Source organism: Microtus pennsylvanicus, chromosome 11 (genome assembly GCF_037038515.1).
Source record: "Microtus pennsylvanicus isolate mMicPen1 chromosome 11, mMicPen1.hap1, whole genome shotgun sequence".
NCBI classification, from domain to species: Eukaryota; Metazoa; Chordata; class Mammalia; order Rodentia; family Cricetidae; genus Microtus; species Microtus pennsylvanicus.
Genome location: NC_134589.1, coordinates 14,939,968 through 15,187,143, shown reverse-complemented (window position 1 = coordinate 15,187,143; position 247,176 = coordinate 14,939,968). Strand labels below are relative to the sequence as shown.

Here is a 247,176-nt window from a genome sequence, read left to right as displayed (position 1 = left end):
GTATGTAGTCCATACTAGATCACAGGGAGGTTTCTCTTCCCCTACCCCCAACCTTTTTGTCTGTTATTTGTTTGTTTGGTTAGTTTTTTAAAAATAACGTTTATTTGTGCACGTGGGAGTGGAGTGGAGCACACGTGGGCCACTCTGTCTTTGGGGTGGGATGGGGTCAGAGGTCAGCCTGTAGGAATTCTTTCCTTCCACCATGAGGGTCTCAGGCTCAAACTCCGATCAGCTGTAGAGCATCAGGCTTGACACAGAGCCATCCTGCCCCCCTCTACTTATGTATCTTCATGAGAGTATGAATATGTGAGTTGGGGGAGGGGCGTCTGTGTGCCCCTGTGTGTCTGGATGCCAGGGCGAGGGTCAGGTCCTCCAGAGCTGATACTGCTTAGCAATTGGGATCTGAACTCCAATCCTCATGATTGCCCAGCTAATACCCTTAACTGCTGAGCCATCTCTCCAGCTCCAGCTCACCGCTTCTCCCTCCTCCCTACACCCTCTCCTTCCCAAAGCTCCAGGGATGCCAAGGTGCTCTAACATTCCCTATTCCCTTCCCTCATTCCTTCCTTTATTCTGATGCAGGGGCTGGCTAAATGGCCCAAGGCTACCTTTGAACACAATCCACCCATCGCAGACAAATAGTGCAGCCTTGTCTCCTAGGGAATGTTCTAGATTATAAATTGGTTTCTTTCATTTTGATGTTTGAAATGTAGTTACACTCTCTGGGGAAAAGCAGACCCTAAGCCTCCATTACCCATCATTACCCAACCCTTGGTGAAATCCCCCCACTTCCTCCCCTGCCTTAGGCTTTGGTTGCTGAAATGTAAACTCCCAGAATGTATCACGTGCCTTTCCCATTGCTCTTTGCCCTCTGAAGCATCCCTTCCCCTCTTTGCAAACTCCCTCCATGCCCCTTCCCCTCCCTCATCTTCTCAACAGCCTGTTCTCCTCAAGTAGACTGACAACTCCATGCTCGCAGGGAAAGTGACTCCTACTTAGTAGACCAAGGAGCTTTAGTCAGGGCCAGAGAGATGGCTCAGTGGTTAAAAGCATTTCTGCTCCTCTGGAGAACCAGAGCTTCGTTCCCACCACCCACATCAGATAGCGCATACTGCCTGTAACTCTAGCCATGGGGGAGCCAGTCAAAAGCTGCCTGGGATTCACACCTTTAATCCCAGTACTCCAGAGACAGAGGCAGGCAGATCTTTGGGTTCTACGGAGCAAGTTCCAGGACAGAACACAGAGAGATCCTGTTTAGAAAAAAAAATGGTAATAATAATAAAAACATTAGAGACTAAAGCTGTAACTCAGCTGGTAGAGTGCTGGCCTGGCATTCAGGAAGTCTGGGGTTCAGTGTTCAGAATCACACAAATCAGGTGTGGTGGGGCATGTCTGAAATTCCACTTGGGAGATGGCAGCGAGAGGATCAGAGGTTAGAGGTCATTCTTGGCTACATAGTGAGTTTAAGGACAGACTGGACGTCAGAGGACCCTGTCTCAAACAAATGAAAACTCAAGAATCAAGTATAGTGGCGCACATTTAATTCCAGGATTCCGGGAGCAGAGGCACACAGACAAATCTCTGTGAGCTCAAGGCCATGTTGGAGGTCCAGACAGAACCACATTGTGAGATTCTGCCTGAAAACAATACAAAAACAACAACAAAATCCCAGGGAGCATTAGTCTGACGTTTGTCTCAGCTAGTGATGGGAATTACCTTATTGTCAGAATTGGATGATCTGTGCCCTGACGGTGCCCTTTCCTTCCTTCCTTCCTTCTCTGCTTTAGGAACAGGATCTCCTCTTGCTTTGACTGGCCTTGAACTCACTATGTGGAAAACTCCTTGCTCCCCAACTCCGCTGCTTCCATCCAGCAAGAGCCAAAAAGTGATGGCTTCCATCTAGAAAACCATTCCCTGCTCTGACCTATTTGATAAGAGCAGTCGAAGAGCGTTGGGCATGTAACCCCTTCCCTCCCTCCCCCTCCCTTTTTGCTTTTCTCCTTTCTCTCTCTCTGTTTGTCTGTTGTTGAGTTGCTGCAGCCAGCACAGCCTGGATTGAGACACGGAGGCTTCTTTTCAGGTGGAAGAACAGCAACCTTTATTTTGCCCAGCAACCTTTCATACCTCTACTCCTTCTGTACATCCTTGTCAATTACAGACCACAAGGAAGTTCTGCTGTTAGTCAGGGGGAGTGAGGGCAGCTGGATCACAACAACTCCCCCCATTTTATTTTATAATACCTTGCCTGTCATGGGGAATAGCCCTCTAATATTTCCTGTCTTAGGTGGCATCCTGCCCCAAAGTATTGCTCATCCGTGGCTACCCAGACACATAGCCCTAAACCAAGTATCCCCAGAACTGACAGTGCCAAGGAGCCAGACCAGTGCTGCAACCATCTAGCATGCACTAACTGGGTGGTAAAATTAACAAAAGCAGCATTCCAACCCCTCTCATATGACAGCTGAGTTCCATAACAGTAGCAAAAGCATGCAATACAGTGCCATGAGTAACACACATAACATGATTAACTGTTGAAAAGTCCACTTGCTCCTGAACCAGAGCTACTTGTTGGTTCAAGGTCAATATGCCCAATTGATTATGTCCATTAAGATCATTTTGAATGTCCAAAGCATTGCTGACTCTTTCAGCCTGCTGGCTGACAGTCTCAGCCGTCTGCACAGTCTGTGAGAGAGCAAGTCCGGCAGCAGTAGCTGTGGTGGCAAAGCTCTGCTCCGGCTGCCTTGTGGCCCCAGCCGCACTCACTCTGGATCCAAACTGCTGCAGGGAGTGGAGCAGAACTCAGGGAAGCAGGCTCGCTGCTCCTGCTCCGGAACCATTGAAGGGGCCCCACTTTAACAATCCTTTAGGGAGTTTGGGCGTTGTCAACCTGTCTGGCTACTTCCTGCTGAGTGTGTGTGTGTGTGTGTGTGTGTGTGTGCGCGCGCGCTGCATTCTTGGGGGTATTTTACATAAACATTTCAGGGGTCTGGGTAATTCAAACCACATAAATTTGCAATGAATCCACAGGTTCTCATCCTCTGTGGAGACAAAAGGCAGAAACTCTTTTCCAAAGCATCAAATCCTTAGGCCTGTATTTTAAAGTCAAAATACCTTTCTTAGCAGTTCCCAGATTAAGTGTCTTTCTCCAGTCCAGAACACAAAAGACAGTACAATCAACACAATAACATATATCTCTACACATTCTATCTTTTGAGGCCCTCAATTCACCTTCCTGCCTCCTTTTTATTTCTTCCCTACTTCCAGAGGGCATCCCTCAGAGCATCTCTGGGGATGAAGACACACATACTCCTTTTAATCTGACTTGGCTTGTTCCCAGTCTGGAATATTTAAACCCCCTCCTGTACAAAATCTTTGCCTGTCTTCCTTGTTACTTCCGTACCTTGTTGCTTTAAGAGTTTCAGTTACTTTTTCTTTTTTTTGGTTTTTCGAGACAGGGTTTCTCTGTGGTTTTGGAGCCTGTCCTGGAACTAGCTGCGTAGACCAGGCTGGTCTCGAACTCACAGAGATCCGCCTGCCTCTGCCTCCCGAGTGCTGGGATTAAAGGTGTGCGCCACCACCTCCCGGTCTCAGTTACTTTTTGAGGCCTTTCAATTCACCCTCCCGTCTCTTTATACTTGTTTATCTTTTGGAGGATGTCCCTCAGAGTTATCTCTGGGGATGAAAAACAAAAACACTTTACCTTCCCCAATACGCTCCTGGATTTAGCCGGCGACTGGAGCAACCCTGTTCACGTATCCCCACTTTCCAGATCTCAGTGAGCCAAGACTGGCGGGGGGGGGGGGGGGGGGGGGGGGGGTGCAGGGATTGAGACACGGAGGCTTCTTTTCAGGTGGAAGAACAGCAACCTTTATTTTGCCCAGCAACATTTTATACCTCTACTCCTTCTGTGGAGACCCCCCGGCCAGAAAAAACACAAACATCTTTGTCAATTACAGACCACAAGGAAGTTCTGCTGTTAGGGGGAGTGAGGGCAGCTGGATCACAACAGAGTTTTTGTTATTATTTTGAGACAAGTCCTCAGTCTCGCTCAGGGTCCTCTCTATTATGTAGCTCTGGCTGTCCTGGAACTCCCTATGTAGACTAGGCTGGCTTCAAACTCACAGAGATCCGCCTGCCTCTGCCTCCTGAGTGCTGGGATTAAAGGCATGCGCCTCCATGAGTGCCACCGTGACTAGCTGAGGCCTCATTTTAAAAATAACAAGTTGAGCTGGAGAGATGGCTCAGTGGTTAAGAGCATTGCCTACTCTTCCAAAGGTCCTGAGTTCAATTCCCAGCAACCACATGGTGGCTCACAACCATCTGTAATGGGGTCTGCTGGCCTCTTCTGGCCTGCAGGCATACACACAGACAGAATATTGTATACATAATAAATAAATAAATATTTGCCGGGCGGTGGTGGTGCACGCCTTTAATCCCAGCACTCGGGAGGCAGAGGCAGGTGGATCTCTGTGAGTTCGAGACCAGCCTTGTCTACAAGAGCTAGTTCCAGGACAGGCTCCAAAGCCACAGAGAAACCCTGTCTCGAAAAACCAAAAAAAAAAAAAAAAAAAAAAAAATAACAAGTTGAAGCTGCAGAGAGGGCTCAGAACTAAGCCCTAAGAATTCAGAGGCTAAGAACTCTTGCAGAGGACCCGAGTTTGATTCCGAGCACCTATCTGGTGGTTTACAACCGGGAGTTGACATCCTCTCTGACCTCTGAGGTCACCAGACGCACATACATACAGACAGGCAAGATGATACACATTAAAAATAAAAAAATTAAAAGCAATAAATTAAGGGCCAGAGAGGTAGCGAGCAGAAATCCTTGCCACCAAGTCAAGATAGCCTGAGTTTTAGTACCGGGATCCACACAACAGAAGGGGAGAATCGACCCTAACAAGCTGTCCCCTGGTATCCACACTGAAAAGTTTCTGCATCCCATAAGCCTCTCCACCGACGCAGCAATCCAAATCAGACCAAATCAAACCAAATTAGAAAAGGCCAAGTTTAATAGGTAAAATGCTTCTGGATGATCTTCCGGAACCCCAGAGAGGAGCCAGGGAAGAGAGACGGAAAAACCACAACTGTTTTCTGGGGGGCAGTTTAAATTCCCTGGGGAGTGGTCTTGAGCATGTCTGGGGGAGAGGTCAGTATTTGGTGGACTTTCTGGGATGTGGCTGGGTTTGGAGAAAGATGGAGGAGGGGCTTAGGGCGGAGCTTCCACCAGAACGCAGACAAGCACTGTGCTGTGCGTGTCCTCTCCCACAATAAACAAATAAAATTTGAAATCTATTGGTTGATCGGGTTGCTCTTTATTTGTGTGTGGTCTTTTTCCATTTTCTTCTTTGCCTTCCCTGTTCTCAGTGAAATTCTTGATGGGAAGGTGGGCAGGGAAGGTTGCCTACAACTGTTGACTCCTACGATGATGAACGAGAGTCCTCGATGTGCCAACCATACAGGACCAGATTCCTTCAGGACCCTGTTCCTCCATGGGCTCTTCCTCCTCCTTCTCCTCCCTCTCCTCCCCAAATTCACCTGTGTGCTGTGCTCCTGCCTGCAAGTGGTGCAGGTCAAAGTCACACCTAGAAAGCTGCCCACTGGCCTATACGTCTGGAAATAGTGTTTCCGAGCAGCTGCAGCAGGCTGGGGGAGAGGGGGACAAGGCAGGCGGCAGACCCCTTCTGCAGGCAGCAGGCCAGGCAGGCTTCCACTCCTTTCTAGGCTGTGGTGACAATAAGCATGACTCATAGCCATGTGCCCCCAACCTGTTTCCAAGGCTCAGACGAACCTTGGAAAGTGAACGGAAGACAAATCTGCTGGCATCGGGCACGCCCTAGCCAGGGTATAAACCGGCAAGAGTGTGCAGGCCAGAGAGTTCTAGCCTCTTCTCTGGGGTTTGAGGACTTCAATGTTTTGAGCTCACACCTCACCTGTAATGGGACTAATATGACCATCTACCCATTGCTTGGCTTTGTCAGGAAGTTCCCATGAGAGCTAGCATTCGGAAGCCACTTAACGTAGAGAGCACACTGTCAGCTGGAAACTGGAAGCTGTAGGAGGGTTTCGGGAGTCGAAATCAGGTAGACGTGAGCCCATCTGGCTCTCACTCAACACCCCCAAAGAAGGCAGAGAAAGTGGGCAAGCGGCGCTGAGCGATAAAAATCAATACAGGTTTAAAAAGCGGTAAAATGCCTCTGTTGGAAACTGCAGACATTGAGACAGAACAGGTGCCGGTGACTCTAAGTGGGAGAGGTTATCTGTGCTTGGTTAAAGTGTCCAGGGGGCAGCCATCTGATAACCTCTGCAAAGGCCTCTGGAGGGCTCAGGCATAGCGGAATTACTACTGCAGATTCCTGCACTGCAGGAGAGCAAAGGTTACTCCAGAGTGGACGCTCTGCCTCCTATCCGTTGATAGGGCAGAACTCAGGTAGGCAGGGAGGACTGGACTGAATGCTGGGAGAAAAAAGGGCAAAGTCAGGGAGACGCCATGCATCCACCGCAAGAGACAGCCATGCTGAAACTTTGCTGGTAGGCCATGACCTCGTGGTGATATACAGATGAATAGAAATGGGTTAAATTAAGATGTAAGAGTTAGCCAATAAGAAGCTAACGGGCCAAGTACTGATTTAATTAATACAGTTTCTGTGTGGTTATTTTGGTTCTGGGTGGCCGAAATGAATAAGTGGCCCTTCCTGCAACAAGCCTGGTCTACAGAGTAAGTTCCATCATGGTCAGGACAACACAGGGAAACCCTGTCTTGAAAGACCAAAAAAAAAAAAAGTTTTTTGAGACAGAGTCTCACTATGTAAGTAGCCCAGACTGGTATCAAACTCACAGAGATCCACCTGCCCCACTGAGTGCTGGCTTTTTGTTTTTTGTTTTTTTTTTAAGACCCGGTCTCATGCATCCCAGGCTGGCCTTCAACTTGCCATATAACTCAGGATGACTTTGACTTTGAGCTCCTGGTTTTTCTACTTTTACCTCTGAGTGCTGAGAATACAGGTGTGCACCACCGCACCCAATGCTTCTTTCTAACTTTTTAAAATATTTCTATATTTTTATGTTATGTGTATGTGTTTTGCCTTTGTGTTTGTATGAGCACCACATGCATGCCTTGTGTCTGAAGAAGCCAGATGAGGATAGTAGATCCCCTAGATTAGAATTACGGACAGCTGTGAGCTGCCATGTAGGAGCTGGGAATCAAATCTGGATCCTCTGCAAGAGCAGCAAATATTCTTAGCCCCATAGCCATCAATCACTCACATCCAGCATCTCTGTTTTCAATAACTCGATGGTATTACATATGGCAGCCTGTCTATAGGACCCTGCCTCTACTGCTCTTTTGCCTGTTCGGTTAGTTTTTATTGTTATTGTTTATTTCAGACAAGGTTTCCTAGAGTCCACTGTATAAAAATCCCTCCTCTCCCCCCAACTCTGTCTCCCTGCCTTTACCTCCAGGGCTGTCTGCACCTCCTGTGTACTTGGATTAAAGGCAGGCATCACCATGCCTGGCTCCTAGAGAGGTTGTTGGTTTTTTACCTTTTTTTTTTTTTTTTAATTTTTGAGACAAGGTTCCTTTGTATAGCCCTGGCTGTCCTGGAATTCAATCTGTAGACCAGGCCAGGCTGGTCTCGAACTCCCAGAGATTCATCTGCTTCTGCCTCCCAACTGCTAGGATTAAAGGCATGCACCCCCACTGACCAGCTCCCCCCAGGGTTTTAAAGACTTTAAAGACGGTGTCTCGTGTAGACCAAGCTGGTCTCAAACTCACTATGCAGAGGAAGATGACCTTGAAGGCCTGATCCTTCGGCCTCCACTTCACAAGGCTGAGACTCTACGGACGAGACACCAAGCACAGTTTACAGGATGGTTTGAATGGAACTATTAGGCACGCTAGAGTCTGTGCACACTAGGCAAGTACTCCATCAACTGAACTACATCACCAACCCCTTACTTAGCCAAGATCCTTTGGAAACAAAGTTCAGGTGGCTACACATCCTCTCAGTGTGCCTGGCATCATTTCCCACACTCTTCTCCAGGAGGATAATGTCACATATATCAGGAGGGAGGCTGTGTTACATATCGTGTGCATGTGTGCATGCGCGTGTAACTGTGTCTGTGTCTGTGGTGTATGCATGCAGGTGTGCTTATCTGTGCAGGCACAGGAGAACACAGAGCTTGGCTTTGGGATGTCTTCCTCCACTTCCTGGTTTGACACAGGTCTCTCACTGAACCTGAAGCTTGCCATTTTGGCTACGTTGGCTACACTGGTCTAGTGACCTGCCCCCCCCCCCCCGAATTTGCCTGTCTCGACTCCCAAGACCTGGGGTTACAGATAGGTTGTTTGCTTGTGTTTTTTCTTTTTGTTTTGTTTTTCAAAACAAGGTTTCTCTGTATCGCTCTGGCTGTCCTGGAACTCACTTTTGTAGACCAGTTTTTATATAAACACTGAGGATCTGAGCTCAGAGGCTGGTGCTTGCACACACAGCAAGCACTTTACCCACTGAGCCATCTCCCTCCTGAGCCTTGACACTTGAATGCAGTAGATGAGGGCTGCTCTTGCTACCATGGCAACCGTGATGCTATTTGATGAACAGTCAAACCAACCCTGGGGTACTTTTTGTCCTCTGCCTTCCTTCTTTCTCCTTTCTATCTCAGACATGAGGAAATTTGGTAAAATAAGAGGAAGCCTCTAATTGGTTTATTGCAAATTTAGGGAGCAATTTACCCTGCCAGGAATAGCCTGGGAAAAATGACTGTGGTTATCTAGAGGTCAGCTGGAAAACCTTGGGTACAAACAGTAACTCTGGTTGAAAGAACAAGCCGTCACTAGCTTATCACCGGGTTTTGATCCAGACGTTTGAATTGGCTGCTGAGCAAACTGACAAATACCCAGTATGTTCTCTAGCCGCACCTTCCCCCCAGCCTGCTATGCACAAGGAAGCTGAAATTGAACTGGTAGGGTGTTAGGAGCTGCGGAGGTAGCTCACCGACTAGACACTTGCATGGAGATACTAGGAACTGGGTTCCCTCCCAGGAAAGGAAACTGCGGGGGAGGGGGGGTGGAAGGAAGGAAGCAAGCAAGCAAGGAAGGAAAGAGATTGAATCATTAGCCTAAACCCAGAATCGCTTCAGACTTCTGACCTCAGGCTTTGAACTCCTTTGACCTTAGGGGGTGGGGGTGGGGGGCCTTGAGGAGCCTAAACGGTTTTTCTTCCCAGCAGAAAGGACCCATAAGCAACTTTTACTTAGGAGGTAGGGTCAGGAAGGTCAGGACTTCAAGGCCATCCTCTGCTTTGAGGCACTTTTGAGGCCAGTCTGACATATGGGAGACCCTATGTCTATATACATCGGCCGTACTCATGCCTTACTAATGACTCAGGAAAGGAGGACCGCCATTTCTAAAACCTGGGATTGCTGGGCTGTGATAAGGACACAATAATATAGAATAATAAATAAACAAAGATGTAAAATTAATAAAAATAAAAGTAATTAATAAATATACATAATAATAAATAGGGGCAATGGTGGCGCATGCCTTTAATCCCAGCACTCGGGAGGCAGAGGCAGGCGGATCTCTGTGAGTTCGAGACCAGCCTGGTCTACAGAGCTAGTTCCAGGACAGTCTCCAAAGCCACAGAGAAACCCCGTCTCGAAACCCCCCCCCAAAAAATAATAATAAATAATCGAGAATAAAGCTGTATCCAAGAGGTGGAGGCACAGAGTAATGGGTGGCTTTGTGCTGTCCCCTCTACAGTTTGACCCATTTCTGCAAACCAGCTCTGGGAATTCAAGAAATGAAAAAAAAAAAAAGAAACATTTCATTAAAATACCAAGAACCAGGGCTGGGGAGATGGCTCAGCAGTTGAGATCACTGGCTGCTCTTCCACAGGACCCAGGTTCAATTCCCAGCAACCACATGGTAACTCACAACAGTTCCAGGGGTATTCAATGCCCTCACACAGACATACACGCAGGCAAAATGCTCATGCACATAAAATTAAAAATAAATAATTAAAAATAATACCAAGAAACATATTAGGCCAGTCTGGGATACATAACCACAGCCTGTCTCAAAAAATAAAATCAGAAAGCCGGGCGGTGGTGGCGCACGCCTTTAATCCCAGCACTCGGGAGGCAGAGGCAGGCGGATCTCTGTGAGTTCGAGACCAGCCTGGTCTACGCAGCTAGTTCCAGGACAGGCTCCAAAGCCACAGAGAAACCCTGTCTCGAAAAACCAAAAAAAATAAAAAAATAAAAAAATAAAAAAATAAAATCAGGTTGGGCAGTGGTGGCTCATGCCTTTAATGTCAGCACTCAGGAGGCAGAGGCACAGGGATCTCTGTAAGTTCAAGGTCAGCCTGGTCTACAGAGTGAGTTCCAGGACAGACTCCAAAGTTATACGGAGAAACCCTATCTTTAAAAATTAAATTAAAAATAAAATCAGGGCCAGGGGTATGGCTCGGTTGTCAGAGCCTTGCATAAACCAGTGACACTGGCACCCAGCCTGTCATGCAAAGGGCCTGAGTTTGATTCCTAGCACACACATTAAAAAATAAACAGAACCAAGCTGGGGAGGCAGAGACATATTGTGACAAGAGTCATGACACACATCCACTCACTCCAGCTAGGACGCCCACAACAGACCTACATCCATCTTGGTGAACCATGACTTTTACTGGCGTTCCTTACAGGAATATGGGTGAGGGTTATTTACGAGAGCAGAAATGTCTCAAAGACAGCTACATGATCAAAGTCCATCCCAGCATGGGTGACAGTTCACAGAAGTTTGGAACCTGGAGCACATTTCACAGCCTGTGGGCAGCTCAACAGGCTGGGACATGTCCTTTCCAAGTGACTCAGCTGGTCTTAACTTCTTCCAGGCAGCCAAACTGGTTTCTGGTTCCTCTGAGCAGCTGCTCTGGCGTCAGAGTCTTCTTCAAAGCTTGTCTTGTCTGAGACGAACTCTTAGCAGTCTTTTTTTGCTTACTCTGACAGGGAGAGGCCTAGCGAATCTGCTCAGCTTCAGGGACTTCCTGAAGCTAGTCTGTGTTTGTTTACCTTCCTGCTTAAGGAGCATCCCTGCAGGATAGAATATTTCACATGGAGGAAACTGTCACACATCAGGAAAAAAGACCCTTGGAGCTCCCTCGCAGCCTGCCTACCTGTTGTCTCTGTCCCATTCAACATACTTTTTGATGGCTCACATGAAAGCTTTTTGCTGTTTTGTTTTGCTTGCAATAGAGTCTCATGTAGTCCGTGCTGACTTCAAACTCACAGCAATCCTCCTGCCTCAGCCTTCCAAGTGCTAGGATTAACTTCCAAGTGGCTAGGAAGTAAACGTATACTTCCATGCCAATTTATGGAAGACTTTCACTGCTGGATCTGTAGCTCAGGTGTAGAGCATCCACCCAAGGTACACAAGACCATAGGGCATCCACCCAGTGCACACAAGGTCCCAGGGTTTGATTTCCAGCACCAAAACGGAGCAGGGGGGTAAAAAAAAAGAAAAAAGAAAAACTACAGATCTGATGGCTTTCTACAAGATTTCCTGGCCTAAGTGACCCATCCCTTCTCAATCCCTGCCCCCTTGCATTGCTATTGCTTTTTCGTATTCACTATGGCATAGTGTTCAGATGAGGTCAGACGTCTACCCTCCCTGCCCCTGCTGCTTCCTAAAGTGCCCAGCACAGGTCGCATGTTTGCAGTTCGTTCTCACAGGATCAGGAAGGAAACCATGGACAGGGTGGAAACTGCACACAGTGGACCCTTCCCCCAGCCCCCGGACCCCTCATCCTCTGCGCATGGCCACTGTGCTGGGTCATTTTAGTTCTCAGTCTGAAGCCATGCTGATGGTGTCAGATGCTCCAAGAAGGGAGTGCGGAGGTGCACAGAGGCGAAGGAATTTCCTGGTCTTTTGTGTCAGGCATGACATGCGACTACAAACAGGCTGGGGAGATGGCTTCACTCTTTAAGAGGCTCTATAAATAGCCTGCGCTACACATCCCCTTGACAAAGCCCGAAGATTAATCTTCCTCCATCTCACAAGCATGGAAAGGTGCCAAGTCCCTGTACCCAAGTCCTCCTCACGTCCCAGCTCATCCAAAAAAAGGGTGTTCTTTACAAGGCCAGCATGGGTCTTAGCATAAGAAACATCACCAAGGAGGACCAGGGATGTAACTCAGCTGATGAAGGGCTTGTCTGGTGTTCTTGAAGCCCTGGGTTTGATCCCCAGCACCAAATAAATGGGGTGCAGGGCCTCATGCCAGTAATTCCAGAAGTCAGAGGTAGGAAGTTTAAGGTCACCCTCCATTACCTACAAAAACTCAAGGCTAGGCTAGACTACATGAGGAGGGGAGGTCTTCAGAGACCTGGGTAATTTCAAATGTTATCCTTTTGGCTTAACTTTATGTCAAGCTAACAAATACCAGAAAAAGTTGGGGAAGATTTTGTAATTGATGTGTCTTAGTCAGGGTTTCTACTGCTGCGACAAAACACCATGACCAAAAAGCAAATTGGGAAAGAAAGGGTTTATTTGGCTTATACTTCAGCATTGCTGTTAATCACTGAAGAGAGTCAGGACAGGAACTCAAACAGGGCAGGATCACGGAGGCAGGAGCTAATGCAGAGGCCATGGAGGGGAACTGCTTACTGGCTTGCTTCCTATGGCTTGCTCAGTCTGCTTTCTTATAGAACCCAGGACCAGCAGCCCAGGGATGGTACCACCCACCTGGGCTGGGCCCTCCCATTAATCACTAATTGAAAAAATTCCCTACGGTTAGAGCTCATCTAGGCATTTCCTCAGCTGAGGCTCCTTCCTCTCTGACGACACTGGCTTGTGTCAAGCTGACACACAAAACCAGCCAGTACAAGATCAAAAACATTCTTGGTTATCTCCAATAAAAGCTAGGCATTGCCAAGCGCGATTTTGCAAGGAAATAAAAATTACATTTACTTATTTAGTACAGGGGGGCATGCACTTGCCACAGCATACTGGAGGTCAAAGCTCAACTTGAAAGAGTTGGTTTTCTCCTACCACGGAGGTCCTGGGGTTTGAACTCAGATTGTTGATTTTGGTGGCAAAGCACCCTTTACCCCTGAGCCATCTCACCAGCCCTGGAGTGCTCTCTGGTAGGTTGTCTGATTCCGTAGATCGTCTGTGCCTCGCACTGTCTTAGGATACTTTACATCTCCCTGGGTTAATTCTGCCAGTGACACAGACGGTTGACACCCAGAGAAACACAGCTCTGTGTGAGAAGGGGACATGCAGTTTATTGCTGTCCTGTCCACGTGGAATGATGTGGCATCCGTTAAGCAAATTCCTTTCAACATCTTTCATGGCAAATAGATATCTATAGATGAATTAATCTGTTAGCCCATCATCTAGATAATTATGTAGGCTTATATATTATTTTGTTGTTTGTTTGGTTAGTTTTTTGAGACAAGGTTTCACTCTGTAGCCCAGGCTGGTCTCAAACTCTCTGTATACTCAGGATAGCCTCAAATTAATGGCAATCCTCCTACCTCGGCCAGTGCTAGGATTTTATATATATATATATAAAATTTTATATATATATTCTTCTGATTTTTCTTTCAGGTGGATGGAGAATCTTGCACTAGTTGGTCAATAAAACATTTGATAAATGTTCATTTTATACATGTTTGCGACTGTGCCTTTGCTTTTAGGAATTATGCTTTAAAACGACACTGTTTACGTTGTGAAGATGTGTTACTGTGATTGGTTTGAAAAAGAGCTGAATGGCCAATTGCTAGGCTGGAGAGAGAGGTGGGATTTCTGGGGAGAGAGAGAGAGGAAGAGGAGGAGGAATCTGGGTTCACAGATTACACCAGGGAGATGCCAGGAGCTTCTGAAGAAGTCAGACATACAGTATAGAGTAGAGGTAATTGAGCTGCGTGGCAGAATTAGTAGATTAGTAGAGACAGGTTGTTATAAGAGCTAGTGGGACAATCTAAGCTAAAGGCCAAGCTTTCGTAATTAATAAGATGTCCCTGTGTAGAAATTTGAAGGTGGCAACCCAAAAATAGTCCGATAAGAAAGCTTGCTACACAAAACTTCTAGCTGGGCAATGGTGACACACACCTTTAAACCCTGAACTCTGGAGGCAGAAGCAGGTGAATCTCTGTGAGTTCAAGGGCAGACTGGTCTACAGAGAGAGTTCCTGGACAGCCAAAGCTACACAGAGAAACCCTGTCTTGAAAAATTAAACAAACAAAAATAAACCAAAACCCAAGACTTCTGTAGATTTTTTGTTTCATACATAATAACTGATATGTAGCCCAAGCTGACCTCAGACATGAATCTTTCTGCTTCTTCTTCCAGAGCATTGGCCATGCCCACCTCGGGTACTGTGATTATCACTATCTCCTCCTCCCTTCCCATTTATTTATTTATTTATTGGTCTTTCTTTCTTTCTTTCTTTCTTTTTTTTTTTTTTTTGGTTTTTCGAGACAGGGTTTCTCTGTGGCTTTGGAGTCTGTCCTGGAACCAGCTCTGTAGACCAGGCTGGTCTCGAACTCACAGAGATCCGCCTGCCTCTGCCTCCTGAGTGCTGGGATTAAAGGCATGCGCCACCATCACCCGGCTATTTATTGGTTTTTCAAGACAGGGTTTCTCTGTAGCTTTGGAGCTTGCCCTGGAACTCCCTCTGTAGACCAGACTGACCTAGAACTCACAGAGATCCACCTGCCTCTGCCTCCCAAGTGCTGGGATTAAAGCCATGTGCCACCAATGCCTAGCTTCCTTCCCTCTTTCTTCCTGCTCTATCTACAACAGTTTCCTCTCACAGACAGCAGCATGCACTCTGAGACACAGTCTGCGCATCCCAGGGCCAGAATCTCTCACCCAGGAAGTCAGTTACTATCAGAGAGGGCATTGTTGCCACATCCTGCTCCCACTCCCCTCCTTTCCTGCCTGGGAATCAGAGAGCCTGGCTGCAGGTTTATGCCATGAAGCTTCCCCCATCCTCAGAAAGATAAGACTGAAGAGGCCTACCTTAACATTAGTGCAGCCATGACAGGCAGCAGATGAACAATGCTGGGACTGGGCCTCACCATTACAATAACCAGGAGAAACAACAGACTCTACCCTGTGGGGACCAACCAGAATTGAGCCAAACGAGTTCTAGAGGCCCCAGAACTTCAAGGATAGCTTATACAATTTGTATATAGACTCCAATTTCCTTGCAGAAATGCCAGTACCAATCCTTGTTTGACAAGACTTCTGTCACCTCACTCCTGCCCAATCAGGAGTTCGACCCCCATCTAAATCCAGAATTCCCTTATCCCCATCCTTTACTCCTTAAAAAACCTATGATAGCCGAGCTCAGTGCTCTCCCTGAGCCAACCACTGTGGAGCAAATGGAGAGACCAAGCTTGAACACTTTGCTTTTGCATATGAACTCAGACTCCTTCCTGGTGGTCTCTGGGGCAGGGAGATTCATGATATGGGCGTAACAGAGACCCTTCTTCTGCAATGGGGACTCTGAGAGCCTTCACAAGGCTGTTGCCTTTCTGTCCGTGATATTAATAACCCTTCCAATGAACCCCTCAGTCCCAGTAATCCATCTCAGGGTCCTCTTGAACCACCCAAACCACCCTCCCCTCTCCAAACCTAACAGCTTGGAACTCTCAGTTGCCTTGCCTTGGCTTTCTGACTGCTGCAATTGCAGAGGTGCCTCCACACCTGGTCACCCTCATTCTCACAAGAGAAAGACGCCTCTTATTGACAAGTCCAGTGCACCCACAAATGACGGTCATGCATGGGAGAGTTGGTAGGAACTCCTGCTCCTGGGACCTCTCTGAGCCTGGAGAAGAAAAGCATTTCAGACATCTTGAAACACCACACCTTTGAAAAACAAGGTCAGCCTAGAACAGAGCTGAAGGGGTCAAAGCCTGAAAATGTCCAAACACACCGAATATGAAATACTTAGTCACCACGGCTGCTCTAGGATGCAATCCTTCACTCCGCTCTATACAACTGTCTCTCTGCTTCCTGTTTCCTCACAGCTTCGTTACCTGATTAAACACAATCAAAATAAATAGATACATAAAAAACTTTTTTTTTAAGGGCAGCCAAGTTGGAGCTTGAGAATATGCACAGGAAACAGCACTTCTGGACAGCAGTGCAAGTCATGTGACTCGGGACGAAGCCAGGAGCCACATAAACTGCTAAAACTGGAGTGGAAAAGTGTCCTGGGTCTCAGGGAGGACCCTCCCACATGTGCCTGCTAGATTAGAGCTCTCTGAAACCAGAGCAGGTGATGAGGCTGGCAGGATGGCTCAGTGAGCGGGTAAAGGCACCTGCTACCAGGACCAAGGACATAAATTCAATCCCTGAGAACCACAATTCAAGCAAGGTGTCCTCTAATACAGACACAATTAATTTTTTCAAAAAATGGACCAGTTGAGATAACTGAGAGGGTTGGGCATGGTGGTATTTGCCTTTAACCCCAGCACTACTGAGGCAGAGGTAGGAGGATCTCTGTGAGTTTGAGGTCAGTCTGGTCTCCATAGCAAATTCCAGGACAGCCAGGGCTACATAGAGACCCTGTCTGGAAAAAAAAAAAAGGAAAGAGAGAGAGAGAGAGATGTCCAGGAGGGTACAGGCACTTGTAGCCCTAGAAAGCTGAACTCAGTTCTTGAAACCCCACCTAAAGGTGGAAAGGAGAAAGCAGATTCCATAAAGTTGTCCACTCACTCTGACACATGCTTCCAGTCACATGCATGCCTGAGTGCACACACACACACATGCACACACACGCGCATGCACACACACACACTGTACATAAATGCTTACAGCAAATGGATATTCAGTTTCAGATTTCTTGAGCAACTAGATGCTTTTCAGTGGGAAATGACTAAACACACAGCGCTATATCCAGATTACAATATTCTATGACAATAAAGACCAAGTCTACACACAACTTTTGGGTGAATTACCCAGGGATTGTGCCAAGAAAAAAAATAAATAAATGAACCAACCAAAGAAAAAAGCTAATCTCCCCAGATGCGATCCAATCTATGAAACATTTTTGAAATATCAAAAATAAAGCTACATGGAGAGAGAACAGATTACAGGTTGAGCACCCTTTATCCAGAATACAGAAACCCAAAATGTTCCCGAGTTGGAAACTCTGTGAGTGCCAACATAATGCCATGGTGTGGAACCCACAATGTGTTGTGGGATATTTGTACAGTGTGAAGATGCATTGCTGTGATTGGTGTAATAAAGAGCTGAATGGCCAATAGCTAGGCAAGAGAGCTAGGAGGGATTTCTGGGGAGAGAGAGGAAGAGGAGGAGGAATTAGGGTGCGCAGATTGTGCCGGAGTGACCAGGGGCCATGGAACAAGTCAGACGGATAGAAATGGAGAAGCGGCAAAGCCACATGGCAGAATGTAGATTGATAGAAGCAGATTAATTTAAATTATAAGAACTACCTGGGAGCAAACCTAAGCCCAGGGCCAAGCTTTCATAATTAATATGCAGTCTCCATGTAGTTATTTGGGAATGGCTGGTGGGACAGAGAAAGACTCATTACAACAGTGCAGGCCTGTTTTCTGCAGAAAACTATGTAAGATATGATATCAAATTATCTTTGGGCCGGGCGGTGGTGGCGCACGCCTTTAATCCCAGCACTCGGGAGGCAGAGGCAGGCGGATCTCTGTGAGTTTGAGACCAGCCTGGACTACAAGAGCTAGTTCCAGGACAGGAACCAAAAAAAAAAAAAAAGCTACAGAGAAACCCTGTCTCGAAAATCCAAAAAATAAAATAAAATAAAATTATCTTTGGGCTGTGTCCATAAAATACAGAGTGAACAAATAACATTTGTATATAGACTTGAGTCCCATTGTGATAATATTTCATCTGTGCATATCACGTAATCTAAAGTACTTTGGGTCCCAAGCATCTTGGATATGGAATAAACACAGTTCATAGCAGCAGACGTTAGGACTGGGAGCAGGAATAAGTGGGGTGACTACCCTGGGACAAATGAGGGACTCACACTATTGGAATGGTTCAATGTTTTTTTCCCCTCACTATTGTAAAAAAAAAAAAAGTATTATCAACCAGGCATGATGGTGCACACCTTTAATCCCAGCACCCAGGAGACTGAACCAGGTGGATCTCTGTGAGTTCAGGGCCAGCCTGGTCTCCATAGCAAGTTTCAGGTCAGTCAAGGATACATGGTGGGATATTTTATTGCTTCAATTTAAAATATTTAGTTTTTAAAGGGGAGGGAGGCAGTCTCCTGCCTTTGGAAAATGGTAATCTTGAGGCCAATATGGCTGGAGTGTCACCGCATCTGGGGACACTCCCAGGGCCTTCAGCTCTGCATGTGTGGAAGTCCCCTGCTTCCTCAGGTCCCTAAGCACTCAGAGGAGCATCCTCTGGGCCAGAAGAAGTTAGATGAACTGGCTGAAGGCCTTGCTGGGCTGCTCTCTGCTTCCCCAAGGACTAGCATTGTCCCGGGATTCCTTAGGTGTCAGATAAAGAAGCTAAGGCCTTGAGGTTGGCCATGACCTGTGATGTGAACGGTCAGTGACTGCCAGACCTGGCACTGGGCTGAAATATCCTAGCCAGGGAGCTTCCTTCATTGTCTCCAGGGTCCTCTTAGTATTTACTTGATGTCTTCATGTCCCCAAGTCTGGTATAAGTACCTGAAGAACTCATCTGCGGCTTTAACTGGAGAACAGGTTTCTACTGAGACACCCCCCACCCAAGATGGCAGTACCCACAGCAGCTTTTGCCCATACAAAGGGACTTGATATTCCAGTTTTCAGCTACCTGCCCTGCCAGCCTTTAGATCCGTTTTTTAACCCCCTGACTCCAGAGGCCCCTTAAGGAAGAAGGCTGGGCCACTGAGCCCGCATTGTTCTCCTCCGGCATTGTTCTGTTCCTCGCTGACCCAGAAGGTCCCTAGAGCCCAGGGGAATCCAGCCGGATTGTTTTTCCCAAGCCCGGGTCCTTCAGGTGTGAGTGGCGGTGCTCGGGCCACGTAGGTTACTGAGGCATTTCTGCAGCAGGAAAGAGGAAGGAACTGTGACCTGCACCGCTGTGGCATCAACAATGCGCCCCCAGCAGCAGCAGTGGGGACAGCGGAAGAGAGCGCAGTTTCCATAGTGATAAATCACCAGGCAGGGAGCTAGCTGCAGGATTTTTCCCTCCTCTGGGTTCCCTGCAAACCCACGCCAGGCGCCAGGGTGGTTGGGGTCCTGGGCCTCTCAGGACTGTGACTGTGTCTTCAGAAGCTCAGAAGTCCCACCAGGGTCTGGAATAGAGGCGCCTGTAATCCCAGCAAGCTGTCCTGACCTCCACACGTGTGCACACACACACACACACACCCCAACACGTATTTGGTGGTTGTTGGCGATTTTTGGTTTTTGTTTTGTTTTATTTCTGGACAGGATCTCACTATGTAGCTTTGGTTGTTCTGGAACTCACTCTGTAGAGCAGGCTGGCCTGGAACTTACAGAGATCCACCTGCCTCTACCTCCCAAGTGCTGGGATTAAAGGTGTGCACCACCACACCCAGCTTGTTTTTGTTTGCTTGTTTGTTTTTAAAGCAGAAGTCAGGTGCCTGAGAGAGGCTTCATTTGGTAGTGGTGTAAGCCTGGCAATCTGCATTCTACCCCCTGAATCCAACTAAGGGTGGAACTCGAGAACCAGCTCCACAAAGTTGCCCTCTGACCTCCTCATGCTCCCGTGGCAAGTGAGCCCACATGCGTACACTGTACATTCATTCACACACCGCGGGACCATAATTAAAAAATCGTAATTAAAAAGTAAGAGTCCTCTGCGTGTAGTGGTACAAGCCCATAATCCTACCGCTAGGGAGACTGAGGCAGGAGGATTGTAGCAAATCCAAAACCATCCTACTCTACTTTGTTCTAGGCCAGCTTGAGCTACAGAGTGAGATTCTGTCTCAAATGAAACAAAACAAACGACAAGAATGTAGAAGTCGGAAGTCAGGACTGGAGAGAAGCTGAGCAGTTAGAAACACACTTGCTGCTCTCCCAGAGGGCCCGGGTTTGTGACTCTCTACAGTGCATCTGGCGTGCACACGGAGCACAGACACACCCCCACACACTGAGTAAGTACATACATACTAAATGAACAGGCGCCGTCTTCATGAGTCCCCCAGGTCAGGCAGGATGCTTTGACTCTTTGTTTTTGTTGTTTTGAGATGGAGTTTCCCTGTGTAACAGTATTGACTGTCCTGGAACTCACTCTGTAAACCAGGCTGGCCTCTGCCTGCTGGGACTAAAAGCACACGCCACCACTCCCCAGCAGGATGCTTTGGCTCCTATGGGTGTTTTGCAAAGATGGCTGGTTGTGCTCTGACCCTCACACATGGTCCTAGGCACGTTATCACTAATACTTCTTTTAGCTATGTCACCCCAAGACCAGCCAGGCAACAAAGGACCAACATTTTGACCGTGTGGCATGCGGTGGGCTCAAATGTCCCTTCTGACCGTCCAACATTCCCTCTGCCCTGGCTGGAACTGGAAGAGAGCCCACCTTCAGTGCTAGGCCAACAGGCTCTCAGCCCCTCCACAGCTATGAAACACCAAGAGACTGAAATAATTCACTTACCTGCAAGCCAGAGACCAAGAGACAAACTCCCCAATGGGCAGCTTCCTCGTCTCTCACTCGAAGAAGGAAACCAAAATCCACATGCAAATGATTCAACATTAACTAAATTGTACAACTAACGGCCAGTTCTCTCCACTTAAAAATAGAGTCAGCTTAGCAGTTAAGAGCATTGGCTGCTCTTCCAGAGGACCTGGGTTCGATTCCCAGCATAGATGTAGCAGTTCACAACTGTCTGTAACTCCAGTTCCAGGGGATCCAACACACAGACAAATGTACACATAAAAGAAAAGAAAAAGAAAAAAATTATTTAAAAAAAGGTAACAGTCATCTCAGCTGTGCATGGTAGTGCTCCTGAGACAGAGGTAGGTGCTCTCTGAGTTCCAGAACAGCCTGGTCTACAGAGTGAGCTCCAGGACAGCCAGAGTGACATAGAGAGACTCTGTCTCAAAACAAGCAAACCACAAACAAACAGCAGTCATCTCGAATTTATAGGAGGAATAGAAACCACTGGTTGTTTGGGCCTAGGGATTGGCCAATGGGCAAGAGGGGCCTTCTGGAGTAATGGAAAGGTTCCTGTTGTGATCCAGCTGCCCTCACTCCCCCTGACTGACAACTGAACTTCCTTGTGGTCTGTAATTGACAAGGATGTTTGTGTTCTTTCTGGCCTGTGGGTCTCCACGGAAGAAGTCGAGGTATAAAAGGTTGCTCGGCAAAATAAAGGTTGCTGGGCAAAATACAGGTTGCTGTTCTTGGGCTGGAGAGATGGCTCAGTGCTTAAAAGCGCTGCCTGCTCTTCCAAAGGTCCTGAGTTCAATTCCCAAAAACCACATGATGGTTCACAACCATCTGTACTGAGATCTGGTGCCCTCTACTGGCCTGCAGGCATGCATACAGGCAGAACACTGTATACTTAATAAATAAATCTTTAAAAAAAAAAAAAAGGTTGCTGTTCTTCCACCAGAAAAGAAGCCTCCGTGTCTCAATCCCGGCACCCCCGCCAGTCTTGGCTATCCAGGCTGCGCTGACTGCAGCAGTTCTGAAACTGAACTGGGGTGCTGGCTGCAAGTTGGGTATAGAAGCCTCAGGCATAGTAAAAAAAAGAATAGAGGATACTCAGTTAAACTTGAATTTCAGATGACAAGATGTATTTTCAAGCTTCAACTGTTGGCTCAGGCCTGTAATCCAAGCTACTTGAGTGGCTGACACAGCAGAATCACACATTCAAGGCTTGTCTGGGCTACAGAGTTCCGAGCAATCCTAGGCAACCTGCTAAGACTCTGTTTCAGAACGAAAAGTGAAATGGGGACTGGGGTGTAGCTCAGGTACAAGAGGGGCAGGGGCAGGAAAGATTTTTGTAAGTGTATCCCAGAATATGAAACTCCGGTCTGGAGAGCCTGCAGGCTGATTCAGAGCACTTGCTGCTTGGTCAGATCCCAGCACCTTCAGTTGGTGCCTGTGACTCCAATTCCACAGGATCTGCTGCCCTCTTCTGGCCGCCACAGGCACTTGCATGTATGTGTGCACTTAGACTCCTTATTAAACAAACGAACAAGAGCTTAAAAAAAATAGAAAAATACAGCTGGGCAGTGGTGGCACACACCTTTAATCTCAGCACTCAGGAGGCAGGAATAGGTGGACCTTTGTGAATTCAAGGCCAGCCTGGTCTACACAGCAAGCTCTAGGCCTCCGTGCCTACCAATTTCTCTCTATGTAGCCCAAGCTGGTCTTGAATTCTGGATCCTCTCATATCTGACCCCCAATTACTGGGATTCTGGTCATATATCACTATGCCAATGTCATTTTGGGTAAAATCTTCTAATAATGAAATTTGTGAAATACACATTGTAGAGGAGTTGCTAATGACGAGGCAAACAACAAAAGACTCAGCTCTCTCCACATTCTAGATGAGTCAAGAGTAGCTGACATTTCCACCTGAGACAGTCAGGCCACGAGGGGCGGGGTGGGGAGGTGGGGGGACACTTGGAGAGTGAGAGAAAGGAATTTGCTGGGTGACAGTCTTCATGTGCTTTCCTGGGTGCTCGTCAGCCGAGGACTAAATGGCTTTAGTATGTTCCCTGCCCCCACCAAGGCGGGAGGGGGGAGGGGAGGCGGGGCAGAAAGGGAATCAAAACCAGACAGTGGAAGCCAAAGGCTGGAGGTGTGGTCCCTTCCCCAGAACTTTTGAAATTACAGAAATTTAACAATGGCTCCATCTAATGGACAATTAGAAAAATTAGACTCATTGCCCTTCCCAGACCTTAAACACTTTTTTTTTTTAGCTATAAACTGGTTTAGCAGACTGTGGTGGCAGTTTAGTAATATGATGTCTTAAAAAATGAATAAAGGATTGGGGTGTTTTCTAGTATGTTGTGAGGCCCTAGGTTTAAGTCCTGTCTCTGTGTGTCTCTCTCTCTCACTCACATACACACACACCATGGCTCATTCTAGATACTTCCTTCTCAGTGTTTTGACATACTCTTCAGGGTTTTTGTTTTCTTGGGGGGTTGTTTGTTGTAATTATTTTATTTTATTTTAGACAGGATCTCATATAACCCAGGATGGTCTTAACCTTGATAGGTGACTGAAGCTGAACCCCTTATTTCCTGAATGCTAACACACAGACAGAGTGTACCGCTCTGCTGATTTTTTTCTTTAATTCCTTGAGACAAGGTCTTGGGTAGCCCAGGCTAACTCACAATGTAACTGAAGAGGATCCACCCGCCTCTGCTTCCTGAGTGCTGAGATTAAAGGCGTGCACTACACTGCCAGGCAGCTTTTTAAAAAAAAATATTTATTTATTTATTATGTATACAATATTCTGTCTGTGTGTATGTCTGCAGACCAGAAGAGGGCAGCAGACCTCATTACAGATGGTTGTGAGCCACCATGTGGTTGCCAGGAATTGAACTCAGGACCTTTGGAAGAGCAGGCAATGCTCTTAACCACTGAGCCATCTCTCCAGCCCTAGCTTTTATCGTTTTTTAAAAAAGATTGCTTTACTTTTATTTTATGTGCATTGGTGTATAGCCTGCATGTGTGTCTGTGCAGCACACAGTGCCTGTGGAGACCAGAAGAGGGAGTCAAAGCTCCTGATGCTGGAGGCACAGGCACCTGGGTGCTGGGTCCTCTGGAAGAGCAGCAAGCGCTCTTAACTGCTGAACCATCTCTCTAGCCCCCTATTTTAAAATTTGGATAAATATTGAACTATAAATTTACATTACTTTACTATCTGTTAAATATTTCCCATAACATTTCCCCAGCGTAGAGACTTCTTGAAGACTGAATGAGGTTATTAGTACAGACTTGTCACTCCGCAGAAGGGGCACCTTGGCTACATCCGGCTATGTTTATGACTGTCCGTTGTATCAGTAGGGTCCAGCATCCTGGCAGGAGTTCTGGCTCCAAGGGATGTGGCAGGTCCGAGGATGAACTCCTCCTTTTTTATTCTGTTCTGTTCTATTCTATTCTATTCTATCCTATTCTATTTTTTTAAATATTTATTTATTTATTATGTATACAATATTCTGTCTGTGTGTATGCCTGCAGACCAGAAGATGGCACCAGACCCCATTATAGATGGTTGTGAGCCACCATATGGTTGCTGGGAATTGAACTCAGGACCTTTGGAAGAGCAGACAATGCTCTTAACCTCTGAGCCATCTCTCCAGCCCCCTCTATTCTATTTTTTGAGACAGGGTTTCTCTGTGGCTTTGGAGCCTGTCCTGGAACTAGCTCTTGTAGACCAGGCTGGTCTCGAACTCACAGAGATCCTCCCACCTCTGCCTCCCGAGTGCTGGGATTAAAGGTGTGCGCCACCACCGTCCGGCTTGAACTCCTCCTTCTAAAGTGAAACTTCACCCCAGATTTATTATGTCATCCTTGAACAAACATCTGCCCTTTTCTGGGGCTGGCCAAAGCACCCTGGCAATGTTTGTCAACAGCAATAAACAGTATTTTCCCTGGTGTCGTCTGTGGTCTCTGCGTGCCATCAGCGGTCAGCAAACTTCCTGCTGGCTTTCAAAGTGACAAATGCCCCAAATGGCATCTTTCCCCACAAGGTCTCCGACACAGCACTTCCACTCTGCCCAGGCAGAAGCCACTCTGTGGGGGAAGAGTTGAAGTTGAAATTCTACCACATGTGGTGGCAACTCATATAGTACTCAGGAAGTAAGGCAGGTAGATCTCTGTGAGTTCGAGACCAGCCTTGTCTACATAGCAGGTTCCAAGTCAGCCTTAGCTGCATAGCAAGACCCTGTCTCAAAACAAAACAAAGAGCAACAACCAAACAGGGCTGGACAGCCAGCGCAGGGGTTAAGAGCGCTGGATGCTCTTTCAGAAGTTTGATTTCCAGCACCCAAATAACGGCTAACAACTGTCTGTAACTGCAGTCCCAGGGGATCCAGTGTCTTTCGGCACCAGGCACACACATGGCCGAACACCCCCTGACACACACAAAAAATTAATAAAAGATTAAAATTAAAAAATTAAAAAGCAATGCTTTCAAACTCCCAGCTCCCCTTTGAGTCTAGACCTGAGTACCAGCCCATGAAGAGCAAGCTCAGCCTCTTTACCCAGCCTCTTTTTTATTCTTTTCTTTCTTTTTTAATTTAAAGAACTGTCAATTGTCCTATCTGTTAGTGGAAGCTGTTAGTTCATTCCCGGATGCTCAGTCCCAAAATAACCACACAGAAATCTGTATTAATTGAATTACTGTTTGGCCAATCACTTAAGCATATTTTTGGCTAACTCTCATATCCAACCCATCTCCATTAATCTCTGTGTTGCCAGGTGGCTGTGGCTTACCAGGTAAAGTTCCCTCCATTGTCTGGCATGACTTTTTCGGTGGGGCTAATGGCTTCTTAGTGACTCCACCTGCTCTCCAGACTGGCTATATTCTGTTAAGTCATTGGCCAAAAGTAGTTTTGTTTATTACCTAATAAAAACAACACATATTCAGAAGGACTTCCCACACCATTTCCCCTTTTCTGTTTAAATAAAAAGGAAGGTTTTAACTTTAATGTAGTAAAATTACATATAACAAGACAGGTATCAAGCAAGAATTATAGTTTTAACATTTATATCTACTTTATATTTTATCATAAGTAAGGAAAACTAATTATAACTATCTATTTTTTAATTCTATCAAAGACTCCAGAAGGATATAATATTACTGAAGTTAAAAGAAAGTGCATTGTAAACAACTTTTAAAACTCTAAAATTAACAGAGACATCTTGCTGCCTGGACAGTCCCAAAGTTTGTTCATTCGTTCATTCTTTTTCTTTTCTTCTTCTTTTTTTTTTTTTGTTCATTTGGTTGGTTGGTTTTGGTTTTTCGAGACAGGGTTTCTCTGTAGCTTTGGAGCCTGTCCTGGAACTAGCTCTTGTAGACCAGGTTGGCCTCAAACCCACAGAGATCTGCCTGCCTCTGCCTCCCGAGTGCTGGGATTAAAGGCATCTGCCATTACCTCCCCACTACCCAAAGTTCTTTTGTATCATTGGGGCATCCATCTTTAGCCTACAGGCCCATAGTGTCCAGCAAACTTTTTTATGAAGCAGAAAATTTTAAAGACAGTTTTGCCTATATTGGCAGTTTGTCAGTCACTTTCTTCTGTGTCCTGCAGAATGTCTGGCAGACTCTTTTATTAAGCAGAAACCCCGAAGGACCATCTCACCTTTAGGCAAGTTTATCAGTCATCTCTTTGTGGGCCTGCATGTACAGTTTATACAGCATAACATCAGGCAGTCCAGGCAAGAGCAGTCTCCCACCCAAATGGCCAGCAAACTCCACAAGGAGTCTCTTTGATACCCATCTTCCCCTTGAAGTAATTGGTGCTGCCAGGAGCAGATGTGTCTCATATCATGAAAAGTCCTAAGGTATTAAAACATCTTAAATGTCATATTCTGAAGGTCTCTGAAAGATTTAAAGAATACTTAATAACTGAAATATATCTAGAAAGCCTAACTACAAGCTTGACTATTATAGATGACTATCTATTAACTCGTATTTTTAATTATACATTACATTTTTAAATGAGCTGCACAAACACAATACCTTAGGGGCAGATATATATATGGTTCTTAAATTTGTATCATAAACCAAGATCCATACCAATGCAAATCTCTATAGCATATTTCCCTTTAAATGTAACAAACATTGATAAACAATCATTTAGGGAATTTGAGCATAGTTCTCTCCAAACTCCTTTTTGCTTTTTGTTGAGCAAAGTGTTTTTGGAGGATCTTGGTTCATCAAACCACATTAGTCTGGAAGCAATTTACAGGTTCTTATCATCTGTGGAAACAAAAGCAGAACCTCTTTTTTTAAAGCAACTTATCCTTAGACCCAAATTTTGAAGTCAGGATGCTTTTAAAGTATATATGCTGGTTTCACTTAGCAGCCCATACAATGAAATCTCTCTCTGTACTTAGCTCCTTTACAGTCAAATAATTTAAAGAAAACACAATAGTATATATAATTTAAACTCTCTGTGTATTTTATCTTTACGTGGCTTATTTTTTTACTCTATTACTTTTTATAAGTTTACTCTGTCTCTTTAAAGACTTTATTTTCTAAAATTATTTACTTTTTTATAACTCTCTACTTTTTCCTTAAACCTATGTACATTTTTTAACACTGTGACACATTTCTATTTAGAGGTCTTTTTTATTTGAATTTGTCTTTTTAAAAAAAATTTATTTAGGGGCTGGAGAGATGGCTCAGTGGTTAAGAGCATTGCCTGCTCTTCCAAAGGTCCTGAGTTCAATTCCCAGCAACCACATGGTGGCTCACAACCATCTGTAAAGAGGTCTGGTGCCCTCTTCTGGCCTTCAGGTATACACACAGACAGAATATTGTATAATAATAAATAAATATTAAAAAAATTATTTATTTATTATGTATACAATGGTCTGCCTGCATGTGTCCCTGCAGACAGAAGTTGGCACCAGATCTTATTACCGGTGGTTGTGAGCCACCATATGGTTGCCAGGAATTGAACTCAGGACCTCTGGAAGAGCAGGCAATGCTCTTAACCACTGAGCCATCTCTCCAGCCCCATATAAACCCTTTCTATCTGAGTAAAAGCTAAATCTGCCGTGTAGCGCAGTATGCGGTATGGTGTATGGTGGCAGGAATGTGACATGCTCTCCTGCTCATGTCCTGATGCCACCACCTGCCCAGGCGGGGAAAGCTGAGCTGAGGGCATGGTCTCAGCTACTTTTTCCCGATCCTGAGTGGGCACAAAAGCATCTGGACCTGAAGTGGGTGGCAGGCATCAGGCCCAATGTTTTAGACCTCGTTGGCATGCCAATCTGTTGGCATTTATTTACTCCCAGCTGCCCTGATCCGAAATAATCACACAGAAACTATATTAATTGAATTACTGTTTGGCCAATAGCTTAGGCGTACTTTTGGCTATTTTTTTTTTTGAGACAGGGTTTATCTGTAGCTTTTGGAGTCTGTCCTGGAACTAGCTCTTATAGACCAGGCTGGCCTTGAACTCACAGAGATCCACCTGCCTCTGCCTCCTGACTGCTGGGATTAAAGGTGTGCCCCACCACTTCCTGGCATCGACTTACTCTTTTTTTTTAAACTATAAACTGATTGGCCCATTAGCTCAGGCTTCTTATTAACTCTTATAACTTATATTAGCCCATTATTCTTGTCTACTAGCCACATGGCTCAGTACCTTTTTCAGCAAGGTAATCACATCTTGCTTCTTCTGTGGCAGGCTCACAACTCGACTAACTCTTATATTTTGATTTAACCCATTTAATATTCTCATAAAAAGTCTTAGTCTTTAAGTTATACAGGTATTAAGTATTATAGGTCAATAGTTATTCATATTTGGTATACATATAGTCAGATTAATCAGGTTCTTTAGATACATAGATAGGTACTCTTCAACCACTTGAAAGATCTGTAGAATATGGCATTTAAATAACTTAAGATTCTGTTGATGTGAGACACGATTGCTCCTGACAGCACTAATCTATTTCTGAGAGAATGTTGAGCATTGAAGACACTCCACTCGGAGTTTGTTTTCTTCTTGACACAACTGGTCCTTGGGCAAAGAACTGCCCATGCTTTGACCACTGATAAAGTGCATGGTATCTGGACTGAATAAGAAGGACACAAGGAAAAAGATTTCCAAACCTTGCCAAGACAGGGTAAGACAGTTCTGAAATTTTTCCTGCCTCTGAAAATGGTCTGGCAGTTACTCTAGTCCTTAGCCAAAGTTGGTTGCTTCAACACTGCAAGTGAGACTTTGGGCACTTGCTTAGGTAGCCAGTTGTCTCTGTCATATACTGCACATTTTGGAAGCTGCTTGCTTGCACTTCCTGCCTGCTGAAGTAATATTATCTCCCTTCTCAGGCCTTCGATAGGGTTGAAGATTAGATAGTTGTAGTTACCTTCCTCTTATGATTTAGCCAAGCCATTTCCAATACAAGACTTAGACTCTTTAGAATAGAATGTTTATTAAAACATTTAGCATGTGTTCCTTGCTTAATATTATATATGTTGGTTGTAATCCTAATTTTATATTTGATATTTTTTTGTTTGTTTTTCAAGACAGGCTTTCTCTGTCCAGCCTCTTCTGGAGTTCTTGTAGCCCAGATTGGCCTTGAACTCACAGAGATCCGCCTGCCTCTGGCTCTTGAGCGCTGGGATTAAAGGCATGCACCAATACCGCCCTGCTTGATATCTGTTCTTATTGTATATAGTTTTGCATTGGGTTTGAAACTCTTTTATTTAGACAAAAGGGGGAGGTGATGGGGAACCTCCTTCAGTCAGTAACCTTTAAAAGGCTGGACCAGGTTAGGGTGTAACTTTTTGGGTACCCAGAGAAAAAACACCAGCCTGCCCAGGGCTCTCTCTCTCGTTCTCGTTCTCTCTCTCTCTCTCTCTCTCTCTCTCTCTCTCTCTCTCTCTCTCTCTCTCTCTCTCTCGTTCCTGTGTTACATACCTGAGGTTGGACTTCTCGTTCCTGTCCCATAAGTTTTCCCCTTATAATAAAGAACTATAATTGGAATCTTTTGGAGTTAGCTTGGGATTCTTTGACTCGCATCCTCACGCACCCACTTCCAGTAATATCTGTCTGTTTGGTTTTGAGACAGGATCATAACATGCAACCCATGCTGGCCAGGAGCTAGACCAGCCTTGAACTTCTGTCTTCCTGCCCCACTTTCTTAGCGCCGGAGTTATGGACCTTTGCCGTCTGACCTAGCTGCACCCCCAGCTCCCTATTCTTTCTGTCAGACAGTCTCAGTCTCCAAGCCCAATCTACAGCTGAGGCTGGTCTTGATCTCTTGGCCCTCTTGCCTCTGCATCTCTGTGATTACAGGTGTGTGTGCCACCGTGGCCAGCTCATGTCCTCTCGCTTTAGTGACAGAAAACAGTCCTTCCAGCACAAGGTGAGCATCCCTATCCGAAATATTCAATGTCCAAGGTGCTCACAAATCCAAAACTTTCTCAGCAAATTTCTTCAAATGTAAAACGAGGGTGACGGTCCTCCAGGGGATTCAAGAACAGCATGCAGGAAAAGCATGTTGACTAGCCATGCCCAGGAATAATAGCTGCCACCGTGAGCCACTGTCCCTAAGGATTTGTGAAGTTGTGGGGTAGGAGCCAAAATGCATTCCTGAAGGCAGAGACAATAAGTGGAAAGGGATCGCTCTCATGCCTACCAGATCCTTTCATGATTGTGTTATTTGCTGTGGAAAACTCTTTCTATACAAATGAATATGTATTACTCACATTGGTGAGTAAAGAGCTGACTTGCAGCCGGGCGATGGTGGCGCACGCCTTTAATCCCAGCACTCGGGAGGCAGAGGCAGGTGGATCTCTGTGAGTTCAAGACCAGCCTGGTCTACAGAGCTAGTTCCAGGACAGGCTCCAAAGCCACAGAGAAACCCTGTCTCGAAAAACCAAAAAAAAAAAAAAAAGAGCTGACTTGCTGATAGCCAGGCAGGATGTTTGGGGCAGAGGAATGCTGGGGAGAAGAAAGGCAGAGCCAGAGGAGACGCCATGAAGCACAGAGCATGCAGGATGGGAAGTGCATACAGGAGGTAAGCGAGCCTCGGGGCAGCACATAGATGAATAGAAATAGATCAGTTTAAGTTATAAGATCTAGCTAAAAATAAGCTTAAGCTATTGGCCAAGGATTTATAATTGACATTAAGTCTCTGTGTGGTTATTTGGGAGCGGCTGCTGGGACACAGAGAAGTCTGTCTACAGCTATCTCAGCTTCTGCAATCTCCCATGCTCAAAACATGCTTTTCTAATCTTAAGGAAGGAGGTACTGCTGTCTATGAGGCTCTGTGTTTTCCACAGACGGGTAAAGGACACAGGTGGATTATTTGTAATTATATTAATAAATTAATTAAAATATCAAGAAGCATCATTTTGTTTTCAACACAGGGTTTCTCTGTGTAGCTCTGGCTGTCCTGAAACTTGCTCTGTAGACCAGGCTGGTCTCAAACTCACAGAGATCCGCCTGCCTCTGCCTCCCAAATGCTGGGATTAAAAGTGTGTGCCACCACCACACAGCTCAGTCCCTCCTGCTTTGTTTTTTGCAAGAAGAACCTTTTAATGATGTAACTAACTTAAGTATCAAAACAGCCATGCTGGGGCTGGAGCCATGGCTCACAGGAGAACCTGCTGGTTTACAGAGGACCCGAGTTCAGCTCCCAGTGTCCACATCAGGAGACTCACAACCACCTGTACCTTCAGTTCTTACAGACCAGATGCTCTCTCTGGTTCCAGATGGCACCCACATGAATGTACAGTGTTGGAGCCTGTGGCTCACCTTATAGGGAGCTAGGAACAGGGTGGGGGTGTTGTTAATCCCACTGGCCAAGGATAAGCCCACTACCCCAACTTTTGAGCCAAATGTGAAGCAAATTTATTGCATACTGGCCAGGACAAAGGACACTGATCAGGTCCATTCTCGGGATTCCCAGAGTCTGGCACCAGATTATATTAGTCAAAGGCTTATAAAGGCAAAATCCACCATGCCATACACTTCCCACATTCACCCAATCAGGGGCAAGCATACATCCAGGCGTACTTCCTGCCTAGTACTGCCAGCCTCCATGTGATCAAACACATCCCGGTAGTTGGGGCAACCAAACTTCTTTCCAGAAGTGAAAACAAGGGCCTTTTTTATCTTACATGAACAACAGCCCCCAGCGTTCCAGAAAGTTGTCTGTCCTTAGGCAAGTGGGGCTTACACATTAGAGGCATTTTGGTTTATAGATCTCTGAAGCACAATGATTTAAACTTAAAATATTAACTTTAGCCATCCCAGTGTGTATGGGGGGTGAGGGAGAGAGAACAAAAGAACCGCTGTCACAAAACAGGTCGGAGAGAGGAAGGAAGGCTTTCTGTGAGGGCAGCTGCCGAGTGTGCGTGTCCCAGCAGCAGGAAGGCCAGTTAGACCAAGTAGTCACGGGTCAAGTTGCGCAAACTTGTCTAAGTGCTCTCACTTCCTGTGTGGGGTTGAGAAGAGGATTCTCAGAAGCTACACCCCACTCTGCAGTAGCACCACTAAGGATGGGTGCAGGTGGCTCTCCCATGTGCCTCTCTCTCGCCTCATTCAAGGGAATGAGGAGCCGGCTGGACAGACCGTTACTCTGGGCTATTTTTCTTTCTACTGCACGTAAGCCTGATTCAATATTTTAAGAATTAATGCTCAGGCCAGGAGTAATGGTTCATACCTTTAATCCCAGCATTTGGGAGGCAGAGGCAGGAGAATCTCTGTGAGTTTGAAGTCTACATAGAAAGTTCCAGGCCAGCCAGGGCTACACAGTGAGATCCTGTCTCAAAAAACAGACAAAAAAAAAAAAAAAAAAACAAAAAACAAAAATCGGCTCTCCAAAACATCACATGGAAAATGAGCTCCTCTTAATCTTCATTTTTTTTTTCTCTTTCAGTTCAGAACACTGCAGTGGATTGTAAGAGGCTGAGAGCAAAGGGTAAGTCTCATCTCCTAAAAGGATGCTCTTCAGAATGGTAGAATGACTGGCTTTTGGACGTGCGCATTCCTGTACGAGGATTTCTGTGTTTTCAGATCAGCAACTGAGAGCAAAGGCCCTAGTTATCCGCTAGGAAGGAAAGGAGCTGACTCCAGAGGGGTCATTGTAGATTTTTTTTCTCCCACCTGAAACTCAGTGGCAAAGTCTTGAGACAGTTTTTACCATGAAAAACTTCCAATTCCCCTTGCTATCTATCATTTTCTTTTTAGATAGAAAACCCTTGCATAATCATTGTAAATGTTCTAAGTTACTTACTTTTTTTTTTTTTTTTTTTTTTTTTTTTGATTTTTCGAGACAGGGTTTCTCTGTAGCTTTTGGTTCCTGTCCTGGAACTAGCTCTTGTAGACCAGGCTGGCCTCGAACTCACAGAGATCCGCCTGCCTCTGCCTCCCGAGTGCTGGGATTAAAGGCGTGCGCCACCACCGCCCGGCTAAGTTACTTACTTTTGAGGCTGAGTCTCACGTAGCTCAGGCTGGCCTCAAACTCCATTATGTGGCTAAGGCTGGACTAGAACTCCCTAGCAAGCCTTCTTAGGGAAAGGACAGCCCCCCAGGAGACAGCAAGACCAAGTTCTCAGCACAAAGAAGATTTATTTGCCCCAGAAGGACGAAGGACAGGGATTAATAGACAAAGACAGGACACGGAGGACAAAGGAGAAGAGGAAAGGAATAGGAAGGGGGAAGGATGCTTACCCTGGAGGAACAAAGGACCTGCCTCTGGCTAGAGAGGAGACAGCTGTGGCCCATAGGCAAATGGTGGTTTATAAAGGGAGAAGGGGAGGGGGCTGGAGAGATGGCTCAGAGGTTAAGAGCATTGCCTGCTCTTCCAAAGGTCCTGAGTTCAATTCCCGGCAACCACATGGTGGCTCACAACCATCTGTAATGAGGTCTGGTGCCCTCTTCTGGCCTGCAGACACATACACAGACAGAATATTGTATACATAATAAATAAATAAATATTTTTAAAAAATAAATAAATAAAGGGAGAAGGGGAAAGCCTGTGTTAGGATGAATTGGTTTGTTTTGATTGGGCATGCTAATTGGGATAGAGCAAGGCAGAGGGAATGGGGGAGAGGGGCAAAAAGCAACCCTGTTGGTGCCATGTTCGCCATGCTCGGGTCTGCTAGAGCCCTTGGCCTCCTGTGTCTTCCTCCCACGTGCTGGGATTGCAGGTGTGTGCCACCAGCATTTGAGCTGATCATTTTTGAGTTTGATTCTTTCATCTGTGAGGTGGGAATGCCCCCCGGCTTATTCCTCTGCACAGCATCTGCCACACAGCACTTCCCAGCTATGCTAACCACATAAGATTGTCAGAGCAGCTGCGTACCCCAGCCTGTCTCCCCTCTACTTCCAGAAGCAGCCAGTAAGTGGGTTGTTTGATTTTGTTTTTTTTTTATATTTATTTATTTTGCATACAATATTCTGTCTGCGTGCATGCCTGAAGAGGGCACCAGACCTCATTACAGATGGTTGTGAGCCACCATGTGGTTGCTGGGAATTGAACTCAGGACCTTTGGAAGACGAGGCAATGCTCTTAACCACTGAGCCATCTCTCCAGCCCATTGTTTTTGTTTTTTTTTTTCATTTTTGTTTTTATGGATTGTTTGTGATAGGATCTTTTTTTGTTTTTGTTTTTTTGTTTTTCAAGACAGGGTTTCTCTGTAGCTTTGGCGCCTGTCCTGGAACTAGCTCTTGTAGACCATGCGGGCCTCAAACTCAGAGATCCGCCTGCCTCTGCCTCCTGAGTGCTGGAATTAAAGGGCGTGCGCCACCACCGCCCAGCTGTGATAGGATCTTGCTACATAGACTAGCACTCACTATGTAGCCCAGGCTGTGTTGAATAAGAAGGAATCCTCCTCCTTTGGCCTCTTAAGTGCTGAGTGTGGCTGAGCATGTTTGTGTCTGTCTGATCCATCTGTGATGTCAGGATTTATTGAATAGCAATCAATTCACAAGCTATGTCAGTTCTGTTGGCTGTAATTTTCCAAGTAGTCTTGATTTCCCTTGATGGCTGGCAGTTAGCAAACACAGTTCTTTCATTCCCATTTTAAATTTAATATTAGCACTTGGATCACATATTACACATCTTACAGTAAATATATACATGTAGAGCTGGCAGTGGTGGTGCGCAAGCCTTTAATCCCAGCACTTGGGAGGCAGAGGCAGGCACATCTCTGAGTCTGAGGCCAGCCTGGTCTACAAAGTGAGTTCCAGGACAGCCAGAGCTACACAGAGAAAGCCTGTCTCAAAAAAATTATGTATGTGTGTATGTATGTGTGTGTGTGTGTGTGTGTGTGTGTATGTGTGTGTGTATGTGTGTGTGTATGTATACAGGTTACAGACTGGCTACCAAAGCCACAGAAGACAGAGTTCAAGGAATTCTAAGAGGCCTTACCTGAAGGCAGTCTAGTGTAGCCCAGGCTGGCCTAGAACTCAGTATGTAGTAGAGACTGACTGACCTTGAGTTCTCGATCCTTCTGCCTCCATCCCCCAAATGCTGAATTTACAGCTGTGATTAAACAGGGGAAGACAGACCCTGGGGACTCTGGGAGCATCCTGGGAATAGAGCGGGTAAGGCCTTCTCATGGGAACTGGGTTTGTGGTGGGTGATGTCATGAGAGAGTCAAAGCTGCAGGTCTCTGTCCCTGGTTTATGGGAAACATAATCCATGATAAGAAAATGTGGAAGCGCTTACCTGAAAAGCAACACAAACGGGAAGTGAAAGCCCTGGTCAACGCCAAACCAAAACATAGCATAGCCGTAAGGAGTCTTTTTGTCTGGGAACAAGCAAACAAGCCCGCAGTATGGAACATGGGTGTGCACACCGGGTGGCCTCGGCGCAGTATGGAACATGGGTGTGCACACCGGGTGGCCTCGGCATGTGGTCTCGTGGCTGTGCACACTGGGTGGCCTCATGGGTGTGTGGCCTCGTGGCTGTGCACACCGGGTGGCCTCGTGGCTGTGCACACTGGGTGGCATCTGGCATACCTGAAGAACAAAGGAAAGGATTGGGGAAACAAAATTGTCCTGAGGTGTTTGTTTCGCCTTGAAAAAAAAAAGGGGGGGGGTGTTTCTTACTCTTCTCACTATTGTGACCAATATCAAGACAAGAGTCAACTGAAGGGAAGAAGGGTCAACTGGGCTCACAGCTCCCGTGACAGCTGAGAAGTCATGATGGCCGGGGCCTGAGGCAGCTGGTCACAGAGCCTCCACAGTCAGGACGCAGAGAGAGATGGATGCTCAGCTCACTGGCTCCTTGACTCCTTTTTATTCAGACTGGGAACACAGACCTTTGGTGGATCACCCACACTCACGTTCCCCACCCTGGTTAACTCAGTCTAGAAGCTTCCTCACAGATGTCCCAGAGGCGGTCTCCTATGTGGTCCTAGAGCCTGTCAGCTTGACACTGTTAACCATTACACTGGGTCTCCTGGAGCCCAGCCTGCCTCTGAACTCCTGTTTGGCTAAGGATGGCCTTAGACTCCTGAGCCTTCCCGACTCTATCTCCCACGAGCTGGAATTTCAGGCATGAGCTACCATTCCTGATTTATCCCGGGGCATTGTTCACGCTAGGCAAGCACTCCATTACAGTTCTAGCCCCGTCGAGCGGTCTTAACGAAGACCTCCATGTCATTTTTGTCTTTCCAGATTTACCTTCTCCAAAGCTGAACTCAAGTATGAATGTGGTCAGCATGGGTCAAAATGTATCTCTGTCTTGTTCCAGCAAGAACACATCAGTGAATGTCACCTATTCGCTATTTTTGGGTAGGAAACACCTACAAACCAAGAAAAGTGGGCAAACTGTGACTTTTTACCTGAAGATCTCCAATGCTGACGAAACAGGCCCCTACAAATGCAAAACCAATGATTCCAGTGGGGCGAAATATAGTCAGGATTTCAACTTCACCATCGCCAGTAAGTGCCTCTCACCATACAATGGAGGCCTGGGTGAGGGTGGGGGTAGGGGAGGAGGGGGCAGAAGGGACTCTCTCTGGTGCTATGAGGGGCTCTTGGCAATTCGAAACAGTCAAAAACATGCAAAGGGGCCGGGCGGTGGTGGCGCACGCCTTTAATCCCAGCACTCGGGAGGCAGAGGCAGGCGGATCTCTGTGAGTTCGAGACCAGCCTGGTCTACAGAGCTAGTTCCAGGACAGGCTCCAAAGCCACAGAGAAACCCTGTCTCGAAAAACCAAAAAAAAAAAAAAAAAAAAAAAAAAACCATGCAAAGGGGCTGGAGACATGACGCAGCAGTGTAGAGTCCTTGCTGCAGGCTTTCTTCTCCCCTTTCTTATTCTGTCTGGCCCTCAGTCTCAAGGCTGGAGACTGTCTTCCCTGCCTTGTTAATCCTCTAAGGAAGTGCTTCCTGAGCTCCTAGTCCCTCCCTCATCTAACCAAGATCAGCCAGCTCTCCACTCTTTTTCCCTTGAAGCTTGAAGCCCCGCGAGCCAGCACCCTTCCGGCCCAGCCACACTGCATGTGTCTGCTTTTCTCTGTTGCCTTCCCATGCTTCTCTTAGCCCAGAACCAGTTGTCTGTGGTGACCTTGATAGTGAGCCCCTTGGAGAGTGAGGGCAGGGATCTAAAGACAGTCTCGTCAAACCTCATAAACAACCACTGGTTCTCCAGGTCTACCAGTGTGGGGACCCCAAGCCACAATCATCCATGCCAAATTAAATTCAAATGAATCAAAACGGTAGTAAAAAATTCCAGGGCTGGCAAGATGGCTCGGTGGGGTAAAGGCACTTGCTGTGCAAGTCAGAGTTTGGTCCCTGGAACTCACATAAAGGCGGAAGGAAAGAGCTGACTCCACAGCACGGTTCTCTCCGCCACATGCACGCTGCGGCATGTGCACCGGTGTACATTCATTTGAGTGTGCATGCAGGTGTGTGCACGCTTGTGCACAAACACAATTAATACATTTTAAAAACTCAATACCATAGTACTGGGTATATCTTTAACCCCAGTACTCAGGAGACAGAGGCAGGTGAATCTCTGTGAGTTCAAGGCCAGCCTGGTCTATATAGCTAGTCCTAGGCTAACCAGGGCTACGTGGTAAGACACTGTCATAAAAGAAGTAAATAAAATTAAAAAAAAAAACCCTCGATGCCACAACCTTGTCACATTTCTGGTATTCAAGAGTCATAGGTAACCGGTGACTCTGCCATGCTGGACAACATAGCAGATGTCTATCACTACAGGAGGTTTTGTCAGATGGAAATGCAGGTCAAAGGCTCTGAATCTTAGGGTACAAATGTCCTAATCTAACCTAGCACAGCAGGGCGTTCTTCCCACAGGGGATGCTCAGAAGACCAGGGTGTCCGTCACTTGTTTTGTTGCTGTCACAGAACACCTGGCCAAACCCTTTCAAGAGAAAGGGTCACAGTCATCCAGAAAGGGACAGTCACAGCAGCAGGAGCAGGAGGTGGTGGGTCATATTTCATCCACATACAGGAAGTAGAGAGACAGACAGAGAGAGGGAGGGGGGGAGTGAGGAGAATCCTTGTGCTCAGTTTTTATTATTATATTATTATTGTTGTTGTTGTTATTATTATTATTATTATTTGGACACAGTCTTATTATGTAGCCTTGCCTAGCCTGGAACTCACTATGTAGACAAGGCTGGCCTCAGACTCACAGAGATCCATCCACCAGCCTCTACCCCAAGGCAGGTGTCAGCAGGCCACTTTCTCTCTTATGCAACCTGGGACTTTCCCCATGGGATGGTACCACCCATGCCTAGGGTGGATCTGTGCACCTCAGTTAACCTAATCTATATAATCCCTCATGACTTGCCCAGAAATTCAAGTCCTAGGGGATTCTAGATCTGATCAAGGTGACACCGCTCTTTGCCAGCACGGCCAGAGGTACAGGTTTTTACAAGAGTCTCATGCTATGGGCTCCAGGTGGGCGGCAGCAGATATAATGAAAGTGGCAATTGTGGCTGTCATAGGATGGAGTGGGAGGAGGAAACTGACCCAGACCTGGAGGTGTGGCACACAGTGATTTAGCAGAGTCCTCTACCTGCATGGTAAGGCCGACAAACGCGCATTCTCTGCACATAGCCCTCCTTTTTTGTTTTGTTTTGGCTTTTTTGAGACAAAGTTTCTCTGTAGCTTTGGAGCCTGTCCTGGAACTAGCTCTTGTTAGACCAGGCTGGCCTCAAACTCATAGAGATCCGCTTGCCTCTGCCTCCCGAGTGCTGGGATTAAAGGAGTGTGCCACCACCGCCCAGGTCCTGCGGTTTTTTCGAGTGACATTCTGTCCCATCAAACTGTTGCTGGATTATAAAACATGACCATCTTCAGTGAAGTCTCACAGGTACGTCTCTATCGACGGCTCACTTGGTGCAGGCTGCTGTTTGTTGAAGCTAAATTGCTTCCAGGACATCAGTGGTACCTAAGCCATGGTAATTCCCTGAGCCCCATCAGGACTGATGGCTGGAGCCATAAGCACAGGCTTCTCCCTCCGGGATTCACTTGTCAGCTAAGGCTCGAGAACCTGGATGAACCACACCCTGACTCTGGTTGGGTGGTTCCTGCCCTCATGGAGCCTCTGGTCTAGGGGGAAGGACACAAAACCCAGACAAATGACTCGGAAACTGTGCCAGCTGTTGTTAAGGACACTGGCACAGCGTGGAGAAAGGCAAGGTCTGGTGGAGGGCCCACCTAGGCGAGGTAGAGAATGAGAAGGAGCTAGCTATGAGGGGAGACTGGGAAAAGAGGGCACTGGTTGATGTTCTCGGCACGTTCAGGGCTCCAGCTTGGGGTAGGGACCGAGCTAGTTCGAGGTGGTTGAAGGTCAGAGAAGCAGGCCAGCCCAGGGGAAACTTCATAGGGCGTCAAGTTTGCAGGGGTCTGGAGTAGTGGGGGTCAGGGCTCTGCATCCAGTCTGTGTTTGTCAGGACCGTGACCTTGGGCCTTTCCTTCTTCCTTTGGAAGCAGGCTCTTGCGTAGCCAAGGCTAGCTTTATACTCACGTAGCCAAGGCTAGCCTTATACTCACTTACATAGCCAAGGCTAGCTTTATACTCACTTACGTAGCCAAGGCTAGCTTTATACTCACTTATGTAGCCAAGGCTAGCTTTATACTCACGTAGCCAAGGCTAGCCTTATACTCACTTACGTAGCCAAGGATGACTCATATGGAGTTTCAGGACAGCCAGGACTACAGAGAGAGACCCTATCTCAAAAAGCAAAGATAGATAGATAGATAGATAGACAGATAGATCTAAAGAAATCTATTAAAAAAAAACACCAAACTGTAGAAAAAGAAGAGTAGGGGTTGATAGCATACCAGAGCCCTGTATTTCCTGTTTTGAGTTTCCCTTGAATAAATTTAGCAGGGTAACTTCTGCTTTTTGGAGGAAGTAAAAATATTTCTATAACTGAATCCTATAAATGGAAACTAAAAGTGTGATACTTTTGGTTTAGAACAAAGTGGACCTTCCACCGTATACTTGGGACTGGACTGTTGGCACAGTCATGCCCATGGCTCCGTGAGTGGAGGTGCTTGGCACCAAGTCTGCCCGTTTCAGTGTGACCCCTGGGACCCACATAGTGGAAAGAACCGACTCCCATAGGTTGTCTTTTGGCGTCTATATGCACACATAAGTGTATGTATGTACACACCCTAAATAAATTTTGATTGCAGTCATTCTCAAGAATGAACAAACTGGCTAGGCGGTGGTGGCACACTCCTTTAATCCCAGCACTCAGGAGGCAGAGGTAGGTGAATCTGAGTTCGAGGGCAGCCTTTTCTGTAAGAGCGAGTCCCAGGACAGTCAGGGCTACATAGAGAAGCCATGTCTTGAAAAACCAAAACAAGAACAAACAAATAGCCAGGTGTGTTATACACCTGTAATTTCAGCATTTGGGAATTGGAAGCAGGAGAATCAGGAGTTTAAGCTAGTCTCGGCTGCATAGCAAGTTCAAGACAAGACATAATGAAGTCTGAGCTAAGAGGCGACCTCGCTCCACCCTCTAATTCCTCAGCACTTGGCTTGGGCCACACTGCCCGTGCTTGGTTAGTCAGGCTAGCTACTTGTCTGGTCCCCAAGTGTGTGTGGCTCCTCAGCAGGTCGTTAGCCTTGAAGCCAGTGAGCTGGAGTAAGGGGTTGATCTGTGTGCATGGACGGAGTACTCGGTATGGCTGGATATTGTTTGAGTGCCCACTTTTATCCTTACAGACCTGGCAGCTGTCCTGGGCAGTCAGATGGGAACAGGTCTAAACTGATTTTATTTGTTATGTGTGCATGCACACCTGTGCATGCGGCACTAAGTGGATGTCAGCGGACAGTTTCAACGGGGATGCTCTCTGCTTCCTCAGTGTGGGTTCCAGGGCTTGAATTCAGGTCCTCGGGCTTGCCTGACAGCGCTTTACCCTCCTGAGTCATTCCGCCAGCCCCAGACCAATCTAACTCCATGCTGCATGTAACACCTAACATGTGGGACTTGTTTGGGTGACCTGCATCCTGCAAGCCTAACTAAGAGCTGCCCCGAGCACCCTGTGTCTGTCCTTACTGCGCTGTGAGGAACCCAAGCACGAAGAGCTGGGCCGCTCTGTGATGCCCGTGGGGGAGGGAGAATGAGGATGTGACTTTAGGAACTTCGTGGCCCAGCATGGGAACTCTCACGAGGTACAGAGTGTACTGGTTAACTCAGGAGACAGCCATGGCGGCCTTTCCTAGCGCACTTGGCAGGTCGGTGTTCTAGCCAGTGGTGACGTGCGAACGCTGTTTTCTTACAGAAGAGAGCTGCCCTTCATGTCTGCTGTCACAGCTGCTGCCAGCAGTGTTACTGGGGCTGCTGGTCATAACCCTAGTTCTGGTTTTCTTCATTCGAACAAAGTACAAAAGAGGTGAGTTCTCCCTGGTATGGTCCTGTGAGGTTCAGACTCAGCGGGGCAGAGGGGAAGGGGCAGAGTCAGAAATGGAGCAGGGAGGGGCTGGAGAGATGGCTCCGCAGCTGGGAGCACCCACAGTGTAGCACGAGCCCTTGTAACTCCGGTTTCAGGGGATCAGGTGCCCTCTCCTGACCCGTAGTGGGCACTGGGCACACACAGGGTGTCCATACACGCAGGCAAAATACTTATGCACATAAAAGAAGTAAAAATTTAAAACGAATACTTAAATTAAAAAAAGTGGAGCAGTGAAACTATGGTCTTCTGATCTCAGGTGGCTGGAAAGTGGGCCTGGTTAGGACCTGGATGGGAGACATGGAGTAGGGAGGAAATAAAGAGGAGGGTTCGATCCCTGGAGCCCACAGGATGGAAGGGGAAAACTGACTCTGGTGAGTTGTCCTCTGACTTCCACAGTGCTGTGTGGTGTGCCTAGAACCACACACTAGCAAGTAACTAAATGTAATTTTTTTAAAAAAAATTTAGAAAGAGATGAGACGAAGCCAGGTGGTGGTGCACACCTTTAATCCCAACACTGAGAAGGCAGAGTCAGGCAGATCTCCAGATTTGAGGCCAGCCTGGTCTACAGAGTGAGTTCTATGACAGCCAGGGCTACAGAGAAACCCTGTCTTGAAAAACCAAGCAAAATTAAGAGATGAGAATTGAAGAGGTGAAGAGACAGATTTCATAAGGCTCACAGGGCTTGACCTTCAAGTCCTCAGTGAGGCCCTTCTTCTGATGGGGGTTGTCTGGAGAGCCAACCTCGCCTGGACACAGCTTACACACAGCCCTATGCCCCAAATCCCCATGACTGAATTAGAATTCTGCAGCTGCAGCTACTGTCTCTAAATTATTAATAATATTTGTACTTTTATTTTGTGATTGGATCTTTCTATGTATGCCTGGTTGGCTTTAAACTCACAATGATGCTCCTATCTCAGCTTAGGAATGCTGAGCTTATAGGCATGTACCACTACTCTCAATTTATACTTTTTTTCCTTTGAGACTGGGTCTTGTAGCCCAGGCTGGCCTTGAACTCACTGTGACTTCTGATCCCCACTGTAATCCAGTGCTGGGATTAAAAGCACAGGCCCCTCCATTCAATTTATTTGACAGTAGGGATGAAACCCAGGGCATCGTGCACGCCAAGCAAGTACTCTACCAACTGAGCAGCATCACCAGCCTGTCTCTTCATAAAATTATGCTAAAAATAAGTACACAATGAAATTTGCAATTTTACTCCCCTATCTTTCTTTTTAACGGAACGCCATGTGCTAAACCAGAGCTCTACATGGAATCACGCCTCAGCTCCTCAGATGTGCTTGTTAGTGGCTGTGAGACCATCAGTGACCCCACACCCTTGTCAGCTTCCCTTGCTGGAACCCAGTGCCCCAAGACAGTCCGTCACTTTGTCTCCCCTGCCCGGTAGCCACCTTTCTGTGTTCTGTCGCTACAGCTCTAACTATTTGTTCCAGCGGCATTCTGCAGCAGTTGCCTGTCTTATTTTGTGACAGGGTCTCCTCTATTCCCCAGGCTGCCCTCAAACTTACCGTGTAGTTGAGAATAGCCTTGAACTTCTGGTCCTCCTGAGTGGGTGGGTTGCAGGTGTGCAGAATGAACCTGCTTGCTAGGCAAAGATTCTACCAACTGTGCCCCATCCCCAGGGACTGCCCTTTGGTGTGTGGCTCCCTGTGCACAGCAGAATTCTTCCCTCTTTAGGCTGGGGAACACTGATCTGTGTGCATACCTAATGTCATCTTCCTGCCCCTGCATCCCATGCTTGGGTGGGAGTGATAAACAGTGCTTCTGTGCACCTGGGCATGCGTGTATGGCTGTCATTGTTCACAGAGAGAGACTCCTGAAGCTCACTGTATATCATAGAGGTGGTCCCGAGAAGAAGCCCTTCAAAGGGTGGAGCCTCTACTCTCTCAGCCACCTTTAGGAAGCTTGGGGTGTGGCATTGGATGGGGATCTCTCTCTCTCTTCCTACTTGATGCATGACAGCAACAAGAAACCTTTCACCAGCTGGGCAGTGGTGGCACACGCCTTTAATCTCAGTACTCAGGAGGCAGAGGCAGGCGGATCTCAGTGAGTTCGAGGCCAGCCTGGTCTACAGAGGGAGTTCCAGGACAGGGTCCAAAGCTACATAGAAACCCTGTCTCAGAAAAGAAAAGAAAAAGAAAAGAAGGAAAGAAACCCTTCCTTCACAATTCAGTTAGGAACCTTTCCCGTTCCCTATTTACCTCTAAGCCCTTCTCTGGTAAAGATTTCAGAGTGGCCCCTTCCGTGGTCACACACACGTGGAGAAAGAGCTAGATTTGCACAAGACAGCACTGTGTCTCAGCATAGAAGGCTCCGAACAGAGGGCTGCTGGGTGCCTGGTGCCTTTGCCTCTCTGGGTCTCAGCCTTCTGGTCTGTGGAACAGGGCTATGGAGAAACTCTGAATTAGTAAGACTCATTCACAGATGTCAGGCCCTTGTGCCTCCCTCCATCTCTACAGGGACAAAGGTCACAGAGGGCAGGCACTCCATTGATACAATAGTTGAAAAGCCCCTGGGACAGGTCAGTAGTACGGTCCTTGCTGAGCTCGCATGCCCTAAAAACCCTTGAAAGTGGGTGTCCTACTTAACACAGCTCCTCAAACATCTCCAGAACATCTCCCTTTTCTGCAGACAAAACCATTGCCAAAGTGGCATTAAGATTTGTGCACGCTGTTATTCCCAGCTCTCGGGAGGCAGAGACAGGAGGTCTCAGAGTTCAAGGCCCGCCTGCTCTACAAATCAAGTTCCAGGGCTACACAGAGGAACCCTGTCTTAAAAAAATTTCTGCTGACAGAACTTAGCAGCATCACTCATCTCTGGAAGGTGACTCAAGGCTCCCTACCAACTGCTCTTCTCAGGAAGGAGAGAAAACATCTGTAGGCTAAGCCAGGCCTGGTCAGGAGGCCTGGGGCAGAGGAGTGGCTGTCCCACACAGATCTGTGGTCGTGTCCGTCATTACTTCAGGCCAGCACTGAAGCATGCCTCTTAGAATCATGGGAAATTCTGCACCTTGGCAGAGAAGACAGGAAAAATGTCTAAACTGGCTAAATGTGACAACTCTGCCTTTTTTTTTTTTTTTTTTTTTTTTTTTGGTCAGGAAAAGCTCAGAGAGCGAGCCAGTCCAAGAGTTCTGGAGATGCAGTCACGCAAGGCGAGCTGTATGCTAACGTCTGTGAGACTCAGACAGGTTAGGAGCCTGGCCGGCTATTTTGATGAGTTTGGTTGGCTGGTTTGGGGTGACTGTGTACTGGTATAGTATAATATGTATATATGGTATGCTGTTTTGATGAGTTTGGGGTGACTGTGTACTGGTATAGTATAATATGTATATATGGTATGCTGCTTTGATGAGTTTGGTTGGTTTGGGGTGACTGTGGACATGTATAGTATAATATGTATATATGGTATGCTGCTTTGATGAGTTTGGTTGGTTTGGGGTGACTGTGGACATGTATAGTATAATATGTATATATGGTATGCTGTTTTGATGAGTTTGGGGTGACTGTGTACTGGTATAGTATAATATGTATATATGGTATGCTGCTTTGATGAGTTTGGTTGGTTTGGGGTGACTGTGGACATGTATAGTATAATATGTATATATGGTATGCTGTTTTGATGAGTTTGGGGTGACTGTGTACTGGTATAGTATAATATGTATATATGGTATGCTGCTTTGATGAGTTTGGGGTGACTGTGGACATGTATAGTATAATATGTATATATGGTATGCTGTTTTGATGAGTTTGGGGTGACTGTGTACTGGTATAGTATAATATGTATATATGGTATGCTGCTTTGATGAGTTTGGGGTGATTGTGTACTGGTATAGTATAATATGTATATATGGTATGCTGTTTTGATGAGTTTGGGGTGACTGTGGACATGTATAGTATAATATGTATATATGGTATGCTGCTTTGATGAGTTTGGGGTGACTGTGTACATATATAGTATAATATGTATATATGGTATGCTGCTTTGATGAGTTTGAGGTGACTGTGTACATATATAGTATAATATGTATATATGGTATGCTGCTTTGATGAGTTTGGTTGGTTTGGGGTGACTGTGGACATGTATAGTATAATATGTATATATGGTATGCTGCTTTGATGAGTTTGGTTGGTTTGGGGTGACTGTGGACATGTATAGTATAATATGTATATATGGTATGCTGCTTTGATGAGTTTGGGGTGACTGTGGACATGTATAGTATAATATGTATATATGGTATGCTGCTTTGATGAGTTTGGTTGGTTTGGGGTGACTGTGGACATGTATAGTATACTATGTATATATGGTATGCTGCTTTGATGAGTTTGGTTGGTTTGGGGTGACTGTGGACATGTATAGTATACTATGTATATATGGTATGCTGCTTTGATGAGTTTGGTTGGTTTGGGGTGACTGTGGACATGTATAGTATAATATGTATATATGGTATGCTGCTTTGATGAGTTTGGTTGGTTTGGGGTGACTGTGGACATGTATAGTATAATATGTATATATGGTATGGTGCTGGAACTCGAACCCAAGGGGTCACATATACTAGACAAGTACTCTACACAGCTCTGGTTATGAAAAAAAAATAATTTTTAAAAAAGATTCTCCAGAAAGATGGGTTAAAAAAAAAAGGGAAGGAAAGTAACAGAGTATCCCATCTCCCTCCCACCTCCGCCTCCCATCTCCCACCCTACTCTCCAGATGGCCAGATGTGGCACGTCACCAGTTGGCCATTCTAGTCTCGATTCTTTTTTCTTTTTTTACTGAATACTTAGATATGACTCTATATTAGCTTGGGATGACCCATGCTGTATCCCAAAGTCTTTCATAATCATATTTTTGTTTGTTTTTTCAAGATAAGATTTCTCTGTGTAGCCTTTGCTGTCTTAGAACTTGCTCTGTAGACCAGGCTGGCCTCAAACTCAGAGATCAGCCTGTCTCTGCCTCTGCCTCCCAATGCTGGAATTAAAAACGTGCACCACCACTGCCTATGATCATCTTTTTAAAAAAGTTTTTGTTGTTAATATGTTTTGTTTTGTGACTGCCTTGTTATGTAGCCAGGCCTGGCTTCAAGCTTGCAATCCTCCTGCCTCAGCCTCTTGAGCGCTGGAATCACAAATATGTGATACTATGTCCAAGTTGATCTTTAAAAACATCTATTTTAATAACAAATAAAAACTATATATGTTTATTATGTGCAACTTGGTTATTTGGGAGCAGATTTTTTTTTCTGTTTGCTTGTTCACTTTTTTATTAGCATCTAGTCTAGGCTGACTTTGAACTCGCTATGCAGCCCAGGATGACCTCAAACTCACGACAATTCTCCTACTTCATCCTAGTCCTAGGATTACAAATGTGACTTAATTTGCATATCATCCTTCCCCAGAGGCCGTGATAACCTTTTCTGTATCTATTTTAGTCCGCATGCTGCAGAAGCGAGCACATCTCATTTTTGTTTGCTTGCTTATTTGCTTCTTGTGATGCTTAGAATCAAACCCAGGGCTCTACACATGCCAGCCGAGTGCTGGAGTGAGAGAACATAAAACTGGTCCTCCGCAGTCTTCAAGAGGGTAGTACTTAATGACTAGAGTCACCACACCATACAATATTTAGCCGCTTATCAGATCAGACACTGCCTGTTGGATGCTTTGTGGTGGAAGGGCCTACCTAGCTAAGGGCTCCGTCCCAGGCAGCTAAACTGGTCCCGGTCCCACTCTGAGCTCCCGGTCACGCTCTGAGCACTGTGCAAGCCCTGACTAAGGAAAGTGTTCCTTCTTGGCGCCCCCCCACCTCCGCCCCACGGTTGGAGGATTCAAGAATTATCTTAGCGACGCTATGCATTGTTTCCCTTTTTTGGTTCTTTGTTTTTGCTCAGAGGCAGGACAACCCCAGGAGCTACACTATGCCACTCCAGTCTTCAAGGAGGTGGTACCCAGGGAACAAGGTGAGCCATGATGGGGACAAGAGATGCTTTTGGAATGAGACAAGAGTCCCTGTGACATCACTGTGAGCAGGGACTTTGTATCTGGGATATGGGGACCCCAGGTGCCCAGAAAGTCAACAGTAATCAATAACAGCTCCCACAAATATGTCAGGTGCTGAGGCTGAAGGAGAAAAAGACAAGGTAGAGAGACTGTCTTCTAAATACTTCCAAGACAGGCTGGAGAGATGACTTGTCCCTTCCAGAGGACCTGCGTCCACTTCCCACGCTCAAGTCAGGCAGCTCACGACCGCCTGTAACTTCAGCACCTGGCCTTCAACGGCACCTGTGCCCACGTGTGCATACACCCCTCACACGCACGAAATTAAAATAAGAATAAAAAACATCAAAAAACTCCCAAGAGGAGGATTCAGTCACTACTGAAACATTTTCAAGGAGAAGTTGAGGGCTGGGGAGATGGCTCTGCGTTCGGAGCTCTTGCCTGCCTCACTCACATGGGACATCAGTGTAGACCCCCAACCCCCATGCAAAAAGCTTGTGACCCCAGTGCTGAGATGAGGAGCCTGCTGGGACCCACTGACAGTCTGAGGACAACTTGGTGTCAGCGCTCTCCTTCCTCCCTGTGGGACCCTGGGATAGAACTTGGTGACAAGCGCTGTTACCCCGGAGCCCACACTCCTGAAATGGGGATCCCATTTAGGCTCTGCCTGAGTTTATCGCTGGAAGTGACTGAGTTCTTTTCTCTTTTCTGTTTCAGAGGGCTATGCTGGTAATAAAACGGATTACGTCTATTCTAACCTCACCTACTGAAGTGTGAAGAAACCGACTGCATCCCATGTAAAAGAGACTTTCTAGTAAGCCGGTGTGTATGGGCGAACAGCCAATTCGCCTGGCGCTTCACAGTTTCACACCAAGCTGGGGAAGGAAGACCCTGAATTCACGGCCAACTGGGACTACAAAGCAAGACCCCGTCTTAAAACACAAAACTAGGCAGGTGGTGGAGACACACACCTTTAATCCCAGCACTCAGGAGGCAGAGGCAGGCAGTCTCTGTGAGTTGGAGGCCAGCCTGGTCTACAGAGTGAGTTCCAGGACAGACTCCATAGCCCTATCTCGAAAAACAAAAAACCAACCAAACAAACAAAAAACAAAACCCACAAAACCAAAGCTATTTAAGCTAGTCACCAAAGTGAATTCCTATTTTTCACATCTGAACACTATTCCTTTGGCTAATTTTGGGCATCTAATCTCGTCATCTAAGTAGCCAGGCTTGATAATAGTTATTAAGTATTTGATTTTGTTGTGGGCGTCCATCGTCCTCCCTCTCCAACACCATTTATTACCTCGGGGCCCAAGAGGGGACTGTGCAGTTAAAAGCACATACTGCTCTTTCAAGGGACAGGAGTTTGATTCCCACAGCTCATAGTTGCCAATAACTTTGTTTCCAGAGGATCCATCACTGTCTTCTGGCATCTGCAGGCACTGTACTCATGCACAAACACACACCTAAACAATTAAAAATTAACAAGCCTACAGCCATATCACCCAGAACATGCCCAATTTCATTTAAAAATAAGTAATAAAAATTTAAAAAGTTAAATCTAGGCCAGGCAGTGGTGGTGTATGCCTTTTCCCAGCACTTTTCCCAGGCAAAGACAGGTGGATCTCTGTGAGTTTGAGGCCAGCGTGGTCTACAAGAGCTAACTCTAAACAGGCTCCAAAGCTACAGAGAAACCCCATCTCTAAAACAACAAACAAACAAGAGTTAAATCTTAGACAACAGTGCTGTTTGTAAGTGAACCAAGAGGAATTACAATAATCATCTTTCATGATCCCTTGCCCCCCTGCCTACCAAAGGTTCGAACACAAAACCACAAAGTGTGGCCAGGTGTGGTGGTGCACATCTTTAATTCCAGCACTCAGGATACAGAGGCAGGTGGATTTCTGTGAGTTCCAGGACAGCCATGGCTACATAGTGAGACCATGTCTCAAAAATAGGAAGGAAAAAAAAAAGCAAGCAAGAAGAAACACACAACCAAATAAAGACCATCACAAAGCATAATCCCTGTCTAAATATAGGTGACCTTGAAAATGGGTCTGAGGGTCTGGGGTGCTGGCTCCTCAGGAAAGAGCGCTTACTCCACAAGTATGAGAACCTGTGTCAGGTCCCCGGCACCCACGTAAAAAGTCAGGTGTAGTTACACACACCTGTAACCCCTGTAGTATAGGGGAGCAGACCTCGTGTGTGTGTGTGTGTGTGTTTGTGTGTGTGTGAGACTATGTGTCTGCAAACACATAAAGTTAGTATTGGTGTTGAAGAGATGGTTCAGCAGTTAAAAGCCCGGGCTGCTTTGACAGAAGACACTGGGTGGCTCCTAACCACCACATTAGGCAGCTCACAACTGCCTGAACCTCAATTCCAGGGGATCCGATACCCTCTCTGGACTCTAGGCACTCACGTGAACAGATCCCCACATAGACACATATACCTAATTAAAAAGAAAACAAGTCTTGTTAGTATTGATTTGCTTTGCTTCTTTTTTTTTTTTCTCTCCCCTCAAGACAGGGTTTCTCTGTGTAGTTTTGGAACCTGTCCTGGAACCGGGCTGGCCTTAAGGAGATCCGCCTGTCTCTGCCTCCCAAGTGCTGGTATTAAAGGTGTGCGCCACCACTGCCTGGCTTGAAATTGATTTCTTCATTGTAGCACCAACACACTAAAGTATCTTCCTCGTGCACCAAGCTTGCATTGTGTTATTTTACAAAGGGAGGAGGATGCTGTCCCCAGCCTGTTCAGAGGGATCAGTGGATTTAAGAATGCTCAGATCTCAAATGTGCACATCCCAAGGTGCGTTCTGGAGGGATATTTTGTTTGTGTTTTAATAAATGAAGCTTGGCTGAAGATCAGAGAATAAAGCAGGCCCCACTGGTGAGTCTGACACACCAGGCAGTGGTGACACACACCTTCAATCCCAGGAGCCACACTAGTTAGTTAGCCATAGAAACGAGGTGGTAGTGGTGCACACCTTTAATCCTAGAGATAATTTACTTGGGGTTGTTATCAGCTTTGGGCTGGTACAAACAATGCAGCTGTGGGAGTTTTTACACTACAAACATGGCTCTTGATGCCCATGTACGCACAAGTCTGTTGTGTGTGCACAAGAATGGAACGCCTGGGTCTTTCAGTGAGGCACTTCTTTACAGAAAGCCTGGGCCATCGGGACGACTCAGTGGTTAGAAGCACTTGCTGTGTAGTTTGAGTTCAATTTCCAGGACCCACAAGTTGCCCTCTGACCTTGACACTGGTACCAGGGAGTGTGTATATGTATATCCACACACACACACACACACACACACACACACACACACACACACACACACACACACACACACGTAAATGTAATTTTAGAAGAAATCCAAACACAGGAGACAGTACTCAGGCTTTCCGGGGGATTCAGTCTTCTTTAAAGGGGAAAAGGCTGTAATTAGGCTCAAGTTCGCGCAGCTGGTGACTAGCAAGCTCCAGGGCTGACTTTACAGCAAGCTGTCCAAACAGACAGTGTCAGCTGGCGCAGGGACAATGAAAATGCTGGCCCAAGGTATAAATAAACTCAAATATAATTTACATCTCCCCGAGTTCTGATTTCCCCCTGAACAGGAGTTCCCCTCCTCCCCCCATAGCGTTCCCCATAAACAGCACCTCGGGTGGGGGCTACAGAGGGGCAACCTCACGTCAGACTCGAACCAACAGGATGTGTTTTAATGGAGGGGAATCTACCACTCTCGAGCATGTGGGATCCTCCCCGAGACGGGGGATTCAAACTGGAGCCAGGATTGTTTAAAGTGACCGGCAAGTTGGAAGCTGGCCGTGATGGTGCACACCTGTAATCCCTCAGAACCCTCACAAGTCAGGGGGCTCAGCATCAGCTCCCAAGCCCCCACAGAACCGCTCGCCAAGCTCTAAGCTCTGGGTGGTTTTTCCAGCCCAAAGTTCCACAACCTTCCCAGAAATGACCTGGTCAGGTCTTTCACAGCAGTACGTGGATCCAAAGGACTTGGGGTATGTTTAAGGACTTACAGGTTACATCCATCATCGTGGGGGGAGGCCAGGGCTGGAGCTCAAGGCAGGAACTGAAGCCAAGGACCCGGAAGAATGGTGCTAATGGCAAGTTTGCTCAGACTGCTTTTCCACGCAACCCAGGACCACCTGCCCAGGGGTGGCACCTCCCACAGCGTGATGGGCCCTCCCACATTAATCGTTAATCAAGAAAATACCCTTTAAGTTGGGCGGTGGCCTGTGTGGCACTCAGGAGGCAGACACAGGCAGATTTCTACGAGTTTAAGGCCAATCTGGCCTACAGAGAGAGTCCAGGACAGCCAAGGCTATACAGAGAAACCCTGTCTTGAAAAAACAACAGACAGAAAAAAAAATACCCTTCAGACTTATCCACATGCTGTAGGATAATGGTCTGTACCCCGTAAATTGTATTTTAATAAGACGCTGATAGGTCAGTAGCCAGGCAGGAAGTATAGGCGGGGCAACCAGGCAGGAAGTATAGGCAGGGTGATGAGAACAGAATTCTGGGAAGAAGATTCAGTTTTCTGTGATAAACAGTGAGTTCCAGGACAGGCTCCATAGCTACTGAAAAACCCTGTCTCAAAAAACCGAAACCAACTAAACAAAAAACAAAGTTTACTCCAATTTCAGAAACAAAACAGTAATTTACTTAAAAAAATGATGGGCATCGAAGAACCTCCATATGGGGCTTGCTTTCAATATGGCAAAGCTAGCCACTGGGCAAGAAACTGCCCTCGACTGCTGACTGTACGCTGTCCAAGGTGGACAAGCAGGACACAAAGGAGATGACTGCTGAACTTTGCCAAGACAAGTCAGGCATGTCCTTCAAAATTCCTGCTTCACAGGAAAGTCTGTCAGACATTCGAGTTGTCAGACAAAGATGAAAGCCCTAACAGTACAGAGGAACCTTGGGTGACTGTCCAGGCAGCCAGCGGTCCCTGTCATTTCTGTAGTTTTGGAGGTTGCTTGCTTTGTACTTCCTGTTTACTCAGTTAAAATTATATTCTTTTCAGGTCTCTGATGGGAATTGAAGACTAGATAAAGTTTTTCTTGTTACCTAATTCAGAAAAGAAACTTACAAAAAATGTAAAGTGTATAAGGTTAAGAGACATAAAAACTTAAGTTGTTTATCTAAGAAAATGTTTTAAGACCTAAAAAGATATTTTTAGGTTTGTAATACAAGTTATGATAGAAAGTGGTTTAGGTATAAAACGTTGGATTCACCAAGATAGGATGGATGATAGAGTATTTTCTCCAAATTTTCCAAATAAAAATGGACTGTACATTGTGAATGTACTTCTTGCCTGGTAACTGTTCTTGCTGTATGGTTTTACTGTGTTAGAGTTGAAACCTTTTTATTTGGACAATACCTGACAATTGTTCTTTTTGTATATACTTTTACTATGTTAAGAGTTAAAAACTTTTTTATTTAAACAAAAGCGGGAAATGTTGCAGGATATTTGATCAGACTGTAAAATAGTCTCAGACTGTGAAACTCTGAGACTATTAAAAAAATTAACCTTGGACCAGGGGGCAGAGGCAGCAACTAGTTGACAAGAATTAGCCACAGAGAGTACGGAGGGCCTGTTAAGATGGATAGACACAAACGGAGAAAGGAGTAGGGAGGGACTGAAGAGATTTGTGGTCCTTTTTGGTTTGGGACAGTGTGGAGAGACATTTTCTTGCTGGGTCTTCAGCCAAAAAGGAAGGTCACCTGGTTGCTTCTCGGTTTCTTTGATCTAGCAGGTTTTCACCCCAATATCAAACTCCTGAGTATTTATTGGTAAAGAGAACGTAGATAAAAACAACAGCACCCACTAAAAGCCAGGCTCTCTGTCATACAGCTGTAATCTTAGCACCAGGAAAGTAGATACAGGAGGATCCTTCGGATTTCCTGGGACACGCATATGCACGTGTACCTGCATTTGTGTACACACACACACACACACACACACACAGCTGGGTATGGTGGCTCACACCAATCATTTTGGGAGGCTCAAACAGGAGGATGTCAGGTCCTAGATTCAATTCTCAGTATTTCTTTTTTAAAAGATTTATTTATTAATTATGTATACAGCATCTGCCTGCATGTATCCCTGAAGGCCAGAAGAGGGTACCGGATCTCATTAGAGATGGTTGTGAGCCGCCATGTGGTTGCTGGGAATTGAACTCAGGACCTCTGGGAGAACACAGTGCTCTGAACCTCTGAGCCATCTCTCAGCCTCTCAATTCTCAGTATTAGGAACAAGAAGGATATTGCAAAAACAGTGGTGCATTTCCATCTAACAGATACCTATAGTTGGGAGTTGGGGACGTAGCTAGGCTGGTAGAGTATCTGTTTAGCATGTACAAAGCCTTGGGTTCAATCCCCAGCACTACCTAAACTGGGTGTGGTAGTGTACACCTGTAATCCCCAGCACTACGGAGGTGAGATTACAGGAGGATCAGGAGTTTAAGGTCTTCATGGACTACATTCAAGATGCAGACCAGCCTGGAGTACTTGAGATCCTATTCCCCCAAGCCAGAATGAACCCTGCAAGTAAAATAGAAAAGGAAGACAGGACACACCCAAGTCCCCAACTACTTACTGTTACACTAGCTTTGGACTTTCCAACCTCTTGATTTCCTTTTATTTTGTTTCTTAATAAATTGATTTTGGGCCAGGCGGTGGTGGCACATGCCTTTAATACCAGTACTTGGGAGGCAGAGGCAGAGGCAGACGGAGCTCTGTGTTTGAGGACAACCTGGTCTACGGAGTGAGTTCTAGGACAGGCTCCAAAGCTACAAAGAAACTGTGTCAAATAAAAAACAAAACAACAACAACAAAAAAAACCCCAAAAAACCCCAAACCCCCAAAACAGGGTTCACTTGCCATGGTTCACATTTGGAGGATTTGGTTCTCGCCTTCCACCATATACACAGGGTATCAAATTCTTCCGGCGTGATAGCAAGTGCCTCTCCCTCCTGAGCCACCTCAACAACCTTCTCATTCGTTTGTTTGTTTGTTTTGGAGATGAAGTCTCACTCTGAGCCTAGACTGGCCTAGGACGCTCAACAAGCCTGTCCAGACCCCCAAGTGTTGGGATTACAGGAATCAGCATGTCCAGCCTCAGGATTTTTTCTTTTCTTTTTAATTATTGAGACAAGGTCTCACCATGTGGCCCAACCTGATCTTGCTTATTTGGCAGATCAGGATTTATGTTTTCGTAATAGGCCATATCAAAAGGATAATAAAAACCAAATTAAAGAAAAGAGACAAAAATGTCCACTTTATAAATGCAAAACGGTCAAAACCATATCAATATAAGCTAACAAAAAGAGTATTTATTACAGAACTATGCAGACCTACACTTTGGTGGCCGACGCTAGGTACTTGATGAGAAAGTCCTTCAGTTTGGATATGTGCATCATTTCCTTCATCGTGGTGTCTCGACTTCTCAGCTGGACTAACCCACGTTCCAAAGTAGTCTCGGTGACCAGAACCATGAAGAGGATGCTCATTTCATCGTACCTGAAAGCGGTCAACAAAACACATGAGCACCATGCGGACATCAGGTCCTCACCATCTGAAACCCCAGAGTCCAAGCCACTTTCACTCCAGTCAGGCCTTGACAGCGGGACCAAAGTACACCCCCTTTTCTGAAGTCCACTCAAAGTGAAGTTTTGAATTTACCGTATTGGCTCACAGTCAGAAAAACTAAACCTAAGAAATGAACTCTGGCACCTGGGGAGCGCTACGAATGAACTCCACAGTGAGCTCAGCCTTCTGAATTTGGCTTTAATGACAAAAATATATGCAGGCTAACGTCTCTTAAATAAACTATATAAAAACAAAGACTTGGTATAAACAGATTATTTGGTATTACAACAAACCCACACTTCATTTATGACTTAACATGCTAACCTATTGTTTTTAATTCATCAATCATTCAATAAATCCACACTGGCCTTCCTGATTTCCAAATCAGAATAAACATTCATTTTTTTTACCTTTTTTAAACTTATTTATTTTTATTTTGTATGTATTTGTATGCATGTATTTTTATTTTGTATATTTATTATTGTATGAGTGTTTTGCTTGTATGTATATTTGTGTATTACATAAGTTCCTGATGCCTGCGGAGGACAGAAGAGGGCACTGGGTCCCCTGAAACTGAAGTTTATGGAAAGCTGTGAGCTGCCATGTGGGTGCCTGTAATCAAATCTGTGTCCTCTGGAAGATCAATCAGTGTTCTTAATCACTGAGTGTCTCTCCAGCCCCAATATCCCCCCCCAAGACAAGGTTTCTCTGTAGCTTTGGAGCCTGTCCTGGAAATCACTCTGTAGACCAGGCTGGCCTCGAACTCACAGAGATCCACCTGCCTCTGCCTCCCAAGTGCTGGGATTAAAGGTGTGTGCCACCACTGCCCGGCCAAACATTCATTTTTTTCAAAACTAGGCACAGTGTGTATGTCTGTGATCCCAGCACTCAGGAAGAGGAGGCGGGATGATCAAAGATCAAGGCAATCTTCAGTTATATTGAGTTCAAAGTCAGCCTGGACATGGACGAGGTGTGTGTAGGGGGTAGGAGGTCATGTTTATCTCTTCAAAGGATGTTTACCTGTCTTCTTCCCGGAATGCTGGGAGAGGCTATAGCTTACAACCTTGCTGTCTGCAGGGCCAAGCTTCACCTGAATCCCCCAGAATATTGTTCATTACAGACTTATTACAGACTGCTTCTCTGTCCATCAAACCATCCTTTGGAGAGATGTCACTTGTGCAGACAACAGCCTATATAACTTCTATGTTATCTTAGGGCAAGGCCAATCCGGACTCCTACAGGCGCCACGTTCACCTCAGCCATTTTTCCCTATACCCTTATCTGAGCACTGTTTCTAAGCCAACAGAACCCTTTATGGGAGAAGTCAGAAGTACTTTGTAAAGAGCTTCAACGTTACTATGTCTTCAGCTTTGTTGTACACTGGGGACCGAGTTAACTGTCATCAGGAAACTTTTTCCCCCCAAATTGAGCAGTGCTTAAACATGGCTTCATTAAACCACCTGGTGTCAGAGTCTAGAGGGATGATCTGGCAATGGCTAACTGAGCTGGGCTGAACTGAGTTCATTCTTGTTTCTCTGAGGATCAAGGACTATTCTGATGCAGGCTGTAGAACCTGCAGGGACCTGACCCTTCTGTAGATGTAGTCTCAAAAAAAAAACAAAACCAAAAACAACAACAAAAAAACCCTGTAACTCCAGTTTCAGAGGATCTGAGGCTCTCTTCTGTCCTCTGTGAGCATTGCACACACACGGTACACAGACATGCACATAGGCAAAACACCCATACGTTAAAAAAAAGGGGGGCAGTGGTGGTGCACACCTTTAATCCCAGCACTCGGGAGGCAAAGGCAGGTGAATTTCTGTGAGTTTGAAGCCAACCTGGTCTACAGGAGCTAGTTCCAGGACAGCTAGGACTGTTACACAGAGAAACCCTGTCTGGGGGTGGGGGAAGAAGCTTCAGAACTCCATATATGGGCACACCCATACTAGTAGACACCCCACACCCACACGATAAATAAATATAGGGAAATTTTTTAAGTGATACCCCCACATGAACAAGACTTCAGAGCATATGGAAACTAGGGAGGTCAAGTTCCTCTCCTTCATTTTCTGTCTGAATAAACACCACTTATTTCATTTCCACTTTGTCCCTGCTGGAGTCTAAAAAACCCAGGTCTTGTGCTTGGCCCCGGAGCTACACACATGACCTTCTGCCACCACACCTGGGCGGGTGCTGCTACGCGCTGAGAACCGTTTTCCTGCAGACAGTACCTGAAAAGTATACTTTATTTATGTACTGCTTTTTGGAAACAGGATCTCATTATGGAGCCCAAGTTGGCCTCAACCTTGTGATCCTCCTGCCTCAGCCTACAGATCACTGAGATTGCAGGTATGAGCTACCATGCCTACAAAGTAAAAGAACAAAACACAAAATCTCCTAATTATATTTATATATAAATTCAACACAAAAAGCTAGAAACAAATAAAAGTAAGCATAAAAGAATAAATTATTTTACAAAAGCAGAAATTAATAAAATAGCAAATTAATAATACTAGAGAGATTACAATTGTAAGATTGTTTTAATAACTCAACAAAAATATTAGTGATCTTTTTTTTTTTTTTTTTTTTTTTTTTTGCTTTTTCGAGACAGGGTTTCTCTGTGGCTTTGGAGCCTGTCCTGGAACTAGCTCTATAGACCAGGCTGGTCTCGAACTCACAGAGATCCACCTGCCTCTGCCTCCCGAGTGCTGGGATTAAAGGCGTGCGCCACCATCGCCCGGCTAATATTAGTGATCTTAATCTGGGTAATGGCTAGTAAGTCAGAGCAGTGTGAAGTTGAGACTTACATAGGAGTCAGGCACAGTGGCTCACACCTATAATCTAGCGCTCAAGATGCTGAGGCGAGAGGATTTCTGTGAGTTAGTGTAAGGCTTTGTACTAAGAGATCTTGGGGGAACAGGGGAGGCCACATGAGCTGATAGAGACCGCAACTGAGGAGTCAGGCACACACCCGATTGGGGGAGCAATAAAGATGCCTCATACTGAGCATGTGTATTTTGACTGTAGCCAGTCACAGGTCACATGGAAATTTCCACTGGCTGCAGAAATACTAGCATTTGAAGTCAGACGTTGGCTTCTCAGTGAGAGATGATGAACTAGAAGCTGCTCTGGGTAAGCAAAGATGCCAATCACCGAAGAGACTGGGTCTCTGTCCTCCACCTAAGTCTCAGACATAACCCAAAGCCAGCCAGGAAAGGCGGTCCAGTTATGTTCCTTCAGTTCTGATTTTATACACCCAATTTCCTCCCTGAAAACTGATAACCTGAGGTCTATCTTCAAATACTTGCCAAATACTGCTCCTTGCTATGGCAATTACTAGATCAAGGCACAAAGGTCTGTGAAAAGAAAGGTCAGGAATCTCTTTGTTTGTTTGTTTGTTTGTTTGCTTTTTCAAGACAAGGTTTCACTGTGTTAACAGTCCTGGCTGTCCTGGAACTCACTCTGTAGACCAGGCTGGCCTTGAACTCATAGAGATTCCTCTGCCTCTGCCTCCTAAGTGCTGGGATTAAAGAAGAAAGGCTCCAGGTGGAGTGTCTTTGGTGCTGAACATTCTTTCGGTAATAGATCGGAGTTGCCAGGAGCAATTGTGTCTCACTATCACGAAACTGAGTTAGATTAAAGGCCATTTTCTACAGCTCTTTGAAGATTATCTATCTATACTGAATATAATCTCTATGTATCTAAAGAATCTGATTAGTCTAATTATAAATGAAAAACATAGATGACTATTGATCTATATAATTCTCAATACCTATCTAACTTAAAGACTAAGTCAATAACTGTGCAATAAATGAGGACAATATGACCTCCAGATAAAAACAATGTACAGCCGGGTGGTGGTGGCACATGCCTTTAATCCCAGCACTCGGGAGGTAGAGGCAGGCGGGTCTCTGGGAGTTCGAGGCCAGCCTGGTCTACAAGAGCTAGTTCCAGGACAGGCACCAAAGCTACAGAAAAACCCTGACTCGAAAAAAAAACAAAAAACAAAAAACCAAAACAATGTACAAATATACAATGCAATATGCTAAATATATATCAATACATAAACAATATACAAGTATCTTAATCAGAAGTAGAAATGTACACTGCAATACGGTAAATACATACAATATATATCAACACATAAAAATGTTTTAAACAGAGGTAGAAGCATGCATGCATACAATAGTCAATATAATTTAACTTTGTATCAATATACAAGAATCAATACCAATATATTTGTCTAAAAACAGTAATTCACAATTACAAATCTATTATCCCATCATCCAATTATCCCTCTTTTTTTTTTTTTTCCAAAAAGATCCCTGAGCTTAGGGATCTGGCTGCAACCTCATTTTAAAGGTTGTATCTAGAAGAGAATTGATTCTATTAGCATAATGAAATATAAATTAAATAATGACAAGGAAGATCATCCTTACTTTGCATAGAGTTGCTCTAATGAAGACTGCACAGTCTCCAAATAACCAGGCCACACAGAAATCCCATTTTCTAGTAATTCATTAAGTAGCCCTTGACAAACCTGGAAGAAAAACATAGATTTCAAATATGAAAGGAAAGTCTGTGAAACTATAAACCACTTTCTTCAGTCTCTAAAACCATGTAAACTGTTCAGCTTTCCAATGTTAGAGTTTATGCCTGAATGCCTGACTGAACTGCATACTTCCTAAAAATGAAGAAATGAAGCAATGCCAACTGAATACTGACTGCAAATCTTCCAAGAAACAGTTTCATACCAATCAAGAATTATCACCATCATCATTCAAAACACAAAAGAAGAAACAAACAAACAAAAACCCACGGTTGCAGAAAAGCATGACAACTGTAAAGGCTTGTGACAGGGTACAGCTCTTACTTCCACACAGGATGAGAAGGAAGGGACAGTCTGAGAAACCCCAGCACTGCATTCATGAAGCCAATCCAAACAACTGGCAGCAGGACGGCTCAGTGGGGAAAGGCAGTTACTGCCTGGACCCACAAAGTGGAAGGACAGAACCACCTCCTAAGTAGTCCTGACTTCCATACCACAGGCGAACACACAATAAGTCGTAGCAATTAAATTTATTTAACCCACCTGTCTTAGTTCTGCCGTCGGGCCTTTCCCCGCATCCAAAGCCACCTTAATAGGGGCTAAACAAGGGTGAAGTTTAAGCACCTGAGGCAATTAAGGGAATAAGGAAAAGCACAGTTAATATATAGAAGGGGGGGGAACCAACAACAAAGATCCCCACATAATTTTAGTTTTCCGAATCCATGAAATAGCAAAAGCACCTTTCTCTGAAGGCTCTTCTTCCTTGCAAAGGAGTTCTCTGTGAGCTGGAAGGAATCGTAGATGTAGGCCAGCGTGCCTAGGTCTAGGTCCCCATTTACAGAAAGAACACAAGGAACTACGTTTTTCCGCCCATCTCGACCCTTCATAGAAGAGAATAAAAAAAAAGGACCATTTAGCAGAACTTTTTTCTTGAGTGTGTGTGTTTCAAAACAGGACCTCACTGTATAGCTCTGGCTATCCTGGAACTCACTACATATAGACCAGGATAGAGCCTAAAACTCAGAGATCTGCTCGCCTCCGCCTCCCGAGTGCCAGGATTAAAGGTGTGTGTACCACTATGCCCAGCTAGCAGAACTTCCATTAAAGTTATATATTTTAGACTTACACAATCAGGAAAGAAAAAATCACAAATTCATCTTATAAAGGCCCTAGCCCATGCAGGACCGCGCTGAGCACTGGGTTGAGGATGATGACACCGTCTTCTGCTTCAAGTTCATCACCTGTCAACGTCAGACCTAGCAGCTCCGCTCCTTGAGAGGATGAGCTGACTCACCTGAGGGGGGCGAGGCCTCAGAACTTTTTCAGTGCTCCCTGGGAGAGGCCTGCTATTTAATAGTCCCTTTACCATTCTTGTGTTTGATAATGGGGTGGTGGGGGCTCAGGTGCCAAAACATGCATTTGAGGTAAGAAGACCACCTGTGGTTACTTTCACAAGTGGGTCCCGAACTCAGTTGTCAAGCTCAGCAGCAAGTGTTTTACCAGCTCAACCATCTCTAAAACCCTGGTTTGTTTTTTGAGCCAGGAACTCACTATGTAGCTTTGGCTGCCCTCAACCTCATATATTCTGGGATTAAAGGCAGGCATTATACACCCAGTTCCTGGACTTACATTCACCAAGTCTTGGGTTCATCCCAAGATATAAATGAACGTACACTGGACAGGGCTGGAGAGGTGGCTCAGGGGTTAAGAGAACTTGTTCTTGTAGAGGATCAGGGTTTGATTCCCAGTACCGATATGATGGGCTACAACTGTAACTCCAGGTCTCAGGGATCTGGTGGCCTCCTCTGGTCTGTGGCACTGCATACACACAGGCAAAACACCCACACAGAAAGTAAAATAAAAGCCAGGTGATGGTGGCGCACACCTTTAATCCCAGCACTCAGGAGGCAGAGGTAGGTGGATGGATCTCTGTGAGTTCAAGGCCAGCCTGGTCTACAAGAGCTAGTTCCAGGAAAGGTTCCAAAGCTAATACCTAGAGAGGCCCCCCCCCCCCAACCCACCGCAGGAACACAAGAACAGGAAAGACAGAAGGAACTGTTCATCTGGAGAACAGAGACAGGACAACCCATGGAACCCATGCTCTGGGTTGGATCCTGACCCTGTAAAGCACATTGCTGAGATATTCAATTAAATCTCACGGGCTTTGTGGAATGGCTAATAGTGGTGGGTTACTGTTAGTTTCCTGACTTTGACAGCTACAGTTATGGTTATGTAGTAGGACGCAGTCAAAAAAATGTACACAACAGTCGAGTGGGAGCCGGGGGTGGTGGTGGCGCACACCTTTAATCCCAGCACTCGGGAGGCAGAGGCAAGTGGATCTCTGTGAGTTCGAGGCCGGCCTGGTCTGCAGAGTGAGTTCTAGGGCAGGCTCCAAAGCTACACACACAAAAAAAACCTGTCAAAAAACAAACAAAAAACACAAAACCCAAAAACAAAACAAAACAAAAAGGTACACAGAGTTATTGGGGGTTGGTCACAGGACACCATACAATTATCCTTCAGGAGTTCAGACAACAGAGAATCTGGTCCAGAGGACACACACCTGTAACCGAGATGTACTCCCGGGATACATGTGTAGCAGTTCTTGATTTCCTAGGTTCCACAGAGTCTCTACTGGCTCCTTTCCCCAGGGAAAGCTGTAGTAAAGTTTGCTGCCCTTCCGTCCGGCTTCGTCCTCACAGTCGGTGCTGCTGAAGTCAGACGGACTCATAGCGAACTACAAAACAAAGCATCTCACTGATTTACTGAGATGTCGATTTACTTGTGTTTTCTGAGAAGGGATCTCTATAGACACGACTGGCCAAAGATCCTCCTGCTTCTGAGTGGCGGGATCAGTTTCCTTCAGTTTCATACTTATCTCTGAGAATTAAGGTTGCCTGGGACTTCTACCCGGCAACAGGTTGAAAGTAAAGCCCCAAACGTAAAGGCTTAGCCGCGGCCCGAGCTCAGCGTATCTGTGCCAAGGGCACCCTGATATCCACTGGAACAATAAGCACCATGACAGAGAGCCTCCCGTCAACTCCAGGACCTCATCAAACTGAAAAAAACCAAACAGGTGAGCTGGAGGCTCACACCTGTAATCCCAGCTAAACTAAGGTGGCCACTAGCTGTAGGTCAGACTGAGCTAAAAGTGAATTCCAGGCCAGCTCGGGTCTGAGGGAAGGCAAAAATCAGAGTCACTGAGATGTGTGGTGATATTCTGTGTTTTAACACAGCTTGCCTGAAGATCAGAGTGCAGAGATAGAGGCCAAGGAGTAGTGGCATACACCTTTAATCCCAGGACTGGGAGACAGAAGCAAGTGGGTCTCTGTGAGTTTAAAGCCACCCTGGGCTGTGCAAGATTGAATCTATCTCTAAGAGAAATAGCTCACACAAAGGTAATTCGAGCACTTGGGATCTCATGCCTTTAATCTCAGCACCAGGGAGGTGGAGCCAGGAGCTCAGTACAGTCTGTGGCAGCAGGCAGTCTGAGGACAGGATCACCCCTTTGGTCTGAGCACTGGTAGAGGTGAGAATTTAGTGGCTGCCGCTCGGCTTCTTGGGTCCTTCAGCTTTCACCCCATAGCTGACTCCGAGTTTTTATTAAGACCAATTAGAATTCGTGATACAGGGATGGTTCAGCGGGTAAGGTGTTTGCTGCTAAGCCTGAATATCTGAGTTGGATTCCCAGAATCCACATGGTGGAAAGAGAGAATGAACTCCCCCCAAAGTTGCCCTCTGATGCCACACATTTGTGATGGGCCTGCCCCCCCCCATGCAGCAATTTTTTTTTAAAAGATTTACTTTATTTATGTGGACCTTTTGTGTGCCACGTTTATAGATGCCTTCATAGGCCAGAAGAGGGAGTCAGAACCTCAGGTGTAGTTACAGGCAGTTGTAAACTGCCTAACTGGAGTGTTGAGAACCGAACTCTGGTCCTCTAGAAGTCAACTGAGCCATCCCTCCAGCTACACAGTAACTTTATTTTTGGTTTTTCAAGACAGGGTTTCTCTGTACCTTTGGAAGCCATCCTGGAACTCACTCTGTAGACCAGGCTGGCCTGGAACTCACAGAAATCTGTCTGTCTCTGCCTCCTGAGCGCTGGGATTAAAGGTGTGCCTCACCACTGCCTGGCTACTAAAACAAAGGCAAAGGCAAACACCGTACAAAAACCCCACAGCTACCTCAAGTTCTATTTATAAACCAGGTGTGGTGGTGCAGGCCCGTAAGCCTAGTACTCAGAGATTAGGTAAGCAAATCAAAGGGTGTTAGCTCTCTTTATAATCCCAGAAAGGTAAATTCAAGGTCATTCCAGGCTACAGGCGGAGCTTGCGAAACCAGCCTGGGTGACATGAGACCCTGCTTTAAAACCAAGAACAGAATGGCAAATAAATAAAAGACTTCATTATTAATTACTGAAATTGTTATTGCAGTACCTTTCTCCACCACAGAAGCCTATGGCGCAACCAGAAATCAAACCACTGGCCGGAGGTCCTTGCAGGAGTAAACCACACCAAGGAAGCTTCAGTCTTTTCACCAATTCTTTGTGTAAAAAAAAAAATCAGGAAGTTAGCTTTTATAAAAATCACATAATGTATCCCAAAGTGGGAATGACCGATTCTTGAATATTTAGGTACCAAAGCAGGTTATCTGTCACAGTTTGTACCTTTTAACACTGCCAGGTATCTGCTTAGTGTCGGACACCGGATGGAAACACACTCCAATCTGAGCAAGACCATAAGGTAGCTTTCTGTTTACCAGATCCAGGCCATCAAAATAGTGCTCCAAGGCACCTGTCAGAAAACAAACCAATCACTGTATAACTCTATCCCGCATGTGTGAACTGCCAATGAACTCTGAGCCGCAATTACCGCTTAACTTACGGGAGTGACTCTTGAACTCTTTAGTGAGAGAGGCGCCAATCTACAACACACTGAAAGACTAGGACAGTGTGCTAGGTGTGTCGATACGCGTGTGTTATCCTGGCACGCTCACACTTTGAGGCCAGCCTGGAACATAGTGATTTCAAGGCCAACTTGGGGTACAGTGACAGAATGTCCTGCTGGTCTAGTGCCAGAGGGATAGAAAACACCCCCTCACCACCCCCCACTGGGTCACACCTGGAGTTAGCACCAGCTCTAATCCATCCTTTGTGTTACAGATGCCTTTTGTTGCCCTGTGTGAATCTTGTCTGAGAGTTTCCCATGGATTCAAAGCCTATGCAAACTTGGTTAGGGGAAATCCAGAAAACCGTGGTAGCTCACGAGTCAGGCATTTGCACTTGGAAGTGTATTTTGGTAAGCTTCATTCAGGTTGTTTTGAGCATATGGAAATCTACTAGCTAAAGTGTAAACACAGAGAAAAATAAAAATGCCACGGGTGAAGGGAAAGTGCTTCAGTCTACAGAGAGGCTGGGGACCCTCAGAGTCTTCACGGCCCTGCGCACCCGTGCCGTGTTACCCGCGACAGGGTACATGATGAAATCCTGTCTCAGGAGGAGAGACAGAAGAATGAAATAAAGTTTGTCATCTTGGAAGCAAAAAGCCAGGTGCCTGCTATATACCTGTAATCCCAGCACTTGGGAGGTAGAAAGGTAGAGACAGGAGGATCAGGAGTTCAAAGTCATCCTCCGCTACCAGGGGGTTTGAGGACAGCTTCTGCTGCAGGAGAGCCTGTCTCAAATTAAAAACAAAAAACCAAAGAAACAAAACAAGAAAATCTCACCGCCAAACAACCAAAAGACACTGACTGATAGACTCTTTTACCTAGAGTTGTCAATTAACATTTTGCCATGTTTTTTCTCGTTCACTGCAAACTAAAAACATTCTCTATTATTAAAGTATAGACTTAACTAAGAAAGAATATCATCTACCCTACGGCTGGTATATTTTTTAATTTTCACCCCAAACCTCAGGTTTTACTTTTACTGGCTCATTAGACAAGGTTCACGAGCTGTGTTCTGATTCCTCAAGGCTGGAGAGATGGCTCAGTGGGTGGAAGTAGTTGCTGCCAACCTGAAGGCTTGAGTTCTGTCTCTGGGGCTTCTAAAAGCTGTCCTGACTTCCATGTCTGTGCTGTGGCATACCATATACACATACACAGGAGTTTAAAAACGTAATAAATAAGAACTCCTGTCAATTTTGCTTTTTTTTTCTGTTTTATTGAAACAATGTCTCACTTAGGTTATCATTACTAAACTGAAAAATCTCAAGAGCCTGTGTAACCTGAAGGTAGAGGCTTAAGAGACTGGAGGGAGTAAATAAGACCAATGTTTGAAGGCATGGTAAAGAAGTTTATTTAATGCAATCAACGTTAAGAATATGAAATAAAATACAAATTAATCACTTTTCTGTGTTGCTTTTCGAGATGGGAGTTCCTCTGTGTAGCCTTGGCTGTCCTGGAACTCATTCCATAGACCAGGCATGTCTTGAACTTACAGAGATCTACCTGCCTCAGCCTCCGAAGTGCTGGGATTAAAGGCGTGTGCCACAATCACATCGCTCACTTTTATTTTTTAGAATTTCTGCATCATGTTGTATTTGACTTTTAAAGAGAAAGATGCAGGGACTGGAGAGATGGTTCAGCGGTTAAGCACACTCACTGCTCTTCTAGTTTCTCCCAGCAACTACATAGTGGCTCACAACCACCTATAATAGGATCTGAAGCCTTGTCTGGCATGCATGCAGACAGAGCACCCATACCTAAAAAATACAAATCTATAGTTTCATCTCCTAGCTGGAAAGCTAAAAAGTTAACTAAAAGGAAAAAAAAAAAAACCCTGACACAAGTCTACAATTTCATGTACATAAAACGGAAGAGTAGATGTTCTTTGAAAATGTCTTGGTATCAATGAAATTTCAAATATGCAACTGAATTAAGGCCCTAATTTTGCGTGATTGAGCTCTAAGGGGATTCCTCTTCAAACGGACTGTTTTACCCATTTCCTCGGGCATGATGCCACGGACATTTGCCTGAAGGTGGGTCACAATGAATAAGTTACTGATTTTTTTTTTTTAAGAAAAATTGGTTATTTCTTCCCCTGGAAACCCAGGGCCAGTTGTCGTCTTCAGATTCATGCAAGACTGCAATTCCACCCCAAACCTTTTCAGAAGCACGAAACGCGAAGGGCCATACCGTGAAGAAGAGTCTCCCGTAGTTTCCCGGAAGTTTTTAATAAGTTCTCAAGAAATGTCACTAGCTGTTCCTTACTCAGCTCTTTGTCTTGCAAGATTTCGCGTATACATTCTGGAGAAACTAACCTGAAGGCACTGTCCCCGGGCTGCGAAGGGCCTGGTTCGTGGTGGAGGGCGTCCACCGCGAAGACCTGCTCCCTGAACACCACCATGGAGGACCACCATTGGGAGGCTAGATTCTTTCGCAACTCGACACCCAAAGGTCCAAAGCCCGGGTGGCAGTCGCTCAGGAGAGCAGCCGGGCTGAGCTGCTGCGGCGTCCCGCTGAGGAAGTGCCTTCTGCGGCAGAGGTCTACCAGCGCCTCGCGGTCCTCCGCATGCTCCGGCCCGTCTGCGGGACCCGTGCACCCGGAGAGCCAGCGCCTGCAAACGCGGCGGCAAACCCGCACCGCGCCGCCCGAGCGCATGTCTTCCCGAGCCGGAACACCAGCGCCTCAACCACAGAGGATCAGTAGACCCTAGGACGCAGGCGCGGCGGAAACGAACGAGCCGCAAGCCGCGCCCCCCGGAAGAGCGTCACAGCTCTGGTCGCAGCCTCCTTGGGCGTATCCCGGCCTCCGCCTGTTTACTAATTTGGGGACTTTCCGCGTTTGGCAGCTCCACATCTTCAGCTTTTACCACCACTCTGTAACTACTGCAGAGTTCCATCAACTCATGTTTTCCCGAGTTTCCAAGACTACCAAAATGTCCCAGCGCTGGCGTTAAAGCCTAGCGTTCAGTCCCCAAGGGAAATGCACCCACTTCCGTGTGCACATAGCCTGGCTGTTCTTTAGTCCTTTAAACCCGACCTAATGCTCGCAGCGCTGTTACCGGTGGCCTACTTCAGCTTCCTCCTGGGTGTGGCTGGAGGAACAGTAGGTCTTAAAATACTTCCCAGACCTTTAACCTCTGTAACTTCTCCCTCCCCTGGATTGCTCTGTAACAACCCCAGCTGTCCTGGAACTTGATTTGGCTTTAAATTCACAGAAATCCACCTGCCTCTACCTCTCCAAGTGTTGGGATTAAAAGCCTGTCCGTGTTTTCTTTAAAGTGACTATGGATGCCTGGGAGATCAGCAGACCTAGCAGAAAACGTGCAATACCTGACCAGGAGACAGAGAGCAGCTTATCTGTAAGCTTAACAGTTCGTGTGACCGGTTTTAAGCGCAAACAAGTTAACAGGGTTTAGTGTTACGAGGGGCAATCTGATTTGAAGGCCAGCATAGTCTGTGTCAAGTTCCAAGACAGCCAGGTTGGGGAAGTGGGGGGCTGCAAAACCCCAGGTAAGATGGCTCTACGCAAATAAATAAAAGGAGAGAATGGGGAGAAAAACCACATTTATTAGTTAAGACAACCACAGGCTGGACACAACACACATGCTAAAAAGTGGACTGTCTTTTAAAACTTCAAAGGTAATTTTTTCCAAGCCCCACAATCATTTCCATAATATTTACAAAATAAAAGGCCCACATTAAGACATTGAACATTAAAGTATGTAATAAATGCTCCAATCTACCCCTATACTTAAAAATCATGAATGTGACTAACCATGCCATTGAAAACCACTCAGGGTACTCGAGGATGAATCAATTTTCAACATATCAGCCCTGGAAAACATTCACCATTAACCCCAGCTCCCACCCCCAGCACATTCTAATTTGTTTTACATTTTATAAATAAGGAATTAACATCAAAGCCTGTTTAAAAAAAACAAAAATGAAATTCCTTTAAGACTTTTGTCCTGGGTAAAACCACTCCATTTTCTGGGAAGACAATTAGACCTTACAGCCATTGTGAAATAAAGCTGTTGGTAAACCCACTTAAATCTATGGCTATCCCCTTTATCTTTCTAGCAGTAAGTACATGTTGAATCTAACCTCACTCAACTTTTCTGTGCTTTTAGTTCTGCTGCCTATTGGTTAATTCTTAAGTTTTCTTTCTTGTGTTGGAGTACTGACTAGCCTACAAAATCTTAAGATCTCTATAATGGCCTGAAATAATGTGGAATCATTTCCTGACCGCCAGTGTGGCTTTAAGAACCCTGGCAAGTAGGTAAGGACCGGAACCACAAAATAAGCTGCACTAAGGACACAGTGCACAGCTCTTGGGCTAACAGTCTTTGAGCTTTGTGCATTTTGGCACAGAGCCAGAATAAAGTATGTCATTGCTTAAACTGTTTTGCAAAAGAACAGTCAACATGTTATCCCTGATACTGAAAGCTGACAAAGTATTCTTCCCATATAAACAGATCTTAAGGGCCTCTGATTCCCCCTCCTCCTAAGTCCTAAATCAAATAATGGCAAGTAGTCAACTTTAGTTTTTGTGTAAAAATAAACACCAAAGCAAAAGAAAATCCCCCCAAAACATACTAAGCCAAGTTTTACATGACATTATATATGTAAAATAAAGTACAATTTCCACTTAATTCAGTCTTCAAATATCTTTTATTGGAAGGCCATGCATTGCCTTCATTTATTGTATCTGAAATCACTGTACAGTTACTTTTGTGAAAACACTGCCTGCATTTTCTAGTACAAAAAAAACCTAAAAATTGTTTCAGGAATGTAGAGAAATATCCAACTTAAATAGCGAAAAAAGTGCACCATAATCACTGCTGCACTGCAGTCATTTCTGCATTTCCCATGTTTCTTAAATAACTATCTTGTTTGATAACACACAATATAAAGAGCAATTATGAAAAACAGACATTTACATATACTTCTAAAGTCTTATTGAGAATACCCTGTTGGCATCGGATAGCCAATCATAGGCGCAGCAGCTGCGGTAGCAGGATATGCGTATGCCTGTTGGTTCATACCATTGTGCATATTTGCAACATTACTTCCATATTGCTGAGTGCTATCATAACCGTTCTGGTAAGTCCCTGTTGGATTACCAGTCCTAAAACTGGTCTGTATACCAGCAGATACAAAATTACTTCCAAAGCTCCCATTGGTGTAATTTGCGGCACTGTAAACACCATTCTGAGTTTTAGCCCCAAAATCTCTCTTAAGCAGACTAGAGTAACCTCTGTCATAATTTTCCCTGTCTCTAAAGGTATTAAATCCACCCCTTTTGCCCGCAGAGTATCTGTCTCGACGATCATCCTTCATGCCTCCTCTACCCCTGGAACGACCTGTCAAGAAAGTAAGTGAAAATGGGTCAATTTTATCTATAAACAGAAGCTAGGTAGCTTTTTGAGTTCTTGGGTTTCAAAATAAGCTACTTACCCCTCCAATCCCATCTAATACAGATTTTGTAGACAATGAGGTTAATCCAACTAACTTTAACATCTTACCTGAACCTCTGTCTTCGACCAATTGAAGCAACTTGGGATTAATTGCTTGATTAGCTTCCCGAAGCACAGAGATAAGGTCGCTCACTTGCTTTATGTTATTAGGTGTAAAGAAAGTGTATGCTGTGCCTGTTTTGGTACTGCGAGCAGTTCTTCCAATTCGATGAATATAATCCTCTGAGGAGTTAGGGTAGTCATAATTGATGACAAATTTCACATCTTCCACATCTGTAAGGTGTTGCAGTGTGGCAAAATAGCAATGTACGGAGTTTTGCACACCACAACAGCCAGACCAAAAATAAAAAGTTAGACAATTGTATTCCCAAGAAGGTACGGGCTGCAAAAAATACAGTTAAAATGGTTATCCATTTCCTGTAGGAATACCATTGAGGTAGGAAAAAAAGGGTGGGGCAGGAGAAAAAAAAACAAAAAAACAAAAAAGCACATGTCAGCTGTATTAGGTTATCACCCGCCCACTGACAGCCTATGGAGGGAATGTGTGTTCTCCTTAGCACATTCCCAAATTGGTAATGTCCCCTTACAGATCATCAAGTGACATCTGAATGCTTCTGCGCAGTAGGGCCACTTAAAAGTTTCACAGCAACCTCTTCATGTGCTCATTTTTGAGGACCTTTAAACAAAAAATGTACAAGGTCCTTTGCATTAACACTCATCAGAAGTTCAAAATTCTGGCCACACTGCTTGTCTTGCCAAGACCTTACAACTGCAGCTGCAAGAAAAACATACCTGTCCCCCAAAAGTTGTTTTAATGCACTGTGTCTCGTCTAGGCAAGCGCTTCCAAGAAGCCAGGATTCACTTGAGAATGTGTCTCTCTCTGGCAGGTCTCGACATGACGACTACTGTGTAGGTGAGGGAGGAACTTTCAAGGCACTTTCTTTTCCCACTGACTATGTGTGAGAAGTTGATCCTGCTCTAGGTCTCATGTGCCAGTACTCACCAATTTGTAAAAGGCTTAGTACCTTTTAAAGCTGCTCTCTCCATTTCAAACGTGAACAAAAATTTCATTGAACATTGAAGTTTGGAAATATTTCTTCGACATTTCAGCAAACTCACTGAAACTCAAAGACCCACAGATCACAGTGAACAGTTTGAAACAATGCTGTACCATGGCAATCATGCAAAGCATGGGACAGATGAAATACCACGGCAGTGAACTGTGAGGTAACTTCCATTTTTTTCCCCCGGAGAGAACAGTTTATGGGGCAGAGGTGGTATGTTCTGCCCTTTGAAGATTACTGGCACACTTTCAGCTTTTCACCTCTCTAATCGACTGGAAGCAGCCAGCCGATCACTAGTCCTCCATCCCCCTCGAGTCCTCCGATTGTCATGCCTAGGCCTTGCCACAAAGACTGCACCTTTATGTGAAAAAAACTTAGAAAAAAATGCAGGTTAAAGAAAGCAATAAACTTTCTTTAAAAAAAACTACATGGAGATCTTCTGGGAAACCAAGCCACGAATTCGAGTTTGTACTAACCTAGCCCTCTGGAGGCCACATCGGTAGCAATCAGAATAGGAGCTTTTCCATGTTTGAATTCTACAAAGACAAACACATAAAAATGACTATTAATCCAAGCAAATGTTATCAAATTACAAATCTCATCTTATTTGAAATACATACCATTTAGAACCCAGTCACGTTCCTGTTGACTCTTGTCACCGTGGATGCCCATGGCAGGCCACCTGTATTAGCAAGTTATATTAGTGCAATCATTTAAAACCTGAAGCCAATATTTAACCCTATAGCTCTTCATCAAAGTGCTCTCTCACGGAGCACTGTATCACTGAGCTGTTACCATTATAGTGTCACCGAAATTAATTCATATAATACTTATGCTGTGGCATATGATCCCCACAAAACTCCCTGCTTCTGAACAAAGTACTTCTGCCCTTTCCTGAAGTCTGCCTTGATGCAGGAAACCACATACCCATCTCTCCTCATTTTTCTGGTAAGCTCATCACATCTTCTTTTGGTTTCAACAAAAACAATGGTTTTATTCTCCTTCTCACTCATGATCTCTTCCATTAGACGAATAAGTCTAAAGATAAAAAAAAATGTGTCAGTTTTTTAAAAGGAACAATTGACTAAAAAAATGATACGTGAAACAGTTGAATGTGTATCATGGAAGTCAAAACACCACACCCACTAAGTCAATTCTGTTCTTTGTTCTTTAGGGAAAGCTAATGACACGTGGCTTTCCTTTCCTTATAGGAAGTGCTGTTAGCAAACATCAATACCCAAAGAATAAAGAATTTCAAAAAGACTGGCATACCACTTTGTGTGCTTGTGTAGTGGCTAAGTTCAAACTCAAGCTTTTTTGCTCATGCCTGCCAGGCAGGGAAGTAGTTTATCCAATATGTATATTCCCATAAACATTTTAAAAAGAACATATACCACACTAAATTTCATTCATAAAACTTTCAAAACCAGTCTGTTGTATAAACAAGATTTCCTCAAGTTGCTAAGACTTAAACTTACTTCTCATCCTTTTCTACATCGTGACATACATCCACAATCTGAAGAATGTTATGGTTTGCACTTAGCTCTAGTGCACCAATGTTGATATGAATATAGTCTTTCAGGAAGTCTTCAGCAAGCTGTCTTACTTCTTTTGGCCAAGTTGCACTCCACATTAGGGTTTGCCTATCAGGCTAAAAAATTGGGGGAAATAAATTAGACCCCAACACTTAGTAAACTTAGAACTGATTTTTAAAAGAATGTAAAGATACATACTCTGATTTGATCCACAATTTTCCGTATTTGGGGTTCAAATCCCATATCAAGCATTCGATCAGCTTCATCAAGGACAAGGTAAGTTGTTCTTCTCAGATTGGTTTTCCCACACTCTAAAAAGTCAATCAGTCTTCCAGGTGTTGCAATACAGATTTCCACACCTTTAATTAAATAAAGGAACAAGTTTAACTATAATATGCAAAACTTTCACCCTACCAGTGACAAAGAGCCCCTTTATGGGCATATACCTCTTTCCAAATCGCGAATCTGTGGTCCCTTGGGAGCACCACCATAGATGCAAGTAGACTTCAAGCGACAAGCTCTACAGTATTCAGCAGCAACTTGCTGCACTTGCTGGGCCAGTTCTCGAGTTGGTGCCAGCACCAAGCACTAAGGAAGAAAATTAAAAAAACAAACAAAAAGTTTTAGTACAAACTAGCATACTAGGGTGTCATGTCTTTTTGAGGTAGGGTGGGATGTTGTGTCGGGAACTGAGTTTAGATGGACATAAGATTTTTTATTTTTAAATTTACAAGGGCCTTCTGTTATTGAAGTGCACTTCCAATTCGTTGATCCTCAGTTTCTGCCTGGGATTACAGTACTGAGATTATAAACAGGGATCACTATGCTCAGAATAAAGAAACACTGGTTCCAGGAAACTTCTGGGAGTTGTTTTTTTCCTACTTGTAGGTTATAGATATTGAACTCAGGCATCAGAGTTGATTGATGGCAAGCCTCGAGCTTACTGTCCTTAGGCAAAATCAAATTCCATTTTCCAGAAAGAACAAGTCAAACTAGTTCTTGCAAAATGGGGGATTATGTAGTCTACAAATCTCTAGTCTAAGAACCAGAAAAAATTATAAGCCATACTTACAATAGGCCCATCACCCCTCTCCAGGAATGGCTGGTGATTTATGTGGACAATGGCAGGCAGCAAATACTATTGGAGAGCAAGAATAGAAACAGGAGAAATTGCATTAAAATGCTTTAAAAAAGATTTACCAGATCCTCTCTCTCCCAGAATGTATCAAGTTGTCTTAAACTTACAGATAATGTTTTCCCAGATCCAGTCTGAGCTACTCCAACCATATCCAATCCACTTAGAGCAACTGGCCAGCCCTGAGCTTGAATAGCAGTGGGTTCAGTGAAATTCTGCCTCGCAATCACATCCATGACATTTGCTGTAACCAATATTATTTTAGTAAAAAAACTTTTAGGTAAAAAGAGAAAATAAATGAAAGACGAAGATGAAAATTAATTCTTACCAGGGAAGTTTGCTTCATAAAAGTTCAGAACAGGCTTTGGACAATTGTGACCCCGAACTGTAATTTCCTTGCTTCTCCTGTATGTATCTACCTCTTGCTGAAAAGCAAATGATCTCAGTGTCAAACCTTAGCCAACTGCACTGACAAGCTCCCCACAGCTAACGATTTTTTATGTACTTAAAATCTGGACACATAAAATCCATTTAGCAATAAAATTACTTTATTATACATATTTAAAAAAAAACAAGGCTCACTGTGTAACCCAAATAAGCTGACTGACTTGCCTGTCTCCCCAGTGATTGCATTAAAGGCCCATACCATTAAACCTGGCCAACACACATTTTTTACACAGAATAACTCAATAGGACATGTTTGGGAGTCATACCATAAATAACTCTCCAAACCTAGACATTTGCAAGACACCTGCCTGTTTCCATCAACTGAGTAAAATCCACATTACTCACTGCGGTACGCCTTGCCAAATCAGGGTGTTCCTGATAAAAATTCTTCTCAAATTTGGGCAGCTCATCAAGATTCCACTTCTTTTTAACTAGTTTCTCCCCAGGATTTCCAAATTTCTTTCCAGAGAGGGGTCCTGTTCTACTCCCTCCAAATCTCGGTGCACCAAATCTACGGGAGAAAAAAAGTCAAGTTGTGAAGAGTCCTATATACAGGTTTGCACCCACGTCTTATTTAATGCCTTTTGATTTCGAGCCAAAGTGCATTTCTGGAATCCCTCCCAAATGTCATTCTCTAGACAGCCACAACTGGCACAGTATTTCTTTTTACTGTAGTCCCCAAGCGCACTCTATTGAGGCCAAGCAAACAGTCTGGATTTATCAGGTCGGAAACTGCCCAAACCTTTGGAAGTTCGGATTACAAGGACAGGTAACAGCTTGAGGCTCCATATTCTCCCCCCCCCCTCCGAGTTTAGGAATTAGAGTCTAGGAGCTGGGCAAGAAGGGAGGAGCTTAACAAGATTATTTTTGCCACTGTTTTCGACCAAAGGAACGGATCTCAAATAACGGGACCGCGCTGGCGATGTGAGGTTAGTGAGGGTGTCGCGGGAAGGGTAGGAAGGGGTGCCCACGTCGGCGAGCCGCGATTTGGGGAACGCCGCGAACCACGGAAGCGCTGCACATCAAGGTAGCAAAATTATATAACGCGAGCAGGAAAAAAAAAAAGAGGAGGAGCCGGCGACAACCGGGGGAGGAGTCCCGGACCGGGCGGCGTTCCCGCTGGGGCGGCGCTTCCTTCTTTGTCTCGCATTTCTCTCTGCGCCACATTTTCTCGACGCTGCCATTTTGAGCGCCTCCGCCGGGCGGGGTAACAAAGGCGCCGCCGCCATGTCCGAGGCCGGCATTTTGTGGCCGCGGCTCAGCCGCATGGCTGAATCCGCCGACGTTGGCCACCCTCCCCGGCACGGATGGCCTCGAAAGCGATCCCTCTTACTCCCCGGTAACACCGGGAGCCCCTAAAACACCGGCCGGAAGGTTGCGCGGAACAACGCCTCGGGCCGTCTCAAAGGCGCGGCGCTGCCTTCCCTGCCCCGCTCCTCCGGACTCGCCTCAACAGCCGCGAGGTCGCCCGGGGCGCCGCGGGTCCCGGTCCTCTCAGTCCACAAAAGCGGGCTTGAGCCCGAGGACCAGAAAGCGTCGCCTCTAACGGCTTTTAAATCGGCTATCAGAAAACGCCAGGCCTCCTTACAGAAAACCCCGGGGGCGGTCGGTTGGAAACCCGAGCTCCGGCCGCGCCGCCCTCCCATCCCCCACCCGCCCGGCCTGACAGGTCCCTCGCCACACTCACCCTCGATCCCGGCCGCGGTCCCGGTCACTAGAATAACTCGACATGGCGTCAATGGTTGCGGTGTGCGGGAAAGACCCAGTGAGAGGGAATCCAGTTGCGACGAGTCGCGGAGAGGAGGCCTCGGCGACGGCGAAGCCTTTGCGGGGGCGTCACCAGCGGAGGGAACGGCGGTGACGAAGCCGGAGCTCTACACACAGAGACCGATGGAAATGAATGAGGTGCCGGCTGCGTCCCGGCGGCCGGTTTTATAGCCTGGACCGCCTCCTCGCCGCAAAGGCTGCCGGGAGCCGCTCTGTGACCTAATCGCCCCGCCCCCTAGCTGGAGGCTCCAACGCCCGCTGGCGTTCCGGAATCCGCCATGTCCTCGCCCCTCCCCCCCCGCGGCCGCTTCCTCACAGGCGCCCGTTTATTACCCCCTTCCCGACGGCGGTGACCCCACTAGGATGCCTCGCCCCGCACCTCAAGCGAGCCGCTTCCCCGGGGCCAGCCGGTCACTAAAAAAATGGCCAACGCCGGCCAGCTCGCAGGCTCCGCTTGAAGATGTTTACGTCGCCACAGACTCCCCCACGCCCATGACCAGGGAGGACGGCGAGGTGGAGCCTGCTGCTGTCACGTGGTGGCACCCCAGGGCTAGGCGGACCGCACTACTTCTCCGCTTGGCGGCGGCGGAGGGATACCTCGCCGCAGACTCACCGGAAGCGCGGCCCCGACGCCCTGGGGAGATCGACCGGGCTGCTGGGTGACCTGGCTGCCTGGCCCGCCGATCTGAGAACCCTCAAGCGGGATCTTGCCCGCGGGGAAAGGTAGCTAGAGCTCGCAAACTGCCGCCGAAGCGCGAGCTGCGAGAGGAAGTGCCTCTCTGATGACCAATCAGCGGCGAGAAGCCGTTTTAACGTCCCGCCCTCTCCCAGCCCTCCGTCCCCGCTCTCTGGTTCCGACCCCCTCCTACCCTCTTCGGTGCTCTCCGTTTCGGCCCTTCCAGGACACCGTCGCCCGCCCGCGCTCTCGTCTCCGGCCGCGACCTTTCTTGGCAGTATGGCCAGCTCAGAGGCTGGTGAGTCTCGGCCTGGAGCCCTAGTGTTTGTATGCTGCAGCATCCAGCTGGCCGCGGGCCGACCCGAACCGTGTCCGGAGAGGCTCGTGACTGCCGGACAGTAGTCGCAGTCGCGGGGGGGGGGGCTCTCTGAATTTGGGGGTCTCAGCCACTTGGGATGTGACAGATGGGTTCTGTGGCGAGGCTGGAACACCCGCATCCTGTCTTTACAGAGCAGAGGATCCTGCTCTGACCCGATTTTTGTGGGACGCGTATTTTTTTTTTATCTTTTTGAGGCACAGCACTCCTTAGATCTTTTGATGTTCTCTAGAGTAACCGGCTTTGTCTAGTACTGCCTTTGAAAAGCCAGTTGATTCGGTTGTCTAGGACGCTTACCTCCTCTCCCGGACAGCACACAAAATGGTTGCCATGGCTTGGCCTGCTGTGAGAAATGGGCATCGGACGGAGACATGGATGGCACATCCAGACTATTGTCTCCAGAATACCTGTCCATCTCATATTGGAGACTTGCCCAGTTCTATGGTGTCTTCTCTAATACCCAATCGTTTCAGAATACAGGAGTTTCAAGCTTTTAGAATTATTGCTGAAACCCTTAAGCTTGGTCCTGAACTGAATAGAGGAAAGCAAGGGATGTTTAAAACAAACAATAACCCAACGGGGAACTCGAGCAGTATTAATGTGCTAGTTCAGAGCTTAGCGTTGTGTTCGTTTTTCTCATGTTTACCTTCGTATACATCAACTGTAATAAAAAAGAAAGCTAACAAATGCATTAGTGTCGGTGTTGTCATTATTCCAGTTTCTAACAGTCCAAATCAATCACCTGTTTGGGCACCAGAGAGATCTTAATTTACACAAGCTAATTGGATAAAACTTTTGGGAATTTGGAGCCACCTCCGTTGGATTCTAGCAACTTTAGATTACCATTTACAACTGCCTTATGACATTCATTCTTACCTATAAGTATATTGTAATTAAAAACACCTATGTCAGTATTATAAAAATACCGGTAGGTGGAATCTTAGGTTACAAGAGTAAAAGTTGGACCGGCACAGTCGTTTTGGGTGTGTAAGAGCTAGCACTGGAAGCCATCCCAAGGAATTAAGTACATCTTTTGAAAACTTTTGCCCAGTTGAGTATTTGAAATTTCATGACAAAGTCCTTATCTTCTACAGTTTTCAATGTATATGTTCTGTGGCAGTGATTTTTGTTTAAATGTACATATGACTTTTTCTATTGCTATTGAAGACTGATCCCTCCCTTCTTCCCCAACAGAATGGGTAACACTTGCCAATAATCTTCTTTTTAAATGTCACATACACCTGAGGATACATGAACTTGAAGACTGTGATGCTAATGTCTTTATTGCACTTTATCAGTCCATTTTGGGAGAAAAGGTACCAGGTAAGGGTACTGAAAAGTGAGAATAATTTTGTCTTGGGTCACAAATTTCCTTTCATAATGAATTTTGTGTCCTATTCAACTATGACACTAGTTGCTTTAATGAGTACATTATGGACCTCACCCACAATAACAGCCATGATTAAATAGTCTGGCATTTATTTGAGTTAATCCCCATTTAATCCCATGCAATTCATGCCTTTTAGAGTCATTATTTCTGTAACTACCTTCAATTCAAGGTTATAAATTTGAGTGGGTCTTGGGAATTTGTTGGGTCTTATTTGACTACTAATTATAGATAAGAATTAACATTTACTTGATGTTAGTTCAGTTTTATTTTTTGTTTTTGTTTTTTTTCAAGACAGGGTTTCTCTATGTGGCCCTGGCTGTCCAGGAACTTGCTCTGTAGACCAGGCTGGCCTCAAATTCAGAGACCCACCTGTCTTTGCCTCCAAGTGCTGGGATTCAAAGGTGCTCTATTCCACCCAGATGAGACGCTTGTCTTGCCATTAAAATCTTTCTATATTCTCATCTCTGCTTTAGCCAGTCATCCCCAGAAGATGCTTGTAACAGGGCATATGAAAGCCGACCACTTGAACACCTGCAGTGGTTTGGTCTTCTGGTTTTGTTTTTTTAGACATAGCATCACCATATAGCCTCAGCTGACCTAGGACTTGCTATGTAGATCAGACTCTGCTCTGCCTCCTGAAAGCTGGAATTAAAGGCATGTGCTCTCATGCCTGGCTGATCTGGCCTTTAGTTTTTGCTTTACTTTGTCAAGGAAAGCAGCCCATAGTTAGGGGTTTAAGCATCTGTTTGTTTTGAGACAGGTCTTGTTATATAGAGCAGTGTAGGTACAAACTCCTGATATAGCTACAATCTCGCCGGTGCTGAGATTGTAGAGATGTGTCATCATACCTAGCCTTGCTGTTGTTATTAGACTATCTTAATGCCTTTAATTTTTTTGTTTGTTTTGTTTTTTGTTTTTCGAGACATGTTTTCTCTGTAGTTTTGGAGCCTGTCCTGGGTCTAGCTCTTGTAGGCCAGGCTGGCCTCACATTCGCAGAGCTCTACCAGCCTTTGCCTCCCGAGTGCTGGGATTAAAGGCGTGTGCCACCACTGCCTGGCATTAATGCCTTTAAGGAGCTCTGTTTATTCCTTTACATGGTATGTGTATAGAATATACTCATACATTGGGTGAAAAATACTCAACTGTTATATATAGAGTATTGAAAAGTAAGTTCAAATCAATAAGTAGTCAACCAATACAGACTCTAGTACGTCGAGTTTAGGCTCTATAATTCTTTTGAGTTGTTTTTGTAGCAGTGGAGTTTATTCACAAGCCTAGTCACAGACATATATATGATGAATACAAATATATAAATATATATTTCTATTTCACAGCTTGGCCCCTCAAAGCTCTAAAATGACATGACTTTCCCTCCCCCACAGACCTCGTAGTTATTTCCAGGAGTCAAGAAGATGATGCCCACAATGTACAAGCAGTGATTGATTCACTAGCTTTGGATTACCTTCAGGTCAGCTTGTCTCACATAACAGGTTAGTATATGCTTACCCATCAGATAATTATATATTTTAATTAAGTGTTAGAATCTAAGCTGTTGTTTAACAGGTTTGAACACAAAAACTGTAAGGTTGAGCTACAACATTCAGTGTGCCATGAGAGCCCCGGAACACTGGCCACTGAGTCTGCGCTAGTGCTGGCCTGCAAATGTGTTTTAAGTATGTGTTTTTTGTATTTGGTGGTTTTGAGTCTTTTGTAGTAGTTGTTTGTTTTTTGTTTTTCTTTTGAGACAGGGATTTTCTGTGTAGCCCTGGCTGTCATGATGGATTTCCTCTGTAGACCTGGCTGGCCTCTGCCTTCCGAGTGTTGGGATTAAAGGTGTGTGCCACATGCTGGTGCAGTCTTGAATCCCAGCACTCGGGAAGCAGAGGCAGAGGCAGGTGGCTTTCTCAGAGGCCCGCCAGCACTACACCGAGAAACCCTGTCTCAAAAAAAAAAAGGGAAAACGAAGAAAAAAGGTGTGTACCACCATGCTTGTTTTAAAGCATACCATGCTGTATATCTGTTGCAGTTAAAAGAAACACTGGAACCCAAATGTCCACGTTAGTGGCTGATTAAATTACAAAAACTCCTTACAGTGCGGCACTCCACGGCAATGAGCAACTGTGGAGATTCGAATTATATGGTTGCACATTACAGAAAACAGTCTTCAGGGTACACTGCGTTAGAAAAACGTCTTTCTGACGATAATAGCACATGCTACAGTTTGTTAGGACAGGTGTGATGAGAATTTGTATGTACTTGATTGTATTCAGAAAGACTTTCTAGAAGAGTATGTCACAATCATGTTACTCTGGCATCCGACAAGACTCATGGATACGGAAAAGTGCATACAAATAAGAATTTTCCTTAAGCAATTTTAAAACTTAAATTTTTTTTTGAGATTTATTTTATTTTATATGTATCAGTGTTTTGCTAGCATGTAAGGGGTATTGGGTCCACTTGGAACTGGAGTTAGAGACAATTGTTAACTCCCATGTGGTTGCTGGGGATCGAACCCGGTTCCTGTGGAAGAGTAGTCAATGCTCTTAACTACTGAGCCATCTCTCCAGCCCGTGAGATTTTATTTTATTTTTTAAATTTTGAACTATGTTATCTACCTAAAACACTTGGTGGTATAATTTAATTGGCAAGGTGCCTTCTAGAGTGTAGGAAGCCTTGGGTTCGATCTCTAGTACCGCACACAGACACAGATACAATTTAAAAGTTTTTTTCTGAATAATATAGGGTACACTGTGTTGCATTCAAAACCATACATACAAAACCAAACATACCACATGCATTCATAATTGCAGACTTATGGGTAAGAGTCCTAGTAAAGGAGCTGAAGCTCATGAACAGCGAGAATCCTAGAAACTTTCACGTATATTTTATCACAAAAATGGCTTTGACATTTCAAGGAGGTAAATGTTTTTCTGTTCTTTTTGTTTTGTTTTGTTTAGAGACAGGTTCTCTCTACATAATTCTGCCTGTCCTGGAACTCACAGTGTAGACCAGGCTGGCCTCAAACTCAAAGAGATCCGCTTGTCTCTGACTCCCAAGTGTCAGGATCAAAGGTGTGAGCCACAAGGAGTTAGATGTTAAGATAGGTCGTTTATGTCTCTTAATAGACTGACAGGAGCCATACACGGTTCTGTTTAATTCAGTTCTAGGTGAGTAAATGGTTTTGCTCACTTTGGAGGTGATTAATCTGGAGGGATGATTTTGGAGTTGCCTTGCTCTTGCAACTCAGTGGAACTGCTTTATCACCTGAGTGAGGACAGTTGCCAGTTTGTCCGTTTGATGCCGGGCTTCACTATGTAGCCTTGTTGGCCGAGAATTCAGAGATCCAGTTGCATCCCCTATGCTGAGATTAAAGCTTTGTGTCAGCACACTGAGCTAGCTCCCTTTTTGTTTTTTAAAGACAGACTCTCAAACTCTAGCCTGTGGTAAGACCACTGGTTTCACTAGTTAGCTCAGGCTGGCCTCCAACTCTTGGCAATCCTCCCATCGCCATCTCCTCAGTGCTGGGATTATAGACCCAGGTTTCCGTGAACAGCTCCGTGTTTGTGCTTTATGAATACACCGGAGCAAGGTTCTGAGAACACCTGTTTGTAAGGTTTTCAGTGTAGTACTGCCCGGACAGCACAGCACGAGCAGTGTCAGATCTGTTTACCTCTTCAGGTCCACTGAGGAGCGGCTTCTTACTGCTTAGGTCTCTTCTAAAGCACTTTCCCCTACCTCGAAGCTGTGGGCCTTGCTGGCAGTCTAGTTGCTGGGTTGACGTCATGCACTCCCCATCCTGGAAACGAAGACGGCTAAGGATGCCCTTGGGACACACATTGTTTTCCCAGAAAAAAACAGAACTTGAAAACATGATTTCTGGTCTGTAATTTTAAAAATTAAAAAAAAGCCTGTCAAATTTTGTCTGTTTTTACCAGCAGCAGAGGAAAACATCAGAATTCTGGTGTATTTGTTTTATGTCATGGTTAAAGTAGATGACTAGATTCTCAGTTAACAGACTTTGAGCCTTCCTTTCTGTATTTTTCAAATGCCAGGCATAATTTCCCAAAGGACAGAGAGTACAGGGAGATAAATTCCATCCAGACTTGAGGTTGATTAGAATCCATTTTAGATGACATTAAACAAGGCAGGCTTACATGTTTTACCAGCTCGCTTCTGCACATCCCACCTGAACATTTATCTGTGGTCTCTTATGGGCCAGGCGTTGTGCTAGAGACTTCCCAGAGATTAACTTCTGGGAATTAGAGGCAGAAAGTGCTTGGCTAGCTTGCAGAAAGCAGGGCCTTTGCTCTTCGGTACCATCTACACCAGATATACTGATACAGGACTATAATCCTAACATTTGGGAGGTGGAGGCAGGAGGATGAGAGTTGAAGGCCACCCTCTACTGTATAGAAAGTTCGAGGCTACCCTGTCTCAAGGTGTAAAAAAAAAGGAAAACTTATACACGAAGTAAGTAGATATAAGAACAGAGATTCCTGATGGAAGGAAGAAGCGTCCCAACAAGTTGTCCATCTTGTTTTGTAACTTTTCACAGCGCAGCCCCGATGAGCAGGCGCCACAGGCTTACGCTGTTCTTTCACTAGCTACTGGAAAGGTCTCTGCTGTTTTCTGTTTTGGTGGCCATTTCCCTAGAGCAGTGGGTCTTAACCTTCCTATTGCTGTGACCCTTTAGTACACCTCCTCATGGTGACCGCCAAGCATAAAATCACTTTTGTTGCTACTTCATAACTAATTTTGCTACTGTTATGAATTGTAATGTAAATATCTGAGATCCCCAAAGGGGTCTTGATCCATAGGTTGAGAACTGCTGTCCCAGAGGCTGTTCCTTAGGGCCAGATACTTAGCTGCTAGAGAATAGAACATGCCAGCGAATGATGAACTGCCACACTCAGCTCCCCCATCCCTTGTTTCTTCAGCGATAATCAACAGGAAACGGATGTTTTTGATATTTATAATTGCTTTTCCTTGGTTTATACCTGTATTCTCAAACTGCATTCATATATTCATTTCAAAGTTTATAGGCTTTCTTTGGGGCCACCAACCAGCTCCCAAATAAAGACACAGAGACTTATTATTAGTTATGAATGTTCAGTCTTATGCTTGGCCCACTAGCTCTTATAATTAAATTAACCTGTTTCTCTTCATCTATGTTTGCTTCAGGGCTTTTTACTTTCTTCCCTTCTGTATGCCCTACTTTGTGTCTGGCTGACTAGTGGCTGCCTAATTGGCTGAGTGGCCTCAGGCATCTCCCTCTCTTTTCCCTTGTTCATTCTCTGAGCTCAGATTCCTCCTAATTCTCTCTGCCCTCCAGCCCCACCTATCCTTCTACTGCCTAGCTATTGGCCGGTCAGCTTTTTATTAGATCCATCAAGGTGTCTTGTTAAACAAGTGCAGCATAAACAAATGTAACACGCCTTTACATAGTTAAAGTAATATTCTGCAACATAAAGAGATTAACATATCTTTACATAGTTAAAGTAATAACAACAATGAGGCTTTCTGATTTCCTTTTAATGTCTTAAAATCTCTGTCTTCTGTGTTTAGGAGAAAACATAGTGAAAGGGGATAAGGAATCTATCAAGAATCTCCTAGAAATATTTGATGGATTATTGGAGTATCTGACAGAACACATCAGTGAAACGTCTTACAATAAAAGTAAGTTTAAGGGTGGAGGCCAGCTTGCCCATTGCTCTTAGGAAACAGAATCTTTAATACAAATGCTGGTAAATGTCATGATAAATTTCCGATTCTTTCCATTCTGAATAGTTAGAACCTATCCTAGACTCCCATTATATTCTTTGCTAACTTGGATGTGGCCTTTAAATTACAACCGATCAATAATAGAAAGTTGAATTTCTAGTTGAATTATTTATTGTCCTATTATTACATGAAATCTCTTGTTCCTTAATTTCCTGTCAGAACAGCCATCATGCATCTAGTGAGGCTGTTACTGAGGCATCCGCAGGGTTCCTGGTACATCATCAGTCAGTCTTGAGCCTAAACTGGCATTTTGTGACAGCTTGAATATTTTTAATCTTACTCTTGGAGCAACCCACTTCAGACTTACCATGAGAAATTTCTTTCATGAAGATCAGTATGCCATACTTTAAAATCAGTTTCTCATTTTTGATAAATTCTGTATCTAGTAACTTATCTTAAGGAAGTGATACTAAAGACAGTTAAGCGCTTGAAATTTGCCTCTAGAGTACTGAGATCACAGGCATGTACCACCATATCCAGCAAGAAGCTACAGCTTAACAACTTAAGAGTAAATGATTCTATTGATAATGGATGGAATAATACATTACCTGTTCTTGTTTTGTAGAGTTAAAACAGAAAGTTTTAGCAGAAATAGTAATAAACATGAATTCTAATATCAGTGAAAACAAAAGGCCTGGGTACACTCATCATTGCAAATTCTGCTGTTGTTAGTGAGACCTATGCAGAGACTTTGGTACCTGAGGTCAGTCTCAAGACGCTAGTCCCAGTGCCCTACTTTTAATCAGTAGCTAAAAAGACTTAAAAGCTGTAGAGAAGATTGGAAAGGTGTGGCTCACCTGAATCCCAACCCCAGAACCCCAGGGAAGAAGAGAAGTAACTCTGGTCTCCACACTTGTATTGTGGCACACAAGCTCCCGCACTCCCCCTCCACACACAAGTGCACACAGCAGTAATAAAGCCCTGCTGTAACTGCCGACCTGCCACCTTGCAGGGAAAGCCCTGCACTTGTCTGTTTTCTGGAGACTCACTGCAGGCGGTGGTTTATTTGGCTTCTTTATTGTTTTGCTCTGACTCACGACAGACTGGGGTATCAGTTATTATTTGTTTTTAATCTTGTTTAAACAGGTGAAACTGAGCAGTATTTTCAAGACTCGCATGGAGAGGAACCCGTGGATGAGCTGGAGAGTATCAAGGAGTCCAAGTCATCATGGAAAAAAGTTTCTTTTGGGAGGTAGTGTGCAATGCCTGTGAATGTCATCAAGCAGATCACACTTAACTATCTAAGATGAAGCCAGCATACTTATAGTCCCTCTAAAGCTGATGTGAACATTTTACTAGCTTCTTTTCTACCTTTCTGAGGGAGTTTTAGGAACCTTGAACTCTATTTAATAATTTAATAATTTTCAATTTAACTACCTATTAATTTTTAATTTTTTTCTTTGATCATCAATTTTTCTTTTTGAGACAAGGTCATATATAACCTGGGCTGGCCTTGAACTCCCTATGTAACTGAGCATGACTGAATTGATCTTCTTGCCTCCACCTTCAAAATGTTACAGATTTGTTTATTTTTCCAGACAGGGTTTTCCTGTGTAGCTCTGACTGTCCTGAAACTCACTCTGTAGACCAGGCTGGCCTCAAACTCAAGAGATCTGCCTGCCTCTGCCTCCTGAGTACTGGGATTAAAGGTGCGTGCACACACCCAGCCCCTACCTCATTTTTTTTTGTTGCTTTGTTTTGTTTTTCGAGACAGGGTTTCTTTGTTTAGCTTTGGTGCCTGTCCTGGAACTCGCTATGTAGACCAGGCTGGCCTCGAACTCAGAGATCTGCCTACCTCTTCTTCCCGAGTGCTGGGATTAAAGGTGTGTGCCACCACCGCCTGGCTTTCCTACCTCATTTTTTTAAGAGACGGTTTTACTAATATACTGGGTTGTCCTTGAATTTACAGTGTAGCCCCAGTGGCTGGCCTCTGACTCACAGCCTTCTCTTGCCCTTTGTCTTGTGCTGGTTTTTGTTACCATGCTCAGTTCATGAAAATTTTAACTTTTTCATTATTAAATTTAAAAACAAAACAAAAAGAGCAAAAGTGAAACTATTTGAGATTTAAAAAATAATCCTTTTTTGAGATTCTTGTAGCTCAGGCTGGTGCGGAAGTTAGTATGTAGTCAAGGATGGGCCACATTGAATTTATGATGCTCCTGCCTCTCCCTCCCAAGTACTAGGATTACAGGCCTGCAACAGTATGTCCAGTTCTGTTCTGTGCTGGGAATTGAACCCAGGGCTTTCTGCATGCTAGGCTGGCACTCCACCAACTGAACTTTATCCCCAACCCTTAAAAATATTTGCAGTGGGGCTGGAGAGATGGCTCAGCGGTTAGGAGCATTGCCTGCTCTTCCAAAGGTCCTGAGTTCAATTCCCAGCTACCACATGGTGGCTCACAACCATCTGTAATGAGGTCTGGTACCCTCTTCTGGCCTGCAGGCATACACACAGACAGAATATTGTATACATAATAAACAAATATTTTAAAAAAAAAAATATTTGCAGTGCTGGTAGTGGCACACACCTTTAATCTCAGCACTCGGGAGGCAGAGACAGCTGGATCTCTGTGAGTTCAAAATTAGCCTGGTCTACAGAGTGAGTTCCAGGATAGCCGGACAGCCAAGGCTATACAGAAAAACCCTGTGTCACAAAACAAAACAACAACAAAAAAAATTGCTGCAAAAGTGAAACCTTACCCAGACTCCCGAATGTTGCAGCATTTAGATTCAATAGTGTTTGCTTTCCTTTTAATCCTTGATACATGAGACTGTTTCTACCTTGCATATAACACTCAACCAAACAGGAAAGAGGTGAAAGTAATTTTCTTCCTTTCTTCCCTCCTTTCTGGGAATAAGCCAAGGGCCATTGTAGGCAAGTGCTAAATTGTTGGGCTACATCCAAAGCCCCAGTCTGTGCACCCAGGAATGAGCAGTCTGAATTCCTGTAAGCCCACAGTCAGTGTTTGAAGCACTCTCTGTAGGCAAATAGGCCACAGTGAGAGCGAGACCTTCCTTTTTCAGGTGTTCCTTCTCATCTGATGCGTTGGGGCCCACCTGGGACAGAGATGACGCTGAACCCACAGGGGAAATAATTAGGCTTGGAGACACGGCACACACCTTCTCCCTGAGAAGTAACGGTGAGTAGACAAGCATTCACTATCAGCTGTCATTCAACACAGGCACAAAAATGTAGAACCATAAAAAAACAAAAGCCACACAATGGTGGCTCACGCCTTTAATCCCAGCATTCAGGAGGCAGATGTAGGTAGATCTCTGTGAGTTCAAGACCAGCCTGGTCTACAGAGTGAATTCCAGGACAGCTAGGGTTACACAGAGAAACCCTGTCTCGAAAAGCCAAAAAAAAAAAAAAAAGTAGAATCATATAACTTAAAGTTGAGCTGAATAGAGCCCCAGTTAGACATCTGCATTAAAGTCACAGAGTAGGGCTGGAGAGATGGCTCAGAGGTTAAGAGCATTGCCTGCTCTTCCAAAGGTCCTGAGTTCAATTCCCAGCAACCACATGGTGGCTCACAACCATCTGTAATGAGGTCTGGTGCCCTCTTCTGGCCTGCAGGCATACACACAGACAGAATATTGTATACAAAATAAATAAATAAATATTTAAAAAAAAAATAAAGTCACAGAGTATCACCATTGCCCACTAAATATGACAGCAGACAGTGTTCACCATCGTAGCTGTGGGAGGTCACAGGCTCATGCACAGTTTGTGCACGCAGAGCTGTCGTACAGTTAGTTTGTCGGGCAAATTATATGGAAAATTGTGGATTCAGCTTTGAACTTAGTCACACATTTGGAGTACTCAGTTATAATTTTCTGAAATGGTCCACTTACTTTCCAGGGTTTGAACTGACAAGGTCATAGTCCTGGTAGTAATCATTCAGCCACGAGTCCAACAGTCTATTGCTTGCACATAGAGTGTCTCTCAGGCCTCCTTCAACTCTTCTACCTCCTGGTCTATCTTAGCTGGCATTCTTCTCTGCCGTCGCATTGCTCCATCTGTCCTTCTTGTTCCTGGCAGGCTCTGGCTCCAGCACCAGCCTCTTCCACCTGTGTCAGGCTCTAAGGCTGTGTTCCTATGGTGTGGCCTTCTCTGTTTATCCGGAACACCGCTTATACACTGCGTGGAAAATTATAGTCTGTTTGGTAAACATCAAGTTCCTGGAAAAGTAGCCAGGTTACACTTACTCATCGAGTGCTGATTCTGTGTCTTCCCTGGTGATAGCGTGTGACCAGAACAGCCACAGAGCCTGTCTTTATGGCACTGGCGGTTTGTGTGTCAAGATAAATTGGTGAAATGTATAATAAAATTATTGTTTATCTTAACCTGTCAGAACTTGGCAAAATACAGCCATAGTAAGTATGTTTCTGAATGGAGTGACAAAGAGGCTATTGTAGAACTAAGTAGAATAAATTGAGAATCAAGAGGCCTTCGTTCTCACAGCTGTTGGCTTTGTGACTTTGGACGAGGCCTTTTCTGAGTTTGATGAGAGAATTGGACTCAACCACCTCTGTGGGCCCTGTCAGCATTAATACTCTGACCCCAGAGAGTCCTATTCGAAGGGACAGCAGCAGACAAAAAGACAGGAGGGAACGGATGGGGAGTCTAGAGTGGGTTACATGATCTCAGATGCCATGAAAAATGGATGGCTGCAAAATCTGAAACTGTAGTGGGACTGACGTGCTCCAAGTGGGGAGTTTCAGCCTGGGCCAGCCAGATGGCTCATCCAGAGGGCATCTTGCTACCAAGCCTGACCGCCCGGGTTCTGTCCCAAGGAACCACAGAGGAGGGCAGAGCTCACAGGTTATCCTCTGCTCTTCACATGCACTCCTTGGTAGCCTATGCACAAAATGAATAAAATATAAAAAGTTAGGGAGTTGCAGGGGTACTCGGTTCATATTTTATTGTATCCTGTGCTGGCTAGTTTGTGTCAACTTGACACAAGCTGCAGTTATCAGAGAGGAGGAAGCTTCAGTTGAGAAGATGCTTCCATAAGATGTGGCTGTTGGCTAGCCTGTATGGCATTTTCTTAATTAGTGATTGTTGGAGGAGGACCCAGCCCATTTTGAGTGGAGCTACTTCTGGACTGGTGGTCCTGGGGTCTATAAGAAAGTAGGCTGAGGGGGCTGGAGAGATGGCTCAGTGGTTAAGAGCATTGCCTGCTCTTCCAAAGGTCCTGAGTTCAATTCCCAGCAACCACATGGTGGCTCACAACCATCTGTAATGAGATCTGGTGCCCTCTTCTGGCTTGCAGGCATACACGCAGACAGAATATTGTATACATAATAAATAAATAAATATTAAAAAAAAAAAAGAAAGTAGGCTGAACAAGCCATGAGAACCCCAAGCCTAACCTTGAGTAAGCAGTAAGTAACCCTCCATGGCCTCTGTGTTAGCTCCTGCCTCGAGGTTCCTGCCTTCACTGCTCTCGTTGATGAACTGCTATATGGAACTGTGAATGAAATAAACCCTTTCCTCCCAGGTTGCTTTTGGTTATGATGTTTCATCACAGCAATAGTAATTCTAACTAAGAGATACACATACATAAAATTCTCAAGAATAAAGAAAGAAAAACTGGCCAGGTGGAGTAGTCCATGCCTTTAATCCTAGTACTCAGGAGTCAGACAGAAGGGTCTCAGTGAGTTAGAGATCAGCCTGGCCTACACTTTGAGTTCCAGGACAGCAAGAGCTGTGTAGACACTCTTGTCTAAAAACAACAGAAAGAATACAGAAAAACTTAAAAAAATCCCAGATCTGACTACAAAGACAAGTCACTATGTATAGGAGCATTAGAAATGTTTTAGGTTGTGTGCTACGGCACCTATGAAACGTAGGCTGACTCAGTTGGGTCCTCCCTCTAATAAAGATCACTTTGTATATGTACATATTTCCAAAATCCTAAACACTTGTGGGTCCAGACATTTTAGAAATGGGGTATGCAACCTATTATTTGATTCAGATTATGTAGAGCTCAGAGTAATCAATACAATTATGGGAAAAATTTTTAACTAAAATTTTAATTAAAACTTAAAGAACAAGAATAAAAAGAAAGATTGGCTATGGTACTTGGGTTTCCTGTGATTAAAGGGCAGCTTCCTTTTATATTTAGATTAAGATGTCAGCTAATTGTCATTCACTTTCACATGCATCTAGTTCAGGCATCAATTTCGGAACCCGCAGTTTTAGGTAGTGGTACTAGCCACAACTCTGGCTTTGTATGGTGGCATTTCTGCATCTGGCACCTATTTCTCTAAAGCAAAGTAATGCAGCATTGATAGAAGTGTGCTCAGGCTGTGGGGAACTGCCTTACTATATGGCAGTTGTCAAAGGTACTTCTATCATGAACATGGTGCTCCTACCGGCTTTAGTTATTTCGCAAACTACTTTGATAGTTTAAAACTTTAGCTTTAAGACTCTTCCTAGGTGCTCAGAATTCCATGGACTTGCAGTCTAGAAAAATTTCAGCATCATCAGGCTCTGAACCGTGTGAGGAAGTGTTGAACCCTATCTCATCGAGTTTCCTATCCAAGAACGGGACAATTTTCAAAGGTGAGTTGTTATGGCTTTTAGTTCTTTACACTACTGCAGCCGTGTGTGTGGAGATGCCGTGGTGCCAGTATGTAGGTCTGGGGCAACTGGTAGGAGTTCAGTGTCTCCACTGTAGGTCCTGGGGACTGAACTCAGGCCATCTGGATTCGCAGACAGCAAACATCTTTGCCTGCTGAACCATCTTGCCGGTCCATGTGCCCTGTTTTGATTAGATTAAAAATATATTCCTAAACTGAGTCTGGTGGCCGATGCATGTAATTCCAGCAATTGAGAAGCTGAGGCAGGTGGATTGCTGTGCAAAGTTTGAGGACAGCCTGGAATATAGAGTGAATTCTAGGACAGTAAGGCTGTTGCAGAGTGAGATCCTCTTTGAAAAACAAAACCAATCATATAGTCATTCCTGGCCTGGGGCTATAGTTCAGTGGACTAGAGTTTGCCTATACTTGAGGCCCTGGGTTCCCCCCAGCATCTCACACACAAATTCCCTTAGTATGTGTGACTATGTTTGTATGTGTGTATGTAAAATCATTTATTTTAGAGAATTCCTTTATGAGATCCACTTTAATTTTTCTTAACAGCAGAAACTCCTTCTGTGAGTATGGTAACAAGTGCCAGAAAATTAGGTGAGCCTATCCGAGCTGCCATCCCCTTACACCCTCCCTACCATCCTTCCGAGCCTCGAGCACCTTGTCCCATAGGGAAGGAATACCTCCGTTCAAGTCTCTACTCGTCTGCCCTGACTTCTGGAGAGCATTTGGGACGTTCTGTGGTGAGTGGAGAGGTCTTATCATTGGCGAGAAAATTACTTACTTTTGCTGCTGGCTATTGAACCCAGAGCCTTGTATATGCTGAGCACACACAGTCCCACTCTTCTCTACCCTGAGTCCCAAAGTCCATCTACTTAAAGAAATCTCCTTAGAATGGTTGTCAAGTATATTACATTAATCAAAAACATACACCTGCCATCATAACACTGGGGAAACCACGAGGAGGATCATTGGGGATTTGAGATCAGGCTGGGCTAGTGAGACCCTGTGGCCTTGAACTCACAGAGATCTGTCTGCCTCTGCCTCCCGAGTGCTGGGAATAAAGGTGCATCATACTTAAAATTTCTCTCAGTAGGCTGGGGATGAGTCCTAACTGGCAGAGTGCCTGCCTAGAAAGCACAGCTCTCGCCACTGTAGACCCTGTGTGGTGGTGCATGCCTGTGATCCCCAGGGGATAGAGGCAAGAAGATAGAAAGGCACACTCATCCCCAGCTACAAGAAACCCTGTCTTCAAAACAAAAAATTTGGGGCTAGAGAGATACCTCAGTAGTTAAGAGCACTTGGCTGATTTTTCCAGAGGACCCAGGTTTGATTGCCAGCACTCACATGGGAGCTCACAACTGTCTGTAACTCCAGTTCCAGAGGATCTGACACCTTCTGTCCTCTGAGGGTACCTACACATGTGTTGCACAGACATACATGCTGGCAAAACATCAACATCCACAAAATAATAAAATAATTCTTAAAAGGAAAAAGGTGGCCTCTGTGTCTCCCTGTATGCTCTTCTCCTAGGCAGATAGGGACAGGAAGAGCATAAGGAAAAGAGAGCCAACACATAGAGAATGCTTTTGTTTTTGCTAAGCACAGTTCTGGATACTTTATAGGTATTAGATGATTTATTCTTCAAAGCAGCTGTGAGTAGATGTTGCAGGTGTGTGGGAAGCAGATGCTGCAGGTGTGTGGGAAGCAGATGCTGCAGGTGTGTGGGAAGCAGATGCTGCAGGTGTGTGGGAAGCAGATGCTGCACGTGTGTGGGAAGCAGAGGTTGCAGGTGTGTGGGAAGCAGATGCTGCAGGTGTGTGGGAAGCAGATGCTGCAGGTGTGTGGGAAGCAGATGCTGCACGTGTGTGGGAAAGCCAGCCTGGAGACGTGAGCTTCCTGCCTAAGTGACATCGCAACTGCAGAGCCCCAAGTTGTATATTCCTAATTAAATCCTTACAAATTAGAAAGGAAAGAACAATCCACCCATAGTCTCACTGATTAGTATAAAACACTTAATATCTTAGTCTATTTTTGCTTCTCTCCTTGAGAAAAAGTTCTTTTTTCATATTGTCATCTTGTTCCTAACTTCCTGAGGAAACCAGGCATATATGTGCCAGGGTAGACAAACCTGTAAGGAATGATCTCATTATTTTAAAATGCAGATAATGGTACCAGGCATGGTGCCACCTTTAATCACAGTGCTCAGGCAGAAGCAGGCAGATCTCTGAGTTCTGGTCTAGAAAGTGAGTTCCTGGACAGCCAGGGCTACACAGAGAAACTCAGTCTCAAAACCCCAAATATATATATGTATACATATACACACACATATGTATATACACTCACATACATACATATGTGTGCATATACTAGAAAATAACCCATTTAAGAGAGAGATAATGAGCCAGACAATGGTGGCACACACCTTTAATCCCAGCACTTGGGAGGCAGAGAGAGAGATCTCTGTGAGTTCAAAGCCAGCTTGGTCTACAGAGTAAGTTCTAGGACAGGCTCTAAAGCTACACAGAGAAACTCTGTCTCAAAAAAAAAACCAAACAAACAAATAAACAAACAAAACCCCAAACAGAGAGCACTAATAAAGCAGAATTACTGCAGCTGTCAAATATCAAATGAGTGGTGCTTTTCCTCAGCTGTGGTGACACAAGCTTGCAGTCCCGGGCCTTGACAGACTGCGAGAACAGTGAGGGTCCAGCCAGCCTAGGCTACCTAGTGAGTTCGAGACTAGCTATGAAACCCTCTCTCCAAAGGAGAAGAAAACCAAAATAAATATTTTTTAGACTGTTCCCTCCAAGGTTAAGAAATAAGCTATTAGAAATGCCAAGCATTTATATTTTGGAGGGTTTCATCTTTGTTTTGAGTGTTTCTGGAGAGTTTCTGTTGGTGTCTTGGTGCTGGAGACTGAACTCAGGTCCTCATGCTTGTGTGGCAAGCTCTTTACTAAGTGAGCCATCTCCTCAGTGTCTCAAGCCAGCTTTCTTCTGTTTGAATAGGAATCAGAAGATAAAGTTGTCTTAACGTCCACATTATCCAAAGATGATGAACAGGAATCATGTCTAGCTCTGACTCCAAGCCCTAAAGGGCAAAGGTAACATTGTTGTGGGCTTACAGTCTAGTGTAAAGGGACTGGAAAGCAAAGGGACTGATGAGACAGCTTTCAGGAAGGGCCTGGTGACCCGAGATGGATCCTTGGAACCCATGTAAGACAGGTGGAGACATACTCTGTGACAAGTCACTCCCCAATGATAAATAGTATTTTTTTTAAAGAGTATTCTTTACAAATTTAGCATTTGAGAACCAGAATAAAGTATTTGTTAAAGTGTGTATTAGTCATTTTGAAATAAGTAGTATGTTCTTAACCGTTAATTGTCATTGGCCACTTTTTTACAGAAATGAGAACAGAGCTGTGGTCTCCTCAAAGTACTCGCCGTTCCCTCAGAAGGCCGTGACGCGGCTAACAGAACAAGAGCTGCATGCGGTGTCAGAGAAACTGTCTCAGCGGCTCTCTGAACTAGACTGGGCAAGTCTCCACTTTTAATCTTGGTGAGATTTCTGTGGTTAGTCTTTCAGTGGAGGACACTGACCTCCCAGCAGGAAGGAAACCTAGGTGTAGGTAAGGCTGGGCTGTGGGCTGTGTTCTGCTAGAAAGCTCCACAAGTCGAGCAGGAGGGACACAGACTGGCTCCTCGCCTTCCTTATATAGCCAAATAGGGCATAAAGATTTATCTAAATTTTATTGAATTTTGATGAAAATGGAGTCACTTAATGTGATTGTTAAACCATTCATTTTTAGATCCGTCTGTACACACCTTTGTCACAGGGACAGATGTGGCATAAAATTGGATGAAAAGTTCTCAAGTAGTGGGGTAACAACATTGAATGATTGCATGAAACTTGTGTGGCTTTCTGTAAAATTCACTGAAATTGAGTGGTTTATAGCACCGATAGCCACTCTTTCCTTTTGTCGCTTTTTGTTTTTTGTTTTGAGACAGAGTCTCACTATGTAGTCCTAGATGGTCTAGAACTTTCTACACAGGCCAGCCTGGACTTAAACTTGCTATAATTTTCCTTCCTAAGGTCAAAAGTATGTCTACCCATGCTTTAAATGTTAATATAAAGCCTTCACTGTACCTCTCAGAAGACCCTGAGTTCCAGGCCAGCCTGGTTTGCACAATGAAATCTGATCTCAAACACATAAAGTAGATGCAATAAAAGCTGCAGGTGTATAAGATGCTGTGCATACGTTTCTAAAGCTTGGTCTTAGCGGCTGGCAGAGACAACTTTTAGAAGGCCTGTTCGCTTCTACTTCATTTCCTGCTGAAGTCAAGGACAGATACTGAAAAGATTTTCTCGACAGATGTTAAAAGCTGCCCTGGGTGATCGAGCGACAGACAAGACTGATGGTAAAGATGGTGACACTGGAGAGGAAGAGGTGCACAGTGGAAATGAGGAGATACTGTCGCAGCACAGTGACAGCATCATGGAGTATGGACCGAAGAAGCCTAGGCCAAGTACGTAACCCAGACAGGCCTGGAATGAGGTGTCCAGGATAACTTCTCAGGTGGTTCTGTGTGTTAATGGCAGTTTCATTTTATATAAGAATCAAAACTAATAGCAAACTCAAGTTGGTGTTGTTTCTTACTGATATTTCTATACTGTCAAAGCTTATAATTACTTGTCTAAATATGCACATTTTCTTGCTGAAATCTACACTGACACTATACGTCCTGCAAACTTCTTCATTCTATTACCATCACCTAGGAGATGTTCGTTGATATTTAAAGATCGAGTCCATCCATTTGAGCTGCTGTTTAGCTGAGTCCAGTGCCCATTAGCAGAACGAGTGGTACTGCTCATTAGAGGTCACAGTGTTTAGCCAGGTTACCTTTGCCTCAGTTAGCATGCTGTAAGCTCTCTGTACGTGTTTACTTTCCATCCTCAGGACCCAGACAGGTAAAAGACTCACGGACACATAGTCCACATGTTACTCGCCGTACAACCAAGAGCACTTCCTTTCCATGGAACCTTGTGCATAGCATACATTTCACAAGCTCCGGGGCTGGAGAGATGGCTCAGAGCTTAAGAGCACTGACTGCTCTTCCAGAGGTCCTGAGTTCAATTCCCAGCAACCACATGGTGGCTCACAACCATCTGTAATGAGATCTGGTGCCCTTTTCTGGTGTGTGGGCATACATGGAGGCTGAACACTGTGTACATAATAAATAAATAAATCTTCACAAGCTCTGTCAGCCTGAAGTTGAATAAGCAATGCTTATGTACTTAGTACATATTTGTGTGTGTGGTGTATGTGTTCGTGTGCACATGTGCAAATGTATGTACATGCATGTGGAGGCCAGAGATGAACATCAGGTTTCTTCCTTCTTTACTCTCTCTGTTGTATTTTGGGACAGGTTCGCATAACTGAACCAGGAACCCATAGATTAAGCACGGTTGGCTGGCGACAGATACACTGTCACACCTAGTTTCTTACATGCGTGCTGGGGATCTAATACATGCTTAGACAGCAAGCACTTCCCTCCCTATCCCTAACAGTCTGTTTGCTTGGTCTGACTAAACACACAGCTGCATATTAGAAGAGAATACATTAGCACATTAGCTTGTCATTTTCATTTTCTTTAGGTTCAGTAAGAACCAATTGCTCAGTTTCCAGCTCAACATTTCTGCCTGCCAAGAACTAATGGTGAATGGCTTTTCTGTTGCAGGATTTTCCATGTACAGAAAGTCAGCTTACAGGTCCCATTCACTGTCCCCATCTTCAGTAAACAAACACCGACAATTAGAGAAAGAGAGAAAGAAGCCGCACAAGTCTAAAGGAGCAGAGACCCGCCGGTTCCAAGCAAAGGTATGCCCTCATTCCTTGAATACATGTAGGCAGCAGCAAATACTATTTCTCCTCAGTTGGACCCTACAGTGAGCATACACACCATTGACCAAAGATCTAAGTGCATCCACTGTGCCTGAGTTGAATAGACGGCAGAGAATTATGTGATACAGCGTTAGAGATGCAGTCATGAAATCATCAAAAAATAACCTGGCTGTTCAGAGGATGAAGAAAGAGGAGGTTGATGTGGCCTGGTATTTTCAGAAAGAAGTCATAGGTAAAGGGAGTTAGGAAAGATTCAGTGGGAAGAGAAAGCTACCCTGTAAAGGAGGTGACTGGGAGCTCAGCTTTTAAGAGGACCCAGGTTTGATTCCCAGCACTCACATGGCGGCTCACAACTGTTGTAACTCAAGTTTCAGCGGCTCCGGTCCACTCTTCTGACCTCCACAAGCACCAGGCAGGCAGACACACAGTGCAGACATACATGCAGGCAAGACACCTATACACATAAAAACGTAAAAACATTTTTTTTTTAATTAAAGGGCTCCATCATTTCTGATATCATCAGGGAGGATGCCACAGTGGAACAGAGACTTTGAAATCCATAAATTTAGAACACTTAGTTGTCTGCTGTAGTGGTTTTTGTTTATTTTGTGGTTTGTTTTGTTTTTTTGTTTTTTTTTAAATATTTATTTATTTTTTATGTATACAATATTCTGTCTGTGTATATGCCTGAAGGCCAGAAGAGGGCACCAGACCTCATTACAGATGGTTATGAGCCATCATGTGGTTGCTGGGAATTGAACTTAAGACCTTTGGAAGAGCAGACAATACTCTTAACCACTGAGCCATCTCTCCAGCCCTTTTGTTTGTTTTTTGAGACAAGGTTTCTCTATATAGCCCTGGCTGTCCTGGAACTTGTTATATAGACCAGGCTGGTCTCAAACTCAGAGATCCACCTGCCTCTACCTCCCTGGTGCTGGGATTAAAGGTGTGCACCACCAACACTTGGCATAGTGGATTTTTATAATGTAGTTGCATTTAAAATGATGAAAACTGGAGTTAATTCAGATGTCTGAAAATAGTTATCCTCAGGGGCTTGCAAGTCTGTTCCCCAGGTTCAGTAAGATTCAATAAGAGATGCTGTATTAAAAAATAGGGTGAGGAGTGATTGAGGCACACACACACACACACACACACACACACAAATATATATATATTCATTTAGCATGCAACTTCCACTCAGGAGTATCATAATAATTATAAAACCTGTGAAAATAGTAAAAAGAAAAACCATTGTATTCAATGGCATTTTATGTACTGATTATGTCTGTTAGCACAGTGTGTTTTTATGAAGCAGCCTAAAAGGAACTTAGGAAAAGGGAACGAACCTGGTATTTTTAGAATAGGAATTTAGATTCTTTCCCCCCTTCATTTAGATTTGCACATGTTTCTGACCACTGCCATATGACCTTACTCTTTCTAGGTATTAACTGAAGCATTTGAAAGGGACCTAAGAAAAAATAAAGTTCAAGAGAACATTGGACTTCGAGGGATAAGTGACGATGAAGAGGAGGAGGAAACAGTGGGTAAAAATCTCCAGCTCTAATAAATGCAAAGATAGTGAAAAGTACAGAGGTGGCCTTCTTAAAGGGACAGGGAACCAGCAGACCTGAGTCATTAGCTCAGAGAAGGCAGGATTTCCTCAGACTTGTGGAGTAGTTAGGTTGCTCGGGTACAAGAGGAAATGCTATCAAAGAGGACTCGTGTTTTTCCTTCTGCCTAGATTTTGTTTGGCCTCAAAGATTCTTTCATACCCAGTTTGTAAAGGGTTAAAATAGGATCTAGGTGACAGAGGAGAAAGGGGAGACAGGATTCCAAGCACTCTGTTCCAGAGTAAGAAACCCAAGTCCTTGCTTTCTACCCCTCAGAAGTTCCCAGCTGGGTGTGGAGGTGTACACTGTTAATCCCAGCACTTAGGAGGCAGAAGCAGGAGGGTATCTGTGGTTTGAGCAGCATGGTCTACATAATGAGTTCCAGGACAACCTGGACTAAATAGACCTTGTCTCGAAACAACAAACAAAGAAAAATTCCCCCCAAAAATACAACCAAAAAAAGAAAAAACAAAAAACAAAAAAAAAAACCAAGAACCAGTGGTTCCCGAATGAGAGCATGGAGTGCGGATGCTGGCGTGTTAATGAAGGCAGGACTGCAGCGCAGCAGACTTAGAACACACTGTGCAGCTGCTTGAGGGTTTTTCTTAGATATTTATTTTTTATGTGCATTATTGTTTTTCCTGTATGTGTAAGCCTGTATAAAGCTGTCGGAAACTGGAGTTCAGTCATGAGCCACCACATGGGTGCTGGGAATTGAACCCAGGACCTCTGGAAGAGCAGTCAGTACTCTCAACTTCTGAGCAATCTTTCCAGCCCCTTGAGTTTTTGAATATTCAGAGAAAAGGTTGTCAAAGAAACTAGCACATGAAAATTTTAATAGTAGTTCTATTTAGGGTTTGGGACTATGGTTACTAAAGCTGGGAGGAAAGCCAGTGGTGGGGAGAGAAAACAAGATTAAGAGTGTGGTTGGCTAAGGCTAATTAGCCAATGTCAGTGTGTTGAGGTGATTGCATAAAAGGGTTTTTAGACCCCTTTCTTACTCTGCCCTTTTATCTGCCTCTAAGGAAAAAACACACAGAGAAGCCATTCCTAAAGGAACTCCAAAACAGAGTCAGGTCCAGAAGATTTACTCCAGAAAAACTGCAGCTCCAAGTCCAAAAGGCGGTTTCTTGAAGTCAAGCAAGGCAGCTCCGAGTAAGAGCCTCCAATGTCCTTCATGGCAGCCACAGCCTCTGGCTGTGAATGCTGCATTCCAGAGGTTGCTGAAAACAAGACATCCTCCAGTTAGCTGCAGAAAGGCCCTTGTATTACTGCCATATGGCTCGGTTTTTCTGTAACCAGAACCAAACTCCTAAGAGGTGCCTTAGGGAGACATCTATGGACAGTGGGAGCCTCTCTGCTCATTCATTCTGGTCCCATTTTCATTGGTTGCTCTCTTTGTTTCTGGGAAGTTGGTAGAAGGCAGGTGATCTCCAAGGCAAGCAGATGGCCTGCTCAGCCTCTATAAGATGACAGTTGGTGCTGCTGAGTCAGAGCTGTGGTGCAAGGAAACAAGGTCAGGTGAAATGCCAGGCTTCCAACTATATCCCATTAGGGGCCTTTCCTTCTAACCATATGCCTACCAGGAAGTTGGAGTGTCTTCCGTTTTCACACACAGGAGGCATCTACCCACAGGTCTCAAGACCCCTAAGGAGATGGATGGATTCCTCGGAATTAGGGTCAGAACTACTGAGCTTTCCATCCTCAGTAGGGATGCAGAGTATCCAGTATACTTTAGATGGCCCTAGGGCCAGCACCCGAGATTAGCTTGGTTTAGTAGGCAGAGAGTTGGGGTTGAGAGTTCAGCAAGCCGGTTAGATTAGCAGCATCTCTCATTGTCCTACAGTGAAAGTGAATGAACACAGCCTTCTGCCCCTGATGCTGGAACAGTTTCCATTTCTCTATGTTTCTGACCCAACGCTGACCAAAATGTGGAAGCAGCAAATCGCACAGGTTGAACAACTCAAAAGAGAAGCACAGAGAGAAAACCGATCCAAGAAGAAACTCCAGGATGAAGTAAGCTGCTGTCCCTTTGAAGCCTAAGCAAACGAATAGAGCATGTCCTTGAACAGCATTATTAACCTTGCATTGTGTTCACCTTAAAGATAGAAGAAGCCCTGAGAAGGCATGACCTCCTTACTGCCCTTGTCAAGAAGGAAAGTGAACAGAACAAGAGATTGGTATGTCAAGAACCAACAAGGCAACTGACTTCTAACGCTTGCCTGTGGGAGTATCTATCCAGGGCTTTAACTCAAAATTGATGATGGGGAAGATATATGCCACCTTCCAGGGACACTGCACTGAAAACACACCTACCAGTTGGCTGCAAAACACTCTTCATCCCTGCCATCTGGCTGCTTTTCACTTCTTTATAGTAACAAATTAGAGATGGTATTTTCTGAGATGAAAACCTAGGCCTTCAGGTGTAATATGACTTGCCTGGCTTTCTCTCTGATTATCAAAAGACACAAATGAGATTTTATTTCATTTCTGTCTCTACCGCCACGGTCCATGTAGGGCTTAGGAGTCTTAGGTCTCCTGTCTTCTCAGCTCCCAGGTAGAGAGCCAGTTTAGTTTTTGTTATAATTTGGGTTGGATATCATTTATGTTGTCCCCAGTTAGTATTGTGAAGGGAAATGGCAGGTCAGTCTGCCATTGAGTTAAGAGATTTTAAAATCTTTAGTTGGGTGTGAAGTGGGTTAAATCATGGAAATTCTAATCCTGGTTTCAAAAACTCCATCTCCAAAATTGCCTGTGCATCTTCACTGTAGTCAAGAACATCTGAGCCACAGTCAGGCTCAGGGCCTATTCACTCTGCACACTGGGGCAGGCCTGTCAGTACTGCTCTTCAGATTGAGATGAAGCTACAGTGAGCTTGTGTGGCCATTTAGTGGTCTTTCCTGCATGCCCACTTACAGCTGGAAGGCGTTGGATGGGAGATTGAGGGATGAAATGAATGCTCTAGCTGGATGTCTGCTTGTCGTATTCTCTCTTCCCCAGCAAGACTTCAGGGACCGAATTCATAGACAAAGGTTGACCCAATCAAAGATAAAAGAAAATCGTCAGCAAATTGTTCGTGCTCGGAAATACTATGATGATTACAGAATTCAGTTACGTGCAAAAATGATGAGGATGAGAACCCGGGAAGAAATGGTATGTGTTCCTTTCTGTCTATCTACTCTGCTAAGGTGAACTTGGTGTTATGTTTCAAGATGAATTTGTCTACAACTGACCTCAATTGGGATCCAAAATTCAGTCCAAGTTCAAAAAGCAGCCAGGACTTGTGCTTGACCAGGCTTCACTACCCAGCTGTGCATCCCATCTCCCTAGTCTTCATGATCCTCCTAACATGCAGCCTTAAGTCCCTCTCCTACACTGTACTCTAAAGAACGGTGCCCTTGGGGTTTGGAAGCACACTGCAGATGGCAGGAAATTAAGGTATGCTGCCATGATACAGGACATAGCTATGCCCACAAGATACACTGACTGTCCCATCCTAATCAATGTTTGGGGACTCCAAATTACTGGCAAACTTTATTTCTACAGTAAAACTTGATCATTGTTAAACTGGATTAAATACAAATCAATTTTTTCAAGACAGGGTTTCTCTGTAGCTTTAGAGGCTGTCCTGGAACTAGCTCTTGTAGACCAGGCTGGCCTTGAACTCACAGAGATTCACCTACCTTTGCCTCCCAAGTGCTGGGATTAAAGGTGTGCACCACCACTGCTCAGCAAATCAAAATATTTCTTGAGGAAGATACTGCTATGGCTTGAGGCAGTTAAGTAACTTGCTTAAGGTACTAAGGTGATGAATGTGTGACTTGTCAGCTGTAGCCTTTTATGAAGATTTCTTCCTTATGAAGGGGAGACAACTGGGTATGTCAAAACCTCTTGAACAGTTGTTTTATGGTGGCTGCCCAAATGCTGACCCTTGACCTTCAGCTAAGTATTTAGTGAGGTGCAGAAGCATTGGTTTCCATCGTGCCTTACATAAAATGGATGCTCGAGAATTCTGAAGGCAGTAATTCATGGTGGTACATGAGAGGTTGCTGAGCACCATTCATCAGTACAAATTGGAAATACAAATCACAGAACACACACCCACGAGGATGGCTAAAATATAGAGGATTGGTGAAGACACGAAGATGGGGCACTCTGCAGGACTGGTAGGGTTGTGTGATGGTGTGATTGCTTTTGGAAGGTCTGTCAGCACTTCTAAAAGGTTACTGGAATGCTGTGTAGGGTTGATACTTTTGGGTGGATGGATGGATGGAGGTTTTATATACATACATACATACACATACACACATTCATATCCACATAGCAACCAAAACTGTAACAGCTAAAAGGGACTCGTCTGTCAGCTCAAGAGTTTGTGAGCACAGTTTAAATTCATAGTGACAAGAGTGATACACCTGAGGTCTGTAAGCAGTCTGACCTTCAAAGCACGTCTGGTCAAGGCTGTGTCCAGACAGGCAAATCCAGAGCAGGAATGGGAGAACTAAGTAGTGCAGACGAGTGTGGGGCTTCGTGTCTGAGGGATGGAAATGTTGAAAACTTGTGCTGGTTACACAGGATTGAGTCTCCTAAAACCTACTAATGATGTATGCACATTTTAAGAGAGTTAATTTTATGTCTGAATAATGAGTAAAGCTGTTATGCTGAAAAGCCCTTGTGAAAACAATACCTCTAGGTAAGCAAAATCGTCATATTCCTCAGTGAAAGTGCAGTCTAATTAACGACTAAATAACCAACAGATCTTTAAGAAACTGTTTGAAGAGGGTTTACAAATCCAGAAGCAAAGACTACGAGACCTAAGAAACTACGCCAAAGAGAAACGCAACGAAGAAAAGAGACAGCACCAGAATGAGCTGGATTCGATGGAAAACTACTATAAGGACCAGGTGGGCTTGCCGCTGCCGCCATTAGTGTGTTCAATCCCGACCACCTATCAGGTTGGCTTAGTTCATTGCCGGTTAATATGCAAATTGGCCCAGAGCTTTGCAGCACCAGTAAGCTTCACTGCTCATTTCTAAGGCAAATTTAAGATGAAATAAGCTAATCCCTAGCAACAGTGTACAATGTGTGTCATCCTAGTTCCACTGAGATTTAAGATGGAGTATTAAGAATCATTGCACTGTGACGGAAGATTTGTTTTTCTTTCCTCAGTTTTCATTGCTGGCAGAAGCCATATCACAGGAGCGTCAGGAACTCAAAGCCAGAGAGAAATCTCAGGCTCAGGTAATAATTAACAGAACAGGAACTATTCCTAAAAGGAAATAGAAAATGTTAACTGTAACTTTAAAAGAATGGAGAATTCAGTCTCATATCAATAAAAGAATGGAGAGAATATGAGTAAGAGGACCCATCTCTTCTCCAAAATACCTGATGGGCTCTAACATACCTGCTATGGTCTTGGAGGCGCTTGCTAGGAGCCTGCAGGTAGGGGTAAGAGTGGCGGGGAGCCTGGGTAAGTCACGAGCTGTAGACTGACATGAGTTCTCTTTCAGACGTTACATAAAGTGAAGAGGGAGCTGAGAGTTAAGATGGAGAAGGAGATCCAGCAGCTGCAGTACATGATAACCCAGAATGACGACGATGCTTTCTTTCGGGAACTAGAAGCGGAGCGCTTCAGGGCTCGGCTGCAACTGGCTTCCTTCCAGTACAGTAAAAATCCTTCCCCAAGAGGCCAAACGTCATAGGTGAGGTTTCTAGAGACCTTAATAATATGGACAGAACTAGACCTGAGCAAGTAAACTGTCTACACCAGAATTACTTTTAAAATGCGTTATTTATGTATTCATGCCAAAACTTATCATTTTTAAAAATAAAAACTATTTTTTTTAAAGCTTACTGCTTTTGAACTTATAACCCTAAAACCTGAGAAAAGGGAACAAAGACATGTTTTATGCTAAAGCAGTTGCAAGTCTTGCCAGCCCAATCCTCCAGCCTCTTGATGGAGGCTAACAAAAGCTGTTAACTGCTAAGGAAAACATCCAGAACCAATGGATAAAGCCAATGATGGTTACTGTTTGGGGTTCAGGAGCTATCTAGCCTGAAGTCCTCACCCACCATGGTGGGAGCTGACTTCGTTTTTCACTAGCCTCATCTACTTCTTGGCCAGAAGAGGTGGTCTCTACTCAGGGATGACTGGCTTCACACGAACCAGTGAGTTCTGTGTTGACTCTGCAGAGGCTGGTGATAATCTGGGTGTAGCAGTGCCTGACTTTAATCCACTTTAACCCAAAAGCCACTGAACTGATAATCTTCTGAAGCCATCAGCCTAGCCTGGCACACTGGAAAATTATAGAACTTGATGAGAAGAGCAAGTTACATTTAGGGAAGAGCTTTTCTCTTGTTCCAAGACAGGCCTTCCTAACTAGTGAAATTCAGGCTGGCCTCAACCAACCTCTCAACCCTCCAGTAGACTCCTGGGTGCTGGGGTTACCTTTTAAATAAATTTTAATTTTAAACTGGTTTGTCGGGGCTGGAGAGATGGCTCAGAGGTTAAGGGCACTGACTGCTCTTCCTGAGGTCCTGAGTTCAATTCCCAGCAACCACATGGTGGCTCACAACCATCTGTAATGAGATCTGGTGCCCTCTCTGGCGAGTAAGCATATATGAAGACAGAGCACTGTATACCTAATAAATAAAAATATTTAAAAAAAAACTGGTTTGTCTAGTTACAGTTAAAGTGTTAGCATAAAAGGCAACTGTTCTATGAAATTGCCTCATTTATCCTGTAACTAGTCTCTTGGCCTCTTGTGTGATCCTGCTCTGGTTATCTGGGATAGAAAACTCAAATGTGTTTACCCTCTATCATAAATCACAGGGGTGAACTACTGGCTACCACAAAGCAGAACTACTTTTTTTTTTTTAAATATTTATTTATTTATTTATACAATGTTATGTCTGTATGCCTGCAGGCCAGAAGAGGGCGCCAGACCTCATTACAGATGGTTGTGAGCCACCATGTGGTTGCTGGGAATTGAACTCAGGACCTTTGGAAGAGCAGGCAATGCTCTTAACCACTGAGCCATCTCTCCAGCCCAAAGCAGAACTACTTTTAAAAGAAAAGTGATCAAATCAAACTGGTTTGATTAATATACTATTAAATACCAAAAATATTTAATGTACTAGAATTTTGTTTTAGATAAAGTCAGTAAACACAGCAATGTGAAGCTTAATGTGAAAAAGTACAGCATGTTCATCCACCTGGGAGACTCCAACAAACATTTCTCCACTTCAGGAAACTGGCAAGAAAGAAACAGTACCACCCAAATTTAATTTGATGAAACAGTTTATTGGGGCTATTTACAGGAGCGCACTACCGAAGAGCCTTCCACATGCGTTCTGAAATGACAGCAGTATCACTCAAGTGCAGCTCCCCTGAAAGTCTCTCCACCTTTATTCCTTTTTTTTCCTTTCAAAACTGCATGAACATACCTTGGAGGTTTTTGTGGGCTTCCTGGGTCCAGTGAGCCTCCCTTCTCCCTCCCTCTAGGAAGAACTAGAGGAAGTAGCTAAACAACACTGTCTACAACTGTCTGTCACACATCATTGCTGTTTGCTCTGCATTTCCCAGATGTTCCATTCTGTTGCTGCCTCTGCTGTGTAGAGATTCGCAGACCACACTAGGTGAAAATGAAACCACATGCATTTCTGTTCTGTGCTTTCATAGGCTGGCATTCCATTCAGAGTTGTAACTCATCTCTCTTCATCTCGAAGGTTTTACTGTTCAACACCAAGCCACACTGGCAAACATTAGGCCATCTACCAACCCCAGGCAGACCTGGCTGTAGATACCCATATTTCCCTCCACTAACCACAGACCAGCCTCAGAAGTCCCATCACCTCACACAGTCCCCAACAACAGCTGGAAGCTCCTCGTGTGCCTCGGCAGAGAACCACTCACCTGTCTGCTCCACCTCAAGGGAGCCCTGTAAAAAAAGCTGTTTTCTTCTCATTCCAAGACTCCATGCTATCACTGTAAAAAGCCAAATGTTTTTCAAAACAAGTAAAAACTCAGTATTTTTAAAAACTTCGCTGCTGTGGCAGTGCAAACAGCATTCATTTTATTGCTCAACTTCGGCATGGGCACATACATACATACATACATAGTTAATTTTTAAAAACCATTTATACAGATGTTATTGATAAAGCTCATGTAACAAATGAGTGAAAATACAAAGAATATCAAAGCTAAAACATTCTGCAATAAATACAATGAAAATGATAAAACTTTGTTTTTAAAGTCAGTTTGAGAAAAGGGAGAATATTACATAAAGTGAACTAATTACATCTAGAATAAGCAACTCAGCATTTGGTACAATCATCATCATCCTAGTGTGAGGACATTAACCACCACACGTAGCCGCTGACAGTAAGCTACAGCTGAAAGACAAGGTGCTGCCGACCCTGCAGGCGCTGGAAGCACCTAACACCATCACCATCAGTGCTACTCGTCCAACGCACTGAAGTTCAGAGCAGATTTAGTGTTGTCAAAGAAAGCAAATTACAACAGATTTAGGAGACAAGGAATTTGTGCTCTGGCCTTTAGATGGGGATGGGAGCACTGTAAAAATACAGGGCAACGAACTGCAAAACGATGTACAGGATCCATAGCACTATCTTAAAACTTTCTGCCAAGAAATAGTGGCCTTGTAACTATTTGAGGACTACAAAGTATCCACTGGTCAGAATTAAGCTTTCCTGATGGAAAGAAGGGGGATGCTGAGACAGCGCAACTAGAGGAAGGATACGTGGAAACATATAAATATTCACATTAAACACAAGGCAAGTCCAGGTTCAAGGACACTGGGGTTTTTTTTTTTTTTTTTTTTTTTTTTTTTTTTTTTTTTTGTTGGCTTAGCACCTATTTGGAAGTAATCAGGTAATGCAATTTTGAAACTGAAATCTAAATCATGTTTTCGGATGTCATGTGCTACTGCAGACTGTTACATAGGGTGATCTCCTTTAAAGCTCTGTCAAGTCATTGTTATAAAGTTAAAAGGCACTCAAAGAGATGGGATTTGCCTGCTTTACACTGCATGGAAAAACCACTAATAGTAGCATCTCATTATCACTGCATCCCAGTCAGTTGTGGTCCTCTCCCCCTGGAGACAGGTTCTCAAAGTAGCCTCAAACCCACGTGTAGACCACACTGGTCTTGATCTCCTCATCCTCCTGCCTCTGCCTCCTCAATGATAGGATTACAGGTGTCAGTCACAGGCTTAGTCACAATTTCTATCAAGTGTTCTTCATGTCCTTGTGTCCAAGCTCATCAAAATTTGCTATTTTTATTTTACATCATGTTTAAAAATAAAAGTGCGTTGTTTTGGATGGTTGAATTTAAAACCCAATGTGATTTTAGATGGTTACAATCCCTTACCCCAGAATTTTGGTTACAGAATTTTGGTTACCTTCTGTCTGGATCACGGGATGAGCCACACACCTTAAAAACTCAACTTGAACGCTTGGAAGTCAGCAATGTGGCAGCTAGGGCTTCCACTTCCACTCCCTTACTTCTAAATGAACTCTTCAGTTTTAGAGTAAATTGTACAATAGACTTAGAGTCACTCTCACTTGAGGCAAGATCTGCTATGTAGCCCAGGCTGGCCTTGAACTTGAACTACTCCCCCTGCCTCAGCCTCCCAGGAGCAGGATCACAGGCATGGCCAGCACACCTGACTTCACTCATGTACAACATTCCCTGCCCACCATGCCCACTGCCACCTCCAGTTCTTCCAGTGAGGTAATAGCAGGGCTCTCTAAGCTAAACAATCTTTAGAGCAAAAATTTTCCTTTTAGAAACTTAATTAAAATATAAGTTAGATGTACTTATTAGAGACTTTGGTTTATAGAAATAGCATATAAAAGACAAGCTGACCCAGCAAAGAATGAAAACCCCATCACATGCAGAGAAGCTATAAAAATGCAGTATTTCAATTTAAGATGAAAGTAAATCCAAAATACCCGATCCTCTTGATTCAAGAACATGAAGATTTTTTTCTTTTTAAAAAGTTGTCTTAAAAACAGGGAGGGTAGCAAATAAATTCAGTTTAAATGGTTGTATTAGGAATTTCCAAGAAAGCCACACTTGAAAAATATAAAACCCCACCTAAGCTAGGGTGACCCACACATAATGCAAAATATAACACTCTGCTATAGAAAAACACAACTAAACATGTAAATGGCTTAATTTCATAAAGGTAATGATTCCTTTAGCCAATTGTTTACAAAGGTGGAACAATTCAAAATAATTTTATTTAGTTTTTACAAAGAGCAAGTATAGGAGCTGTTCAAAAATCATGTATTCAGTCAAAATGAAATGTGATGTGTACCGACTGCTGGAGTTGTCTTGCTGTGCGAGAGACGCGAGTCTGTGAAGCAATTTGGATAGATAACCTTTTATAAAAATAGTAGTAGTCTTTAAGTGTAGAATACTGCCTAACTCTGGAAACGCAGGGAGTCAGCATTCTTTAGGTTCAAGGTATTAATTTTTAAATAGCAGCTGAGTGTGTCCTCATGGCAAAGCATAAAGACCTTTATTTTTCCTTGAAAAGGAATTTCAAAACTGTCCTTTTCCCTCAGTGTCCTAGAATCTAAGGGGCAGGGGAGGGGGCTGCCCTGTATTCCAGCGTTCTCTGAAGCGCTGCTGAAGGAGGCTGTCGGCCCGGGGATAAATAAGAGTTCTAGGTTAAGTCCTTGGCGCTCATCATTCCACAGCAAATCCACATGTTTCTTCGATGGCTGTTAGCAGCTTTTCATAGAGCTTTTCATAGCTTTCATAGGGCGGAATGTCTATTCGATTGAAGCTGTGAATAAGCAAATCAGACTTTATCATTTGTTCAAAACTAGTCAACAGACACAGCAAGTGTGCCGTTACACAGCACAGTGGTCTTGGTGTCACAAAGTTAGAAGCCAGCAATTCTCTAACGCAGACATCATCACTTTGGGTTTGCTTACTCATTTCTGAATAACTTCAATTTTTAAGGCACAAAAAAGAAGTGCTCATCATTTCTCTTAAGGGTCCACTTATGCGGGAGAAGAATAAATGAAAAATCAAATCTGTTTAGAACTATCACCTACCTGCACTGACAGAGGAAAAGCTACAAAAATAACTCACCAAGTGTGGGCTTTTGGCAAGTTGTTCGTGCAGGCATCAATCTGGTGTATGGTAAAGAGCCGTGGGCCTGCAGCACCTGCCAGTGAAAAATTGTGGGTCAGATCACAGTAGGTACATACATCCATCTTCAACACCTCAAAATAAACTAGAACCACAGAATTGGGGAGCCCCTTGTATCCATGCACATTAACCTGGTTTTGAGATTGTAAGTGATGTGGGATAAGGCCAGGTGCTATAATATCAGCATTGCAGTCTAAGAGACCTTAACTGAGGTCCTTCTGTCAACTGTATGCCATACAAAGTCCACATCCCAGAGAGTAGGGCAAGTGCAATACAGAACACATTCTGGTTTGCTTTTTTATTGTTTTGAGACAGCATCTCTCTATGTAGCCTGGCTATCCTGGAACTTGCTCTATAGACCAGGCTGTCCTGGAACTCAAGAGATCCACCTGCCTCTGCCTCCCAAGTGCTGGTATTAGAGGCATGGAATACCACCACCAGACTTGCTTTAAAAAAAAAAAATTGAAATAGGGTCTTGCTGTGCCCTCCAAGATGGCCTTAAACTCAAGATCCTCCTGCCTCAGCTTCCAGAGGGTTGGGATTATAGGCACATGCTATTATGCCTAAAATACTCATATTTGAATCATATTTAAAAAGATGACAACCTAATGCAAATTTAGGCTTTATAACTCAAACTGAGTTGAGCAAAGAGTAGCAGTCTACAGGATGCACTTCAGTCAGTACACATTCCCCACTCAAACACCCAAGAGAACTACAATGCTAAGTAAGCTCCCCAAACAGGGAAGGGCAACACAACTTCAAGTAACTTTTGCCAGGCTTTCCGAGTGCTCTGTGGGCAATCACTGATGAGTTATGTACCGGTCTCACTTTGCGGTTCTCCCTCCTCACCAGCAGCTTTGAAAATGAAGAGCTTAAAGGTAAAGGAAGCAATGGCCACCAAATGAAGCACCACAATCATTAGCAATGTTACCAACTCAACCAAAACTCAAACAGCTCATTCCACAGAAAAAGATTCTGAAAATTGAAGGCAGTTGTAAATCGATGCTCTGAAGCCAGGCAGTGAATTCTGACCTAACAGATGGTGTTCACAATTTACAATGCCTCCCTCTATTAAAAGAAAAGCGGAGGAGGCATCCAGGTGCATAAAGGTAACCAGAAAGCGGAAAGCAGAGCGTCAGCACACGTGTTTCTACATGTAACACCCATCACAACCACAGAAGCCTTCAAAAAAGCTGCTCTGGAAGGAGCTGAGACAGGAGGTACAAAAGAGTGAGAGTCAAAGGAAATATTTATAACCACTGCACTTATACAACAGCAACATACACCAAACGCTGCTACCCCACCCTATCCTACCCCTGCTAGAGCAGATGCCAGGTATCTCCCCACCCATCCCTCAGCCCCTCACCTTGTAGTGCTTTGAAGCCCTGCAGAGGCACTCGAGAGGACCCCGTCACAAACTGGAGTAGCCGTGCCCGTCGCTCTTCATCAAAGAACTCCACAGCTTTCCAGAACCACTTGACAACATTGCTGTCTGGTGTACAGTGTTTTAACCGGGTGTTGACCTTCCAGTCACTCACATCAATTTTGCCAAGTCCACAAATAATGAGCTGTTGGAAATATTTGCAAGAGTGGTCAGCAGTGGACACCAAAGTCCTCTGAGATTTGCAGTGAGGATACCGTCAAGTGGCACACACCACCTGGAAATCTTTTCAAAGCGTACCCAACCGACCTCCATGCTGCAGATTCTGTGTATGTCAGGGCAGTCACGTCTGTACCACCTGACCCTGGGGGGTCTGTCAATCACTGCAATAGACTCTCACAAAATTCAATAGTTTCAAAACAGAATTCTAAAATCTTAAAAAACTAGACAGAAATCATGTGTTTTGCTCCTTGACATCCTGACACAGTCAATACATATGGACTGTACAAAATTATTTTGATACCAATAACACATCTCTATAGAGACTAATACTGACCTTTATACGTATAATGTAACATGTTTACTTGATTCACGTAATTGTGTTCATGACCACAGGTGGAAGTCAGAGGACAACTTTCAGGACTCATTTTTCTCCTACCATCTAGGTCCTAAGAAATGAACTCAGGTCGTCAGACTTGTTGGCAAGAGCCCTCACCTGTTAAGTTACCTTGACAGCCCACCATCTAATGTTTATAACAGTAAATTATGAGAGTTTATAAGTCATAATGTAACCTGTATAGATTTCATATACTTGATTTTGATAATCTAGCATTAAGTATTAAAATTATATATATCTTTCTAAAAATTTACACAATTTCAATAGTGATAAAACTATACTGTAAGTCTCACCCCTACCAAATAAAATCCGCCCCCTAAAAAGCTTTCATATATTTCTTTTTTTTTTCTTTTCTGTTTTTTTGAGACAGGGTTTCTCTGTAGCTTTGGAGCCTTCCTGGAACTTGCTCTGTAGACCAGATTGGCCTTAAACTCACAGAGATCCATCTGCCTCTACCTCCAGAGTGCTGAGATTAAAGGTGTGCACCACCATTGCCAGGCTCACATGTTTCTAAAACAGTGAATTCAGACCACAAAAGATGCCTCCAAAATCCTGTCCTTCAGAAGAACATCATTTACAATGCAAACTCCTGATTTACAATATAATCAGATTAAAAAGGTCTTGTGTCTCAGATGCACTCTACTTGGCCACTCTCTATGCGCCCCCTTCTCTTTGGTCATTTCATTATTCAATCACAGAAGGAATGGGGATAGCACTGAGTCAACCAATTGCTTGCAAACAGGTCTATAAGAGACTAGCAGGCCTGGCAAGATGGCTCAGTAGCTAAGAGCACTTGTTGCTCTTCCGGGGGGAAATAGTTTACCAAGGTGGATGGCTACAAACACCTATAACTCCAGGTCCAGGGAATCTAAAATCTCTGTTGCCCAGGGTACCTGCACTCCCATACATATATCTACATGCAGACACGCACAAACACTACACATAATTAAAAAATAATAATATATATATGAATATAGCCAGTAATATTAATAAATAAAATTATTTAAAAATGATTTGTAGGCTTCAAATAAGTGTGCTCTTTCCTAACCACTAGAAAAATTGGTAGAATAAAACCCTTTTTATGTACTTTTCTTTAGACAGAGACTTGATATTTTCAATCTTCACATCTCAGTCTGAGAGCTGTATTTATTATAGCCATGCACCACCACATCTAGCAGTCTCGCTGTTTCTTTCATGAAGGTCAGTATTAAGTTGGATGTGTTTCCTGTGGTACTCTAAAGGTTGGCTTCACACAGAAGGGAATACTAATAGTTCAATACAGAGCTAATTTTTTTTAAAGATTTACTTATTTATTATGTACACTGTTCTGCCTGCATGTGTACCTACACCCCAGAAGAGGGCACCAGATCTCATTATGGATGGTAGTGATCCACCATGTGGTTGCTGGGAATTGAACTCAGGTTCTCTGGAAGAGCAGGCAATGCTCTTAACCGCTGAGCCATCTCTCCAGCCCCAAGACAGAGCTAATTACTTGTTTTTCTATGGGTGTTTGAAAAGGTTCAGGGATGGCTTAATACTGCATAATTTATCCTATTTCATTTCTTTTAAATGCTTTCTAGCAAAGTGAGCACAAATCCAGCTGAATTTAGTATTTTATTCAAATGTTAAGAGAAAAAGTAATGGAATTATACTTAAATAAGCCAATTAAATCAAGAAATGACAAAAATTGGGAAGAAGGCCAGACAGCAAGACGGATCAGTGGGTAAAAACTCTTCCAGAACCACATAAAGATGCAAAGAGAGAACTGACTTCACAAAACTGCCCTCTGACCTCCACAGATAAACCATGGGAAGAATTCTAATTGGGAAGAATATTTATGTGACATGAAAAGAGAGGCCAGGGATGACAAGTAGCTTAGCTAGGGAAGTACATGAATCCCTGGACTCAATCCCAGCATTCAGAAGGAAGCGGAAGGATAGAAGTTAAATGTCATCATCACTTTAATCTCAGCACTTGGGAGGCAGAGGCAGGCGGATCTCTGAGTTCGAGGCCGGCCTGGTCTACAGAGCAAATTCCAGAACAGGCTCCAAAGCTAGACAGAGAAACCCTGTCTCAAAAAAAAAAAAAAAACAAACAAACAAAAAAAAAAAAACCCAAAAACAAATACAACCCAAAAGGTCATCCTCATCTATGTATTTAGATCCACTGTAGCTACAAAGAAGGAAAAGGAAAATATAAACTAAGAATGCTTCTCAAGGGGGCTGGAGAGATGGCTCAGAGGTTAAGAGCATTGCCTGCTCTTTCAAAGGTCCTGAGTTCAATTCCCAGCAACCACATGGTGGCTCACAACCTGGCCTGCGGGCATACACACAAACAGAATATTGTATACATAATAAATAAATAAATATTAAAAAAAAAGAATGCTTCTCAACAACAAGGGACTAGAGAGATGGTTCAGGCTTGGAGAACTTACTGCACCTGCAGAAGAGTTAAGTCTGGTTCCTAGCACAAATGTCAGGCACTAACAATCACCTGTACTCCAGTTCCAAGAGATCTGATTTCTCTGGTCTCTGAGGCTACCTGAACCAATGTGCATACACATACCCCCCCCCCCCCATTCACATACACATAAATAAGAAAGATTGCTTGCTACCCACAGAAATTCTAAAGCCCAAAATATTTTCCTACAAGAATTCTCAGGCTGTTGAAGCATGAAACTCTGAAAACATTAGAAAGCACCACTAAAGCCAGCAAGAGAGTTCCCAGACTTCCTCAGTGCACCACATTGTATCAGGATAGTAACCCACTGACCTCCAGCTCCTTCTCATCAAATGTCTTCAGCAGATGCTGTGGAATGACTTCATTAAATCCCTTCTGCAGTGCCAGGAACTGAGCTTCTATGCCTCGGAGAAATCTCCAGTTTACATAAAGCCTGTAAACATTGGGCAGGGGCATCATGTGACTGCATACATTCAGATTTGGTAATTATCATAAGTATCTATTTCAGCAACATTTTAAAGCAGCTATCACCACAATTTTAGTCCAACAGAGCTGAGACATAGGCAGGCTGCAGAGTCCTGCTCATAGGCACAAGACCCTGGGTTCAATCTCCAGTTCAGAAGAAAAGCAAAACAAACAAAAAAATTTAGTCTAATGTCTAAAAAAGTTTAAGACTAATAGGGACAAATGGATCCTAAGTGTGGAGATAATTCAACATACTTAAAAAGTGGTACCCTTCCACCACTAGCTAGCAGCATCAATGAGGGGCTCTTCAAACCAGGCCATAATGTAACAGATTTGTAATCCCAGTAACTAGGAAGGCTCAGAGGGGATCGAAAATTTAAGACCAGCCTGGGCTATAAAGTGAGTTCAAGCCAGACTGGACACTCAGTGAGATGTCTTAAATTTAAAAGAATAAAGAGGAGGGGGAGGCGGAGGCAGGAAGGAGGCAGAAATCCTTAATAAATAAATAAATTAAAAGAAAAAAGAAAAGAAAAGAATAAAGAGGAGGGTATACAGCTCAGTGACAGAGTCTTCCTGACATGTAGGAGGCCTTGCTTGCATTCAGCCGCCAGAACTGCTGACTGACTAAAAAACTCTTCAAATCAGAGAACTTCCTAGTAAACAGAAAGTCCACTAGAACTCGGTCTGAAGTTCAACCCCTACCACCAAAATTATTTCATTATAATAACTTTAATAACAGTTCTTTTAAAAAGTTTTTAATGCTTTTTTTTAAAAAAATTCACATTCATTGGATTTTGCCTGCATATATGTCTGTACAAGGGTATCAAATCCCCTGGAATTACAGGCAGTTGTGAGCCACCATGTGGGTGCTGGAAATTGAACCCAGGTTCCCTGGAAGAGCAGCAAGTGCTCTTAACCACTAAGCCGTCTCTCCAGCCCTAATATTTCTTTCTTAATTTATACGACACACGTCAACAAGAACAGAGAGTCCAATCAATTTACACTGACCATTCCTAGGGCAGGGTCATTTATTCCTTTTTTTTTTTTTTGTTATTTGCTTTGGTTTTGTCTTTTTTTTTTTTTTTTGGTTTTTCGAGACAGGGTTTCTCTGTGGTTTTGGAGCCTGTCCTGGAACTAGCTCTTGTAGACCAGGCTGGTCTCGAACTCACAGAGATCCGCCTGCCTCTGCCTCCCAAGTGCTGGGATTAAAGGCGTGCGCACCACCGCCCGGCGGGCAGGGTCATTTATGAGTACGTGAGGAGCTCTGTCCGTTTATACAAGAGAGCAGGAAAGGAGGCAGGGAGTGAATTAGCAAAAGCCAGAGCAGGTGTTGCTAGAGCAATCAATGCTCACTGCTCTCCAGAGGCTGTGAAATTGTGGAAGAGGGCAGCCTGCCAACAACAATGCATGAATACTATTATCTTCTGTGAAACTTTCCTTCTACCTTTTAGATTTTATTTTTTGAGAAAGGGTCTCACTAATAATATATGTTTTAATATGACTTGCATGATGTATAAATATGGGTATTATTGGGTCTCACAGGCTGGCTATAGGACAGCTAAAGAAAGAGAGTTGACTTCACAAAACTGCCCTCTGCCCTACCACATATGTCCTCTTGCCTCCTGAGCTCACAGGTATGTACCAACATACCCAGCTCGAGAACATTTCTATAGTTTAACTAAACATCCATATTCGTACTTAGGTGCAAGCCTAACACTCTCTTACAGAATGGAGTTGCTTGGTGGAGCCTGGGATGCCCAGTGTTTCACTTCAATCAGAAGTATCCAGCAGAAATCAAGTTAGCCAAAAGTATGCATAGACCTTCACAGAATGGAAATGAGAGATGGCGCAGCAGTTAAGCGCACTGGCTACTTTTCCAGCAGACATGGATTTGATTCCCAGCACCTACATGACAACTCACAACCATCTATAAATTCTAGTACCAGGGAATCTGATGTCCTAATTAGACCTCCATAGGTACCAGGCATGTACATGTTACATAAACATACATACAAAAAACCCCACTCATATCCAAACAAAATCAAACAAACAAAACAGGCACAAGCCAGGCATGGTGGCGCACACCTGCTATTCCAAGATTTGGGAGGTAGAGGCAAGAGAATCAGGAATTCAGGGTCATTCTCAGCTACACAGTAAGTTAAAGGCCAGTATGGGCTACATGAGACCCTGTCCCTAAAAGGGGTAGAGGGGAAGCCTAGCAGCTTCTTTTGCATTTTGGAATGTCAACATCCCATAAGAAAGAAGCCTCTCTTACTGAGAGAAAGACCAAAGAAGGGAGCAGTCTTTGATAGCACACAGGAGACCAGTGAGCTCAGGTAAAGCCAGTCATTTGAATCATCCTAGTTGAAGCCTCACATCTCAGAGTCAGAAGCCCACACCTTGGTCTCTGAGCCCCAGCCGGTGGTTTATGAAGCAGCAGTGCACCATACACACTGTTCTCTACCCAACTACCACGCCAGAAATAATGGAACTAGTCAAGGGTGGGCTTTTTGTTTGTTTCTCGAGACAAGAGTCTCTGTGTAGACCCCTGGGCTGTCCTGAAACTCACTCTGTAGACCAGGCTGGCCTCAAACTCAGGGATCCACCTGACTCTGCCTCCCGAGTGCTAGAATTAAAGGTGTATGCCTTACCACCAACTGTCTGTGCCACCATGCTTGGCAAGAGTAGGGTTTTTTAGGTTATTAAGTTCCACAGAAGTCTGTTGCAATAGTAAGCAATATTTCCTAAACACTTAGATTTTTTCCTATATTGATGTACTAGTATTTTTTTTTAATATTTATTTATTTATTTATTATGTATACAATGTTCTGTGTGTATCTCCTGCAGGCCAGGAGAGGGCACCAGACCTCATTACAGATGGTTGTGAGCCACCATGTGGTTGCTGGGAATTGAACTCAGGACCTTTGGAAGAGCAGGCGATGCTCTTAACCGCTGAGCCATCTCTCCAGCCCCCTAGTATTTTTTTTTTAATTCAAGTATTTACCTGACATATTCTTTTTTATTTTCTTCAGTAACAGGGATACTTTTGCCATTTGGTTTGAGTTCATGCTGAATAATTTCGCCATATGCATTATGTTCAACACAGAAGGTATGGTCCAGAACACCTGTGATATCATTTTCACTGGATAAGAAAAAAACATGCACAGACATGATACTGGTAAAATATCCATACACATAAAATAAGAAATATCTTAAAAACCTTTTTAAGTAACAACATGGTCTGGAGATATCTTAGTGGTAAAGTCCTTGCCTAGTATTCACAAGGCCCTAGTCTCCCTAACTTTCAAAAATCTGAGATGTGTAGGAGAACAGGGATGGGGGCTAGGAGGTATGACTGGTTCTATTATAAACCACAAACCACAAGTCATAAAGTTAGCATTTTCTATGCATATTTCAAATTTAAAAAAGTATATTAGTTTTGTAGTGTTTCTTTTGGTTTTACTGTTTGTTTTTAAAAGTGTATTATTATTATCATCTTACATGTATGGGTATTATGCCTATATGTATGTCCATGCACCATGTATGTGCCCAGTACTTGATGAAACCAGGAAAAGGCTATGGATCACCTGAAATGAAGTTACAGGTGGTTGTGAGCCACCATATGGTTGCTGGGAATCTAACCTAGGTCCTCTGAAGAGCAGATGCTACTAGCCACTGACCCACCTCTCCAGCTTTTGCTTTTGAGATAGCATACCAATATGTTTTGGAGGCTGGCCTTGACTCCAGGATTCTCCTCAGCTTCCTAAGTGCAGGCTTGATAAGGAAGAACTATCAAACACAGCTTGTATTTTTAAGATTTACTTTCATTATTAATTGGAGATATGTGTCTATGTGTGTGTGCAAGTGCTCAGAAAGGTTCTCTGGAACTAGAGCTACAGGAAGCTGTGAGCTGCCTGACATGGGGGCTGGGATCAAATTCAAGATCTGTCATTCTGCTCTTTACTGCTGAGCCATCTCAGTAGTTTCCGTATGTGCCTGTATGACTATGTAGACTGTGCGGGTGCAGGTGGCAGTGAAGGCTCAAGAGGGCACTGGATCCCTGAAACCAGACTTGTCAGCTGTGAGCTGCCTCATGAAGAGTCCTGGAACGTGAACCTGGGTCCTCTGCAAGAGCAGTTAGTGCTGTCAACCACTGAGCCTCTCTCCAGCCCCTAGCTTGTATCTTTTGAAAGGTTCAGATTCTAGCTATGATAGATAGATGTAAGATTCAATACGTACAGTATCCACACCAAACTATTATGAAGGTCTGGATCAACTAACTCCATGTCGTCTAAAGTAATTGACTTCCCAAGCAACTGTTTATAAAAAGGCAATGTGAAGCCACCATCAATATAATGTCCATGGAAGACAGCCATTCCCATTATTCGTCCAACGAAGTGGAAATAAGATAAATGTTCCTGAAATGGAAAAAAAGGACATGATATAAATACTCAAGTTAGAAACTACCCAGGAAATTGTCTTAATAAAAAGTAAATATTTAAGCAACATTTTTCCTTTCTTCATCTCCTTCCCTCTCCCTCCTTTCTTGGTTGTTTCAGAGACAGGGCCTCACTTGTAGCTCAGGCTGGCCCTGAATTTAGGATCAGGGCCTTATTTTCTCCAGTGCTGGGATTATAGATATGGGCCACCACGCTAATGTCTCTCTCTCTCAAGGCAAAGACCCTTTAAAAAAATGATTCCTTTACAACCTGTGCAAAGCTACTTGCACATACTTTTCTCTGAGTATCTTGTCAAGGAATAAAGCTTTTAATCCTAACACCCTTGCTTCCTTGACTAGCCAGATACTGAACTTCAGGACACTGGATCCAAGAAATGGATCTGGTGTCACACCTGGATCAGTCTGTCAGCTACTGTTTAAACACAAAGTAATTAGTCCCTGTAGGACTAGTCCACACTTGGACATACAAGGATAAGAACAGTATGCAGCAGGAGTACCTATGAGGAGGACATCAAGGTGATGAGACCCAGGGGTCTGTGTCCACTCCTGGGAAGCACCCAGCAAAGGTCAACTGATAATCAGATGGGCTGTAGTGAGCTGCCCAGGAAGCAGCTTCACCTCCAAGTCTCTTTAATAAAGAATTGCCTGATGAGCCAACACCACCACATATAGACACAACTGTTCTTTTGCCATACTGTTTGGTTGATTGGACAGCTGTATTTTTAAAGTCTTTTGCTTTTTCATTTAGTAATTTCTTTCATTTAAAGTAATTTTTAATCTCATCTTAAAACATGTTTTATCTTAAAATATTTATTTTTAAATAAACACATGCTGTCTTTAAAATATTTAAATAAACATAAGCAACAAGAACATTAAAAGTCACCCATAATTTAACACCCAGAGTAAATGATTATCAGTTTTATGACATAGACCTTCTAAGGTTTTTTCTTACATATATCTACCAAAGCTGTATCATAAAATGAACACATGTCTTTATCACACATCGTCTTAATCTCATGCTCCTTAATTTCACAGTATGTCCCTGTGCCCCTGTGTGAAAACATAACAGATTTAATTAGAAGTAACTACTAACTTTTGGAGGGGAAGCTGGTTCTGGAGATAAACCTAGGGCCTTATAAAAGCTAGTCAGGCTTACTACCCCTGAACAATAGCTCCAGTACTTAACTTTTAAGTATTTAATAATAATGTATTATAGGATTAAAAAAGCATAATTAAATGCTTAATATATAGGGTCTCAAGTAAGTCTTACAACCTTTTTCTAAGGTGCAAAATCTTTTTATTAATATTTAACAATAAAAATAATTAAGGTTTAAGGCAATGAACTTGCCCACAATCACAAAGATAGTAACTTATATAACAAGAATATTATTCTACATCTTTTGGAGCTTTTTCTTTTTTTTTACAGAAAAGGTTTCCTACCACAGTCGAAGCTGCCCTATAGCTGTGTGTAAGGGCCAGGCTAGCCTAGAACTTGTGTCATTTCTTGCTTTGGTCTGGAAAGAACTCGAATCTCAGGTAGGAACCTACACACCTGGAGACTCCATGTCTTTCTAATTTCATCAGCTATGTCCTTTGGTTCCTTTCTGTAGTTGGAGGCCACTTGTTCATTCCCAGCTTCCCAGACCGAAACAGTCACACAGAAACTGTATTAATTACAACACTGCTTGGACAATACCTTAAGCATATCTCTAACTCTTAATCTTAAATTAACCGTTACATTTCTGTTTTTATATCTTACCACAAGGCTTCCTCTGGCGGCTCCATGGCACCTCACTGACTCCACATATTCTCTCTCTATATCTCTTCCAGCCTGGCTATATTCTGTTAAGCCATTGCCCGAAAGCAGCTCCTTTATTTCATTAACCAATAAAAGCAACACATGTACAGAAGGACTTCCCATCCCATCTTTACTTGGTCTTACTATGCAGTTCAGTCTAGCATCTATCTTCTAAGTGACATGATACGCCACCAGACATATACAACTAGACTCAGATCAAGAAGAACCACTTATTTTATTTTATGTCATAATTTAATCAGTCTTCTGTATGGAAAACTATGCTGTGTCCATTGGGGGATAACCATTAGTAGATACCCAAGTGTCCGAGTACAGAGCATATGTATAATCATTTACTGGGACAGTTTTCAAGAAGAGGAACTGCTGAACCAGAGGGTGTGGCCAGGATCAGGCAAGTGACATTTAAAGATGAGAGCAGAGGGTCCCAGCACATTCATACTACTGTGATCACAGTTCTTACCGGATTAACTGCAGAATCAGGATTGATCTGCAACGTGTAAATATCATCTCTAGAATACTGGAAGAGACCATAGTAAGGATTCAACATTTCATGCGACAGGAGATACAACCATTCCCTAGGGAAAAGACAAAGGAATGTGTTAGTTGAGCTATGCCATTACTCACCCTTGTGTCATTTCTCAATTTTTCAAGTGATTGTTATGGGTTTGCCTGACATGTGTGAGCACATGTGACATGGGGGCATCCAAGGACAACCCTGAGGGGTCGGTTTTCTCCTTCCACTTTTATGCGGTTTGGGGACTGGCCTCAGATTGCATGGGGAACGCTTTAACCTACTGGACTCTAACCAGGCTGGCCTAAACTCACAGAGATTCACCCGCTTCTGCCTCCTGAGTGCTGGAATCAAGGACCTTGCTCCATTCTGTCCAGTTTCCACAATTCTTTTTAAGTTAAAAGAAAATACAGTACTAGCTGTGGTTCTATTAAATCACAACAAAAAAAATAAATGTTTAAAGATCAAATAAACTTATTATTATACAGTTATTGTTCATAATTTGGAGCAATTTTATTATACTTTAGCATCAGTGAGTATAGCAGTTTAGCTGCTTATGAAATGCTGTAGCCCTATAATTATCACTTTAAAAGCTAAATAAAATTTATAGCCCATGATAAATAAATAAAAGGAAGAATGTGTTTTCATTCAAAACATCTACTTCATCTAGAAATCTACTTCTATCAGGGCAGATATATACTAGTTTCACAAGGATACATAAAACAATAGGCAGGCAGATCCCTGAGTTCAAGGCCAGCCTGGTCTACCCAGTGAATTCTAGGACAGTCAGGGCTACACAGAGACTGTGTCTCAAAACAAAACAAAGAAAAAAAGAAAAAGAAAAAAATCATACAGCACGAATTTATTCTTACTTTTTGGACTGTGGAGTGTTTTGTGGTACTGTTCTAGTAAAGAGATGTCAATGCCTATTACATCCTCTATTGTATCAAGTCTAAAGTAAACCATGAGATAAACCCAGAGACCCCCAAAGGTATAAGTAGACACACAGGTCATTCTCTGGGGGTGCCCCATACCACTTCTCTTCCTTCTCTGTTGTACTGGAGATAGAATATGGAATATGGAAAAAGAGTCTATCAGTTTGAGGGGGTAAGAGAAGGGCTAGAGTGAAGAGGAGGGAAGCGATGCAATTATAGTTTAGTTAAAAATTTTTAATAAAAGAAAAATAACCTAAACAGATGAAAATATTAAAATCCGCCGGGCGGTGGTGGCGCACGCCTTTAATCCCAGCACTCGGGAGGCAGAGGCAGGCGGATCTCTGTGAGTTCGAGACCAGCCTGGTCTACAAGAGCTAGTTCCAGGACAGGCTCCAAAGCCACAGAGAAACCCTGTCTCGAAAAACCAAAAAAAAAAAAATAAAAAAATAATAAAAAAAAAGAAAAAAAAGAAAAAAAAAAGAAAATATTAAAATCCTACAAAAACATAATGGTTATGAAAAAAACTATAAAGAAAATGTTAATTTTTAGATCAAAAGGCCGATAAACACAACAGGTACTAGTAAGGCACTAACAATTACAGGACTTGGTAAAAAAACAATTTGCTGGGGCTGGAGAAATGGCTCAGTGGTTAAGAGCACTGACTGCTCTTCCAGAGGACCCGGGTTCAGTTCCCAGCACCCACATGGCAGCTCACAACTGTCTGAAGATCCAGTTGCAGGGGATCTGACACCTTCACACCAATGCACATAAAATAAAGTTAAATAAACCATAAAAAATATTAAAAAAAAAAACAATTTGCTTAAGTTGGACTTACAACAGTAGAACCAAGACAGTCCATACAGTATTTCAGCTCAGGGCTATGGTTCTATTACATTTATTTATATAAAGTAAATGTCACACCTTGATGGGAAAGCTCAGCCAATCACATCTGGCTAGGGTGTGGCCACCTGGGGCCAGGGAAGAAAAACATGGATTCAAGTAAACCCCACCACCTTCTGGCAGGTAACAGTTATTACACCTACAGGTAAGATTTATTTTGATTAAAAAAAAAAAAAAAGAGGAAAATGTCGGACAATTTAACCATTCACGGCTTTCAGAGCTTTTTCACTTACACTATGGGTGAGGTTTTACAAGATTCTTATGATATCCCCCTTGCTTGGCTATTTCTTGGGCTTACCTTTTTTCTCGTATTCGGCAGTTTTTTCACAATATGGTTTGACAATAGGAAAATGATGCAGTCTTTACAGACTGAATCCAGGATTCTTAGAAAAGAGGTTGAAAATTTAAGGAAGGGCATGGCCGTCTTGGATAAGTTTCAGTCGGTTGAGGTAATTTCAAAAACAATTTAGACTGACATCAACCTCAAAAGAGATTGGAGTTTTTAAGGAGGAGACTAGATCTTTGTCTAATATGACTTGGTCAACTGGGCTAAATTTTGAAAAGGTAACAGTCTAATATTAATTCATTTAAGGAGAGATTCGCTGTTCTGGAGGAGGAAACAGCTGATTTGGCTCATAAAATCCAGTCTATGACTGTAGGTGCTGAAACATTATTTGAGAGGATTCAAACTACTAAATGTATTAATTGGACTTTGTCAAAAGGGTATGATAGATTGATTGATAGAATGTCCATCCAAGAAGGTACTATACATGCCATGAGGATTATGTCCAAGGATGAGATATTATCTCTAATGAACAGACTTCATACCTTAGAATCCTCAATAAAGGCATTAGAGCATAATACTGGACAGGAGATTTTCATATCCTGCTAAGACAGGGTAAGATAGTTCTGAAAAGTTTCTTGCCTTTGAAAATGGTTACATTAGATCTTAGCCAAAGTTGGTTGCCTCAACACTGCAAATGAGACTTTGGGTAATTGCCCAGGTAGTCAGTTGTCTCTTTCATTTGTTAAACATTTTGGAAGTTTCTTGTTTGTACTTCTTGGTTGCTCAACTAATATTACTTCCCTTCTCAGATCTTTGATGGAGTTAAAGATTAGATAATTGTAGTTACCCTCCTCATGATTTAGCTAAACTTAATTTCAATACATTATTTAGACTCCTTAAAATAAAATGCTTAGTAAAACTTTTGTTATCTGTTTCTTGCTTAATATTGGTTGCTTGTAATATTATATTTGGTAATTGTTCCCATTGTATATAGTTGTATTGGGTTTGGTTTGATCTTATTTAGACAAAAGGGGGAGATGATGGGGAAGCTCAGCCAATCACATTTGGCTAAGGTGTGGCCGCCTGGGGCCAGGGAAGAAAAACCTGGGAATCCAGGTGCACTCTCTCTCTTCACGCGTGTTTTGGACATCGGAACTTTTACCCCGGTCATGTGAGTTTTCCCAGTTTCCAATTATTAAATTATATTTGTTGTTTTTGAGTTGGTCTGGTTAATTCTAGCTTACCGATCAACTACGCCCATCAACACCTGGAAAAATTTTGACAGCATACATGCTAACAGAAATAAGCTGACTTAATGTACAAACAATCAATGAGTTGGACTCAATGTATGATTATGAATATAGTAAAAACAGCATATAATACTTCTCTATTAAAATATTCTAAGGACCACTGTGAGATATACATGTATATGAATAAACAAATATGGTGCGGGAGGTCCTTCTGTCTATGTGTTGCTTTATGAATAAAGAAACAGCCTTGGCCTATAGCATGGGAGGAGGAAGGTGGAGTCAGGGAGACACCATGGAGCCACAGCCAGAGTCAGACATGCCACTGTCATGTGGAGACACACAGATTAATAGAAATGGGTTAAATTAAGATGTAAGAGTTAACCAGTAAGAAGTTAGAGCTAATGGGCCAAGCAGTGTTTTAATTAATATAGTTTCTGTGTGATTATTTTGGGTCTAAGATAGCAGGGCATCTGGGAACCAACAAGTGGCTCGCTGCTTGCAACATAAATATAGCAAAGTAAAACAAACAAAAGAACAAGTCAAGGGAATCAGCATTCAGTTTAGAACTGACAGTGTGAGGCAGAGGAAATAAGATGTGCTGAAGATGAGAGACATAAACAGCAGCTGCTAGTCCTACACAGAGTTCCGCAGGGCTTCCATGATCCTGAGAGTATTAACTACTCTTCTGACACCATAACCTCATTGTGGATTTCATTTGTATTGCAAACACTATTGAGTTTTATACTTAAATATTCATGACAAAGTTATAATAGGCACATCTTAATTTTGTTTAGCATAAAAGATTCACACAGGGGCTGGACAGATGTTCAGCAGTTAAGAGCACAGCCTGCTCCTGGAGAGGACCTGGGTTGTGTTACACTGGCTTGAAATGGTTGTAACTTCAATTCCCAGGAATCCAATAGCCTTTTCTGTCCTTGGTGGGCACTGCATGCACTTGGTACATTCATACACACAGGCAAAAACACAGATTAACTTAAAAAAAATCCGTATATCATTTATTGCCAAGACTTTACCTGGCAACCCCTCCATAGTCAAGTCCTTCTTCTCCACGAAATTTTATCATTAATCGTTTCCAGAGATCTTTTGGCCTCATTTTCATGACTTGTCTGTATGATTCCTGAGAAACAATTTTAACATATTATCATCAGGTGTTTTAGCCTCTAATTTTGAGTTCTTTTTCTCCAAATTACAAAACTAATTTAACTCATGTAAAATCTGATTTATAAATTTGGTTGATCTAAGTTTAAGTCAGAGGCACCAGTAGAAACTAAATATAAAGCACAGTTCTAAAAGACCGTAAATAAAATAATTAGTATATTAATTACACGGACAGTTTCATTTTATTTGGAAGACAGGATCAAGACAGACTCTCACAAAGCCCAGGCTGGCCTTGAACACTGTAGACAATGTTGGCCTCTAGATGGGCTGGAATTTGCTATATAAACTAGACTGGCCTTGGTCTTGCAGAGATCCATCTCCTCTAACCCTGAGTGCAGGGTTATATAGTTAGGTATGGAGGCACATGACTTCATCTTTTTTTTAATAGACCTAATTTATTTTTCTTGTATAAAATTCCTTTATAGTAGCCAACAGCTGGATCCTGGGTCTTCTGTACAGAGACCCTACTCTGAGTTTTATAAGATCATTTGTGCATTCCTGATAGGAAGACTGGGTGAGCACATCTCTTTCTAGAGGTCTGAGATAGCTGTAGGTCTTGGGAGATGGTATCAAAGATGGCCCTGGTAAAGCTGACTAGGGTGGCCACTGCCAATACTGGCCATCAATGGTTTCCTGGACACCGGTGCTAAGACAATGTCAGTGCCTCTACACTAAAGGTCTGTTACCTTGCTTGGAACGGTATGAATTTGATTATCAAGCTCCCTTGGTAGCCTCTGTATACCAAGACAATGGAGATTATCTAAAATGATGAGTGTTTGAATGGCAGTGGCTACTCTTACTGTTATACTTAGCACTAACATCAATGTCACCATTATACTCTCCATTTGCCAACAAATGCCTTCTTGAACCTGTTCCACCAGTCAGTACAAGTCTGTTTCTAAACTGCCTTAATCTTTACCTTAACCATAAAGGATACCCCAGAAAGAAGTTAATTTCGACACTGATGGATAGGGAGAATAGAGAGAGTCTCTGGCTAGGGACTTGATTTTTTAAGATTTATTTTTATTCATGTCCATGTAGGTATGACATACCCATATTTTAATTTTTATTCATGTGTACGTATGGTTGAAGCCATTGTATTCCCTGAATCTTGAGTTACTTGGCAGTTGTGAGCCATCTGACAGAGGTGCTGGAAACTGAGCTCAGGTCCTCTAGAAGAACAAGTGCTCTTAACTGCTAACCTGTTTCTCCAGCCCCCAATCTTTTCGGTTTTGACCACATAGCCCAGCATTGTGACAGGATCTACTTTTTGTCTCAAGTCTTGCCTCCTCGACAAGCTCCAAGACTCCAACCTTGGCCATGACTGGGATTCCAGCTCCAGAGTTCACTTGGAGAGCCTCTGAAGATCTGCTTCCCAAGAACCTGGAGCTTCTGGACACTTTTAGTGCAAAAGCATCACCTACCATTTACTGTTTTCCAGGTGGGACGCTCTTTCCACCATTTTGAAATACCAATGACAACTATAAACAAGGCCAGAACTGCTCTGAGAGACAAAAATTCATAAGGAGACAGATCTCTGTGAGTGGGAGGCCAGTCTGGTCTACAGAGAATTCCAGGACAACTAGGGCTACATAGAGAAACTATCTAAAAAACAAACAAACAAATAAATGAATAAGGAAGGAAAAATTAATGAGAATACTTTCACTTCAATCAGATATAAATCTCAAAAAATGTCTCCTTAGAAAGAGTGAGACAAAGTCCAGGCATGATGGTACATGACTTTAATCCCAGTATTTGGGAGGCAGAGGCAGGTAGGTGTTTGAGAACATCCTAGTCAACATGAAGAGTTCCAGGCTACTTAGAGCTATACAGTGAAACTGTTTCAAAACAAAGAGAAAACAAGTAAAACACTAAATTTAATTTTCTTCTAGTTGAAATTAAGGCTTATATATTTACCTCAAAAATCTCCTCCCTAGAAACCTCAATACGGCAGTGGCCGGCCTGAGGTTGTTGTTGGGAAAGTTCTTGCCGCAGGATTTTTAGTTTCTGAACCAAGTCTCGTTTGTACCTTGGCACTGTCAGACACTCAGTGTCGTCGGGACATAATGACACCACTTGCTGCTGTTGTTGGTCTTTCAACTGGTTCTGACGACTGGAAATAAGCAGAAGTATTATTATTTTTTTTTAATTTTTTCTATTTAACTTTATTTTATATGCATTGGTGTGAAGGTGTCAGGTCCCCTGGAACTAGATCTTCAGACAGTTGTGAGCTGCCATGTGGGTGCTGGGAATTGAACCTGGGTCCTCTGGAAGAGCAGTCAGTGCTCTTAACCACTGAGCCATCTCTCCAGCCCCAAGCAGAAGTATTATTAAAATGCTTGAGAATATAAAAGATTCCAGTTATAGATTTAAATCATAATCAGAATGTAAAAGAAATTTATCATTTCCTAAGCCTTATTGGGGCATATCATCAGTCCGATAAAACTGGTTACTGAGGTTCTATTCATGGAACCTTATGCAGATGCTAAGACCAATTGTTCAGGCACAGTTTCCTCCACATTGTCCCATCATTCCATTTAAAATTCAGGTGGGTGCCAAGCACTGTCATCCAGAGACCGTTTTTCTGGACAAATGAAACAGAAATCTGAACTGACAGCTTGATGGAGATCCTTCCTCCTACAACTGTTCCAGTCTAAAATATAGAATAAAACAGTAAAGTAGCCTGTCTCCTCAGCTATATATTAGGGTGTAGGGGCCATTATATAAGGGATGATGTCTACACTGGTCAGAAGACAGTGGGGATGCCAATCTGCTCACTGTAAGGTCTCTGACAACGTCCAGAGACCTTATCACACAAATTATTTTCTTGAAATAATTAAGCCTGATAAACAAAACGGATTCAAGTTGTAGTCTTTGTTCATAGTTGATTTTTAAAAGCTTCCTTTAGTTTTTAAGGTAGAATTTCTGTGATACCATTCAAAACAACAGGAATAGTGTAAAGGATGAAAACGAGAAAGGGGGGAAAGACCTTCCACATCAGGCTGAATTCAGATCTCAGCTTCAGCACTTTTTTATGTACTCTGGGCAAGCTGTGACACTGTCTGAAGCTCCACTGTCCTTACCCATGAAGACAGGACTGAATGTAGACAGCTGGAGGAATGCTTACCCAGTGTTCAGGGCACAACAAGCAGAGTCAATGTTAGTTATTTTAACCACTATGACTGACATAGTTACTTGTTGTTTATTAAATTGTAAAAAGTATGCTTTTCAAGCAAGTTTTTTTAAAATTATTTATTTATTTATTATGTATACAATATTCTGTCTGTATGCCTGAAGGCCAGAAGAGGGCACCAGACCTCTTTACACATGGTTGTGAGCCACCATGTGGTTGCTGGGTATTGAACTCAGGACCTTTGGAAGAGCAGGCAATGCTCTTAACCACTGAGCCATCTCTCCAGCCCAAGCAAGTTTTTTAATAGGGTTTCTAAGAAGGATATTTGTCCTTGGCTAGGTGATTTACTGAGCCCTAATGACAATATTTGCAATAGTTTTATAATATCCAGAATGAGATTATTTATAATATATACACATTTAGGAGTGTATATATCATTACATTAATTATATATTCATATATTTATTCAATGTTTATATTTAATATTATATACTATATTAATATATTACATTGATAATATATTTAATAATGTCATATCCTGACATTATATATACATAATGTCTCATATATATACACACATATATATAATATGCTAAGGCCTCATATACAGGAACTATTTAACTTCGTAACATTAAAAACATCTCTTTAAAGGGAGTCACCACTGTATCTCAGGAGAGATTCTGAAGGAGAGAAATGAGGACATTGAGGGACCCACACCAGTACAGGCTGCCCTCATGAGCATGTTACACACACAAGCCTACTGCAGACTTCTAACAGGCAACTTCTCCCATTGCTTCCTCTCACAAAACTATTTCAGGCTCTTCTTGGTTTAAATTCAAAATTCAGCTCTAAATTGTAACTTGCCCACTCTATTATTTTCTGGCTTGCATAATTACCCTCTCAATGATTTGTATAAGAATCTGAATTTTTTTTCCTCACTTCCTAAAATGTTGAAACAGGAAGAACAAAAATTTTAAAAAAGCCCTTAAAATCAAAGCAATCTACAAATATTTGTTAATGTTATATATATATACATGCACACACACACATATATATAATCCATACATAATAGGTCCCTAAAATTTAGACTAATAGCTAAACTAACTTCATTTTATTATTTGACTGACAGCCAAAACATTTGCTCCAAGAACATTTTTTTTTGCCATACACACACACACACACACACACACACACACACACACACACACACACACCATCCCTCTGACTGTATGAGCTTAAAAAAATTATACAAAGTTAGAAAAACTACATTATAAGGCAGGCATGGTACCTCCGTACTAGAAGTCAGGTCATTCTCTACTACATAGATAGTAGTTCAAGGTCAGGCTGGGGTATATAAAACCCTGTCTGGAAACAAACACACCATGGCAGAGCTATTGAATAAGGTAACAATGTATTTAGTCAGGCCTGGTAATGTAGGCTAGCTACTCAAGAGGCTAAGGCACAGGATCCCAACTTCAAGGACTGCTAATGCCACAGAGTACAGGACCAGCCTGGGCAACTCAAGGATGCCCTGTCTCAAAATAACACACACATAAAGAATAAGCTTACCACATGAATAGCTAGGAAAATGAAAATTAAAGATGCCCAGTCCTCAGAAAACTGAGGGAGGAGGATAAAAAGTTCAAAACTAACCTAGATTATAAAACCAGTTCAGGAGGCCTGAGCAACAAAGATAAAATTTATCTCCAAACAAATTATCACAAAAAACATAATTTATTATCATCATAGGCTTGTTGTGGTGACATACGCCTTTGATCTCAGCACTCAGGAAGCAGAGGCAGGCAGTTCTCCATGAGTTCAAGGCTGATGTGGGAGTTCCCTCTGTGTGCTATGATTACCATTAATGAATAAAGGAACCGCCTTGGCCTGTTGATAGGGCAGAACTTAGGTAGGCAGAGGAAAACTGGACTGAATGCTGGGAATGGGAAGGCAGAGAGAGAGAAGCCATGAAGCCACCATCAGAGACGGATGCTGGAACTTTAGCCGGTAAGTCACTGCCATGTAGTGATACACAGATTAATGGAGATGGGATAAATTAAGATGTAAGAGTTAGCCAATAAGAAGATAGAGCTAGTGGGCCAAGAAGTGATTTAATTAATACAGTTCCTATGTGATTATTTTAGGGGTCTGGACAGCCAGGAAATGAACAAGCAGCCAAGTGGCCTGCTGCTACAAATTGGCACCCACGCGGCCAACTAAATACATGTAAAACCTGAGAGGGCTTGAAAAGGAATTCTAGATTAAAAAAAAAAATTACAGAGCTTAACACAGCTTCTTGCGGTTGCTGACAGCATGCTATAGCTCCTTTAAGAGAGGTTTACCTGACTTAGCAGCAGCAGCGAGGGGGAAGGGGGGGACACACCATGCTGCCATTTTAAAATGCCGTCTTTCTGGACCATGCTGCCATGAGCCAGCATGACCTCTGGCTCTTTCGGGAGACTGAGCATCTGGATGGGGTTTGTGGGCAGTGTGCTGCGGCCTGCTTGACAGCAACTTGGACCGGCTGTGTGCCTGGAAGTGGGGCAGCTCAGAGGGATAAACAGCTCTGCCATGCTAGACTATGTGGAGCAAGTAGGCATACCATATATATCATAGTAATGGCACAGCTTAAATTTTAGACTGGGCAAGCAGGAAGTACTATATAAACCCTAGTAATGGCGCAGTTTAAGTTTTAAGAGGTGTTTAGCATTTTAAAAAACGCTCCTGGACAGTAAAGAATTACAGATATGCACTAAAGACAAATCCAGATAAAAAAGACCTGTAAATGGGTCACAGTGTTGGATAAATGTACGTAGGCATGGGATAGACAAGAAAAATATAGTTATAAAAAGAAGTAAAGTCGGGGCTGGAGAGATGGCTCAGAGGGTAAGAGCATTGCCTGCTCTTCCAAAAGTCCTGAGTTCAATTCCCAGCAACCACATGGTGGCTCACAACCATCTGTAATGAGGTCTGGTGCCCTCTTCTTGCCTGCAGACATACACACAGACAGAATATTGTATACATAATAAATAAATATTTAAAAAAAAAAAAGAAGTAAAGTCTTTAAAGAGACAGAGTACAGATAGCCAAAGATTAAAAGAAGTAAACAAAGATTAAGCCACGTAAAGATGGAAAATTCACAGAGTCTGAATTATGTATATTATTGTGTTATCTTTGAATTTTTTGATTGTGAATGAGCTAAGTACAGAGAGACATTTCATTGTATGGGCTGCTAAGCTAAATCACATGTATATTATAAAGGTATCATGACTTCCAAGTTTGGGTCTAAGGATATGTTACTTTGGAAAAGAGGTTCTTTTGTTTTCACAGATGAGAACCTGTGGATTGCTTCCAGACCAATATGGTTTGATGGAACAAGACACCCTGAAAGGTTGCTATGAACATCCCCACAAAGAAAATACTTCGCTCAATAAACAGCAGGAAGCAGTTTGTAGAATCTATGCCCATATTCCCAAATATTGTTTATAAATGTTTGTTTACATTTAAAGGGGGATATGATATAGATATGAATAGTATGCATTTGTATGGATCTTGGTTTATCGATACAAATTTAATGTTAACTTTGTTATATGTATATTTCTGCTCTTGATTAAGGTATTGTGATTGTGTAGTTATTTTAAGATGTAATGTATAATTAAGAAATATAGGTTAAAAGATACTCATCTATAATAGTCAAGCTTGTAGTCATGTTAGATTTTCTGGATGGACAGATATGTATTTCAGATGGATAGGCATTCTTCAAACATTTCCAAGACTATGGTATATGGCATTTAAAATGTTTTAAGAGCTTAAGACTTTTCATGACAGTGAGACACATTATGCTCCTGCCAGCCTACATCAATTAATTCAAGGTCAGCCTGGGTTATTCCTTGAGAATGCATCATAAAAATAAATCAACATTATAAATTTAAAGGAGCAGATACTCTTTCACATTTATTACAAAAGCACAGATATGTCCTCTTATTTAGACTAATATTTCCATATGTACTGAATGACACATGAATCAAAACTTACTTTAAAACTAAATGTAAGTTAGCAGAGAGTCGAGGATCTGTAAATTGTGTTGTTCTGTTGTTATGGTCAACGAAATAAACTCTGCCTGTTGCGGTATTGCGGATCTCCCATCCAGGAGGCAAAGGACCGAGCTCTTCACAATTGATGTTGCTAAGATCCCTGCAAAACAAATATACAATAGAAATACCTCATTGCTGGGCCTGCTGAGCCAAGCAAGTGTATGTGACACACAGCAATTCCATGAAGTCTGCGAAAATGTATTGTTTCAGAAACCTGAGACGTTCAGCTGGAATCTTTAATTCCCAATGGTTTCCCAAACTTGCACATTCAACACCCAGTCCCTAAATGACCCAGAACTTATCACAGTCTGCATTTTAGTAAGTTCCTAGGCTTTAATGTAATACACATTTTGAATTCAAACAGAGCAATCACAGTACTTGCCAACATAAACTATACTTCAATATTTGTTTGACATAAAGTATTGTTTTACAAGCATCAATTGGTATTAAGAAATTTCTCTTCACTATTTTTTTTCTTTACTATATCATAAAGTTGGTGCAAACAAATGTGCATGCCATGAGTGACTGTATGCTCTCCAACAAAGCAAAACTGGAAACATTACTGAAATCCTGATGCTGAAAATAATCATAGTATATTTTTTTTAGTAAGATAACTACATTGTTTTGAATTTTGAAGTCTATAAACTTCATGAAGAAAAACCTGGTAAAGACACTTAAGAAAAATGCTTTTAGACTTACTGCTGAAACAAAGAAAAACTCAAGTACTTTTAAAAGATGAGGACCACTGTTAGCACATCACACACCATAAGGATGTACAGGACTGTAAAGAGCAATACAGCTGAACACCCTGAGGTGGCTGGTTGGGGTGTGCACAAAGGCATGGAAGTTCCTAGCTCCCTTCTGACTGTTCAGAAACTAGGAACAACATTGCAAATTTTCATCCTCTGCCCTGCTAGATCAACATCTTCTACAGAGAGACCATCCCAGAGTGCTCGAGGTATTGGTGGCTGCATGTGAAGATGTACAGTATCTGCTGAGGTCATTTCCAACTCTCACAGATTTCTTCAAACAGTGATTGTGACTTCTGCTTTTATATCAGGCATGGTGTCATACAAAAGTAATCCTAGCACTCAAAGGCTAAGGAAATAGGAAGAGTGCCGAGTGCAAGCCAAGCCTAGGCTATACACCAATCGCATCATCTTTAACCCCTACTCCATACCTTTAATCCCAGCAGAAACAGGTCTCGGTCTCGGTCTCTCTCTCTCTCTCTCTCTCTCTCTCTCTCTCTCTCTCTCTCTCTCTCTCTCACACACACACACACACACACACACACCCTTTTAATCCTAGCAGAAACAGGTGAAATCTCTGTGTTCTAGGCCAGCCAGGACTATACAGTAAAATCCCACCTCAAAAGCAAGCAAACAAACAAAAACCATACCAAATTCAAGTAACAACCACATAGCCTGAGATCAATAGAGACTTTAGAAGTGAGCACCACTGTGATAGCTAGCAGCCACAGAATTGGATCTTGGATCTCTAAGTACAAGAGACCACAAAGAAAATAATTAGGGTGTGTTGTTTAAGATGTTTAAGCAAGCTGGGTGGTGGTGGCATATTGCTTTAATCCCTGCACTAGGGAGGTAAGAGGCAGGTGGATGGCTGTGAGTTCCAGGATAGCCACAAAGAAACCCTGTCTCAAAAAAAAAAAGAAAGAAAGAAAGAGAAAGAAAGAGGAAAAGAAAAGAAATGAGCTGGAAAAAGGAGAGATGGCTCAGCAGTTAAGAGCACTGTCTGCTTTTTAGAGGGCCTGGGTTCAATTCCCTGAACCCACATGGCATCTCACAGTTTGAAACTACAGTTTCAAAGGATCTGACAACATTATACAGATATACATAAAGACAAAACATATTAAGAGAGAGAGAGGGAGAGAGAGAGGTTTAAACAAGGGCTGGAGAGATGGCTTAGTGGTTTTGAGCACTGGCTGCTCTCCCACTGGACCTGAACTTCGTTCCCAGCACCTACAGGTGGCTCACGACCATCTGTAATTCCAGTTCTAGGGGACCCAATGCCTTCTTCTGGTCTCCATGGGCACTAGGTATGCATATAGTGTAGATACACATGCAGGCAAAAACAAAACCAAAACCCAACAACAAAAAATATATACATAAGATAAATAAAAATTAAAAAACAATTATAAACTATGTAGGATAAAAATGACCTAAGAATAGCAGGAAGTAACAGCAAATGGAAGAGAACTTGTTTTGCATGTCCAAGTCCTGGATTTGAACCCCATAACGGCAGTCAAACTTTTAGAAGGGGGAAACAAGGACAAATAATTCTACTATTGATGCAATGTAAAATTTGATTTTATAGTTTTACTTAGAATGTATAAATCTACAGTGAAACATGGGCGAGCTTTAAAGTACTAATGAAAAGAGGAAAAACCCACAAATGACTTTTTTATGCCCAAATGGAGAATTAACAAAAAGTTAAGTTAGAAAGCTTTAAAAAATAGCCGGGCGGTGGTGGCACACAGTGTGGCTTCTTTTTTGGATTGAATTGAATTTTGTATATCCAACTCCCTCATCATATAAACGTGGATGTGCTGCACAGGGCTGATTCCCACTAGAATTCCAGTCTGCTCTGCACCCTCGCCAGACTACTCAGTACTTTACACACGGTCACCAGACAACAACTCCCCACTGCTCTTTTTCTAATGGGTGTGTTTTGCATGCTTTTCCTGAAATTACATTTCAAACTCCTAAAGATGTGTATTTTTCCGCACATTTTTTAGCAGGGGCTGCTCAAGGGAAAGGAGTTTGAGACTAGCAGGGAACTGGGGGGAGACTATAGACAGTATCTAGACTATCTACTAAATACTGAGCTGAAACACTACCAGGAAAAGCCAAACTTTTACATAAACTGTCCTTAGAAATTAAATTTTTTTAAATCAAGAAACCCTGGGTGAAATGGATAGTTATGGCTGATATGAAGAGAACTTAAGAGCCAAGCATAGTAGCTCACACCTTTGATCCCAACACTTGGGGCACAGAGAAAAGTGGATGGATCTCTGTGAATCTGAAGCCAGTGTGGCCTATATAGCAAGTCCAGAGCTACATACTAAGACACAGCCTGAAAAAAACAAAAACAAAACCAAACCAAGAATGTTTAAGACATGTTCTTACCTAGGCACTCGTGGATCATGCCATGTGCTCACACCAGTCTGAGTATGTAAGAAATATACCTGGCCTTGCTGTGTTGTCCTCTGTTCTGTAAAATAAAGAAAATAATGAATACACACTCAGTTTTTCATATTCAATCAAACACCATTACATAGGATGATACTCTAATAAAATAAACATCTTGCAATTGCCAGTTTATTCTCTTACAAAAAGAAAAAAAAAGCTTCACAAATTATTTGTTCAGACTGGCATGGTGGAATATGCCTTTAATCTTAATACTCACGAGGCAGAGACAAGTAGATCTTTGTGAGTTTTGAGGCCAGCCTGGTCTACAGAGTGAGTTCTAAGCTAGCCAGGGATACATAGTGAGATCCTATCTCAAAACAAAACAAATCACCTCTTCAATCTCTGGAAACAATTGTATGGGTTTTTTTTTTAAAGATTTATTTATGGGGGCTGGAGAGATGGCTCAGAGGTTAAGAGCACTGACTGCTCTTCCAGAGGTCCTGAGTTCAATTCCCAGCAACCACATGGTGGCTCACAGCCATCTATAATGAGATCTGGTGCCCTCTTCTGGCATGCAAGCATACATGGAATGTTGTATACATAATAAGTAAATAAATAAATAAATCTTAATTAATTAATTATAGAGTATTCTATCTGCATGTATACCTGCAGGTCAGAAGAGAACAACAGATCTCATTACAGATGGTTGTGAGCCACCATGTGGTAGCTGGGAACTGAACTCAGGATCTTTTTTTTTTTTTTTTTGGTTTTTCAAGACAGGGTTTCTCTGTGGCTTTGGAGCCTGTTCTGGAACTAGCTCTGTAGACCAGGCTGGTCTCGAACTCACAGAGATCCGCCTGCCTCTGCCTCCTGAGTGCTGGGATTAAAGGCGTGAGCCACCATCGCCCGGCTTCAGGATCTCTTGAAGAACAGTCAATGCTCTTAACCTCTGAGCCATCCCATCTCTCCTGGAAACAACTGTGTAAATGGTGATGATGGATACAGTCAACACCCAAGTAAGCAGACAGCCCAGAGGAAGAGATTAGCCACCTTAAGGAAGTTTCAACAAAGCTTTTAAAATTTCAAAAGATTTATAAGATAAGGATTTTTTTAAAAGATTTATTTACTTATTTTATGTGCCTCCATATATGTCTGCATATATATCTATGTAAGTCCCTGGAACTGGAGTTACAGACAGTTGTGAGCTGCCATATGGGTGCTGGGAGTTGAACCTGAGTCCTCTGGAAGAGCAGCCAGTGCTCTTAATCACTGAGTCTCTCCAGCCCCAGCTAATGATTTTTCCTCCCTATGGCAATTTTATTACCAAATTTGTGATTCCTCTTTTCTTTTTTTTAAAGGTTTTTTAAAATTATTATTTATTTATTTATTATGTATACAATGTTCTGTTTGTGTGTATGCCTGCTGGCCAGAAGAGGGCACCAGACCTCATTCCAGATGGTTGTAAGCCACCATGTGGTTGCTGGGAATTGAACTCAGGACCTCTGGAAGAGCAGGCACTGCTCTTAACCTCTGAACCATCTCTCCAGCCCGATTTCTCTTTTCTTAACAGAGATATAGCAAGGGTTTTCCTGGGACGCTAGCAAGGTGCCACACACTTGCAATCCCAGCAGGCAGGAAGTAGAGGCAATGAGACAAGTCCAAGTCTAGCCTGGGCTACCTGTCAAAACTCCAGGCCATCTAGGGTATAAAATAGAGGTTCTGATGTAAACAAAGCACATCATATAGTCATAGAAATGACTAAAAAGCACAATGGAAGGAGGAGTGCATGGTGAGGAGAAAAAACTTCAAAAGCTGAAATGAGTTCAAAGCCTAGCAGGCAGTAGAGCTGTCAAGAAAAAAATCTGTAAAAGGGTTTCTTCAATGGTTATTTTTTAGCTGTTGTCTTTTGCATGGAAACCTGTTTTCTTTTAACGAAATACAGTGAGAAAATTCAATATATAAGTTAAATAAAACTACTGCTAATATTAGAATAAATATATTTATAGATCTATAAATGAAGATGATTAAAAAAAAAACTTCAAACTTAGAAGACAGCTGCAAGGACAGAAAGAAGTTCACGGCTTGTATTTGCCTGAGTTCGATCCCAAACATAAAGAAAAAACCCAGTGCTGAAAACGGGTGCAATAATTTCAGCCTTGATAGCTACTTTATTCCCGTTTTATTCTTACAAAAGAACATCTGAACCTAAATTACACACACACTGTAAAAATGAAATCCACCTTTACTCCCAACAATATCTTAGAGTGAATATCTCTAAGACTGAATATTAGTAACAACAGACAAGTTGCTAACCTGCTTTTTATACCAGACATGGTCAGATGCTTTCTTGGAGATTATATATCATTTATTTGTTGCAAAAACAAATCGCTGTTACTATTATTTCTTTCACTTTATAGAAGATAAAATATAGGTTCTCAGAGGTTAAATAATACGATCAGTAACATGGCAAAACCAAGTCTGTTTCCCATTCTGGAAATGCTCACTTTGTAGTAGGCAAACTGTGGGACACAGCAGTGAGTAGATGGATTTTTTTCAAAGAGGCTAAAATTTATTTTAAAATGAAATTATAATCATTTATTTGCAAATAGTTTTTAAAAATTTACAAGTAAAAAATAACTTAGACAATGTAATTCCTAATTTTGGTCTTTAGGTGTCACCATCAGCCAACATCTACAGTGTTAAGAAGGAAATGAAGTTAGTATCTGTCCCCCAAAAAAATCACACTAAAGGTTTAAGTTGAGCCTGCACAATAGTATTGCCATAAATTTATAGTGTCTACTTGCAAAGTTGTCTCATTTTATTCCATAGGCTTCTTAAAAGTAACTGTGTCATTAGTATTCATCACATTTTATTATGATTCAGCATAAAAGCTATGGTTCTTAAATAACTAGCTAAGGACAAACTGTTGCTTAGTCTTCTAACCATTACAGACTTTTTTTTAATTGGTAGGCTTTATATTTACTTTTCTTTTCACACAGAATCCCTAAGCCCTGATTAGTAACTCTCTTTTTGTCTCTATGTCCAGCGTAGTATGTGCCTTCTGTGACCACTCCACACATACATTCAAGATGAACACTGGGCCTTTCCAGGGCTTTAAGCATGCTAGCAAATACTCTACCATCAAGCTAAATCCCCAGGCCTTATTGACTTTCAAGAGTTAATTCTAAAGCAGAGTGAGATAGTACACACCTATAATCCCAATGAGTGTTGGATGGATGCAAGGAGTATCAGAGGTATTCAAGGGCAGTCTGGGTACACTGTGAGTTTGAGGCCAGCCTCAGCTGTAGAAAATCCTACCTCAAAACAGACAACAATAACACTTTTTGTGTGTGTGTTTTTGTTTCTTATGACAGGGTTTCTTTGTGTAGCCTTGGCTTACCTGGAACTCACTTTGTAGACCAAGCTGGCTTCAAACTCACAGAGATCCGCCTAAAGGCATGTGCCACTACACCTAGCAAAAATAACAACTTTTAAAGTTAATTCTCTGGCAGGGCATTGGTGGCACACACCTTCAATCCCAGCACTTGGGAGGCAAGGGCAGGTGGGATCTGAGTTCAAGGCCAGCCTGGTCTACAAAGTGCGTTTCAGGACAGCCAGGGCTACTCACAGAAACCCCGTCTTGAAAAACAAAATAGAAAAGTTAGTTTTCTGACTTTCTTAAAGCAAGTTGAAATGTCCCCTTTGCTGTTATCATACCATAGCCTTCTGGTAGATCTGGAGGCGTGTGTAAATGTGTCCTGCTCATGTAATTTCTATGTCGCTGGGACCTGACTCTTCTCTCTGCTAGTCTGGGGTCTGAAGACTGTCCACACGTTGCACCATTTGTTCCAGTAATTGGAGTATTCTCATCTACAAAGCAGCTAAGAGGTCTGCCAGGACTAGAATATTCCGACGCTGGTCTATTGAAAAGTGACAAGGGGTAAAAAGGTTAACAATTTAGACATCAAAAACAGAGTCTCTAGATGTCACATATACTATAGTAATAATATAGTAAATAAGACAAGAAATGAGATGACTAGAGCAAGCAATGATCGTAAGAACCTTAGTAAGAGCAAGCTTAAAGTCCTATTGGCCAAAGAAACTCAAGGGCTGTTTCAATTAAGATGTTTAAAACTCTTTGCATACTTAGAGATGTGTTCCTGAGTCACTAAGTACAAGGACTTGAATATAGGCTGGCCTCTAGACCAGATTTCTACCATTCTGTCTCCCACATGGCTTTTGGCAAGCAGGTGTTTCTCCTCTCCTCGAATTTGCCTGAGTCATCTGACCTTTTCAGTCCTTGGAAACAGTACCTCTTCCTAGGTATGGCTCTTTCTCATTCAAAACACAGTTAATACTTTACTTCACCTGTGGTCCCAGCACTCGGGAGGCAGAGGCAGGCAAATCCTCCATGAGTTCAAGGACAACCTGGTCTACAGAGTGAGTCTAGAGCAGCCAGAGCTGTTACACAGAGAAACCCTGTCTCGAAAAACCAAAACAGAAATATAACTTTGAACTGAGTATATATTTTTTTTAAATGGCAAGACAAGACAGCTCATGAGGTCTTAGCCTAAACAAAAAGCTTCAGGCAACTAAAGAACGCTGAGTGCAGGAGAAATGTTGCCAGAGACTGCTCAGACCCAAAATAATTACAACAGAAACTATATATATATATATATATATACACACACACACACATATATATATCTATATAATTTTTTTTTTTTGGTTTTTTCGAGACAGGGTTTCTCTGTGGTTTTGGAGCCTGTCCTGGAACTAGCTCTTGTAGACCAGGCTGGTCTCGAACTCACAGAGATCTACCTGTCTCTGCCTCCCGAGTACTGGGATTAAAGGCGTGCGCCACCACCGCCCGGCTAAGAAACTATATTATTTGCAATACTGTTTGGCCAATAGCTTAAGCGTATTTTTAGCTAGTTCTTATATCCTAAACTAACTCATCTCCATTAATCTGTGCATCAACCATGAGGTCATGGACTACCGACAAAGTTTCAGAGGGCTCCAGCAGAGGTGTCTGTCTCCTGTGGCAGCTACATGGCTTTTCATGGACTCTGCCTTCTTTCTCCCAGCATTCAGTTTAGTTTTACCACCTAGTTCTATTCTGCTAAGCCACTGGCCGAAACAGCTTTATTCATTATTCAATAAAAGCAACACATACACAGAAGGACTTCCCACACCAGTCTTCCTTAGGGAAGAGCACAGCAATTGAATATCCAATACCAAATGGTCAGTCCTGAACACATACAAACAACTAACATTAATTACATGGAGTAAGTAGGTTATATTTTTCTATTTAGAAGTATATATCTATATACGTAACAATATTTTTAAAGGCCACAAATTTGAAAAAAAGAGTCAGGAGTAGTACATGGGTGAGTTTGGAGAGAAGAAAGGGAAATGGGAAATGATGCCATTATTATAATCTCAAAAAATAAAAAAAATATGGTAAAAATTTTAAATAGCAAAGCTTTGATGACAATCATGACATAATAAAAAATATTCTAAGAAAGTGTGGTGGCATGCACATATAATCTCAGTCCTTGGGAGGATGAGGCAGAAGGATTTTGAGTTCAAGGGTAGGCTGGACCATATACTGAGTTCTAGACCAGCCTGAGCTACAGAGCAAGAGTCTGTTTCAAAACAATAGCAGCAAACAAAAAGAAAAAAGAATAACAAACTCAACCTGATTTAAACAACCATCAATAATCAAAAGTAGATACAGCTAATGAAAACCATTTAATAATTTGTTCTGAGCCAGGCCTGCTCAGAAATCACTGGGGGAACCAATACACTAGCAGAGATGGCAATTCAACTTCATTCTTTTTTTTCCCCTTTTGGTTTTTCAAGACAAGTTGCTCTGTAGCTTTGGATCCTGTCCTGGAACTAGATCTTGTAGAGTAGGTTGGCCTCATCCACCTGCCTCTGCCCCTCGAGTGCTGGGATGAGAGGCATGCACCACCACCGCCCGGCTCAACTTCATTCTTACTTGTAAAAGGTAGTACAAAGGATGCAAACCAATCACCTTATTCATTTTTAGCAGCTTTAAAGGCACTCCTTTTCAGTTTCTAAGACCGATCTTGCATCCTTAGATCTTTACATAGGAACTGCTACATGGACGGGGGGCTCTATCTATCTACCATCTGTCAAATTCTAGTTCAGGCTTTTCCTTTGCAAGGTCACCACCTCCTCACTTACTCTCAGGTATACAACTTCCATATGGGTTTTCTTGATCATATACTTTATTTAGCCATGATATAACAGCATTCCTCTATAACAACCTTGAATAAATATTTTATAACAGCCATTCAGTAATACTCAAATGAGAACTATAAAATGACAGAAACAAAATTACTGTTTAATTCAGTCATTTATTTGTTTCAGTTAGTAGTATTTACTGAGCACCACTGAAGGTCATGGACATACAAGTAAGAGGATGAACCTGTGAAAAGTCTTTTTTGATCATAATAGTAGCCAGGCATGGTGGCATAAGCCTTTAATCCCACCAACTCAGGAAGCAGAGGCATGTTGACCTCTGACTTTGAGGCCAGCCTTGTCTGCAGAGTTCAGAACAGCCAGAACTATATGGAGAGATCCTGTCTCAAAAACTAAAGGAAGTAATTATAATTAAAATATAACCACTTTAATTATAAAATAGAATTAACAAATATATATATTTAAAAAGTAATAATAGTACCTGCTCTAAGACCTAATGGTTTATACTAGTATAAAGTAATGGGAAAATCAAATAAAGGTGACATATAACAGAAAAATCCAGAAAGGGCAAGCATAGGCCATAGGAAACAACGTGTATGATTTTTACCTTGTCGGGCGTTCCCACTGTGTAGTTCTTGTTATATGGTTTAGATACTGGATTCTTCCAGAGGCAGTCCGCCTTTCTTCCCAACTGCAATAAAAATATTGAAAAATAAGGCATCTAGAACATCAGTTCATAATGAGGCTGATACTGTTTTCAACTTACAATTAGAACTGTACAACAGTGTTTATATAGAACTCTGAGCTTCTGAGATATTTTGCTGAGGTTACATTTTTCTATCAGCCAAACTGAGAACATTTAAAAACTTTAATAACACTTAAAACTGCAATAATTTCCCAAGAATTTTGTGGTAAATGCCTGAAATAACACATTAGCCATAAAACTTATCTGATTTTACAGCAATTAAGCAAATGGTGAAAGATTAGAACACAAGCAGTCTAAAAATTTCTAAGTTCCCATAATTTTTAAAAAGCTAAATTTTAGTAGGGAAGCATATAAAAGCTCTTAAAAGTATTTATAACCCTACTGAAACACATTTATTAAATTTTATCTATTTATTTTATATGCATGTGATGTATGTTTTGTCTGTAGGTATATCTGTGTACCGCATACATGTCTAGTGCCCTCAGAGGCCAGAAGAGGGTATCTTTTTCTTCTTCTTTTTTAAAATTTTTTCAAGACAGGGTTTCTCTGTAACTTTGGAGCCTGTTCTGAAATTTGCTCTATAGAGCAGGTTAGCCTCAAATTCACATAGATCTGCCTGCCCCTGCCTCCTGAGTGCTGGAATTAAAGGGATAAATCACCATTGTCCAGCCAGAAGAGGGTATCTTATTACCTGTAACTGCAGTTACAGATGGCTGTAAGTTAACATGTGGGTACTGAAAATTGAACCTGGATCCTATAGAAGAGCAGTCAGTGCTTTTAACTGCTGGGCCAATCCTCCAAATCAACTTTTATAAACAAAGAATACTATTCATCCCTAAATTCTTTATGACATTTCATCTAATAAAACATCCGAATGACTATAAAAATATGGTTATATTCCTCCTGTGGTTGGTTAGCTCTCCCATTGGTATAGTCTCTCAATACTGATTACTTCATCCTCAACTTCCCTGTGAAAAACACCACGAATTTCTTCATTTTCAAAAATGAACAAACTTATCAAGAAACCAAAACAAGGAACTGGAGAGATGGCTCAGTGGTTAAGAGCATGTGAGGCTCTTCTAGAGGGCCCAAGTTCAGTTCCCAGCACCCACATCAGGTGGCGCACAACTGTCTGTGTAAGTTCAATGCCAACGGGCACATGAACACATGCACTTGTGCAGATATACACATTTACACATAATTTAAAGCATTTTAAAAAGCTAAAACAATATAAAGTTAATTCTACCAATTCAAAATGTGTACATTTGTTGGGCTGTGGTGGTACACACCATTAATCCCAGCACTTGGGAGACAAGCGAATCTTTGTGAGCTCAAGGCCAGTCTGGTCTATAGAGAAAGTTCCAGGACAGACAGGGCTACACAAAGAAAAATCCAGTCTCGACAAAACAAAAACTGTACATTTACTTATTATGTGTGTATAGCTACATGAATATGTGTGGGAGAGCATTGCCACAACACAGGTATGCAGTTCAGAGGGCAACTTGGGGAAGCTGTTCTCTCCTTCCATTATGTGGGTTCTGGGGTGAGCTCACATTGTCAAGCTTGGTGGCAAGCACCTTTGCCTCCTAAAGTCATCTCACTAGCTCTTACACTAATTTTTTGACTTTTTTTTTGCATTTTATTGTTGTTTTTCCTGTATAGACGTTAAGTGTGAGGAGGTTGGATCCTGGAGTTTCAGACAGTTGTGAGCTGCCATGTGGGTGCTATGAATTGAACCCCAGGTCCTCTAGAAGAGAAGTCAGTACTCTTAAGCACTGACCCACCTCTCCAGCCCACTCCCCCAACGTATTTAATTTTTAAACTGATTTTAAGATTTATTTTTACTAATGTGTAATGTGTCTGCCTCTATTGCAGTGCCCAAGAAGACCAGAAGAGGGCAACAGATTACCTAGAGTTGAAGTTACCGGTGGGTTGTAACTTGGGTGTTGAGAACTGAATTCATGTTCTTCCCAAGAACAGCATGTGTTCTTTAACCATGGACCTATCTCTGCAGCACCAAGGAATTTATTTTTAAGATTATTTTCATGTATGTGCATATATATCTGTGTTATGTTCATGTGTGTACCCAAGGAGGCAAGATGTTGGATCCTCTAGAACTAGAATTATAGGTAGTTGTGAGCCACCCAACATGTGTACTGGGATTTGAACCTAGAGTCCTCAGTAAGAGGGAAAAGCTCTTTTAACTAACTAATGAGACATCTCTCCAGTCCCTAACTTGGTGTTTTTCGAGACAGGCTCTTTAGAACTCACTATGTACTCCAAGCTGGCCTTAAACTCATGACCTTCCTCCTATCTCAAACTCCCAGTTGCTAAGATGAACAGGAATGGGTCATTATGCCTACCACAATTTTAGGATTTTAAACAGTTGAAAGAAAATGTGCAAACACTAGAACTTGTATATAAAATGTATGTCAAAATGAGAAAGGCTAGCAATGTTATAATTACTATTACTCAATTCTCTTTTCCTTACCTCTAAAAATAAAGTAATATTTAAATGCAGTACTTATATGCTCTGTTTTAGAAAATTAAAAATCTTTTCCTTTAAATAAAGAAATTTATAGGAGAGTAATATTTGGCAAGAACTTTCCTTTGTTTCCTTTTCAAAACTCTTTTTTAAATGGTATTTAATACAATTTATGTCAAATCCTTCTAATTTTCCAAGCAGAAGAAAAAAAATCTATATTCTGGAACGGACCATAGACATTCCTAGCACAGCATGGACACTAGCATTTCTCTTAAAGACTATAATGACGCTCACTTACCCATCTGGTAAGTCATTATCAAACAAACGACTGCAATCCACAACTTGTCCTCCAGTGCCTATTCGATCTCTGGACTGAAGGCTTACTATTAAAAAAACAAATAACATTATTAAGTTTATGACAGCACTGTCCAGTTCTGTCAAGCTCAATATCCATTTTAAGCCCAGTGCGGTAGTATTTGTCTGCAATCCCAACGCTCAGAGTATTAGGCAGAAGAATTGTTGCAAGATTGATGTTAGTTTGGGCACATAGTAAGTTTAAGGTCAGTCTGTACATATTGAGGAGTCCTTGTCTCAGAAAATAAAAATAATATAAAACGTAGATTATTTTAATAGTTTAGAAAGATTGAGCTGAAGAAGTAGCTCAGTTATAGTGTTCTAGCTTAGCATGCATAAGGCTCTGGGTTCAATACACAGCACTGCAAAAACCAAAGCAAAGCGTTTAGAATTCCTTGGTTTCTACTAAAATTTGCCATTTCTTTTCCCATAGATTTTTCATTTTAGAAGTGATATTAAAAATCAATGTTTTCAAAAACCAGGTGGTGGTGGCATGCACTGTTAATCCCAGCATTTGGGAGGCAGAGGCAAGAAGATCTCAATGAATTCAAGCCCAGCCTGGTCTACAAAGTGAGTTTCAGGACAGCCAGGACTGTTACACAGAGAAATCCTGTCTCAAAAACCCAAAAAAACAAAAAGAAAAGAAAAAAAACAAAAATGTTTTCAAAAGCTGGGGGTGGTGGCGTACACCTTTAATCCTAGCACTTAGGAAGCAGAAGCAGGTAGATCTCTGTGAGTTCAAGGACAGTCTGGTATACAGAGTGGGATCCAGGACAGCCAAAGATACACAGAGAACCTGTCTCAAAAAGCCAAACATTAAAAGTAAAAATAAAAGAAATAGAGGCTAAAATAAAGGCATGTAAATATGAAAAATATACAGAGAGTCTGGATACTGTATGTTATTATATTCTCTTTGAACTGTTTGAATGCTGAGGAAGGAGCAACAGCTGCCAAAAGATATTTGTTTATAAATGCTGCTGAATTAAACCAAGATAGGTATTTTGAAAATACCTTGACTTCAAAATTGAAGTCAAAAGGTATGTTACTTTGGAGAAGAGATTTTGCTTTTGTTTCCATAGGAAATGAGAGGCTGTGGATTCATTCTGATTTAAGAAAAATCAGGTTTGATCAAGGACGACCACCTGAGAAATCTCCAGTTAAAACAGATGGCCCAGACATCTAAGTTCTACATCCAGAACAGATTTAAGTTGCTGCCGGAGATTATCAAGCCTCACAGGATACTCCAGTCAAGACTTGACCATAATTCTAAATTTTCTTTAGGTCCCCATAAGATTATCAGCACCCCCAACCAGCAGGAAGTAGCCTGGAAAACTATGCCCACATTCCCAAAAAATGGACTATGGATGTTCTTGGGTTTTTTTTTTCTTTTTTAAAAAAGAGGGGGAAGTGGTGCAGGACAATTGGCTATATTCTGTCAATTATGTTTTAAATAAATGCTGATTGGCCTGTAGCCAGGCAGGAGTATAGGCGGGACAAACAGACAGGAAGCAGAGGCAGGTCAATGAGAACAGGAGAATTCTGGGAAGGAGGAAGCCCATTCCTCCCTGGTCCTGTCCCAACAGCAGAAGAAGGAAGATGTGACTACCCTGCTGAAAAAGGTACCGAGCCATGTGGCTAACATAGATAAAAATAATGGGTTAATATGTTATTAGAGTTAATAAGAAGCCTGATTTAATGGGCCAATCAGTTTATAGTTAATGTAGACCTCTGTGTGATTTCTTTAGGACTTAACGACTGTGGGTACTATGGTAGTTTGTTACATGGGTACTGAGATCTGGACTTTGTTCCTCATGCTTGCACAGCAAGTCCTCTTACCCCCTGAGCTATCTCCCCACCTGTTTTATGTATATATTTTAAATTAAGTTAGGCTGATTCTGGGCCATTGTAGCATCTTATATGATTCATATTTATTTCATGCCAATACAAAATATTCAGAGGTATTTAGAGGACTGGGGATGAGACGCAATTGGTAGAACTTGCCTACCATACATAAGGCCCTGGATTTAAGTCACGCACCTCACAAAAGCTGTACTCAAGGAGACAAAGGCAGGAAGGTCAAAAGTTTAAGGTCAGCTTTGGCTAGACAGCAAGTTTGAGGACAGCCTGGGCTACATGATACCTTATCTTGAAAAGAAAAAAAAATTATTTAGACGTATGGCAATTCAAATAAAGCTAAAATTCAGAATTTTAAATCCCACACTTACCTACAATCTGTCCTCGAACTGTATCATTGTCATTTGGCCCCAGTTTGCATAGATCCAACCTCTGATCTATTCAAATAAAAAGTTAGCTGGTATCAGAAATTATAATATCTATAATCTATAAGTGATATATTTAATTTTCACAAACCATTGAAAACCTGACCTATACTTTTTAAATAATCGTTTTAACTATAAAACAAATGTTTAAAATTCTCTAACTGCGTATGTAGGTAATTTACACATCACAGCAAGTTTTATCAACTTCAGATTCCAAACACCATGAAGCACTGGTACACTACATTGGTAACTAGCAGCTCTCTCCAAAGCTTCCAGATCCCAAGCCCTGGCACTCTCATATGTAACAGAAGCTACCTAATCAGTTTTCAAGGATTAAATAAATTATATAAAATTCTCAATACCTGGCTAAGTGCTGAATAACAATACCTGTTTTTTACTGCTGAGTAGTACTCTAATATGTATATATTCCTTTTTTTTCATTGGGAGGAGATTCTTTTAATTAATTTAATTAATTTATTTATTATTTCTGCCTCCTCCCCGCCACCGTCTCCCATTTCCCTCTCCTTCCCCCAATCAAGTCCCCCTCCCTCGTCAGCCCGAAGAGCTGTTTTTTTTTTAAATATAACTATCCCAAAAGGTACACAAATAAGTACCAGTAAGAAGCCAAGGAGAAAAAAACATTAAGCTCTAGGCTTGAGGTAATCATTTTGGAGACAGCTCTTTCAGATGCCTTCATCTGTTAAGTAAATACAATACTGGCCTGCCCTCAAAGTTATAAGGTGCAATGTCCCCACAGCAAGCTGGCCTGGTTCATAAATGTTAAATCTTCCTGCTTAACTCAACAGTGTAACAGTTTGCATCCACGTATAGAACTTTGTCAACCGAGCATTTCTGCCCTATTGCTCATTACTCTGCTAACCCAGAAGCTAAGATTTTTCTCAGCCACTTAATAGCTTGAGTTCTTCTGACTCAGAACTGCACCTCAGTCATCTCTCCCTTCTGTAACAGGCCAATATTTATACATACCATTATAACATCATATTAACATTTTAAAAAATCATCTCTTAATAGATCTAGCATTCAAAGCTAAACTTATAGTGGTTTTGTTAACTAATTTCCTTAGATAAAATTCATGTGAGTCTCCTTATTAGCTCAGGAATCCTAGATAATAACTGATTTTTTTACATTATATAAGAAAATTTATAGAAACACACAATCAAAACATCTGCTGAAAAGGATCTTTCCAACTATGTCCCAATGGAAAGACACCCTTGGTAGGGCCAAAATGAACCAAACAAATGGCTAACTGTGGTGCCTACTAGCATACCAAGGTATATGCTGGCCTCTGGGCTCTCTCCACACAACAAATACTGGTTACAGACTCTTCCAAGCCCTTTGCACCCCACCCACTATCCTACACTTCTCCAGCTCATGGGACTCCCTCCCCGCAGCTTCTCATTCCTGTATTACTCTGTCATTCCAGCCATAGGCCCTCCTAATGCTCTCTTTCTCTCTTAGAGGTCCTCCACTCTTGCCTGCCACCTCCTCTTCTCCTCTCATGGTCTAATCTGCTGGATATGTTTAGTCTACTACTTCTCTCCCTCCCTCCCCCGTTCTGGACTTTTCCAGATGCCTCTGGCTATTCTTCTCTTTTTCATCTCTACAATAAAATTTCCCCCTCAACCATAGAGTGGCCATGTCCTCAATTTCTACAACCCCTACAAAAGACTCTTTGTCACTGGGTTATACGAAATAGATATTGTAAGTCAATTTATCAATCCACTATAGAAATCATTTCTAATGTCTTTGTTTTCTAATACGCAGGATGGTGAAAAACAGACTATAGTCAAGTAGTTAATAGAACTATTTTATTCTCAAAATGTTTTGAAAACTTTTACCACAGTTTTATTTACTCTATCATTTTGCTACTAATAATTGTTCTTTAATTGCCACCTGATTCCAATTGCCTATAAAAACTCTCACTTCCATTTCAAATATCCACCAAAACTAGGCGCTAAAAAAAAATTATAAATGCATGTATATTGATTTCTTTCTTTCTAACCTTCTGGATATCAATCACTTCTCTCTCTTTTTTATTAGTAAAACTTGTTCTTTCACAATTTCATACACGTACATGATACTATCCACCTCTACCACCCCTCCATCTCTCTTTTCTACAAATCTCTTTTGCCTATTTGCCAACTCTGTGGTTTTGTCTTGCTTTGTTAGATTAACTAAGGCCATCTGGTAACTCCAAGTTAGTTGCCAAAGAGACCAGAACTGAGTGGTAGGTCCCAAGAGTCTCCACAGCTAAATGTTAGGAGGGCTGGACCTCTGTGCCCCCAGTGTCAGTATACACAGTTGCTGTGGGTTCATGGCCACTGTGGCAGGCTGTGCTTAGCACATGGCATTTTGGAGCTCCCTCTCCCCATTCTGTGCCTCACACATTTATTCTAGCCCTCTTCCTCAAAGTTTCCAAGCTTTAAAGGAATGGTGCAAATTTTGTCTAGAAGTAAGGACTCAGTCATCCTTTGTTCTTAGTATCCTGTACTGTCATGGGTTTTGCATTTAACTCCATTTATGCAAGGAGAGGGTTTTCTGTTTAAGGTTAAGAGCTACCTTCCTCTGGTCGAGAGAAGCCCCAAATTCACTGGAAGCTAAGTATCATCTCTGATTCATCTCCAGGATCACATCTTTAAAATGTTTCATTTTTGAAAAAAAAATATTACATTTAAGTATTTATTTAGAGTGTGTTAGGGAAGAGAAAGAGAGAAGAGAGGGAGGGAGGAGGGAGGAGAGAAGGAGATTGAGAGAGCGCTATTGCCTTAGTGGTTGGTACCCACCAAACCATTTTGCCAGTCCAAAATGTTTTCAGTTTTTGTGTCCGTTAAATAAATATAGACCAGGTATTTTTTTATCAGTGATTCAAATACATATGGAAACTTCAGTTTTTGGACACCTACTACACAAAAGTTCTCATACATATTTTCTCATTTAAAACAATCACTCACAACCCGTGTCTTTGAGGCGGTTGATGGCGTTGGAAAGAAGACGGACACAACCAAGAAATCCAGCACCTTGCTTCTTATGGATCTTCTTATGGTTCCATACACTGATTGTAACTGAATCAGACTTTCCAATATACCTGAAAGAAAAAACAGCTACATGAATGACTTGGTGGTAGTTATAAGTAGTACAAAATTTAACTTTTTAATATCTTGAAGTCATAAGTATATTTCAGAGTACAGCTAAAAAAGCAAATTGTCTTAAATTCAATCAATCCACCTTAAGATTTTAAAAATATTCAAAAATAATTTTTAATATAATCCCTTTTTTCCAATCTTAGGTTGAGCAACAATTTAAAAAAAAAAGGCTATTTTAGAGTTTGGAAAAGTCACTGAGATGTAGAGAGAATAGTCACCTAGCAAGTGCAAGACCCAGGGTTTGAGTCCCCAGCACAGCCAAAGAGAAAAAAAAAAAAAGAACAGCTACTACTCCATAGCACTAAGGCATTTTATAATGATTATAAGACTAAAAATCCTAAAAGAACTTCTATCGCAGTCCCATTTTGGACAGGTTTTAGTTTTTACCTCAGATACTTAGTTCACCTTCAAAAGGCACTGTCAAGGCTGATAGACCAAAACTCTGACCTACCTGTTATATTTTTAAATGCTGCAGAACAAAAGCTGTTTGTAACGCTTTTCCCCTGCTTCTTTCCTATATGCAGGCCTTGAGCGAGCAGGACTCTTGTAGGTTTCACTTCACTGCCTGCAGACAAGCAGAGCAGGGAAAAGCGTTACTGTACTTGTTTGTGCATATGCCTGCAAATATGCAAAAGCTCTATCATGGCCAATTATTAACATGGCATCAAGTCATGCAAAAACATGGTTAATAACATAATCATGTGAGTAGAACCTAACTTTTCTTTCATTGATTCTAAGAGGTCAAATTTTTGGTCCAGCAACCTTGATCTTACACTATCATTTAATAAAACTAAAACAAGGAATATGGAAGATTCACTTGAGCCCTGGATCCAGTTGTATTAAAAAAAAATGCTAACTTTTTTGTTTTGTTTGGTTTGGTTTTGGTTTTTCGAGACAGGATTTCAAGACAGTTCCTCTAGCTCTTGTAGACCAGGCAGGCCTCAAACTCAGAGACCCACCTGTCACTGCCTCCCAAGTGCTGGGATTAAAGGTGTAAACCACCACCGCCAAACCACGCTGCTGACAACCTCAACCTCGGAAACTTTTATCATGCAAGTCCTTTGCTTTTGTTGTTACTGTGGGGTTTTTTTGTTGTTGTTTGTGGTGGGGGGGGGGTTGGGGGTGGGGGGGACAACAGCAGCTCATTCTGGCCTTGAACTCACTGTGATGACCTTGAACTACTGATCTTGCTTGCCAGGTGGGATTACAGGCAAACCACACCATAACCAAATTTATGTAGGGTTGGGACTCAAACCCAAAGCTTCATGCATGCTTGGCAAGTATTCTACCAACTAAGTTACATGCCCAGGCCTTTGTTTTGTTATTGTTTGATTAGACCAGTATAGTCTTTAAACGTCCTGCCTCCTGCCTCCCGAGTGGTGGGCCATCAAACCTGGCTCTAAAAGTAAGCTAATTTTTTACTGTTTACAAATGAGATGTTCTAAACTATCATTTATAGTATGCATGCATCAATTTTCAAATACATCTACCAGATATATACTGGTATGTAACTACTGCATGTTATATCACATTGCAACAAATAACACCCCAAAACAAACACTTAAAAAATATTATTCGTGTTTCCTAACTGGTTTGTAACTATTCTAACATTGACTCCTGAGGCCTAGGGTAGTCCATTACTGGCCTAAGGAACTCTATTTAGTACAATGTATCTGCATATTCTTTATGCATACCATGATACAAAAAAATTTGAAATTCTAAACTAATAATTTCTTAAGTTTTGGTCTTCTGAAAATAACTGTGAATTATTTAAAATAACTGGAAGGTACTTAGGTTTTACAAGTCAAAGTGTTCTGTCAAAATCTTTGAGGGTCAGAAACTAACCAGAAATTGCATTTAAGGTGTCTTTGCCTTCATTTTAAGGAAAACTCATGTAATTTAACACAGAGTTAGAAGAAAAATAAATTCTTTTAAACTGGTAAATTAAACACTTTTTGTGCTATTGCCATTGTTTTTAAGACAGGATATTGCTCTGTTGTCCAAGGGGCTGAGTACTTGTAATTCTCCTGAACAGATAGATAGTCCTACAGGTACACACCACTACACTCAGCTTTAAAGTTAAACAGAAATCTCTACTTTGTTCTATAGAACCTCAACTTCCCCAACAAGTATAAGATTTATAAACAAAATTCAAGAGGTTCTAACAAGGAATTTCTCAATAGGAGGAAATATTATATATACAGCCAAGACGTTGGCTCAAATATAACTGTTATACTTTATAGGCCTACCCAATCTAATGAAAAGATTTGATAAAAATGATGCCAAGTATTACTCTGATCTATTCTATTGTATTTGAAACATGTAATACAGACCTCCCTAGGTAGCCAGTTAATAGTAGCTATACAGTTAGTCCCATCAAAAATGTGAAAAGATCTCAACATCACTAGTCTTCAGGAAAAGGTAAACTAAACCTAGTTGAAGTACAGCTGTAACAACATGTTTACTTTCTTCTTACTGTGTGTGTAGTGGTCTATTTTTTGTATTTTGATAAATAAATCTAGCCTGAATACCAGAGGCAAAGCTAAGGCCACTAGAGGTCACGCAATGGTGACAGAATTAAACCCAGAATTTGGGAGTCAAACAGATCTCTGTGAGTTCAAGGCCACCCTAGGCTATACAAGATCAATGCAGAAACAAATCCAGGTGGTGGTGGCTCACACATTCAATCCCAGTCCTGGGGAGTCACACACCTTTAACCTCAGCACTAGATAAAATATAAAATGGGAAGAGAGAGAAGCTTAGTCTGCTTTAGTTTACGGTCATCCAGCCTTAGTAGAGATAAGACTTCTCTAGTGGCTTGGTTGCTTTGCTTTTCGGGCTGAACCCCAATTTCTGTCCCTTGGTTTTTATTATTCGTGCTAGGTTATGAGTGTGTGCATGCATGCGTGTGTGTGTGCACGTGCAAACTCCAATAATCCAAAGCACTTTTCCACCGGGTTTTGCTCCTCTTTTATAAACATAAAATCGTAAGGTTGAACCTGTGGTGTTGGCAGGCCTGCAATCCTAGCTATTTAGAAGGGTGAAATAGAAAGATTCCAAGTTCAAGGAGATAAAATACATACAAGTAAAAACGGGGGTAAAATGAGGTGGGGGTACAGATCAGGGTTAGAGTGACTGCCTACCATGTTTGAGACCCAAGGCTCAATCCTTAGTACTATTTTGATAAAGGAAAAGAAAATGATCGAACTATATTATATACAAACTAAAAACATTTTCATGGTTCTTTTCAAAGATTATATTACATTAACTCTGTGTTTCATTTCAACTAATCATATACACCTACAGGTCATAATGCTGATTCCACTTTGGATCAAGTGTGTTCTTCACAGTATCTGTAGAATGGCACTGCCCAGAACCATCAACTACCACCTTAGCAAATGGATCAGGGAGTCCTGTGAAAAAAAGGAAGTATTTTAAACTAAAAAATACTATGACATGTAAAATAGAAGATTATTAAGGATTACCATTTGTTATAGAAGATAAAGGATTTTTCCATTCTTTTATTAAAGTCTAACATTCAGACACACAGACACACACAGAGACCTATTTTAAACCAGACATTGGAGTCACTTACATATTTGATATCAAAACTGTACTTTTTTTTCTTGTTCCCAACTCAGAACATTCTGCTAAACACTACCAGGGTTGATGCTGGAGAGATGAATGCTCAGTGGTTAAGAGCACTGACTGCTCTTCCAGAGGACCTGGCTTCAATTCCCAGCATCAACATGGCAGTTCACAACTGTCTATAGTTCCAGTTCCAGGTGATCCAGTACCCTCAAACATACATGCAGACAGGCAAAACACCAATATAAAAATTAATCAATCATTTTTTAAAAACCACATACACACTACCAGGGTCTAGCGGGTGCCTGGGTGCTTGAATATTGTAAGCAGTCATTGAACTCTGAGAAGATGAATGCTCAAAACATCTACTCTATCTTTCCACACAACTGTCTTAGTAGTTCATTTAAAGAGCTTATTAAACATAGGCTGTCATACTGAACATTAACTACAGAAAAGTCAAACTAGCTAAAAACTGTTACTGAATAACGAATGACTACAAGTAATAAGAGACTCAACAGAAAAGAAATGAAAATAGCAAACATGGGAGAGGTGACTGACAGCAAGTAAATGGCTGTACTGACTAAAACAGCAAACACAATGGGGACTATTCAAAATGCTTCATCTTAAATCTTTACAATAATCCTCTGATGGAAATGAATGTTGTTAATCCATATTTTATTAACAAAGAACAAAAATATTAAATAACTAGTTCAATGCTACACAGTAGTGAAAAGTATAGACAGAGTCTAAAGCAGCAGCTCTCAACTTGTGGGTTGCAACACCTTGGGGGTGGAGGTCAAACAACCCTTTCACAGCGGTCACCTAAGACCATGAGAAAACACAGATATTTACATTACAATTCACAACAGTAACAAAATTACAGTTAAGAAGTAGCAATGAAAACACTTTTATGGTTAGGGGGTCACTACAACATGAGGAACTAACTGTATTAAAAGCTTGCAGCATTAGTAAAGTTGAGAACTCTGAACCCATGCACATACTGGCTAGTTCTCAACCACCGTGCTGTATTTATAATTTGGATCTGGAATGTAACCCAAAGGCTATGTTAAAGGCTTCATCCCAAACAAAGCAATACTCAGAGGTGGTTGGGAAAGGACTGGTTTATGAGGGCTCTGATCTTATCAACAGAATAATCCACTGATGTCTTCATAATATGATAGGCTATTCTGGGAGGTGATAAAACCTCACTGAAGAACTGGGTCCCTGAGGTATACCTTGTCCCTGCCCTGGTCCTCCTCCTTCCTCTCATCTGTGTTTTGCAGCCATGAAGTGAGCTGTTTCAGAAACCATGTTCTTGCTGTCACTATGTTCTGCTGGTAAAACAGGCCCAGACAAACAGAGCCAGTTAAACATGAGTTGGAAACCTCTAGAATATCTGAAAGAATCAACTAAAGGAGGAACTGTGAGCCACAAAAACCAAAAAACCAAAACACAAAAATCAGTTCCTCCTTTAATTGATTCTTTCAGATATTCTGTCAGTAATGGAAAACGGACATACCACCCATTTACAATTTGGTTCAAGAGTCAGCTGATGTGGGATTCCCCCCTGTATGCTGTGAATGTTTTATTACCATTAGAGCAGAATAGAACAAGGAAATTCCAAGCAGAGATAGAGGAGAAAAGAAGGCAAAGTCAGAGAGACACCATGTCGCCACCAAAGGAGACAGATGCCCAGGAACCTTGCCAGTAAACCATGAGCCTCATGGTAGGATACACAGATTAACAGAAATGGGTTAATTTAAGATGTAAGCGTTACCAACGCGGGCAACTACATCCACGTAAAACCTAAGAGAGCTTGAAAAGGAATTCTAGACACAAAAGAACAGAGTTTAGCACAGCTTCTTGGTAGCCCAGATGGGGCCGTTTGCTGGCGGAGAGACAGGGGTACTGAGGCTCCTTTAAGAGAGCTCTTCCTGGCTCAGTATTGGCAGTGAAGGCTGCACGGCTTCTTTAGGTGAGGGCTTGCTGATTCATGCTAGCTGCACAAATAGCTCTGGCTCTTTCAGGAGGTCAAACACTTAAATGGGGTCTGTGAGCAGCCATGTTACAAATTGCTTAATGGTGAGAGACCCACTGTGACCCTGGAGCTGGAGCAATGTGAATGGCTCTCAGAGGCAGTAAACATGCCTCCACCATGTTGGACTGGGTGGAGTCAAGAGGCAGGGCCACAGAGCTGGACCTAGCCACGCCCACTAAGCATTTAAAAGGAGAAAAGTACTCCTGGTCAAAAAATAATTACTGATACACATGCAATAAGACAAATTCAGATGGAAATGACCTCTAAATGGGTCACAGTCTTTAAAAAAAATATGTACGTAAGCATGGGAAAGAAAAGAAAAAGAGTATAAATCATTAAAAAAAATTGAATGGTTTTAAAAAATAAAACAAAGTCTTTGAAGAGACAGAGTACAGATAGTCATAGATTAAAGGAGTAAAAGTTAAATCACATAAAGACAGAAAATTCAGAGAGTCTAGATTATGCATATTATTGTGTTTTCTTTGAATTTTTTGACTGTGAATGAGCTAAATACAGAGAGACATTTTATTGTACTGGCTGCTAAGCTATATATATATATATATTTTATCTTACTGGCTAATATGGTTTGATCAAGCAAGACACCCTGAAGCAATGGCCCAGATGGTCCAACATCCATGACAGCTTTAGGACAGCTAGATGAGATGGACTTACCACAGAGGATACCCCATTAAAGACCTGATTAACAGCGCCCCCAATCTGCAGGAAGTAGTCTAGAGAACAACACCTAAATTTTCTAAATGATTGTTTATGTTTGTTTACATTTAAAGGGGAATATGCTATAGAGATGAATACTTTGCATTGACATGGATCTTGGTTTATTGATACAAATTTAAGGCCAATTTTGTCATATGTATATTTCTGTTCTTGTTTAAGGTATTATTTGTGCAGCTCACTTAAAAATATAATGTATAATTAAGAAATACAGATTAATAGTCACCTATAATAGTCAAGCTTGGAGTCATGTTAGTTAGGTTTTCTAGATGTACAAAGATATATTTCAGATGGATAGTTATTCTTCAAACCATTCAAAGACTAACAGAATATGGCATTTAAAATGTTTAAGAAATTAGAACTTTTATGAACCATGAGACACATCTGCTTCTGGCAGCACCAATCTACTTCAAAAGGATGATGGGCATTGAAGAGGATCTTTATGGAGTTGGTTAGCCATTTGGGCAAGAAACCACTCTTGCCTGAACTGCTTGATGGTATTCTGTGAAAACTAGACATGCAGGACCCACAGAAAAATGACTGCTGAAGTTGCCTAAAGAAGGTGAGATAGTACTTTAAGGGTTCCTACTTCATGAAAGAGTCTGCAAGACATTCTGCAGGATATAGAAGAAAGTGACTGACAAACTGCCAACATAGGCGGAAATGTCTTTGAAATTTCCTGCTTCATGGAAAAGTCTGCCAGATACTATGGGCCTGTAGGCTGAAGATGGATGCCACAACATTACAGAAGACCTTTGGGTAACTGTCCAGGCAGCAAGATATCTCTGTCAATTCTAAAGTTTTGGAAGTGGTTCACAATGTACTTCATATTTACTTAGGTAATATTATTCTTCTGGAGTCTTTGATGAAGTTGAAGAAAGATAGTTAAATTATAAAAGATAAATTAGATATAAAACTTTAGACCCACAAAGATAGGATAGATGATAAAATATTTTCCTTAATTTGCCAAATGTAAATGGACTAAAATTCTAACTATAATTCTTGCTTGGTAACTGTTTTGGTATATATAATTTTACTCTGTTAAAGTTAAAACCTTCCTTTTATCTTTTTATTTAGACAGAAAAGGGGAGGTGATATGGGATTCCCCTCTGTATGCTGTGAATGTTTTATTACCATTGGTTAATAAAGAAGCTACTTGGGGCTATGTCAGAGCAGAATAAAAAGAATAAGGTGGAAATTCCAAGCAGAGATAGAGGAAAAAAGAAGGCAAAGTCAGAGAGACATCATGTAGCCACCAAAGGACACAGATGCCCAAGAACCTTACTGGTAAACCACAAGCTTTGTGGTAAGATACATAGATTGATAGAAATGGGTTAATTTAAGATGTAAGAGTTAGTTAATAAGAAGCCTGAGCTAATAGGCTGAGCAGTGTTTTAATTAGTACAGTTTCTATGTGATTATTTCACGTCTGGGAGGCTGGAAAATGAACAAGCAGCCTCCTACACTAAAGTGAGTGAGGCTAAGGCACAGAAAGCCAGAGAACAGATTGAATGTGAATAGGAAGAAAGGGCAATGAATGCAACTTGGCTGCAAAGCACAAAAGGAGGGAGGACACAGTAGAGCTCTGAAGAGAGGATAGCACTTGGAAAACCTTATTTCTTTTTTTTTTTTTTTTACAGGACCTTAAGGAGTCCAACCAAAGAATGTGTACTAAGGTGTTGGCTCAGTGGTTAAGAGGATTCAGGTTCAGTTCCCAACACTCAACTTGGTCAATTTACAACTGAATATAACTTTAGTTCCAGAAAACCAATACCTTCTGGCCTCTGAGAGCACCTACACTATGTGTGGTACATATAAACTCACTCAGAAATATAAACATACACACAAATAAAAAACAACAAACATTTAAAAACTATATATTTAGAAAATAAAACTATCGCAAGGAGTGAGGTGTGCATGCTTTTAATCCCAGCATTTGGGAGGCAGAAGCAAGCAGATCTCTGAGGTTGAGGCCAGCCTGGTCTACAAAGAGAGTTCCAGGACAACCAGGGCAATACACAGAGAAACCCTTTCTTAGAAAATCAAAAAAAAAAAAGATAAAATAAAATAAAACTACTACTGAAGAGAGAAAACAGAAAAGGCTAAGATGCAGCGGTGCACTAGATGTGGTGGTTCGCTGCTTTATTCCAGCACATAAAAGGAAGAGGCAGGCAGATTTCTGTTAGTTCAAGGCTAGTCTGATGTACATAAAAAAAAGCTCCAATACAACTGGGATCACATATTGAGACCTTGTCTCTAAAACAAAAATAGAACAAAAATGACTCATTAAAAGAGGCTTGTGGCCCAGCAAAAGAGATCAATGGATAAAAGTTCCTGCCACACAAACCTGATAGCCCATATTCAATGCCCAGAACCCATATTAAAAAAAAAAAAAAAAACAATGCAGCGGCGCACTACTATAATCCCTGCACTTCTATTAGAAGAGGGAGGGTGAAGACAAGAGAATTTTCCAGAAGTTCCCAGGCCTGCTAGCTAGTCTGGAGTATGCAGCACGGCAGAAACAAGAGAGACGCTACTTCAATGGAAAAAGAAAACTGTCTTCCAAAAGCTGTTCTCTGACCTTCACATGAATGTCATGACACATGCAATCATACACACATCATAATAAATATAATATACACACATAAATATACACACAAATAATAATAAATAATTTAAAAATAATTAAGGGGCTCAGCAGTTAAGAGTATTTTCTGCTCTTGCAGAGGATCCAAGTTAAGTTCCCAACATGATGGCTCACAGCTGTCTATAACTCCTATTTGAGAAGATCCAATGCCCTTGCTTACCTCCATAAGCATTAGACACACATGTGATACACATACATTCAAGTAGGAAAAACACTTATAAGAAAAAAATGCTAGGCTAGCAAGATGCCTCAGCGTTAGGGGCACTTGCCATCAAGTCTGACAAACTAAGTTGGATTCTGGGAAGCAATATGGTGGAAGATAATAACTGACTCCCACAAGTTTTCCTGACACAGTGTGTGCCTATATGTGAGTGCTTTTGTACACACACAAACACAAAATAAATCAGTGTCAAGAAAAAATTTAAGAAAAAGAAAAAACTGTTTTCCACACAAAAACCTCTTCAGTATAGCTTCTAGATTGTTATTTATGCAGTACTCTTTGTCACAGGCTCTTATGGTTTACTTTCTGCTAAATAATTACAACTCAATACTTTGTTCTATTCCTTAACTCAAAGAGAAATTTTAGCTTCCCCTTAACCTGGCAGTATCACTTTTTTACAAAAATTTATCATCAAGGGCAAATTACACCCAAAGCTGTCAAGTTTTCAAAAGCTAGAGAGACTTCTAATGGTAAATACAAACTAGTTACTACATTTTCCAAATTGTAAAAAATGTTCATTCTCCCATCACCTCAGACAGGTAAGATGGCAAGGGTTAGGTTCATTTGACCAGACAAATACACTAGTGAGCTGCAAATAATTATAAAATCAAAACGTAAAATGGGGCCAGAAAGTTGGTTCAGCAGGTGCTTGATGGAGGAAGGTCATTGGCTAATAAAGGAACTGCCTTGGCCCATTTTATTGGTTAGGACATAGGTAGGTGGAGTAAACAGAACAGAATGCCGGGAGGAAGAGGAAGTGAGCTCAGATTCCACAGCTCTCCTCTCCAGAGCAGACGCCTCAGAGAGACGCCATGCCCCAGCTCCGACCCAGGATGGACTTAGGCTAGAATCTTCCCGGTAAGACCGGTGCTCACAGATTATTAGAGATGGGTTGATCGGGATATCAGAATTAGCCAGTAAGGGCTAGAGCTAAAGGGCCAAGCAGTGATTAAAAGAACACAGTGTCCGTGTAATTATTTCGGGTAAAGCTAGCTGTGCAGGCGGCTGGGGTGTTGGGGACGCAGCCCCGCCGCCCATATTACTACAGGTGCTTACTACCAAGCTGACAACTTGAGGTCCATCTCCAGGACTGACATGGGAAGAAGAGAGAATGGGATCCTCTGACTTATTCATGCATACAAGCACATAATAAGTAAATATCATTTTTAAAAATTTTAAACTTAAAACTCAGTTACTTTCAGTCTAGTGTGGTGGCACACATCTTTAATTCCAGGACTCCAGAGAACGAGGCAGGTGGATCTCTGAAACTCACTACTCTAGACTGGCCTTAAACTGCTGATCATTCACCCCCACACCCCAAATGCCAGGATCATGACACAAGTCAAGACCCAATTTATATTAATGTTTTTAAAAACTGACACCAATAAAACATTCCTTAAAGAAAACTCAGATAATGGATAAATGAAAAGATGTGTCATCAATTTAATTGTAGAATCTACTTGTAAAATAACTCACTATAAAATTCTTTTACCTGTTGCTTCATAGTTGAAATTTTTCCTGCAGAAAATTTAAGGGAACGGGGGTGGGAAGGTAGGGAGAGATTGATTTTTAAAGGTCAAGAAGCTTGAAAACAGCTCCAAAGTACGAGCCAAAAAGAACTTTTCTTAGCCAGGTGGTGGTGACACACACCTTCAATCCCAACACTTGGGAGGCAGAGGCAGGCAGATCTCTGTGAGTTCGAGGCCAGCCTGGTCTACAAGAGCTACTTCCACCATAGGCTCCAAAGCTAAAGAGAAACCATGTCTCCAAAAAAAAAAAAAAAAAAAAAGGAAAAAAGAAAAAAACCAAAACAACAACAAAAACACACAAAACCCCTTTCCTTAGCAAGGGTTATAATTGGAAATAAACAGCACCATCTCACATATAAATTAGCATATAAAAACCACACTAACTTGTACTCATGTTCCACCTTAAAATGGACTTTAAGCACTTAAGACAACCTAACTCACAAACAAAATTTGGCTATATTTACTATTAGCAACTCTACTCTGGGGACTGGAGAGTCCAATAGTTAAAAACACTTGCTATTCTTGCAGGAAAATCAGGTTCGGTTCCCAGCACTCATGAGGGTGCTGTCCATAATTCCACTTCCAGAGAACCCAGTACCCTCTTCTAGCCTCCAAGGGCACTAAGGTGCAGGCAGTACACTTACATACATATAAGAAAAATACGTAAAATTAAGATAAATATTTTTAATGCCACTCTTAATCAGTAAACACACTAAAATTGAAAGAATTTAGGATCTGTCTTTCTCTGAGATTAATGTGGTAGATAAAACTACACTGAAGTGCAGGTATGAACCTAAACCAGCAGAAATCTGGAATGCTGGTCAGGGTGAGTCACAAATGACTTCCATCCTTGGTTGGCTTCTCTGTAATGCTACAGAGCTGGCTTGTTGCTGCTCCCCTTTCTAGGCCATCAGGTATCTTCCACTCTGAGTTTTAAAGATAATTATGCTGCCTCTAAACCTTATGCATGAAGCAAGCTCACATTCTTAAATTATTTCTGGCAGTATTTACTGCCGACACTAGTGAAAAAGGGTTTCTTCCCTTCAACTACTATTTAGTACCACTGTCAATTCTTAGAGGCTTACAAAGGATTGAAGACTCTTCCAGATTTTTGAAGAACACTAAGCCAAGAATATCTGGATGTTTTATGAGGGAAGCTGTGAATGGTGCTGTGAGGAAAGGGAAAAAATGTGAAAAGGAAGTCAATATAAAACAAATACTGAAACTCAACTTTAGGAGGATTTTTAAAAACTACAACTTGGCCTTTAGTTTATTAGTGATAAGGAGGTAAAACTGAGCAGTAGCCCAGGAGAGAATAAAATTGGTGTTAGCAGACACAGTTGGGAGTTTTCTGGCCCTTGGGCCCTCCTCACCTGTGAAATGTTTGTGGAGCAGACAGTATATCAAACAGAAGTGGAAAGGTACTCCCAATTGTCCTCATCTGCTTCAAGTTATTCTATTTCACACTTCCCCATATAAGCACAAAGATACCATAAACATCCATAACTATAACTATATAAAATTATGTTCTTTAAGCTTACAGTCAAGTTCTACTATAGAAAGATGTAAAGTAACTGATGAAATTCAATATGTATTTTAAACTTGTTAAAAATTATTAGTCTTTAAAAAAATCTTACTATTGTTTTTTTTTAATCTTACTATTGTTATGTGTATGAATGTTTTGCCTGCATGTATCCCTGTGTACCACATCCATGCAGTGCCTGTGGAGGTCATAAGAGGGCATCAGATCACCTGGAATTGGAGTTACAGAGGGTTGTGAGCCTCCATGTGGGTGCTGAGAATCAAACCTGGATCCTCTAGATGAGCAGCTAAGAGCTCTTAATTGCTAAGCCATCTCTCTAGGCCTGAGAATTTACTCTCTTTTAACCAACCTGAAATTACCTAGTGTCATACTAAACATCAAACATGTTTGTTAGCTGACAGAACTTAGACTTAAAAATCTAATAAAACAATTATTTCTAATTTCAAACATTTTACATGCAAAATTTTTGACTAAAATTAGTTTTTATTTACAATTTAAAGCTAATGCAAAGTATGAAATTACAAGGTTAAAATAAAAAAGAAAGAGCTAGATGTGGTAGTGCACACTAGTAAACTGCTAGCAGAGACTACACAGCAGGCTCAGGAATTCAAGGCTAGACTTGGCTACTTATTTTTATTTCATGTGCATTGGTGTTTTGCCGACATGTATGTCTGTGTGAGAGTGCTGGATCCCTTGGAATCAGAACTACAGGAAGCTGTGTGCTGTCATATGAGTGCTGAGAACTGAACCTGGGTCCTCTGGAAGAACAGCCAGTGCTCTTAATTGCTGAGCCCTCTCTCAAGCCGAAGATTTTTAATACATAAAAGGGAATTCCTAATCCTCTCTCATAAAACTTAATCCTAAAAGAAGCTACAAAATTTTTCACAACTTCTAGGCATTGTTAATCCCTGTAATCCTAACAGTAAAGTCAAGGCCAGCTTAGGCTACATAGCAAAACCCTGTCCTAAAATAGAAAAGAAAACTATATTTAATTGGCAAATAGACTATATATGCGGAACTGGTGCCTGCTCTGGAGACTGGCAGTCGTTTCTTTCCTACAACTCTGGAAACTACAAGCAGACTCAATTTTGTACCTCCAAATGAATCCTAAATGCAGAGGTGAATTTTCCTTAAAATGTTAAAGTAAGACAGTGTTAACAAAAAATTTTAAGCCCTTTCTAGAAACCTAAACACTTGCATTTATCTATCTGCATACACACATTTGTATAGATGTGCAGACGTGGATAGAGAAAGGGGGTAAAACAAACCCTCAAATCCTCTAGATAAGTCTGGGGCTAAATGACTTGGAACTATAGCATTTATAAAATAACAGTCTGGTTTTGAATCCCTAAACAGGAAGTTCTGAAAATACAACTCATCCAAAATCTACACAGGATAGACAAGATTGTAGTAAAGTTAATTTACTTACGGAAAAAATCCTTTTTCACCAAGTTTTTTGCACAGAGTACTGTAAAGAAACAAAAACAAATACATGGGAAAATTAAATTAAAATGGAAAGACTGGATTACTTCATTTTTAAACATTGAAAACAGCAGTGGATAATTAAACTCTAACTACAATGAGGTAGTTAGTACACTTTTAATAGTCTAGCCAACAAAAAGAAGCTGATTATTAACGACTGTAACCTTAGCAATTATTACCAGTAACAGCAGAGGAACAAAACTGCAAATCTGATGACTTTAACTGGGAACCAATTCCCATTTTCACCAAGATCTATTACTCTTAAGAGGGAAATTTTTCATAAACGACTAGAGCGATGGCTTGGTGGTTTAGAGCACTTGCACTTTCAGAGGACCATAGTTGTCTAGCACTCAGGTCAGACTATTCACAAATGTCTGTAACTCCAAGTCCAAGGGATCCAATGCCCTCTTTTGAACTCCAGAGGTGAGTGCTAATACACATGTATGCACACGTCTGCGCCTCACACACACAAAGAAAGAGACAAATAAAAATGAATTAAAAATAAAAAGATCTGTTTTTGAAGAAACTCGGTGGTAATGGGGAAAATGGCTCTAAGGAGAAGATACATAAATTCAGGTTGACATATCTATTTAAGGATGAAATAACTGTCTATAGAAAAGGATCATAAATAAAAGTTTCCTGATATAATTTGATTTTAAAAAACTAACATTCTGTGCTCTTATCTAAACACCACAGATACAGGTCCTGGCATCTTGTCCATGGCAAATGCTGGACCAAACACAAACGGTTCCCAGTTTTTTATCTGCACCACCAAGACTGAGTGGCTGGATGGCAAACATGTGGTCTTTGGGAAGAAAGAAGGCATGAACATTGTGGAAGCCATGGAGCGTTTTGGGTCCAGGAATGGCAAGACCAGCAAGAAGATCACCATTTCCGACTGTGGACAACTCTAATTCTTTTGACTTGCGGGCTTCTTACCCACCAGACCATTCCTTCTGTAGCTCAGGAGAGCACCCCAGCCCCATCTGCTCGCAGTACCCTGTAATCTCTGCTCTCACTGAAGTTCTTTGTGTTCCATATTTTCCTCATTCCCCTTCAAGTCTAGCTGGATTGCAGAGTTAAGTTTATGATTATGAATAAAAACTAAGTAAGAAAAAAAATAAACACCACAGAAACCTTACAGGAGAGATCTGCCTTCCTCTAAACATCAACAGCTCAGTGACAAGGTGGGTCTCCCATATGCTGGCTAAATGGCACAACAGGTAAAAAACTGCTGGCTGCCAGTCTGACCTTACTTAGTCTGATCCCCAGGACCAACAAGATAGAAGAAGGGGACCAACTCCTGAAAGTTGTCTGCTCTGATCTCCGTACCCCCCACCCCAACACACTCATTAGTAAATATAATTTAAAGGTAAATTAAATTTAAAATATCTCAAATCTGAGTACCTTGTAATGTGAATACTTGCACAACATTCTGAATCTACCAAAAATCATCAAATTCAGCACTTTAAAAATGTATTTATGACTATTACAAATAGTGCTGCTATGAACATAGTTGAACAAATGCTTTTGTAGTATGACTGGGCATCTCTTGGGTATATTCCCAAGAGTGGAATTGTGGCATCCTGAGGTAGCTTGACTCCCAGTTTCCTGAGAAACCGCCACAATGATTTCCAAAGTGGTTGCACAAGTTTGCATTCCCACCAACAATGGATGAGTGTTCCCCTTACTCCACATCCTCTCCAACATAGGCTATCATTGGTGTTTTGATTTTAGCCATTCTGACAGGTGTAAGATGGTATCTCAAAGTTGTTTTGATTTGCATTTCCCTGATCGCTAAGGAGGTTGAGCATGACCTTAAGTGTCTTTTGGCCATTTGAAGTTCTTCTGTTGAGAATTCTCTGTTCAGTTCAGTACCCCATTTTTTAGTTGGGTTAATTAGAGCTTTAATGTCTAGTTTATTGAGTTCTTTATATATTTTGGAACTCAGACCTTTGTCTGATGTGGGGTTGGTGAAGATCTTCTCCCATTCAGCAGGTTGCCTTTTTGTCCCTAGCTAGGTCCTTGGGCAGCAGAGGAGAGGGTTCCTGAACTGGCCTTCTCCCATAGCCACACTGATGAATATCTTGCATATCACCATAGAACCTTCATCTAGCGATGGATGAGGACAGAGACAGAGACCCACACTGAAGCACTGGACTGAGCTCCCAAGGCCCAGATGAAGAGCAGGAGGGAGAACATGAGCAAGGAAGTCAGGACCGTGAGGGGTGCGTCCACCCATGGAGAGGTGGGACTGATCTAATGGGAGCTCATCAAGGCCAGCTGGACTGGGACTGAACGAGCGTGTGATTGATCAAACCGGACTTTCTGAATGTGGCTGACAATGAGGGCGGACTGAGAAGCCAATGATAATGACACCGGGTTTTGATTCTACTGCATGTACTGGCTTTTTGGGAGCCTAGTCTGTTTGGATGCACACCTTCCTAGACCTGGATGGGGCGGGGAGGGCCTTGGACTTCCCACAGGGCAGGGCACTCTGACTTCTCTTAGGATTGGAGAGGGAGGGGGAGGGGGAGGGAAATGGGAGGATAGGAGGAAGTGGAAATTTTTAATAAATAATTTTTAAAAACAAAAACAAAAAAATGTTATTTATGAGCCGGTGGTGGTGGCCCATGACTTTAATCCCAGCAGTCGGATCTCTGTGATGAGGCCAATTTGGTCTACAGAGTGAAATCCAGGACAGGCTCTAAAGCAACATAGAGAAACCCTGTTTCAAAAAAAAAAAGTATTTATGGGCCAGAGAGATGGCTCAGCAGTTAAGATCTCTGGTTACTCTTCCAGAAGTCCTGAGTTCAATTCCTAGCAATCACATGGTGGCTCACAGCCATCTTTAATAGGATTTGATGTCCTCTTCTGGCATGCAGGTATATATGCAGAACATTCATACAGATAATATAAATTAAAAAAATTTTAATTTATTTAATGTTACATGTATGAGTGTTTCTATGCATAAATATATGAACACACAGGTGTACCTGTGTCCACAGAGGCCACAAGAGAGCATCAGATCCCCTGGAACTGGAGTTACGGACTGTTGCAAGCTGCTATGGAGGGGCTGGGAACTAAACCCAGATCCTCTGTCAGAGGAGCCAGTGCTCTTAACCACTGAGTCATCTCTCCAGCCTTCATAATTAATTCAAACTTAACAAGGAGCCAAAGGGTGATGGCACACCCTTTTAATTCCAGCACTTGGGAGGCAGAGGCAGGTGGTACTGAGGGCCATCTTGGTCTACAGAGCAAGTTCCAGAACAACCTGGGCTACACAAAGAAATCCTATCTCAAAAAACAAAGAACCTTAATTTTCTTATAATTAAATATATAAAATATGAATATAATTTTTGACTAATCCCTACATACTTTCTAGTTTTAGAGGTTTATTATAGTAATTGAAGTTTAGCATATAAAATTCATTTAATATAAATCTAATACGCCGAACTATAGCTAATCACTTTTGAATAAATTAAACACTATCAGTATAGGGATTAAGGTACTGACAAGACTCTGCCGTTCCTTAGGCCACAACTTAAAAGCAAACTTTTATTTGTGGGTTTGAGACAAGGTCTCACTATGTAGCCCCAGCTGGCCTGCAACTTGCTATGGATACAAGGCGGTGTGTGCTATCACACCTAGCAGTTTTGTTTATAAAAACAAAAATTCAATCATGAAAACTAAGACCATAACCGAAAGTACTAAATCATAAAATGGATTTACAAAAATTTCCCAAACTTCTATCAGTACAGAAATCAAGCCATTAGGATCAATATCAATATATCCTAATGGCTTGATTTCTGTATGTGTGTATACACACACACACACACACACACACACACACACACACAACACATGTAAGTCTCAAATTATAGCCTTTAACAGTAATAAAGCAATGATTTTTTTTTTCGAGACAGGGTTTCTCTGTGGCTTTGGAGTCTGTCCTGGAACTAGCTCTTGTAGACCAAGCTGGCCTCGAACTCACAGCGATCCACCTGCCTCTGCCTCCCAAGTTCTGGGATTAAAGGCGTGCGCCACACCGCCCAACTAAAGCAATGATTTTTAAACTGCCATTCATTCTGATTATAGCTTCAGAGAAGCAGACAATCTGGGAATTCCCCAAACTTCCTGCCATAAATTTACTGTTTTCATCCTTCACTCACAAAGTCTGCTCTCTTGTATAAGACTATCTTTCCATTCTGGACCTGACTTCCTCTCATGGACCTTGAGAGCCACCACCGACAGCCTGGTCTTGTCTCTTTTGACTACCCAAGCTTCCCTCCAGCTACCTCTGCACTTTCATAAGGAAAATTCAAGTAGCTATCTTCTGGCTCCACTTCTTTACTGCCCATCAATGCCTCAACCCTCTACAATTTAGCTTTTTCCCTCATCACAGCACCTAAATTACTTATGTAAAGCCCAGGGACTTAATTATCAAATCCAGTCAATGAATACTTTTCATCCTTTGTTGCATTTGATCCCACAGGGGAATTTGCCACTACTGACTGCTCACTCTTTTGGAAGCTATCTCTTCTTTTGGTTCTATTTAACAGCATAGTCTCAAATGGCATAAATCAATCAATTAATCATCTCATTCTAAGACTTCTTTGCCAGATCTTGTGTTCCATCCATGAAGGCTGAGTTTCTTTAAGGTAATGCCCTAGGTCCCCTTTTACGGTATACCTATGGGTTAGTATATAAGAGAGAGAGAGAGCCAAATCCTGACATGGTGGTGCATGCCTTTGATTCCCCCCGGACTTGGAAGCAGAAGCAGGTGGATCTCTGTGTATTTGAGGCAAGTCAGGTCTACATAGAGAACTCCAGGACAGTCAGGGATAAGAGAGAAATCCTGTTTCAAAAAAAAAAATTGCCCATCTTTGTTAACTTTGAAATTCTAAGTAAACTATTATTGATATTCTTATTTTTCTATAGCAAGAGCTCACACATCTAAGAGAATTCATAGTTTAGCAGAGTAATAAAACTCTTCCATCTCAATAAATAAATAAATAAAACGTCACATTTCAGATATTCTCCTGGGTCTTTGCCATTTACTCTATAGTTCTGATAACATCTAAACTTTTTAAAACTCAACATCTAGAACTCTAAGCCTCAGGTCCACAAAACTAAGTATGCTCCCAAATAAATCACAAAGCCCCAAACTACTCCTCCGCCAGTTTACTTTCAGTAAACAAGGCTGAGGTGTAGTTCAGAAGTCCTTGTTCAGCATGCACAAGGACCTAGGCCCATTCCTCTGCCCAGTAGAGAGGGGCAGCTGGAGGTGAATGGATATTTTTAACCATCATCGCCTACATGACAAAGTCTGGGATACCCTCATCTGTTTACTTCTCTCCAGCCAGTTCAGTCACAGAAATTATTATAATCTTCTAACTGGGTCTCTGTCTCAAGCCTCACCAGCTTCCATGTGCCAACACAGGACATAGAGTGATTTTTCCAGACACCTGCTTACACCCTCTCATTTCCCCTCTCCATCCTTAAAGATCTCTGGATCAAACTTATTTTCTCTTCAAAACCTTGGCTACTGCTCACCTACCTCCCTAACTTCATTCTCATCACCACAACTCCCAGCTAAGTTCCCTAGCACAATAAAAGATCCGACCATAATTCTCAAAGGTATTCCATCTCTCATTTGACCATACATTTCACATTCCTCCCTCCACCCAAAGCATCTGTCCCAAGTTTTTTCACCTACTCATTTTTGCAATCTTAAAAGGGAAGCAAGCATTTTAGAACCTGTTTCTTTCAACTCTCCCATTTTCACAGCAGCCCATACTTACACAAAGAATTACAACACTTTACTAGAAATGTTTAAAGTTTACAATGTGGCTATGCAGGTTGCAAACACCTTACAGCATAAGTTATGCATGTTCCCTTCACATCTTAGTATCCCCAGAATTCTATACACTGTACCTGGCATCTGATTGGCATTCAACTGGTAATTGTTGAATGAACAAAACAGAACTCAAAGTATTGTAAACTTCACTAAAATGGTGATTATTTTTCTTCAACAATAAAACAAACTATCAACTGGGTGTGGTGGAATATGCATGTAATCCCAGCACTTGGGAGGCAGAGGGTTATCTGTAAATTCAAGACCAGACTGGTCTACAAAGTGAGTTCCAGACAGTCAGGGTTTTTACACAGAGAAGAAAAGGTCAGAGCTGCAGAGAGATGGCTCAGCAGTTAAGAACACTGGCTGCTTTTGCAAAGGTTTGACTTCCTATACCCACATAGCTGCTCACAACAACCTGCAACTCCAGTTCCAAGGAACCCAATGTGCTGTCTGGCCTCCACAGGCACACACATGGTGCACCAACATACATGTTGGCAAAATATTAATATACATAAAATAAAAATGATACTGGAAACTCAAGAGTAAAACCTAGATACAGATTATTTATGAATTTATGAAAAAAATCACAAACTACAGAAAAGTTGGGCATGCTGGTAAACATCTGTAATCCTGACACTCACGGAGGCTAGTGGGAAAGAGAAGGGAGACAGACAGACAGAAGACAGAAAGAAGGAAAAGAAGAAAAATTAAAAGTACTAGAAGAAATAAGATTTAAAGCAAGAAGTATCAGAACTGGCCAAATTATTATTGTATGTGTGTGAGTGCAGGTGTGCACACAGATGACGGCCAGAGGTTTACCAGATATTTACCTCATTCTCCACCTTATGTTTGATGAGCATGAAGCATACTCACTTGGCTAGACCAGCTGACACTAGTAAGCCCTAGTATTTTTGTTTTGTTTTGTTTTTTGGAGACAGGATTTCTCTGTGTAACAGCTCTGGCTGTCCTGAAACTCACTTTGTAGACCAGGCTGGCCTCGAACTCAGATCCGCCTACTTCTGCCTCCCGAGTTCAGTGATTAAAGGTGTGTGCCACCACCACCCAGCACCCTAATATTTCTAAAATACTAGTAAGCCCTAGAAATACTAGGAATACTAGGGCTGACTCCCCAAAACTAAGATTACAAGTTAGTGTGCTATGCCTAATCTTTCTTACAAAAGTGCCAGGAATCCAAACTCAGATTACCATGCTTGCACAGCAAGCACTTTACCGACTTTAGCCATCTCCCCAGCCCTAGATTCCTGGCACTAACTCTCACAAAACTCAAAACAGCTTTTTTTAAAAATTGTTTTTGTTTATTTTTTGTGTATGTGTGTGCCTGCATGAGTTTATGGCATCACACAAGTAGGTGCCCATGAAGGTCAGAAGAGTGTTGGAACCCTGAAAGCTAGAACCATACATGAAAGTGTGGGCAACCAAATATGGGTGCTAGGAACTAGATTCAGGTCCTCAGTAATAGCAGGACTTACTATTAACAGATGAGCCATCTCTCAAGCCCCCCAACCAATTTTTATATAAGTAGTTTTTATATATACTGTTTAATGCCCTCAAAGTAACTCTTTATATTTGTAATTTTGAAAGGGAAGATTTTCAACATGTGATCTGAAAACAGTAATTTTATTCACTTGTATAAGTAAATTATTTTCATACTCTAGTCTTCACTGTACTGCTTTTTTTCTTAGAAATCTACTTCAGAGATTAGAACCACAGCTCTGTTTTTTTTTCCATCCTTGGTATAATAATTTAGGGAGGATTGCTCTATAAATGTTCAAAGAATTCATGAATTTCAGTGTGACAAACTCCTGACTACATCACTATTAACAAACTTTCACCTAAGGAAGTATGCTTCTGAGAAATTTGTATATAATATATATATATATATTATATACACATATATTTTTAATCTATCATTTTTGGTAACAGAAACTACAGAAAGTATAACTAAGACTGCTTCATTCTTGTTTTCTTCTTCTTCTTCTTCTTTTTTTTTTTTTTTTTTTTTTTTTTTTTGGTTTTTCGAGACAGGGTTTCTCCGTAATACTGGAGCCTGTCCTAGAACTAGCTCTTGTAGACCAGGCTGGCCTCGAACTCAGAGATCTGCCTGCCTCTGCCCCCCCCCCCCCCCCCGGCCAAGTGCTAGGATTAATCATTCTTGTTTTCTAAATGTTTAAGAGATACATGCACATACAATGTAGAGTGAAATAGCAGGAGAGAGCTCATAAAGTAAGTGGTGCCACAGCAAAGGGCAAAGAGTTCAGACTTCTATCCACCTTTAATATTTAATAAGCTCCTCACTGGAATACTACATATAAAAAGGCAGAGAAATGCTTATTATAAATTTTCACTAATTTTAATTAATACATTAGCTTCAGATATTAAGCAATTACGTGCTAATTTTAATCAATAATAACTACAGATGCAGTATTTTAATACTACAGTATAACCACTAGAGTCCATTAGAGACAATGTCCCTAATGAGCCTAGAGATAAACACATAGCTTTACCTGCTAGAGTACTTTGATCATGTTAATATTCATCTCAAATTCCTCCAAGCATTTATTATTCTTAAATCGGTACTTCCAAAGTTGTTCTAGATGGTCTATCCACATCCTTTAAAGATAAATGGCTTGAAATGGTGAGATAATCTAAAACTTAGCTAATCATCACTGTTAATTTTATTGGGTTTAGAATTACTTAGAAAAAGGTGGGTCACACTAGTGTATGTGTTTCTACAATGGTTTCCAGAAAGGACTCATTAAGGAGGAAGACCAACACTGAATGTGGCTGGCATCAATTCATGAGCTTAGAATACTGGCAGTACAGAAGAAAAGTCACCAGAATGTCCTGTCCCTGTGATCTGCTTCCTGGCCATCATTATATGAGCTGCTCTGCTCTACGAGGCCCTCTCTACAATGTTGTGACTGACAGCTCAGACACCAAGAGCCAGAATAAACTCTCCCTGCCCTATGTTTTGTGACAGCTGTGATTAAAGTACCTAATAGAATTAGTATGCTGATGTCTCTATATTTTACATGAATACAGGTATAGCCTTCCTGAAATGCTTACTGAGAATAGAACCAATTAATAACCAATCCCTTTTTTGTTTGTTCTTGGTTTTGTTTTATTTTTTGAGACAGGGTTTCTCAGTAGCTAGCTATGGAGCCTATCCTGGAACTAGTTCTGTAGACCAGGCTGGCCTCAAATTCACAGAGATCCATCCACCTGCCTCTGCCTCCCGAGTGCTAGGATTAAAGTTGTTCACCACCACCACCTGGCTAATCGATCCTTTTTTATTGAGGCAGTCTCATTGTGTAGCTCTGGCTGACCTCTAACTCTTTATATAGACCAGACTAGCCTCAAACTCACAGAAATCCATCTGCTTCTACTTCCTAAGTACTAACATTATAGGTGTGTATCACAAGACCTAGTTTCATTCTTTCATTTGACATTTCCTAAGTATTCACTTCACACCAAGTAATATCTTAAGTTCTATAGACACAAAGATACAGCCTTTACTCTCAGAGTTCACAAAGTAGATGCGATTCAACTATCATGCCATAAATGCCCATTTTTGAGGGAGGAATTAGAATCCTTTTATGTAACCCTGTTGCCCTCAAAATCAAGATCTAGTTGGGTTGGAGAGATGGACCTTTGATTTGATTAAGAGCACCTGACTGGTCCTGCAGGGTACTAGAATTCAATTCCCAACATCATCCACGTGGTGCCTCATAACTACTTGTAACTCCAGTTCCAGGGAATCTAATGTTCTTTTCTGACCTCTCTAGGCTTTCTGCAGATACACAATATACATAGTATACATACATACATACATACACTCACACATACACACACCATCTTAAGTAACGATTCTATTGCTGTAAAAAGACACCATGACCAAGGCAACTCTTACAAAGGAAATAATTTCATTAGGGGCTTGCTTACAGTTTAAGAGGGTTAGTCCATCATAATCACGGTGGAAAGCAGACCAGCATGGCAGTAACTGAGAGATTTACATCCCAATCCACAGGCAGCAGGGCCCGGTATGAACTTCTGAAACCTCAAATCCCACCCACCAGTTACACACCTCCAACAAGGACACACTAATTTTCCAAACCGTACATCAATGGGATACACCAACTGGGGACCAAGCATGATGTGGGATGTTCTTCTGTATATATGTTGCTTTTACTGGTTAATAAATAAAGCTGTTTTGGCCAATTGGTTTAGCAGAGTAAAGCCAGGCAAGAAACCTGAACAGAGAGAGAGAGAGAGAGGTGTGTGTGTGTGTGTGTGTGTGTGTGTGTGTGTGTGTGTGTGTGTGTGTGAGAGAGAGAGAGAGAGAGAGAGAGAGAGAGAGAGAGAAGGTGGAGTTGAAAGAGACACCATATAGCCGCTGAAGGAGAAAGATGCCAGAACATTATCTGTGACAGCCACATTGTGATACATAGATTAACAGAAATGGGTTAATTTAAAATATAAGAGCTAACTAGGAATACACCTAAGCCATTGGCCAAACAGTGCTGTAATTAGGGTTTGGGCTGCCAGGAAACAAAAGCGCAGTCTCTGTTTACTCAAGCACTCAAGCATATGAGTCTATGAGGGCCACTTTCATTCAAACCACCAAACATATATATATATATATAGATAGATAGATAGATAGATAGATAGATAGATAGATAGATAGATATACACACACACTCAGACACATTAACACATATGCACAAAGTAAAATAAATATTTTTATAAATCAAGATCTATCAGCCTGGGCTTATATATATGCTGAAATTATAGCAGTATGCCACTGTTGGCTACAAATGTCTGTTATTTTTGCAAGAAATGTTTTTAAATTTTTTCAAAATAAAAACACCCTTTTTATATGTGTCTGAAGCAGTAACTGGAAAAACCACTCGTGGAAGGGCTGCTATCACACTTTGGATTAAGTCAATTTCTTCTGATTAGAAAGGAATTGCTTATGTGCAACAAGCATCTGTAACAGTATCAGTGCAATGGCCAGCTGTAGTAACAGAATGCCCTGCTGTTCTTGCTAAGTTGTACTCATAATGAATGGTTGTCTATGCTTAATTTCAACAAAGCTCCCAACTACTCATTATATCCTTGCCAAAGTCCTCTCCCCCTCCAAACCACAGTAGCACCCGAACTCTACAATGCTCACTGGAATGACGCTGCTCAAAGGGGAAATAGCCAGATATCCTTTTTCTTTGCTCCCCAACCAAAACCACACAAACAAAAACTTTTACAATACTGTTCCTGTAACTCAGAAGTAATGGATACTATTTTAATCAATATACTTTTCTGCATGTTCTTTAAATGCATATTGACATTGTAAAAACTAAATAGGGAAATCCTGTTTAATACCTTCTAAGTGAATCCCAATGAATTGGTCCATGCGCCAAAAACATGCTTCACTGTACCATTCATACATGACAGCAGTAGCTTATAATTGCTCTATGTTGTTACAGAAGCTGAGACTGCAGAGCTCTGTTGACAGAACACCTGTGGAGCACATTCAGAGCCTTGGATCCCATCCCCAGCACCACATAAACTAGGTACAGCAGTATACGTCTATTCACAGCACTAGAGAGGCCAAGACTGAAGAACCAGAAGTTCAGGTCCACATAGCAAGTTTGGGGTAACATTGTCTACATAAGACCCTATCTCAAAGAAAGAGAGACAGAAAGAGAGAGGAGAGAGAGAAGAAAGAGAGGGGAGAGGGGAGAGAGAAGAAAGGGAGGGGGGAGGGGAGAGGAGAGAGGGGACAGGGAGAGAGAAAGAAAGAAAAAGAAAAGGTTATTATAGGTTATTATTATTTTGAAATAAGCAAAAGTATCAAATGCAAACCCAAATACATAACCATAAATATATTTTGGAAAACTATTTGAAAGTATTTCAGCTACACATAATTTTCTTAGATTTATTATTTTTTATTATGTGTATATGTGAGGGGCTCTCCATGTGGACATGCAGGTGCTTGCAGAAGAGAACACCCGATTCTGCTGGAGATGGAGTTACAGGTCCTTTGGGGTCTCCCAATGTAGATGATAGAAACCATACTGGAGTCCTCCACAAGAGCAGCAAGTTCTCTTAACCACTGAGACATTTCTCCAGCTCCTCAGCATTTCAAACCAATTTTTGTTATGTTTTGTTTGAGACAGAGTTTCTTTGTATGGCCTATGCTGTCCTGGAACTCACTGTGTAGACCAGGCTATCCTCAAACTCAGAGAGCCACCTGCCTGTGCCTCCAAAGTGCTGGCATTAAAGGTGTGTGCCACCACCACCCAGCTTTAAACCATTATTTCTTTTATTTATTTATTTATTTATTTGTTTGTTTGTTTGTTTGTTTATTATGTATGCAATATTCTGTCTGTGTGTATGTCTGCAGGCCAGAAGAGGGCACCAGACCTCATTCCAGATGGTTGTGAGCCACCATGTGGTTGCCGGGAATTGAACTCAGGACCTTTGGAAGAGCAGGCAATGCTCTTAACCACTGAGCCATCTCTCCAGCCCCTTAAACCATTGTTTCTATGAATTATTTTCTCCAACTTGAGAATAACAATACATATGTATACTGTTATATATGTGTATATATACCATGTATATGTATGTGTGTGTATATGTGTATGTGTGTATATATCAATTCCCTTGTATTCTGAGTGCAGGCCAAACACCATTTTGTTTCTATTTGTGATGGCTGGTTTTATGTCAACTTAACACAAACTAAAGTCTTCTGAGAATAAGAACCTCAAAACGAGTTCCAGGAGAGCCAGAGTTATGCAGAAAAATCCTATCTTGAAAACCAAAAAACAAAACGGAAGGAAGGAAGGGAGGGAGGGAGGGAGGGAGGGAGGACGGGCTGCAGGCAAGCCTCCGGGTATTTTCTTTTTCTTTCTTTCTTTCTTTTTTTTTTTTTTGGACAGGGTTTCTCTGTGTAGCTCTGGCTGTCCTGGAACTCACTTTTTAGACCAGACTGATCTAGAACTCACAGAGATCCACCTGCCTCTGCCTCCTGAGTGCCAGAACTAAAGGCATGTATCACCAGGGTCCAGCATGTAGGGTTATTTTCTTAATTAGTGATTGATGGGGGAGGACCCAGCCCATATTGTACAATAAATTATTCTTCCTCAGAATACCAAGCAGAAAATGATTTTGTGGGGCTCAAGTATGTAGTATTTGCAATGAAGTCTAAACATTAAATATAGACATATCTGCATCATTTCCTGGTCACTCCGTTAAGTACCATGAGAGGGTTAAACAATACCAGAATGCCTGCATTTGAGCCTGGTGCTTTCATTTATTGGTGTGTTAATCTGGAACAGTATTTAATGAAGCTATGCTCCAGAGATGTCATCTAAAATTAGACTTCAATAAGTTATCTCATCTAAAAATAAGACTTCTATAAGTTACCTACTTCATAGTGTTGTTTTAAAGACTAACCAAACTAAACTACACAAAACATAGAATGGTACCTAATTTATAATCTAGCAAGTGCTCAGCACATATTAGCTATCTTTATTATTTCTCCTCTAAAATTTCCAGTGAGATCTGTTTGAGTCTTATCATCTGACAAGACGTTTTTAACTCAGCCTGCCAAAACAAATACTGTAGCCTGGGTGGCTTCAACGACAAACACTATTTCTCAAAATTCTGGAAGATGTAAAGTCCAGGATCAAGTGCCAGCAGACTGAGTGTCTGATGAGAACTTTCTGCCTAGATTGGAGACATCTTGCTAAATCCCTGAAAAGCAAAGAAGACCTTCTTGGGCATCTATTACTAATCCTACCCATGGATCCCTTAGCGATTAAACTTTGATATATGAACTGATGTGGGGGAGGGACACTCCATAGCAGAGCTTATGCACTCAGTTAAGTTTTCCAGTAAATCCTGACAAGTAAATCCCTATCTATATGTCTAACTTCACTCCTCAACCAAGCTCCAAGCCAACTTCAACTGCTGAACACATACTCCTTACTTAGACATTTCACCAGCCCTTCTTTATGTATTCAAGATGGAATTCTTCAGTTTCCTTAGTGAGCCCCCTTTTTCCTTCTGACCCCTCTAATTCTTTTGTTTTGTTTTTGTTGAGACTGGGTTTCTCTGTAGCTTTGGAGTCTGTCCTGGAATGTGCTTTGTAGACCAGGATGGCCTAGAACTCAGAGATCCGCCTGCCTCTGCTTCCGGGAGTGCTGGGATTAAAGGTGTGAGCCACCACCGGCCCGGCTATGAGCCCTCTAGTTCTATAAACTGCATGACATGTTTTCAAACACTCAAAAAGCAAATGCCTACCCCTCTATGTAAAACAGTTGACAAATTGTATTGGTTATTACTTATCTATTTCCATTTTCAATGTTCACACATGTGTAATATATCTAGCATATTTTATAATGTGCCCCAAAACTTCCCCACAGAATACACTGACTGAACCTTACGAGCATGTGAGTTACATTTTCATATGCACACAAAAAGAAACAAGAGTTGTGGGCTAACAAGATGGTTCAGTGGGTAAAGGTGCTTGTCACCACACCTGACAACCTGAATTCAATCCCCAGAAACTAGCCTCAATGGGAATGGGGTGGATGGAGAGAACTGACTCCCAAAAGTTGTCCTCTGACCCGACACACACAAGAAGTGGGCACACACACACCCTGACACACACACCCCCAAACAGACACCACAAATACATGTGGTAAAAAGAAAATATGAAAGGAATTGTAACTCACCCTACTCTGTCACATCATAAATAAGTTAAAAAGGTAAGTCATTTTTCTCTCTCTCTTTAAAAATGTCAGTGATTCCACCCTTCTTTCACATTATTTTCTCAACTGGACAACCTCATTTCTTTGGCTCTCCTAAATAAGGTCAAAGACCTTTCTACCTTGGCTTTGTCCATGACACTCTTACCATCTCAAATGTGATCTTTCAAACTAACCCTAAAAAACTGTAGCCACTCTATTAAACTTCAATTCCATGTAAACCTTTTCTGACTGTCTCTGTTTCATGTGTGACTGTCTGTCCCTCCCTCATTCCTCTCCCAACCCTCACATTCCAGACTCAATTTTCAACTTTTAATCAAATGATATGGGATGTCCTTCTGTATATGTGTTGCTTTTATCGGCTGATGAATAAAACTGTTTTAGCCAATAGCTTAGCAGAGTAAAGTAGGAAAAGAAAGATACATGAGTGTCTCAGCTAATTTACTAGGTTGTATCTTATTCTGTAATACTTTCTCAAACTGAATGTTCTACAGAAGGTACATTCTCAGTGAACTCAGAAAGGCATATACAAAACCGAATTACACCAAAAAAAAAAAAAAACCACCTTTGTTTCCTGTGCTTACTTGAACTCAACTCAGATTAGACTGCAGTACTCTTTGGCCTGAAGATTCTATCAATATGGAGACTATGTGAAACTGACCCCAACTAAAAGTTCAAATTGATCTCCAATCTGATACTACCTACAGATTCCCCTTTTGTCAACTCCAGTTAAATATTGTTGTTAGTTTATTTTTTAAATGACAATGCTCCAGACATGGTGGCACACACCTATGATCTAGAGGATGAGGCAGGAAGATTCAGTTTGAAGCCAACCAGAACAACCAAAGAAAGAAATGTTAATAAAAGGCATTGCTCATGAAGGTCCTACTGCGAACTCTCCACATGAGGACTCAAGCAGGCATTCTTCTCATGCTCACCACACTTGTGAAAGCCTATCAAGAAACTTATTTCACTGAGGAGTCAACAGAACTTCTCTAATATCCTCAATACAGAAACTATTGTTCATATTATCCTTGAAGTTTCAGAGAATTCTACGTTTTTCTGACCTCAGGTTTTGCTAGTAGTATTAATAGCCATGAAATCACTCCTCAGCTGATTTTCTCAGTCTTATGTCCAAAAGTACATTAACTTCCCTCAAAGAAAAAGCACACACCTAAAGGGCCATACTAAGTCCTCCCACCAACAGCTACAACAATCAAGTTTCAAGGTTAGTGTGAAAACATACCTCCAGTTCTAACCAGTGGGTGTCTATATCCTCAAACAATCTTAAAATAAATCCAACAATAGTGTCCAAAAGCAGAGACACACAACTTGCCTGAGGACTCCAGATCTTGGATAAAGACAGCTCCTACACAAGATACTATTGGAAAACATTGCAGATTAATTTGTTCCTTTTAAAACATTATTGTGGGGCTGGAGAGATTGCTCAGCAGTTAAGACGATCAGTGGCTGTTCTTCCAGAAGTCTTGAGTTCAATTCCCAGAAACCACATGGTTGCTCACAACCATTTGTAATGAGATCTGGTGCCCTCTTTTGGCCTGCAGGCATACATGCAAATAAAGCACTCACATAAAATAAATCTTTAAAAAATAGATAAATAAATATTATTGTTATAATATTCTTCTAATGATTTAGTTCAAATATCATATAATTTTGTTTCTTTTAGGTTCCTAAAACAGTTCACAAATGTGTGCACACCCACGTTACACAACAGCCTGGACACTGGCCCCTAGTTACACACCATAATTTTAAGACAAGCACACTTGCTCAAGATACATATACAGGCCACTCACTGGCTCAACCACTGTTTCTCTGTATCACCAGCAGATCACAGACCTTATTTCTCTAAGAGGAAATAAGAGACATTCTGTGGCCATTTAGTTTTAAAAGACCTACTTTATTTTTCCTTCCCCAGAGTCTACTAAACTCTATGCTGGATCAAGTTCCCTGCAAGGCAGTAAAACCTTTTTCAGTGCTCAATTTTTGGTCTTAGTCTTTCCTTGTAACTCATTTGTGTGTGTGTGTGTGTGTGTGTGTGTGTGTGTGTGTATTTGGTTTTGGTTTTTCCAGACAGGTTCTCTCTGTAGCTGTGGAGCCTCTCCTGAACCTTGCTCTATAGACCAGGCTGGCCTTGAACTCAGAGATCCACCAGCCTCTACCTCCCAAGCTCATGTAACTCTTTCAAAGGTTTCAAAGGTCTCCCCACTATTAATTCTATAATTTTTTCTCTCCTCAAATTTAACAGTATCATCAATCCAGTCACACACAAAAAAAAATCTCTACCATCATCCATGTATTTACAGTAAGCTTTCTAAAACAAAGCAGACTGATCATGCTCTTCCCTAAAAACCTTGAGGCTTTCCAACTCACCTAAACACACATGATACTTTAATGATACTTTATAACTTGGTTCCTGACCACCATCTTCTCCAGCCTCATCTTTCACTATCCCCACAGGAAAACCTTTTTATCTACCATTCTTCTTCAGACACAGAATGCCTCCTTCACTATTCTTTAGCTTATATACCTGCATAAATCCTCACAAATGGAGCACCAACAACATCACCAACCAGATACTCAAAGTGATCTTTACCATCTGCTCAGATTACCTGGTCAAATTAGGTTTTCATTTCTCAGTCTTCTCAGGATACAATGTGTATCTCTGCCATTACACTTACCAATGCATACTGAAATACCACATTGTTTTTTGTTTTGTTTTGTTTTTTCGAGACAGGGTTTCTCTGTAGCTTTGGAGCCTGTCCTGGAACTCCCTTTGTAGACCAGGCTGGCCTCGAACTCAAGAGATCCGCCTGCCTCTGCCTCCCGGAGTGCTGGGATTAAAGGCGTGCGCCACCAACGCCTGGCTTTTTGAAATACCACACTGTAAACTATCTTAACAAAGGCAATATCTTAGTGCCTGACACATACCAAGTCTCAATGAATATTCATTTACTGAATGAATGGTGCTCTCAGTATTTTGGATTTGCACTGCCAAAAAAGTCTATCCCCCGCAAGACAGGTTTCTCTGTGTAACAGTTCTGACTGTCCTGGAACTGCCTCCCCAGTGCTGGAATTAAAGATGTGCTCCACCAACACTCGGCTAATAAATCCATTTTTATTGAGACAGTCTCACTGTGTAGTCCTGGCTGGCCTCTCTTTATATAGTCCAAGCTGGCCTCAAATTCACAGAGATCTGCCTGCCTCTGCCTCCTGACTGATAGGAGGCACTAGTACCCGGCAAGAAGCCTATTTCTTAAGAAGGAAACAAAATCTTTATTACTTTATATCTTCTACATAAACTTTTAGTTTTTATAAAAAATACAATTTTAATCATAAGAAAACTAAAGCTCTGAATATCAAAACTAAACGTAGAGAAGATTAAAATAAAATTTCTCACCTCAAAATCCATATTCTCTACTACACTTAAGAAATCTTATTTAGATGTAACCGGCAATATATTTCACAAATTTAAAATATGCAAATGTGTACATAATGCATATAAAGTGTGTAAATAGTGTATACATGTACAAAATATGTATATATGCATTCAAAAATGCAACTCTTTCCACGATGTCTTATTTCAGGGGTTACAAAGAAAATATCTTCTCTCATCTGCTACAGCAGTTTCATTCATCCCCAAAACACAATTATAAAAAATGTAGAACATTTATAACAAATTAAAGCAATTATCACTACACTAGAATTAAGACAACAAGCCCAGGGTAAGTCACAAGTTTCTAAAGAGATTAAATTTCCAGAGGGACCAAAAGAGAGAGAATCCTAAAAAAAAAAACAATCTTAGAGAAGAGATGAATATCCAAGGACAAAATCTTGAAGATGGCTTCCTAGTAACACTAATAGAAAGGCTCAAGAGAGTAACGTGATGAACCTGCCTGGGGGAAAAAAATGGGAAAAGAATTTGAAGAGCAAAGAGAGACAGAAAGCAGTGATGGAAAGATGGTTCAATGGATAAAGAACTTGCCACACAAAAGAGGACCTGAGTTCAAATCTCCAAAACCCACAAAGGCAGGCACGGCACATCTGTAATCCCATTCAGTGTTCCTATGGGGGAGAAAATCCGGAGACCTTGTGGACCAGCTAACCTGCTAGACTACCTAGCTTTTCTTGAGATCCCATCTCAAGCAAGATGGAAAGTAACGACTAGCATCCAAGTTCTCCTCTAACTTCTACACCCACAGATACAAACGTGAAGCAAACGGGACAACAGAACTAAGAGAACCGAGGACTAGCAATCATAATAAAAAGGTATGATAACTTCCCACAATCAAAGAAAGCTATCTGAACTACAAAAAGAACTTAGAACAAACTAGTCTATATGAAATGAATGTGGAGATGCACTGAAGGAAATGGTTACTTAGGCCGAAAGGAAAATGCAAAGAAAACTCTCAAAACAATTCTAAGTATCAAACTGAGTACAGAACACTTTGGAAGTCACAAAAAGAAGTAACAAAAAGTGCCTGGGAAGAGCTGTTTAATATTTTAAACAAGTATCAGGTGTGGACCTTTAGTCCCAGGGTCCAGTAGGCAGACACAGGCAGAGATCCCTGAGTTTGAGGCCAGCCTCGGCTACAGAGTGAGTTCCAGGATACCTAGGGGTACACAAGAAAAAAAAAGACTTAAATAAGTGTTTAAAGCTAAGAAGCAAGCCTGAAACTATCTGCAATGGAAGAGATTGCTTTGCTTCTAAAGCCTTTTCTATGAATACATGATCCTGCTCAAACCAAATGCCACAGAAGAAAAGGAGCCAGTTGTTCTGTAAATACACAGAGCGCTTACCTATCAAAATGCAAATCAGTTCCTGCTGCCCCACCCAAACTGGTCCAACAGGCTGGGAGCAAACAGCAAGTGAACTAACTGCCTGTTAATATTGTCAAACCTAAAAATTCGTATTTAAAGTCTGTTGGACAACTATGGCAGGAGGGAAGAGTACAAATGAAAATTCAGCATAAAAGGTTTTAGAAACTGTTTCTACTCAACTCTGAACAAGAGTGGGCTGCTAGAAAATTGTAAGAACTACCCAGAGTTTACCTCTCATCAGTTAAATTTAGCAAGTGGCTTTTATATGCTTCTTTAAGGCCCTGGCTAAACACTTTCATGGGTAGCAAGAACTTAACAACACAAGCCCAGAGACCTTCTTTTATCAGCACTCAAATGAACTTTTGGGTGTCTCTGAAAAGCATCCATAAGTCAAATGAAGTAGTGAGGTAAAGACAGGTAAACCAGAGTCAGTGTGATGACTCAGTGGGTAAAAGGTGTTTGTCACCAGGCATGATGTCCTGAGTTCAATCCCTGGAATGTATATGGTAGATGGGGAAAAACCAACCCCAAAAGTTGTCTCCTGACCTCCACACACAAAAATAAATTTTTAGGGAGACAGGGAAACCAAGGAGATCGCTATTAAAGTACCCTGGCAAGAGCAGTTTTAGGAGAGCACTGGGCAAGGCCTGAGTTTATATACATAAATGAAAAGTGAAAAGAAGCAGAAATGAAAGCAAACTACTTTTTTTAGAAAACAAATACAAGAGTTAACAGAAATGGGCTACATCAGGATTCTTAAAGTGAGAGACATGTATAGATATTACAGAAAAGGAAAGGGGCATTAGGCAAAGTTCCAGATAAGAAAATTAACTGATTTTGAGAGATGAACACACTTTGACTAGTCTTTGAAAACCAGCCCAGCTCCAAGGATCTACTCTTTCAGAACAAAAATGTACTTAGCCATCTCCTTAAAGGAAAAAAAAAAAAGTCAACCTGACAACATTCCATATCTTCTGTTCATACACTACTCACACATAGTAAGAATGTGAACAGCAACAACATTAGCAGTACTTCCCAGGCACTGTGCAGAGCACTCTGTATAGATTAGTTCAGTCACATCTCTGAATTCATAGCATCAGTCCCACTCTACAGAAGGAAATTAAAGATTAGAGAGGATCCACACTTCACCATCACACACTGCCTCCCATCATGTTAGCTAGCCCCAACTCTCCAACGTTATTCTAAGCCTCTCTCTTTGGAGGGAAAATGGGGAAAAGACAAAGCTTTTAATGTCCAGAAGCTTCAAGTGTAGCACATTAATTGTAAATGCCTCTATTAACTCCAACGTCTGAAACTAGACTAGTCAAACCAACCTGTGTAAACCATGCCATACGGTTAAGAACTGTCCGTGCCCTCATCCTAACCTCAGCCCACCGAAGGAGTGTGTGCCATTTCACCTAAATGCATCCAATCACCAGTACTCAGTGGGGTGGTGGATCTGATGAATTCAAAACACAGGCTGCACCATATGTGTTGTTACTTAGTTGTTTGGGTTTTTTTCTATTCCTACGGGATTTTTTTTGTGTAACATTCAGTTTCAATTTTTGTTTTTATTTCTTCGAGGACATTTCATGCACCAGCTTGTCCTAGCATTGGCTTTTTGTTAGATGTTATTCAGCTTTCTTGTTGCTGGGGCTGTTGGACTTTCATGTCTGTGTTAGATTGATAATAAAGCTATTCGTAGAAATTTAAAAAAAAGAAAAAACAAAACACACACTCAACCTGTTTGACCTAAAACCTGATTCAAAGGAAGATGTAACTACTTTACCTATCCTTTAAAAAGAAACCGTTCAGGGTGTCCAGAATTCTGTATCAGGAGACCTAAACAATTTAGGAAGACTAACACATAACTTAGAAACAGGAGAAAAATATGGCTGTCTCCCCAAACACTGACCTAGCTTAAGACCACAAACTACTGTGCTTTCTTGTGATAATATTTTTATTCATCTGCTTTGCAGCATGGATTTGAAGATTAAGTGAAATGATTTAGAAAAAGAATTTTCTAAATAAAATATGGAAATTAAACACATGAAAAGGCAGCTAAAGGATAACACCTGGAAAAGCAGCGTATTCAAACTCTGGTGGGGAGGGAGACAGATGATTTGTGATGGGTATGCAAAAACAGATACAGCATTTTTTCCCCCATATTTTCCTTTTGAGATAAGGTCTCATTACGTAACCTGGCTGGCTTAAAACTTACTAGATAGACCTGCCTGCCTCTGCCTCCACACTCGAGCATTTTATACATTTGTATTTATTTTGTGTGCATGCAAGTAGACCATAGTGAGCATGTGGGAAGGCAATTTAAGGGAGTCAGCCATCTGTTTCTACTATGTTAAGTCCCCAGAATCAAACTCAAGTCTTCAGGTTTGGTAGCCACTGCTTTTACCTGATAAGGCAGTGGTTCTCAACCTTCCTAATGCTACAATCCTTTAATACAGTGATGACCTCAAACATAATTATTTTGTTGCTACTTCATAACTGTAATTTTGGTACCCCTTGGGATCATAATGTAAATATCTGATATGCAGGATATTTGATATGTGACCCCCTGTGAGAAAGTCACTCAATCACCAAAGGGGTTGCAACCCAAAGGTTGAGTATGGCTGTGTTAAGACATGTCTTCAGCCCACACAGTATTTCCTATTAGAATAAAGGCAGCATCTCTTGTTGCAAATTCCCTTAACACCCAAGTCCTAAGAACTGACAGGGTTCCTTAATATAGACAGAAAAATCCTGAATGGAGACGCACATTTGTAACCTCAGCACTTAGAAGGCAGAGACAAGACAACCAGAAAGTCAGTCATCTCAGCTACATACTTCGAAGCTAGACAGGGGTACATAAGATCTCAAAACAGTAAAATAAAATTTAAAAAGCAAAGTTTTGTAAAGAGTAAGAAGCAGGAAAATTAAATGTTTTTACTAGCATCCTCATTTACACTTACCCTAGTATCATTCCAAATTAAAAAAGAAGTTTGTATTAGCTCAGTAAAAATAATACTGAACAAATATTTACCATGCAAGAGAAGAATAACTATTAAATGTGTTATAGTCACTTTAATAAAAGCTTAAATTCTAAAATTCATTACCTTCATGGGATTTATTATTCATATACCATGAATGATCTCTCTAGATCTAGACATGCCTTTAATCCCAGCACCCAGAAAGTAAAGTCTGGTTAATATCTGTTTACGGCAGTCTAGTCTGTCTACAGAGTGAATTCCAGGACTCTAGGGCTATATAGTAAAACCCTATTTAAAAAAACAAAAGAATAAATAAATGAATGAGAGAAAAGAATGATTTTACAATTTCAATTAATTAGAGGCATTGCAGATGACCCTAAAATTCTAATCCTACACTCTGAGACTTCAATATGCCTAACAGCCCAAGAGACAATAACAAATCTTAAGAACATAGTCAATTAGACCAAAAATTACAAAAAAAAAAAACCCTCATATTAAACAGGGTTACTTAAGAGGCTGAGACAAAATTGCCTGAGCCCAAGAGCTCAGGGCCAGTCTGGGCATCATAGCAAGACCACATATCAAAAATACTGAAGGTATGTGAGGTGGCACAGTTATATGGGAGGCACCACAGTTCAAGGCCTCCCTGAGCAACTCACTGAGTTTCTGTCTCAAAATACAAAAAGGACTGGAGATATATAAGTCAGTCATAGAACAATCACACAGCATGCACAAGATACCTAGTCTAATCCTCAGGACCACAAGCTGAGGGGAAGTAGTTCATATTATATGTTTGTACAAAAGAAAAAAAAGAGTTCTTGAATCTCTGTCTCCTCAAAAACATAACTTAAAGCTCTAGAAATGCTATATTTGTACTTATTTATTTTTCATATGACTATGTATGTTTGGGACTAGATGTAGCTCAATCAGTAAACTACTTGCCTAACATATCCAAAATTCAAATTCCCAGCAATAGATAAATCAGGTATCAGGTGGTACAAGCCTGTAACCCCAGCACTAGGGAGGTAGAAACTAAAGTATATGTAGATGTTACACAGGGGAAGTAAAATTTTAACTAAACTAATGATAGGAATGATTATGATTTAACCAGCATAGATAAATCTAAAGAAATAGTGACCCAGAAAGAATGTTCCTCTGAGAAGAACAAAAAAGCAAAGACAGGAAAGGTGAGAAGATGCTGAGAGGGTGAAAAGGAACATTCCAAGGCTGAAGGGAGGGACTGTGCTAATTTTTATTGTCTTTATCGACAAGCTAAGGATCATGGATTCAATCCTATCCACAAAAGATTAAGAGTTCCCAAGCAGGGAAAAGACATGATCAGTGTGATGCTCTGGGGGAAATAATCTGTCAGTGATGTCCAGAGTGAGCTACAGGAGAAAGGGAAAACCATGTCTGTTCAGTACAGAACAATTCATCTGATGTCAAAAGACTGGATTATGGTAGAAGAATGAGTAAGACTGACAAGAAGGGATGGGTCAAGAGAAAGGACAAGTGATAGGTCTTGACAATTAATTAGGATGCACACAATGGTGACTCCCCTATCTGGAAATGTTAGAGTAACTCCTGGCCACATACTGAATAAAATACATTGTCTCAACAAAACAACAACAACAAAGTCAGAAATAAAGAAAAAAAAAAAGTAGAGAGCAAGGTCTAGGGAGATTGTTCAGGGTTAAAACATTTACCCTGCAAGAGTTTGGATCAAAACCCAGGTAAATGGCAATCAGGCTTAGTGGCCCTCCTGTAATTCTAGCCTCAGAAGGTAAAAGCAAAGTATCTCCAAAGCAAGCTTGCTAGTGAAACTAAACACATCAGCAAGCTCTGGGTTGACTGAGAGACCCTGCCTCCACTGATACAGTAGAAGAGTAGTCAAGGAATGATGGCTGTTGATCCCAACATGAACCTTGAGTCTCCAAATGCAGGAGCACCCTGCATGTGTGTGAATATAAGTGTGCATATGTGTGCATATAGGCGTGCATATGTGTGCATATAGGTATGCCCACATATATGCAAATATATATACACACCTGCACACCACAACATGAAAAAGGAAAGAGGGGGACAGAAAGAAGTTAACTTTTTCATTGTATAATCTTTGCCACAAACTAAACTAGCCACACATATACATATATATTTAGCTTATTCAATTCTTTATAAAGCCTTTTCATTATATACAGAAAACATAAAAACTGGGTAGCGTGTTCTTCTGAAGTCATTTTAAATCAATTACTCTAACAGAGCAAGATTCAAATCTTGAGTTCTCCATGCTTCAAGATAAATAACACTCTCCCCAAACAACTTATTGAATAACAAAGCGAAATACTTTCAAATACAGAAAAGGAGGGACATGGGCCCACAAGTTCCTTGATTGCAGATAAATAAAAATTTAACTTTTAAATTCAGTAGTTTCCCTACTAGAGCATATTTCTAAGCCATAAGCTGTTTTTAAAAAGAAAATGTAAGCTGGGTGGTGGCAGCGGTGGCAGTAGTGATAGTAGCGGTGGCAGCAACAGCAGTACACACCTTTAATTCCAGCACCCGGGAAGCAGAGGCAGACAGATCTCTTTGAGTTTGACAAGCAAGTTCTAGGATAGCCAAGGCTGCACAAAGAAACTTTGTCTCAAAAAACAAAAACAAAAGACAAACAAAAAGCAGGGGATAGAGAGATGTGGTTAAGAGCACTGACTGTATCAATCAACTCAATTCCCTTATAATCAATTCAACTATTTAATTCATTTATATCAAGCAATCCAATATTTAATTATTTGATTCATTTACCTTGTATTAGGTACTATGTATGGATGGTTTATAATATATGAGAAGATATATGTAGATTATATGTAAATATTACATAATACAAAATTTTATATAAAGGGCTTAAGCACCCATAAATCTTCATATATGCGAAAGTTCTTGCAACCAGTTTCCCACAGACAGTAAGGGATAACTATTCATCTGAATGGAATCAAACTCAGATTTGTGGAGGGTTTTTGCCTGGTTGGTGTGAGTTTTTGTTTGTTTTTTAGACAAGATCTCATCCTAACCTGGCCTCAAACTCACTATACAACTGAATATGATTGATCTCCTGGTGCTCCTGTATCTACCTTACAAGCGCTGCTGCTGGAGAGATGGCTCAGAGGTTAAGAGCACTGACTGCTCTTCCAGAGGTCCTGAGTTCAATTCCCAGCAACCACATGGTGGCTCACAGCCATCTGTATTAAGATCTGGTACCCTCTTCTGGCTAGCAAGCATACAGACAAAACACTGTATACAAATAAATAAAATCTTTAAAAAAAAAAAAGCAGGTGTCATCATGCCCAGCTCTCAAACTCAGGTTTCACTATGTAATATAAAGCATTGAATTACCTTTATAAAATTGGTACAAATCACACAAAATAAGTCACTGTTCCCAAAGTTTCCATCCAAGAGAAACAAAAATAACATTTAAGTGTTAATAATTATTCAAAAGGTCGGGTCATCAAAAAAAAACTTTTATCTCTAAAATTAAAATTTATGTGTTTGTAGTATGTATCCAATCTATATTAATGAGGTCTGGAGCTAAAAACTACTCAAAAACAAGTGATAAGACTGCAAGATCCTGAAAGTAAATATATTACTAAGACAGAAAAAGTTTACAATTTAGAAAAAAATATTCAACCCAGTAGATAAAACAACCCCAAAGTGTTCTTGGAACACATTTTTAGCAAACCCAAAAACAGTATGTATGTGTAAGAGAGGGAGCTTGCCTTTAATCCCAGCACTCGGGAGGCAGAGGCAGGTGGATCTCTGTGAGTTTGAGACCAACCTGGTCTACAGAGTGAGTTCCAGGACAGGCTCCAAAACTACTTTTCTCCAGGCAAGCAAGATGGCTGAGTGAGTGGGTGAAGTGACCTTGTAGCAAGGCTGACAACCTGAGTTTGATCCTGGGACTCACATGGGGAAGGAGAACCAATGCCCCCAAGTCATCCTGACTTTCACTCACACACAAAGAAATGTAAAATAATTTTAAAATATTTTTATTCTGGGGTAGTGGTTTACCTCATAGTACAGTGCTTGCCTAGTAGTCAAAGGCCCTGGCTTTAATCCAATACTGCAAAAAAATAAAATAAAAATTCACTTTTGATAACATCTATGCAATCCTGGCTATCATGGAGCTTAATATGTAGACCAGGCTGGCCTGAACTCACAGAGATCCTCCTGACTCCAAATCCTGAGATTAAAGGCATGAATGATCACACCGACTAAAAATTCACAATTTCTAAAAATATTGATTCTTTCTGTGATCCATAAAAATGTCAAACACTAAATAATTTACACTGGTCATTTCTGAATATTTGCATAAATATTTCCATAGTGCATTTCACAAGTTGGGTCTTGGTCATTTATAAATAATTCTATTGTAGACCCTCTACCAAAAAAAAATGCCCAAGACTGCACAGAGATCTAGTGTCCCACTCTCTAGCATATTATCCTAGGACTTTGCTGTGTTTCTCTCTGCTTCTCCCTCTGCACGTGGGATTACAGCCATCCTTCCACTCTTCTTTCAGTATTATGATCCTGCATTGGACATATCCTTTCAGTAGCAGGGGTAGAAAGAATTTTTTTCTGAGACCTGACTGTTCCAAAATGCCCTTATTCAGCCTTCCCATTTGACTGGGTATCACTGGGTTTTGAGCTAGAAACCATCTTCCTTCAGAACTCTGAAGGCATCCTCCTCCCATCTTCTTGCGTGCTCTTGTCATAAATTCTAATTCTTCTAATTCTTATTGAAAGTGAATGGACAGAAAGGCTCTTCCTCCCCCAACTTGGAAGCTGACGGCTTTCTTTACACAGTGTCTGGCACAGTAACACGGCCATTTCATTGGAAGAATCCAAAATTCACAAGTGTTTTCTCTGGGGCTGTCCAATTTTGACAGAAAAGCCTTGTTCATAAAGTATAAAACATGTAATTAGTTGCTACTGTTCTGGAAGCTGAACAGTGGTTGAGGGGGCTGGAGATTTATCATTTAAGCTGTACTCAGGGCCCTCATTTTCAGAAAAGCATTTTTCTTCTCCCACAGTGTAATCAATGTATCCCTGAATCTGGAGCCAGCTGGGTTACTTTCCCCACAAAATAAGACTTAAACTTCATGCAGGGTGAGAGAATAACCTGCCTAACCTAGAGAAAGTAAAGAACCTTTTCAAGACTACTTCTCACCAACACCCTCGAAGATGGGTTGGTGCCTCTGCCTCCTCTCTCTAGAGACCCTACATCAACTTGCTGTCTTCCTTTGCACCATCTACAATCTGAATAAAGCATGGATTTCAGATTTCAATTAATACTGTATCAATATTGCTTCGTCGATTTTAACAAATACGCAATACTGTAGTAAAATAGTTGACAAATAGGGAAAATGAGTTTAGGAAATATAGAACTTCTATTAGCATCAATTTTTGTTAGTTTAAAATTATTCACAATTTCAAGTTCATTTTTAATTAATTAGTTAATTAACTATGGGTGCCTTGCCCAAATGTACGTACATGCAGTGCCTACAGAGGTGTCAAAAGAGGGTGTCAGATCCCTGGAACTAGATGCTGTGGGCTGCCATGTGGGTCCTACGAATTGAATCTAGGTGGTCTGGAAGAGCAGCTGGTGCTCGTAACCACTGAACCACCTCTCCAGGCTATCCAGTTCATTTTTAAAATAATAAAACTCTTTTTGCTTCTAATTTATGAAGCTGCTCTGTAGGAATGTTTTGTGGCATGGCTGAAGAAAAACAATGCACTCTAGGGGAGCACTAACATTCTTTGATACCTTTATTATTTAATTGTACGTGTATGGGTGTTTTTGCATGCTTGCATGCATATCTGTGTACCATATGCGTGCCTGGTGCCCAAAGATGCCCAGAACCAATATAGACAATTAACTCCACAGGTGCTCGAAATAAAGCCCAGGGCCTCTGGAAGAGCAGCCAGTGCTTATTCCCTGAGCCACCTCTCCAGTTACATTCTTTGATTCTTTTTATTTTTTTGAGATATGGTTTCTCTGTGTAGCCCTGACTATCCTAGGATTTGATCTGCAGACCAGGATGCCCTCAAACTCAGAAATTCACCTGCCTCTGCCTCCTGAGTGCTGGGATCAAAGACATGTGCCACCACTGCCTGGCTCCATTCTTTGATTCTTAACCCTGAAGTATAATATTTTTCAGTATAAAAATCAGTAGAGAACTAAAGAATTTCACATTACATAAGTTGTTCCACTCAGATAGTGTCTGTCTTCTTACTAATCTGTTTCTTTTTCCATTGTGTATCTTTTTAGTCCTTTACCAAATAACCTTGATTTTTTATAGTCAATAACAAATTATAATAATTCTTGAGACCGTTGACATTAGGTGATCTAGTAAAATGTCTGGACACTTCGGAGGTAGAACACAAACAATAAAAGTTGAAAACCACAGAGAAACCCTGTCTCGAAAAACCACCAAAAAAAAAAAGTTGAAAAATGAGCCAGGCATGTTGACCCACGCCTTAATCTCAGCACTATGGAGGCAGAGGTAGTTGGATCTGAGTTCGAGGCTAGTTCAGTCTACAGAGCAAGTTCCATAATAGCAAAGGCACAACAAAGAAACTCTGTCACAAAAAATGGGGGGGGGGGGAGGCTGGAAAAATGGAATCTGTTAAGATTAGTATACAAAAAACATATATAGGCTCTGAAGAGATGACTCAGTGGTCAACAGCACTTGTTGCAGAGTACACAGGCTCAATTCCCAGCACATACATGGTGGCTCATATCTGTAATTCCAAGGGATCCAATATCCTCTTCTAACTTCCACGAGTATACACGTGGTACACATACATAAATGCTGGCAAAATACTCACACAACTAAAAATAAATATTTAAAGACAAATACAGTACCACCTAAAACCCCCAAAAAGTAGTAGCAGCTCCTGCCACTACCACTACATACAAAAAACTTTTTTAAAAAATAATTTATTTGGGGGCCTGGAGAGATGGCTCAGAGGGTAAGAGCACTAGCTGCTCTTCCAGAGGTCCCGAGTTCAATTCCCAGCAACCACCTGGTGGCTCACAACCATCTGTAATGTAATGAGACCTGGTGCCTTCCTTGTCAGCAGTATATTATATGCTTAATAAATAAATCTTTTTTTTTTTTTTTTTTGGTTTTTCGAGACAGGGTTTCTCTGTGGTTTTGGAGCCTGTCCTGGAACTAGCTCTTGTAGACCAGGCTGGTCTCGAACTCACAGAGATCTGCCGGCCTCTGCCTCCCAAGTGCTGGGATTAAAGGCGTGCGCCACCACCGCCCAGCTAAATAAATCTTTTTAAAAAGGATTTATTAAAAAATAATAATTTATTTTTATTTACTGTTCAGTGGTGTTTTGCCTGTAGGCTTGCCTGTGTGGGGTATCAGATCCCCTGGAACTGGAGTTACAGACAGTTGTGAGCTGCCATGTGGGTGCTGGGAATTGAACTCAGGTCCTCCAGAAAAGTAATCAGTGTTCTTAACAGCTGAGTCATCTCTCCAGCCCACAACTGTTAAAATGACTGCAAATTCACATTTCTTCTATCTAGAGTCAGGGAAGTCCAGATTTCCTCTCCCATGAATTTAGAAAAGCTTGTAACTCCCTTGTGTATGACAAGAGATTATACCAAGACCTTTTCAGGTTGGGTGAGAAGAGAAAATATAACTTTCACATTGTTCCCTGGACAATTCCTTGGAGGTACCTCCAAGCCCCTTGTTAGCAATGGAACTGCCCTGAAACTACCTGGCAGTATGACCTCTCTTCAAAGAGAGATCATATGGAAGCTTGGACATGATCTGCAAAGAAAGAAATGCCTGACCGGCCCTCAGCTATTCCAGTTCCAGCTGTCATCTGAATAAATACATGACAAACACCAAGCCAATATGGCTCAATGGAGTCTCTTCCTAAGTTCCTGACTGACAAAAGTAATTAGATAATAAAATTATTGGGGGGCACAAGTTTGAGAGTTACTTTTTATAGAGAAATACTAAAAACCTTTTATACAGCAAATATAATTTTTCCAAATACTTTGTTTTGCTTCATATTATATAAATCATTCAGAGTTTATGTTTTCCTTCTTTTGTTCCAAATAATGAAGGGAAGAAGATGTTTGGCTAGCAACAGGGTAATTTTTCCACACAGAAATTAGTTGTTATACATTATTAAAAGATTTGAAAAATCTGTTAGGGACTAAAGAGAAGGCTCAGAGGTTATGTGTACTGACTGCTCATGTAGAGGATCTGAGTTCAGTACCCAGTACCCATGTCAAGCAGCTCACAACAACCTATGGCTCTACGGGGATGCGATGCCTCTGGCCACATGCTGACATGCGCATGCATACCCACCACACAGATACATAATTTAAAATGATGGGGGGAGAGGCCATATACATTTTGGTGCATCAACACAGTTGGCCTACAGACTGTTTCTCTGCACCATGATTCTCCTAAAGAGGAGAGGGGACAAATATTCTCACCCTAGCCACTGAACTTGTATTATAATCCTTCTAAACATGGTTATCTATTATACCCTTAATGTAATCCTTGAGCCTTTTAAAAATCAAAACAAGTCTGCCATTTATTAATAGGATCATCAACTACTAAGCAGAGCAAATTATTAAATTTACTCTCTTTGGAACTAAGATATCATTACATTGCCCCTGTAAATGACCAACTTTTCTTTTCTTTTGGTTTTCTGAGATAGGGTTTCTCTCCCTGTCCTGGCTGGAACTTACTCTGTATATCAAGCTTGACTCAAACTCACAGAGATTCGCCTGCCTCGGTCTCCCAAATGCTGGGATTAAAGGCGTGCGCCACCACCACCCAGCATTGTTGTTTTTGTTTGCTACTTTATACGTGAGGCTAACTGGTCCACAAATTTCCAAGAGATTCTCTTTCTCTTCCTTCTATTTCCTATAGGAGTGCTGGGATTACAGAGATGTCAGTTTTTTACAGGGGTTCCAAGGGTCTGTGCTGCTTGGGCTTTTACCTAGCCACCATCTTTTTGTCTCACTTGTTGCATAGGCTGGTTCTGAATGCAAGATCCTATAGCCACAGCCTCAGTACCGGGGATTACAAGTGTGTTTACACATACTGGCTCAGACTTTTAAGATTTATTTTTATGTACATGAGAGTTTTGCCTGCATGTATGTGTGTGTACCACGTGCATGTCTGGTGCTCTTGAGGTGAGAGGAGGGTGTTAGATTCCCTGAACTGGAGTTACAGATGGTTCTGCCATGTGGGCGCTTAGAACTGAACTCAAGTCCTCTGGAAAAGTAGTCAGTGCTCTTGATCCTGGGGCTCAGACCTTTTCAGTATGTTTGTCACACATCGTTTTAAAAAAAAAAAAAACAAAAAAACTTTTACTCATTCAGTTAACAAAACTCTGAAACAGCCTGGTCTACAAGAGCTAGTTCCAGGACAGGCTCCAAAACCACAGAGAAACCCTGTCTCGAAAAAACAAAAACAAAAAAAAAAACTCTGAAATATATATTATCTTCCTATTACTGACAGTAATACTCCACAAATTTGTTTTCAGTGAATACCAACTAGATCTTTATTTCACTATAGAGCAAAATTTACAGTGTGGTAACAGAGTTTGACCAGTCAGAAAGCTCAGTAGGTAAAGGCTCTGCCCACCAAGTCTAAGGACCTAAATTCAATCCTCAGGACTCATCACATGATAAACAGAGAAAACTGACTACTAAATGTCATTCTCTGACCTACACACATGCAAGCATACACAATTATAAAGATGTTAGGAGTTCTATCAATCAAGTCAAAAATTAGCAAAAAAAAAACTCTTCACTCCTATACTTTCACAGTTTAATGATGTCAAAATTAATGAGATATTAGTTAATACAAAAATAACATCATAGAAAGAAATCTTTTGTTTCCAACAAGGTCTTAAACAACCCTTTCAATTCCACCCATCTTTAATTCACAACTATGTGTTACTGATGTACCTACCATGTATCAAGTATTGTTAGCTATGGTATTCTGAATATCTCCAATGTCTCATGACTTTTTTCAGAAATTTAAAATACTTTTTCATCCTCTCTCAAAAGAATCAACTTTTTTCTTTAGAAAATTTCTTTCTGTAAGAAAGTTATCAGTCTGGTCCTATGATGTTACACAAAAATACAAGTAGAATTAACTAATGTTAGCAGTCTTAATTTAATGAAGTTCTGTCTCGTCTTTACAACATGCAGCATTTAAACTTATATTCATAAACTAATTTATGTGTAGTGTTTCACTGAAAGGTGGAGTTGCCTTTCTCAGTATCTGACCCTTCAATCCCATTTATTCCAGCGACTCTCATTTTGACTTTGGTTTACAGGTCTTCAGCTTGACAGCTACGTACCTGTGCAGAAAGAGCTCCATCTACTGGTAGAAAAAAACTACTACTATTAATCTGCTATGTTAATCTGCACAACAAAAAAATGTAAAATGATTCCTAATGACATAAGGCTGGCCGGGCAGTGGTGGCGCACGCCTTTAATCCCAGCATTTGGGAGGCAGAGGCAGGCGGATCTCTGTGAGTTCGAGACCAGCCTGGTCTACAAGAGCTAGTTCCAGGACAGGCACCAAAGCCACAGAGAAACCCTGTCTCGAAAAACAAAAACAAAACAAAAAGACATAAGGCTATACACATCCATCAGTGCATCGCTGTACCCTACTCAGAGAAACAGCTTCTTGCAGGAGATAATTAACACAGAGACCCACAACTGGACAATGTTCAGAGAGGAAAAGACTGGAGCACTCAGTCCTCAAGGAGATGTCTATCAAACACCTACCTCACCTCAAGATTCAGGGGTCATCTGAGTACAGGAGATGGAAAAGGTGTAAGACACAGGTAGGTGGATGACTCCAGGGAAGTAACTGATGCATGGATGAACTCACAGAGACCTATATAGCAGCATGTACAGACATATGAAGACAAAAATCTAAGCACAGAGAAAGAAGAGGGCACAAAGTCCTACCCCTGGCCAAAAAGCTACTTACAAGAATCTGGGAGACAGGAAATCAGTTTTCTCCAATGGAGTGAATACTAGATACATCAATCAGGGGAGGCCTCATGCTCAGGAATTGATGTGGAATGTCCTTCTGTATATATGTTGTTTTTATTGGCTAATGAATAAAGTTGCTTTGGCCTATGGCAGAACAGAATATAGCCAAGCTGAAAGAGACATATATAGAGTAGGCAGAGTCAGAGAGACGCCATGTAGCTGCCAAAGGAGAAAGACGCTAGAACAGAACCTTACCCTGTAAACCACAGTCTCGTGGCAATACACAGATCAATAGAAATGGGTTAAATTAAGATGTAAGGGTTAGTTAACAAGAAGCCTGAGCTAATAGGTCAAACAGTGTTGTAATTAATATAGTTTCTGTGTGATTATTCGGATCCAGGCAGCTGCGAAATCAGACAGCAGTCTCCTTCTACAAATGGAGCCCATGCGTTTGAGACTAACCCATGTGGCCAGCCACACACTTCGGGTCCAGGTGACTGTATTCCAGCTCAGGGTTAGGAGAAAAGAAGCTGACAGCATGCTTGCTGCTCAGCACCCCTGCCAGGGTATGCCACTGGATCAGGTCTGCTAGGCATGCACAGGCAGAAAAGCATGGCAGATTCCCACTACTGTACATGGAGATATATTCAGACCATGCGGCATGCTGCATGGCAGATTTAGCTTTTACTCAGACAAAAAGGGTGTATTGTGCTGTACTATGCTTCCCGGAGGTGAGGTGGAAAGCATGGCTCCCACCCAGCAATCCCAGAGCTGGTGGTAAATGTACCTCCACCATATTGAAAGGCCAAGAGAGGTGGAGCCAGTACTGCTGCAATTTAAATCATTTTAAAATGCTCCTTGTCAGAAAAAAAAGGATTTCAGATACGCAATAGGACAGATTCAGACATAAAAGACCTCTAAATGAGACATAGTGTGTTTAAAAATGTGGGCTTGAAAGAGAGAGGAAAAAGAATATAGACAGTTATAAAAAGTAAAGTCTTTTTTTTTTTGTTTTGTTTTGTTTTTCGAGACAGAGTTTCGCTGTGGCTTTGGAGCCTGTCCTGGAACTAGCTTTGTAGACCAGGCTGGTCTCGAACTCACAGAGATCCGCCTGCCTCTGCCTCCCAAGTGCTGGGATTAAAGGCGTGCGCCACCACCGCCCGGCTAAAGTAAAGTCTTTAAAGAGACAGTAAAAGTTATATAAAAGAGTACAGACAGTCATAGATTAAAGGAATAAAGAAAACTAAGCCATGTAAAGATGGAAAATACAGAGAGTTTGGATAATGCATATTATTGTACTTTCTTTGAATTTTTTTGACTGCAGAAAGAAATTTGATTCTGGGGGCTGCTAAGTTAAACCCACATAAAGGTGTCTTGACTTCAAAATTTGGGTCTAAGGATATGTTGCTTTGGAAAAGAGGTTCTGCTTTCATTTCCAGAGAAGATGAGAACCTGTGGATTCCTTCCAGGCTAATGGGGTTTGAAGGAACAAGACCCCCCCCCCGAAAGTTCTCCATGAACCCTAAAAATTCTTCATCCAACAAAAAGCAGGAAGCAGTTTGGAAAAAACTACACCCAAATTCTCAAAATGATTGTTTATAAATGTTTGTATTCATTTAAAAAGGGTTGGGTATAAATTGTTAACAGTCACAGCCAATCTCTTTTTTTATTTTTTTAAATAAAAGGGAGATATGATATAGTAATGAATACTTTGCATTGATAGGGACCTTGGTCTATTGATACAAATTTAAGGTCAATTTTGTTATATGTACTACTGTTCTTGTTTAAGGCATTAATGTTTAGGCAGCTCATTTTAAAATGTATAATTAAAAATTACAGATTAATAGGAAGTCATTTATAACACCCAAACTTGTAGTCATGTTAGGTTTTCTAGATGTACAGAGATATATTTCAGTTAGGTAGATAATCTTCAACACTTCAAAGACCTACGGAATATGGCATTTAAAATCTTTTAAGAACTTAAGACTTTTCTCAACTGTGAGACATGTTTGCTTCTGGCAGCACCAATTACTTCAGAGAAATTAATGAGCATTGAAGAAACTCGCTATGGAATTTGCCTTAATGTGACAAGGCAAGCCATTTGGGCAAGAACTGCTTGATGGTATGCTGTATGAACTAAACATACAGGACCCACAGAAAAGTGACTACTGAACATTCCAAAAGAGGAGATGGTCCTTTAGGGTTCCTGCTTCACAGGAGAAACTGACAGACATTCTGCAGGATACAGAAGAAAGTGACTGACAAACTGCCAAGATAGGCAAAACAGCCTTTCAAATTCCCTGCTTCATGGAAAAGTCTGCCGGATACTATGGGCCTGTAGGCTGAAGATGGATGCCTCAACAGAAAAACTTTGGGTGACTGTCCAAGCAGCAAGATGTGTCTGTCAATTCCAGACCTTTGGAAATTCCTTACAATACACTTTCTGATTACTTAGGTAATATTATATCCTTCTGGGGTCTTTGAAGAGTTGAAGACAGTTATAATTTTCCTTAGTTATGATAAGAGATATATTAGATAAGAAACTTTAGTCACAAAGATAAAATAGATAAATAGATGATAGTATTTTCTTTAATTTTGCCAGATACAAATAGACTAAATATTGTAACTGTAATTCTTGCTTTGAACCTGTTTTCCTATGTGTAATTTTACTAAGTTAAAGTTAAAACCTTCCTTTTTATTTGGACAGAAAAGGGAAATGATGTGGAACAACCTTCTGTGTATGTGCTGCTTTTATTGGCTAATGAATAAAGTTGCTTTGGCCTATTGCAGAGCAGAATATAGTCAGGCTGGAAGAGACAGAGAGAGAGAGACAGAGAGACAGAGAGACAGACAGAGAGAGAGAGAGAGAGAGAGAGAGTAGGCGGAGTCAGAGAGACGCCATGTAGCTGCCAAAGCAGAAAGACGCCAGAATAGAACCTTCCCCAGTAAACCACAGCCTTGTGGTGATACACAAATTACTAGAAATGGGTTAATTTAAGATGTAAGAGTTAGTTAATAAGAAGCCTGAGCTAGGGTTGGAGAGATGGCTAAGTGGTTAAAGAGCATTGCCTGCTATTCCAGAGGTCCTGAGTTTAATTCCCAGCAACCACATGGTGGCTCACAACCATCTGTAATGAGGTCTGGTGCCCTCTTCTGGCCTGTAGGCATATACACAGGCAGAATATTAGATACACAATAAATAAATATTTTAAAAAAAAGAAGCCTGAGCTAACAGGCCAAACAGTGTTGTAATTAATATAGTTTCTGTGTGATTATTCAGGTCTGAGCAGTCGGGAAACGAAAAAACAGTCTTTGCCTAAGAAATGATTGGCCAATATAAAAGACTCCATGTTTTTTGTCTGCTTTTGGTTGTTTTGTGTTTTGAGGTTTTTTGTTTGTTTTTGAGAAAAAAAAAAGAACATGAAGTTGGGTGGGTAGGGAAGTAAAGAGATCTGGGAGGAGTTGGGAAAGGGAAAATGGTTAAAATATATTGTATGGAAAAAATGTAAAAGCAATAAATACAAGAAAAATATTCTTAAAAAAATAATCTTAAAAGAATCAACACACTTGAATACGACAATACTGTTTTGGTTTTGTCTTTTTTAAACACAGTCTCTCCCTATAACCCAGGCTGGCTGGAACTCACTATGTAGGCTGGCCTTAAACTCATGATCCTCCTGTTTAAACCTCACAAACGTTGGGATACAGGTATGTTATCACCATACTAAACTCTGACTCTACAGAGTTCTACAGATAATAGTAATCTCTGACTGAACAGTAATCTGACTGAGCCTTAAAAAAACAAATAAACTAGGATTACAAAGTGTAAGAATAACTCCAAATGACTATCTTTCCACAGAACACTCATAAGATTTTAACATCTCTAGATAGGTAACTTGAGTTCTGAAATGTACTTAACTTCCTACTTCATGTAGCTATTGTACAAACAAAAAATGACAATAGCTGAAAACTTGACAGTGTCTATTTTTTAATTTATCTGTGTCTGTGTGTGTGCACACCATGTATACAATATGTCAGGTCATAAAGTGTGGAATCAGAGAATAACTTTCTACAGGTAGTCCCTACTTCTATCATATGAGTCTCAGTGACTGAACTCAGGCCATCAGGCTGAGAGGCAACCTTTACTTGCTGAGTCACCTCGTTAGCTCCAGTGTTCAGTACTTAATACATGTCAATTATACAAAACATATAATGATGCTGATTACCATAAGGATTAGCGTCAGACACCTATAATCCAGAACAGAAGAGGTAAAAGCAAGAGAATCACGACAAATTCAAGGTCAGTATAATCTCCAGAGAAAGACTCTTCTGTCCCACAAAAAAAACATTAACAAAAAAAGCTGATTATGAGGCTGGAGAGATGGCTCGGCTGTTAAGAGCATTTGTTGATCTTGTAAAGGGCCCAGAATTGGTTTCAAGCACCAACATGGTTATTCACAATGATCTATAACCCAGTTCCAAGAAATCTGATGTTCTCTTCTGACCTCAGAGGGCACCATAAACACACATACATTCAGGCAAAACACAACACACAAAATAAATATTTTTAAATGCTGATTAGAATAGTATATTTCAAGAATTCAGGTTTTTTTTTCTTAATAAAGTCTCAATGTATAGCCCTGGCTGGCCTGAAACTCACTATATAGACCAGGCACACTTCAAACTCAAGAGACCCACCTGTCTGCGCCTCCCAAGTGCTGTGATTAAAGGTATTCATCACCAGGCCTACTGGTATTAGCATTCTTAAATATGAAAATAACAGTGGCCAAAAATGAGGGTCAATGGAAAAAAATACAAGAACAAAGTAAACAATCCATCATAATTTATCCAGGGACAAACAGTTCTCTCTACAGGCCATGTCATTTTTAACCCTACACATTACAATACAGTAACTGACATTCAAAATTATAATGAATCATAAACAGACTCTACGTTCTGTTAAATATGATCTATTTTAAAAGAATAAGACATATTAAAGCCAGACATAGCTCAATGGTAGAGTGCTTCCTTGGCATGTACAAGGCGCTAGGTTCAATCCACACAAAGTAAATTAATTAATTAAAAAAATTGCTTGATCCTTTGCTTTACCTTGAAAATTGAATTATTCCAGGAATGGCAGCACACACTGTGATCCCAGGAGTAGGGAAATGGAGGCAAAAAAATCTGAATTTCAAGGTCATCCTCAAATACACAATGAGCTTGAAACCAGTAAACTACATAATCTGTCTAAAAAGAAAACTATGAGCCAAGTGTGGTAGAGCCGTTACACAAATAACAGCTCAAAAGACAAAGGAAAAAAATTGAGTTATATGCTAAATGTGCTAAGTTACATGCTAAATAATGTTATGTTGTCTTAATCAGGGTTACTCTGGCTATGATAAAACAGCATGACCAAAAGCAAGCTGGGGAAGGGAAGGATTTACTTGGCTTACATTTCCACACCACTACAGTGCACCATAGAAGGAAGTCAGGACAGGAACTCAAGCAGGCCAGGAACTCCAACAAGACAGAAACCTAAGGGCAGGAGCTGTTGCAAAGGCCGTGGAGAGGAGCTGCTCACTGGCTTGCTCCTCATGGTTTCCTCAGCATGCTTTCTGTAGAACCCAGGACCGGCACCACCCACAACAGGCTGGGCCCTCGAACATTAATCATTAAGAAAAATGCCCTACAGGTTGGCCTACAACCAGATCGTACAGAAGCATTTTCTCAATTGAGGCTTCCTCCTCTCTGATAACTCTAGCTTGTGTTGAGTTGACATAAACTAGGCAGCACACATTATTATAAAAATAGATAAATCAACACGAAAAAGGCAAAAACCATGATTAAACATACATTCCTCAAGAAAACCAAACTACTACCTGTCTGAAGAAAATTAGCATACAAGAGAGCATTTTCGAAAAGGAGCTATGACATTTTGGTTTCCTTCTCAGAAACCAATAAACTGAATTAGCTGCATTCAAATAGCAATAGCCCTCAAGAAGTCATTACATACAAACGCACATTCACGCTTAGAAACCTAAAAGATACAATGAAGCTTAAAGTTTTAAAGTTTTAAATTAAATAAAGCATACATACAGTGAAATAACATTAAAATACAAATATATTTAAAGTGAGATTTTAAAATTAATTTTCCTTACATATAGGCCAACTTAACATCTCTACTGTCAAGGATTTTTAAAATTAATAAGAAACAGCATTCAAAACACTGTATTTACAAAAAGGTCTAAAATAAAGGTTCTGGATAATCTATTACTCCATACCTAAGAATTTAAAATATTAGAAACTACACTAAACTGCTTTTTCCAACCTTTGATTTTCAAAAACAATATGGGTATAAGAACTTACCACATTTTTTTAACTATAACCAAATATATAGAATATTTTCAACCCAAACCATTTCTTTCTTTCTTTTTTTTTTTTTTCTTTTTCGAGACAGAGTTTCTCTGTGTAGCCCTGGCCGTCCTTGAATTCACTCTGTAGACCAGACTGGTCTCACACTCAGAGATTTGTCTGCCTCTGCCTCCCAATGTGTATTACCACTGCAGGGCTGGCCAAACCGTTTCTTACTGTTATAAGGAAAGCCTGTATTAGATATGTGTCACACTACAAACTACACAATAAATAATCAATCCATTCTCCACTCTACATATACAAACTGAAACTGATAGTATTCTGAGACAGCCCATTTTAATGATCAACTGTCAATGTGTCATAAAAACTAGAAGTAACTTGATAGAACATTCCATATATTCATCAACGGCCTAAGGAATCTCAAATTTGAGATTAAATTAGGTCCACTTCTTAGCAGCAACAATATCTCAGTTAACTAATGGATGGATTTTAGGAACAGTCTGTGGAAAATATCCACTGTGGGCAGAGATTTCGTAGAGCGGGGTCTGAGAGACAAACAGGCAGAGACTGGCTATGAAAGAAGTGTTAACACCCTTTCAGCAATGGGCAATTCTCCATTAAGGATATAATTAACTACAGTTCATAAAGTACCTTGGAATCAAAGGTACTCCATAAATGTAAATTTTTAAATGGCTTTAACTTAGAGCAAAGAACAGTAATCTTAAAACATCTTACAACCCAAGTGTATTATAAACCAAATAAAAGTTCACTGTGGGATTTTTTTTTTAAAGTGAGTTTTTTCCTCTATTAGGGAACCCAGACCTAAATGAACTGTTAAACACTTAATCTAAAGGTATGCCAAACATTTCTTAAGGTCTTAACAAAGAATCAACTTTTTTTTAAACAAAAAGAGGCCTAGGTTAAATATTTTATTTGGCTTCTCAAGATGGACTGAGAAGTTGGGCACCAGCTCCAGACCAATTCCTGGACGCACATCAAACACAGCCCTGTCATTTATCCAGTCAGTCAAAACAATCTTTTCCATCTAACCCTTTTATGTGTGTGTCCTAAAAAGCTGCTAATTGAATCCAGCTCTTGAGATCTATTTGTTAAAATCTATAGTATTTAATTTGTAAATGAACAAAAATGAAAAAATATAAATTAATGCTCCTTGCAAAACAGAGGAGATTCTACCACATGTAATCAAATGGAAAACAATGTTTTTAATATTTGTCAGACTTTGAGAAAACTATTCACAGGCAAATTCCCAATGGCTTTAAGAAATTGAGAGCAGTTCAACTGTTCAAACTGTTTTTACAATTAAGAGGAGAGGACAGAGTATTTAAAATTCTTCAGAAAAAGCTAAGTATACAAAATCACTCTATAAATTTAGTCTAATGTATCCTCTTGCTCAAAAACTAAGTGTGATCTTTTCCCTCTCATGGGAGGTTTCTGTAGAGCGGTAGTTATCACATTAGCCTAACACACTTCACTCGTGAATTTTTGGAAAATATCATATGCAGCAAAGAAATGATGGATAAATAAATATAAGATCTCCTAAATCACAGTAGCCCTCAAAACACTGAGATGACTGAAGGGGCAAAGGCAGTTTCTCTCAAGCCTGACAACCTAAATTTGATTGGCAGGAATCACAAGGTAGGAGGAGAGTGACCTCCACATGTGCTCCATGGTCATGATACCCCCCCACGACAGACAGACAGACACAGACACACACACACACACACACGTAATGAAAAGCTAAAACTCATTTTATCCAAAGAAAATCAAAATCCCTCTTTCCTCTCCCATGTATATATCCTAGAAGAAAATAAATAACAGCCTATTTGACCATTTTGCACACCCACACTCACTATTTCTTTCTATAATTATTGACACAGCCCTGCCTAATAAGAATAGTAATAGATAAACTAAAGCAACAAAGATCCACTGACTCCCCCCAGATAAAGACAAAAAGATGGAAAGAAAAGCATCCCCAAATATAGCTTTTCCATTAAGAAACAGTTAATTTTCCCTAGAGGGAAGAACACTTTCAGTGTCAGCAATATGAATATATTTTTAATTAATGGGGGTAGGGGTGGTATGTGTACATGAGTGAAGGTGCCTGTGGGAGGGCAGGTGCATCAAATCCCTTGGGAGTTACAGGTGGTAGTGAGCAAAGGCCTGGGGTGGAAGTGCTAGAATAGAACTCAGGTCCTCTTCAAGAACAGGATACACTCTTAACCACCGGGCCATCTCTCCAGCCCCAAAAGTAAAGTATTTTTAATCTGTAGCCAACAGACATTCAAGCTAAATTCTCAAACACCAAATCCACTGCAAGTTATCCAGAAAGCACAGCCCATGGACTGGCATTTAACACACAAGCACCCAACTACAAAATTCGTCCACACATATTTCAAAGTTTAGTGTGGGCAAATGTAATTACAGTTTATTCTTCGCTGGCACAAATGCATACGAAGCCCCTGCGAAATGCGCGCTCTCTCATCACTCCTCTGAATATAATAAATGTGGACAGTTTACTTCCGATAATGACGAGACTAGCATAGGGGCAGTAGCTTCAATTACACTCTTCAAACTAAAAACAATTTTTCCTGAAAATGAGGGTGCTGTAGCCACGGAAGACGATCAGAAGTGGCAGCGTTAGCAAATTACACCTGTAGCGTGTTAACAACTCGATGCACCTGGGAACATCGACAGCTTTGCCTCCTCTTTAACAAATCCCTGGGAGCATTCTTCCCCGGTTAGAAAAGGGTGCGGAGCGTGGCGAGAACCGGAGAAAGTTCGCGTCGAAGTTTGCATGAGCCCAGGCTTGGAGATGCATCCCAAGCCCAGCGTTTCGAAACCAGGTCTGGAGTTACAGACGTGAGCCACCAGTCCTGCGGCCTACAAGGAACAACCCCAAACACGCTACCCTGCAATCAAACAACTTCCAAAACACAGAGGGTACAATGAGCCGGGAGTCGTGGGATCAGGCAGACACACCGGAAAAGCCAACCACAGTCTCGGTCCCTCCCAGAGACGTGCGTTGAAGGTGTGTGGCGCTGGCCACAGAGGCTGGCAGCTGGAGAGTAAAGGTTTCACACCCGGGCATAGGTGGGGGTTCACGTTAACAACCAGGGAACACAAACACACACACACATTCTCTAGCTCCCCCGGTAAGCACTCCATATTTACGAGTGTTTACTGCCCGCAACCAGCGACCGGATTCGGTAATCCCCTTCCCGACCCCACCTGGGCAGTAGCCCAGACGCTGCGCCTGTGACCCGGGGAAACAAGACGTCGGGACCTTAAACCCGCCCTCCACGGGAGCCCTACGGGCCCCACTCGGCGTTCTGAAGAATTTCCCGAGCCCGCTTAAGTGCTTCTCCAATGCCTCCCCGAACTAGGCCTTCCCACGCCCGCATTCCCCTCCAACGCACCACCGAGAACGACCCCGGCCCTCGGCCCGGCCACGGGCGCCTCCGCAGCCGCCCGCCCTGCTCACCTGTCAGGCGCAGCTTGACGGGCCCGTTCCTCCGGCCTCCGGGGTTAGACATGTCCCAGGCGGCGGGGGAGGCGGCGGCGGCGGTGGTGGTGGCGGCGAGCGAGCGGGCTGGGCTGGGACGACGGCGAGACGCGGAGGAGTCACCACAGCGGCCGGGGCCGGGGCCCGAACAGCCCGCGCCGCGGCCGCCAGGGCCGGAGGGTCCCGGATGTGCCGAGCGCCGTCGCCATGAGCCGCGGAGGGAGCGGGACGCAGAGCTCCCCCCTCCTCCCACTTCTGCTTCCTCGGCCCGGGCCGCACACAACAAAGCGGCAGCCGCGGCCGGCCGCGCCGCCTCCGCCCCGCGCCCCCGCCGCCTCCTCTCCTCGCGGCCCGCCTTGGCTTCTCCTTCTCGGTGCCGCAAGGCCCGGGAGCCGACGGCGCGAAGTCTACTGAGGCGGGCGGGTGCTCGGCCGCTTCCTCCTCCACCCGCCCTCTTGTCTGAGGGAACCGGGTCCTGGGGCCGCCGCCGCCGCCACTCGTCGGCTCCTGGGGGCGGGGAGGAGACGGGGGCGGGGCCGCCGGCGGGGCGGGGCCCGGTAGGCGGGGCGATTGCGGGGGCGGGGTTGTGGGCGAGGTCTCCTGCGCCCGGGGCTCCGGAGGAAGGCCGGACTGGGCACGGGCCGCAGGGAGCGCGTGCGCCGCGGCCCAGACCCAGCTCCGAACTCCACCGCCCCGGCGCCAGTTCTGTGGCACCAGGAGGGGTCTGCTGACCAGCTCACTAAAAGAGAGCCTGTGTCCCTACAGGGCAGACTGCCCATGTTAGACGCCCACTGCGCGCCTTGAGAGGCTGGCGAGAGTAAAGTTAGACCCGAGTTAGAAGAATTAATTCGAGGAGACGCTACCCCCCCCCCACACACACACCGAACGTTCCAGCAAATTCCCGGGAGTGCTTAGCTCTCAGTATTGTAATTGCCACCTCCACAGACTCACCTGGTGGACCAGATCTGGTTACCTACCTGCCCGTACTCTTCTCTTTCCAGCAGCAGGCCAAAACATAGGGAGATGATAGGAACACCGCCAAGGATTGTGAACAAGATAGGTGGGCACTGTGAAAAGCACATGCAATACTGTATTTTGCTATCCCAGGAGGAAAAAAGAAAATAAGTGTGAACAACACTCTGACGCTGTAACTACACTAATATGAACTTATTCTTGACAAATAAATAATACAAGTATTTTTAATTTTTTTGCAAGGTTGATACAGCCTAATAGTGAATCATATTATATCAACCGCCACACTTTTATTTTATTGTATTTTATTTTATTATTTTATTTTTGGAGACAGGGTTTCTCTGTGAAAGTCCTGGCTGTCCTAGAATTCACTCTGTAGACCACGCTAGCCTCAAACTCACAGAGATACACCTGCTTCTGCCTACCAAGTGCTGGGATTAAAGACGTATGCCACCACCACCCAGCTGCCACACATTTTTTTAAAAAAGATGTATTTATGTGCATTTGTGTTTTGCCTGTGTGTATGTCTATATGAGGGTGTCAGATCTTCTGGGACTGGAGTTACAGACAGGTGTGAGCTGTTATGTGGATGCTGGGAATTGAATTGGGGTTCTATGTAAGAACAGCCATTGCTCTTAATCGTTGACTCATCTCTCTAGCCCCGGGTACATATTTTATGCAGCCATCTAAATGGCAATTGTGGTTACATGTAACACGGGAGACTTTAAATGTAACGCAGGGTTTAAACTGAGAATACAAGTCTCATGTGCACACAAGAGTAACAATGAAAACTCAAGAACATGGATTTGTATCCATGTTAGTTTTGCTTAAGGCTGTTATAACATTAAAACAGTTTAAACTGTTCATTGAAGTCTAATACATTTTAAATCCTAAACTTTGTAAACGGTTGCTTTCAATCTATCAGTTAAGTCATTTCATTCTCCAGATGAAATCCAAAAGCGTTTCCTAGGTCTGAATACACTCCTACGGATTAAAGTGATCCCAAAATCATAAGTTCTAGCAGTAAGACTTAAAATACAAGGGACAGCTGTAGAAATTCAATCAAGAGATGAAGAGTGCTTATTATTCACAAAGCAACGAACAGGGCCCTAAGAAATACTTCTTTGTGCTATGTAAGATCTGAAGGCCCAGGAAACAATCCCCGCAGTAGTTACTGTAGCAAGAGAACAATAGCTACATCACTATTTCAGAAGCTGGGTTGTGACAATAACTGAGCAAGCTGAAGTATGCATTCACATTTGTCTGCTTCTTGCGACACACACTTTGTTCCCAACCACCCACTGGCATAATCTCTAGCTTTGTATTGGGAAATGGAAGTTAAGATATCAAAAAATGGTGGGGAACCAGGCAGGGGATTGGGGAGTGGAGGGGGCAGCCTGACTTGTGGATTTGAAGCAATACCTCCAAATGTGTGGCAGCTCAGGAAAATTGGTATAGGCATAATGTTCCGACCATTTTGTTTCGACTTCCCTAAATATAATGCTTTAAAGCCATTCAATGTGGACTGGAGAGATGACTTGGTGGTTACGAGAATTTGCTCTTGCAGATGATCTGAGTTTAGTTCCCAGCACCCACATGGTAGCTCACAACCATCTGTAACTCCAGTTCCAGGGGATACGACACCATTTTCTAATCTCCATGGGCACCAAGCACAGGGCATGCGATGCACACAGGCACATGAAGGCAAAACACAAATATACATCAACAAATAGTTTTCAAAAGCACTCTGATCCACCTCGTTTATCAACCATGGGTCTTGAACTTGAGCATCACCTGGAGAACTTGTTAAACACAGACGGCTGCATCCTCTACCTGGAGGTGGGGCTGAGGGGGGCAGTCTAAAGCGGAACTCTGGTATTTATTTATTCATTCATTGTTAGTGTGTAGGGGGGAGGCAGGAGGGTCATACATGTGTGCGAGCGCGAGCGTGCATGTGCATGAAGGGATAACTTTGTAGAGTCAGTTCTCTCCTTCCACCTTTACATCAAACTCAGATCAGCAGGCTTGCAAGGCCTGTCTCCAGAGGCCCTGTCATTTCCTCCCTTCTCCCTTGCCCATCCCCACTAGAGATGGAACCCAGGGCATTTGTCTGCCAGGAAGGCACCCTACCACTGAATTATACCCAGCCGTGGTTTGGGGTTTCCTTGAGACAGGCTTCACTATGTAGTTTGGACTGCTAGGAACTCACAGCAGCCCAGGCCAACTTCAAACTCACTGCAATCCTCCTGCCCCAGCCAACAGACTGCTGGGTTTGCAGAGGTGAGCCCAGGTAATACAGTTGCCCGGGTGATGCAGTTCTGCCCAACAGGGTGCCATGCTTTGAGAACACCTGCCCCATCTAAATTACACTGCTAGGAGAAACTTGAGTCTCATCAGATTTAAGGTCAGCATTAGATGCGCCCCATGCTTCATCGCAGCAACAATTTAGACACCGTTTTGAGGGCGAACGAAGGAAGAAGAATAATTTTTGAGGAAATCATGTTTTACTTTCTCCCTGAAGTCGAAACCCATTTCCAACTTAAATTGTACGAGCACATACCTTTAATACGTATGGGAATTGCAGAAAGCTTTTCAAAGCCATTTTGTTCCCTTGTGGCTTCTAATATGCTCTCTGCAGGATTGTATTGTGAACCTTCTATGGAATCATTGGTTTAAGCATTCATCTCAAGTATACTAACACCACCAATTTCATACCAATAAAATCAGAGGCAGAGGAGATGGCTCAGAGGCTAAAGTTCATAGCCCCCAAGTGTGAGGACCAGAATTTGAATTCCCAGAGCCCATATAAAAGCCAGGAAGGAATGGTGCAAACCTGTAGGCACAGAGCGCAGATGGCAGAGACAGGGAATCCCCCAGGCAAACTGGCTAACTAGACTACCAAATCCAACAAGCTCTGGGTTCATCGAGAGAGACCCTGCCTCAGAAAGACAGCCACCATCCATTTCTGCTCCCACAAGCACATGCATGCACAACTGTGTATATACACATGTACATACATATACACACGCATGCATACCATAGACATATGGAAAAATACTTTCCCCATAAGTACCACTTACCAAAAATTCCAATAACAATGCTGTACCTTGGTTGAGAGAGTGAGAGCAGCAGGTAATAGCACTTGTTCGTACACCTTGGGACCTGAGTTTGCACCCTGGGCCCTAACCAACAGAAAGAGGAATAGAAAGTTATCCTCTGGCATGCACTTACCCACACATATACATAAATACACAGAGAATAGATAAAAATTTTAAATATGAATATACTATAACAGCATATGCGAAACCTTTTTAACCAAAAGATTTATACATTTTATTACATATTTTACTAATCGCTTAGCATGGTATTCTTTATAATGGCATCCTAGACCAGTGGTGAAAATCTACACACAAGTTATAAGAATTTTTAAATCCTTTTTTTTAAAAAAAAAAAAAAAACATGTTTCAGTTTTCCTGGGCTAATGTTAAATTTGATGTGACTTTTGCAAGAAAATGCTTGCTCTCTGGACTTGGTATTTCTTCTGTTCCAGCCATAAATACATTCTTACATGGAAGTAGTGTCTTTATTCCTAAAAAAAAAAAATGTGTCTGAATGAAGGTTATGTTAATAATGGCACTCCTGAAAAGCTATTTTGATAGTGTGAATTTCTAATTTCATACAGCGTATGTGCCATGGGGGAAAAAAAGCATCAGGTACTCAGTTTAAACCACCTTCTAAAAGTCAACCTTTTTATTTCTTAAATGTTGTGAATTCAACTTAACACTATGTTGAACAAGACAAAGCACACCTAATATCGCCAAAGTAGAGGATTGCCTCAAGTTCAAGGCCAACCTGGACCAGTTAGTGAATTCCAGGCTGGTCTAGCTGCTTCCTGATTCATTCCTCACTGATAAAACAGCCCCCAGGAAGTTACCCTTGTCAGTGTGAGCCTCCCTCTCCCACCACTGGTCACTCTTCTTTGCTTCTGCCTTTGTCCTCAGAGAAGCATTACTGACTAGTCCTGTTCCAACAGGGTTTATGGTTAAGTCACATTCTGAGATGTTCTGTGGCCTCTGTTCACAGAGGATCTGGGCTCCAAGATGGAAACTAGAGTCCCATCTCCTTCCCCTGTCTCTCCAGATCTGTGTGCCCCCAACCCCTATGCATTTGTTTCTTATTCTCTATCTTGGTGTGCTAAACTGACGTTCCTGGTTCATGGCTCTAAGATGGTACCTTGAGCTCCACTCTAGAGGTACTAATTAGTCATTGGTCTGGGACCATGGATCTGCATGGAAAAATCCTGGGTAGCCACATTTATAGTCGGTGGGTGTGGCGGCAGCTGATTTCGAGATGGCTAACCACGAAGCCAATCCGATTTTCTGCACTTGGAGTGTTAGGTGGGGACACTGGCAGACTAGCTGTGGGGAGCTGAGCTGAAAGATCATAGGCTGGCAGCAGAAGCCTCTTGTGAAACCATTGGCCTTTCAAACAGACGGAGAGCTAGGTCTGTAGAGGCAGACCGGCACAGCAGACAGGGAGGAGCCATCGGACTTCTAAACTCTCATGAAGGAGATGGAGAAAATGACAGATTCCCTGCCAGTACGTCTAACCAGGTGTGCGCTTGTATTTCATCCCCAGAAGCCCTGACCTGGTTAGTTTTTGTCAGCTTGGCATGACATAGAGCCACCTGGGAAGGGAGAACGGCAATTAAAGAATTGCCGTCAGCAGAGAGGTCTGTAGGAAAGCCTGTGAGGAAGAGTCTTGGTTGATGAATCCTGGGGACGGGCTCAGACCACTGTGGGCGGGCTCAGACCACCGTGGGCGGGCTCAGACCACTGTGGGCAGCACTATCCCTAGACAGGCAGGCAGGGGCTGTATAAAGACTAGGTGGAGGGCTCAAGAGATGGCTTGGATGGTGAAAAGTGGTTACTGCTCTTGCAGAGAACCTGGGTTCCTGGAATCCAATGGGCTCACACTGCATTTGACTCCAGTGGATCACCAATACCCTCTTCTGACCTCTGATGCATGTGCTACATATAATACATAGTCTCTCTGTGTCACGCACACACAATCATACATATAAAATAGTAAAGGAAGAAAGGAGGGGGGAAGGAAGGAAGGGAGGGAGGGAGGAAGAAAGGAAGGAAGGAAGGAAAGAAAGAAAGAAGAGAAAAAGAAAGGAAGAAAGAGAAAAAAAGCAAGCTAGCTGAGCATGAGCCAGGAAGCAGTTCCTCTGTGGTTTCTGCTTCGAATCCTGCCCTGACTTTCCTCGGTAATGGACTGTGACCTGGACATGTAAACTGAAATAAACCCTTTGCTCCCTGCGTTGCTTTTGCCCATGTTTATCAAAGCCACAGAAAAACAAACTAGAACAGGATCTACCAAAGGAACAAACATCCTCCCCTTCCCTTAGGAAGGTTTAAGCGAACCACCTAGCTGTTGCCTTCACTTTCTATCTGGAAGCCCTTTTCCTCTTGCGATATGCCCTAAGCTCATTCCCAAAGACTATTTTTATTTTTTTTTATTTTCTATGTAGTCTGAACTGGCCTCACACTTTCAGTCCTTCTGCTTCAGCCTCTGGATCCCAAAGGCCTCTAATTGGCCCCAGAACTGGCAGTCCATGGCTTGGACCCTCCCAAGCACAGGTGCTCCAGCCAGACTCTGCAGCAACCGCTTGCCCGTGGATGGTGTGTCCATGGCGTGTGTAGTGCCGCAAGTCTGGAGTGTGTGTTGGACTCAGCAAAGGAGGACAAGTCAAAATACTTTACTTAATATTTCTATAACTATGACTTTAAATAATATTTTGGATATGCTGAGTTAAAATATAGAATTCAAGTTCTTTTATTAACTTTTTTATTTGTTTGTTTGGGTTGGGGTGGTTTTTTGGTGGGGTGGGGGTTGGTTTTTTTCAAGCTAGGGTTTCTCTGTAGCTTTGGAGCCTATCCTGGAACTAGCCCTTGTAGACTAGGCTGTTATTAACTTTTTAAAATATGTTTACTAAATTTTGTAAAAGAGAGACCAGCAAGATGGCTCAGTGAGTAAATATTAAATTAAATAATTAAATATTAAATTAAATATTAATTAATGGTTAAAAATAATAAACAAGACAATAATTGTCCAAGACTAAATTGGGGAGGAAAGTATTTATTTGAGCTTACACTTCCAAGTCAAAGTTCATCACTGAGGAGAGTCAGGACAGGGTTTGAAGTAGAAACAACAGAGAAACACTGCTTAGTAGCAACTTGCTTTCAGGCCCGTGTTTGTGTTTTATTACCATGCTTCTACCTCCAGGCCCACCGGCCTAGGATGATCCCATCCACAGCGTGCTGGCACACCTGCAGCGATCGGCTCCCCAGGCATTGCCAATCTGATGTAGGCAATTGTCTCAATGGAGGGCTCTCTTAAGTGTGTCAACAGCCAAGCTTAGCCATCACAGAACTCCTTGACTTTGTGCTTTCTGCCTTCAGAACTGTGGGAGTTGACTCATGTGCTCAAGGCCCTGGGGGACTGGGGGGCGGCGGGAGACAGAACTGTGGGGGAATAAAGTCCAGTTATTTTGGGGCCATCCAATTTGGAATACTTTTTCGTGGACGCTCTGAGAAACACCTTCCAAGTCCTTTCTGTACCGTCTCAGATACAGGTGACAAGGCACAGGGGCACATCGCACAGCTGATTGCCGTGATTCCTGGCTTTCGCACTACGACACTTGCATGTGTGCAGTATATGTATGCATGTGTGGTGTATGCGTGTGTGGTGTACATGTGTGCACTCGCCTGTGCATGTGCCGGTAGAAGTTAGATGTCAAATCGGCTGTCTTCCTCTGTGGCTCTCTACCGTATCTTTTGAGATAAGGCCTCTCGCTGGGTGCTGGGCATAGACCTCACCTTTTCAGATAGCCCAGCTTTCCAGCTAACTGCTGAGATCTGCCTGTTCTTGCTTCCATAACGAGAAGGTTACAGCCCAGCAAGTGCTACCTGGATGTGAGTGTTCAAGAGCACTGGGGATCCGAACTCGCGTCCTCATGCTTGCATAGCGAGCACTTTACCCACGGAGCCATCTCTCCAGTCCCAATAATGTGCCTTTCCGTTTTGTTTTGCATTGTTTCCCAAACAGAGACTCATGAAACCCAAGGTCATTTTGGGTACCCATTTTCAAATGTCTAAAGTACAAACTAGCTCGTTAGACTGAGTTCTGAAGCTGAAAGAAAATGTAATTTGAAGAGATTGCATATTTTCCAAAGCCAATTCGGTGATTTCAGCATGGAAGTATTACAATGAAATGTTTGCAGACTTATCTGTGCGTGCTGTGCTGTAAGCCGATACCATGAAGCAACACATCTTTTGGAGATGAGGTAGCAGTCTCCGCCCCCAGGGAAAGGGAGCAAGGCATCAGGCCGAGGCAACTACTTTGGACAACCGCGCTACATGAGCAGACCAAAAGGAAGTCGTTTCTAATCAGCTTCAAAACCCACACTGTAGTAGCAACAACATGATTCTCCAAGGGCAGGGGAGGAGATGGGGAAATATTTGTGTCATGCAGTCTTTATGGGTAATGCAGAGACTATGGGCCAGAATGAGATCAACGTGACTCCTAAGCCATGTGTCAATGTCAAACCACTGCTTTAATTACAACAAAAAAACTCTCAATGGCTGCTCTTGCCTTTTGGATCCAACCCAAACTGCTCTGAGTGGCGTTCCTGGCATTACCTTGCCTCTGGCTGCCTCTTTAGCTTTGCTTCCTTCTCCTCAGCTCCACCCAAAGACTCCCATCTTCCAGATTCCTGGTTCGTTTCTCTCCCCACCTTCAGGGATAAGTCTTCCAGTCTGTCTGCCATGCCAAAGCAGAAGACGGGCAAATCTTGGGCATCTTTTACATAATGTAATTGACGACGTGATAGATGACACTATTTCGGTGTGAATTCATCTGCTGTTGTATTTCTTAGAGGTATGTCGTTTGGGTTAATCGTAGGTAATTGAATGGGATAACTGGAGTTCGTCTTCTAACTTCATTGCTCTAGATTTAAAAAATAGGCATATGTTATCTGTGTATGTGTGTGTGCACGCACACACACGCATGTGTGCCCTCATACCTCTGTGTGTGCGTGTCTATGTGTGCATGTCTGTGTCCTGTGTATGTAGCTGGAAGTCAGTCTCAGGTGTATTCCTCAATTACTCTCCACCTTACTTTTGAGACAAGGTTTCTCACTGAACCTGGAGCCAGATTGCTAGACCAGGCCTCAGACTCACAGACATTCACCTGCCTTTGTCTTCTGAGAGTTGGAATTAAAGGTGTGGATCACCATACCCAGGCTTCCTGCTTGACTTTTTTACATGCCTTCTGGGGGACCTCAACTTGGGTCTTCATGCTTGTTCCGCAGGCGCTTTCACTGAGCCATTAGCCCAGCCCTTGTCATCTTAAAAGAAAGTCGTAGCTTGGTGTCATGATGCGTTCTTGCAACCCCAACATTCAGAAGACTGAGACAATAGGATGGTGAGGTGTAATAGGAGCGGTGGGGTGCTTCCTGCCACCCAGCTAGCTTTACCCGAAATAATTACACGGAAACTGTATTCTTTTAAACACTGTCTGGCCCATTAGTTCCAGCCTCTTATTGGCTAGTTCTTACATATCGATCTAACCCATTTCTAATATTCCTGTAACACCACGAGGTGTCTTACCAAGGAAGATCTTAACCTGCGTCTGTGTCCCGTAGGAGAATCATGGCGACTCCTTGACTCAGCTTCTTTCTCCCAGCATTCTGTTCTGTTTACTCCACCTACCTAATTTTATGTCCTATTAAAGGGCCAAGGCAGTCTCTTTATTTAACCAATGAAATTAACACAAGCCAGAAGACTCTCCCCCATCAGTGAGGTCCAGGTCAGCATGTGCTACATAGTGAAACCTCGCTCTTCAAGGCAGCACTCTTAAGATGTCCGCGCCACACTCAAGAGGCATAGATTAGTGATCTCTGAGGGCAGCCTGGTTTACAGAGCAAGTTCCAGGACATCCAGGGTTACACAGAGAAGCCCTGTCTCAAAACAACAAAGGAAAAAAAAACCCACACACAATTAATAGAACGTAATTTTAAAAAATGTCTGACCAGAAGTTTAGGCTTCTCTTTGAGGTAGGGCTGCATTATAGCCATACGTCCACCATGGAAGGTTGTCCTAGCAAGACAGACAACAGGGAAAATCTACCCAGAGGGCAGGTGTACTAAAGGCCTCTGGAAGCCAGGGAAGCGGAATTCCTTAGTGGGGGACGTCAAACACACTGACAGCCATTGAATTTGAATCAAAGAGCCGTATTGAAAACAGATTCGATGACTTTTAATATCATTACAAACCAATATCATCTTGACTTTTCCTAATGATGACAAAGGAAAATGCTAGAATGTATCCACTTCTTGAAACAGTGGAGAGTGTAGCTATGGAACTACTTCCTTACCTCAGAGAGACATTAAGACCCTAGAACATGCCAACTACAGTGGCATGTGCCTGCAGCCCCACTGCTGCAGGGGAGGTTGAGGCAAGAATTCAAGACTAGTCTGGGGTGCACAGTAAGGGCACACCTCAGGGAGGAGGGAGGAGGGAGGAGCGAGGAGACGAGAACTAAGATGTCTCCCTTTGGTTGGTCTGTTGGTTTTTGGTTTGGGCTTGTTTGTTTGGGTTTTGTTTTTGTTTGTTTGGTCCAAGTGCTTTGTGGGGAGGGGTGTTTCTCCTGTTTGTTTTAGAGACAGGGTCTCATGTTGTAGCCCAGGCTGGCTCGCTGCTCACTACATACACGGTGGCCTGAACGGTCCTCCTGCTTTAGCCTCCCCTGCCGGGGCTACAGGCATGACGCACCACACCCAGCTTCGAATTTTTCAAGAATAGTTTTCAGTATTAGAGGCTCAGTGGCTGTTCCTTTTTTATGGCTTGTTCTTGTGGCTTTAAAATCCTACCCACTGAATTGGTTTGGACCTTATTGAAAAAGGAATCTACAAATAGATATCAAAACACACATTCTACCCTGTAATTCCACTCTAAGAACCTAAGTCTAAGGAAACAATAGGGAGACGTATGAATCCCACCCGAGATTATTCAGCCCGATGCTACATAGGAGAATGAGTTGAAAAAAATCATAAAAATGTACAAAAAGAGATTGGTTTAAAAATAATTGGTGTAGTCATATGATAAACTATTATGCAACCATGGAAAATCATGTTCCCAAAGCTTTTATTTTTTTTTCTTCAGATGTTTTTATGTTTAAAAAAACATGAAAATTCTCCCTCCCTCCTTCTCATCTTTCCCTGGGGGAAAACAGCCACCGTGAACTTGGCATGCAATCTTCCCGTGCAGGTTTTCATGTTTCATGTTATTCAGTGACAGAAAAAGGAATGCATTCATAATATGAATATGTGAAAAAAAATGTTAAGGAAGAATAAAATGTGTGAGGAATAATCCCAAGCCCCACCATAGAGCAAATACACTCTTCTGTTCGTGCATTCAAAACGCTATTTACAAAGAATGCGAAATTCTCACCGCTGTTCCCAGAGCATGTAATCAGTCAAGGAGGTAAAAATAACCAAAAAGGACGCCAAGGAAGCACATTGTTAGTATCGCGCAATGCTCTCGTGAGAGACTACGCACATGAGCGCAGGTGCTTGCGAAGGCCAAAGGCATCAGATCCCCCTGGAGCTGGAGTGATAAGCGGCGTGAACCACTCAGAGTCCTCTGGGAGAGCGGTACGTGCTCTTCCACTGAGCCATCTCTCCGGGCCTGTATGCATCTTTTATAAACAATGTACAAAGGACCAGATGGAGTGAGGCCTGCTTGTCATCTCTGAGTTCTGGAAGTAGAGGCAGGAGAAGCAGAAGTTCAAGGCCATCCTTAGCTAGCAAGTCAGAGGCTTGCCTAGGCTGCCTGAGATCCTGTCTCAAGACCAAAGCAAACATGGCACAACACGAGGGGTAGGGGTAAGAAGAGAGCTGCCTATCGCTTCTTAGAATGGCTGTTTAATGCCTCAGGTACCTTTCAAAGCGATTCTCCGGCTTCACTGAAAATGGTCAAAGAGAGATCTTTCTTAAAGTTCCTTCCCACTGGATACAAACTAGGACATCAGGCATTGTTGGGTCGTGTGTGTTGGGTCCTCAGTGGCAGACGTCTGAGGTGAGCATCAACAACACCAAGTGCGATGGTTCGAATGGGAACTTTCCACCATAGTCTGGGGCCTTTCAGTGCTTGGCCCCTGGTTCATGGCACGGTTTGGGGTGTTTAGGAGGCGTGGTCTTGTTGGAGAAAGTATGTCGCTGGAGGCAGGCTTTGAGAGTTAAAAGACTTGAGATAGTTTGTTCTCTCTTTTTCATGCTTGCTGTTCAAAATGTGAGGGGCACCTTCTGCCCCAGCCACCATGCCTGCTGTCTACACTGTCTGCCCCCCCCCATCACGGATTCTAACCCTCTGGAGCCATAACTACAAATAAACTCTCTCTTCTCGAAGTTGTCTTGGTCCTGCTGCTTTATCACAGCAATAGGAAAGTAGCTAAAGTGGGCTTGAGAGATGGCTCAGGGGGTTAGAGCACTTGCTGCTGTTGCAGAGGACCCAAACAAGTCCCTGAACCCACATGGTGGCTGATAGTTATCCATAGCTCCAGTTCCAGGGGATCTGGAGTCCCATTCTGGCCTCTATAGGCACCAGGCATACACATAGACATACATATAAGCACATGGTACATAGACACATATAAGCAAAACACCCATACACATAAAATGTAAAAGAATATAACAATAAAGTAACTTTAAAAAGAAGAGTATTCAAAAGTTGGAGAGAGTAAAAACTGGCCCCCATCATCCCATGTAAGGCCCTACACTGGGCCATTCTTAAAACTACCACGAGGTATGGGTCAGGTTTTAAGTCACCTGCCCACAGCATCCTGATTGCATCCAGGAAAGTGCAGTCTACCTGGTAGACACTGCCCTCCGCATCAGTCGGTAGGTCCCAGATGAATCATCACTGAGGAGGTGAAGTTTTGACTCCAGAGCAAGCAAGGTTTGTAAACTCTTGCTGCAAAAAGCCAGGTGATAAACATTTTATTGTGGGAGCCATAAACATCTCTATAGAACTTGCTCAATGCAAAATGCGGGCCAGTGAGATGACTCAGTAGCAAAAAAAAAAAAAAAAACCTGGGGTTCAACCCCTAGACATATAAAACCCAGAAGCAATGGTGTGCACCTGTAATCCCTGCATGCCTATGGCAAGATGGGAGGTAGGTAGAGACAGGAGAATCACCTAGAACCTTGCTGGCTGGCAAGCTTGGAGTACACAGCATGGCAGAAACAAGAGAGACCCTGCCCTAAAACAAGGAGTAAGAGAACTAAGCTCCCCAAAATGTCCCTTGACCGCTACACACATTGTGATCCACAAACACAGAAAAATAATAAACTTAAATTTTATTTTTTTTAAATGCTAAAGTGGTTGTATGAATGGGTGTTGTTGTGTGCTAATAAAGTTTTTTTCTTTTTTTCTTAAGAAACAAGGGATGGGGCTGGAGAGATGGTTCAGCGGTTAAGAGCACTGGCTGCTGCTCTTTCAGAGGACCTGGGTTCAATTCCCAGAAACAACATGGTAGCTCACAACCATCTATAATGAGACTTGGTGCCTTCTGTATACATAATAAATAAACAAATCTTTAAAGGAAAAAAAGATATTAGCTAGACTTGGTAGCACACACCTTTAATCCCAGCACTCAGGAGACAGAGGCAGGCGGATTTCTGTGAGTGTGAGGTCAGCCTGCTCTACAAAGTGAGTTCCAGGACAGCCAGAGCTGTTGAATAGAGAAATACTGTCTGGTGGGGTGAGTATATATAAAAAGAAAAGAAAAAAGGTATTGGAAATTGAATCTAGGGCCTCATGTATGCTAGGCAGATACCCTACCACTGAAATATATCCGTAGCCCACTGATAAAACTGTTCACACAAGCAAACAATAGACAATTGGCTCCCTGGGTATCATGTCAGCCCTGCACCAACCACAAGGAAAACACAGGCACCAATACAGAGAGGATCAATAAGGTTCAGTTAATCATTTTCCCCCAACACCTGCAAAATCAGAAACCAGTTAATAGTTGAAGGAAAGAATTCAATATAATTATTAAAGGAACCAGTATTTATTGAGGGCTTACTGTGCTAGATACTATTATCTAAGAGATAGATAATTTAGTGCTGGGCACAGCCAGGGAGTAGAAAACCCACTTAGCACAGCTGAAGTTCTAGCTTCCATCCCCAGCAGCACATAAAGAAGGTATGGTGATGCACGCCTACACTCTCAGCATTTGGGATGTGGAAGCAAGAGGATCAGAAATCAAAGGTCATTCTTGACTACAGAAAAGCCCAGGATACAAAAGACCTGAGGAGACAGCAGTCAGAGGAGGGAGAAGGGAGAAGAAAAGAAGAGAAGGGAGCCGAGGTGTGGAAGAGGAAATAGATTTATCATCTCATACAACTCAATGGTTTTAGACAGGGGTTTCCCATGACTGGCGTCTCAGTAGTTCAGAAGTTCATTCAAGCACTTGGGTTTACAGGTTTGTTCATTCTTAAGCCTCTGTCTCCCTTTGGGGCTTTGCTCACCCGCCTGCTCCCCCAAACTCTCTCCATGACCGCAGGCTGGTGGCTCAAGCGCCAAACCTCACATCCCAACCACCATCCTCAGAAGGAACGTAGCCCCATCTCTGCTGTCTATTTTTTATTGTTTTGTTTTGTTTTGCAGGGGGTTATTCAGCTTTGTTTGGGGACAGGGACTCATTGCAGGCTAGCCTTAAACAAACTTGCTATGTACCAGGGATGGCCTTGAAATTCTGCTCCTCTACCAGAAGCAACTTCCCATCGGCGTGTTTCCTTTCACTAGTACTTGATGTGTCCCGTCTTAAACTAAGCACTAGAAATGGTGAGGGAGGGTCTGGAGAAGTGTCTCCATTAGGATTCTGCTTGCCTAGCATGCAAGAGGCGCCAGGTTCCATACCCAGGGTTGACAGTGGGCTTGACAGTGACATAGCACTTGGGGACAGAGGCAGGACAATCAGAACACTTAGAAAGGCAAAGTTATCTTTAAGGTTAACCTGAGATACATGAGACTTCATGTCCAAGTGAATGAGCAAATAAATAAATAAATAATAAACAAATAAATAACCCTCTCTAAATATGACCAGGGGTAGGGGTTGAGTTGAGTTTCTCAGATTAACTGACAGGTTGTTGCATGACTATCTGAATGAAATCAGAGTCTATTAGGAAGAAGGGGACCTAAGAATGGATACTGGATAAGTTATTTCAAATGATATTTGTCTCCACACATCACAGTGAGCAAATAAAATTTGGAAGAAGGGAAATAATTTGCCCAGAGTCACCCACTAGCACATGGAAGAGACTGGATGCGAGCTCAGTTCTGTGACCATAGAGCCCAAGACCTAGGTCACTGCATTAATGTAGTGTCTATAATGGGGCAGCAGAGACTGTTTAGAAAAAAGGAGGTACTCCAAACTTGCCTTGACATCAAGTCAAATGAAGCCAGTCAAATGTGAATTGATCTCTGCAACAGGGCATACCACTGAGCTTAGCTTTGCAATAAACACACCCATAATTCGGTGAGTAAAGCCACAGCCATTTATTTAGCTTGCAATTAGATGGGTCAGCGACTTGGGCCGAGCTTCCCATCTCAGCGGGACACACTCATATCGCTCCAGTCAACTGAAAGGTCAAGTGGGGACTACCTGGACTAAGAGGGACTCAGTTGCAATGGTCTGCCTGTTGTTCTAAGAAGTCCCTCTTCCTCTAACAGGCTAGCCTGGGCTTGCTCACATGCAGGCTGGGCAGGATACCAAGACTAGAGGGGGAAAAATACACGTGACCTCTTGAGACCTAGCTAGGATCTATGAAGAATGTCTTGAGTAAGAATACAACTGGCCGGGTGGTGGTGGCGCACGCCTTTAATCCCAGCACTCGGGAGGCAGAGGCAGGCAGATGTCTATGAGTTCGAGGCCAGCCTGGTCTACAAGAGCTAGTGCCAGGACAGGCTCCAAAGTTACAGAGAAACCCTGTCTCGAAAAACTAAAAAAAAAAAAAAAAAACTGAATAAGGACTCTTGTCCTTTTCTCTCCCTCCGAGAAAGACTCATGCCCTGATGCACTAATGTGCAGTAAAGCGCCTGCCTGCTCCCTTGGTCTCGGTGGCTAAAAGTGTTTGTCACATGAGTGTGAAGACCAGAGTTCAGATCCCCAGCAATCATACAAAAAGTTGGGTGTGTATGGTGGCCCACCTTTACCCCAACACTGGGAAGATGGAGACACCAGATCCCCAGGCCAAGCTGATGAAGCCATCAGTGAGCTTCTAGGTTCAGGGGGGGACCCTACTTCAACAAATAGAGATATATCCGGGAAGGTATCTGAAGCCAGCCTCTGGCACGTATGTGCACACCCACACATATGCCTACATATGTACAACATTATACACACTTGCACACACTACACACAAATTAAAAAAGAAGAAAACAAAACATTCCCATGTATGCAGTTTAAGGGTTATTCATCGGGCCAATCTAATTCACGGTCAACATCACCTCAGTTCCTCCTTGACGACAAGGTCAGTTAACCAGAGCTGCCGATGAGACCAAGCTGTGGTAGGGTATGGATTCAATCCAGAGAGTTACAAAAACAGCACCATGACCAACAGATTGTGGCTGGGACAAGGCCACCAGAGGAGAGCATCTAAAAGCCAAATATTTAGGACCAAAGACAAAATTCCACCCACTCTATTTGTGCCTTGGCTCAAAACATACTCCATATGACAACCAATCAGGGTCATCCTTCCTGCTCTGCTGGCAAAATAAACACAAGGTCTATATTCATTCAACAGTTATTGGCCAAACCCCATAAACTTCAAAGAAATGGAATTCCCTCTAAATTATCAAGTTGGTCTCTGTTAGAATGCCCTTCAGGGGGCCTGGGGATGAAGCTCGGTTAGTGGAGGGCCCGCCTAGGATGCAGGAAGACTTGGGTTTGATTCCTAGTACTGTGGACACTGAGCATGGTGGTACAGTCCGGTTGGCTGAGTGCTTGCCTAGAATGCTTGAAGCCCTGAGTTTTGTCCCCAGTACTAACCACAGGGATTGTAATTACACCTGTAATTCCATCCCTCCGGAGGACGAAGGAGGGTCAGGAGTTCAAGGCCATCTTCAGCTGTGTACTGAATTGAGCTATGGTGAGAACCTACCTCGAAAAAAAAAAGTGTGTGTTGCCAGGTGTGATGGCATACTTTTTCAATTCCATTACTCGGGAGGCAGAGGCAGGCAGATCTCTGTGAGCTTGAGGCCAGCCTGGTCTACAGAGTGAGTTTCAGGGCAGCAAGGGCTGTTACACAGAGAAACCCTGTCTCAAAAACCAAAAAGAAAAAAAAAGAAAAAAAGAAAAAGAAAAAAGGTATGTGTGTGTTTGTGTGTATGTCTCTGTGTGTGTGTCTGTACATGTGTCTGTGTGTGTGTCTGTGTGCGTGTCTGTATGTGCATCTGTATGTGTGTCTGTGACCCTGTGTATATGTATGTGTGTGTATGTATGTGTATCTGTGTGTGTATGTGTCTCTGTGTATGTGTGTATGTCTGTCTGTGTGTGTGTCTGTGTCTCTGTGTGTTTCTGTATGTGTCTCTGTGTGTGCCCTTGCTCCTGCGCTTGCATGCGTGCTGAAGAGAGGACTCAATAGTTCAAGAGTAGGCACTGCTCTCGCAGAGGACCCAAATTTGGTTTCCAGCACCTACCGTGGGCAGATCAAAACAGTCTATAACTCCAGCTCTAGGGAAATTTGATGACCTCTTCTGGTCTCCAAGGGTACAGCACTCATGTGCACAAACCCACATACACACACACACACACACACACATAAACACATAGCTAAAAATAAAAATAAAGCCAGAACTCTGAGGCAAAGGCAGGTGGATACCTGTCAGTTTGAGAACAGCCTGGTCTACACAGTGAGGTCCAGACCATCCAGGCTTCACAGTTAGGCCCTATTCAAAATATAAATCAATTAATAAAATAAATAAAATCTTTTAAAATTATATGTATTCTAATAAATCTGAAGAAGAAAAAAAAAAACCTGGTCAGTCTTTCCCCTGAATCCGTCTGAGCTCATCAGAGCTCTCACTCACACTTTACATCTCTTTATTTAGATGTTTAAAACATCTGGATCTGATGTCTGAGGAGAGGCAACGAGCGCAACTGGGCCGCATCCCCTCCGCTGAGCCCATTCAGAAATTTACCAACCCGTGGAGCCAAGCTTGCACCATGCAGCCTGGCCCCTCGCATGTCTGAACGTGGCATCTGGTTCCTGTGAAGTCTCATAACAGATGAGGGCTGCCAACATAAGCAGCTCCTTCCAAATACAGGTGAAATAATAGTCTTGCTGAGCAAACCCTCACCACAGGAAACATACAGAGTTAGTTCACCCAGCGCTCTCAAAGAGCACGCTCTGTAGGACCAAAGCCACAGAAAGTCATCCAGCCAGTTAAGAATGTGGAGGGAACTCCCCTCCCGCTGAGCTGAGCAGAGACCCCGTGTTTCTGAACAAACTAAAGTGACTGCTCACCCCCAGGGCTGAGTACCCAAAGAAGGAGAGGTTCTTAAGTTTCCCTTGGCTTGCTCTCGGGAAGAGGCATGTGTGAAGAATATGCAAGGCTATGAATGCAGAAAATACACAGACTGTAGAAACTGGAGAGATGGCTCAGCAGTTAAGAGCAGCTACGTGACAGCTGACAACCGGTTCTAGGGCATCAGACACCATCTTCTGGCCTGTGCAGGGACCAGGCATGCTGGAGGTGCACAGACATACATGCAGGAGAAACACCCACACACAGACATATACACATACATACATACATACATACATACATACATGAAATAATACAACGTAAAACGAGGAACTATCAGCTGCATTGCTTAGTGCTCACTGTGAATTCTTTTGTTGAAAAGAACAATATCTAATATGCCGTCTAAGCTGGGTAGTGGTGGCACATGCCTTTAATCCCAGCACGCGGGAGGCAGAGACAGGTGGATCTCTGTGAGTTCGAGGCCAGCCTGGTCTACAGAGTGAGTTCCAGGAAAGCTCCAAAGCTACAGAGAAAACCTATCTTGAAAAACAAACAACAAAAAAGTACTAATATGCCATTATGCCATCTATGGTGACATTACAATTAAGTAATCTCTAATATATTTAATTTACAGACTGTCATGGGGCTACTAAAAACGCCATGCAAATGAACTATTAATTAGCATTAGTGGGCTGCAGACATGCTCACTGAGTCTGCTGTCCAAGACCTGAACTAAAATTCCCAGCATCCACATCAAGTGCCAGGTACAGTGGCACACATCTGTAATGGTTAGATTGGAGGGTGTTGGAGACACATTAGGTTCCTGGAGCTCACTGGCCAGCCAGACCAGCCAGTCAGTGAGCATCAGGTTCCAAACAATAAAGTCAAGCAACTAAGGAAGATACCTGAGATGAACCTCTGGTCTCCATATACAAGTGTACACAACTATACACACCCTTACGAACAGTTACAGATAGCACACACAGAGAAAGATTAATACCAAGGGTTGGGGATAGAGCTCAGCTGGTAAAGGGCTTGCCTAACATGCACTTTCTATTTCCAGGCATCATGATGCACACCTATAATCCCAGCACTCAGGAGGCAGAAGCAGGAGGATCAGGAATTTGTGATACATAGTCAAGTCCGAAACTAGTCTGAGTGGCATAAGACCCTGTTTTTTTTAAAAAAAAAAAAATTAACATTGCCATTCCAGAACGTGCTTGGGAGGTTTACATGGGAGGACTGGGAGTTTAGGTCATCCTCAGATTTACAGCAAGTTCAAGACCAACCGGGGCAATATAAACCCAGAGACAGAGAGCAGAAATGGACAAAGGGCCGTCAAGGAGTATGTGCAGTCAAGGGCATCTAACCGGTGCTTGAGGTGAGAATCTGCTCCCCCAGCTTCCACCTCCTGAGGGCTGTAATCACACACATGCACCTCATGCCTGGCTTACATGATGCTGGAGAAAATGGAACTCAGGGCTTCAGATGTGCTAGGCCAAGCAGTCTGCTAACACGGCTATCACCTCTGCGGCCTAGCATGCCCAGGGCCCTGAGTTAGATACCCAGTACAAGGAGGGGACTAACTGAAAAGAAAAGCTGTGTTATTCACATTATCACCAGTTTCTATAGAAAAAATGAAAAGGAAAGTTGCCAGGGGCAGGACTCTAAATGAAGCAGAGAGAAGTATGGTTTACAAATTCCGTGCCACCTTCCTACAAGGTCCAAATGGTGAAAAGATCCCTAACACCAGCCACACCAGCCCCCTCCCTGTGCCTCTCGGTGAGTCAGGGAAATCCTCCCTCCCGGGCCCCCCACCGTGGCAAATTGAGAGAGCCAGATCAACAGGGTCCAGAAAGTCTGCTGCTTGGGGAGAAGCTGAGGGAGACATGAGTCAACAGCAGCCGCAGTGGAAATGACTTCAGGCGGTTAGGTGACAGTGGGCTCGAGTCTGAATCATTCCAGTGGTGTGGGCTCCTGGCTGAAATCAGAGTATTCCATGGAGAATAAGGGACGTGACAGCACCCAGCTATTCACGTGTTCTGTGCGGAATCAACCCAGGACAGCATCGGTCCAAGAAAGACAAAAACCCTTTCAGGAGTCTGGGTGCTGCAAAAGAGACGCTGCAGAGGAATCAGAATGCTGAGGGACTAAAGTCCCAGGTACTATGAGGGAGTCTGGAGATGCTGGGAAGGAACACTTGGAAGCCTGGAGACAGTCCACCCCTCCTCCCATCCCAGCACCTAGGAGGAGGCAGGAGGATCTTGGAGTCAAGGTTATCCTCGTTGTTAGCTACAAGGCAGTTTCAGACAAGAAGAAAACTTGGATTTAAAAAGAATGGAGAAATATAAACAAACTGAAAAATAAAAACCACATGATCAGCTCATTAGATGCTGAAAAAGCTTTTAACAAATACAACATCCCTTCATGATAACGGTCTTGGAGAGAGCAAGGATACAAGGAACATATCTAAACATAATAAAGGCGATATACAGCAAGCCAACAGCCAACATCAAACTAAACGGAGAGAAACTCCCAGCGATCCCACTGAAATCAGGAACAAGACAAGGTTGCCCACTCTCTCCATATCTATTCTATATAGTTCTTGAGGTCCTAGCTAGAGCTACGAGACACAAAAGGAGATCAAGGGGATACAAATCAGAAGAGAAGAAGTCAAACTCTCACTATTTGCTGATGATGTGATAGTTTACATAAGTGACCCCAAAAATTCTACCAAGAAACTTCTACAACTCATAAACACTTTCAGTAATGTAGCAAAATACAAGATTAACTCGAAAAAGTCAGTAGCCCTCCTTTACACAGATGATAAATGGGCTGAGAAAAAAATTAGAGAAACATCAGCCTTCACAAAAGCCACAAATAGCCTAAAATATCTCTGAGTAGCTCTAACCAAACAAGTGGAAGACTTCTATGACAAGAACTTTAAATCTTTGAAGAAAGAAATCGAAGAAGACACCAGAAAGTGGAAAGATCTCCCATGCTCTTGGGTAGGTAGAATTAACATAGTAAAAATGGCAATCTTACCCAAATCAATCTATAGATTCAATGCAATGCCCATCAAAATCCCAGCAAAATTCTTCACAGACCTCAAAAGACCAGTACTCAACATCATATGGAAAATCAAAAAACCCAGGATAGCCAAAACAATCTTGTACAATAAAAAAACTTCTGGAGGCATCACAATCCCTGACTTCAAACTCTACTACAGAGCCTCAGTACTGAAAACATCCTGATATTGGTATAAAAACAAACAAGAGGACCAATGGAACCGAACTGAAAAACTGGATATTAATCCATACACCTACGAATACCTGATTTTTGACAAAGAAGCAAAAAATATAAAATGAAAAAGAGAAAGCATATTTAACAAATGATGCTGGCCTAACTGAATATCAACATGTAGAAGAATGAAAATAGAACCATATCTATCACCATGCACAAAACTCAAGTCCAAATGGATCAAAGACCTCAACATAAAGCCAGCCACACTGAACCTCAAAAAGAGGAAAGTGGGAAGTACAATTGAACGCATTGGCACAGGAGACCACTTCCTAAATATAACCCCAGTAGCAAAGGACACAATCAACAAGACAAAACGGTAGCCAAAAGAATGGGAAAAGATCTTCACCAACCCCACATCAGACAGAAATCTGATCTCCAAAATATATAAATAACTCAAGAAATTGGTCATCAAAAGAACAAATAATCCAATTAAAAAATGGAGTACAGACCTAAACAGAGAACTCTCAACAGAGGAATCTAAAATGGCTGAAAGACACTTAAGAAAATGTTCAACATCCTCAGTCATCAGAGAAATGCAAATCAACACAACTCTGAGATTCCATCTTACACCTGTAAGAATGGCCAAGATCAAAAACACTGATGACAACTTATGCTGGAGAGGTTGTGGGGAAAAGGGAACACTCCTGCATTGCTGGTGGGAGTGTAAGCTGATACAGCCCCTTTGGATATCAGAATGGCGATTTCTCAGGAAATTAGGAAACAACCTTCCTTAAGACCCAGTAATACCACTTTTGGGTATATACCCAAAGGAAGCTCAATCATACCACAAGGACTTGTGTTCAACTATGTTGACAGCAGCATTGTTTATCATAGCCAGAGACTGGAAACCCCTTGACTGAAAAATGGATAAGGAAAATGTGGTACATTTACACAATAGAGAACTACACAGCAGAAAAAAATAATGACATCTTGAAATTTGTAGGCAAATGGATGGATCTAGAAAACATCACATTGAGCGAGGTAATCCAGACTCAGAAAGACAATTATCATATGTACTCCCTCATAAGTGGTTTTTAAACATAAAGCAAAGAAAACCAGCCTACAAACCATGATCCCAGAGACCCTAGAAAACAATCAGGACCGTAAGAGAGACATGCATGGATCTAATCTACATGGGAAGTAGAAAAAGACCAGATCTCCTGAGTAACTGGGAGCATGGGAACCTTGGGGGAGGTCTGAAAGGGGGGGGGGGCGGAGAATAAGGGAAACAGAAAAATGTATAGCTCGATAAAATCAATTAAAAAAAAAAAGAATGGAGGAGCCAGGTGGTAGTGGTGCACGCCTTTAATCCCAGCACCCGGGAGGCAGAGGCAGGCTGATCTCTGTGAGTTCGAGGCCAGCCTGGTCTACAAGAACTAGTTCCAGTGCTGGAGAAATGGCTCAGTGGTTAAGAGCACTGACTGTTTTTCCAGAGGTCCTGAGTTCAATTCCCAGCAACCACATGGTGGCTCACAACCATCTGTAATGAGATCTGGTGCCCTCTTCTGGTATGCAGGGATACATGGAGGCAGAATGTTGTATACATAATAAATAAATAAATCTTAAAAAAAAAAAAAGAACTAGTTCCAGGACAGGCTCCAAAGCTACAGAGAAACCCTGACTCAAAAAACAAAAACAGAGTGGCAGGGTTGAAGAACTGGCTCAGTGGGTCAGAGTACTTGCTGCCTTTGCACAGAATGGAAGCTGGTTCCCAGCACTCACATCGGGTGGCTCGCAACCACCTGTAACTCCAGCTCCAAGGAGATCTGACATTGTCTTCTGCCTTCTGGGAGGGGAACTCCTACACATGTGGCATAGGCAAACAGACTCAGACACATAAAGGAAAAGGTGGGGAGGCTAGGAAGATTGCTGAGTCAGTAAATCCGGAAGACCTGAGTTCAACCCCAGCTCCCATGTAAACATGGAGGGAAATGAACACGAGTCATCCCAGGGCCAGGGGTATCTGCGGCTTACTCGCTGGCCATCCTAGACTAATTGGAAAGCGCCTGATGAAAAATACTGTTGCAAAAAAAAAAATCTCCATTATTTGTGAATTAAAAAATAATAATACTAATTTAAAAAATCAAGTGTCATTTAGCTTATGGAGATTGCTTCTGTGAATATTTATAATAAAGTTGAGCTGGTGGAGGTAAAGTACGCCTTTAATCCCAGCATCCCACAGCAGAGAGACAGGTGGACCTCCGTGAGTTCAAGGCCAGCCTGGCCTACGCAGCAAATTTCAGGTCAATCAGAGCTACACAGTATGACCCTGTCTCAAAAATAAAACAAAAACAAATAAAGTAGTAATTGTTTATTACAAAATTAGAAAGTGAGGGCAGGAGAGATGGGTCAGCCGTCAAGAGCGCTTACTGCTCTTCCAGAGGACCTGGCTTCAGTTTCCCAGCAATCAACATGGTGGTTCACAACTGTCTGTAATTTAATTTCCTGGGGATCTCATGCCCTCTTCTGACCCCTGTGGCCATGTTTTACACATGCATACATGCAGGCAAGACACCCATACACATAAAATAGATAAATCTAAAGAACAAAAACGTATCAAAAATGTATTTTCTGCTGGGTAGTGGTGGCACACATCTTCAATCCCAGCACTCAGAAGGCAGAGGCAGGCAGATCTCTGTGAGTTTGAGATCAGAGTTCTGGTCTACAGAGTGAGTTCTAGGACATCCAGGACTACACAGAGAAACCCTATCTCCAAAAGAAAAAAAAGTATTTTCTACCATTCCCTATGAATTCTTATGGTTTTTACACATTTCGTTTTGAACCTTATGATATGCAAATTTTTATCTTTTAAGTAATATTTTTCTAATTAACGAGTAATACATGTCTGACTTAGAAAATCTGGGAAATCAGAAGAGAACAAAAGAAAAAACTGAGATGCTCAAACACAACCACTGTTCTCTATGCCCTCTATCCAATTTGCTTTGATGGCGCGTGTAAAAGGTACATCATTCATGATTATCCGTCTAATACCCAGGTTTTTCCATTTAGCACCGGACTGTTTCCTATCATTAAATAGTATTCAGATGTAAATGAGGCGTGTATCCTATCTTAGTCTATAAATGTGCGTCCTATCTAGGATCCTGTTTAAACTGCTCCTACGTTTTCACCGGCACGTCTGTAATGATTATTCCTGCTCAGAGCCATCGGTCGCTTGTCAGACCGAGCACTGGGACTGGGGTTCCCTGAGGTCAAGGACATGAACTCTGTCGAGGTACAACCTTCTCGGAAGGAGGATCCTTCCTCAGTGCAGCCTCTACCCTTCCCAGGGTCCATCCTGAAGCCAACAGAACAGAACGGAAGATTCTCCAGACACAGGTTTTTCCAGGAATTAATTGTTCAAAAGACACTTTCAGTTTCTCCACTCCTGTGTATGTGTACAGACATTGGTAATTTAGATTTTCCCAGATACATTTTTCATTTCTTCAGGAATTTTCTATTTCTTAAAAAAAAATCTGCAGTTCACTAGAAGAGAATTTATATTCTTGATGATATTAGTTTATATTCATTTATTTGTTTTAAGGCAAACTCTCACTACATTGCCCAGGTTTGCCTTGGATTCCTGGACTCAAGCAATCCCCCTCCTCAGTTCTCTCATATTTCATAGAATTAATTACCTTTTGTTTAAAAAGAAAAAATAATGGTTTTATTGAGATCTTTTCCACACATCATCAAACATTGCTTCAAAAGTGTACAATTCAGGGCTGCAAGTGTGACTGAATGGTACAGGGCTTGTTTGGCACGTGGGAGATGCTAGGTTCAATTCCAGGCAGCAGGAAAATAATGAATGTACCAGCAAGATGGCTAAGCAGTCGAATAAATGCCACACAGCCCTGAGGACCTGAGTTCAATACAGGGAGCCCATGGCGAGGGAAGAGAACTGGAACGTTGCCCTCTGACCTACACACGGGTAAGGTGGCACATTCGTCACCTCCCATTTATGGTCCACATCCACACAATAATAAACAAACACAGCGGACAAGCATTAAAGAGATGACTTAGCAGGTAAGAGCACTGGCTGCTTTTCCAGAGGACACAGGTTCAACTCCCAGTTACAACCGGGTGTAACTCCAGTTCCAGGTGAGCTGATGCCTTCTTCTGGCCGACATAGGTATTAAGTTCACACATAGTTCATGGATATACATCAGGCAAAACACCCATACATAGAAAATAGGTTAAAAAGTACAAAATTCCATAGTTGTAGTATCTGCGATTAAACACATAACTCTCTGATTTTATACATATTTATTTGCTTATTTATTTTGAGACAGATTCTCATTCTGTAACTCTGACTGGCATGGAACTTGATCTGTAGACCAGGAACCGTGATATGATAGTGAGAGCCTAGGGTGAATCCCCGGTACACCCCCCACACACACACACACAAGAAGAACATTTTAGCCTTTTATGTACAGCTTTGTCAAGGGCTGCAATCACAATTCATCTATTTATCCAGTTCTTCCACACGAAACCACGCACACAATGTTCATAGCAGTATTATTTGAAATAGCTAAAGATCAAAACAACTCACAGATCCACCGACTGATGAGTCGATAAACAAAATGTGCCAGCTACATTAGAATACTAGAGAATGTTCTTCTCGGCCATAAGACGTGGAGAAATACTGATGGATTCAACTACAGTGTGGAAGGACCTTGAAAACATGATGCTAAATGCAAGAAGCCACGCATAGAAGCCCGCACTTGGCTGCATGCGGTGATGCAGGCCTGTAATCTCAGCATTTAGGAAGCTGAGGCAGAGGGATTGCAAATTCTAGGCCAGAGTGAGGTACATTGCAACAATGTGTCTTCAGACAAGACAGCCATATGTTGCATGATCCCATTTATGTAAATTGTTCAGAATCAGCAAATCCATAGATCACTGATTCTCAAGCCTTCCTCAAGCTGGGATCCTTTGATACAGTTCCTCATGTTGTGGTGTCCCCCAACCATAAAATTATTTTTGTTGCTACTTCATAACTGCAAGTTTGTTACTGTTATGAATCGTAATGTAAATATTTTTGGAGATAGAGGTTTACCCAAGATGTCGCGACCCCCATGTTGGGAACCACGGCCATAGAGGCGGAAGGGAGATGAGTGACTAGGACTACAGCTGGCTTGGGGGATGGGTGATTTTCCAATGGATGGAAAGGCTCTTTTAGGGTTGATAAAAATCTAAAATTAGAAGCTGTGGTATGGTGGGCACACATCTTTAATCTCAGCACTCAGAAGGCCGAGGCGGGTGGATCCTACGAGTTGTAGGTTGTTTGTGGTATTGGGGATTGATCCCAGGACCTCTTACTACCAACTCTCGTATATGTACACACACACACACCACACACACAGAGTTTTGTTTTTATTTTATTTCTATGTGTATGGATGTTTTGCCTGCATATGTAAATATGCCTGTGCACCAAATGTGTGCCTGGTGCCCATAGTGCCCAGAAGAGAGCATTAGCCCCCTTGAGACTGGAATTTTAGCCAGTTGTGAGACATCATGTGGGTGCTGGAAGTCAAACTCAGGTCCTCTGGAAGAGCAGCCAGTGCTCTTTACCAGAAATTACTCAAAAACAGCTTGACCCATCTCTCCAGTCCCTGGGGCTTTTGTTTATGAGACACGGTCTCTGGCCCAGGATGTCCCTAATCTCATGACATACCTGAGGTTGACTGTCAGCTTTTTATCTTCCTGGCACCTGCCAAATGCTGCAACTATGGGCATCCAGCCCCACATCCAATTTTTTTCAAGCGTCATTTTTTTTTTTTAACTCCATCATCCCATTTCTCAAAGTCTGACTCAAATAAATAATAATATGTAGGAAATCATTAGGCAGACACTTGCTGATCATATTACTTAAGCATCACTTTTTTTTCCCGGTTTCTCCATTGAAAGAGACGAAATAAGGACCAGGTTTCTTAATCATTAAAATGTCTCTAGAGGTGCCTTGCTATCTTTCTTTTCTCCAAAGGGAAAACCAGCCAGTCTCCAAAGGGGCCAGCCTGGGCGACAGTTGCCTGGTGGCTCTCCCATAAGGTCACGTTGGAAGGAGGCTGGCACGCACTTGCCACCTCTGCTCATTTCTCCAAAAAGGCAGGCACAGGAGACGCACACATGGTGCACAGGTATATACGCAGGCAGTCGCTCACATACATAAGATGAGTTTAAAGTCAGTCAAAGAGCAAATATGTTAAAATAGATATACATGCATAAGTGGTATACAGAGGACAGGGTTTCTCCCACACTTACCCCAGACCCATTGTTACGGACTAACGGGTACTGCTATAAGGAAACGGGTATACGTCATCTTCTCACTATTTCTCCTCTAGTGGTCACTCAGTATCAGTACATAGTAAGCAGAAACAATAGTTGGGATACAGGATAGCTTACTTTAAATCTTTGCTTACATTTCATTCTTTGTGCGCATGCGTGAACATGCCAAGGCTTGTCTGGAGGTCAGAGTCGGTTTTCTCTTTCCGCTACGTACGTCCCAGAGATTCCTCACGCTTCTGTCGCGAGTCTCTGCACATGGAGCCATCTTGTTGGCCCCAGGATAACTTTTTTTTTTTTTTTAACTATGAATGACACTTTATTCGGTCCTTTTGTTTACAGTTGAAACTCTGGGAATTCAAAATTAACATCCTTCCCCTGGAACTTCTGTTTTGTTTTGCTTTCTGGACAGGGTTTCTCTATGTAGCTTTGGAGCCTGTCCTGGAACTCACTCTGTAGACCAGGCTGGCCTATGAACTTTCAGAGACCCACCTGCCTCTGCCTCCCGAGTGCTGGGATTAAAGGCTTGCGCCACTGCCTCCCAGCTTGTACGGGTTTTTTGACTTGGCTTAAACCTCCTCGGAGCAACGAGTACTATGTGCTGCCCATTCAACTTTTCCTCCAATTCACAAACGAGCCAGGCTTGAATTTTCTGCAAAGACTTCAGCTGAGGGACCGGTGCAAAACTTGATAGCATTCTGGCCACTACCAGCTTCAATGTCCTCCGCTGCGGTGATACTGAGCCCAGCCTGAGAGAAGCCAGACCCCAAGATGCAGCGTCTCCCCACTGGGCTTCACGGTCTTGTCTTTTCAGGGCGCCTGCTTAGAAAGAAGCCCAGCTCTTGTGAGAACAGCTCACGTCCGGGTGGCCTAGTCAATCTTTCTCTTTCTTTTGCTGCTTCATCCAGAATGTAATATATACTCATTACAGGACTTGACGGCACAAGGCATGTTGAATGAAATGCCTATTCTTCACACTTGGACAGTAGGGACTCACTTAGATGTAGTAACTCACCAAAAGTATAGGAAATGGATCTGTGATTCAAAACCAGGCAAGTCTTCTAGACCCACGTCCAGGCTCTTACCGCTAAAGCTGAAGCGTTTTCTATGAATTTGTTTTTGGTTTCTGACACAGGGTCTCACTGTGTAGTCCTGCCTGGTTTGACATGGGGCAATCCTTCTGCTTCTGCCTCCCAGGGACTGGAATTACAGTTTTAAAGAGCTTTTTGAATGTTGTCAATCAGGCTAATATAATCTAATGGCTAACACTGGTCAGTAATTTCCATATGAATGTCCCTTATTACAACAGTGGTGAGCGCTTCTCATATTTTACAGTGGTCTGTGTTTCCTTTCAGGGCTGCTCTGATATCGTCCGCCATTTCCCATTAAGTGATTGGCTCGATTCCTTATCAATTTATAGCAGCAGCCTTGTGTACATTAGTGAAATGGCTCCTTTCTGTTTTCAGAATTGAAAACTCATTTCCCCAGATTGTTTTCTGACTTCATTTACAGTGATTTACAGTTAGAAATTATATTCTAACGTAGTCATTATTTATCCATTTTTATTTTATGGATTCTAGCCTTAGTTATACACTTGGATGAAATTTCCATTTACTAAATAATAAAATATCCTCTGATGAATTTTTTAAGTGTTTTTATAGGCTCCCTTTTTCTTTTCTCTTTTTTGACATCCAATTCATTTGGAATTCATGCCAAAGATAAGAGTTTGAGTTTTCCCCCAGATCGTCCTACACTATTTTGTAAAATTATCAACATTTTCCATTAACTTATCATCTGTTAAATTCCACTGTCAACTTTCAAATGCTATTTCTTTACAAAACACAAAATACAGTGAATGTAGTCGTTCTATCTCACCCCCTTTCCGCACTGCGTTGATGAGCCAATACCAGGAATGTTTCGACTATTCGGTAAGAGAGGCCAACTGTACAATTCTGGTTAAAGTCTATTCTTGTGTTTGCCCTTGATGGATATTACACATTAAAAGCTAAGACTAGAGGACCAGCAAGATGGTTCAACTGATAAAGGTGCTTGCGGCCAAACCTTAGGACCTGAGTTAGAGAAGAGAGAACCCACTCCTGCAAGTTATTCTCTGACCCCCACCCGGGCACACACTGCAAATAAAGAAATGCAATAAAAATTTTCAAGTTATAGTTATGAAGAATAGGTCACAGAACCATCTGGCTGCCAGATGGTGGTGGCGCACGCTTTAATCCCAGCACTCAGGAGGCAGAGGCAGCCAGATCTCTGTGAGTTTGAGGCCAGCCTGGTCTACAAGAGCTAGTTCCAGGAAAGGCTCCAAAGCTCTAGAGAAACCCTGTCTTGAAAAATCTAAAAAAAATAAAAACAAAGACAAAAACAAACAGCACTGGCTGCTCTTGCAGAGGACCAGGGTTCAGTTCCCAGCAGCCACGTGGTATGGTTCCTAACCATCCATAACTCCAGTTTCAAGGGATCTGACTTCCTCCATCAACAGATATGCACATAACACACACACATACATGTAGGCAAAATACTCATTCATGTAAAATAAATAAATCTAAAAAAAATTATTTAAAGAATTTGTCAAAACATGGGAGGAAAGACTTTCAGTGAAATTTGCCAAGTGAAACAGGAAGGATCTGAACTTCACGCAAACCAAGACTATGACTACATTCGGCAAACACGCACAAGGAGAAAGAGTCACATGGCCATACCCCAGAAGGCAGAGCGATTTTTCTGGAATGTGAGATGACTGATTCCTCCCACCTTCCCCCCTCCCAGCTTCTCCATGAAGTGGTGACATCAGCATAATTTCCAAATTTTTGCTTTTTAATAACAGCATCTTGCTCGTGTGTGTTTTTCTTTTCTGCCTCAGGAGACTTTATGAAAATGATAGTCGAGAAATAAAAGCTTGTAAACCCACAAATATTGGGGGTAGGGGCACAAAGAAAAAGATCTCATGGTTGGAAAATTCCAGAATGTTTTGGGAGGGAATGCGCGGTGGAGGAATGGCAACAGCCACCACAGAGCTGCGAAGGAAAGGGACCAGAAAGCCTAGGTGGGGTCGTGATTAAAGAGAAGTCTGTCACTTGTGGACAGGACAGGAGACTCCTCTTCTGGGAGACGGCTGACTCACTGTGTGTGCGCTCGGGCTGAGACACCTAAAAGTGTCCTTGCCTCTTTTCTCCAAACGGAACAAGGGCCACTCTGTTCTACATCTCAGGATTCTACTCTAGAGGCTGCCACAGAGCTGATAATTGTTTGAGAAGGTATGTGAACAGCTGGAATAAAAGACACAGCAGGCTGGAGCGGGGTCATTGCCAGTCAAGAAACCCTTTAGGGCACAGCTGCAAGTGACCCTCAGACAGGCGTGGCCCAAATGCTTCTGTCACTGTCTCCCAAACCAGAGACATGGCTATGGAGGTAGCTCCATCTCCAACATCACACATAAACACACTCACACACACATACACACTCTCTCTCACACCCACACACATACACACTCTCACACACACTCACACACATACACACTCACACACACATATACACACTCACACACACATACACACTCTCTCTCACACACATACACACTCACATACATACACACTCATACATACACACACACTCTCTCACACACACATATACACACTCACACACAAACACACTCTCATATACTCACACACATACACACTCATACATACACACACACTCTCTCACACACACATATACACACTCACACACAAACACACTCTCATATACTCACACACATACACATACACACTCATACATACACACTTTCTCACACACACTCACACACACACACACAGCTTTTAACTGGAGCAATAGTGGCCTACCATGTAAACAGGATCAGGGTCAGACTCCCAGAATCCCAGGTAGGTATCTATCTGGGCAGCTACTTCCTCTAAAAGCTGATGATGGGCCTCCTTGGTCCCTAATACTAACTCCATTTTTCCTTAGTTCTGAAGCCCTTTCTTAAGTGCTCACCCAGTGTGGCTCCCTACTCCATCTTGTTCCTACCTGTGAAGTCCAGCTGCTATAGAAAAGGAGCTTCAAGCCAGGTGGTGGTGGTGCACACTTTTAATTCCAGCACTAGGGAGGCAGAGGTAGGTAATCTCTGTGAGTTCAAGGCCAGCCTCGTCTACAAGAGATAGTTCCAATACAGGCTCCAAAGATACAGAAAAACCCTGGAAGAAGAAGAAGGAGGAGGAGGAGGAGGAGGAGGAAGGAGAAGGAGAAGGAGAAGGAGAAGGAGAAGGAGAAGGAGAAGGAGAAGGAGAAGAAGAAGAAGAAGAAGAAGAAGAAGAAGAAGAAGAAGAAGAAGAAGAAGAAGAAGAAGAAGAAGAAAAGGCAGAAGGGAGCTCCTTAGCTTGAGTGAATGAACTAAAGAGCATTTCAAAATACAGAGCTGTGGGTCATTCCGCAGTCGCACCGGCTGGGTGTTCTCCAACTGACTTTCAGATTTGACTTGGTTTTTTTGAGACCAAGTTTCATGTAGTCTAGTCTGGCCTCAGACTCGTAATGTAGCTGAGGATAACCCTTAATTTCTACATCTCAAGTCCTGGGATTACAGGTGTGCACCACCACACCCTGTGTATGCAGAACTCTGTGTGTGCTTGGCCACCATTCCATGCCCTGCACTGAAACCCCAGGCCTCGACTTCACGCATTTTGTTCTAGTAATGGAGGGAGGTGGTCACTAGTTTACAGTGTTCTTGTTGTCTGTAGGACTGGACCATGAACCCACGAACTCACATGTGGTAGGTAAACGCTCTACCACTGAACTACATTCCCAGTCGTCTTTTTATTGTTATATAATTTTATTTATTGATTGCTTTTTTAAAAAAAATTTGTTATATTTATTTATATATTTTTGCTATGTTTTAATATATATATATATATATATATATATATATTTGCTACATATTTGTAGGAATTCGGGAAGAGTGTGTATGTGCCATTATGTAAATGTGGAGGTCAGGAAATCAACTTTGGGAAATTGGTTCTCTCCTCCACCATTTGGGTCCTGGGGATCAAATTGAGATCACCAGGCTTGGCAGGAAGCCATGTTACCCACTGAACCATCTCACTTGCCCTCATTTATTGTTTTTGGGGACAGGGCCTCACTATGTAGCTTAAACTGGTCTGGAGCTTGCTATGTAGCTGAGAATGGCTTCAAACACGTGATCCCCCTGCCTCAGCATCCTAAGTGCAAAGATTACAGGCATGCACCCCCACAGCTGGCCAGACACAGTGGTGTTCTCTCTACATCCTTGTGTTTTCACACATCCCACGTTTCCACCTATCAGCTGATCCTGTTACCCTCCAATTTGCTGCCTGTCACCCCAGTTACGACTGTCTGCCCAAGCCACCATCTCTCCCTAGATACTAGCATCTCCTCCTAAGTGGTCTCCAGGTTTTCTCCACATCCTCTCTTCAGGTAACTGTCACTCTAGTCCCCCAGAATTCCCTTAAAGACATAAATCCTATCCTTCCCTATGAAGAGCCAATGGCTTCCTGTGTCATGTGGAGTAAAAGCCCGGGTCCGTACTACGGTATAGAAGGCTCTGGTTTGAGTGCCTGAAGCTCTCCCCTCTTCAGTCAGCTCTACTCCAGCTTGTACCCTTCCCCTTGGTCATCACCCTGTCCACACATGAACATTTCCAACCTCAGGACCATTGCATCTACTCTTCCCTTTACCCAGAGGGCTCTTGGCCTCCCCTATCCATCCCCGAATGTCTGCTCAAAATTCCCTTTGGCATTTAATAATTTACACTTCTCCTGGACCCAGAATTCATAGTTGCTTTCCCAGTTTTGATTTCTCTGCTTAGCATTCACCACTATCTTACATGCTCTAATGTTTTACATTTGTATCTAGGTTGCCCATTGTCCCTCCCGGGGGAACATAATTCTGTGAGGACATCAATGTCAAAGCTTTGTTTACATAGCCCAGCCTCTTGACCAGGGCTTGGCACATAGTAGGCATTCAGTAAATATTTATTAAATCAATGAATGAATGGACCCTTGCCCCAGATCTTGTCCTGATTACCCATGCCCAAGAAGCCAATGATCGATAACGGTTGCTAAGCAGCTGCCAAGGGTCAGAGCTGCAGATGGAAATACGTTCCTCTGTGTTCTCTGCCCTGCTGGCATGCAGGGACCTGGGAAAAGCACAGAATCGTGATGGCTATCTCTGACAGGGAAGGAAGATGGGATCCAACACTAGGAATAAGAGGAAGGATGTCTCCGCCCGTCTGCTCAGAGGCTGAGCTCTGTCTGGTGCACTGCCTGCTCCCAGAAACAGGAAGTATCCAGAAGGGAAGTGACTGCAGACGTAGAGAGGGATAAAATGCCCTGTGCCTGAGACAGAACACTTGAAGCTAGTCATTCTGGAGCCTTCCAAGAGTCCATTCCTGGGGGATGAGTAAAATCCTCTCCGCAGTGCCTTCATGACTCATTTTGGATGGCGGGCAAACGGCAGCTTCAAGTCAGGGCGAGCAGGTGTTTCCTCCTCTGGGGTTCCCAGCCGAGGTGACTGGTGGCTGAATGGGGCTGAGTGGGAGAGGTGGGTGGTACCATTGGCCTGCTTCTGTGCCTGCTTCTCCCAGAGTGGAAAGTGTGCCCCCTGACAGGCCAGCACAGCTTCAAGAAGCAATTCTGCAAGAAAGCACACCTGAGATTGAGATCTAAGGACGGTCAAAGGCGGACAGGCAGCTCTGAGACAAGTCATCTCATCAACGCTGTCTTTCTTGAGACCAGAGACAAACAACCTGCAAAGCCATTGCCTGAAGGTCCCTTTGAAAACCTATCTTCTATGTTCAGCTGTGTTTCGAGACAGGCTCTTATTCATGAGCTAAGAATGTCAAAGGGTTTTTCAGTCTGCTCTTTGTTTTGTTTTGTTTTTGCCTAAGCGTTTGGTGTTGGACATCTTTCCAGAGGTCAATGTATCTGGCTCTACATATTCTAGATGCTCTTGTCAGGCAATTAGGGCCTCCTTTGTGATAGAAGTGGCCCAGACACGGCTGTGGCCATAGAGACCCCTTTATTCCAAGCATGGCCTTGGGCTCTGAAATGTTGGGGTCACCAGGCATGTGGTACCATACTCTTCTGGTATCTTTGTTTCATTACCTGCCAGTATGGTAAAACACCTGGATAAAAGTGACTTAGGAGAGAAAGGGTTCTTTTTAGCTCACAGCTCTGGGTTAGAGTCCACCATAGCAGGGAAGCCAGAGCCGAGGGAGTTTGGGAAAACCTGTCACATATCTGTAATCAGAAGAAAATGGTAAAAGGCAGGCATGCATACACTCAGTTCTCTCTCTCCTTCCTCCACTTCCGGATCCCTGTCTAGGGAATGGTTCCATTCACTCTGGGTCTCTCTCCTCACCTCAGCATAAACAATGCGCTGGAGAACTGACTCGGCCATTAAGAGAACTCGGTTGCTCTTGAAGAGGACCTGGATTCCGTTCCTAGCACCCACACAGTGGCTCTCTACTCCAGGGGATCTGCTAGAGCTCTGTTCCTTAGCCAAAGAGCGAGAAGGTCATAAAACACATACCAGGAAGCCTGTGATGAAGAAGAAGCGGGCCGTTTAAGGACAGAGCTCCAAACACAGCGCTCAGACATCAATTCATTTCCAGAAGAGCAGAAAAACCACCCGGAGTAACCACAGTGATCTAGTTACAGACAAGCCCTGGGCTTTGTGCTTATGATGAAGCGCAGTGGGCAGCTCAAAGCCGAGGATGTCCTTATGAGCATTTTACAGCATGCTAATAAAAGCTGCAGCTCTTTAATCCCTCCCTGGAAAGCAAAGCAGGCCGTCTTTGAGCCCGCCCTTTGATAAGAGGTTAAGATTGCTGGAGGTGTCGTTCTCACCTGTGGCTTCTCACTGGCTCTTCTACAGAGCAGAGCTCATGAGCTAAGAATGTCAAAGGGTTTTTCAGTCTGCTCTTTGTTTTGTTTTGTTTTTGCCTAAGCGTTTGGTGTTGGACATCTTTCCAGAGGTCAATGTATCTGGCTCTACATATTCTAGATGCTCTTGTCAGGCAATTAGGGCCTCCTTTGTGATAGAAGTGGCCCAGACACGGCTGTGGCCATAGAGACCCCTTTATCTGCTCTTCATCCTCCAGATGTCACTGAGCAAACCTGTCATAACCAGCTTCACTTCATTGTCAGCACAAGCTGATCCATCTTAGAGTCACAGAAGCCCACTTCTAGAGACCTGGGAAAATAGCTCAGTCAGTAGAGGGCTCATCTAGCATGCATGAGGCCCTGGGTTAAATCCCCAACACCGCATAAACCAGATGTGGTGGTGCACACCTGTAATCCCAGCATTTAATAGGCAGAGGCGGGAAGATGAGTTCAAAGTCATCCTCGGCTACATAGTGAATTTGGAGTCCAGACCAGGTCTTGAGGGAGGAAAGCGGGTGCTTTCGTGAGACACCTAGAAAAGGAGGGGAAGGAGTAACGATTCTTGGCTGCCTTGAGCTCCCCCAGCGACTCTGCTTTCTCCTCATGTATCCTACAATTCACATTTTACTTTCCGGAAGCTGGAGACATTCTCCCTCAGAGCGTCAACGACGCTCCCTATTTGCCTGGGACTAATGGTTTTTCCAGGAGGGAGACTTGAAGTTTGAAAATCAAGTCAGGACACTGTAGGAAAACCTGGAGAGTTGGTTCCTCTATGCCCAAAAAAGGGGAGCATAGTCAATCCTCACTGGGTTGCTGGGTATCCCTTCTTCACAGTGTCCATGGTCAGATTGGAAATGTCTATAATGCCTACCTTAGAGACTCCCAGTGACTGGGCCTACTTAAATCTCATGCTTACTCCAGAGGCAACTACCCCAACAGGGGATGGCAGCTGAGAGGCAGGTGAGACCCATCCACCTGGAAAACAGCCAGCTGAGAACAGCAAGCACCTCCCACATTGCAAACCCATCCCAAACCCCAGAGCAGCAACGGCCTCTCCCAGCTTTCTCTGGTTCGTCCTCTGCTGTGGGATGTCTTTCTGTACACTGTGAATATGTGTTGTTCTTATTGGTTGATAAAATAAAGCTGCTTCGGCAAGGCGGGATAGACGGAGGCAGGAAATCCAAGCAGAGATATGAGAGAAGAAGGGCAGAGTCTGGGAGATGCCAGCCAACATCTGAGAAAGCAAGACAGGTAGGAAATGAGGTAACAAGACATGAACCACGTGGCAGAGCATAAACACAAAATATTGGTTAATTTAAGTGTAAGAGCTACTTAGTAATAAGCTTGAGCCACCAGTCAAACATTTGTAATTAATATGAACCTCTGAGTGATTATTTTAAAAACAGCTGCAGAATGGGCAGGACAGAAAAAAGCCTTCGTTTACAGTCCTCAAAGGATGTTCCCAGGTTCTTCTCATCTTTAGAGTGGGGGAGGGGAATCACTTTCACTCCCACCTGAGGGTCAGAATCCTCAGGGGACAGACCTGAAAAAAAAGACAGCCATACAGAGAGGAGCCCTGGCTGATGCCCAGGCTGACTGAGACAAAAGCCACTGCTGCGGGAGCCAGCAGCGAGGCGCCTAAGACCCAGCCAACTGGGACCAGCACACGCTGAGCAACAACACCCCAGTGACCTCTCCACATACTTGGCTCTAGGGCCCGAGACATGGCACAGACTGCTCTCCTAGAAGCACCCACGTTCTGCTTCCAGCACACACATCGGGCAGCTCACAAGCACCTGTAACTGCAGCTTCAGGAATCCAACTTCTAGGGTCTCTAAGAGCACAGGCACTCCCGAGCTCACGCCTCATGCTGTTCTTAAAGATTTATCTATTTTTAGTTTCTATGCATGGGTGATTGTCTATATATATGCCTGTGCACCAACTGTGTGCCTGGTGCCTTCTAGGGCCAGGAGAGGATGTTGGACCCCCTGGGACTGGAGTTACAGATGGTTGTGAGCCACCAAGTGGTTGCTAGGAACTGAACCTGGGTCCTCTGCAGGAGCGGCCAGTGCTCTCAACCACTGAGTCATCTCTCCAGCTCCCAACCGTATAAATTCTGAGTAAACAAGTGGTTGAGGGCCTGGGGGTGTCATTCAATGGTACAGTGCTTGGGATGCACAAGGTTGGACGCCAAGTTCCTCCAAACAACACTGAACAAATAAGAAGGCAGAGGCCAGAGCTCTTCTGAGGAATTCTGAGCAATGTCCACACACGTGTTCCTCTCAGAGCAGGTTGTCCAGTGGAGAAACCTGCCAAATGCCATGTTAGCAGCTAATTTAGAGAGGGACAGACTAGCAAGATGACTCAGCAGGTAAAGGTACTTGCCACCAAGCCTGGTGCCCTGAGTCCCATCCCCAGAAT

The 247,176-nt window shown here is 42.6% G+C and overlaps 5 protein-coding genes across 12 annotated transcripts; 2 read left to right on the top strand and 3 right to left on the bottom strand.

The window, feature by feature from the left end:
• Nucleotides 1–32,140: 32,140 nt before the first annotated feature.
• Nucleotides 32,141–50,270, top strand: Milr1 (mast cell immunoglobulin like receptor 1). 2 transcript variants are annotated; one of them, XM_075990333.1, is made up of 7 exons: nucleotides 32,141–32,274; nucleotides 32,549–32,590; nucleotides 36,298–36,564; nucleotides 41,393–41,503; nucleotides 44,682–44,771; nucleotides 47,466–47,534; nucleotides 48,289–50,270. In XM_075990333.1, exons 1-7 carry the CDS (start codon nucleotides 32,169–32,171, stop codon nucleotides 48,339–48,341), a joined length of 738 nt encoding a protein of 245 aa, XP_075846448.1. In that variant the 5' UTR covers nucleotides 32,141–32,168; the 3' UTR covers nucleotides 48,342–50,270. The 2 variants fall into 2 exon arrangements, with proteins under 2 accessions (XP_075846448.1, XP_075846449.1); XM_075990334.1 differs by lacking the exon at nucleotides 44,682–44,771.
• A 4,578-nt stretch (nucleotides 50,271–54,848) lies between these two features.
• Polg2 (DNA polymerase gamma 2, accessory subunit) lies at nucleotides 54,849–68,111 on the bottom strand. Of its 2 annotated transcripts, none has more exons than XM_075990331.1 (8): nucleotides 66,870–68,111; nucleotides 64,402–64,528; nucleotides 64,172–64,277; nucleotides 62,299–62,472; nucleotides 60,476–60,616; nucleotides 60,279–60,359; nucleotides 59,626–59,726; nucleotides 54,849–55,117 (listed from the first exon to the last, which is right to left on the bottom strand). In XM_075990331.1, the coding sequence occupies exons 1-8, from the start codon at nucleotides 67,333–67,335 to the stop codon at nucleotides 54,952–54,954; spliced, it is 1,362 nt and encodes a 453-aa protein (XP_075846446.1). In that variant the 5' UTR covers nucleotides 67,336–68,111; the 3' UTR covers nucleotides 54,849–54,951. The 2 variants fall into 2 exon arrangements, with proteins under 2 accessions (XP_075846446.1, XP_075846447.1); XM_075990332.1 differs by having other exon boundaries at nucleotides 60,476–60,520.
• A 1,220-nt stretch (nucleotides 68,112–69,331) lies between these two features.
• Nucleotides 69,332–76,855, bottom strand: Ddx5 (DEAD-box helicase 5). 3 transcript variants are annotated; one of them, XM_075990329.1, is made up of 14 exons: nucleotides 76,719–76,855; nucleotides 76,026–76,212; nucleotides 74,684–74,849; nucleotides 74,220–74,316; nucleotides 74,002–74,135; nucleotides 73,829–73,894; nucleotides 73,203–73,344; nucleotides 72,955–73,115; nucleotides 72,700–72,872; nucleotides 72,149–72,259; nucleotides 71,842–71,903; nucleotides 71,698–71,757; nucleotides 70,205–70,429; nucleotides 69,332–70,042 (listed from the first exon to the last, which is right to left on the bottom strand). In XM_075990329.1, exons 2-14 carry the CDS (start codon nucleotides 76,067–76,069, stop codon nucleotides 69,636–69,638), a joined length of 1,848 nt encoding a protein of 615 aa, XP_075846444.1. In that variant the 5' UTR covers nucleotides 76,070–76,212; nucleotides 76,719–76,855; the 3' UTR covers nucleotides 69,332–69,635. The 3 variants fall into 3 exon arrangements, with proteins under 3 accessions (XP_075846444.1, XP_075846445.1, XP_075846442.1); XM_075990330.1 differs by lacking the exon at nucleotides 76,719–76,855 and adding an exon at nucleotides 76,439–76,628; XM_075990327.1 differs by lacking the exon at nucleotides 76,719–76,855 and adding an exon at nucleotides 76,485–76,619.
• A 72-nt stretch (nucleotides 76,856–76,927) lies between these two features.
• Cep95 (centrosomal protein 95) lies at nucleotides 76,928–104,292 on the top strand. Of its 2 annotated transcripts, none has more exons than XM_075990326.1 (20): nucleotides 76,928–77,079; nucleotides 78,352–78,480; nucleotides 79,930–80,037; nucleotides 84,113–84,223; nucleotides 85,415–85,520; nucleotides 87,352–87,467; nucleotides 90,773–90,898; nucleotides 91,480–91,667; nucleotides 93,936–94,030; nucleotides 94,333–94,462; nucleotides 95,300–95,453; nucleotides 96,666–96,805; nucleotides 98,271–98,369; nucleotides 99,465–99,594; nucleotides 100,286–100,455; nucleotides 100,545–100,619; nucleotides 101,440–101,592; nucleotides 103,197–103,343; nucleotides 103,609–103,680; nucleotides 103,950–104,292. In XM_075990326.1, exons 1-20 carry the CDS (start codon nucleotides 77,061–77,063, stop codon nucleotides 104,139–104,141), a joined length of 2,460 nt encoding a protein of 819 aa, XP_075846441.1. In that variant the 5' UTR covers nucleotides 76,928–77,060; the 3' UTR covers nucleotides 104,142–104,292. The 2 variants fall into 2 exon arrangements, with proteins under 2 accessions (XP_075846441.1, XP_075846440.1); XM_075990325.1 differs by having other exon boundaries at nucleotides 91,477–91,667.
• A 2,199-nt stretch (nucleotides 104,293–106,491) lies between these two features.
• Nucleotides 106,492–209,178, bottom strand: Smurf2 (SMAD specific E3 ubiquitin protein ligase 2). Of its 3 annotated transcripts, XM_075990322.1 has the most exons (19): nucleotides 208,653–209,178; nucleotides 165,207–165,245; nucleotides 154,785–154,893; nucleotides 151,289–151,422; nucleotides 148,263–148,328; nucleotides 145,982–146,066; nucleotides 143,100–143,183; nucleotides 139,979–140,181; nucleotides 136,259–136,343; nucleotides 133,054–133,212; nucleotides 127,803–127,998; nucleotides 125,741–125,844; nucleotides 121,285–121,399; nucleotides 118,789–118,967; nucleotides 117,554–117,691; nucleotides 114,397–114,517; nucleotides 110,994–111,195; nucleotides 109,568–109,643; nucleotides 106,492–109,256 (listed from the first exon to the last, which is right to left on the bottom strand). In XM_075990322.1, exons 1-19 carry the CDS (start codon nucleotides 208,702–208,704, stop codon nucleotides 109,157–109,159), a joined length of 2,247 nt encoding a protein of 748 aa, XP_075846437.1. In that variant the 5' UTR covers nucleotides 208,705–209,178; the 3' UTR covers nucleotides 106,492–109,156. The 3 variants fall into 3 exon arrangements, with proteins under 3 accessions (XP_075846437.1, XP_075846438.1, XP_075846439.1); XM_075990323.1 differs by lacking the exon at nucleotides 165,207–165,245; XM_075990324.1 differs by lacking the exon at nucleotides 154,785–154,893 and having other exon boundaries at nucleotides 208,653–208,669.
• Between the last annotated feature and the right edge of the window lie 37,998 nt (nucleotides 209,179–247,176).

Bases quoted from the DNA above. Each gene is read 5' to 3' on its own strand.
- Milr1 (XM_075990333.1), top strand. From the start codon at position 32,169: ATGGGTGCAGGTGGCTCTCCCATGTGCCTCTCTCTCGCCTCATTCAAG. The intron at 32,591-36,297 runs GTAAGTCTCATC...TTGTCTTTCCAG, and splicing joins TAAGAGGCTGAGAGCAAAGG to ATTTACCTTCTCCAAAGCTG. The intron at 36,565-41,392 runs GTAAGTGCCTCT...GTTTTCTTACAG, and splicing joins TTTCAACTTCACCATCGCCA to AAGAGAGCTGCCCTTCATGT.
- Ddx5 (XM_075990329.1), bottom strand. From the start codon at position 76,069: ATGTCGAGTTATTCTAGTGACCGGGACCGCGGCCGGGATCGAGG. The intron at 73,895-74,001 runs GTAAGTTTAAGA...GCTCTCCAATAG, and splicing joins GATCTGGGAAAACATTATCT to TATTTGCTGCCTGCCATTGT. The intron at 71,758-71,841 runs GTATGTATTTCA...TTGTCTTTGTAG, and splicing joins ACGTGACTGGGTTCTAAATG to AATTCAAACATGGAAAAGCT.
- Smurf2 (XM_075990322.1), bottom strand. From the start codon at position 208,704: ATGTCTAACCCCGGAGGCCGGAGGAACGGGCCCGTCAAGCTGCGCCTG. The intron at 154,894-165,206 runs GTAAGTAAATTA...TTTTTTTCACAG, and splicing joins GGTGAAAAAGGATTTTTTCC to GACTCCCTGATCCATTTGCT. The intron at 127,999-133,053 runs GTAAGTTTTGAT...GCTTATTTCCAG, and splicing joins AACTTACATTTAGTTTTAAA to TCGTCAGAACCAGTTGAAAG.
- Cep95 (XM_075990325.1), top strand. The intron at 84,224-85,414 runs GTAAGTTTAAGG...TTGTTTAAACAG, and splicing joins TGAAACGTCTTACAATAAAA to GTGAAACTGAGCAGTATTTT. The intron at 94,031-94,332 runs GTAACATTGTTG...ACTTTTTTACAG, and splicing joins CCAAGCCCTAAAGGGCAAAG to AAATGAGAACAGAGCTGTGG.
- Polg2 (XM_075990331.1), bottom strand. From the start codon at position 67,335: ATGCGCTCGGGCGGCGCGGTGCGGGTTTGCCGCCGCGTTTGCAGGCGC. The intron at 64,529-66,869 runs GTATGGCCCTTC...GTTTTCTGACAG, and splicing joins ACGGGAGACTCTTCTTCACG to GTGCCTTGGAGCACTATTTT. The intron at 55,118-59,625 runs GTAAGGATGATC...GACCGCTTTCAG, and splicing joins TTAGAGCAACTCTATGCAAA to GTACGATGAAATGAGCATCC.